This window comes from Antennarius striatus, chromosome 24, assembly GCF_040054535.1.
Source record: "Antennarius striatus isolate MH-2024 chromosome 24, ASM4005453v1, whole genome shotgun sequence".
NCBI classification, from domain to species: Eukaryota; Metazoa; Chordata; class Actinopteri; order Lophiiformes; family Antennariidae; genus Antennarius; species Antennarius striatus.
The window spans coordinates 8,823,686-9,103,589 of NC_090799.1; the positions used below are offsets into that span (position 1 = coordinate 8,823,686).

Sequence of the window (279,904 nt, forward strand, 5' to 3'; positions counted from 1 at the left end):
AACGAACTCCAAAACAGATGGACTTGACAGCTGAGGAGGGAACAGGAGGACGTGGGAACAAGCCCATAATGCAATGGGGCTCTGCGTGTTTTCTCTTCCAGGCTTGTGATGAATTCCTCCTCCAGAGGTGACGCACCTGTTGGGGCGACGATAAAGCGGCTTAAAGGGATTACACCAGAGCGTTTAATAAACCAATTCTGCAGGCGCGGAGAACATCATGCTTTGGTCATTTGAAAATAAAGCGTCCGCTATCGTCTTGCTCCCATGATGCAATTCTGCCAGTCGCCGTGCAAATCAGTCGGCAGACAGCAAATGATGTTCACAAATATGTCACGGCCTTCCAGATAATCCGACACCAATTGGAACCGAGCGGCGTTTGATGCAAAGGAGATGGAAGGGCCTTTACTTATCGTTACGTTAGCCGTGATTAGCTTAGCGCTGACCTCCGATCCCTCTTTATTCCGGTGACGAAGTCATTTAGGTCGCAGTTGCATGTGATTTCCTTTGCAAACAATGCAAAGATCAAGATGTGATGGGCCTGAAATCATCAACCGCATGAACCCAGCAGCAATTTATTCGGCAACTGTTTCACCGAGATCCAGGGGGGAAAAAAACAAAAAAACAAAAAACGACGAACATGAATAAAATATAGCAAAAATAATGAGTAGGGAGTGGCTGCAGTGGCTGTACTTGTAAATTTGATTTTTTTTTTCCAAAATAATGGGGAGGGGGCAATGCAGATAAACCTCCCCTGTGGATTAAATTCACTGCCCAATTTAAATGGATGTGCTTTATTTATATGGAAATAAACCGGCTGATGGTGAATGCTATAAGTTGGCAAATAGGCGAGTGATGAAAGTGCAGCAGGGCCTTACTTTCCATCGCGTTGTTGCTCGGCAGATATAATAGAAACGCCAAAAACTTTGACCTGAATAACAACAATGTGCATCCCGGCCATTGTAGCTCAAGCGTAATGGATTTTCCCCTCGTAACTGTTTTAATGGCCTCATTTACATAAGGAAATGAGTAAATACAGTAGATGCGCTATCTAAAAATAGCAGTAAATGAGGAATTTTATTGGCCGTATAAAATTGAATGCTGAAGAAGACGAGTGAAGCTGACACCTGTGTCAGTTTTATTTTCCCTCCTCGCCGACATGGAGCTCGGCGCGTCTGACTCACAGGGATGACAGATAACTTCCTGTCTCTCTTTTACAAATTTTTTTTTTTTAAATGTGTTTTTCCTCCGTCGCCGTATTAAAGTCGGCAAGACGTTTAACCGGCTCTCGCTCCGGTCGCTCATGAAGCCATGGCCCTGATGAAGTCGGTTACAGAACTCCGGATGGAAGTTTACGGGACTCGGAAGAGTTTGGGACGAGTTTGTATTTCGTACCCAAATGTATCCGAGGATGATGTACGTATCATGGATGATGTACAACGCTCTCAATCCTGCGTCTGTCAGACACAAACGAAAGGTTTCCTTCCAGATCCGAAATCCTCCTGACGATGGCCAAAAGCCAAAAAGCGGAAAGATGTGACGGGTGGGATTCGGTTACTTTTTGTTTCAGAAACAGGAAGCGACCCGTTTCATGTACGAAGCCGAAATCCGACATTACGCACGCCAAATGGATGAAAAACGAACGTGGACGCTCTGTTTGCTCGTGTGTGTGTGTGTGTGTGTGTGTGAACACTTGTGTTACAGCAAACACAACATGAATTATAGAAGCAAACACTTTGCATGTTTAACGTCATTTGATTCCCATCTGTTCTGGTGAAGTCGGAACGATTTTGAGGAAGTTGGAAGATCCATCCGGGATGAGAGTCAACAACTTACACAAACACGGGAAGCTGCTTCAGGAATCCTAGAATTAAAACAAGGACGTCCTCTCTCTCAACAGCCGTTTCAATAAATTCCTGAAACATTGGATCTAAAGCTTGACTCTTAATGATCCACTTGTGGAATTAAAGGTTGGAAAACCAATCAGACGCTTTGATTTCCGCTTCCAATCAGGACCCGGTTGACGCGTGCTCAGTTTGTTTTAGGACACACACAACTAATCTGTCTTTGTAATCCTTGGGAAATGGTGGAATTCCTCTCCGCGGCGGCGGCCGTGGTATCGCCGCTAAAACGCTTTGCATTCCCAGATAAACTACTGTTGTTCCTGCTTTCTTAAGCTGCTACAAATGCGAAGCGTCACGGGCGGAGGAACAGCGGCGGCAGCGGCGACTCGTGTTTAGCTTCCATTACTGCGAAATGCTTTTGATGCTGCAGTCTTACAACATAGACCTGGAAATAAAACTAAATGTTCCCAGAAACGAGCGGTAAAAAGGAAAACATACGAAATATTTCACTTCAATTTGCTGCAAAAAAAAATAAAGAAAAGAAAATGATGCTGTTTGATTAATGGCGCATTTAGACGTCCTCAGGAGAATCCAGCTGTTTTCAGTTCGTCAATTAAAAGTCATTAGATCACAACTAAGGAGGTATTTTTAAATACTGCTCTTAATTTAATTGTAAATCAAACAGCGTGTGCAATTAATTTACTCCGATTTCCCCTCAGGGCTGATGGGAAACTGCATCCAAGCTTCTCCGAGATGTTTTTTTGAGAAAGTTCACTACGTTTGGGTTGAAAAGGTGAGTCTTGAACCCCAAATCTGATTGGTGGATCCGTTCGGTTTGAATTACAGTAAATGTTTTCTCTAGAAATAAATAATCCCAGATTATCTGCCTCCACTCGCCGTTGCCCTCTTTGACATCAACCGCGCCCTCGCCGTTTTATTCCCACCTCACTTCCTGTCCGTTCTACACCCAGCTAAATCTCCTAGAGGTCACGCCTCCGCTGCCTCCGCATAAAACACTCGGAGGCCGGACGCCAGGATGACAGGTGGGACAGGAAAGACTGATGTGGGATATTATCACACGTTCACACAAGCAAGGAGAGACATTACGAGCCGGCGTCAGAGACGGGGTGACGATCGGGGCTTAAGTTATATTCATGACAGTCAATGAAATCCAACCTTCAACCAATCGTGACACGTTTTCCAACAGGGTCACAAAAGAGATGATTATAGGCTTAATTTTTCAAAATAAAATGCCCCGTTAGCTCACGCCGGAGCATTTTACCATGTTTGGACTGTTGTCAAGTTGATTGTGTTTGTTTCCATGGTTACAAGTTGCATGCACACGCATGCAACTTGTATATATATAAAAGTTTAAATCCAATTAAATTAGCGGCAAACAGACTTTGATGTATTATTTAACAGAGGATTTTAATGGAAAGTGTGACGACGGCCGATTAATTCATAAAACACACTTTTAAGGGATTATTGAGGAATGCGCTCGGCGAGCGCAGATACGCCCGGAGCGTCTCATTTAAATGGAAATTGTAAACTAGCCGGGGACACTTGTGAATCCAAAAAAGTCATTCGGAATGACAGCGTGTGTGTTTTCCTGCTGACAAAGAAGCAGGTTAAGCGTCGCGTCGACCAATCAGGAGGCTAACGTTGACGAAAGAGCTAGAAACGAGTAACGCAAGTGAGACGTATGGATTTTCTTTCGAGGGGCAACAAAAAAAGAAAAAAGAAAAAAAGAAAAAGTCGATCTAAAAATCGACAACAAACCTCTGAATCCTATTTTGCTTGTTATCCGGTCTTTGCAGCGACGACAGTAATAGTCGGCTGAATTCCAGTTCTGTTGCGTTCGGCTACAGAAAGCTAATTAACGCCTTCATTTGCATAGCAACAACAGGTCGTACATATATCAGTTAGCAACCGGGACAGATTAACTCTGGCGTGACTATTTATTTATTTCAGGAACATGGATATTAAACAGGTGCTGGGGTCAGATTAGACCAATTGAAGTCGAATAAGGATAGTTTGACAGAATAAATATAAATTTCAAGAGATGTTTTCCTCTGAATCTCTCAAAAAGAGAAGAAAATTGAAATCTTCATGTCATTATTTCTGTTTTCTCATTTTGATTTTCATCATTACGGACACACTGCGTCGTGTTCGGTCGGAAACGTTTTCCTTTAGGACCCCCGGGAGGACCGGCGGTCATTAAACCGGTAGCTAATGGGGATACTAATAAAACCTAACGGACGAGTTCATCAACCCGCTTCCAGGAAGGATGCTGCGTCTTTGTGTTTTTAATGTTCAGCTATCTCAAAAAGTAGGATTTAAATAATGCCATTTCTGCTCGTTTGGCTCAACTACAGCATACATATTCCAAACACATTTCAATGCTGCATTCTCAAAATCGCATCCATTGCTGGTTTTATTTACGACATATTTCCTGACTTTGTGCATCAAGCTAATTAACCGATAACAAGTCGAATCCCTTGAACTCCGCAAACCGACGCACTCGTGATTAAGCGTGAGAGCTGAGAGGATTTGTAAAAGAAGCAGATTTGAATAATGAAAATGAACGTTAAAATCACGATAGAAATGCAGCAGAATCAGTAACGTAAAAGCTAAAACCATCCATCTCTTATTTGAGTAAAAGCCAAAAGTGAACGCTGGTCTCTTTTTTTTTTTTACGCCTCCTTCACTTAGATTTTAAAAGTCTAACAAGTGCAAGAATTATGGGGTTAAGCAGAACAAATGTAAGAATCCAAGGTGAGGCCATTACAGTTTAATGTCTGCTGTCCTCATGAATCAGAGCCGCCGCTGGGAATGATGGGAAGGTGACGACGGCTCTCCCCAGAGGGTGTTTTTCCTCAGTTTGGCACCCCCAAGGTGAACATTCTATTAACCCCTCAGTGTTTGTGCAGAGACAGATTGCAACATTGGAGAGCCAATGGACCGAGAGGCTTCTTTGAAAACACACACACACACGCAAACTAAAAAATGCTTTCATTTTGAAACATGAAGAGCTTCGTGATTGCATTAAGCCATCTGGTTGGATTTTCATAATAAAGGTCTAGGAATGAGTTTCACACTGCAGCATTAAATATATGGTCCATACATTAAATTAAATGAGTCCTTTAGTTTACAGCAGAATTGCGAGGCTAAACGCGCGATTAGCTTGATTATAACCAGGCATGAATGATACTTCCTGTCACGTTATGTGTGTATGTCGCATTTGATCACCCCCCCCCCCCAAAAAACGCTTCGCTGTCAGCTTGGCTATATCGCATCCTGGGCTCATTGTTGAGGAGATGTCACAGCTTGTAAGGGCTGGCGTCTCGTCGACACGGAGCAAACGCTGGAATCTGAGGGTGAGAAAGCAGTAATGAGAGGGGAGCTCGGAGTTGTGCGCCGTGTCTTACCTTAGCTGTCTGTCAGGGGCCTCGTTATCTCAGCTCCCCACTGCTAGTCGGCCTTGTTATCCTTAAGTCCTGTCTATTGTCTCATTACTTCTAAAGATACAGACCCGTCGCCATATTAAAAGGCCGGACAGCATCTATTCATAGGCGCCGAGGCCGCGTTTCATCACCACGTCTGGCCTGTCGGGATTAGCCGCTATCCTTGTGCAGCAGAAGCCACCTGTTGTACCACGGGGGAGGGAACATCAATGGGATCCAACAAAGGCTCAGATCTCTCAATCCAATAATAATCAGTCCAGCGAGGCCGGATTTATCCCTCTGACACTGGATTGGATGTGCGATGCGACGGAAACTCCAGCAATGTGAGATAAAACATAGAAGGACTTTAAAGAGAGTTATTCAAGTTGAGTTGTTGAGTTCTTCTTTTGCTGTTTGAACTTTTTCTATTTACTGCTTGGATCTATTTTGGAGTGACGAGTCCTTTCATGACAGGAAAATCAAAAGTAAGACGAATATGTTCGACTTTTTCCCCCATATTGATCCCTGTCCTGCCTCAAAAATGGGCCGTATTTTCCTCCATGATGGATCTGGGGCCCAGTTTGATTGGGAAATAATGGAACTAGATAGAAGTCGTTTTTATCTCACTCTGAAAGGACGTGTGAGAAAACCGACACATCCTGTCAAATTAAATTAAGATGGAATATTCTAGGTGCTAAAAGTAAAAAAAGGAACCATTTTAAACCATAATAATGCTCTAATTACTCTATTGGCTAAAGTCTTGCTCTATCAAACGATCATGCTAAAGCTACTCGTCTAGTTCCAACTCATCATTGTCTCCCAATGAGGCTGCGTTTTTTCGAAACATAAAAATCACAATATTTGGATGTATTCATCAGTTCTCCACAAAAAAGCGTTCAAAGTCCTGCAGAAATGTTTCCGTGTCTGAACATCCTTTAAATGAGAAGCACCGCGTTTGAACGGCACTTAGACAGGCCCAAATTTTTGATGAATGCGTCCCTCGGATTTCATAATAAAATGGATTTTTGTATTCAGAGAACGTTTTAGAAATGATTTGGTTGCTCTCTATTAGAGAAAAATGCTCTGTTTAGTATCTAATATTTTAGAAGCGCTCTTGATGTGGTGGGAAAAAAAGGATTTTAATTAACAAAAAGGCAAGAGAAATTACCACTAAATTCTCTTGAGTTATCTCAATCGGGCCAGCCGGGGCGGCTTGGCGGTCGCTTTGGCTCATTCAGGGTCGCTCAAGTGTGGCAAATAGGGTGCAGGGATAAAGAAATACTAAATGAAAAAATCACAACTTCCACATAAACACAAGAGTCATCGGCATATATGAGTATTTTACTTTACGGAAATCTAAATTCGACGTTAAAAATTGATTAAGTGAGCTTTCTGACCCAAAATCTGCAGTTGATTTCATGTTTTATGGGAAATGCGAAACCAGAATAACACATTTTCTATTAAAACGGCGTTAAACGTCATACGTAATGCAGCGTTCGTACGTAACGCAGCGTTCGTACGTAACGCAGCGTTTGTACGTAACGCAGCCATACGTACGTAATGCAGCGTTCCGTACGTAACGCAGCGTTTGTACGTAACGCAGCGATCCCGTTCGGTCAGTCGTTTCTCCAGGTTGTCATGGAGCTCCTCTGCCGAGAGGAAATAAAACATTAAATCAGGTCGAAATGTAAATGATGAAGGTTAACAGGAAGCGCAGGATTTATCTGGATGCGGAGGTGGCAGCAGACCAACACCATTATATCATTATCAATAAAGTCTCTATAAATCAAACTGCCTACAAAAATAGACAATAATGTTTTCCTTTTAAGATACCTCGTAATAATTCATAGCAGCTGCAACCGACTCTGGAGAGTTGTGGGTCCAACTCGGATATTTAAAACGTCTCCAAGTTTTCTTAAACTCCATCTGTGCAGATTTTCATAAAATCAATGCTACATCATAATAAACCCACATATCAGTCGTATGCGCACATCCTTAATTAGAGCCAAGGAGGATTAATGGCTGAATTACACGCTTTAACGACGCCTGCTGGGAAAGTCTGTGTTTGCTTTGCCCCGGCTCCACGGGAAGGTCAGAACGCAGGGTCAGCAAGTAGAAAAGCACCCCGGGAGTTAATGGAGCTTCTTTCTGAAGGACAGTAAAGCAGACCGGATCTCTGCCAACATGTCGGGCTTAACCCCCGGGTTCACGCGTTTAAGGATGTTCTCTCAAAACCGTCTCTATATATCCGAGAGAGCCAGAGAGATCAGGATGAGGCCGGAATAAAACTTGCAGCAGGAAGTTCTGGCAGAGTAGAAACATTCTCAGGAGTTTGGGGAGGGTTTATCCCAGATTCACCCCTGAGAAGCTTCCCAGTCCAGTTACATTGATGTTGCACACAGATCTGGTTGTTGGGTTGGCACACATTCCAAAACTTCCCATACAACCTCAGAACTCTGGCAAATCCAGTACAGTGGTACCTCTACTTACGAATGTCTCTACATACAAATTTTTTTACTTACGAAACGCCTCAACAGGAAAATATTGCCTCTAGTTACGGAAGAAATTTCGAGGTATGAAAGGTAAAAATACAGTATGGGCTGATACTCGCAGCTCCCACAGGTTCCTGAACGCAACATTCTCATAGCTGCTCTGCCATTAGACTTAGACTTCCTTTTATTGTCATTGCACAGAGACTCAGAACAGTGAATCTGGTGAAGAAATGTCGTTGCTTGGCAACCGGAGTACACAGCATTTGTTCGCATCGCTATTTCTATAGTGTTAGGAAACATAAACAGTGTGAGGATAGACATAGACATGTTTTAAGTGTTATTAACAGTATCAGTCTTATAAATAAAATTTAATAAATAAATACATAATATTGCACGGAGCCTAAGGCCTGGCATGTAAACTTGAAATGTTGAAAATTATGTATAGATTATAGATATATTATAGATGGATCATATTATATAATTTATAATTATAATATATATAATATATATGCAATAATCATAATAAGAATAATAGATTATATTATATAATTATGTACAGTGTCGGTACTTAGCAGCTAACATTAGAGAAGAATATTGCACATGGGAATGTTGTAAAAGGTGCCGAAGTAGAGTATGAGATCATGAATGGACCGGGGGAGATTTATCTGGCATTTAGCAATCTAATGGCCAGGGGAAAGAAACTGTTGTTTAATCTAGTTGTTTTGCAGCGGATGCTGCGGAACCTTCTGCCTGACTTCAACAGGGAGAACAGACCATGATGAGGGTGGGTACGGTCAGACTGAATCTGGTGTGCTCTGGCTAGGCAGCGTCTATGTGCAATATCCTGGATGGGGGGGAGTGAGGTCCCAATGATCTTCTCCGCTGTCCTCACCACTCTCCGCAGAGACTTCCAGTCTGAGGCCTTGCAGCTCTCTTGCAGTATGAAATGACCAGTTGAGGTTGTCTGTGATGTGTACCCCCAGAAACTTGGTGCTGCTGACGACCTCCACTGCTGTGTCATTGATGAATAGAGGTGTGTGGCTGGGTCGGGATCTCCTGAAGTCGAGGATGATCTCTTTCGTCTTGTTGATGTTCAGGAGCACGTTGTTCCTCCTACGCCATTCTCCCAGATGTTGCACCTCGTCCGTGTAGGCCAGCTCGTTGTCATCTCGAATGAGGCCCACAACTGTCGTGTCATCCTCATATTTCAGGATGTGGTTGGTTTTGTACCAGGGACGACAGTCATGGCTCATCAGGGTGAACAGCAGGGGGCTCAGGACGCAGCCCTGGGGGGAGCCGGTGCTCAGGGAGATGACACTGGAGGTGTTGTTGCCCACTCGGACAGACTGGGTTCTGTTGATGAGGAATCCAGCAGCCAGTTGCACAGGGGGGTGTTAAGCCCCAGAGGGCTCAATTTGCATACCAGGTCCTGGGGGATGATCGTGTTGAATGCTGAACTGAAGTCCAGACACAGCATCCTCACGTGGCTGTTCTTCTCCTCCAGGTGTTTCAGGCTCAGGTGGAGAGCAGTGGAGATGGAGTCATCAGTGGAGCGGTTTGGCCGGTATGCAAACTGGAACGGGTCGAATGATGCAGGCAGTATGTATGTGATGTGGTCCTTAACCACCCGCTTGAAGCACTTCATGGTGGTGGATGACTTCCGCCTGTGCAACAGGGCGGAAGTCATTGAGGCAAGAGATGGTTGGTTTCTTCGGCACTGGAATGATGGAGGCTGACTTGAAGCATGGGGGGGACGACGGCCTGGATGAGTGATGTGTTGAAGATGTCAGTGAACACGTGGGCCAGCTGGTCTGCACCCTCCTTGATCAGCCGTCCTGGGATGTTATCAGGACCAGCAGCTTTCAGTGCGTTGACCTTTCTCAGAGCCTTCCTCACAGCAGTGCTTTCGAGGCTGAGGACCTGATCATTAGGATGGGGGGTGGCTTTCCTTGCTGGTGTATTGTTAAGAGCTTCAAATCTTCCGAAGAAGTTGTTGAGCTCGTTCAGGAAGCCGATGTTGTCTTGGCAGCGGGAGGGAGTGGCTTTATAGTCTGTGATGGACTGGATTCCCTGCCACAGCTGCCTGGTGTTGCTGGGGTCCTGGAAGAAACCCTGTACTTTCTGGCCGTGGGCACGCTTTGCCGCCCTGATGGCACGGTTCATTATTACTATTACCTAGCATCCTGGCATCCCATTGGCTAAGAGGGACCTCTGTGTGCAGCTAGATAGGGGTATATGCAGCGTCCTCGGCATTCCACACTCGACCCATGAGGTGTTCTGATAGTTTTACGCAAAAATATTAACTTTTAGAGTATTCACTATGGACCCCAAGAAAGTGACGGAGAAAAGAGGAAAAGAAAAGACGAAGAAAAGAGTTTTTTTGTCCGTACAAACAAAGCAAGAGATAATAGAAAAGCATGAGAAAGGGACGCGTTTGGTTGATCTCACCAAAGAATATGGCCGTAATGCATCTACAATCACCACATTATTAAAACAAGAGGAAGTTCAAGGAGTTTAAGGCATCGCGTGGGTGGTTGGAGAAGTTCAGAAGGAGGACTGGAATTCACTCTGTTGTTCATGGTGGGGCAAGAGGGCATGAACCAAAGAGGGTAAAAAACATTGAAGACAGCAGTTAAAAGGTAAATGACCATCATTTTTATTCTTTACTCTATTCTTTTTTTTTAACGTTATACACAACTCTCATTTATTGTGTAATAATCTAATTGTAACATGTTTTGATGCATTTTTATGCTTTATAAAACATTAATGTTTGACTTTTGGGGGTCTTGGAATGGATTAGGGCATTTGCATGGAAAAGGCGTCTCTACTTACGAAATTTTCTACTTACATTTACACTTGAACCAATTAAATTCGTAAGTAGAGGTACCACTGTATATTCTAACTCCTTTGCAAAGGATGCTGACTTTAAAGGCCTCTATTGAACCCTCCCTCAATAAACCTTCAACCAACCGAGTCCAAACGAGGCAGCAGGTTCATTAAGCACCGAACCGAATTCCAGGAGGTCTCCACTTCCTCCTTGGGGGGTTTTCTTGGTTGTTGGGGTCGTCCACAGCAGCTACATGTTTGTCTGGGTCGCCATGCGTGGGAGCCCCATCTGCCACCATGCAGGGCCAGATGTCAGTCAGGCTGTCTGCTGCGTCAGCGTCAATATTCTATCTTATCTGCAAATGTCTTAAAGCAACAATATAGAATATGTTGTCCTTACAGTTTGGATTCGCACCATTTTTCATAAATACTTTTTGTTATTTATCTTATTGCTCAGGTTCAGCGGGTTTTCATTGATTCTATCAGTATCAGAAGTAATTCTGCTGTTATATATAACAACAGAAGGTGTTGTATGGGGCAGCCATGAGCCCTCCGTGGCTCATCTGTCTGGGTTAATATAGAAAGAAGATCTCCAATCTGTGTTGTTCCTGGTAAAACTAACCCCAGTCCGCAAATAAAGCGAGTTGCACAACCTTGTAATGTCGCAATAAACAAAAATATTCCATCTAAACATCTTTCTGGTGTTAAAATACAGTCTTTAATGCACATGACCTCAATTTACAGTGAATCGTTCGTATCGGATGCCAATGTTGACTCGATTGTTGTCTTGAATTAACAATTTTTTTAAACATGAGGTTCCATAATCTGATTTTGCAGGCAGCTTGCAGGTCGCTGCTGACATTCAGCGGACTGATGTCCTTCCTCGAGGTGCCGAGGCTCATATAGTCGCAGCGAAAAGTCTGTTCCTGACTGAAGTGACATGTGGCGCAGTGGGAGGAGAGTTAACACTCGTGAAGCTGCGTTTTCTTACTGCTGCTATTTCCCTTTAGATTTTTTGGGATATGTCTTTTTGTCTTCGATGCAGACAGAGCAGCCATGAAAGGAAAAAAAACCGCAATAAAAGTCCAAAGCCTAACTCAGACGAACATCCACCTGGACACAGGAGTGGAGATATTGGCTTTTCCTAGTGTGGAACCAGACATTGCTAGAATTACTCACATCGTCTTTACCCCATGTGGCTCACTTTTACCGCTACAAGGCCATTATTAGGGCCCTGCATCAAAACAGCCTACAGCTATCGACCTAATTGTGGTCCCCTTGTGGCCTACGCTTTATTTGTACGGCTAAAAGTTAGCATGGTTAAGACCTTATGTCTTTGGTAAAAACAAAATCAAGTCCATCGGCCGTCGTCACCACCGGTTCACGCCTGAGAGCTCATTAAATCGGCGTAGCGCTTTAGTGAATGCAGCTGTTTTCAGCTGAAGTGTTTTGACAGAATTTCTGAAGGTGGTCTAGAGAGAATTCAAAGGTGGACAGCAATTAGTGAGCAGATAAATAGTACCGCGATTTGTCTTTGAAATGTTCTTTGATAATTTCATAATATGGAGATACTCCAATGTTGTGTGTAAATATGCAACCTTCATCGACTATAGGAGGCTTCCATGGTGCGCCATTGAGAGATTTCTATGCATATTGTTTCTTGTCCGCTTAAGGAGGATCGTAGCAATAACTTACAAAGTGGAAACACTGTTTTTATTGTGAAAATTCTGATGGAATGTGAAGGACAAAGTATTGTGAAATCATTACAGCTTTCCTGCTGACGATCCATGCAATTGCAGAAAATAAAACAGAATGTTTTTTGAGCATTTTAAAGATGTTAATTTATTATATCCCACAAAGAGGTGATGTATTGTAATTGTCAGTGTCCGTCCGTCCGTTCGTTTGTCCACCAAATATCTTCACAAACCATTGCAGATAGAAAGGTGAAACAGAAAGCACATGACTCAGGCAGCAAAGGGGATGAAAAGGAGATGATGACATTGACCTTGAGAAAACTAGGTCAAGGTCAAAGATCAACTTTTGTACATTTTTTTGCACTTGTCTCAGGAACCAGGTAAGATAGAAAGACGAAATAAAGGGGTTTATATCCAGGGAGGCAAGGGAATGAAAACTAGATCACAACATTGACCTTGAAAAACTAGCTCAAGGTCAAATTTTCACTTTTACACCTTTTTAGGTACACATCTCTGAAACCTGGTGAGATATAATTACAAAACAAAAAGCAACATTTTCAGGAAGCCAGAGACACAAAAATGTGTAGGTCAGGGTAAAATTTTGAATTCAGGTGTGTCGCAGGATGTTGCAGTCTCTGACTGCCTTGTTGTTCCTTTGAAAATGTTCCTTTAGGTTTTAATTTAAAGAACTAAAAAACAAAATAGTTTTCTCAATCGTGCTAAAACTTGAAGTTGTGTTCTTGACCCAGAACATGGCAACAATAACAGCTTATGACAGCAGATGGCGTTTGATCAGTGAGTCTGTCAGGAAGTCTTTGGAGCTTCAGGGAGGTGGCGTTGGCGGCCGATGAGTCTTTCAAGACCGTTAATGAACAAGAAGTTGAACTTGGTGAATGTACAAAGACGATGTTGTGCTGGGAAGTTGGACGGCTTTTTTACAGTCGAGCGAAGATCGACTTAACTTCTAATAGTTGGGTAAGTCTTTGAAGAGCTTAGAGAGAAATTTGACAGCTCAACAAAAAGTTAAAAGAGCTTCGAAACTTAATCACACCAACAAAATGTACATGATTGCACCGGACATATGTGATGCAGTAATTTATCTTGCTTCCCTCCTTTTTAAATTTATTTAATCCTATTAATAGAGTTGCGGTAGCTGACCTGCATGTAACGTTCGATTCTGCTCACACCCGCTTGAAACTCCCACGGGAACCCACGGCAGCGTCGATCCCATCGGTTCCGCGTGAGAGCGCACGTCATTAATCGCTGTTCGGTGAGATTTCTGTACCCGGGTTCCGTCGGTCCTGCGAGGCCGCTGATCAAACCTGCGGAGATGCGCCGAGCAACAACTGCCAATCCATATCAAACAAAGCTCTTTGCCTTTTACTCATTATATCCTCTCCAAGGATACTCTCCGCCCGCCTCTCCGAGTCGCCATGCATGTAATAAAGATTGCGCCACTCGGTGGCTTGGATACGCTTGTCTGAGTCCATCAAGGTCCAGGTTCCTTGAGGAAAAATGAAAACGGACGGCAGGACCGACTCCATCCAACAAACCGGTGGCAGGCGGAGATGGAGAGCTCCTCTGTTTTTGTGTCTAGACATTCAAGCGTTACGAATCCAGACGTTTGGAGATAAGTAGGGGGAGTAATTGAGGAGATTTTAGCCGTGATTATTATAAATTAGGATTTTTTTATTTATTTTTTTGCAAGGTTGGATCTCTTTATTTGGAAAAGCAGCTGTTGGAGTTGGAAATGAGCCGATTGATCTACATACGAGCGTTGGTGTGTATTTATGTGCTTGACCTCCTCTTTTTTTCCAATACGCCCACAAAATCCACTCGGAGACAAAACTGTTTGCCCCGAGGTGACGTGCCTCATTGACTACGGGCTAATAGCGCTGACCTCGGCTACAATGAAAGCCTCTGAATGCCTTGTACTTTCCAAACTCAAATACTTCACCAAACGCCTCCTTGACAGCAGTTTGCCCCCGATGAGCATAATACACTCAGCGCTGGCTGGACTTAATTGAACTTAGTTTCATTTTCCCCTCAACCTTTAACCAATGGAGCAGTAATGTTCTAGAATTAGAGACTGTGCTGCGTTCAGGTGCATGCTTGGAATGTTTTGACCCAAGTTGTTATGTGGCTAATGTGAAAATCTAGCTAAAGAACATTCGTTGGAGTGTTTTACCTGTACTGTCCTGTCCTGAAATGCCATCTTAAGAAAAAAGTCGCACAACTTTTGAAGAATCTACCCGCTTCACTCGCTCACATTCGCGAAAATGCACTCAACAAATATTGAAATCCGGCGTCGCTGCATGGAGCGTCACGTCCTGCTGGTTGGAAAATTGGAGAACAATTTACATGAGAGTGAAGTGGCTTTCAAAGACCTCAAACAATTAGAGAAATGTCACCAAAGAAACCGAGTGCTGCAGAAAGAGATCTGCAAAAACACGATGACTTGATAAAACAAGACTGTTGAGACAAATATTATAGTTAATTATCTTTTATTCTGACAAATGAATGAGTCAGTTTTTTTCTAGAACGTTTTGTCTTGGTGGGATCCCACTTCTTCAGCTCTGACCACCAGCGTTTTATGTATTTATTGTTGCATCATGTGAGACACCTGAGCTATTTTAGATTCTGTCTCATCGTATTCTCGCGGAAATGCTTCGCGGAGCTCCTTCTATGTCAAAATTCTGCTAAACGCAGGTTTTCTTTTTGACGCCTGACGGCGGCAATAACGACGTACATCAGGGCTTTGCATCACAACATTATTGAAGGGATCGTACCCACGGGGACTGTCAACGTTTAGCAGATTGTGACAGTAAAAAAAAAAAAAAAAAATCACTTTTCCCTCACAATGGTTTTCATTTTTCATGAGAGGCTTTGCTTGTTGCTTCATTAGTACAAGAGACAGACAGAAGCTCTTAAGGAAGACAGCCGGAGACGGGCGTTTTGGAGAGAAATTGCAAATCTGTCTCTTAGCTGTTTTCATTATCTAACATCATGACGAGGTGAGAGCACCCAAGGGAAGTGGCAAAGAGACACGGAGATGCGTATCAATAATTCATGCCTTCATATATTGGACAAATACAGGCTGGCTATTGTCAGGTAGTTCGATATAACGTCTAGTGGAACGGAGAGGAAAGAGCCGGAAGCATTCGCAAATTGCCCCGTTGATCGTTATTCATCGGTGGTTAATTGTGCAAAAATCTGGAAAGGCGACGCCGGTGCCTCTGCAGACCGGAGAAATTAACACCACCAGGAAGAAGGCCCCTCTTGTTGGAGGGATTAATTACGGACGTTTAATGAAAAGGAAAACGCTCCCATTTGCATTTCCTATGCCTTGAATATCCGATGACTCTCGGCGCTTATGTACGAACCGACGGGGTGTTTTTTAAGTTTGACCGCTTCGCTGATGGGAATCGCCTTTTAACTGACATATTTAGCCGGGCAAAGATAACGTCTTTAAGTCTTTTTCATCGTTTCTGGCAGTATCTGCCCAATGCTTCGGGCGTCGCCACTTTTCACCAATGTCCAATCGGACTCAGACCCAGAGGGCGACACCGCCTGGAGATGAAAACCCATCCAGGATAGCTTAAATTTATGAAGATGTTGTTCCGGGAGCTGTTGTGACCCCAACGCGATGGCAAAAAAATACCCCCGAGGATACCCCCGGTAATGGATCGCACGATAGGTCTGGAGACGGACGCGACATCAGTTACCGCCCGCGGAGGGGGAAGACAAAACGGACACGCGTGTGTGTGGACTCTCATTTTGATTAGGACTATCTCATTCCCTCACTTGTTCCGTTCGAGGCCTGAGGTGCGAGTTGTGAAGGCGCCGGGACCTTCAGTGATCTTCAACAGTTTGCTTCTAACAAGCAATGACAAACAACATCATCCACACCTCCTCTCCGCTCCCCCAGCTCTCCAGGCCTTTATCTTTGCTCAGCCTTTGAACCAGGCCTTAAGGCAGCCGCATTGAAACACACATGGCCCAGAGCAAGCCCCCCTCCACACAGAATACCCTCTAATTCTGGTATCTCTGTCGTACAAAACAGCCAAGAGCTGATGGGGGGGGAAATCCTGCTGTTGCATCTGCGCCTTTTAATCCCTTTCTAGTTGTTGACTCTAGACTTTCTATCGCCACATCAGAGGAAAATCCGTCTCTTTCAGATATTTCCCATGAAAGCTAAAAGCAAACCTGTTATGTTAAATCACATCTGGAGTGGATTACACCCAATTTTAGGCAATAAATGGAGCCACAAAGATGAGTTTAATGACAAATATTAAGCACCAACTTTTATTTTAGGGTCCGACCGCCAAGTTAGGAACCACTCGGACCGATAGAACGTATTCAGAAAACGCATATTTAAATGCAGCTCAAGACTGAGTTTGTCTGCAGGGCTTGAACGTGTCTGAGGTCATTTATTCAGTTGCTTTGAAAAGCTAATCTCTTATTTTTCAACCTTCAACGACATTAAAATGCAAATGTGGTGATAAAACAACTTATATTTGATTAATTTCAGTTGTAACTTACCTGTGAACCGCTTTTACTAAATGATTTAATGCTTTTTTTTTTTTACTCCAGCGGGACAGTTATGCGAAATCCCATGCAGAGTTTCCACCGTTCAGCGTGCTAGAGGCTAGTTTGTAACCTGACACATGCAAAGGCATGCAAAAATTATAAATAAATAATAAATAAAAAAATAAAATAAATTTTTTTAGCAACATATAAATAAATAATAATAAATAATAAATAAATAATAAATAATAAATAAAAATAAATAAATAACAAACGGATAAACAAACAAACAAATGTATAAATAGATAAATAATAAAACCAAACAACAAAAGAAAAGTAGAAAAAAACCCAAATAATACAATTTTTAAAGTTTTTATTAAGATTCTCAGAAAATACACAAGATTTCATAAAATTTCTTTCAAATTTTTGTTTATTTCATGCTCAGCAAAATGCTTTGCATCATGGGAATCGCAGCTTTAAAAACTTTTCTCCAATTAGATTTTAAAATCTTCAAATCGGACGTCGCTGCACAGCTGGAAATTCTTGTATGTGTTGCACATTTCCACACTTTTATTACACTAAATAGTAGAAATCCAAACCATTTAAGCGCTTTGAAGCAAATGAAGCTGGTTTCTAAAGCTGTTTGTGTGTTTTATTCTGATGGACGAGACGGAATGCATCGGATCTAAAGCCATCCGACGCTGCTTGTTTTCCTAGAAGCGTGCAAAATGATTGCAGATCAGCGGAGCTTAGCATCTTGCTTAGCATCCTAGCATCACATGGAGCCTCTAATGGGGATCAGTTCTATTCTCTCCTGTCGTTTCGCAGCTGAAGAAAGAACACAGTTGGTTTTTTTTTTTTTTTTGCGCTGTCCTCTGCAGTACGCTGACTTTTTCCAACTCTCTTCCCACTCTGGGTGATATTTACACACCAGACACGTGCCATGAAATTAATGAGAAAACACCTTAATGGAGTGGCTGAGGGCTTCATAAGCAGGCCTGACAGTGTTCGCCTACACCAGGCAATTTGCAGATGGAAATCTATTCCGCACGTACCTTAATCTAATTCAAACACCACTACAAAGATCTCATAATTATGACTGGCATTTAATTATAGATGTCGTACGCTGTGATTGACTTAGAGGAGGAGGGGGGAAAAAAAACAAACGAAAATTAGAAAAGCCGTGCGGCGCGTGAATCAAACTCATCTGAGCTTTTTGGAGAAAGATTGTCTGGGTAATTCAGCCTAAATGGCGATAAAAAGGGCCTAATGTCTAATTCTTTAGTAAAAAGAAAATAGATCCGGTGATGATTATCTGCGCTGTCACATTAGCAACAGGCCCCGGCAGATATGTTGTTGTTCTCCGGCTGAGACGCAAGAAAAAAAAACAGATAAAAGGTTGGCGGGGCGCCGAGTCGTCCCAGCGAGTTGTCAACCACGAACAATGTCAACTTTTTTCGCCAGCGGGAGCTTCTGCCGCAACAAACGACGGTATCATCCGCCTCACTCGCCGCCGTGTTTCCTTATCTGCTTAAGATTCTGCATCAGCTGAACCCCCCCCCCCCTTTTTTTTTTATTTATTATTTTTTTTATTTCCGCCCTCTGATTCTCGGCGACGCTGCGGCTCCCGGGTGATGAATTACATTTTCTGCAGAGCGATCCCCGCATTTACATAACGTGGCGCGGAAAACTGCCGCGTAATTTCATGCTTTGTTTTGTCTCTTTCTTTCTTTCTCAAGCGCGGTCGAGGTTTGTTAAAGTCGTGTTATTTGACACGGATCTAATGTAAAAAACAACGAATGAGATGAAACGGATTGATTTCAAGCGGGTTTTTTTTGCAGATTTAGAGGGAAGTAAAGTTGTAACGATGAGGTTACTGCTTGATATTCGAACAATTACCCTTGTGACATCCGCTGCATCCGATTGGGCGATGGAATCTTCACCAGGGGTATCAATTACTCCAAAGATGGTCCTGACAAATCCTTTGTAGGATTGCTGGAACATCACGACTGCGTGGACCGATCGCTTTTGCACGTGTTCTTTTCACCTGACGCGCCTCGAACGCACCTTTGCAACGACGCCCCCATCAGACCTCGTCGAAGTCAAGGACGCTTTGTGAAAAGGAAACCGTCGAAGCCATTCATTAAAATGTCAAAGCGGCGAAAACATCCGTCCTCGCCGACGTCGCCGTCTTTTCTCAGTGAGGTAACGGCGTGCAACACTTTGAAGATAGAGTCCGTGGCCTAGAACGCCGCTTGACCTGCGTGATTCTTCCGGTGTCAGCGGCGGCCGCGATGAAGAGTAATGAAAGGGTAGACCTTCAGCCGACGGCGGCCTTCCCCTCCCGGCGCGTTGTCTTACATGATTTCTTTCCCTTCCCGTCCCTCCTTCTCGTAAAAAGCCGGTCTTTATAACCCCACTCGTCTGTGTCTTTGACTCAATTTTCGCGTAATAACATTTACTATTTTTGCACGACCTTTCCTGCATTGGGGTCGCCGTTGCGTAAAATGCGAGTAATTGATGAGAACGCCCCTCCCGGCCGGACTCTTTCCACGGGTTTGGACATTTTCCATTAGGCGGGAAAGATAAATGTCGGCTACGAGTCGTCAAGGTTTCAGTTTCAACAAGGAAAACCATGATTTTGTGCTTTATGCACGTTTGCATTTGGGCATTGCATCTATTTCCTCTTCCTGTGACTCAGCACGCCGTGTAAGTTTTAAATTAGCTGTACGCTCAAACGTCTCTCCGTCAGGAATTACAATTAATGACTTGCTTTTGTTGTTTTTTTGTTGTTGTGTTGTTGTTTTTTTGGGGTTTTTTTTGCGAGGTGTGCAATGAAATGGAATTTGTTTTCTACAAAAAAAAAAAAAATCCTGCCATTTTCATTAGTTGCCTAGCAACTGCAAAATTGTTGCTCCAAAAAGAATGTTTTATTTATTTATATGTATTTTCTTTACCTGGAACACCTCGTTCCACATGGAAAGATAAAATAAATACAGTCATAACTTTTTCATCCAAGCAGAATTTTTTTTTTTTTTTAGTTTGATTATATTTTAGCTCCAAATGAATTTTTTAATGTGATGTAAAGGTGGTGAAATCAGGCAAAAATTCATAAAACATCACAATTTTAATTTCTTTTTTTCTTTTTTTTTGGCCAGGTCACCCCTGAACTCAGAAATGCTTAATTAAACCTTGAAATAATCCGTGGACGCTTTGAATTCTCGCTTCACACACGACGACGGCTTTGGTGTTTAAAAGACAAACGAATCGCGTCTCTTGATCGACTCTAACGGGGACCGATTCGTAAAGAGACATTAATATTTGATCAATCGTGATGCAACAGAGGAAAATTATTTAAAAAAGGAAAAAAAAAAAACGAGGTGCACTTCACACACCGCCTTTGATATTTTCCTTTTGTTCCAGTGACATCTTTATCTTTTCTTTAGGAATTAATTTTATTCCGTCTTTGAAGATGAAATAAAGCGTTAAAACTAATTTACGTCTGTGGGTTCTGTCTGGGCTAAACTAGCCTTGTTCACAACTTTTTCTCCTAGAAGTCGTCTTAGAATGACCTTTACGCTGAGTCGACACCGACTTGATGACATCATCGCTCCTGGGTTGGACTTAAACGAGTGAAAAAAACACCTGTTCTCAGTATACCGTCATCTTTATTGCGTGATTACCTTTGTTACGGAGCACGCATCAAGAGAATAAAGAGGTCTGTTTAAACCGCGGCGGCGCTTCGTTCTCCGACCCCCGTCTTTGACTTCATCCGACTCGATCCGTCTCCGTGAAGCTCGCTTTGCGTTTCTATTAATTGCTCTGTGATGTCAGACTGCGAGAGGGTTGCAAAAGAAAAAAAAAAGGGGGGGGGGGTAGGAAAGAGAGCGGAAGTATAATCACCATCTGTCGTCAAGGTCATTTTCCAGACGATAAACACATCCATCAGCACCAGGAAACGCTCACAGTTAACTGGAAATGGAGTCGTTAGTCTTGGTGACATTTCACATTCAATATTTTGGATCATTGTGCGATATAACAACACAATAACGACCAGATGTAATCAACAGACCAGATACCATCACGAGTTTGATCTTTTATTCATGACGTCTTTAGCACTCAACCGTCTTTGCAGCTAATATAAATAGCATTTCCATAAGTCTGCGGCGCGCCGGAGTCTTTCTCCTGGAGTCTAGAACATCGTTCTGGCTTTGACATTCTCTCCGACCCCTTCAAGACGCTCGTCGAGGAAAGCTCTCACAAAGGGCAAACATCCTTTCAGTCATAAATGCACTATTTCAGCTTTGTTACGTCTGAAATGCCAGAGCGACGATTCGTCTCCATCTCAGCAGCGAAATGCGCCGCGAGACTTCAAGACGTCGTCCTGCGTGACGACACGTTTGTTTGCTGTTCTGGAAGAAACCTGATTTATTCAGTTTCACGCCCCTTTAGTTAAAGCAAGAACAGTATTTTTCGCACTATAAAGCGCACTTAAAAGCCTTAAATTTTCTCAAAAACTGACAGTGTGCCTTGTATATGAAACCGTTTTGAAATACAGCAGTACCTCTACTCACGAATGTCTCTACTTATGGAACGCCTCAACAGGAAAATATTACCTCTAGTTACGAATGAAATTTCGACTTACGAAAGGTAAAAATACAGTATGGGCTGATACTCGCAGCTCCCACAGGTTCCTGAACGCAACATTCTCATAGCTGCTCTGCCATTGGCTATTACCCAGCATCCTGGCATCCCATTGGCTAAGAGGGACCTCTGTGTGTCTAGATAGGTGTCTATGCAGCGTCCTCGTCATTCTGCCCTCGACCCATGAGGTGTTCTGATAGTTTTACATAAATGTATTAACTTTTAGAGTATTTTTATTCTTTACTCTATTCTTTGTTTTTTATGTTATGCACAACTCACATTTATTGTGTAATAATCTAATCGTAACATATATTTGTTACATGTTTTGATGCATTTTTATGCTTAAAATATGAAACATTTATGTCTGAATTTTGGGGGCTCGGAACAGATTAGGGCATTTGCATGGAAAACTCTACTTACGAAATTTTCTACTTACGTAATTTCTTCCAGAACCAATTAATTTCGTAAGTAGAGGTACCACTGTATGCCATTCATTGAAGGAGCGTCTTATAGTGCGGAAAATACTGCACACGGTTTCCTCCCATCCTGCTTAAATTATAGATTATCTTGGCAGAATCCAATTCTAGATTAAGCGTGATGGACCCCGGCTGAGCTTGTGATCGGAACCTTTCTTCTCGGACTTTTGTGTCAGGAAGCATTTCAGCGGCGGGACGATCAGGTTTGGTTTGAACATCCTCAAACAACCTCACAGCAGATGGAATTCAAGATTTTAATTTCGCCCCTTTGAGGTATCCTGCCGTTCCCAGAATCCCACGCAGGATGCGGGATCGAAATGAAAGCGAAAGTGAATTTACCCAAACCTCACCTGATTGGCCCACTTAGAAGCCAATAACCCGCCTTTTGAATCTGTAAGCACTCCCACAGCCCCACGCTTATATTTTGGAGCGATGATAAATTGTCCGGAAACTTGCCAGAGGCTCTGTGTTATTGGTTTTTAAAGCAACACGAAGTCCCATTGGAGGGTAAGTCTGACCCGATAACAACAGAAATGGATTTATGATAAAAAGGCGCCGGAAACCAAGTGACTCCAACGAGACGGTCTTCAGGGAGGGTGAACAAAAACCCAAAACACGGATCTTTCTGGACTCTTAAATATTTCTGAAGAGTCGGACGTGTCCAGAACCAATCAGACGGCATTAATAAACTATTTCTGTGCCGTCATTATTAGCCGCCGTAATGAAAAGCTTTTATGCTACCAGGAGAGCGAGTTACCTTGTGTTGTTATCTCCTGCTTCTGTTGTTGTGCACAGGAGCCTTATATGATAGCAATCATATAAAAGCCCACAATGCCCAGGAGAAAGCGCTCTTCTTTGAATACTAATATGATGTCTCATTAGCATAACGCTAACGCTACCTCTTGGGAATTACTGCTGGAAGTGAGGTAAACCAATTTAAGGAGATTCTCAGCTTCACATCTCGTAAATGCAAAGATTTTTTTTTTCTTCAACTTGCATTAATTGATTTTTTTTTTTTTTTTGCATGGCGCAACAACCTGTAAACACAAAAATGCATGCATCACCACCTTTTTATTACCCCGCTTGTCACTTAGTCACACTAACATTGTTTTAGGTGTGCCTTAGGGGGTAAAGTAGGACATTAAGAAAGAAGAAACGCATAAAAAAAAAAGGATGTTAACAGATTTGTTTGTGTGTGCCTGTGGCTGAATCTCTTGTTTTAATGTATTAGGAGTGGAGTGTTGCTAGCAGACGCTTATATGAGTGCAAATATATTCTATTATCACGATATTTGAAGGGGAGAAAGAAAAAAGTCCGGAACGGAAAGAGGAGGAGAATAAGTTTGATATTTTTCTGTTTCCACCAAAAACTTCAGAAAAGAAACTGTTGCTTGAGAAAAAATAAAAATAAAAAATCAAGGTCTTATATCACGTAAGACTCCAGGCTGCCGTGGCCAGAAGATGTTCCGAGGCGACGATCGGCGAAATAAGAGGCTTTCGCAAGTTGGAAAAAGGAAGTAATTGAGGATACGGGTGTCATTAAGACCCGGCGCCCTCAGCGCTCTTAGTAAATCCGGAGCTTGGTGTCGGAATCAGGGCAGCATTATCAAGCTGTCGCCACACACATTGAGGCTTAAATCCCACAATGACAAACCTCTGGTCGCCCCTGGATACCAGGCTGTGGTCAGTCAGGAAATAGATCCGCCGTGCGCCGCTGTCCCGCAGCTCACCCTGCGTTCACGCTGGGTGGAAGTGGGCATGCTGAAGAGAAAAGGTTGGAAAAAAATGTGAATACTCCTTTAAAACAAACTCACACACACACACACACACACACACACACACACACACACACACACACACACACACACACACACCGAGTGCTGCCATCCTTTAACACACAGTCATGCTTCATCCCCCGCTGTGGATGAGAGTGTTGGCATGAAAGTTTGATTTATCCTCGTAATATCCATCAGGTCAGTGGGACCTTGGAAAGGCTCGGCCATAAAATCAGGGTTCTGGCCGGGCCTTTTTAATACAGTCTCAGTAAAACGGCTGAAGGTCAACGACACTCTCACTCAATCAGATAGAAACTGTTCCTGCAGACCCAACTGTTGTCGCATCCACGTCGGACTTTGACGCCGCTCTGAATAAAAGATGTTTGCTTAAAGCTCGGAGATCCATTACTCTGAGGCTAAGGTGTCCCGTCCGCAGTCGGCATGGAAACGATGTGTCTGCATCCCAGCGGACGAGCATCTCAAACGTCTTCGCCTGATTCCTTCTGAAAGAGTGGGAAAAAAGTGGTGTGATGTTCATGCTTTTATTTTGTAGGTCTCACAACCGGTGGACGTTCCCCCGGCGGGCGCCAGGAAGTGTGTGTCGCAGCCAACGCGTACGGCCTTTCCACTTCATGTCGTATCGATTTTAAGGCATTACTCATCGCTTTTACAGATTTAAATGGCTTTGCCCCAAATTGCATGAAAGATTTATTTCCTCCTCCCGGTGCGTCCTGGAGATTCTGCAGATTCTGCTCGGGGGGTTATTCCAAGATTTTAGTGTCAAAAAATGAGATCAGAGCCTCTTCTGCAGAATCCTTATTGGAACATTGATTATAAATGCATCAGCATGTATATAATGATCATTAAATGATGCATCAATGCTTTTGCAGGACAGCTGAGGAACATCTCCTCAAGTCCAACTTTTCAGGCTCCGTTTGTCGACATGATGAAGTCTTCTCCAAAGCGGCGAGCGAATAGCGGAGTGATATCTTTAATACGTGCGAGAGCGCCCAACAGCAACGCTGTTCTCATGATCGCACTCCATCACCATCTGATGACTTATTGAGGAGCCGCCGCCGCCGCCGCCTTCCGTTCCTGCAAAGAAATTAAAACGGGATCCCAGCAGAAAGCGCCGGCTGGAAAACAAACAGAGCGAGTGAGGACGAGCTCGCTCGTGATTAATTGTTCCTTTTTGTCAATTTTCATCGGAGCGCCTCTGACGGATGAGGGATGCGTGATTCTCACAGCTTCATTATCTAGTTTGTAGAGCCTGGAGATGCTGCAGCCAGCGTGGAATATCATCCCAACCGCGGCCGTCCTGCCTTCATTTAATCCAATATCTGTCACTGACAATCCAACACGGGATATTTAACCCGGTGCATGTTTAATATATGCGCATTATTATTAATTAGGAGTATTAAAACGGCTTGATGCGCCGTACAACAATTGCAAACCCTCTACACCATCAAATTCTTATGACTTCCGCAAACAGGAAATGCTTCAACAGCTAACGTGTGTGATTTATTGTGCTGCAAAAACGCAAAAAAAGGGTTTAAGGCGGATCCCGCATCCAGGTCGGCGACTCCATGGAAACGATGAACTCCTTCCTCAATTGCTTTGTCCTCGTAAAAGTCTTACGAGGGCTGTGGGGACACGATGATCCCAAACCCAGGGAGCGGGGTAACAAAACAGAAATGTCACGTAAAGACGGGATTGTCGGCGCCGCCTTAAACAACAAGTTGCAGAAGAACAGCCGGATCATTTTTAACATGAATAAAACCTGAAAGCGAGGCAGTCACAGACTTTTTGTTTTGTGATTATATCTCATCATAAACTTGTACCTAAAAAGGTATAAAAGTGAAGATTTGACCTTGACCTAGTTTTTCAAGGTCAAGGTTATGATGTAATTTTCATCCCCTTGCCTCCCTGAATATAACGCCTCTTGTTTCGTCTTTCTATCTTATCCGGTTGCTGATGAAACAAAAAGCACATTATTCAGGCAGCAAAGGGGATAAAAATGAGATGATGACCTTGACCTTGAGAAAGCTAGGTCAAGGTCAAATTTTAACTTTTGTAAATTTTTTCGGGACATATTTCCGGTTGTGACGATATTTGGACGGACGAACACACAAACTCTGAAAATGACAATCCATCACCGCTTTGAAGCGGGATGTGATAAAAAAAATCATTAATACACGTTTCAGATGCTAGTTTCGCCTCTTCTTTGCAGGAACGATCCAAAATAAAAGGAATGCATGTTTCGTCTTGGGAAAGTTAGGGGTCATTCCGGTCGACCTTGTCCATCCCGCGGTGTCCCATTATTAATGGCGCACAGGGTTCTTTTGCGCGCCAGGAAGTGGAATATTGAGAGGCGGATATTCGCTGCAGACTTAATACAAGCGTGGAGCGGCGAACGCCTCGCACAGGCAATAAAGTCTAATTTCATCTGTGGGCGGGTGGATGTGAATCAAGACGGGCCCGTCTGTAATTTGTCTCAAACGCTTCCAACTGTCCCAATATTATCCAGACACAGATTGTAAAGGCGCCGCCGTACCGTGGAGCTGAAATCCATCTGTGGGCGTCGCGCTCTGGTCAGCGTCTCCGTGGGGGTGGGGTGGGGGCGCCTACAAATCAGGCCTGATTACGTGTAAATTATGCAGCAGGGACAATAGGAAATTTGTTTTTTAATGCATGGGGTGGAATTCATCAGGCCAACAAAGAACGTCAGCATTTTGAATTCCTCGCCCCGCTGGTTTTCTTTGCACCTTCACTGGAATCATACTAATATTCTCATTTTACACCGCATGTTATGTCTTAAATGAGAAAAATGATATTGATGGAATACGTGATGTTTCTGCCCGTGCTCCGCTGGCTGGAAATCTATATATGCATATAGTACAGGGCAGGTTTATCAACGGCGAGGCAAGCAGACGTAGCCATCAGGAATGAGGTTATAAAGGCTTATAACATGCGCCTGACGCTGATTGATCATAACTTTATCTCTACGACGACTTTATTTGCTAACCGTCCTCATCAAGGTGTTAAAGTGAACTCCGGTGTGTGTGTGTGTGTGTGTGTGTGTGTGTGTATGTGTGTGTGTGTGTGTGTGTGTGTGTGTGTGTGTGTGCATACACAAACAAAACACGTAACCATGTTCCCTGTTTGATGCAGAACCAAAGTCGACCAGAGGGGGCAGTGAAGCCCAGCTTTTTTGACTCCCTCCTCCCCTAATAATCCAGATGAAATCTTTATGACCCTCATAACCACATCAAGTTTTTATGGAAGTAAATATGTAAATTACAAAAGTGTGGAAAGAAAAAGAAAGATTTTTTGTGTTTTTGGTTGCATTTAATGTAAAAATATTACAGATTTCTTTGACAAGACAGCTGAATTTCAGGATATGAACATATTAACATTTTTGCCTGAGGCGGACGTTGTCTAGAAACTCTCCCTCTCTCTCACTGCCTCGACTTTCGTTACTTACGGCGACCTCCGCACCGATAACCTCATTACGAGCCACATCTTAGTGATTTTTACGGCGGGTATCCGTTGTGTGTGATGCTAAAGGTCAGATCAGCATCATAACGTGTTTTTCTCCTGCTTTCTGACCCGCATCCGAACTCCGGGTCACTCGGTTCAGACACACGACGCCGCGGTCCCCTGCAGAATCTAGAAATCAATTTGCATTTAATCACATTTCAATTAATTAAACCTTGACATTTGTTTGAGCACGGATCAGCAGCAGGATGAGGCTATAGCTACAGGCTTATCATAACCTGTCACCACAGCTTTACTTGAGTCTTTTTTTTTTTTAAATGTTTGGGGTAGAGACGAGCCACCACGTGGCCAAAAGTATTTGGACATCCAAATGATGTGTTGGTTTCTAGTTTCCACTGCTGATTTTTTTTTTTTTTTTTCGGTTTGGGGTGCGTTTGAACGCGACCTAAAGCGAGATCAGCGTCGGTTTGCTGAGGCCTGGCTCACAGTCGGCATTTCAATTCAACCGAAAAAAAAAAAAAAGTTGTTTGAGGTCACGGCTGAAGTTCTTCCATAACAGACCGCAAAATAATTATTTTCAGCGCTGGCTTTGTGCTGCACAGACATGCTGAAGCAGGAATCTTCTCTAACTATAACCGAAATACAAAATATATCCATCTTGAATTTAAAAGAGATGTCTCTGACGATGTAGGAGCGGCGGCGGGGCTGGTTGATGGAAACCCTCAAAGGCCGCGGCGCTAATGAGCGACCGGCGCGTCGATCGTTACGCGACGTTAAAGGACGGACGCTGACCTGGCAAAATTAAGAGCAGAAAAATGATTAGCTGTGGAACAAGTATCAGAAAATCACAAAGGAAAGCAGCAGAGAATAGACGCTTCCTATTGGGCTTTAGCCTGAGCTCCAACACTCGATGGAATTTTTGCAGAAATATCTGAAAACAGATGGCGAAAAAATCTAGACGTGCGCAAATCCTCATCGCCTTCAGTGGATTAAAACGACACCAGCTGATCTGAATCGTGACGTCGCTGCTTGAGAGGAAGGTTTGAATCTGGGCTTACCTGCTGGCGACAGGTGCTACACAGACAACAACCTGAATGCACACAATTAGCGTTGAGCCGGGAGGTTCTTTAAGTCGCTTCTTGTTGCCTCCCGCTTCTTCCCGTCTGTGCATGAATAATTGGTTGCGTGTTCAGCTTCTGTCATGTTTACATAAAGGAGCTTTGTATTATTTATAATCCGGGGTGAACCACGTGTGCACGCACGCGTCTTCTCGCACACTTTAGCGGTTAAATTACTCTCTGTCGGCGAGGCCGGGGCTCCAACCGGGGTGAAGCGAAGACGGGAGCTTCCACTCCCTCACCTCGCAGCCGAGCTGCCACTCCGGCGCAGTAATTACCCCCATCCTTCTTTACAACTAATGAGAAGGTAAAATATGAGCGTCTGGAAACCACAGTCATTTGTGACCCGATCTCGCTCCAGGCGGCAGGCAGAGAGAGGCTCATTTCTAGTCGCGAGCCGCCCGCCGAATGATGCCATCCATCCTCAATCCAACCTCTGCAAAGAAGTGATCCCGAGTAACCCCTGCGCCTGTGCCTCGCAAATGTTAACACGCGTAACCGCGTTAGGAGGGTAAACTCTCGCCCCAAATCAAATAAAGAGCAGACACAGGCTCTCGTTTTGGACCCGAAACAAGCACCGGGGAAATACCGCGAAACCGATGACCCTACGAAACGACGATATGGAGTTTCAAGCAAAGTAAACAATCTTCAGAGTGAAACCCGGCGCATTAATAACCGTCGTGATTTAAGAGTGGCGGCAGATGACCTCGGTACTCGGAAAAAGACTCGGATACGATCTCCCAAAGGCACCTTTCACCTCTTATCAGCTCCGAAACAGGAACATTCAAACATCATCAGCATCAAACGCACGCTTTTATGACCCCGCGAGGCTTCGTTCGGCATCCACAACACATTTCCGTGTCATCACCGCCGTCTTCTATTCCATTATCATTTTTTTTATCCGATGGGAAACAAATCAAGGGTTTTTTTTTTCTTTTGTTGGGAGACAAAAGCCATTTTCATGTTGAAGGTTATAGAAAAAGCATAGTAATGTAAGTGAAAAGATTATACTGGTGCCCTTCGGATAGACTCCAATGTCACACTTGAGGAGACAAAGAATGTCATCCCAGCCGTGCTGGTTTTTTGAAGGCAATCACAAACATTTTATGCTTTTTTTTTTTTTTTCGTATTTGCCATAAAAATCTTGGAGATTGACTCCCAAACCTTACAGGGGCGACGAAATCCTATTAGAAAGACGAGCAGCGAGCCACACTGAAGACATATTCGCTATAATAACAACGCATCCCTGAATATATTGTGTTTCGGCATGATGGTGCTAAATGTTTAGCATCTTATGCAAAGATGTGTGTGTGAAGAAACTTCTGCCTCCGTCTGCTAACTGTCGTCCGAAGGGGGATTAACAGGATCCAGAATCCGCAGAGCAAGACGTCAATATGATGTTATTACAGTAAACCTTTTTGCTTGACCTCTGGCTTCAGCTGCAAAGGATAAAAACGACGCCACGCAATTACATCCAGATGGAAGATGATTCAACTGGAATTTGGTTCGTTTCTCTCCGCGCACTTGAATGAGTCCCGCAGAGGTCACCTGGAGGTCGAGGACGAATGTCAGGCGAACAAATGCACGGGAGCATCCGTCAAGAATTGCATTTCTAAAACCTGTGCAAGACTTTATTTGTACAGTGGTGCCTCTACTCTCGAATGTCTCCAAGTACGAAATTTTCAACTTACGAAACGCCTCAACATGAAAACATTACCTCTGGTTACGAAAGAAATTCCAAGTTACGAAAGGTAAAAATACAGTATGGGCTGATACTCACAGCTCCCACAGGTTCCTGAACGCAACATTCTTATAGCTGCTCTGTCATTGGCTATTACCTAGCATCCTGGCATCCCATTGGCTAAGAGGGACCTCTGTGTGGAGCTAGATCGGCGTCCTCATCATCTGGCCCTCGACCCATGAGGTGTTCTGATAGTTTTACGTAAATATATTAACTTTTAGAGTATTCACTATGGACCCCAAGAAAGTGACGGAGAAAAGAGGAAAAGAAAAGACGAAGAAGACACGTTAGTAAAACTAAAGGAAGTTTAAGGACTTTAAGGCATTGCGTGGGTGGTTGGAGAAGTTCAAAAGGAGGACTGGAATTCACTCTGTTGTTCATGGGGGGGCAAGAGGGCATGAACCAAAGAGGGCAAAAAACAATGAGGACAGCAGTTAAAAGGTAAATGACCATCATTTTTATTCTTTACTCTTTGTTTTTTACGTTATGCACAACTCTCATTTATTGTGTAATAATCTAATCCTAACATGTATTTGTTACATGTTTTGATGCATTTTTATGTTTTATAAAACATTTATGTCTGAGTTTTGGGGGTCTTGGAACGGATTAGGGCATTTGCATGGAAAACGCGTCTCTACTTACGTAATTTCTTCCAGAACCAATTAATTTCGTAGGTAGAGGTACCACTGTATATTATCTCAATGCAGGATGATGCTAATCTGAAACAAACTACAAGCTGCAGCTTCTGAGCAGGAACGACTCGCTTTAGAGAACAACCACCGTTAGCGAAACCGTAATGCGTGGCGTTTAAAACCAGTCGCCGCTGATACTCGCTCTCATCCCTTTAATTATTCATCTGCAGGTTTATGCAGATTTCCACTTCTCCGGGGGCAATTAAATGCTAACAAGCATTTTAGGAATAAAAGGACATTCATCCAGACGACAACAAGGTGCTGCGTACTGAAGAAGCAAAGCGTCTCTCTCGCTCTCTCTCTCGGTAACCCCCCCCCCCCACGCCATGCTTGTCACCACACGGGGGCTTGTACATCATTGTGCGCTGGCATTGTTCAGCTACTAATCAATTAACTGTAGCTCTGCCTGCTCTCGGCTCTGAGTGGAAGCAATACTCAGAGAGACTTTAGAATTAAATAGATCCAGACACATAAACGCAGCGGCTGGTCGCTACTGCCAGAGCTTTCTTTCTGTTTATTTTTTTATTTATTTTAACAGTTTAATGAAACATGCTGTTTCTCTGACTTCTAAACCTGCTGGTTCATTATTCTTTAATTTATTTAGGCATTTTCGCCTGATTAACCTTGTTGGTTTGACGTTACAAATCTTCTGAAAGAGGAGCAGCTGGAGAAGTTTACTTTACTTTAGCCAGTTAATCAGCCTCGAAGTGGAATAACACTTTAAACCTGTTGGCCTTCAGTTTTTATTATTCCTGCTCTACTTTCTAACAAAACTTGTTGCTTGTTTGCAGATAACTCCAAACTATCTGAAGTCTTTTCCTTTGAGGAACGCCTTAGAACGCATCTCTAAACAGCCAAACTACGACTGTACAAGATGCTATTTGCTATTTACTATTTGCTATGCTATTATATATCACAGCAAGGTTTATTCATGAATATTAGCAACATAAGATTTGTCCCAGTTGGGAAATCGCATGATTGTGGCAGCAGAGATGAGGGTTTTCAAACATATATAACACATTGAGCATATTTGTTCTCTTAATTTTACTACTTTTGCTGAAGCATGAGAACAGAAGATGTAGATTTATTCAGATATTTGTAGAAAAACCAAAACAGACATAAATAAGTTGCCCTGCGATGTTCAGAATGACCAAATTTTGATTGTTAGCATTCATGTTTCCAAACACAAGTTCGCAAAAAAAGATGTCGGAGATTGACTTTCTTACATAATCATAGCTTCAGTGATTGGACCAATCACATCTCCCCCTCACGTGATGACGCCGCCATACAATAAAGAGAAGCAGATCAGAAAATGACATCTCCCTATTCGGACGGCTGATTCCTGTCCACGTTGCGTGTGAAGGATGCGTGCTCCAGGCATCGAGCGCGTGTAGATAACGGCGGGCCGGCCTGGTGATGCGCTCAGCAAATCATTCAGGACAATCTATTCCCTCCGCCGCCAGTCACTTCACCGCTGTCAGTTCAATACGAGCCACACACTGGACTGAATGCCATTTCCATACGATTATTCCCCCATAAATGGCAGACCACTCACTGTTTCATCAACCTTTTGGACAACATGCTGGCAAACAGATAAATAAAACCGTGCTAGCAAATGTATTGGAGGGGTGAGGAAAAGTTAATGGAATGGAGCCACCGCACTCGGCCAGCAGGAAGTGGTTTGTGTCGGTGTTGTGTTGGTTGTTGAATGAGATGACCCTCAGTTGGAGGCACATTTGTCTTTTAAGTTGGAGACGTAGGAGAGCGTCGCCTCGTCCGACCCGCGACAGCTGGCCTGAAGCCACCAGGTTTTACTAATCAATAAATATTTTAGGTTTTGTCATCGATCAGGAGAACGCAGCCGATCTTGACTCATAACTGCATTCACAAGCTTTTAAATCTTGTTTTTTTTTTTTGTTCCTTCTGTTGACATGACCAGCGTTTTGTTACCTTAAATATAATAATATAATATATATTGTATATCAAATATCATAACAAATATTTTAGATATATATGAATATATATATTAAAAATATATAAAAATGATTACCAATATACAGTATATATATATATATATATATATATATATATAAATTACAATGTAGCCGCAAGAGGACAAAAGCCAGTGTCTTATTGTGCCGGTCCCAAGCCCGGATAAATACAGAGGGTTGCGTCAGGAAGGGCATCCGGCGTAAAACTTTTGCCAAATCAAAGATGCGAATCAAACCTATGACTTCCATACCGGATCGGTCGAGGCCCGGGTTAACAACGACCGCCATCGGCGCTGTTGACCTACAGGGCGCCGGTGGAAATTGGATTACTGTTGGTCGAAGAAGGAGAGGAGGAAAGTGCGTTCGCACGAAGAAAGAGAAGAGGAACACCAAGAGTATAGGACTAAGAGTAGGGACACTGAATGTTGGAACTATGACAGGAAAAGGTAGAGAGTTGGTTGACATGATGCAGAGAAGGAAGGTAGACATACTGTGTGTACAGGAGACCAGGTGGAAAGGTAGCAAGGCTAGAAGTTTAGGAGCAGGGTTCAAGTTGTTCTATCATGGTATAGATGGGAAGAGAAATGGAGTAGGAGTTATCTTGAAGGAGGAGTTTGTTAGGAATGTCCTGGAGGTAAAAAGAGTATCGGTTAGAGTGATGAGTCTAAAGCTAGAAATAGAAGGTGTGATGTTGAATGTTGTTAGCGGGTATGCTCCACAGGTAGGATGTGAGCTGGAGGAGAAGGAGAAATTCTGGTCGGACTTTGATGAAGTGATGCAGAGCATGCCTACAAGTGAGAGAGTTGTCATTGGAGCAGACTTCAATGGACATGTTGGTGCAGGAAACAGAGGTGATGAGGATGTGATGGGCAGGTTTGGTATCCAGGAGAGGAACGCAGAAGGACAGATGGTAGTTGACTTTGCAAAAAGGATGGAAATGGCTGTAGTGAATACTTTCTTCCAGAAGAGGCAGGAACATAGAGTGACCTATAAGAGTGGCGGTAGGAGCACACAGGTAGACTACATCTTGTGTAGACGGTGTAACCTGAAGGAGATCAGTGACTGTAAAGTAGTGGTAGGTGAGAGTGTAGCCAAACAGCATAGGATGGTTGTGTGTAGGATGACTCTGGTGGTGAGGAAGATCAAGAGGGCAAAGGCAGAGCAGAAGACGAAATGGTGGAAGCTGAAAAAGGAAGAGTGTTGCAAGACTTTTAGGAAGGAGTTAAGACAGGCTCTGGGTGGTCAGGAGGTGCTTCCAGATGACTGGACAACTACAGCTAATGTGATCAGGGAGACAGGTAAGAGAGTACTTGGTGTGTCATCTGGAAGGAAAGTAGATAAGGAGACTTGGTGGTGGAATGAGGAGGTACAGGAGTGCATACAGAGAAAGAGGTTAGCTAAGAAGAAGTGGGACACTGAGAGGACTGAGGAGAGTAGACAGGAGTACAGGGAGATGCAACGTAAGGTGAAGGTAGAGGTAGCAAAGGCCAAACAAGAAGCCTATGATGACTTGTATGCTAGGTTGGACAGTCAGGAGGGAGAGACTGATCTATACAGGTTGGCAAGACAGAGAGACAGAGATGGGAAGGACGTGCAGCAGGTTAGGGTGATTAAGGATAGGGATGGAAGTCTATTGACAGGTGCCAGTAGTGTGATGGGAAGATGGAAAGAGTACTTTGAAGAGTTGATGAACGTGGAAAATGAGAGAGAACAAAGACTAGAAGAGGTGACTGTTGTGGACCAGGATGTAGCAAAGATTAGTCAGGATGAAGTGAGGAGGGCATTGAAGAGGATGAAGAGTGGAAAGGCAGTTGGCCCTGATGATATACCTGTAGAGGTATGGAAGTGTCTAGGAGAGGTGGCAGTAGAGTTTCTGACTGGGTTGTTCAACAGGATCTTAGATAGTGAGAAGATGCCTGAGGAATGGAGGAGAAGTGTGCTGGTGCCCATTTTTAAGAACAAGGGAGATGTGCAGAGTTGTGGCAACTACAGAGGAATAAAGCTGATGAGCCATACAATGAAGATATGGGAGAGAGTAGTGGAAGCTAGACTAAGGGCAGAAGTGAGCATTTGTGAGCAGCAGTATGGTTTCATGCCAAAAAAGAGTACTACAGATGCAGTATTTGCTCTGAGGATGTTGATAGAGAAGTACAGAGAAGGCCAGAGGGAGCTGCATTGTGTTTTTGTAGATCTAGAGAAAGCTTATGACAGGGTGCCCAGAGAGGAACTATGGTATTGTATGAGGAAGTCTGGAGTGGCAGAGAAGTATGTTAGAGCGGTGCAGGACATGTATGAGGACTGTAAGACAGTGGTGAGGTGTGCTGTAGGTGTGACAGAGGAGTTCAAGGTGGAGGTGGGACTGCATCAGGGATCAGCTCTGAGCCCCTTCTTGTTTGCCATGGTGATGGACAGGCTGACAGACGAGGTTAGACAGGAATCTCCATGGACTATGATGTTTGCAGATGACATTGTGATCTGTAGTGAGAGCAGGGAACAGGTGGAGGAGAAGCTAGAGAGGTGGAGGTTTGTCCTGGAAAGGAGAGGAATGAAGGTTAGCCACAGTAAGACAGAGTACATGTGTGTGAATGAGAGGGACCCAAGTGGAATAGTGAGGTTACAGGGAGAAGAGATCAAGAAGGTGGAGGATTTTAAGTACTTAGGGTCAACAGTCCAGAGCAATGGAGAGTGTGGAAAAGAGGTGAAGAAGCGTGTCCAGGCAGGATGGAACGGGTGGAGGAAAGTGTCAGGTGTGATGTGTGATAGAAGAGTTTCAGCTAAAATGAAAGGAAAGGTGTACAAAACTGTGGTGAGACCGGCAATGTTGTTTGGTCTAGAGACAGTGTCACTGAAGAAAAGACAGGAGAAAGAGCTGGAGGTAGCAGAGATGAAGATGCTGAGGTTCTCTTTGGGAGTGACCAGGAAGGATAGGATCAGGAATGAGTACATCAGAGGGACAGCACATGTTAGAGGTTTTGGAGATAAAGTCAGAGAGGCCAGACTGAGATGGTTTGGACATGTCCAGAGGAGAGATAGTGAATATATTGGTAGAAGGATGCTGAGTTTTGAACTGCCAGGCAGGAGGCCTAGAGGAAGACCAAAGAGGAGGTTTATGGATGTAGTGAAAGAGGACATGAAGAGAGTTGGTGTGAGAGAAGAGGATTCAAAGGACAGGGCTAGATGGAGGAAATTGATTCGCTGTGGCGACCCCTGAAGGGAAAAGCCGAAAGGAAAAGAAGATATATATATATAAATTACGTACGTAGAAAATTTCGTAGAGACGCGTTTTCCATGCAAATGCACTAATCTGTTCCTAGCCCCAAAAATTCTGACCTAAATGTTTTATAAAGCATAAAAATGCATCAAAACATGTAACAAATACCTGTTACGATTAGATTATTACACAATAAATGAGAGTTGAGCATAACATAAAAAACAAAGAACAGAGTAAAGAATAAAAATGACGGTCATTAACCTTTTAACTGCTGTCCTCATTGTTTTTTGCCCTCTTTGGTTCATGCCCTCTTGCCCCACCATGAACAACAGAGTGAATTCCAGTCCTCCTTCTGAACTTCTACAACCACCCACACGATGCCTTAAGCTCCTTAAACTTCCTTTTGTTTTAATAACGTAGTGATTGTAGATGCATTACGGCCATATTCTTTGGTGAGATCAACCAAACGCATCCCTTTTTCATGCTTTTCTATGATCTCCTGCTTTGTTTGTACGGACAAAAAAACTCTTTTCTTCGTCTTTTCTTTTCCTCTTTTCTCCGTCACTTTCTTGGGGTCCATAGTGAATACTCTAAAAGTTAATATATTTACGAACACCTCAGAACACCTCACGGGTCGAGGGCCGAGGACGCTGCATAGACACCTATCTAGATACACACAGAGGTCCCTCTTAGCCAATGGGATGCCAGGATGCTAGGTAGTAGCCAATGGAAGAGAAGCTATAAGAATGTTGCTTTCAGGAACCTTTGGGAGCTGCGAGTATCAGCCGATACTGTATTTTTACCTTTCGTAAGTCGAAATTCCTTTCGTAACTAGAGGCAATATTTTCCTGCTGAGAAGTTTCGTAAGTAGAAGTACCACTGTATATATATTTCTTTTGAATCTTAGCGTACGACCTGACCGCTTCCCCGCAAATCGTAAAAGAATCGGCAGAAATTGTTTCCGCAGATAAACAGAACTGGAATTTTTCCTTCTCGATGGAGATGCAGAAATTTTTTGATGAACTGTTTTTGATGTTCTTTCTTGTTTTTTCGTTGCCTGTTCATTCAAAAAAATGAAACCTGCTCATCCTAATTGCGTCTACCGTCGAACATTGCCAGCCAGCTCCAACTGGGGAATCAATTCTTCTCTTCTCGATTGTACTTTTTGTACTTTTCACGTCATTACATCATTTCTCTCCAGCTCGCGCTGAAAGCTATCAAGCGCTAATTAGTCAGCGTTTGTCCACAACAACACGTGGAAAACGATCAATAACCAGACTCCGGAGACGATCACTTGTGTTTGCAGAGCATCTTTCTGTCATCGTACATTTATTGTTTTACAAACAGAACTGACAGGTACATTTTATCAATATTATAAGTAGAAATATTACATTTTAATCTCTTTGGGGTCACTTTTAATATGTTTTCCAGTAAATATATGAGCTCACAAGCTTATTAAAATGCTAAATCTGGAGCTGCCCACCTCAACCATGTAGGACAATAAAATGCGGCTGACGGGTCGATGCGGCAGATCCTGGCCTGAGGCGATCACAGGGGTCGTCACAGGATAAAATATAGATATATACGTATATATATATATAGAAAAAACAAGTTTTTCTCCACAAAACCATTGACTTTCTCTTTTCCCGTGCAGTGCTGGATATTTTGGTTCAACTAATGGTGTCATATTGTAAAAAAAAAAAAAAAAAAGCCTGGAAGCACCAAGTTTTTCCCCGACAGGATGTCATGATGTGATGTTTGTTAACGTTTCCTACAAATTGACCATCGGGCACCAAAACGAGCCACTACACGCTTAGCTGGACAGCTAACTGGACAGCGAGGAGGTGCACCTTAGTCCGGGTATCCGCCACCAACCCGTAGACGCGTTTCTTGGCAATTATGACTAAATGATAGATGGTGTTCCTCCACTTCATCGCCTCCCTTACTTTTTCCTGTAAACACACACACACACACACACACACACTGATGCACTCAGCTTACATCAGTCACCGGCGCTCTTTGCTGGCAGTCATTAGCGTCCCATGAGCTCTAACGCTTGTACGTCTTCAGTCCCGTAGATTTCCGTTGCCAATAATTGTAATAATTGATGTTTCCCTCCGAAGCCTCTAATGATGTTTTAGTATTTATGCTCGCAGACGTCCAGGCCGTCTGATTCATAACGGCTTTTTTTCCCGCCGCCGTTTTTATTGGCGTGGCGTTTTTTTTTCTCACGTTAGCATCAGTAAATTAATTTTGACCCCTCCCCCGCCGCCGCCGCCGCCGCCGCCGTACATCATGGCAAACCGCTGCACGCCGTCCAGCCACGCCACTGAGCCGTCGTCGTAAAGAATGCTTTATCGATTCCTCCCCCCCCCACCCGACGCTTTAATAAGTGCTTTGCATAACAAGTGTTTTACTGCTGGGGAGGGAGGTGGGTGGGTGGGGGGGGGGCAGATCTTGCACGTATGTAGACACCAAACAAGGGGGAGGGGAAGTTTTTGCTTCTTCTACATTAACAGGATTTGTGTTTAAATGTATTGTATTGCTGGCAAGCTGTTTAGTAGGGGGGGGGGGGGTGAGGTTGGGTGGGGGGGCAATCCGCTGCAGAGGCCTGTGAGTGAGATTGATAGCTGGAGCAGGAGGGCAGTAGCCCCAGGTGGAGGTTTTTTTTATTTTTTTTACCCCCATCCCGTTTAGGGACCGGGGGCAACGCATCCGACCCCCCCCAGGCGACCCGGGTCCACCGCAATAATATCATTTTGTCAGCGCCGAGTGAGAGTTTCTCCAACTTGGGGTCGGGCTGATTGATGGCGGTGGTAAATCAATGGTGAGAGTGCTGCATAAGGCGCTCCTTCTGGGGGGGGGGCAGCCTTCTTTGTGCCTTTCAGACTGAATTAAACTCGTCTATAAGACGCTCTGGGTTTTTACATCTGGAGCCAAGAGATGAAATGACAAAGGAGAAGAGTGATCGATACGCTGAGCCGCGTGAAGATGAACGGCCTCCCTCCACCCCCCATCCCCACCCCCACCCCCCAGGCGATCCATAACCGGTTGGGGGGGGGGGATCGGAATATAAAAAGAAACAAATAAAGGTTTTTTATTTTGATTCGTCTGTTGATGCGACGGCGAACAACAGGAAGAAAAGAGATGGATCGAATGGAGGAGAAATAACTCAAAGCAAACAAATAGATAAAGAAATAAAGTACAAAGATGTGTGTGTGTGTGTGTGTGTGTGTGTGTGTGTGTGTGTGTGTGTGTGTGTGTGTGTGTATGTGTGTGTGTGTGTGTCAGTCAGCTGATTGTCTTCAAAGGCACAGAAGCATGAAAAAAAAACAACAAAAAAACAAAAACCCAACTTTTGATCACCGGATCGCAGCCGAAGCGTGTCATCTGATCAGAAGAGCGGATTTATTCGCATAACTTTCTCAAACCGTCACTTTGTTTACCGCGTTTTTAGACGAGTAAACAATCATTAAAGTAATAGTTTTGTCAGGTGGAGGAACAAAAAAAACAAAAAAACCAAAAAACCAAAAGACGACTCGGGTAATTTACTTTACCTGAGAAGACGAGAAAAAAAATCAGGAGAACCTGGATTTCTGGGGCAAAAATAAGAATTAGGAGTGAAGTTTAATTGAAGTAAAAGTGTAGGATGGACCATGTGTGTGTGTGTGTGTGTGTGTGTGAGACCTTTTATTTGTCAATGACTCATTTCTACAGTATCTTCATTTTCCAGGAAGCGAGGAGAACATGTGTTCTTCCATCATGACCCTGTCGAATGCCGGTTGGATTCGTTTCACGTTCACACACACACACACACACACACACACACACACACACACACACACACACACACACACACACACACATACACACACGGCTTAGGAGCGCTTGTTTATTTTCTTTGAGGATGTATTTAAAAGGGGGATCAATCAAGATTTTCCTCCAAAGCTCCAAATGAGCTCTGGCGGCGGCGCCGTGTTGTTTCCCATGTAATCGCTAACCCATGTTAGCGCCGCGTGTGAAAAAGAAAGGAGAAGACTGTAAATCCTGATCTCCTGTCTGTCTTCACTTCAGGGAATTGATGTGTGTGTGTGTGTGTGTGTGTGTGTGTGTGTGTGTGTGTGTGTGTGTGTGTGTTTGGCACCATCCTTCATCTTCAGGCTGCATTCCTATTTCGGTGATAATATGCCCCAGTTTTCCGAGGACAAGCCAACCGTTTGGGGTTTTTGCTGCGACTTAGTTTAAAAAACGTCATCCTGGTGTTATGTTACAGCAGTAGGTGTGGTATATTGAATTTCTAATTAAAACTGTTATAATTATTGTTGTTGCGTATCGGTACAAATGATGTAACCGTGCTTTTGGCGCTAACAATACGACTCGACGACTTTCGGTCGGTGACCCCTCGTCGATTTTTTTGCGAGCAATTAAATTCCCTGTTTTCATTTTCTGTTTCATTTGAGTTGGAGGAGCCCGGGGGGGGCAGGGGGGGGGATTTAAATCCACCCACATGCTTATAGTTTGTGTTAAAGTCCTGAGGAAGTTAAAAGTTCAATCATTCATATGAAAAATTCCTGAAAAACCGGCGTTTCTTTGCGTTCCTGATCAGTCTCTGCAGAGTCATCGGCCGCCACCACCGCCACTAATGCCTGATGCGTTTTCTCTCATCTTTAAATTAATTCTCTCATCCCATGAACTACAATAACATATTTTTTTCTTTGCGCTACAGAAGCTAGAACAGAAATCGCCCTTGCTTTTCACTGCGGTTTTATTTTTAGAGGCAACAAACGTCTGTTTGACTGCAGCTTTAAATCACGATTACACGTTTATTACCAGCCCCATCAAACGTTAAGCAAACATTTGTGTAACTTTTAATTCCTTTGATTCCATCCTATCCTCTTTCAGGACGCACACACACACACACACACACACACACACACACACACACACACACACACACACACACACGCCATCGCCGAGTCGTAATCTTCCTCACTGCATCTACAGCGATATGAGGAAAAGCTGACTTTTCCACATCAAGATGAGTGTGTGTGTGTGGGAGGGGGGGAGGGGGGGCAGGAGAGGCATTATCAGCCCCCGAGAAAGATAAGAGTTACACCGGTGGGCCAGAGGAGTAAAAAAAATAAAAAATAAAATAAAAAATCTAAAGACCGCTGGAGCTTGACTTCACAGCAGCTGACATGGAGACACTAAAGGTCAAAGAGATTGAGGGGAGGGGGGGGGGTGGACGGGGCAGATGGGCAGGGGGGGTGGGGGGTAATCAATTCAAAATGATGACAAACGCCCGTTCACTTTCACTCAGGCCCATCCCCCCCCCCCCCATTTTCGTTTTTTGTTTCTCAAAGTGACTCTTTGTGTGTGTGTGTGTGTGTGTGTGTGTGTGTGTGTGTGTGTGTGTGTGAGGACAAAAATGACGAGCGGCGGCGGCGGCGTTGGGGAGTAAAACTCCACTCGTTGCATCAAGTATGGTATTAATTCTAAGTGGGGGGCCTCTGGGCGATGCTCTCTCTGGATATAATCACGGCGTCCCTGCAGTCGATAACATAATAAAATACATCCCATAATGACTTTCTGAGAAAAGGGAATGTAAGCAAACCTGCGGCTGGAATAGCGGGGGCTGGTCTCCGTCCTCCACCTTATTCCTAGTCTTAGAATAAACCTCAAAAACCCGTGTTTGGGTGGATGTTGATCACGCTCTGCTCCTATTGGTCGGTTCCGGCTCTGGGTGGCCGACATGCAAAAAAAACCAAAAACCAAAAGAACTGCAACCTTTAAGTGCCTTTTCCCGTCTGGCGATTACCTTTAACTCCGCCCCCACAGCTTGAAGACATCTGCAGCCCAGTGTGGAGCGATTAGGAGTGGAAACTTCTCCCAGGGCTGAAGCTGCGGTTGGATTTGCTCATCCCGGCGCCCTCTGACCGGGCGCGGTGTCGACTGAGCCTAATCTGACAGGACGCTAATAGACGCTCTAATTAACATAATGTCCAGCCATTAGCAGCGGTTAACCTTTGACCCCATCGCTCTGACAGGGCTAACAGGAGGAGTCGGAGGCGACGCGTGGATGCTGATGTTGAGTTATTTCCATATTATATCCGCACACGTGACGCGTGATTAAAACCGCCCCGACCCCACGTCCGCGCCGCCGCACCCGACGCCGATAATCCCAACCCGACCCCGGCGTGCGCCCTCCACCGCTGATTGGTCACGACATCTCCTTCTCCGCCCGGTTTCCTCGGCTCCTTTCTAATGGAGGCGGCGTCGAATACAATTACGGTGAGAATCATCCCGGACTGATGTGAGGACGGATTAACGGGATTAAGAAGATAATCTGTTGACCCTCTGGCCCCGGCGCCGTATGAGGCTGGGAAGGCAATTTGAAGCAGAGAGGAGAGGAGATAGCAGCGCTTTAATGAGCCTCTGACCACCGAGAGGCTCGGCGCGCCGCTGGGGGATTACCCCTTCTTTTTTTTTTCTTTTCTTTTTTTTTTCGCAAAACTCTCCACAATCTCACCTCACGCTCACCGACGACCTAGCGTTAGCGCTAACGAGCAGCCATATGCGTGCCACGCCCTGGAACCCAGCCTATCGAGTGTCTGTTCGATTTAGTGCCAGTGTGAGTAATGGTGGAGGGGATGGGGGGGTTTATAATGGATAAATAAACTCAGTTCAAACAACTTTTTCTAAATTGCAGATTGAGTTTGCCGCCACTGATTTGGCATAAATCACTGGGAGTCGTCACGGCGACTGCAGGAGAACTGTCACTGCTTTGGTAAATCATTTAAATGGGACCTGAGCGTAAACACACCTATGGGCTTCAAATCTACATCCGTCCTATAAGTCATTATTATCTTTGCTCGACTTTAAGGTGGAACAATATTGGGATTTGGAAGCAGAACAGCCTTAACTTTAGCTTTAATGTGAAGTTGTTGTCTTACGAAACACAGCATCTTTTCTAAGATGCTCCATTACAGTTATTAGCATGTTGCTAACCTGGTCTTTGGTCATCAAATGACGTCTTCTGCAGGAAACAGCCTCCAGCTGCAGCTTGAAGCTACGTTAGCATAGCAGCATGCAAATCAACCAAAACAGGGCGATAAAAGACACTAAAACCACACCTCAGTTGACTTTTAGCGCTGCTTTCATTTCTCCTGCACGACATAAAAACACGTGGTAGTAAATGAGACGATAGCGATGTGTGGACATCAAAACCAAACATAAATAATATTTGTGGTTTTATGGGAGCTGCTGGAGCAGAAAATGCCTAAAAGTAGTTTTATGCAGTAATTTTAAAGCCTTGCATAATTAATGGGCAGATTTATGACTTTAAGAACTAATTGTGGCTTCAAATTATGGAGAAGTTGCCTTATAAAGTGTGAACAGGCGAGTTTAAAGCTCTTGTGGACAAACTACAAGTTACTTGTAGATGTAGATAGAGAAATGTTTGCAGCGTCACAGATTACAAAGAATTAAAAATGCATAAAGACGAGGATAAAATGACATTTTATTTAAAGGCATCCGACAGCGATCCTCTTGCTGTCCTACAGTAAAGTTTATTCCAGTTCTATCTGTGCGGCTCCACCTGTCAGGTGTCATCCGGCTGAAAGCCTTTTAATTCAATAACTGATACCGTTGTTGATCTGCAGCGCATTCTGGATCAATGGACCCAGATTAAAACTCATGTTTGATGGGTTTAAGTGATCCTTTGGACTTAAGCTGTAAATTATCTTCCTTTTTTCTGTCGAGTAAAAAAAAATTAATAAAAAAAAGGTCTGACAGCTCGGCTTCCTGTCAGAGCTGGAGCTCCGTTCATGTGTTCTTTTCAAAGGATGTTAGTTGTTCAAAGGCTTTGCTTATTAACAGTATTAATACATTGAATCACGTTTTCATGCAGGAAAAATAGTAAAAAAAAAAAAAAAAGCGGGAAAATCTGGTGCACAAATTTGCAAAATAGGGAGATTAAACATAAAATCATTGCATTTCAAACCTGAATTAAAACCCAAGTCTGGGTAAAAATAGAACACATTTTCCACCTAACTGCATGGGAATCTGTATCTCAGCCCGACTCCGACAAGCTAGCCGTTGATTCAACTGCTTATTTGCGTGAAGGCTTTTTGGATGAAGTGTGTGTGCATGCTGGAGGAGAAGCCAGTCCAGAATGAGATACCCGGTCATGCATACTGGTTTTGCCGCACAGAGTTTTCTATCTGCGTTATCTGGGGCAACCAACACGTCGTCGGACACCGAAATCTGAAAATCAGTTTCTTGCCAGCTGCTGAAGATTCGCTTTGAGGACGGAGTTGCTTATTGGATGCGTAGAACAGCTAGTTATAGATCATAATATACATATTCGGGACTCTTTTGAGATGCTGTGGAGCTATTTCTGTTGCAAACCTTGAAAAAAAGTCACCTGACTGCACGCCCGAGGCTTTAAAGGACGCACTTTATTAAAAAAAATGGCAGCAAAGGAAACCCAGCGGCGCCCAACAATCAGTCTGCAGAAAAGTCAGGGCGGACATCGTGAGCGCTTGTCATTGTTTTTTATCACCGCGGGTCTCGGTGACTCCTCCTGTTGCCGTATACGTTTTGTGCTGACTCAGCAGGCCGTTATATAAGGTGGGGTTTCAATCACGGAGCGACATGTCTTCGCTCCGGGTTAAAGATCGGATCGCGTCGCCTCAGCAAGGCCGCCGTGAAGCTGAGCGAGAAGTGTCACTTTAAATACCGTTTCCCTGTTTGTTCTGTCTCCAAAGGCCGCATTCCAACACCATATGGTTGCACCTCCTGGTTCTGACTCCGCGTCACTCCGGACCATTTGTTGCAGACTTTAAACACGCATCAACGCCGTTCCAGTCGCTCGCTTCTATCATTTGCTTAAAAACATTTGGCGCCACACATTAATCATAATAATCCCGCTCTCCTCATCTGAAATATAAAAAGTCTTTGAAAAGTTACCGAGGCAAGCATTTTTTCACTTTTCCGCTGGTTGACGTCGGTAAATAATTTTTTTTCTTTACACGCCACGGAGGAAACACTTAAACCGAAAACACGTCTGTAGACGTGAGGAAACTGTTCATTGTTTTTGCGCTCTCCCTGTGGAACACCGCCCAATCCCAGAGGGAATCGCATAATCTGAGATTTCCCACGACTTTTCCGTATTGTATTCAACTCTCACAGGAGAGCACGATTTCATTGGATAAAGACCCGTCACATCTTTCCTCTGGTGTGTTTTCAAAGTCTCCCGCAAGGATTAGAAGAAAACCAGCAGTTTATTTATTTACACCTTTAAAACCACCAAAAAAAAGAAAAGAAAACGAACTTGCACACTGTTTGATTGCATCTTTAGAATTATTAAATAATTCAATGACATTCTGTTTAAAGTCATCAAAGCGTCTGCGAGGTCTCGGTGAATGTAAATGCAGCTTTGTTCACTGCTGGAATGAGTGGGAATAAAAGAGTCGGAGGGAACAAATCGTTTATTACATCACTGGAGCCACTTCATACATCACTAGGCAGCTTTAATCCTTTACTCACTGAAATAAAATGTGCACATTAGTTTGGTTTTAAATTAGCATTAGCAAACCAAGACTACTGAAAGGGAGCCTGTACTACAGAATGACCTCTAACGGCGTTTAAAGCATGAACGTCAGACTGTATTCAGGTTTGTGACTGGCATCAATACGACTATCAATCACCATCCAAACAACAAAGACGCTCTATCAAACCCCCCCAGATGCAAAAGGCGACCTTTAGCATCTATTTGTGGAACTCCGTCTGGGTCAGCTGATGAGCCTCGATTGCTGATGATTGGTTCTGGACGGTCGCGGGTCTCCAGGGTGACCCGACGCTCGACCCCCGATATCCAGCCTGTTTAGGAGCATCATGAGGACACTTTCTGGCTCTGATTGGCTCATTTGGATGTGGATGGTTTACATTAGGGCTTAAAAAGACCAAGTTGACCGTTTTCCTTGACACGGGGGATGAAATCTCTTATTGTCACGGTAGAAAAGCGGTAGATCATCAGCATAGAATTCAAACAACGAAAAAAAAAATTTGTTTAATTGCTGTTCTTGGGCAAACACAGCCAGCTTGGGTAGATATTAATGGACTGTAATGACTTGGTGTCCTGCAGAGGTCAGATCCTGCAATGCGATGCAACCAACACTGGCTTTCAACAAATGGAATGAACTCTATTTCCCCCCGTGCAATGAAAACCCAAGGAGAAGCCATACATCACGCTGCGTCGCATTTTGTTTGAATCCTCGGTAAAAGCGAGTCCTCATGTAGTTATAATTTCAGGTCAAGCCTCAAGGCTAGCGCCGGCAGCAAGCTTTTTAAATAAACTCTGAGTAATAACACGTCTTCATCGCTCGTCAGGGACACGATGTGTTAACTTGTTTAAGCGCCTCGGCAATGAATTATCTGCGTACGCGACTGCGGCGCGAGGCCCCGCTCTTCAATGGTGCCCATTTAGCTCGGTCGCCGAGGCAACCAGGCGACAAGACGGAGCGATCCCTGACAGACCGGCGTTCGTCAAAAAAAAAAAAAAAAAAAAGGGCCACAAGTTTCTTCCACTCCGGCAAAAACGCTTAGTCTTTTATCCCCCTTGCAAAAATAAGAGGTAGCTGATGCAATAGTTTGCAACAGATGGGCGATGTTTGCCGCCAAATGTTATAGACATACAGACGGACGCGCGCTGACAGGCGTCATTACGACGCTGGAAGTGAAAATGAGGCTTTATCCAAAGGGCAGGAGCAACTTCTAGGTCTGCTCCTGGTGTCTGCAACCCGGCTACGAATTAAATGGCAATTTAAAAGTAACAGCATCAGAGAGATCTCCAACAATTTGCCTTTGGTTATATAAAAAAAGAAGAAAAAAACCCAACACAGATTCAAATCAGGAGTTCTGTGTCTTCAAAACATTTTAGAGTATCTGAAGGAATCTTGCAGAAGACCAAGCCCCACATTTACACTACAGACCTTTTTTTTTTAGCTGCGAGCGAACATTTCTCTTCTTGTTAAACAGCCGTGTTTCATAAATGCAGAGTTGCGAATGTCAAGAGTATTTCACACAGGGGTTGATTATTCTGCATCACAAGGTCTTTTTGGCCCTTTACCATCCCTGGTAAAGGGCAAGCAGGCAGAATAAAAAAAAAAAAACTAGAGCATTGCTTTTTTTTTTTTATTGCGTTGAGTATAAACCTGCCCTCATTCTGTTGTGGGGGGGGGGGAGAGAAAGAATAGATGTGGGATTCACACTTGCACTTGTTTTGAGATTCATTTTCCCGTATAATGATCACATCCTTCAGCGGCGAAGGGAAAGCCGACGAAACGTTGAATTAATTCAGTGATGCAGCTACCTGTAAGAAAAGAGCAATCCTCCGCATCGGATGCGATAATGAGCCGTTATTATCGCATCAATGGAAGGTTAATCTATCCAAACTTGGGCTGGAAATTGCAGGATTGTTGAGGTACAATGCAAAAAAAAAAAAAAAAAAGGGTAAAGGAGGTTTACCCTCATGTGTCCGTTAGAACGGAGGTATGAAACAGAATTAGAGAAGTCCACCGACTGACATCAACATAACTCATCATAACGCTCTCAGCTCAGGGTTCCCCGGGCTTCATTATCCGCTGCTTCATTGCCTAGATGGATTTTCTCAGTTTTCGACTCATCACTTCATTTGCCCCCCATCAGGGATGTTTTTTTGCGAGAGTCTCTCATACTCTCCTCGCCACATGCGAGAGGTGATAATCAGCGCTAATCTAAAAAATCCACCACGTCTTCTGTCCGTTTTATCTCCTGTTTGATGGAATCAAATCAAAATTACCTCCTTTCACTCCAGTTGGCGGAGATAACAAGTATTACTTCCTTCCTATTTACGGCGAGATCGTCGCCAGGTTTTACGGAAACGTATCCAGAATGGAGACGGAACCAACCGGAACAGGTTTCCTGGTAGCTATTTATGAAGCATCTTTATAGATCTCAATAAACAGACATCCAATCCTACAAGTGTTAATGGTTACGAATAAATAAATATATTTTTACTTGTGTTTATTCTCAATTAAAATACCACTATGATGTATTTTTTGGGGTCTGCAGGATCGTTCCGTACCCGACTGTCCACGTCTGACCTGTCAAATTATCTCCATCTGGTCTGCAGAATATTAATGAGTTAAAAAAAAAATCCATGCTTCTACTCTTCTGAGTGGCGGTTGAGAAAAGAAATCGCACTCTGGAGCTTTGAAGGTCGAAAAATGTTCAAAAGTGACGCTTCTGCGTGAACGATTCCGCGAGTTTCCGCGCATTTGTTGCTTTCATTTAATTTCCCAACGAGGAACGTCGCGATCCGGGATGCGGAATATTTAAGTGATGGCGTGATAGGTCAGAGACACCCGTGTCGGCCGGAAGATGATGCGTTTTGACGCCGACCTTGAGCGTCACGCTGACTTCTAATCAGCCAGTTTTCCCTCTACGCTGATGACGTACTGCTGTTCGTTTGGGATTTCGGCTGAATTTGTGATAAATATCTGCTGATATTCCGACAGGAAGTGGATTTATTTTATCTTATTTTATCTTTAGTGGGACCAACCCCCCCCCCCCACCTCCCAGAATTCCTAGACACACCCCTGTTATCCTACTGCCGATATTATCCGTCTCAACATGATTTTGTTCCAGACGCACCAAATAAAGACACCAAACATGTTTTGGCTCCTTCTCTTCCTCCTTCTTCTTCCTCCTCTCATTAGGAGAGCGGTGATGCTGGGGAGTGGATGATGGGAGGAAGGTTGGTGGGGGGTGCGGGGGGGTGCGCGATGCACGAGCAGCTGAACGGGAGCGCGCGTAAAGGAAGGAAGCGGCGGAAGGAGCCGAGGCACAGCCAGTCGCAAACGGAGCCCGAGACGGCGGATGAACGGAGCCGAGCGTGCGTGTCCCCCCCGCGTCGTGTTTGGTCCAGCAGCTGACAGCAGCTCCCCCGGAACCCGGCCGAAGATGATGCTCAAACTCCTCTTCCTCCTCGGGGTGCTCGTCTGCGGCAGCCAAGGTAAGGGGTGCGCGCAGCGGGTGGCGTGGAAATCCTCCGGCGGGAGGACTTTATGGACAAGTTGAGTGTTTTTCTTTTTCAAAGCCATCGTGATCTGCATCAAGCGGGGCGATCTGGGGGGGGGGGGTATTGTTTAACTGGACGTTATTTGGTAGTTGAGGCACGTCTTGCAGGGGCCAGAATGCTTTCTGACTGAAAAGAGGGATTATGGTTGGTGGGGGCTTTTTTTTTTTTTTTTTTTTTTTTTTCAGATGTGCCCACTCCCAGGCGAGAACAGTTTGTGGAATATTTAACATCAACATTTTTTTTTTTTTTTTTTAAGGGAGGGGGGCACATTTTGGAGTGAAAATCTTCTGCTTATGGTGTCCAATGTCCTGCCCACCCGTCTCCTAGCCCATCAGATGGGTCTCGTTTTTACCCCCCCCCCACACACACACACACCCAGAAACCCTCATCGGACTGGAGGCTGCGTCTCCCTCCGATGCGCTGCGTCTTGTGCGCGTGCACAGTATCGATCCGCGGTGACGCGCACTGGACTCCGCTCTCACCTCCAGAAAGTTTGCGGAGGCGCAGCCGCCTTTGCGCTCGAATTGATCCTATTTATATTTCCCTGAACCCGACTAAAAACTCGTTTTCCGGATCCGACTAATGCTTGGGGTGAATTTGGGGTGCACGTTTGGCTTTTATGCACCAAAATAAATAAGAAATGAATAAAAATACAAACATTTGCATCGACTATTAAACTACCAGAAGCTGCTTTGCTTCTGATTTGTGGTCAGAAGACGCAGAAAGAGTTGCATGATGGACATTTTTTTTCTGCAGCGGCTTCCTGGCACACACACAACGGCAGGTGGGGGTAGAGCGCTGCAAAGTGGCGCCAAGAGTGGAGCCGTGAACCCCCCCCCCTCCTCCTCCACGCACCCCCCACTGGTGAAAGGCGTGTGGATCTCATTCATCCACGCTGTCAGGGTGGAGGGTCTCAAAAGTGAGCCCTTTGAGGAGGGAGGGAGGGAGGGAGGGAGGGGTCTGAATGATTTGGTTAGTGTTGCATAACCTCAGTAACCCACACACATGCACACACACTGACTTGGGGGGCGGGGGGGGGGTCTGCTCCTCATCCAGCCCCTGAATCAGCTGCTGGGCTCCGACCCCCTTCCAGTGGGATCTGCTTGATTTAATTTGTTGGTTTTGGTGGTTTGTGGTGAACAAACAGGAGCAGACCCATAAAAACCAGGATTTCCATCGTGGGGGGGGGGGGGGGGTCACATCTCTTCTGCTGCCTCATCGTCTGGATGGACTGGACTTCACAGCGAGGCTGCGTTCCCATCCGAAACAAAGCGGTGAGCGGCGCCGCTCACGAGTCCTAACTGGAATATTCATCACTTTGTTCCTTTCTTTTTGTTGCGGTGGTGTTACATCACCCCCCCACACCCCCCCACGATGACTAATTTCCATTCTTACCAGGGCTGACCTGTTAGGAACAGACAACGCAGGCCGGTCCCCGGGTGAAGGGGCGTTCGCTGGAGGGGAGGAATGCAGGGGTGATGATGGGGTAAAAAGACCCTTCCACCTCCTCATGATGGGGGGGGCTTCACCTCCCCGGACCCCTGAAGGAAAACATTTGCTTTTGAACTCCCTCGCACTCGGCGACGCCTCCTGGAAGGTTTATGCGTTTGGCTTTTAGCGACGCGCGGCGCGATGAATTACTACCTGGGCCTCGCCGGGGACTCACCGATGGGATGTTAAGTAGCATAATTAAGACATTTCACTGCCTCTCCTGGGGGGGAAATGTCAGAGGCTTGGATGGGGCGGGGGTGGGTTAAGAGATTTATGCCCCCGTGCATAAGTGTCTCTCGTTGCACCCTGAGCCCCGGCTTCATCGTGTGTGTTTGCTCACATCCTGTACATCTGCTTTACGGTGGTGTGTGTGTGTGGTGTAAACGCAGCGTCACACACACTCAGCCCCCAACGGCACCAATGCATCAGCTTCTACATATTCATGAAGGCGGCGCACGTTCCTTTTCCTTTCTGGAACCCCAAAAAGAAGGTTTCTGTCCACTGTTGGTTCTCCGTTATGCTGATGACTCGATGCTGTGCGTCGTTAACGTCGAGCAAACACCGCTTAAAGACACGCAAAGGCTGCTCATAAAGAGACGTCCGGCGTTCCAGCCCTGCGAGGTGGAATTGATTACATTATTTGATTAATAGACTCTGATGGAGAGCGTGCACACGAGCGCCAGAGTCTATATGAAAATGGAATCGCCCCCTTGAGGCAGCGGCGTACGAGAAATCAATTTAAGGAACGACTGGAGTCAGCAGGCCTCCGAGTCGTACAAAGGGCAATCTCCGTGTTATGGATATGCTATTGCTTTGCCTGCGAGCCTTTTGATTTCTCTTGTGTGCTCTTTAACGCTCAATCCGTCGCTTTCGTGGCGATGCGAGTGTCGTGTTCCAAACACCTGGACGCACAAGGGAAGAGCTAGCCTAGCGTCTGTCGGCTAGCAGGGAAAGAATCAATCTAACTCCTACATGCAGGTTTTAGTCTCTCTCCAAACTCCAGACTGCAGATGTGTTAAATTATTTAAGGCTAATAGTCGAGGCTGTGCGACTAAAACTTTGTGCAAATGCGGTATTGCAGCAATTTCAGGAAATTCATGAATATTTGTGTTGGATAATTGTATTCCTTGCTGAGTGGGACAGCCAGGAAGTTGCCCAGGAGTTGAGAAACAACCGGCGGGAGACGACAGAGAGACGCAAAGCAAACCGGGAGCAGACGTGGAATCACCGGGTTGAAAGATGAGAAAAATACAGAAAGCTGAGAAACAGCTGGAAAATAACAACAAATAAAATAAAACATGAGGAGATTTAGATGGTAAAACGTTCCTGCTCAAGACTCTGGAAAGTCTGGCCTATGATCCCGGTGAACGGGATCTATATCAGGGATACGTGGCAGATTATTTGCAGATGTATTTTCTGGCAGCGACATGTTTTCAACTCTTACGTAACTCAGGTGAGAGCAGAGCTGCTGGAAATAAAGGATCACCTTCCAACAATAGGCTCCACCAGGTGAAATTTGGCACCAGGTGTTGGAAAATTGTCATTCATTTGCAAAAAAACCCCAAAAAACGGAGCGGCGTTCAGTTGCAACTTCTGCCAACCTCAGTCCATTTTCACTCAAATTACCCATCATTAACAGGGGAGTGACTAATGCGCTCACCGGGGAGTCAATCCCAACCAGATGCCAGGGAAATGGAGATACCCTATGCATTGTGGGAACGGTCTTCCCCGCTCATTATAGGCTATATTCCGATTCCCGCTAAGGTAGGGGAAAAATGGAAAGGATGGGGTGAGATTTATCTAGTCAGAGGGGGAGGAAGAGATTACGTTAAAATTCATTCAATTCAAGTGAATCTGATTGGTTAAATTGCATTGCCAGAGACGGAACCAAACTCGGCAGAGTTACACTGTGCCAAAATTAATAAAATGTAATTGAATCCTGTCGCTACGGAATCAAATTAGGCCAGAGTGATGTGATTGGAGGAGGCAGCTGCTGCATGTTGCCATGTGCTCCTGTGGGCTCGTCGACTGGTTTACATCTCGCCAAGCAGGAGACCCTTTGGCTCCTGAGCAAGTGTGGCCTGCCAGTCTAAATGCCAGTCTAACCAGCAGGCTAATGGGGCAGCGCCAGGATGCCGGGGTGACAACAGAACGCGTGGGTGCGCCGGCTGACTGACAGGTGGATGGAGGGAACCGGTTTCTCCGTCTTCATCTGCTGCTCCTCGCTTTATTTTATTTCTGCAGGAGCAGGAAGATCAGAAGAGGGATGAAGGGTTTTGCATATCGACTGACCCACATAGCGGCTGTGGAGTGGAGTGGGTTGTGGGGGTGTCAGTCACATGTGACGATGCTTTTTGTTTGATGTAATGATTTAAATGTGCCTTTTTTTCCCGTTTAGAAAACCACATTTAGGCAGTAATGGTTCAGTGAAATGATCCAAAGGTGTTGCCATACATGTTAAATTAAACAATCGGTGTAAATGTGCATCAACACATTATATTTTACCGCACCCCCTTAGGTGCTATTTGCCTTTTTTTGAACGCTGACGGCATTAATGTGCAAGAAAAATAGGAAAGGAGCTTAAATTTGCATTTATTTCTCTGGCGTTCTGATGTGAATCATTATATTGCGAGAGCTTTTTTTGAATCAGCGTTCCTGATAGGACCACCTGATTGTTTACTTATTTAAATGCATTCATTCTCAGCAGGCTTTGACTCACACAGTCTGGCTGTAAAACAAGCATTACCTTCCGCCACAGACGTGCCGTACCGCATTAAGTGTTGCGTTCAGGCGGCTGTCGGAACGATCCGTTCCCGAGCGACCGGGCCACCGAGAACATCCGAGTCAAGTCTGAATTTGCCAAATTACGACAGAGTGAACTTTGACTTCCTACCTCTCTCCTCACCAAACTTTCAGCCCAAGTCTTCAAGTTTCGTGATTAGGCGTCGATGGCCGCGCCGGTTCCTCGTTTCCTTTTCAAAGCGTACTATTCTTGCTAGACCTACAGCATTGTCAGTACATTTAGCCGGTCTATGTCTTTGTAAAGCACGAATGGCAATGTGTTTGCAATTTGTAGTAATGAGCTAAAACTTTCAAGGGTGAGTATAGAAGAATAGAACCTGCCTGAAAGTAAAGGAGAGAGAGTGCCCAAATTGGATGGGATTGGGTAGTTAGCCATATAGACATCGGTGCTGTATAGAAAGGATAACAGCTCTTTATGAGTCATCATTAGAAAGCCGTCTCTTATGGAAGTGGATTCATGTTTCCCGCACCGCCGATGGCTCGCCAATACTGTTGACGGCTGGCGGGGAGAAGATACAGTCGGGCGACAGGAAGCGGCGGCTGAATGACGGACGAACCGACAGGTGAACGTTCCGACGTCGAGCCACAGATAGGACCGTAATGAACAGAAGCCATTTATTGACAGCCAGGAAACATTTCTCAACTTCCTGCCGCTGGATGTGGGCATTAGTTAGCGTCGGCCCACAGAGGCTGCTGGGTGTCTATATGGTCCATCACGATGATTGAGGATGGGATTAATGGTAATTGTAGCCATGCTGGCTGGCAGACACTAATGAGAGCGGTGCAGGCTTTTGGACACGCTTATCAATGTGTTGAGAGGAGCCAGGGAGTGGCCTCATGAAGCACTTTTAATGTGTGTGTGTGTGTGTGTGAGAGTCGGAACCTGATATGCTGGGAAAACTTAGAAGAAATAGGTAGAAATAAATCCTTGGATTTCGGAGGTTTGATACCTGGAAACTTCCCACAATGTCCTTGAATGTGTTTGGTGGATGGTTTCCATTTTAATCTCTTTGACTGTTTCTATGATGGCAGTCATAGAAACAGACTTCAGATTATCTCAACAATCTGAAGTCTGGATGTTTTGAATAAGTAAGAAATTGTCCGTTTAGCAGCCGGGCCGGAACTATTGATCGCATTACACCCCGAACAGACATAGTTCATCTCAGAATTATAAAAGTTCAGATTTCTTTCACACTTGAAAGACTTTTTGCCTTTAAGTTTGTGTTCCAATTTTCAATCAACAGATGAAACCCGACCTCGAGGTCCATAACGGATCCTCCTCTGGATCAGCTGACGCTTCGTTCCTTCTAAAGTGTTTCATTCTAGTGCTGTTTTCTATTTTTAAATCTATTTGAGGATAGTCCATCTCTTCCTTGTGCATTTTTCAGTTTCACAAAACCAAGTTTTGTCCAATTTTGGAACACTTGTTTGGATGCATTTTTTTATTCATTCATATTTTTCTACAAAGCTACCTGGAAACGAGAGAGCAGGTGTGAATCTTTTATCCAAGCAAACTCTTTTCAGTCTTACATAACATCTCTGCTGTGTTTGCAATCTGCGTTTTCCTTGGGGCTTACAGCATTAAATCATCTTCTGCTCTGTTGTGTCGGACTGTATTTGTCATATATCCTCACATCCATCCATCCATTCAGATAATTAGCTCTTGACTTGTCATTCCCGCTGGTTAATTAAGCCAGACTGTGATTGATGCATTCGGCGGTGACTAGTCTCTGGTCTCGACGCCGCCCCACCCAAGGAGATTGACCTGGCTGCCAATCATGCTTCACATTGGCCGAGAAAGACTGCAAAGTTGACCTCATGCTATGGTTCAAACCCCCTCCCATGAGGACAACCCATCAGGAAGATGACTTCAGGTAGTTCTGCATCATCGCCTGATTGGTTCTGCTTGGAAATGGTGCAGATATCATCTTGAAAAGGGATCAGTCTTCTCAGATTTTTTTGCCTGGTGGCCAATATGCTTATTTATGGGAGGCAGTACTTGATGAGAAATAGATGACAGAGAAAGATGGAGGAGGAGGAGGAGGAGGAGGGACACTTGAGATGTGTTTGGGTGCAGCAGAATAGCACACAGTGAGGCCAAACCCGCCGTTGCTCCCCTGATTGCCTCTCCATGCTAGACAATCTTCAAATGGAATCTCCTAATGCATTGTGGGTGAGCTTGTTTTTCCTTTTCTATTCCTTCTTGTATCCTCTGTTTAGACCAGAGACGTTACGTTTCCAGGTTGTGCCTCCATACGTCTGGCTGTTGCTCTCATTATCGTCACGTGTCAGAAACTACCCAGAGGGAGTTTCCTTCCACTTTTTGGCAAAAACGGCAAACTTGGTCTCGAAAACCGGTTCAAGCGTGGCGGCCAAAGGCCAGAAGTCTCTGTACCCTCAAGTCCATCAACACAAGCATGAACTGGATATATCAGAACCACCCGAGTGAAACTTTTTTTGATCTTAAATATCTACTTGGACTCCAGGATAAACTGATAAGAGGTCACTCACCTCACTAAGTATGCTTTGGCCTCAAAAACAAGGATTGCTGTTGAATTGTCCTGCTAGCAGGAGTTGAGTTGGACTAAACTGCAAGAACATATTGAAAAGCTTCATTTCCTTGCAAATAATTAATGATCAATAATACTTAATTTAGTTTATGTACTATATAGATATAACTATGGTCAGGAAATTGAAATTTTCTCAATCAACTGCGGCTTTTCCAGGCCTTGTCCTTTATAGTGTGTTATTATCGTCGTAATGACAGGTTTCTCGAGCGTGTCAGACAACCTGTGGGCGTTGTTTTTAATTACTTTCTATATCTGCATAACTTCCCATCATTCATAGCTCATCTTCTCCAATGTGGACACTCTGGAATTGCCGTCTTTCCACCCACCATGAGCACATTTTCTGAGGACGTGCATCCTGGTGGGAATACACAAAGGCATTCTCCATAATTAAAGAACCTGTCTCATCTTTACTTAGATCGGATGTTTACCGGCGCGCTGGTGCTGGAGGTGAAATAGGTTTTCTCACGTGTTGAGTCTCTGAAATCACCGGGTAGCATATTAGACACTGTGATGTTGATATTTTTGGCAAGGCTCCACTGTCACATCCAAATCCTGTTTGTCTTTTCCTGCTTGGTCGCTGCTGAAATCTTCATAAATCTAATATGCAACCTTGCCACCTTCCATAAACCCACCTATCACTGTTGTTTGCATGTGCTTAGAGGTACGACGGGTGATGGAGACTGTTTGCTTGCAGAAATTACAAGAAAGGCACGCGGGACGACCACCAATGTCGTCCATGCTTTCGTGAGAATGAGTACACTTCAGGCCAGAGTCTTGAGAGACCCTTGTGATCTTGTGCATGTGTGTATTCCTTTGCAGGAAGTAATTTTTTTTGGTTTTCGAAGCTTTATTGTCTTTCCTTTAATGACTTCTGAGGTATCCCACCGTTGACGGCAGGTTGCGCCTCAAAAAACTCGATCTGTCCTTTGTTGTTTGCTCGAATTCTTGTTAGTTTGGCCGGACTCCAACATGTAGTTGTAACAAGGGAAGATTAGATTTCTTAGAGCATGGAATGCTGGAGAAAAAAAAAAGGTATATTCCAGTTAGCTACTGTATATTGCTCCAAGAACCAAGATTACTTTTATTTCACGCCGCCTTTCATCCATCCTACGGAGTCTTGAGTAGGCGACTAAAGCGGTGATAGATCGTCTCGGCACTTGAGGCGAAAGCCACAGCTGCAGACGTGGAGAAACATTGCACTGCGCCTCCTCAGTCAATAAGTAACACCAAGCTTTGCTGGAAGCTGCAAAAGGGGAGGGGGGGAGGATGCGGCTCCGGCTGTGGCAGCTCCCTCCCCAAGGAGGCGGCCTGAGCCACAAATTAATAGAGCGCTCCCACATGATCGGGGAGTTTCATTTGGAACCGTCACGCTACATAAAGCCCCACAGAAATGAGGAGTTCACTGAAGTCCCCCTCCACTCCCATCGCCCCAAGAGTCACCAAATAACCTGTGTGATTGTAAGACTGCTCCCCCCACCTATGCACCGACCTCCTCGCTTTGCTCATCCCGGTTTACCTACCCCAACTCAAAGAGCGCCATGTATATCCATCTCTAAAATCCAACCCAAAAAGTGACCGATGTGGGTTTTTTTTTTTTTAAAGTTCCGCAAACAAACGCGACGAATGCTAATAATTACACTTTAAAAAAACACTGGGAGTAATTTAATTCCCACTGCCTGCCCTGATTTATTGGCCTACAAATTCACGACAGCGTTTTTTAACATATCTGCTAAAATCATCTGACAACAGTGTGAAATTCTTAGTGACAAATATGGAGAGTTATGCGCCCCTGAGAGCCGCTCCGCTCTTATCGTTATGTTTGCAACGCCTGAGATTAGACACGGCCGCCGAGCCTCTCACAACAGCAGCGTGCCTCAGAGCGAGGATTAGCTCAGCGACTAATCACTCAACTTTGCCGGACACAAAAAACATACAGCGCTGATTCATATTTTTGTCACCGAGTTAATAAAAAATTGCCGTACAAGATTTGCTTTTTGTCGCAATTTGGAACAAAATTTGGAGGGAAGAACCAATCCTCTTTTGTCTCAGCAGAACAAATTCCAACAATAATGACTTTTTTAGAAAACATTTAAAATAGATTACTCAAATACTTTTAATGCTTTAACTCTCGCAATAGATTTTAATACGTCACTCATCACGCAAACACATGTTGCGATGATTCTTAAGCGAGGGGGAATTAGAACAGAGTGTGCTGTTGGTGCTTTCGCTAGCTGAAAGGGTTTCTGCCTATTTCCGTCCAATTATATCTGGGAATAGAATAATAGACGTCCGGAACAACAGCCCCCCCCCCCGGATTGGGAGCGAACGCATCACTTCAGCCATTTACTGCCCAGATGCAAGACCCAACGTGATTAAATCATCATATTTTACAAAACACACACACACACACAAAAGGCAATTTATTTCTTGTTATGTGACATGAAGGAAAAAGGGGGCATTTCAGCTTCACTGCTTAGACTCTTGTTTATCAGAGATGCACTACAGTGTTAGCTGGTTTTCTTTTTTTTACCACGCTGCAGGCTTGCCCTATTGATCCATTGTCTCAGAACGTTGCAAACAATTTTGCTTCTCTCTTTCCCTTCCACTTTGTTCCTCCTCCCTCCAAGAACCGAGCGCGTTAGCATGGCGAATACCAATCGCTGCTCCCTGCTCCTCTCTCTCCTTGCTCCTGTCAAGAAATCCGGAGGAAGTAGAAAGAATCGTGTTTGAAGACTGCAAGTCGGGCGAAAGTCGAGGCAGAGAGAGAGAGACAGAGAGAGAGAGAGAGAGATTGCTTTCTGCAAAAGGGAGAATGCAAGACCTTGTTTGCATCTTTGCGTTGCATAAAAACATACCTTTCGTTATACATACGTCTAAAAAGTCGACATACCTAATCATGTGTAAGAGATATGCTTTCATAACCACTCCTTTCTATATAACAGGAAGCGGGTTACCCTAGGGGGCAACACGGAACCCAAACAGAACCATCTATTACCTCCAGAGGTGGTGGCGTTTGACAGAGCACGAGGAGCTCGCCAGGCGTGACGCGCCGCCCGGACGTTGGCGGATGTCGTGTCACTTCAAGGTTGTTTAATGGGACTCTTTCTTCCCTCGTATCGATTCGGCCGATGCGACAGAGGACACCGGCGGAGAGGGGGGGCTCGTAAGTCACCCCCGTCAAGTTGAATATGGCGAAAACAAGTCGGAAGCAGGTCGATCATTGGGGCGTTTGTTTATTTCAGGCTTTTGCTTACTCTCAGATTTTTACCACGACCATTTTTGAGTTTCGCCCCCCGTTCTCGCTCGAGGGGCTGGAGCGTCGACGGATCAAATCTGCTTGCATCAGCGAAATAATATGCAAAACAACATGTGTGCAAGCAAACAGGCAGTGCTGCATGAGATTTCCTGGAGTCCCCCCCCCCCCGCTTCAGATTATTATGCTCAGTGACCGCATGGAAACATTGGGATAATTGGAAAAGTTTTAATTTAATGCTCAGCCGTCCGACGCGTGTCCCCGCAAGGACAAACCCCCCCCCCCCCCCCCGAATCTGTGAAGGAGAAAGTTCAAGCATTGAATCAAATTCAAGACCTCCTTACTCGGCTGTGATTATAGTCCAATCATAATCTCTCGGCAGGATTCCTACTTCAGTAAATGATCAGGAGAATTGCTGATAGTCAATCAGCGCCGCACAGGAAGGGTAACGCACTCAGTGTGGCCCACTTTTAGATATTTTACCCAAAAGCAGCATCTGTCTGAGGGTTGAAGTCTTTAAAATCCGTGCGGAATAAAAAAAAAAAAACGGAATCTGCCCCAGGATTGGTTAGATTATGTCACAATCCCAGGGTAATCCTGCGCGCTATAAAGCGGCAGCGTGAATACTTAACAGCGCGTGGCGGGTGCAGAATCAGTGTTACGAGCCGCGACACGACGCCGACATTCACGCTTGATGCCGGAGCGGTGGGGGGGAATCAGCCGCCCCCACCTCCACTTTCGCCGCGCCCTAAGCCGCTTAGCTTCACGCGTCTGTCTCCGACTACAGTTCCACCCACCGCTGTTTGCTGAAGATGGAGCGCCAACGCCACGATATCAAACTTTAACCTCCCCGACACTCCCATCAAAGGCCACGAGGACGTACGTCAAAGCGGGAAGTTTGCGTTTCCCCTTTTTTTTAGGCAAACGAGAGTTTGCCTTTTTTTAGGCAAACGAGAGTTTGCCTCTTTTTTTTAGGCAAGAGAGAGTTTGCCTAAAAAAAGGAGAAAGGCAAATGAGAGAGAGAAGCGGAGGAGGTTGTTGTTTTCCTGTGAAAGCATGCGAGGCTATCAGTGCTAATCTACCCCCTGGAACCTCAGCTCGGGGTTGTGGGAGGAATCCGGGTTTTTGCAGACAGGCTGCAACGAGTTGGCGAGATGAACGGTTTGTACTGTCTTTTTTTAGCCAAGCAGGGCTGTGGCTACTATAGCAGAGCTGATGCTAAAGGGATTATAAAGTCTTGTATTCAGCATTTGTTTGATTATTATGTATTTAGTCAGACAAACAAGCCAAACCCCAATAAAAGATTACAAATCCTCCGGTTTGAGGAGCCAGAATGACAGAAAAAAGTTCAAATTTAGCATGTTTTCCAAAGCAGTGACGTCTTTTCACCACAGAACAGGAGAATAATAGAAATATTGTGGATGTTAGACTTTATTTACTGGTCATTCATTTTGCGTAATCTCATAAAACACCCACTTTTAACAAGTTAATAATTGTAAAGTCCTTGTAAGCTGATAAAACCTTCAAATTTAGACACAGAAATGCGTTAAAAGGGGGAGAAAAAAAATGAGCCGATTAACAATTTAGCTGACGCATGGAAAATTAATCGGCAACTATTTTGCCAATAAATTATTTCATTCATCATTTCACAGTCTAAAAAAAAAGAGTCTGAATACAAAAGCGGTTTTTCTTTGTCTTGCAATTATTTAAAGTTTTTTCGGGTTCTGGACCATTTTAGACTAAACCGGATTATTTGAGCAGTCGTCACGGTAACTTCGGTCACATGACCTGATGACATCATTCACTCCCACAAACCATTTTTTAATCCCCTTCGCCACTCAAGTTAAACGTTATTTGCATAAACTATATAAAGACAACGACGACACCGTATAAGATTATACGAATTCATTAACCGCTTAATTTGGCAGGATCTTTATATGATAGCGAGACTGTGTGTGTGTGTGTGTGTGTGTGTGTGTGTGTGTGTGTGTGTGTGTGCGAGTGTACAGTATCTCAGTGTGTATTCAAACCAGTGTGTTTGATGGCTCTATTTAAGTCGGAGTGTGTGTGTGTGTGTGTGTGTGTGTGTGTGTGTGTGTGTGTGTGTACACGTGTGCGTGTGTGTGTGTGTACACCCATGTGAGCAAGTGATTTATGGGCTGTTTTTAATCAGGCGGTAGAAAATGTTATTAGACAGCCTCCTCGCGTTCCCTCCGCCTGCAAATGAGCCGGCCCCCGTTGCACCCTGGGATAGCCTCCTGTAATTAGTTCTGGGAACTCACCTGTTACCGAGCGGGAGATGGAGGGGGAGGGGCCAAGCAGACGGGTAAACAAGGAGGAGGGGGGGCAGGAGGTGAAAGGAGGGGCTGTTCTCAGACAGGAAGTAAACCGACCCCAACGCGATGGTCTCCTAACAGGCCAGCCGGTGTCTGCTGGACTCCTCCAGGGGGGTATTAGGGGTAAAAGAAAAAAGAAAAGACGTGCAAATCAACAACAACACAACTTTCTTTTTCCTGAGACGCTGCCAGATAAATTTGGAGGCCTTGTTTGCAGGAATGATCTGGAAGTGTAAAAAAAAAATCGACTGAATGAGAGGTTAACTGTCAGACGCCGCCGCAGCGTTCTGCTTCTGCTGCTGTTTGGCCTTCAACGGGGACGTTTCTTCATTTTATTTTGCTAATATTAGTGAATCTTAATCGATTCCGCTGGAGGACAAACACATTCTTCTGCTGGTTGTATTGATTACTGCGGAATAACTTGGTATAATACTTCATCAGCATCCAGCCGACTGTAATGATTCTATTTACGATGGTAATGTTCCACCGCTGGAGCCAAGCTGTCGTATTTTTAGCGACAAGAAAATTTCATTAGAACTCATCAGACGTCGGCGGTGTCTCGCCAAACAACTCGCGACTATGCGTGTGCCATTGACGTCCAACGGCGGCCACGGATTCCACTGATCTCTGTCTGAGCTCATATAGAAGAATTTTTCAATCAATTTTAAGCCGTGGTCGATATTTGCTCGCAAAACTTATGTATATGTGTATATTATATAACATATGTAAGAACAAAACTGTTTAAAATCAATTTGAAGAAAGTTTCTCGAAGATGTTTCTCTTCTCATCCAAGAGTCTTCTTCAGTTCCTGTTGTGGCCGGTCTTGTCCCATCTTATCTAACCTGTGGGGGTGTGGTCGGTGCATTGATTTTAACAGCTTTAGATAGATAAAAGGAATTGACGTGGACATTTTGGGGCACACCAGGGGGCCGCGGTGCCACCGGGTGCGTGTTGGGGCCCCCACGGGGCTCATTTGAGCCCAATGTCCTTCTATTCATAACACTTTCTGGACCTCGCTGCAGTCACATCTGAGGATTCATCTCGAATATCTCCCCGTCATCGCGAGCGGAGGATTGTTCCTTGATAGCATTTTGAAATTCGACAGTTTAAAACCGTATTGTAGAAGAATCCTGAGGGCCCTTCTCCTCAGCGGCCCCCGGATGAGCTCTTTTAGCAGCGATATCCTCATGATTGCTTCGCAGGTCTCTTTCCTCCCACTTGACTGGAATGTATTTTTTATTTTTTTTTCCCGTTTCGTTCAGACAGTTTGCCGTTGGGGATGCTGTCTGGTGATTAACAGACCATATCGCCATCGTAGCCTCTGCTCAGACGGAGCCTCTCCATTTCTCTTAAAGAAGAATAAATATAAAAGAAGACTTGTTGAACAACTCCCGGAATTTACATTTTTATGAAAGAGCTGCAAATTATAAGATCTGCTATAGTGAATTGAATAAATTCTATTTCCAAGACCTTGAGAAAACTTGATGTTATATCTTGGTTTTAAAAGTGTCAGAAGATTTTGTGCCATCATTTCGTGGCACGAAATGATATTTTCCTAAAACCTACCCTCGTAATATTTACTCTGAATGAACAAATGAGCATTTAGCCTACAGGAAGGATTAAACACCTTAAAAGCTGTTAAAAACAGCATTTAATCTAGTTTACAACTTTTCTCGGCGTGCAAAAACAATCATAACCAGTGTTCTGGTTAACCTGCACCAGAAATAGAACGCATTAAGAAATTTCTAACCTTTTTTCCTCAGACATTTGGTGCGGCGTGTTTACAACCTCCTCACCATGTCGACACGTTACGGTTGGGAAGAAACGAATGCAGGCTTTTTTTTTTTTTTTTTTCTTACCCGATCAAATGGGAATATTGACACAACTCTTTCCTTAATGTGCAGATTAACAGCTTCATCTAGTCTGCTACTGACCGGATTAAGAGGCGATGATTTGGTTTGGTGCACATTCACAATATGTGTTATTCTAAGGTACAGTCCTACTTAGCGAGGGGGCGAGTGCCATTAAAAAAAGCCAACCAGCTCCTGCTGAGCTCTGAATGCCTGTTTTAACTGACTGAAACACACCAGCCAGCAAAAACCAACAAAAAGAAAACTGGAAAAGGCATGAAAAGTTGCTCAGTATGCGGCGACAAATAAACCACACATTTCTGCAAACACCTTTATCGACCGGTCGGCGCTCGCTGGTCTCTTTCCACAGCGAGCGTGCCGGTAGAAAGGTGTTCTGACCTGGATTTTTTGTGGCCAGTCACCCACTGCTGGGAACAGTATCGACCAATCCGGATCGCCGTTCCATGTCTTGTCCATATGCGTGCACAGAACTTGAGAAGAGAGTCTCGCTCCGACACAAGTTTGCCGTTTTTAAGTCTTTATTGAAGAAAAGTTTAAGTATGCGCCAAATGTTGCTGACTTTTACCTCCAAACTTCTCTCTGCAGTCACATTACGTGTGCTGTTGTAAACCTTTCCTTTATTCTCTTCTTAATGTCACTGGCAGGCATTTAATTATTACGTAATTATGGGGGATTGTTGTCTAGGAGTCGAGTTCTCAGCTCCAGCATCAAGCGAAAAGTCACGATGGCTTTTTACGAGGTGCTTGTTTGGCTTCTGTTGGGGGGGATTACGTGGGCCTCCGTCGACGTTTGAATTCACTTCAACACCTGGTTTCCATTTTAAGAAAAACAACAAATAACCATCTTTTTTTAAAATAAAAACCCAGGCTGATTTTTCCTTAATCCCTAAAAGTTGCCATTTTTGAATACACCGTGCAATATCAATTTTTACCTTTTGCTAATTCTTACCTGGAGCGTTGCGTCTAGGTAATATAGAGGAGCAACATTTCCTTGTAATGGGATTACACTGATCTACTGCGAAAATGGTAACCGTAATAATCTCTGCTGCTGTTAAAATAGCTCAGTAATCACCTCAGGAGTTACAAAACTGCTACCGCTGGATAGGAAATCATCAAGGGATGTTTGGCAGAACATAAAATGAGGGTTTGTTTTTTATCCATTTAAAGGAGTTCGTCCTGTCCAGTGGGAACAGCCAATCAGACCGCAAAGAACACCTTATACAGTGGTACCTCTACTTACAAAATTAATTGGTTCTGGAAGAAATTTCGTAACTAGAAAATTTCGTAAGTAGAGACGCGTTTTCGATGCAAATGCCATAATCTGTTCCAAGACCCCCAAAATTCAGACATAAATGTTTTATAAAGCATAAAAATGCATCAAAACATGTAACAAATACATGTTACAATTAGATTATTACACAATAAATGAGAGTTGAGCATAATGTAAAAAACAAAGAATAGAGTAAAGAATAAAATGATGGTCATTTACCTTTTAACTGCTGTCCTCATTGTTTTTTGCCCTCTTTGGTTCATGCCCTCTTGCCCCACCATGAACAACAGAGTGAATTCCAGTCCTCCTTCTGAACTTCTCCAACCACCCACGCGATGCCTTAAACTCCTTGAACTTCTTTTTGTTTTAATAACGTGGTGATTGTAGATGCTTTACGGCCATATTCTTTGGTGAGATCAACCAAACGCATCCCTTTTTCATGCTTTTCTATCATCTCTTGCTTTGTTTGTATGAACAAAAAAACTCTTTTCTTCGTCTTTTCTTTTCCTCTTTTCTCCGCCACTTTCTTGGGGTCCATAGTGAATACTCAAAAAGTTAATATATTTGCGTAAAACTATCAGAACACGTCATGGGTCGAGGGCCGAATGACGAGGACGGTGCATAGACACCTATCTAGCTACACACAGAGGTCCCTCTTAGCCAATGTGATGCCAGGATGCTAGGTAATAGCCAATGGAAGAGCAGCTATAAGAATGTTGCGTTCCCGAACCTGTGGGAGCTGCGAGTAGCAGCACACACTGTATTTTTACCTTTAGTAACTCGAAATTTCTTTCGTAACTAGAGGCAATATTTTCCCGTTGAGGCGTTTTGTAAGTAGAGACATTCGTAAGTAGAGGTACCACTGTATCTCCAACAGAGACCATAAAAATATTGGCTGATTATTGATCCCATGAAACAAGTGTCTTGTGTTTAAGACAGAAACATGTGAGTCGTCTGCAAAAGTGCAAACCTGACTGTGACAAATACGACTTGAGCCGTCAGGAGTGCGAATCAAATCAACACAAAAATCAGCAGAACGTCTCCAGATGTCTTGTTTTTTACATCTCAAGTCTCTGTATTAGCTCTGGCGGCGCTGGAAGAGCGGCGTGTTCACCCCGCTGGTGGTATATGCAGTCTTTCTGGTCGGAATATAAAATTTCCTACAAATTAATTCCTCACACATACATACATGCATGCATAGCTGCAGGGAGTGGGGGTTGGATTTTGAGGAGTATGGCATGTGACTGAACACACACTCCTACGCAGCGCTCTGCACCTGTAAAACACCGTGTAGCACCTAACGATATCCAGGCAACCACGACTGAATTAGTGCAGCAGCAGAAAACGGATGTTTTGAGCTGCGGCGCCGACTTTAAACAGACAACCTTTAAGTATTTTATCTTGCAGGTTTACGCGTCTCCATTTGCACTCAGGTGTAGCGTGTATGGATTATCCTGTTAGCATGACGATGAAATCTGTTAGCGGTCGGTGGGAGTGTTGCACCGTTGGTAGTGCAGCCTCATCGTTCCGCGTGTATTTCCAGCCTTATTATTTTCCATCGACATGTTGACAAAGAGTGTAATATGTTTACCGTCCCTTGTGTTTCGTCTCATACTTTGTTCTGTACTGTCTGATTTGCTGTCTGTATTGTACTGCCTGTTGTACTGCCTGTGTTGTACTGCCCGTGTTGGCCTGCCTGCGTTGTACTGCCTGTGTTGGCCTGCCTGTGTTGTTCTGTCTGTGTTGTACTACCTGTGTTGTACTGCCTGTGTTGTTCTGCCTGTGTTGTACTACCTGTGTTGTACTACCTGTGTTGTACTACCTGTGTTGTACTACCTGTGTTGTACTACCTGTGTTGTACTGCCTGTTTACCGTGGGTCAGAGAAGACTGCAATTTCATCTGTGCTGTATGTCATGCGAAACATAGTACACTTGACAATAAAGCTGACTTTGACTTTTGACTTTGACAGCGTTGCCGGAGCAACGATATCAGACCGGTGGAGAACTTTTAATCACGTCGTAGCGTCGCTAAGCAAACGAACCAAACTTCCCCTGGAGCTCAAACAGATGCAGAAGTTTTGTCTCGGAAACCCCGAAACAGCTCACTCCATTACGGAAACATGAAGCAATGATGTCATTAATTCATCACCTGGCTCGGCTTAATGCTAATTTCATCACTTTGAATGCTACAACCAGGAACTGCCTTCCCCCCTTTGATTTATGCTGGTGACCTTAAGGCATGCACGCGCACCAGAGTGCACGACCACCCCCCGGCTAACGCTAATGCTAATTTGCTTTGCAGAGACTTGGGTTTCTGGCGTTTTTATGTGATTTGCATGTTTTTCATCGTATGTTGATTCTGCACACACGCAGACAAACGCAGACAAAAGCGTCCAACCTGTTTCCTCCTCCCCGACGCGTCGCGTTCTGCTTGTTTTCTGCTAATCCGCAAAAATGCAGGAACAAACAGGGAAAGTTGCACCGAAATCTGCGAGATTCTTCTGAATTCCGATAAAACGAGCGACGCCGAATTTATTTATGCGATGCAACGTGTTTATGTGGTGTCGGTCCATCTGGATGCTGCTAACCAATTGAAGCGGGGGGGGGGGGATTCAGCTGCAACAAGACGGAGAGAGACGTTTCAGCCGGGAGCAAATCCTCTCCTATCTGCCTCCCCGGGGAAATCACTGGCGGGGGGGTGGTGGTGCTGGTGGAAGATGCTGTTTTCTTTTCACTCAAGTGATGTGTTACCCCTCCTGTCTACCTGCGTCCCTCCCCAGCACTTCTTACACCCCCCACCTATAATCAAACTTCTCCCTTTTCCCCTTCTTCTTCATCACCCATTTCCTTTGTCTCCTTTCCTGCCTCCTCATCCCTTCCTGTTTCCTCATTACACCCCCCACCCCCCAATCCATGCCCCCCCCCCCTTCCCACCATCTCGAACTCCAGCAGGCCGTTCATCGATCGGCTTCAACCGGGGGTGTTAGAATACAATTCCACCTGTCCTGTCCGCTTCACGGCTCCGCGGGTCATTCGATAACATTTAGATGCTCGGATGCAGATTTGCAGCGACATACAGGGGGGGTTGGGATGGGGGGGTGACACTGGCTTTCTTTCTCTCTCATCCCTCCCTCCCTCTGCGACGTCTTTCCTCATCTGAGCCGGAATCTCCCCCACCGGTCCCGATCTTCCTTTTCATCCGCGCTGCTTTTTTCTGGTCCCTACAAATATTTCATGTCTCATTGTGGCTGGGAGGCTGGGGGGGGGGGGGGGGGGGCGTAGTTTCATCCATGATGTGTAAACTTTTAATTCTCACATTTTTTTACCCCCTTTCCTCCACGTTTTTGTGCAGGAATGAAATAAATCCCACATTTTCCTGGTTATGAAACGCATTTAGGAGGTGCATGCACCCCCAAAGCCACACATTTTAATCCCCCAGATTTGCTCGGTGCCTGAATGTGCAAGATTACCAATCCATTTTGGTTGCTTACAGGTATGATGGGATGTTCTCCTTTAGCATCACGGTGTCATGTATTCATGCATACTGGTATCTGGAGGATAACCAGCACAAGAAACCAGCACCAACCAGTGCAGGAAAAGGCTCTATCTGTCTATAAAAGGGCCGGATGTAACTAATAAATGTAAGTTAATGCAACTCAATGTAATGTAACATAAATGTAACTACTCTTTAATGTTAAATAACTCTTAATTTATTACTTATTCAAGTTACAAACATTTGCCTCAAATATTTGTCGACTTAATTTGTCTCAAATTTTTTACATTTGCATATCTTTAATTTGTACTTCGGGACGTTGCCGTTGGAGTCAAAGCCAGGATTGAATCGGAAAATTTGTTTCGAGATGCCACGACGGCTCGCGAAAGCGTTCGATCTGTTCAATCTGGATCGGACTTCGGATGTAACGTCCCCGAGTCTGATTCGCCGATGGAAGGAGGTGCGTCGCAAACCCCCGACCCCCCCTCCTTTTGAGCCTAATTCATGTGAAAGGCTCGGAGACGGGCCTTGTCTGCTCGCATCACATCACACACCGCCTCCCGTTCGCTCGCCGCCACCGGCGATTAGCCCGGCCCGCTCAGTTTCACCGCCGTTTAGAGAAACGCTCGCTTACTGTACGTTTTACCGATGGCGAATGCGAGCGTTACAGAGGGGGGGCGTGTTCAGACTTCACTCTCTCCACGCTGGTGGGATTGTTCTGCAGGTTAGCCGCTAATGGGCTAATTCACGGCTGCAGGAGAGGAGAGGATTTATGGGACTCGGGTCCGTTTTATGGCCTTTCGGCACCTTTTTTTTTACTCCTTTTAGCTCCATAAAATAGCAAAATTATGAACGATCATTAAGAAAGTGAAACGGAAATAATTCCGCGCTGAATTATATTGTAATACCGAGAAAAAGCGATTAACTCCCCCCACAAAGAGCATACGGAGTGATGTGGAGTTTGGAAACGACATCGGAGTCAATTATGGAAGAATTTATGAAATATAATTAACAGTGAAGGCGGCGTTTAAGGGGGCAATCCCCCCCACAAAAATCCCATTTACAAATACATGCCCTTTATTCCCTGATGCTGATTTTTACCAATAAGATCAATTCCCATGATCCCACGGGGCGGCGGGAAGCACCTAATGAGAATACAGAAACGACCAAAGTTTGTTTCCTCTGATTGATAAAGAATCCTTTTGTTCTGACCAGCGACGTTTTCTCTATTTCAAACGATCCGTTTTTAATCCCCGTTCCCTCCTTTTGAGATTTTAATCCCTTTATGTTCCAAACGCCACGCGACGCCCGTTTGTCCCACCGTCCTTGAACCTGTTTTCTTGAGGGACTTCTTCCGTATCGCCGCTCCTGTCGGCCAATCAGCCGTTCCCCATGAGCGGAGAAGGTGGGGGGGGGTTGCCATCAAGGGCACCTGTGCCTCAGATGCTGAAGCCTTTCTCACCCCCCCCCCCCCCAGCTGGACTAAAAAAAGGCGACCTTGTTGGAGCTCGAGGCCGCCGCCGCCCCCGCCTGCAAGGTTCACCGACAGGACGACACGGCGTGTCGTGTTAACCTGTTGCTGCGTTAGAGGAATCTTTTGGGGGGGGGGCGGGTGGTGGTGGTGGTGGAGTGAGGGGGGGCGGTGACCTTGGAGTCTTTGCGTTCCGCATCGTGTTGCTGATGAATCCTCAGAAGCGTGATTGTAACGGGGTACAAATCAACAACCGGCACCGGCACGCACATAAAAAGGAGTCTATTATAACACCCTGGGGGGGGGGGGGACGGCACAACAATGAGGCTTTTATGTGTGTGTGTGTGGGGGGGAGTAGATAAAAATATAAAATCATAAGAACATCCATCCTGTCTTGTTGTTGCATAAACAGGAAGTTCATCCAGATTTTCAAAGTACGGGTCGTTCTGTCTGAGATACCAGGAGCTGGGGGGGGGGGGGGGCTTAGATGGGGAGGTCATATTTTAAGATCTCCATTTGTGGCGTTGTCTCCGTGTTTATCCACCTCCTGGTCCGCCCTCGACCCCCTGCACCGCTGCCCCGCCCCCCCCCCACATCTAACCCCCCCAATGCAAGGTGTGGATCACATATCTGCAGCCCAGCTGGCCTCCTCTCGGCCCTGAGCCAACCAGGACGTAGGCTGATGATGGCGGGGGGGGCTGTCAGCATGACAGCAGATGGGGGGGGCAGACGAGGGGGGGGCAGAGGTGCTATTTTGGTGTAACCGTACAGATGACATGAGCAACACAAGCGCTTGTTTTTGCACACGGTGTAGCTCTCAATCCAACCGTGGAGGCAGGAAGACACGCAGTGGGGGGGGGTTAGGAGGTGGGGGTGGGGGTGGGGGTGAAGATTTGCGGGTAGAGGGACGCAATGCATCCTGGGAAAAACGTGTTTGTTTGCTCGACGAACAAAAAGTTTGTTTGGACTGAAGCTTCATCAAAAACCGGTTTTATCTCCGTGACGACGAGAGGAAACCATCACAAACATAAAAACGCGGAGATTAAGCCCCCCCCCGCCCCCCGCTGGGACTCAAACCCCTCCCACACGCGGGTTACCATCAGCAGCGACAGAAATCTTTTATTCTCTGACTCAGATTTGTGCGACCGCCACTTCCTGTCACCGAATCGTCAAGGAAACCGTCTCCGCCCGTTTGATCGACCCAATCAGAAGTCGATTAGCGTAAATGTGCAAATCTGACAAGATGTTTAATCTGGATCAAACGGACAGATTAGTGTTTTCAATCGGATGCTGGTGTTTGGATGCGTTTTTTGTGGCGTGACAAAGGCAAAAAAAAAAAAAAAAAAAGGCGGGAAAGAAGCGAAAGCGTGGATTACCAGAGAGGAGACTGAAGGGGCGTCGGCACGACCTCATTAATATTAAAGTTCTTGTTTGAATGTTTAATTATAAGGCTCAGCGGTTTCTAAGCTCATAACTTCCAAATGGAATCCGCTGGAGTCCGGTGGCGCTCGCACAAAAGTCCGTTTTTATGTCGCTCAATACGACTTTTTTTATACGGACGCAGTAAATGTCACTTAAGCAATGAAACGCCAACCTTTTAATCATTTTTTATTTTTATTTTATGGAGGGGATTATTTTGTGGAAGTCTTATCAGAAAGAAGCAGAACGACGAGCGGCGTTTTTATTTTTCCGGGGAAGTGACGGCCCCCTGCTGGTGGGGATCAACATCAAAGCGCCTTGAATGAAGCAATCGACGAATAAATAAAGCCGATCAATCGGTGTCATCACCGAGAATAAAGGGTGTGTTTGTGTTTCTGAGACGTCTCTAAAACATCATAAAGTCATAGATTAATCTCCGTTGGTTCGTGTTTAGTCCTGAAACTTTTGCGATAAAATCGGCTTTAATGAGCGAGATTTCCTGACGTCGTCAGCCAATAGAAAAGTTTCTCGACTTCTTGGGAAACTTGGAGATATTAAACCATGGAGACGTGCATTCCCTCTCTTTCATTGCATCTTCATGTTGATATTTTCTGTTTTACTGCAGACGGGGAAAGGAAAAAAAAGCCGCACTGAGCAAATAAGCGAGCCTCCAGTGGCGGCGGTTAATCAACACCCCGTCGTAACGGAGGATGGGAAAAAATAGGAGCTCCTTTAAGTGGGCAGCATGCTAATAAATAAAGGCCGCGTTCGGTGAAACAATAGCAGATTGCGGAGGTTTTGAGGACGCGCAAGCGTGAAATGGCACTTTAAAAAAAACCCAACAAAAGCAAGCGAGATGAAAAGCAGATGCTTCTCGTTATGATTCCGTTTCTTCATTAAACGTTGTCGATTTTTTTGTTGTTGCACCAAACGCGATTGGAAACGGCATCGAGGCGGTTCTTACTTGGAGAGGAGCTTACGGTGGTATCCTGACCTCTCTACATCCTTCACCCCCCCCCCACCCCACCCCCACCTGCCACGGAGACCAGGACGTGCCGCTACAGGGAGGTGAAGTGTCGGAGTCAAGCAGGGCGTTGACCTTGGCCGGCCCAAGGGCGTTCGCTCCCAGCTTAAACACCTGCATGTGTTGGTGGTGGTGGTGGTGGTGGTGGGGGGAGATAACAACCCCCCTCCTCATCACACCACCACCACCACCTCCCGTCCCTCCCCAGCATCATTAGCATATGCAAAGTCAGTCGTAGTTCAAGGATGCAAATTGGAGCGGAGCGCCTACATGCATATTTATTGGGTCGGGGCGATCGGGGCGAAGCTGCCGGGGGGGGGGGGGGGGGTTGAGTGCTGGTGCTCAATTTTTACATTAACCTAGAGGCAGCAACACGTAAACATGGCTGCTTCAAGTGGGGGGTGGGCGAGTGGGAGTGGGTGCGTTTGATTTGTGACCCCGACATTGGCACCTCATGAGAGGTGACTTACGTTTGCGTTGGTTGAACTCATCGACGGCGTTTCGCTCGTGTTTGGGTGAATAGCAGGAATTTGTTTCCTCTTAAATCTTTCCATTGATAACATATTCGAATGGAATTTTAAGATGATGCTCTCATCTGATCATCACCAACATCTGAATAGTTTGCTTCTTTCTACGGTGGCCTTGAGAGCTCAACACACTTTTCCCTACTTGCTTTTGATCATCTCATCGTATTTTGCCTCATGCCTCATCGCATTATTTAAGACTTTCCCTTCCTTTGCTTTCTGTTTTTCCCTTTTTTTTTTTTTTGTCGCTATTGCCGGCCTGCGTCGCCTTTTCATCCGTCCTTTCTTTCATTTGGGTCGAAGATGAAAAGAAATAAGAGCTGGTGATGTAGACATCAGCAGCGCCAAAGACAAGAGACAGTCTCCACCGGGTATTTGATGTAGGGGTTGGACGGAGCCGCCTCTGTAGGAGGTGTCATCCTGTTAGACCATTCTTCTGCTCTTACAAGTAGAACTTCGTGGCTCCTGTCAGGAGTGATAGCCAGGGATTAGTTTCTAAAGAGAAGACAGACCCTGAAACGTTTCCTGCGAGACAAAGCACTGGGCGACAGTCTCTAAAAAGGTGAGACGAAGGAAACGGCTGAATTGGTTGAAAGGTTTTCCGAGCCGCCACGAAGCTGCAGAATACATCTCCTGTGTTTTCTGTGATTTTTCCACACCTTCCACTCGTATTAAGACAGAGGTGCAACTCAGTGGAAGTGTTTAATGAAGGATTGCACTCAACTAATGCACCTTTACCAAAAGGACACATTAATGGAGTCGCCCAAGTTTCCCAACAACCACGGTGCTAATGGACAAGATTTTACACACCAATACCCTGCATGGAAAATAAGGAACATTCTGTTATTTCACTCAGTTTGTGCCTTTAGAGGCGGGAAAAGACAAGGACAGAAAGCCTCAACTATAATGGAACATACCCTCCATTAAAAGAAACCTCCTTTCTTTGCTTTTGTCTCATAAAGAAGAAATATCTCCTACGTACGATGGATGCACACGCGTGTTTATCACGGCGATCTTCACACCCACGTAACTTCTCAACATCCACATTTTCAAGTCTTGACTTTTGAGAGTTTGGAGACCGAGACGGAAGTAGGCGATGAAGTTTTGCACCCTTTGATTGATGGCTGTCATCATCCGCAAACTGGTGCAAGGTGATGTTAGCTTATCCCGACATCAAACCGGCTATTTATCCAGGCATAACATGGTATTAGGCCCCGAGCGCATAAAAGAAATTTATACCTTCGAGCACCATTAAAAGTGGATCTCAGAAGAGTGTTACTGGTGTTATACTTGCGCCAACATGATGGCCCCTTGGAAATGAGTGTTCTCCCAGGTAACTGCCTGTCTCCCATCATCCAAGTGATAAAACCAAACAGTCTATCAAAGGTCATGGCACTGTCTGCAACCGAGTCTGTAAAGTAAACTGTAATTGACCTTCGGTTGGGTAACGGGTGGATTTCGTTGGTCAGAACGTGTTCCCAGTTGGCCGCAGAGATCGGATTGTCTTCTTGATTTGGTTCTTCAATTAAGAGAGGATGACTAGTGTGCAGACATTTCTACATGCCCATGTTGATATTTGAGTTATGCTTAAAACTGAATTTTTGCTCAAATGCTTTCGCAACTCTTCGCCAAACGTGACCCGGCTTCAACTTGTAGACTTTGCTTCACCTTTTGTGGAGCGCTACAGCTTCTTGGGGCTCTGCCAAAGACTTGTTATGATTGTTATCAATGTATAGCAGACGGTCTTTGTTAGTCATACCGTAGCCGATGAATTATTCGACCTGCAAATCCTCAACACGTGAGGGTGAAGGCGCTGCAGAGGCAATGCTAATGCAGATTTAGAACACAGGAGTCCCATCTCCGTCCTGTGGCCTCCATTAGACATCCATCAGAGGGAAATCACCGGCACAGAAATAAATCAAGCCAACAAGGCTCACAGAGCCATTCAGGCCCGATGAACCCGAGATATAATGTGCAGAATATCATCACCCTCTAAGCCCCAGCATTTGTCTGAAAGGTTCGCTGGTCAGGTGGGTACTGGAGAGGTGAAACCTGTTGTTTCCGAGGCCAAGGTGACGATAAAGAGCCGGGGCCTCACGTGTACCTGAGCCAAGGTGACTTTAAGGACCGTGGCGGTAGCAAACGGATGATTTTCTACTCCGCTGATGACCCGCCCAGCGGTAATCCTCTCCTGCTCATTAAGCGCCGTTAGATTGGACCGCCTGAGGCGAGAGGCGGGGCGAGTTTGGGTTCGTTCACGGGTCTGGGCACAGAGTGGGCGTTTGTCTTCAACAGAATAGAAGCCAAGGGCTCATATTAAGTTTTTTGTGTCTCTGTGCAGGGTTTGTTTTTTTTTTGAGCTCATGAATTTGACCTATGACTTGCCTGCTGGTGTCTAATTTTCATTTTCTTGCAACAAACTGTAGATTCAGAGCAGAAACTTTCAACTGTTTGTACTTCGGTGCATCTGTGCTCGTTGGAAATGCCTGAATGTGAAATTAATAGCAGCTTGCTAACTGCTAGAATTACATTAAATATTGTTAGCGGTTACGAGATGATAAGATGTTTAGCCCCAGTTAATTGACTTATTTTTCATGTATTTTGCATCACATAGTAATTGTACGATCCCTTAATCACACGCATAATGATGAATACCAACTGAAAGAAAAACACTTAACATCTCACATAATTAGATCAGTTGACTGAGCAGCAAAACATTCAACTGATTGGATGAACTGGATATGATTACAAACACCAGGACCGCTGAACTGGGTCAAGAATAATTGGAAGGATCAACTTAAACATGCAAAGGGATTATTTCTAGCCAGTAGGGGGCAGTGTCACAACCCCAGGTTAATACTTTCAAACAAATGGTTGTAAAAAATCAGGTAAAGACGGACTTTTCAAACTGGATTAGGGGTTAAAGGTGACTCTCATTAATTATACAGTGTAAAAGTGCGTTCTAAAATTAATGTTATTTTATGGTTAGCTGAATGACCTGAAAAATGCATTTAGTTGAGATGTTCGACAAATGTGTTAATGATTTATTTACAGCTCCTGACTGACATGGAGCACAGCGTTCATGTCTAATTAAAAAAAATTAATGTAGCGTAAATAATTTAGACGCCACTGAGGCAAAATATGAAAATTGTGCAAAAATGTGAGTGTTAATTTATGCATTTCAAGAAATAATTTGTAATTTTGACGTGAAAAGTGGCATCACTGTGTGATTTTTGCATATGTGGAATAAAATCCAGGTGAAATAAACACCCCCTCCCTCCGGCGCCACCTGACCGACTCGGGTACATGGAGTCGGGGTGTCCGTCCTCTCAACCGTGCAGATCTTGCCTCTCAATGTGCTCAGGATGGGGTGGGACTGGGGGGGGGGGTGACAAAGAGAGACATTCACCATGAACTCCCAGTGAACCTTGCCCCCCCCCCCCTCCCCGACATTTCACGCCAGCACGCCTGTTAAAACACACATGTGGTACGCCGCGTCCTCACCCCTCCGGATTAATCATGACACATCGGCACACACACACACACACACACACACACACACACACACACACACACACACCTATTGTGGAGCGGTAAGCCCGCTAATGGGTTCCGGTGGTTGGTCGGCGCTCTCGGTTTGACTGTCACTTAGCAGGATGGGGAGTGACAGTCCTGCTCTGGTGGAAGCGTGGCCCCCGCTGATGGATAAGGTCACCACAGGACAGGTTACCGCTCAGCAAACAGGAACCGGATGGGATCGCGATCTGGCCAGATCTCACAGCTGTCGCCTGGTGTCACCCCCGCTCTCGTCAGCCCGCCTCAAACCAGGTGGATGAAGGCTCCATAATGACCCTGATTCTGGACGATCACTGCTAATGATTAGCGGCTACGCTCAAGAAACCGGAGATGAAGCGGCTTCCGGTGACGTTTGGGACTTTTAGGAATGTCGGGGATGGAGAAAACCTCTGAATACCTCCATAACCCCTGAGTTTGAGGTTCAAGTCAGAACATGATGTTATTATCTGTGATCAGCAATCGATCAATCGTAGATGTCACGGTGAATCCATATCAGCGCTGTTATATCAATCAATCAATCAATCAACTTTTATTTATATTGCGCTTAATCACATCTGAAGACATCTTAAAGCGCTTCACAGATAGAAAGCCAACAGTGCCCTCCAGAGCAAGCATAAGCGACGGTGGTGGGGAAAAACTCCCTCATTGAGGAAGAAACTCCGGGCAGGACCCAGGCTCTGGAGGGAGGTCATCCGACTTGACCTGTATATATAAATATACAGCAAGCGACAACGTAACGAGCCGACAATGTCAGATTTATTTTTTGGGATATCATCTAAAATCATGTCATCATCATCAGATACTGACGACGAGTTCCCCGTGAACCCACCTGGGGGGGTAATTATCCCGTGTAATTACCACCCGATGTCTGCGGAGGATGAGAGTTTGGACATCTGGCGACTCATCCCAGGTGTCTTCATCTGAATCAGATTCTGACACAGATATCAACTAGTTATAATGTTAATCACGCTACCGATGCTAACGCACTAGCCCGTCAATGGGATTTTCCATATTATGTTACCATTTAGCTAGCCTCCATTCGTTACTGTTAGACTGTGTGGAGTTAATAGCAACTGTAGTTTATATTAATATGTCTTGTATTGATGAATGTATCAGGATCAGGGCCTGACATGCTGTTTTGTATGTTTTATTTCAGTGTCACAGATCTTATCAGTATAATGACTCGTCTATCACTTTTGATATTGTGTTCTTTTTGCGAGTGCCATAGTCGTGCGATAATCTGATCATAAAAACATGTATACAATATCTCCAGTAGCTCCAGACATGAATTAATTATCCACTAAACCTTGGGAATTCAAAAACCTTATTGTGTTGTAATGGCTGATTTGTCGCCTATGACATATGACGTATGATGTATTTTTTGCATTGATAAACAAAGTATATGTCATGCAACACGCATGGATACATGCAAACCTAAGCGTGTAGCTGCCTTCACAGCCTGCAGCGCCTCCGTCGCCCCTCATCCAGGCAGAGATGCTCCTGTTTTTCCTTTTCAGAGTGTTATATTTGTCAGATTTCAATTTCATTCCATACAAGAAAAGCCAGAGATTGATTTGTCTCTCTGGCTTTTTTCCTTTCGTCATTTTCCATCTGTAAACTTGAAAGAGATGTGTTTTTCCTCCTGCTGCACGCAATCAAATCAGATATTTTTTTTTGTTGTTAAATGTGATTTGTAAAAAAACATTTTCCTGCAAGCATAGAGACACTCAAACCTCCTGAAAGTGGCTTCGGGGCCGTTTTGAGCACCTTTGTGTGAACTGGAACACTTCAGGATGCTTCCAGTATCGGCTTATTGGTTTGAAGTTGGATTTAAAATGGTAGAAATGTGGTTTTCTATATATGAATGTCCAAAATAATGTAGATCTGAGATAAACAAGGTATTGGAGTTCAAATGCTGGTTTGGCCACAAATGAGATTAAATCTGATTTAAATGGTTCCCACTGGAGAGATGGGTTAAAAATGTCTCTCCACCTCATTGACCTCCGGGTTACGTGAGCTTCTGCACCCAGCTGGTGTCGGGGGGGTAGATTTTCACACCTGACATGTTCGCTTCACAATCTAGGAGGTCTAGGAATGGAGTGCAGGATTCACACCTGCTGCGCTCGCAGCTGTTTTTCCAGGATATTATAGATGACTGCATTCCTGCAGGAAATAAACTCAAAACTCTTTTGTTTCTCATGCTTTTACTTTGACGTGTAAAACCCTGACTACTAATGGCAGGACTGTGGGAACGGGGTCAGATGTGTCTCATTTGCACCTTCCACTGCTGTGGATTCAACGTAATTAGCCTAGACCAGGAAGAAGAACGCGTTCCTGCAAATATATGACAGTTTGAAACGCATTGTTCTTAAAGTGCCGTCGACATTTTCCCCGTTAGCGTGAAAATGTGAAATCGTTCCCTTGTAAGTGTGATCCAGAAATCTTCATTAATTCATTCAATCGCTTAAGAATTAAAACCGCATCCCAGAATGTGGAGTTGATGTATTCCAGGTGAATGCCGGGTGAAGGATCGGCGACTCTTTTTAAATTCATTTTTTGGGGTTTTTATGGGGGGGAAAAAAAATCCACAGTGATTTTGCTGAGAAAAGCTGTTGAGGCGCCTCCTTCAAATACACCCCAAAAATATGACATTCAGTTAAGCCTTCAGCTTCTTCAAGTCGACACCTTAAAGTACGACATTTTTCTCCAAGATAAAGATGCGCGCCGCCTCGCCGTGTGAAAAGAGGAAAACCTCAAGGGAAGAGAAACTTCCAGTGATGTTGTAGGTTATCCATTTCTTTTTAATGTGCAATTCTTTTTTGCTGTAATATGCTGTATACTTCATTGGTAAGATTCAATTTTCTGGAAAAAATAGTGAGGATATTTATGGCACAATTAAAGTTTGCCTTATTTTTCTTCTTCATTTTTTTTTTAACTGGAGTGAATCTGCAGCAATTTCCACCTAGATTTCACGTCTAGATGCCTCCAAAAGCTATTCAGTCACAATGAAATGCAATTTGCATTAAACAGACAGCTAAACTGCACAAGAATACATCATAAACCACACATTTGGTGTAACATAGTGAAAGCGCTGGTGTCTAAAGCTGAGTTAAATAAAAGATGTACTTATATATATAAAGATAATCAGTTAAAATCATATGTCAATTCATTTGGGAGCAGAGAGATCCCTAAAAAAGAACTATATATATTTCTTTAAACAAATGTTCCAACAGATTCTTGCTGCTAACGCGTTTTTATTCTAAAGATAATAAACCAAACTGGAGATGTTTGAACCAGCCTCTTGAAGGAGACGCCGTGTTCCTCTGCTGGACCAGGAAACAATCTCCTGCCTGCGTGGGAGGATGTTTTCCCCGGTCAAGCATTCGCAGATATACCTCCACCTCCCCCAGCACTGATTATAGCCATTATTAAGCATCCACTTCACCAATGAGCCACCAGAAAAAAGGCTGCATCCCAAACATTTGTCCCGGCGAGCGAAGCCTGAAGCTCTCGTTGCTTTTATATGATGAATGTAATTAAGAGCGAGAGATAAATCGTGACGCCTCAAACGGCTTCACCTTTGAATCACACCATCCGTGCTGTAGTGGTGAATGTGAATGTGAGTGTGTGGGAGGGATTTCTGCAAATATCGCCGGTGGGTTGTTTCATTGTCCGGCCAGAGATTCTAGATTTAATGTCTCATTAGCGTCGAAAACGTATATTGTTACAATCAGAGAGGCGTCATCTGGCATCCGCCAGAACTGTGCCAAGAGGTTTATTCTGCAATCTCTGGAGGCATTTGAGACGTCCAAAATTTGAAGATAAAATATATATAAAAAGTTTTTACTTCAAATGCAGCATCCAGGTCTTTATTTTGGTGGTCTGACTCCTTTCAAGCTAAAGGCTCAAAGGATGAATTGTGGAACAGATGCATCTTTGGAAATCAGCTCCAAACTGAATCTGAAGGCTTCTTAATGCAGTCTACTTCCAGAGTGCTAACATCTCCCACGTCCCTTAAATGCAACACCTGTCACCACAAAAAAGTTCTTTGTGCTTTTTTTGTCACATTCAACAAAACTCGTCTGATTTTTGACCGACGCCGCTTCAGAATTCGCTCAAGGACGCTTCGGATTGCAGACTGCAGGGGTTGGAGGAGTGGAATAATTCAGAATGAAGGCAGGCGGGGGGGCTTGATTGTGATCGTTTATCTGTATTATTGCCCGATTTCCATGCAGGTTGTCGCTTTTGCCTTTCAACAGGATTGCACCAACAAATCACCTCCAAACGTGACGGATGCGGTGCCGGATGGCGTCTAAACGCTCACGTGAATCCAGATTAAGAAGCCGATCCCGGAATCGCAAATTTACTAAATTATGCAAAAGCTTGTGGAGTGATTTACTGACTCCCTCTCCCGGGAGTCTCCAACTTCTAACTATTCTTGTCCAGTCGACTCGAAAGGCTTTGCACATTGGGGTGATTGTTGCAACACATACATAATCTCACACTTGACAGGCGCGGGCTGTAATTTACTCACACTGAGCTGCACCATTTGCATACAAAGACGTCTCTGTTGCAAAAAAGGAAGCTCAAATGAAATTAGTATGTGTTGCCGAAGGTCCTTGGAGAAGTTTTATTGCACCGCGGCAACATGTTAATACTAAATGCATTCTGTCAACCGACCCGCTGATGGGTGTCTGAGGCACGTCCTCGCCAACAAACGTGGAGGGACTGAGTAACAGCCTTTTTCCTCCCTCAACCTCAACGTTTTCTTCTCGCCTTCTGTTCTCCATCAAATTTCCTCACCATCCATCGCCGATGAATAATTCCACGTTTAAACCTCACGTCTTTATTTTCCTTGTAGTCTCTGCTTGTGTTTTTCCCTCATTGTCTGGATTCGTCCTCGTCGAGCCGAGTCACGCTCATCCGAGTCCCGACCGTAGCGATGAAGGACAAACCGGTGGTGAAAAAACGCAAATTTTCCTCTTAAAAGGACGGCGTTTGTCCTCAACTGGTGTTAACATTATCCTGAAATGTAAACCTGACCTCGTGTGGTGTGAAGAGAGTCTCTAGAGGTGAGGCCTTTGTGTGCAAATGTGTGTTTGTGGAGGCGAGTGGGAGGACGTTACCGAGAATTTCTGCAAGATTTGTACTCGACTCGCTTTGATTTTCATGTGAGTTCTCCGTATGATGCTGAATCCGCGTCTCCATGACGATGTAGTTCATTAAAGGAAAGTCAAGGAATTTCAACACTTAGACAAATGCAATAATTGCAAGCTAATTATGTTGGACTTTTATTTCTTGATGGCAGCTTTTTTTGCAGACAAGGATTGCAGCAAAGAAACAACAGACACTCAATCTAATCGGGCAACTTTTTAATTAGCATATAGCAAACATCTAAGTGAAAACTTTTATGCTTGGCTGAGGTGGATTAGCTGGATGTTTAACCGTTGCTCTCTTAATTATGTCATCTCGTTCCGCCATTTTCCTCGGCGACAATCTGAAGGCGCTCAGTTGGAGAATTGGGGTCACTAACAGCTTTTTCTTAATGCATCTCAAATCTACAAAATGCCACAAAAGTGGCGGGAAAAAAAAAATCACATTTATTTCTGTTTCCTGAGCAGATTTTAGGAAACTTGCACTAAGCTTGTCTTTATTTTTTACCATCAAACTGTCCCTAAAGGATGTGTGTGGTCTGCTTTCATTTTGTCGAGACTGAAATCGTTCATGAATCCTGTGTAACGTCCACAAACGCATCAGCCGAAATGATATAATTGCGTTCATTAAGCAGAGATAAATTATTGTAATTAATAGTTGGAATCTTGGCATTTAGCAAAACGACTAATTACGGTTTCGTCCTCCAGCTGATTGCAGCCCTCGCTCAATTATTTTGATAATTTCACCGTAATAGGAAGTACGTTAAATTTGGATATAATAAGATGTTAACACGCGGGTATTTGTTGTCTGGAGATGGAGGGGGTGGACAGCGATACGACGGGCGACGATGGATGGGTAGAAAATGTGAAATGACACGTCGACAGCTCCTCAGTGAGACGCAATCAAGACTGCACTTCATCCCATTTAAGTCCTTCTGCGAGGTCTTTGGCGCCGCTCTACCTGCAGCACCGTTTCTATCGCCAACCCAATTACGTGTCGATCAATAGCGTCTCGCGGCACCTAACTACTCGGATTGCTGGTTTTTGATGGAATGAGCTGTTGTCTCAGGTTGACTTTAATACCCCCCCCTTTAGGAAGACGTCGGTGTCCTCAAAAGTTTGCTTAGCGCTCGCTCTCCGCTAACACTCCTTCAGTGCACTTGGGGGAGGTAAGCAAACACGCCAGATGGAAGAAGGATAATGTGTTCGGTGGGCCATTAGCGAGGGAAAGAGGTTTGAACACCAGAACCTTTCTGTGAATATTGTTCTCCGTCTGACCTCTAGATCCACAGCTCCAATGAATTGCGATACCCCGCGGTGTTTCAAAAGCGATTAGCGGCGGCTGGCTCCTTATTACCGCTGAGTATCCAGTCGGCGTTTGGCGCTGAGTGCTCATTCACACACCAAGATCCTCAAACCTTCTGGGTTCATTTGCGGTCCTTGAATCAGATCTTTTACACCGACAGGAGGCTAGCGCTAGCTGCTATCCAGGTCTGCTTGGCCTCATTGAGATCGGGTCAGACTTGTCTTCTCAATCAGATTCAGGTTTGTCACAATTATCATGAAAAATACAGAAAATGTGAGGCGTTTAGTTGCTTTTTTTTAAAACCTGACTGCGTCTGAATCGATCCGATCGATGCGGATTAGGTGTAATTATCTCTCCGTCTTTGTCCCTCTTTGACGAGTCTTTTCTTTTCACCATTGACAGAGAAGCGAGCGACACAATACCGTGAGTCAGAGTCGTTCCACACCATCAGCTTTCTCTTTTCTTCATCATCTGACACATCTTCATGATTATTGGTTGACATTTGCTTCCCTTGAGGTTTTATCACTTTGATTGCTGAAATGATCGCTGTGTTTAAGATAGCGGCTAAAGTTTGCTAAAGTTTGCAAACCGACACCATTGTACCATACATAGAAAAACCCAGACGTCTGTCGTTCATTGATTTCCATTCATTCAATATCAGAGGTTTTATACTAATTTCTGTCTCTTGGATGTTGATGAATCGTGATAGAAGCATCCGGACATTCAGGATCCCCCTGAAACTTGAATCAAGCGATGCCAAAACACGAAGCGTCTGATGGGGTCGTGGATGTCTCAGGACGCTGAGGGCAAACTTTCTCCTGGTGCATATGCCTTGTTGGAATTTTGATTAAGGTTTAATTTAATTAAAAGGGACCGCCGGACCTTGACGGAGGTTTGTTCTTTACCGAACGCCCTTCTAGGTTGTGTCTTTGTTTGTACTTGATCACTTATGTGTCGCTGTTTGTTTATCCTATAGAATAATTACATATTTTAATTCCCCTAAAACACTGGTAGTTTTCAGACGTGCTCTCAAGTAATCGGAGTCTCGCATTGAGTTCCTCGTCCTTGCAGAAAAACTCGGCGCCATCAAATCACCAAGATGTGAATGACGGGTGAAAGATGAACGCCGGCGATTGTAATCGAAGCATCAGGGCTGATTAGATGGAGCGGGTGGCGGCGTCACGGCCAAGAAAAGACACGCGTGGTCACGGGCGGGAAACGAAGGTGTCCGTCCGATCCGCTGGAAGCCGTCCAGTTCGTTCTGGTGGGAATCACATCAGCGGGTTTGGTCTAGATTGTGAGAATGTCCTAAAACATGATGTCACATCTAATGGATTCCTTCTAGAACCTTCTTATTGTCGGAGTGATTCAGAAAATACCGAAACTTTCATCCTTACTCTGATCATCGGCGCAGTATAGACGGGACAATCAATGAGACTAATCGTCACCATCGATCTCGATCACTCTCATTTTTGGTATTATGGTGGATCAATGGGATCAAACACAAGTTCTGCTGGAATCTGGGCAAATTTTCGGGAAATTTAGGGTAAAATGAAAATCCTAAGGATTCTCTTTCACGTGTCGGTTGAGTGTTGAACTCCAAGACTCTCCACTCTTTCTCCATCTTCTGTTTCGCTCCATACCTGACAAACTCCGCAAGGACATCAGAGGTGTATCGGTAATCATTATCCCTCCTGCCTTGCTTTATTTTACAAGTTTGCTAATTACTCCAGCATCCCCCTGGATCCCCCCTCCCCCCCACTATACTCCCTCTCCTCCTTTACCCTCCATCGATCACGGCTTGGGGAAAAGTAAACTTTCCCGGATGATTCCCAGGTGAGCGTCCTGATGGTGGGAGCGCTAGCAAAGATGCTAATTTGTTCTTGACTAGCAGAGTAAAAATCATTAAGGAGTACCTCCATGCCCAGGGGGGAGGGCGGGGGAGAGCGGGGGAGGACAGGTATGGGGAGGGAGCCGAAGCTCTGGGAGTCCCAACAATAGATTCAGATCAAAAATAGACGATTTCTGTTTTAATTGCATCACAAAGAATCTTTAACACGTTTTATTCTCTCGCTTCATGTCGTGTGTAAACAGCTGATCACTCAACTAATCACTTCCTGTCTCTCTCTCTGTTTCATGCCTCCTGTTCCACGTGGATTCCCCTCAAAGGTAAGTCATCCATTGGGTAGGAACGCGACCGTCTTTAATGTGGCGTATTTGATGCCGATTTGTGCGCCACGGATCAGCTGCAGAGAAGCGTTGTTGTTGTTGTTGTTGTTGTTGTCGTTGTTGTCGGGTGACAGGTGTGCGTGTCCTGTTTTGAAGGCGTTGGGACCAGAAAGCCATTCATCACTGACAGCTGTGATGCTACAGTCGCTGTGGCTGGGTGGGCGTCTGAATGAAGTGCGTGACATTTCCTGTGTGCACATGTTGAGGCGACACTACGGCATGTAATGAATTTTTATCACCTCAGAAAAATGGATAAAAAAGCAACGGGGTGCCTGCAGACGACTGGAAACCTTTGGAGGGGGGAGATGGGAAGTAGGAAGTGGGATTTATATTTATTCCAATAAGCAGCGACTTGTGATTGTGTTTCAGGCAGCTCTTTATATTATAATGAAGTCGGGCGGGTGCAGCTCGAGCAGCCGCCACTCGATTTGAGTCAATGTGACCCTGAATGGGTTTTAGCTTCTTCTTTTTAGCTCGTTTGTGTGCGAGTGCTTTAGCGACAGAAGAGGCTAATGCGAGTGTTTGCATGTTGAATAGATGGTGAACAAAAGGTGGCTTCAGATGCTGACAGAGGAAAACAGAATACTTTAGCTAATACCCAGCAGGAAAACAGCGGTTTTTCTTGCACCAAAATAAAATAAAATAATCTGAAATCCATCCAGACTTATTCCATCCAGACTTGTTCCATCCAGACTTGTTCCATCCAGACTTATTCCATCCAGACTTGTTCCATCCAGACTTGTTCCATCCATACTTGTTCCATCCAGACTTATTCCATCCAGACTTATTCCATCCAGACTTGTTCCATCCAGACTTGTTCCATCCAGACTTATTCCATCCAGACTTGTTCCATCCAGACTTGTTCCATCCATACTTGTTCCATCCAAACTTGTTCCATCCAGACTTTTTCATCCAGACTTGCTCCAATCAGATTTGCTCCATCCAGATTTGCTCCATCCAGACTTGTTCTATCTAGACTTGTTCTATCTAGACTTATTCCATCCAGACTAGTTCCATCCAGACTTGTTCCATCCAGACTTGTTCCATCCAGACTTGTTCCTTCAAGATTTGTTCCATCCTGAATTGTTCCATCCAGACTTGTTCCATCCAGACTTGTTCTATCCAGACTTGTTCTATCCATACTTGTTCCATCCAGACTTGCAGATTTGAGTTTTTCATGTGCTCATTTTCAACACGGTTGGAGGAGCTGTTCTGGAGGACTCCGTCGGGCTCCCGACATCAGTGTTTTCGGGACAAATGAGGAAGAAGAACCTGTTGGATGGGTTCGGGGTGGGAAGCACAAGTAATATGTCATTATTAAAGCCTGGCTTCGCCGTTGCATTCCCTGAGGATAAAGCTGGTTTTAGGGCGGTATTTGTGAGTTTACGATCGAAGCGCTGTTACATTTATAGTTTGCCATACTTCACTCAAATACAGCTAGGGTAATAGCGAATCGTATGGGCCCAGAATTTATTGTCCGTCCTGTAATTTTCCTTCCCATGAGTTAGAAAGGTGACTTTTTATCCTCAAAGATCACACATTACTTCACTAAGTGCTTTTTTTTTTTAACGCTGTCATCAAAGTCTCAACTGGATGCAGATGTATTAACGTCTCTTTTAGATCGGGGTGGTCATTTGACGGAGTGCTCTAATTGCAGCACTCTCCTCCCTCACAATTCTATGTCTACTCCTGTATTGCGTCTGGACAACTTTCTCCAAGTCTTAATACTAAACGACGCATAAAGTTTAAGTGTTCGCTCGTAAATGGCTGCGATTGTGTTGCGTATGGATGCTAAAGCAGCAGAGATGGATGACGTCTTCTGTTGTTTGGTCGTCCTGCGTGTTTCTAGGTCAGTCCCAGCATCGGCGGCGTCATCATCTGGCAGCAGCGTGTCCTGGGGGGGGTTAAAGACGCAGTCATGTGTCTAATGATAGATCATAAACTTCACTCCTGCCAGTGGGGGTTTAACAAGCACCGCGTGGACTCGTTGGACTCCCCCTGAACAAGACGGCCATTGTAGATGTGGCTTTCAGCTGATGCTCCTCCCGAGCCTCAGATGAATCCTTTAAAGGTCAGCGGATAACAAACAAGTGGACGCGTTGTACCTCCGAAATGATGCCGAGGTCCATTTGGGGTAATTATTGGACAAAGAGGGTGGATATATTCCGGCTTTGGCGTAAATAGAGAAGTGGAAGAGACCCGTGTTAGCTTAGTTAGCTTAGCTAGCTTTTTAAGTTTCCTAAAAATCTTCTTAATGCTAATGATTCCAACAGCTATGTGTTCGTTTTTAGTCAACGATTATGACTAAAACTACACTTAATAAGAGTGTTGCAGGAACAGTGTTTATGCTGCAAGAGTAATTTGAAACTTGGGGACGGATAAAGTTTATTTTAAATTTGATTTAAATTTGAGAATCTGAAGTGATTTAAATAACACACCAAAAAAAAAAAAAAAAAAAAAAAAATTGAGTTCTTTCAGTGAAATTCAGTGAAACACTAGATTAGACTTAAAGCTATACCTCCCTCTACGTATGCTAAGCTAAGCTAACAAATTTGTTTTAGAACGGTGGGCTGCCTCCATCCTCCTCTCCGCTCGGCCTGAATGTTTCCGAATGGCGTCTCTGGGTCCTGTTTTGTAAATTAAACACTTCTGAACAGGCGACGGCGGCGGTTTCCCGTTGCCTCGGCGATGTGGGGAGGAAGTCACTCTCCCATCTTTTTTCCCGATTCCCCAGGTATCGCATTGATTGAGCTCTCAGCTGGAGTGGCGTCCTCTCGCCAGAGCGTTCTCTGCTTTCCCTCTTCTTTTAGATGACGGAAGGTCAATTGCGACGGCGCCCGACTTGGCGAGTCTGACACATCCGAGGGGGGGGGGGTGATTGAGGAATGTTTCTGTGCAAAACACGGGAGACGGATTGAACATGGCGGTTTCTGACAGCCCCTCTCCCAAAATGTTAAAGGAAAGAAAATCAACTGGTCAAAACAGACAGAGCGGCGGCGGCGGCGGCGGCGGCGAGATGGGGAGAGATGTGAGGGTTAGATGGATGTAATGAAGGGCAGATTTCACTGGAGAGGCTTCTGGAAATTGGCTGGCCCCTTTGGGGTGCATGACATTTCTTTGAAAGTGCTTTGGACAGCAGATTCCATCTCTGACTCACTTTGTTGGTGAGCTCCTTCAGAGGAAACAGACACCCTTAACGTCTGGATGGAATCACCTCTTCGACGGCTTTGTTGAGGCGTTGATGCGTTTGGTCCTGCCAAATTAAAGATAATTCAAACCCGAAATGCGAAAAGTTATTAAAAGAATAAATTAGAGACACACAGTGTGTTGATTTCTGTTAAATTGAATTTTCAGCACATACAGAATTAAAGTTGAAATCCTCATTCCAGGCAGGTAGGACGTGCGGTATTTATTCTATGCTAATCATCCAGCTGATAGATTGTCTTCACGCGCTCGAATCATTATTATTTTTTAATGAGAGCTTTGTGATGGAGCGACGGCGGCGTCGCTTCTCTTCATTGGGATCAGCTCAAGTCATTTGTTGCTTTAAATACCTCAAATGATGCCTTTTTTTAATTTAAATGTCTTCGCGGAAAGGCATTTATTCCTCTCCTGGTTGGTTCATCTTGGCCTCCAGGATTAACCCACTTTGCGCCGACGTATCTGAAGCCGGTTCCACTTAGGGGTGGGCTACCTTCAGGATCGCTGGAAGTCCCAGTTTGAATCGGTCATTTGTTATATCGACGCCGCGCTGAAGGATCCCCATCGATTTCCCATCGATGTGTTTCGCGAGCGGTAGATAAGCCGGCGGACGCGAGGAGATAAGCGCCTGTCGTTTCCCCCTGACAGCCCACGGATGCTCCGAAGGACGACACAAAGTCAGACGTCCCCCCCAAAGTCACCCATTAAGTGCACGCTCCCCCACCCCAAAGGAATCCACACCCACTCTTAAACAAAGTCACTCCACGTCTGGCGTCCAACCTCTCGCCGTTTAGCGTTGAAAGGCTGCTATGCTGCGTTAGCTGTTGTCGCCGTCGCAGTCGTACTCCTTGGCGCTGACAGCGGCGTATCAATCAACTGATTCATTCTTATTAGATCTAACTATGGGGGTGTCACGTCGTTAATGTGAAAAATGGGACGTCGGAGCCAGAGGATGGAAAATCTATTTCTACAAAGGGCCAAGAGTCAATGGAAGAACGTCAAACATTACTAATGGTAATGCTTCCAGTCTGAACCGAAGACGTTTGTATTGATTGATTGATACCTTAATCTGTCTTTATTCATGGAAATTCAGGTATTTTTGAGCAGAATGGCAGATATTAAGCTGCGAACTTGGGGTATTTATCCGATTTTATCCCCGATATAAATCAATAAAAGCTGTGCTAAATGTAAAAATTGTAATGTAGAGAATTCTGCATACTTGTAATGCATACATGCACATATTTAAAACATCCCTGCGGATTTTTTTCCTATGAACAAACAAAAGATTTATTTACATTCACTCTCTTGACAGTCTTGAAGAACCAATGAATACATTTTCTTTCTCGCGGCGCACGCTTTTTTTTTTTTTCAGCTACATTTGCATTCTTTTACATCTGTGTTTGCCCACCAGCGGTCACCAACGTCTTCTTCTTCTTCTTCTTCTTCGCTTCTTTCTCCTAAGCGGATGGCATCTTCCCGCCACCAGTCGGCGTGGAAACGACCGGAGGCTACGGATCATTATCTTTGCACATGCATGTACGTCCCGTACAAAACCAGGCACCCACTTGTTAAACATAGCTCCGCCGGCAGGCAGGAACTCCATAGGGTACCTTTTAAATCACATTTCAGTGCATGATATTTACTGTAATGGAATATCTTAGTCATGCAAATTTTTCCTCCAGCCACCATTGAAGCCATTCTCATCCCCTTTCAGAGGAAGCCAGACAGGAAGCAGCGAGAGAATCAGGGAATGGACCTATCTGTGAATCTTTCTTTAAAAGCTCAAAACTTCCGTCTCGTCTTAACGGATGAATCCAAGGAACAAAAACTCTGCCAGGAATACAAAATAGACGACTTTACCGGCACTTTAAAATATGCACTGATACGCGTTTGAGGCTATTTTTAGGAAACGGTGTGTTGCCTTGAGGTGCTTCAAACCTGTTCCAGAGGACATTTGCTTGAATTAAACCCAGTAAGACGATTATATTTGTATCCTGAGTCTTTGTAGTTGTGAAGAAGACTTTAAATTTGCTCTCTATAAATAGCTGTCCCTAATAATTCACTTTTAAATCATAGAAAATAGTTTTTTTTGTACCCAGTTTAATGTTTCCCTCACGACGTCATTGATTTGGGAAGAAAAAGCTGATTGACTTGGGGGTTAATGAGGTGTCTTTCAGTTCAGATCCGCCATCGGGAGCGTCGATGCCTATTCTGCGCAGGCAGACAGTCGGACGACTGCGGGCGAAGGCATCGGCACGAATTTAACACAAACGCCTGTCAAAACAATGAAGCCGACATTTAAGGAAACTTTAGTGTGAAGTGGTTTTGGCAGCTGAAATATGGCCATAGGCTGTTGGAACAAAGACAGGCTCTATTCTGTGTTTTCGTGCCAAATTTCATCACCCTGTAAATGGCCATTAAACAGGCTTGTGAATAATGCAACGGGGAAGCTATCCATTAAGTTGTTTCTTCTGTTTCTGCATTCTCTGAGGCTAACGAGTAGAATCCGGCGCTCAAACGAACCCAGTCAGATACCCTTTGTCTCTCGGCCTCCCAGCCTTCTTTGTGGGACTTTTTCCAGGCAATGATTGCGTCTACAATCTCTTCCTTTCTCTCTTCCTCCGTCTAGCTGTCCTCACTCATTTGCTCCCAGGCTTAAAGACAGAGCTTGGCTTCCTTCGGGAGTGGGATGGAAGTTGCTTAGCTTGGCGTTGGGCAGTCTCCAGTGGCTTCTCCATCGCCGGCAGTGGGTATCCGTGTGTCTCACTTCCTCCCTTTGGGGAAAAGTGAGCAGTGTTCGCCCACCCGGGCCTGCAAGAGCGCAAAGGAAGTGGGAGACGGAGGGTGGTGATTAAAGAAACGGCACGATTGGGATGGAGAAACCACCAAACACTGAGGGAGCTGCAGTTTTCAGTGCGTTATGGCAGCAAAGCGGCTTTGGTTGCTCCTCCTGACTACATCGTCCAAGTCACCCATCCCTGAGGGGGACTTTGAAAGAAGCGATTTGCCTCTTTGTTCCAGCCAAGCATACTGTCAGCAGGAACCTCAGGGGAACTCAAGCCTTCATCGCCATATTCCTACTATGTTGTGCAGACATTTGCATTTCTGGCGGGTGAAAGATTCCCAAGAAACATTCGAAAAACTTCAAGTTGACATCTTCTGTACGTCTGCAACCAAAGCAGCTGGGAGCACCTACAAATGAAGGGTTAACCAGGAAAACGTGCCGTTACAAAACTGAAATAATTGCTTGCTGAATTCTTTTTGACCTGGATATACTAAAAAAAAAAAAAAGACTTGAGCCATTGTGAGCTAAGTGTGAACGGGGTTTGGTTTGAAGGTTCTGCAGAGGAGAAAAGAGTGAAAGTTCTATTCAAATAAAAAATTTAATTCGCTCATCTTTGCTGATTTTTCAACTTTTTGCATTTCTATCTCTTATGCATAAATTAGCAGGCATAAGTTAGTGAAACTTCTTCATATAAAGGGGAGGAGCCATGACCTTCTTGTTCCCATTTGGACTCCAGCAATTTTTTCTAAGACATGAGTTTCATCCTTGGTTTTAATAAACTTTTCTTTAATTTGGTGCAACTTGGAGGACGCATGTGAGAAAAGCTCTTAAGTAAATCTAAACTGACTAATTCTAACTGTCTGGTTAGTTTCATTCATAAATGTTCTCGATTTAGTCGACTGAACGCTGCAGGAGAGTTTTGGAGATTGTCTTCGTGTCGTCGGGTGCGGCGGCGCCGCAGAGCCAAAATATGAATCTTGCAATTTGCTAATCTGTTTATTGTCATTCTTCAAGTGGTTCCAGTGTTTTAAAACGAGCATTTGATCCCCTCGTTTGTCACACACGATAGTAAATCCAATACCTTTGGGTGTGTGTGTTGTTTTGTTTCTGTGGATTAAACAAGCGATTTGAATGCAGCATCCTCGGAATTATAAAGGGCATTTGTCTTTTTTTTGTTTTTTCAAATTCATGTAGTGCCTTTGGGCTTCTTTAAAGTAATCACAGATTGCCCCGGGGGGGGGGGGGGTAAACATTACCGTGCAGCTTACTGAGATCATATTTCTCATCTTTGGGAGTATTTAAGAGGAAATAGCTCATGCAGTTGCCTCTCGCTACGAGCTGCCAACATGGAAAGTTGCCTAACGCCGCCTTAAATCCTCGTTTGATGAACGATCATTACAGGAAGAAAATCGACCAATCACGCGGAGGCTGCAGACGTGGAAATGATGCAAAAAAAAAAAAAATCCACTTCCTGTTGGGTGTTTTATAGAAACACACAGGCTTTTGTGCTTCGCATTCACAAAACGTCTCGTGTTCTTCCCCGTCTTTGTTTCACACACACACACACACACACTCTCACACACACACGCTGAATAAAACACACACAAATTACACGTTAGGTGACACGACGTTTCCTCGCCGCTCTCTCGTTTCCACACACACGCAACAATGCAGATGCACCTCCTCCTGAGGCATCGTTACGATTCCTCAATCCGCCGTGACATCATGCTAACCCCACCCCCCACCCCCCCCCACACCGGAGCTGGGGGAGTCACGCATCACCCGCCAAAACAGCTCCGCCGGTGTAATCGTGCAGCTTACGACTCCAATTAGCATAGTTTCCATATGCATGGGTGTCATCTGCATATATTAGACGTCAGGACCACCAGGAGCAAATGTGTATTAGCAGAATGGAGGACGTAGGTGGGGGGGCCATTTGGAATCTGCTTCCTGTCAGAATGAGTCTTGGCCTCAGGTGACCTAATTAGGTCGGTAATAAATCAAAAGGCTCCCGCAGGCGTCGGCGCGGCGTCGGCTTGACGCGTGTCATTGACCCGCTGGGGAGGCCGGGGCGACCTTTAACGCAATCAAGGTGAGGCTTAAAAATCAAGGACTGTGGGGGGGGGCAGATATTTAACGGGATGTTTGACTCCTGGTCGTACAGTTCCAGATTTTTTCACCTTCACTTCCTGTTTGATACGATTCCATAATTCTTTCCTGGGTGCTTTTAAAATGAAGACGTCATGTGATAACAGTGTTAGCCTCTATGTAGAACTAATCTTATCAACTAGCTCCTGGATCAGAGATTAAATACCAATAGAGTCAGACACGCTTCCAGGCTCGCTGTCCTAGACTCACGTGGGTTTAAAGTGTGCGTCTTCTGACAAAACTTGTGTTTTCTTGACCTTTTCTGTTTCCGCTGGTTCATTTTGTTCTATTCGTTTTATACGTCCAGCGCAGGTCAAATATTAACTTTTGTACTTTTTTTGCATATATCGCTGGAATCAAATAAGATAGAAAGAAGAAACAAAAGGCGTTATATTCAGGGGAGGCAAGGGGATGAAAATTAGATCACAACCTTGACCTTGAAAAGACTAGGTCAAGGTCAAATTTTCACTTTTATAACTTTTTAGGTGCACATCCCTTAAACCTGATGAGATATAATCACAAAACAAAAAGCAACATTTTCAGGAAGCCAGAGGCACAAACGTGTGATGATGACCTTCACCTTTGGTGAAAAGCCAAATACTTGATAGTAAAATATAGAATTCATTCCTGCCACCATTATTCAGAATGCAGGGGTGTCGCGGGATGTTGCAGTCTCTGACTCTTGTTTAAATTTTAAATCACCTTGGATACAGATAAAATAGGGGGTGGGGGGGTAGCTGGAGTGTGTGTGATTGTTTTCCTGCAGTCGTGTCCAGAGTAATAGTTATAATAGTTATAATATATATTAGTTATATAAATATATATATACTCTCGGTTAATGTGTTCCAGGACCACCCGCAAAAAACGAAATTCTGTGCTATAGCGACAAACTATTTATTTTATTATACTGATATTACTGATATTAAACCTTCTATCTATATTACCTTTCCCCACACTCTGTTGTTTTTTTATAGACATCTTTATTAGAGCATTTATTAATTTCACACAACGTAGGATTCCACGCGAAATGAAATTGCGTACATAAGAATACAATATTTAAAATGAATAAATAAATCAGGAAGCCATCCCTCCCCCATGCCCCACACATTGAAAATAAATAAACGGTAGGAAAAATAATATTAAAATAAAGAAAAAAGAATGGAAAAGAGAAAAAAATATATATATAGAAAAATACAAAATGAAACAGGATTATTGCTCTCTTTCTCAACAAAAAAATAAAACATAGGCCTTTAAGACATTTCAAAGGGCGTTATACATGTAGTGCTTGTAGTAATTCCATAAATGACCCTCATATTTTTTGCTATGTTGCTGGTTTCTTCTTCAGTTAGACAAGATCTTTTCATCTTTTCTAATCGACGATTTAAAGCACTTTTAAGTGTTTCTTTAACACAGGGAGTCTCAGAATGGAGCGCACTTCCTGTTTCCGTCAGCCAATAGCATGCGTGTATGGTATCAAGTGACTACCTACTAAAAATCTGTGATGTAGTGAAGCCGTGCATCTTGAAGCGCAAATAATCGAGGGATTACTGTAATTGGAAGTTGAAAAGCACAATTGGAACACCTGTACCTGACAAATAAAACTACTTCTGTGACAAAGTTGGCACCTGAACCCACCTGAGAGGCTTCAAACTGGGCTCCAAGCCTCAGTTACCTCACCGCTTTTCCTTATTCGGTCCAGCTTTTTCCTGGCCGACGGGACAGGAAGCATCTAAACATCCATGAAAATAAATCCATCTTAAATCGTCTGCAGTCCTCAGAAAATATCCGGGTTCCGTTTCAGGCTGGGCCCCGTTTAAATGTCCCCCATTGTCGGCCTCCAACGGCGGGGCTCTGCTCCAAAATCAAATGTCTCCTCTGGGAAAAGAGGAGCACTAAATCAAAACCGAGCAAAACCAATTTGCAGGTCTGGTGTCGCTATAAATTCTGAGCATGTTGGATGTCCTGTGAAATGGTCCTACAGAGCCGAGTCGCCTCTTGTACCGTCACTTAAAACGGGCGTCTGGCGTTTGAATTTTTCAGCCAAAATTTCTCCTGAATTCACGATATAAAAAAGCGTTTCATAAGTAGATTCATATTCCAAAAGCTTTAATCAGGTGAAAAGAAAGAAATGAGACTCCATCATTCATCATATCCGTCTGTATAAAGTGCGGGAAAGCTGATTGGACGATGTAACGTTAAATGGAAATAAAACAAAAGAAGCTTTAAACAGGTAAAAAGAATAAAGATAAAATACATTAAAATTAAGGGAATTATTTTATACTTTTATGTGTTTGTTCAGCCCTCAATATCCCAGAAACACTGGTGTGAATGCTTGCTAGCGTAGCATGGCTAATGGAATGTGTGGCTAATGCTAATGCACTAACCTTACAATTCCCTCCATAGACACACTCCCTGAGGTCATGCTTAGGTTAAAATTCTATTTGTCAGAAGAATTTCAGGCTTCTGGTGGAAATGTTTTGTTGTGTAATGTCTGTAAATACGACTCCCACACACACACACACACACACACACACACGCACACACACACACAAACACACACACACACACACACACACGCGCGTCTGCAGGTTGAACCTCAGATCAATGCATGCGACTCTACCGAGTCAAGTGTGTTAAAATATATATATATATTTATAAAGTGTGTAGTTTCTGCTTTTGTCGTCTCCACACAAACACGCTCACAAGCGATGATCAAAAAAAAAAAATGTAAAGGACGGAATAATTCAAGGTGAGACAGAAAAAAAAGAAGAAAAAAAACCGAGGTAATATATCCCAGAGTTGTAAATGTATTGTGCGGTTTGAAGGATATGTAGATGAGAGAGCGCTCCGTATATATGCCCCGCAGAAAACATTCGCTCGTCGCTTTGCAAAAAAAAGCAGGTGAGATGAAAGGATGGGAAAGACGAATTCCTTCATACGTCGTTCTTCTTTTTAATGCATGAAAAAAAAATCCTCCGTGTAACTTTATAACCTCGGTCTGTGACATCACTTCCTTCCTGTTGCTAAGCCCCCCCGCCCCCAACGCCTGTGAGTGACAGCTCCCGGCTGGCGAGTCTTGAGCACAACGCTGCGAGCCGTGCAGTCCCAGAGCCCTGGGCTACACACCAGCTGCTGCGCCGACACCCCTCTGCGGGGCATTTGCACGACTATAAGTGTGTGCGCACACACACACACACACACACACACACACGTGTGTGTGTGCATTCGTCCTCGTTGTCTCCACGCAGGAGGCCGGCTTTGTGTGTTTGAGGAAAGGATCTTCAGCGGAGCGACGGAGGCAGTTGAGGGTGTTTACTTTTAATTATGTCGCGTTTTTTTTCACCCAACAATGAACGCGTGTTTCTATTAATTATACACAGGAAGTGTGTGTGTGCGTTTTCAGAAGCCGTTCGTGCCTCCTCAGGTCCCGATGCATTCCCTCCTATTGACTGAGCAGATAAACAAGGCGTGCTTGGGGTTTGCATTCAGCGAATGCGGTTTAATGTCCGCCATTACCGATGATTAGCTCCAGATTAGCCGCGGCTTTTTATCGAGTCTGCCGCTTTTGTTCTGCTCCCCCCTTTCAAATCCAAATCATCTGGAGAAGTAGCTCTTTAGAATTTCATCCCAGTCAAAAAGTGGGGGTGGAATGGCCCCTTCAGGGCCGAACTCGCCATCGCTTTTTGATGGTGAAGTCTTGACACGTTGGTGTCAGTCAATAGCTGCAATAGGATAATGGATGTTTGTGTGCTAGAAATGCTTTAATTAAAGAAAAAAAAATGAATCAATGTGCCTCACGTAGAGGATAAAAAGGCGCGTGCTCGTGTTCTATAATGACGTGCACGCACGCACCTTTTACCCCGCGCCATTACCTCCCACGATTAACACTAACTGGTTAATGAAATGCTTTTTGTGAGCATTGCTTTGCATATAAATCAACCGTTGTTGCTTTTTTCTTCCATCCATAGTAGCATCCAGTCAGATGGGTTAGCATGCTAAGCTAACATGGTTCCACTATGCATGACTTATGTCAGTGAGTTAGCATCATTAGCTAGCCTGAAATAGCACGGCGCTCGAGCGTGTAAACGTTCCGTGTGGATTGTGATGCTAACTGAAGTAACTGATCGCGACGGCCGATGTATCCGCCTAAAGTTCCCCCTCCCCTCATCCGCTCTCCTCTCCGATACAGGGGTACAGGTGGTGTTTTGCTGCTGCAGGGGGGCCTGATGAGGCTGTTTGCACGCGTGCCCCCCCCCACCCCCCCACTGATGGATTCCTCAAGATTTGAACACAGAGAATGAGAAACGAGCGTTTTATTGTCTTTTGCATCTGTTCTGGGGTTTTTTTCTCCGAGGTTTGTTAGATGCAAAACAGCCGAAGGCATGAATCCATAGATCCGCGCAGCTACGCGCCATTTGTAGGAAGAGATGCCCTCAGGTCTACTTTGATAAGTGGTTCTCCATCGTAGGAGAAATTAGGAGCTTTTGCTGTGAGAAAAGTGCAGTAATTGATACGGTAGGGCTCGTTGGATCAACAATAAGTTGACTCGCTCTGGGCTCGTTGCGGGAGATGGACGATTTAGCTGCAGATACAAATCAAAGTGCAGCGATTGTGAATTCCGTCACCTGTAATGAGAACGATGTGAACTGGATTCTTCTTCTCCAGCGTGAATTTAACATTTGCGTGCGCTTTTATTTTGAAATCCACTCACTGCAGAATTCGCTCCCTGCGTTATTATATAGAGGATTACATAAATAATCGTAATTTAGCTGCGTGTTTATTTAGCTGCGGCAGAATGAGGTGTTACACAAACACCGCGAGGGCCTCTGGAGGGTCGGTTCTCGTTTTTTTTTTTTTGTCCTTGAACGCAACTTCATTCCCCCGTTGTGTCGACTCCACCGCCACGGCGCTATTATGGCAGGTAATCATCTCCACACTCCGCCGCCTTCTGAGAGACGAAGCAAACACCTCCTCCGACTTGTGTTAACGCCACCCGGCTGACCGACTCCTGGCAATGTAAACACACATTCCTCTGATTCGCAGGAGGACGCCAACCCCTGAGTAGGGTAGGGGTGGGGGTGGAGGGGGGGCGATCCAATTACCTGAGCCACGATTGGAAGTGAGGTGAAATTGCCGGCCGTGGTGAACACACACATCAGAACCCAAGAGAGACAGGCGAGCCTCAACCGGTTGACATGTATATACTTCCCTGCAGAGCTCCAACCTGTTTATGCACTTGCTCAGTGAACCTTTAAAGCCCCTGCTGGTCCTCGATGTGTGGGGGTGGGGGGGTGGGGTGCATGCATCTACGCTTACGAATGCTTCAAATGAATCGCATGTGCAGCGGCGAAGTAGAAGAGACAACATTGAAATCCTCTCTTCTTAGACGATGCATAACCGGAACGCAATTTCCTCCTGCTCTCTTATCAGGCCCTGCAAATGTGTCTTTCCAAGGCAGGGAAGACTCAAAAATATTTCTTTGAGCGTAGCGTCGACCAATTATCATGTTTCCTTTCATCTGACCTGACATCTTTCATTGCTCTGAATAAGGCTTCTAAGCTTCGCCTCCTTCAGAAGTGGATAGTCAGCCATAAAGCAGAGGCCGTGCTGCTGCTCGGCTGCTCTTTCTCCGTTTGTCAGTGGAAATGATGTGCTTGAGTGATGAAAACAGCACTTAGTGGAACCGGTTCAAACAAAAAAAAAAAAGAAGAAGAAAACTTTAACCACCATTTCATCTGTTTTGTTGAGCAAAGAAATGCAGTCAGGGAGATGAGGAAGGAGGTTCGGGTGGAGCAAAGACTGTGGTTTGAATGTCGGAGGAGATGTTAGGGCGTTCTGATGAATCCATTGCCACGTCGGAATTTCTTTTGAGGAAAATAATTCAAAAATATCTTGAAACCTTGTTTTAAAATGTCACAGTCGATAAAAAAGGTTTAGTCTCAGGTGGGGGGTGTCATCAGTCAAATTTCTGACCTTTGGGTGGAGGCTGAAAAGGATTTTGAACCAAACTGCTTGATAATTACTCAGGCAATTATCAAGCATTCCCAATCCAAACCACCCAACATGAATTGCACTTAAATAAATGCGTAAAATCAAACATTAAATCGAAGTAATCTCCAAGACTTTAATTGCTCGCAGCTCATCTCGCCTTTACGGTGAGTTTTGCCTCGTCGTTAATCGGACCGTCTTGTAATTTGACTGTCTTGCAGCGAGCCTCTGGTTGACTCTACAAAAACCTCTTCAGTGCAGGCAGAGATTGTTAAAGGCAATTTATTGGAGGTAGTGGAGCATTTAACAGCCTTAAATAGCCAGATATTTACCTCTGGAGTTAGTGGACACCAAAAAAAGACAAAAAAAACAGAGCGATATACTATTGGAAGATCTTGGACTCGTCCTCAGGTGAGCAGAGACACCTGGAAATGAAGTTCTGAGAAGTTTAAGTAGGTTTTTTTTTGTTAACACACACTGGAGACGTAATGACTGCAGACCCGCAGTGTCTTGCCGATGGATGTGCCTTCATTTCACTTCGGACACTGTCTTTGGATATTTGGCTAATGGCCACCGACTTGTCACGCATTAATTAATGTAGGGAATATTTGTGTCTTGGTGCACTTATTCTACTCGTTCTAATTAAGATGCGTCGCGTTGAGGAGCGCGTGAACTCGTCCCTGTTCGCTTTTGTCCGAGATAAAAATGCGGCTGACTTGTTTTTACGTTCTTTTTTTGTGTGTTTTCAATTGTGGGGACCAGAGGAGTTGCGTTGGGGGTTGTGTACCCTCACCTCCCTCCGGGACTGCCACAGGTGGCCCCCTGTTCCCACCAGTCCAATTAGGACGGTAATTCGAGGGTGCCGTGCGTCCCATAATACTGTCATTTACCGCACCGCCATCCGCGGTCGCAGGTTAAACTGTTCACGCTTGTTCGCACAATCAGCTGCAGACAGACGAAGCTCACACACAGGCTTTTTGGCCCTCTGGTGATTATGTAGATTGCATCTTTCTTTCTATATATATGTGCGTGGGGCGGGAGGGAGGCTGGCAGGCAGGGGGGGCGTGGGTTCTCCTCCATTTCACTAATTGCTTAGAGTAGCAGATAAGACTGTAATTACAGCTCTTGTCTGAGAACGATGCTGGCGGTGTCAGTCTTCCGTCCACCACCATCATATAAAGAAGCCCAACACATCGGGGGCCCCTTCCTGGCTAATGGAGGAGAATTATAGTCCCCCCTCCCACCCGTTGGGGAGATGTTGTTTTCCTCCCCCGGCTGATTGGGGACCAAGCAGGCGACATGATCTGCAATCAGAAGACCGTTGGAAACGGGGTGAAATCGTGGTGCACCTTGAGAAACGACGAATGACAAACTCCGCAATCAGCGCGTGACGAAGTCGTAAATGAGAAGGGGTAAATGATGAAGTCAGGGGGCGTTCAAGTCTGTCGGTTGAGGCTACTGTCGTCTGATTCTTTCCTGTATTTCCTGTTTCCATTGAAGACACGTCCGTAGAACGGCTTTCCAACGGGATGGAGTCGGAGTCTCGGAGTCTGTCTGGGACTCCAGGAGCCGTCTTTGGAGTTCAGATACCATCTCAAGCGATAAAGGCTTCTTACTCCACTCCACCAGTCGTGTACACAACCGGGAGGAGACGTCAAATAAAAGCCCAGAAGGACTTCCCTTTCCTTTTTTTTTTTTGCTTGCGTTACTCCATCTATTACAGGATTTGTATAGACGACAAGATGTCAAGGTGTCTTGGCTATGATTGGCTTCCCGTTTCTGTCAAGTCTTATCTGATCAGCCGTCTTTTCCCCACATAGGCGTAAAACAGCGAACAACAATCATGAAGGTCTATACATAAAAGACCTGATGGATATCAAGCCCGACAAAAGAGACCGTATTGATGTTTATAAAGCAGTTTTTTGGTTTTTTTTGTCTTTTAGAGGATTTGGAAAGAAAAAAAACAAAAAAAAGACGGACCCAAATGTGAAGGAAGGTTTATGTTCGTATGAGTGCCCGTTTAAATGATGTCGAAAGATAAAAGGAACTAAAGAGGCAGTTTGTGGGAGAACCCAGCGGGTGACGGGAGCCGGAAGGTACCCCGCCTGCCGAGAGGAACCATTTGTCGTGGGCACGAGCAGCGTGGGGCCACATATCCGCACTTGTTTTTCTGCACTTGTTTTTTTTTAAAAACATCACTTGTCTGGTGGAGGCATTGGACTGCAGATGAAGGCCGGCGTCCACACGCGTGTGCACCGCCCCCCATTGGTACAGCAGGGTAGGATGCTTTCGGAGACGCAGATGCAGTCGTAGGCGGGCGGGAGTAGGGGTGGGGGGATGGGGTGGTGGTGGTGGTCGGAGTGATCCATCAGCCGGAGTGGTCGGGGCGCACATGAAGACCAAATGATGGCGACTCAGATGGATGAATCAGTCCGGTTGCGTAAAGAGATGTTCGCATCCATCCATCCACGTCAGCGTCCCCACCCCTCCCCCCAACCTGACGCGTGACGCCCATCACACACCGTCTGACACGTGTGTGTGCCCGCTGGCTTTGATCCAGTGCACACACACACACATTTTCAGACACTATCATGTGAGGCGGCGCCACATCTTGTTGACATTTTCATAGGCACGAGGGGTAATTTATGTAAGGTTAGCTTGCTCCCAGCGCACTGGGCCAGAACACAGTAAAAGCAAACAGAGGGAGAAACAGAACAAATTGCTTTTTTAAATTGCTCAGACAAGGGCTGCTCTTTTTGCTCTATTAGGATGAAGTGCAAACACTGCTACAAAGCAGGCGGGCAAGCTACAGGAGTGTGACTAAATCTAATAGAAATACCATTTGCCAACATGGATACCAGTCGGTTGTTGGCGTTCTGTGCGGCGCTGGCTCTGGATGGAAAACGTTGCGGTTTTGCGCAGCGCTAAGCTGAGCGGCGCTAGCATTTACCTGTGTACCAAAATGTGAAGGTAATGGAATCAAACAACAGACAAATCCTACAAATCCTAGTCACGTGATACTGTACGCACACTCTATTGGCTGACAGAATCCGCAAGCGCGGCGTGTTCTGAGACTCAGGCAACGCGGCGCAGATCCGTGAGACACAAAAGTTCTTTAAACAGTCTGTAAGATATAAGGTGGTGTTTTGTCTCATACTTTGTGTTGTACTGCCTGTTGTACTGCCTGTGTTGTACTACCTGTTGTACTGCCTGTGTTGTACTGCCTGTGTTGTCCTGCCTGTGTTGTCCTGCCTGTGTTGTCCTGCCTGTGTTGTCCTGCCTGTGTTGTCCTGCCTGTGTTGTCCTGCCTGTGTTGTCCTGCCTGTGTTGTCCTGCCTGTGTTGTCCTGCCTGTGTTGTCCTGCCTGTGTTGTCCTGCCTGTGTTGTACTGCCTGTGTTGTACTGCCTGTGTTGTACTGCCTGTTTACCGTGGGTCAGAGAAGACTGCAATTTCATCTGTGCTGTATGTCGTGCATTTATGGTACATTTGACAATAAAGCTGACGTTGACTTGACTTTGATATCAGTATGGGGAGGATTCCTAAATGTTTAAATTACCGTAGATAATAAAATAGTTTGTCGCTATATCGCGGAACTCCGTTTTTCATCGGTGGGCCTTGAACACATTAGCCGCGAGTAACGAGGGATTGCTGTATGTTGTGTCTGTGTGTTTATCTTCCAATGACTGTAAATGTCTGCCTCACGTGTCTCAGGATTTTAGCCATCGACTCCCTCGTGTCGCGTTGAGGAGGTGATAATCTGACTTCCTCTACCAAGGACAAAAACGACACCGGATGTGAAATATTCATGGGGTCGTTTCCCGTCTCGGAACAAGGGTATCTCTCTTACTTTGCTGTAGATCAAGTTTTGATTCCATAAGATAAGACAAAGTGTACTTTCACTGGCAGGGATCCGCCTTCGGATGGTGGCAATATACTTTTTTCGCATATCCTCGTCACGGTGTGGAGGTTTACGGCCGAGCTGGAGAACATCCTGTCCGACCTCCTTTAACTCAGGCTGAAAGTGTTAATCAGTGGTCAGTAAGGCGAAAGCAAAGGGTTCTATTCATACCATTACCGTTTGGCTTGCAGCTGCAGCTTTTAGCGTTAGTATAGTTTACTTTCTGCTTATTACAACCCCCCCTCTCTCTGGTCAATATCCCTCAAAGTGGCCTGTTTCCCCTCCCTGGATAGCATAGCGGCTGATGCCCACATGGAGAGAATGAGATATTGACTATCTCCAGGCGACACCCCGCTGTGCACACATGTCCTCTCTGTGGCCTTATTTGGGCGCCGCATTGGTGGATGCGTGTAATCCTGCACCGTTCACGCTTCTGTTTGCCCTCACCGCCCTCCCCCATCGGAGAAGCATCGACGTCGCAGAGCGACGGGGGAGTCTGGCCGTTTCTGAAGCGCACTAGAAATGTCGGTCAATACATTCGCCGGGCGCACAATGAAATGAAGAACAAGAACAAATTCAACACAGTTTGTCACAATTTGTAGTCTTTTTCATTAAAATGCTTCCTTGTCTCACCAGGATCGTGTGCAGCGCTTTCAATTCAGCGTACTCGCTTAATTAAAGTCAACGGTGTAAGATATTTTAAGAATCCGCCTCTATCGGTTTTTAATTTCTCCAAATTATTGGAGCAAATTATTCTAAATAGCTTTTTTACTGCAGCTTTCTAAGTGTTTAAATGAGCTCTTTTTATATCCCCTGAATTCTCAGCTAGCTCACAAACCTCATGTGTGCATTGTAACGCTAACGTCGAATGCAGGCCTATGTCGCTGACGATGCATTGCTTATGATCTCGCTCATGCGACCCGTCATGAGTCCGTCAGTGCGTGCAGCACTTCTTCAACCGCGAGGCCGTGCATTCTGGGTAGAGACGAGAGCTGCCCGCTTGGTCGTTTATCTTTGAAGCTGATGAAATATACATTTTTCAGAGAAGGACATGCGGCTGGCCCCGGTGAACGAGGCATTTGTAACGATAAGACTATGATATACTCTGGGTGAGGTTCAAGAGGGCCGCTGTGCAGCGCATTAACGGTGATGTACTATCGACTCCGTGCTCGAACGGAGCTCTGCTGTAGTCAGAGGACGAGAACAAGTGGGTTTCCTTTTCCCTGTTTCTTATTGGGATGATTCATGATGATGAGATGGACAAGGCTCAGCGGCGACTTCATAAGCGGTTTCGTAATTCGGAGCGGAGGAAATCAACGTTGACCACTCCGGTGCCAGCTCCTCCGGATGCCAGGGTTTGAAATATGGATTGTTCTGGCGAACCGTATCTGGCAATCATTGGCACCAACTTGTAGGAATTCTATTAAAGTGCTCTTAAAATGATAAAAAAAAACCCTGCATGAAAAGCACATTTGCATTAATCTAGCTAATAGTAGAAAACAGACTTCCCCATTTTTGTAAGGGGTATTCGATGATTTATTCTAACGTCATCTGCATAGAGAGATAATACAGTGGTACCTCTACTTACGAAATTAATTGGTGCTGGAAGAAATTTCTTAAGTAGAGACACGTTTCCATGCAAATCCCCTAATCCGTTCCAAGACCCCCAAAATTCAGACATGAATTTTTTATTAAGCATAAAAATGCATCAAAACATGTAACAAATACATGTTAACATATAGATTATTACACAATAAATGAGAGTTGTGCATAATGTAAAAACAAAGAATAGAGTAAAGAATAAAATGATGGTCATTTACCTTTTAACTGCTGTCCCCATTGTTTTTTACCCTCTTTGGTTCATGCCCTCTTGCCCCCCCCATGAACAACAGAGTGAATTCCAGTTCTCCTTCTGAACTTCTCCAACCACCCACGCGATGCCTTAAACTCCTTAAACTTCCTTTTGTTTTAATAACGTGGTGATTGTAGATGCATTACGGCCATATTCTTTGGTGAGATCAACCAAACGCATCCCTTTTTCATGCTTTTCTATCATCTCTTGCTTTGTTTGTGCGGACAAAAAAATCTTTTCTTCGTCTTTTCTTTTCTTCTTTTCTCCGTCATTTTCTTGGGGTCCATAGTGAATACTCAAAAAGTTAATATATTTACATAAAACTATCAGAACACCTCATGGGTCGAGGGCCGAATGACGAGGACGCTGCATAGACACCTATCTAGCTACACACAGAGGTCCCTCTTAGCCAATGGGATGCCAGGATACTAGGTAATAGCCAATGGAAGATCAGCTATAAGAATGTTGCGTTCAGGAACCTGTGGGAGCTGCGGGTATCAGCCCATACTGTATTTTTACCTTTAGTAACTTGAAATGCCTTTTGTAACTAGAGGCAATATTTTCCCGTTGAGGCGTTTTGTACGTAGAAAACTTCGTATGTAGAGACATTCATAAGTAGAGGTACCACTGTACGCGTTATTCCAATAAAGTAAGGTAGAATATGTTTTGTTTTATAAGTTCGTGGTCCCACCCCTTCTCCTGCCTTCCTGTCGATTGCCCTTCCTCCCTGGAACAGCGTGTTCCTCCTCTTCCTCCTACCTGCTGTCGAAATATGAGTCTTGCTGCTCTGCTGACAGTCTGCCTGCATCACACCAAAGTGCAGCGTCTTTTGTCTACAGCAGCCTCTAACCCCCCCGCCCCCCCCGGAGTTTTTTGTAAATCTCGATTCTTCAGCAGCTCCGCCGTGAGACGATATTTGTAGTTTCTGTACACTGGAGGAACCAGAAGGAGGTTTCATAACCTAATTGTCATTCAGTCACGAGTGCCACAAGGTTCAAATTGATGAAATTGCACCTTTTCAAAGCTTTTAAATCTTCACTGGTGCTATAAAAGCTGCCTCGTACGTTAAAGGTGTTTGACGCAGGTGTGCAAACATCATCCAAACGTCTTCTTTTGCTCTAATAAATGAACAATAACCATATTTTTCCTTGTAAACGCGCGACGCTACATTTGACTCGTCTCCCTGACAGCTGCAGTTTCACCGTTTCTTCAAAATTTGCGAGTGAGTTCAAGTCGTAATATCTCTGCTATGGATTTTTTTACCCCAGAACTCCGTCGCCAGTAATGTGATAACGTGTTGGTGTTGGACCCCCCACCCCCCAACCCCCCCAGCGACGCCAAGGTGCCCTATTGTTTTATGGACGTCCACAAAACAAAGACAGCACATCCCTAACTTTAATGGCAGGAACGCTCACCACGCTGTTTAATCTGTGCGGTGATTTATGCGCAACTCAATCACGCCGGCTCTCAGACTAATGGCGTCTCCATGCAGTTTATTTCATTATGTGTAATGGCTCTCTAATTGTGTGCATTTATTAAGAATCAGGGGGGGAACAAAGGAAAAAAAAGGACAAAGACGCCTGCGAAGGTGGACGTCCAACCAAAGCGTTCATGCTTCAGTTCTGAGGTGATTTATCTCCGCAAGGTGAACGATTGAACGCGTGGGATTAGCTCTAAGCTGGATGACGACACACGGAGAAAGGTGGTAAAAAAGTTCAGCATCGGAACGACAGTCATGCAAAGGTGCGAGGTCTGCCTTGAAAGACGCGTTTGGTTTGCGTGCCTCTAAGTGACGGAGGTGCGGAACACAACACACTCCTATTAGCTTCAAATTGACCGCAGCCTGAGTCCTGACACATTTGTGAGCATCTCTTTTAGTGCTTAATCGGCCAGGTACGGCTGCACAATAGCTCGTTTTATTGTCTCGGAACAAACCGAGTTTTCTCTCTCCAGGCCTCAACAGGCGTATCTGTTCACCACGCAAAAAAAAAAAAGAGCAAATTATAGACCTGCTGGAAATGTCAGATAAGAAAAAAAAAAAAAAGGTGCTTATCAAGCACCAATTCACGATTTCCCATAATTGAAGGTTCCTTTTGTGGGATTATTGCTCTATCCTCCCCCTGAATGGAAGTAAAATCCAGATCTTTAACCAAAACGCAGTCGCAGCTCCTCAAGGCTGTGATATATCCATTCATTCTGCTTTTCATGGCATTTTTTTAACTTTTTTTTTTTTAAGAGAGCTGCTCCCGAGTCAAGGACGCATGGTTGTGATTCTTTACATGCCTTGTAAGACCTGCAGTCCAAAAATAAGGCGCGCTCATTAATAAGGCTTCATCTCAGTGTGTGGTAACCCATGATGTGACCTCTTGCGCTAACAACGCTAATATTATTATTGTTGGCGCTTTAAAGGCCTCGTTGTTCGAGGAAAAGCGCCGCGGTCGGATCCGTCGGAACACTTTCCCTCCCATTAATGTTCCTCCATGCGTCGTTCTCTCTGCGCCCAATGACATCAAATGCACCTGGCGAGCGGCGGGAACTGTAAACCGTCGTTGTCGATGGCGAGCCGGAGATGAATGCGGGGGGAACACGCGTGGCGTTATTACCCTAATATTCCCCTCGTCTGGTGAAGACTGTTTCCTGCGCCGCCGTTATCTATCCGCTGTGTTAAAAAAGTGGGCAAAATAAACTTTATGCAGAAAGTCATATTTCGTGCGCGCCGCTCACCCCATTTCTGTTACCACGGTGATGGATGGCGCCTTTTACAGGAAACGGTGTACCTCCTGGTTCTGATGTGGAGTTGGATGTTCGCTGGAGTGACAGAGGAAAGTAAAAGAGAGGCGGTTTTTAATTAACGACGGCGAACATGGAGAGAAATCGCATTTCTTATATATAAAAAAAAATATTTAAAAAAAATTAAATGAAATTAAAAAAATATATAAATAAATATATATATATATATATATATATATATATATATATATATATATATATATAAAAGTCGTTTTTAACACCTAAAATTCACACTTCATAAAATGACTCAAATGCATTTTAAAACGACATTCCCCAACCTGAACCGTCATGACACGGATTGGTTAACGTAGCTTAGCATCACCACTTAAGCACATGTGTCGTCTTTTTGTTTTTCAGATAGAAATAAGATCTTATTTAAGTAGATAAATAACACAGCATGTAAGTCAGGAGCTTACGTGAGGCGCATGTGTTAGCATATCCATCTATTTATCCCACCACAGCTAAAACATTATTTCCAAGGACCCTGTCAAAGCCTCGAGGTGATTTTATAGCATAGATGCATCTCTGAATATGTAAAAGATGTAATATAAATATCCTAGAAGCCGTTCTTGCAGACTTTCAGCACATCCTCGACCTCTGCAACAGAATTCTCCCGTTAGACGTCTTGAAACGTTCCGACTCGGCAGGACGCGGCATCTTTGACCTCCCTACGGCGTTAGCGTAGCTTCCCTACCTAGCCACTACTTGTCGCTTTGGTTGCCAGCTGTAAGCAAGAACGCCCACATCCGTCTGAAAAACCCGTGCATGCAGCCGTGCATGTGTGCAGGTCGGTGGGAGTCGATCGTAACGCCTCCCTCTTTCTCTTAGCGCTGCACACACAACTAGCTTTCAGTTAGCGTCAGCTAACACATCTAAAGGATTCGTTTGCTGAGGAAAATGTAGCAAAACGTCTGTGGTGGAGAGGAAGAGGCAAAGAGACAGAAGCCAACCTCGTTTTCCTCTTTTTCTCGTTAGCCTCTCGTTCCAAACGGAGTCTCATTTCCATCGCGGCGCACGTTTGCCTCCCCCGAAAGCCTCCCGAGGATCCTTAATCAACCACAATTGGAGAAATGGATTTTTCAAAACGAGTCTTTGATGTGAGGGTTTAACATTTGTTTTTTTTATATCTAATTATATAATAGGCAGGCCAGTGGTGTCAGGGGCAGGCGAGCACGTCCTCGCTGGAACGGCAAATCAGAGCAAGTTGTTGTCCGTTGGGAAATGCCCGCGAACTCCTGTTTGCTAACGAGCCTTTAGGTTTTTTTTTTTTTTTTTTTAGTTCATGGGTCAGTATGATAATCCTGGTTATTTAAATACAGGAATGTGTATCAACAGAAATACACTCGTCTCCCTTTGAGAACATAATTCCCATCACTTTTGCAATTAGTTCCTATAGGCTTTGAACATCTTGGATGCTGCTGAGGTGAATATAAGTTTATTTATACAAGTGAGGATGTTAAATTATTTTTATTTTTTCTCAGGAAAAAGTGCACTAATTAATTGGTTTGCTGCTTCAAAGCTCCCAGCATGCATATAGAGTTATTTGCCTTAAAAATGCATTAAAAAAAAACATTAAATAGCATTTAGGAGTCACCGGCTGCTTTTCTAGGGAGGATTCTCGTCGACGCTTCTCATTGGTGTGCCGATAATATCCTGCGTCAATCAGCGGAAATTCAACTAAAACCAAGTTTGGAAGGGTGATTAAATAATTTTTTTGGACAGTGAGAAAGTTGAAGAAGTGTTTTGGCAGGTGCTTCTCATTTCACAAGTTACAATTAAAATAGCATCAAGGCTAACGTTAGCAGTTGAAGCCAGTTGAATGCTGCTTTATGTTTTTAAAACATCAATGTGACACAGATACAAAGGATTTTCCCTTTTTTTTTTTTTTTTTTTTGGTGCTAAAGCAACGCATAAAATTTGTGATTCCAGTAGATTCAAGTCAAGGAACTGGTGAAAAGGTGAAGTCAGCCCCCGGGCGAATAATGATCCGTCATCTTCAGAGGTGCAGCAGCCCCTACTTGAAGTACATGAGCGGAGACAAGGGAGCTGGCATGATTTTAAAGTCTAACAGCCAATTTAAATCAGCAGAAAATGCCTGTTGAGAGTGTCAACCTCCATAATTCATACGTGAGTGAAAGCGGGCATTCGGGCGGGACGGGGCCACTTCTCAAAGCGAGACCATTTGTGAGTAAATGGATGTTGTGAGGACGTCTGATTGGAAATGTCGGCCACGTAATATTCAGCAGATGGTAAGTCTGACTCAGAAGAATGAATAATGAATGAATGAATCAATTCCAAACACTCAAACAACTATGAAGCATAAATATGTTCTTCAATAAAGGTTAGAAAATCGGTGCCTTAACTCGTTTTTTGAGAAAAGATTAAATGTTTCAGTCATTTTCAGACTTTGAGAAGCTTTTCTTCAAGTGGGTTCCATCCCATCACAATTTAAACACGGTTTTAGACACAAGTTGGTCCAAAAGTGTGACATCTCTGTAATTATTACAATCCCCAACGTCACCTCTCTTCTTATAGATCATTACTCTTAGGCGCTGTCATCTAATCCTCAAGGATTACAGCAGAAGGCTTACACTAAATCTCATTAAACAGTGAATTACACTGTATATATAGGCAGAAATAGCATTTCTGATGTCATTCAAAAAAAAAAAACCCCAATACAATCCAGCAGCTTCTCCCGTCTCCAATTCTGAAATATCCGTCATGATTAAATCGAAGTCTTGTTAGCTATAAAATAAACTTGTACAAAACGAGGCTTCATTGATTATCTTTATTCCAAACGCTCGGCAATCGCCTTTAAAGTAACTCTCAACTTTATGTTGCTTTAAATCTGTTAAATCTCTTTCCTCTGGCGCCTCAGATTTACAAATCTCACTTTTCTACTCTTGTTGTTAGTCCTTACACATTTTATGTCTCCATTTCGTGCAAGATTTAGGATTCAGCCGGAGTATAAAGGGAAAGGAAGTCAATTTAGAGGTGAATTCTTTCCCTTAAATCATATTATATTTTGACTTGCGGGAACCTGTGGAAATTCCACAATAAAACAATAATATCAGACTTTATACCAAACATATGAAAACAAATGTACTGGTATTATAAACCAAGCGCACCCATCACAGAGTTCTCCCACCAGGGGGCAGCGCATCCTGGTCTGGGCACCGTGATTGGTTGGACAGGTAGTGGGTGGAAAACCTCATGGTGTCACAGTTTAACTCCGCCCACTACCTGCCGAACCAATCACGGTAGGTCATATTTAATGGGATTTTTGATGACATTTATGGTTGAAGGTGAAGTGTGTTGTCACGTTCCTCCATAAATTAATTATGATTGTCATTCTTGAGTCAAAAACAGGAGTAAAACTGTCGTCTTTCATGTTCTAGTCTCTGCTTGTTTAGTAGCGACTCTTTGCTGAAAGTGAAACTCAACATTAGAAAACTTTCCAGCAGGAAGTTGCTACTGCAGAGATGAGAGTGAAGGCAGCGGCGGCGAGCTCTCGCTCCTGAGTGGAAAATTATGTGTAAGATGAAAACAAGTTATGTGCGAGATAGCTGGAGGTCACGAGTCCTCGCTATTCCGCTGAATCTCCGTAGCATCGCTCCGCCGGAGTAACGTGTCTCTCAAGAAAACAATTCCAGCTGAAAGAAATTCCCTGTCAGGTTTCCCAAAGGAAACGAGGCAATCTGTTGGGTCGGGTTCCTTAGAGACAAAAAGTTTCTCCATTTTTGTGTATTTTTATTGTTTATTTGTGTCTTCTATGGTATCTGTGGTTATCCTCCCTCATTTTCAGTCAGGCAATTATTCCAATAATCCTAATTACTCAGTGGTTGCACCAAAGTTTCAGGGATGATTAGCGACAGATCTGTGGGACATTGGGAACAAAAAGTTCCGCTCCTGTGACGGATGGTAATTGGAACATTCGCGGCGTGAGAGAGGCCACGCTTCGTTGGGTTTAGCAAGGCAGGGGGGGCCTGACGTTCACCTTTAGGTGTTTCCTTGTGCTTGTACAGCTGCCAAGGCTAATTCAATTGAGCGCCCGAGGACTGACACGTGATCGCTGAGTCCTGGAGGAGCGTGTGGCGAGCGTTGCCGCACATCTATGAGTCAAGCTGTGCCAAAAAGTGTGTTTTTTTTAGACTTTTGCAAGTACTTGCCTAACATTTTCAGGTAAAAATGTATTAAAAATGCAGAGTCGATGGTGGGATGGTGCAGCTCTTGGTTCTGGCAGATCCTGGAGGTACCTCAAGGCTCTAATTTAGGTGTTCTGAATTCAAATGCTCCCGTTGGAAATACTTCCTGTGCCTTTCATCCAAAGGAAGCCACAATCCTGGCTTGCAGAGCGCATATCTGCAAATTTGGAAAAACATGCACATATATGGTTCAAATATAACTCCTGACTTCATTGGATGACAGGCCCTGGGCATTTCGTTCGCATGAAGCTCCTCCATAATGCATGAGGAGAACCAGGAGCTCCTGGGCGGTGTGGGCGATGTGGTGTCCAGGAGACGTTCAGGTGCAGACAGGCCCGACTTCCTCCACCATTGTCCTCGTCAGCCAGAGTCACATCCACATACATATGCTGCGTGTATGTATGTATGTATATATATATATATGTAAAGCCTAGACTTTTTATTGCTGTCATCTTCTGATGATCTTTAACCATAACGACGGAGCATTGGACCTGAAAACACAAACTGTGGTCATTCGCTGTACTTCCTGACACTTGAGGGAGGGCTTGCGTTAGCCTTCCTAGGAACTTGAAGCCGAGTTTATCCAGTTGAGGGATGGTCTCTCAAGCCTCCAATGGTTAGCTCAATTCAGACCCATTGATCTCTCTGTCTCCGCTCCCTGCAGGCTAACATTTATCAGTTAATTGGGCTTAAAGTCGCTCTCCTGGCGGCAGCTCAATACAGCCCAAAGAGACTGCCTACGGTGTCGCAAGGTTCCAAACAAAGACCGGTCGTCTTCATCGACTCCGGCGCCTCATGCGCCCAGAGTGGTGTCTGGAAAACTTCTGATCTCACCCTGTGACCAGTAGCAACACCAAGTTGATTCTGTGCAAAAGCCGTTGAAATCCACGGATCATTCGAGTGGGTATGCTGAAGCACGGATGTTCTTCTGTCTCCAAAAACGGATGCGTGAACAAGCCCAAAAAGTCACTGGCCGTCCGTTACGCTAAATGCACATTCAGTTTCTCGCCTTTCTCTCTTTGTGATCACATCAGGTTCATTTTTCCGTTGCAAAAATAGAATCTTTGTCGCCATTATTTCCCTGCCAGCGAAGCGGTCGCTGTGCCAAGTTGCTCATAATAAGCAGGCGTGGCGTGTCGGACTCAGCCGCGATGCATTTGAATGCACCAAACATTCCAGCCATTCAGAGACGCAGGAGTGTGCAGCTAATGGTAATCCACAACGGGACGCGGCCATCGCTTGTAAGATTGTTAGCTGCTGGCGCGGAAGGCCCCACACGAGATTTCATATCTATGTCACAGCCTCAACATTGGGTTTTAGCAGCTGTTTATAAATGATTATCGACCTTGGGGAAGGTTGTTTCATCCCTTCATGGCCGCATCGACCCTAAACGACACATAAGTATTCCAAACGTGTTTCTCTACCGGAGATCTCGGACAGTTTCTCCGCATCCGCAATAGTCCAGCGGTGGCCGGCGATGAGAATCCATTTTCCATATGGATCCATTGGTGATTGATTTGAAGAGGGGAGAGACCGCAGGGGGCACGGCCGGAGCCCAGACTGCGACTAGAGTTACTACCACGTCGCCACGGCGACAGCTGGCACTTTTCGGCAGGCATCAGAGATGACAAGAGGAATACTTACAAATTAAATCACAGAGAAAGAGCCTCGGACTAAAATGGGCCCTGGAGGCTACAAGTCAGTCTGAAATATGGAGAAATGTGCTGAGCAGCCAACATATTTCTAGTCTAGCTGTCAGTGACACCCCTGTCTGGGTGGATTCGGCACCAGAAAGGTGTATTTACAGAACACAAGCTTTGACAGGGAGATGTCTACATCATTTACAGGACCAGAAAAGGGAGCGTGTGATTCGCTCGTATCTCAGCTATACATGCTTTGCGCCATGTTCCATCAGGAAGTGCGATACAGTCTACCTCTGACTGCTGGGTGTTGGGGAGACTAGGTCTCTGGGAGTTCTTCTAGGGAGCTAAAACGGCTCTTATATAGCAAAACACTGCTAATCATTCTTCCTCTTTCTTCTTCTCAAAATGTATTTCAGCAAGCTTGAACATTTCTCACAGTGTGAGAAATCAGAATTAGCATTAAAGCATCTTAAAACCCATTTGGAGCTACTCTAAAAGCATTCCGGATAGCTGGAGAGTGTGTCTTCAGCAGCTCTGATTACTGTAAATCTCCAAAATGTCATCAAAACGATATCAGCAGCCTCTGCTTTACAGTGACGTAAAATCTCTTTTATTTTAAAGCCATTGGGCTAATTCCATTCCTTGACGAAGAACCACATTTGATACGACTTGCAGCGTTCCTGTCTCAAGGATTCGTCTGCAGCTTGCGTGGGCGCTGTTTTTTAATTTGGAAAGCCTCTTCAAATTAACTGTATTATTTGCAGAGAACTGTACTGGAGTCCTTAAAGGGATTAGCATCAACCCAGATGGTGGTTTTTTTTGTGTTTTTACACGAGAACAGAATTGACTTTATTTATCATGTGTCGGTCTAGCGTTCACTATGTACCGACTACCTTTTAAATTTAGAAATTCGCTGCCTTGGACTTACTTTCCTCTGCCTTCACTGTACTTTAGTTCGACCTTCTTTTCCATCCTGCTACATTTTAAAGGGGAAATAAAACACTTTTCATTCCAGAGCAAAAGATTTATCAGTCAAGCTTTTACTCCCAACATACAAAGTCTTGAAATATGTCCGCGACTGTTACGTATGGGTTCCTGGGAGAAACCCTTTTCCATGCTACTTGCTAATAGCATCAAACTGACTGTAAAATATGCCCTGCATACTGAGGCTAAACATGATTGGTCTTTGCAGGCAGGGGCTGCCGTGTCATCATTGATTGTGTGTGGGCTCGGCTCCTCTGGAATTGCTGGGGGAGAATAAAAGCAAAATCTCCCCACGCTCGGCTGTTAAAGCCTCGGCCCACCCATCTGCAAACACAAACCAACACTCTTTTCCTTTCCCCATGCCGTTTCCAGCACTTACACTTTCTTAGGGATTTCTGACGTGGAGCGGGGAACGTAAATCAATAAAGCATCCAGGCAGCTGTGCTGGGGCGAGGGGGGTGTTGACGGCCAAGTCGGAGCAAAAAAACCACATCAGATTCGTTTGCTCTTCCTCTGACGATCCCGTTTTTATTTTTTTATATATTCATCACTCAAATTCTAAAGAACCACTTCTGATCCTGATGCTACCTAGCGTTTCTCTTCGTGCAGTCATTATCAGAACTCATGGATTCGCTGGTGTCAGTTTTACTTCTACGCTTCTACATTAACCAACATTTATCTTAACTCTATGGAGATTAGAGGAGTGATGAACGACACGGCGCCGCATTAAAACCACCGTCATAAAGTCACGGTCGTCTTCCAGAGAGTGTGCCAAATGTTTCCCTGGTCCTGGGAGCCGAGGATAAAGGTTTAATCTGAATGCACACAAGGACACACAGGCTGTGGATGGGCGCCTAAAGCCGGTCTAAATCCACCTCAGGTGAAATGCTGGGATAGCACCTGGCGCGGCGGCGGCGGCGGCGGAGGAATGGAAGCTCTTCAAAAACGCTTGATTGATTTTTTTCCCCCTCCCTCCTTGAGTCTGACATCAATTACCGGCGGTGTCATACCGAATTCCCCAAATCCACCAATTCAGTTCGATTTACAATTTTTTAAGGTCGCAATTGGATTCTGGATGTAGCAAAAAAAGCTAATCCAGTAGCTCGTATTGTTCATTCTTTAAAACGGTAGAAATATTTGTAAACATCACCTTACATTTGACATTTTTCAGTTGCGTGAAAGCTCTTGTATTATTAAAGACACTTTCCATCAAGTCAAAAAAGTACCAGACGCCTGAAACTGCCTGGAAGTACTTCTTCTTGCAGTACTTGCAGTTCTATAAAAGAGCCAAGCGGGTATTTTGAGGTCATGTGACACATCAGATGTTGCGATCAGCCAGTGAGCATTAAATCCCCGGTCGCATGTGTGCACAGATGTCGCAAACACAGGTATTAATAACTCGCATGAGCGGCAGGTTGAGGAGATTTGTCGAGCGTCGGAGCTCCGCCGTCAGCCGGGAGTCGATGCTACAAATCAGGGAGGATTGTCGGCGCTTTAGTGAAGTATCGCTAACCAAACGCGTTTTTACTCGTATGTAACTGATGCCTGCTCTCTCTATCTATGTTTTTTCCATCACTCCCTTTCTGTCGAGGATTAGCCGTGATATCTTCCGGGGAGACCGGCCCGGTGAAATCCCGACCACATCACACGGGCTTACAGTCGGAAAACAAGCATTAAGAGAGTGTGGATTAAGGCTGAACCCCCTGCTAAAGAGCAACGTCTGCACACAGGAGTGTGTGCACACACAACTGCATGACAAAGAGTGAGACAAAACACTGGGGGGAGCTGCATGAATAGGTAGAAACCAGAAGGAGGGCGGTGGGAGGAGAACGGCAAAGACCTCCATTGTCGGAGAGCGATAGCAGGACCCCGGACGCCAAACCCCTCGGATACAAACACCTAAAAGGATCAGACACCTGTAGGCAACGACGTCATCCCCCTCCTCCTGCACCGATCCTCTCCATCATCAGAACATCCAGCAGCTCCTCTTTGCTTCACTCGCGTGGGCGGAATCCTTCCAGCCGTTTGTCGACTTCGCAAACATGCATCAGAAACCGTGGCGAAACAAAGTGAACGGGCTTAAACGGTGCGTATTTGGCAAAAATCACCAATGACACACTGCTTTCAGGATTTTTTTGACCCCGTCGTACATTTTTTCTGCAGACGGGACAATCCCAATCGATTGAGTTAGTCTACGAGTAAATCATCCTATTGGTTGCAGCTTCATTCTTATCTCTACAATCACGTGTTAATTGTAAGAGTTGGGGCTTAAAGATGACGTTTCTAGACTCCTTGAGTCTGGAAAAATGGCATCTTTACATCTTTTGTCCTCTGCGAATTCGACAATATAAAAGATGGATCTCTGGAGCATCCAGCGCTCCGATCGGTACCCAACGCTTCATCCGATTGGTGGAAATCGACGTGATTGAGATGGACGTGCTCCGACGTACATCTGGCTGTTTATGAATTTGCCACCAGGCAATCACCCGTCACACGCCCGACCTCCCTCCCCCATCCATCCTACCGTCCTTAACACCTTAAATAAATCCCCTGTCCATCTGAGGTGACAAGATAAATACCATCCAGCTTCCAACCTGACAGGGAAACCTGTCCACCCCGAGGGGGGGAGCAGGCGTTCACCAACGGGGAGATAAGGATAAGTGATGGTTGGTAAACCAATAGAAGCTCCTGGAGATAGACTGAAACCTTGAGAGATCAGCTTTGGGGACTTTATGAGGGGGAGGGATGAAGAGTAGTTATCATCGCAGAGGTCCGATAAAGCCTCTGTTAGCCGAGGATTAGCTTACATTTATCTACATGCTGTGTGATTTGTAATTTACCAAGACAAACATAAGCTCTCAGTGCTGCAATGAGTTCAAGACATCCACCACTGATATGATAGCAAGTGTGTTTAAAAAGGCTTTCTGGGAAATGTAGGAAATGACAAATTCAGGTACTCTGCATGAGACGTACAAGGACAGTTTCTTTTTCCGTTTCTTTCTCTGTTTCTCTTCTTTAAAGTGGTTTATAGCAAAAAAAAACAACAACAAAAAAATCCATTTTCCTTCACAGCGTTTCCTCAAACGCCACCGCATGCAAGCATTTTCTGCAGGATTTGTTTGTGCGTAAGCTGAAAGAATGACCGTTTGATGACTTCACGCCTCACCCGGGGGGGGGGGGTTAAAATCCACCTGATGCCTCTTGGTCGAAGGATGAGTCATGTTTAAAATCCACCCCCTTCGAAATTGCAATGAACCGCAATGAAATGTCAGATAGTTAGCGACATGCTAACGGTAGGTGTGTGCGTCGTGTCAGGTTGGCTCTCGTGGGGACTTCCTGCGGTACTCAGGTTTGACATCGTGGGATGGGACGAATCGGTGACCTGTTTCTAATATTATCCCTGCCCACAACCTTTCTCCTCCTTCCCCTTCTAGTCGTCCTTCCTCTTTTTTGTTTAACCCCCCTCCCCCCCAGCTCCGGCTATTATTAGCAATTTCCTCCTGTTTGCCTTCTTTCCTCGCCCGTTTTTCATTGTTGTCTCGTCCTTTTTCTGGCCTGTAATCGTTTTTCCTTCTCCCTCCTGTCATTTGTCTCCTCCTGTTCCAGCCTTTTCTTTATTACTCTAGAATATCCCCTCCCACACACACCGGGGGGGGGGGGTACTCGTCCTCTGTTATGCTTCATCATGTCCGGTCGCTTTTACCCTTCAAATACTTACCAGGTCGACCTACGAAGTAAAACTCTTTAAAACGACTTGTTAGAGAATTAAAACTGTTGTGATTTTTGTGTTTTGGAGTGTTTCCTGGTCGCTTCGCGTTCAGTCTAGCCTCGCGAGGCGGCGAAGATATTTTAGACTAAATAGAGGAGGAAGACGGCTCATTAGCCCCCGATCGGTGACATCTCTGACAATCTGAAGAAGCCTTTCTCTTCCCTCGGCCCTTGTCTTGTACGTCAGCTCCAACGCGCCTATTTGATGCCTAATGGAAAATGACGTTTTATTAGTCGGAAACGTCCTCCCCTTTGCAAACGTGTCGGCGACCCGGCGGAGGGAAAATACGATGCCGTTCAAAAAAAAACGCAGCAGTAAACGCCGTAAAGCGTCCAGGTGTTGCTTTAATTTCGCCCGAGGAAGAGAAAGCAAACAGGCGATGGAGAATAAAACCCAGAATGAAGCGTGTGTGTGTGTGTGTGTGTCGCTCTCATTAAGGACAACACTCCAGCCCAACAGCGGTTGGAATCAAACTCACACTCTCCGTCGAAACCTGCTTGGACTGATTCTGCCACATTAGCTATCGCCGCCTCAGATCTCCCCCTCACGTCTCTTTATTTCATGGAACAGAGCTGGAATCTAATTAATGGACTCGACGTCTCCTCTTCAGAGGCCATTAGATTCACAGCTTATTGCTATTCAAGCTGGCTCGGCTTTTGAAATACAACTTCCATTATGACTTAATGCCTTCACGATAATCAAAATACGCCGTAATTATGAGTCCATGGTTTTGAAATATCCACAAGCGGGAGCGGGTTCGTGCTTCGCTATGCATGCATGCAAAGGGGGGAAGCTGTTTCCTGCATGCTGATGTGCAGACGTGGGGGGTGGGGGGGCGTTGGCTTATGTGCGGAAAAAAACAAAAAGGTGAGGTTTTGAATCTGGGTCACGAAGTTTCACGAGGCGGTTTCTTCAAGAGTTAATTGTATAGAAAGGAAAAAAAAAAGAAAAAAAGAAATGTCGATAAATCCATCAAACTAAATGCCAGCAGGCCTTTGCTAAGGAAATGTCGTTGGTGGTTTATAATAGGGTCACCATCCGGGGGGGGGGGGGTACGGCTCGTTGCACCTGCTGACAGATGTGACGAGTGTGCATCGGATCCGCCCCTGCAATTTGATTGGACGTCACGAGACCCAATCCTACAGCACAGGACAACAGCTAATACGCTACATCATTAGCATTACCATTAGAAAAGGATTCACTAGCCCATTGCCTGTTAGCGGAAAATGCTAAGGTCCCCACACATACACACGCACACACACACACACACACACACACATACACACACACACACACACACACACACACACACACACACACACACACACACACACACACACACACACACACACACACACACACACACACACTCTGCTGCAACCTTACTGCATCAGTGGCTTCTTGCACAAGATGCAAAGCGACACCCAGCAGGTAGCATTAATATTCATGGTGTAGGTGTGTGTGTGGGTGTTCACACTTGTAGGTTCTCTCTCTCTCTTTGTGTGTGTGTGTGTGTGTGTGTGTGTGTGTGTGTGTGGCTGCTACAGGAGTGAATCAGTCGCTGTATTTGATGTCTAAGCAAGTTGCCATGGCATTGTTCACTATTAATGTGGATAAATGTCTACAGCGGACGCCTGGCTGTGCCATATTAGCACAGTGTATACAGTGTGTGTGTGTGTGTGTGTGTGTGTGTGTGTGTGTGTGTGTGTGTGTGTGTGTGTGTGTGTGAGAAATGGAGTCTGCGTGATCACAGCCGCGTTACAGGATTGCAGGATTGGGGGGGTCGTTCAGCAGCCTGGAAATGATGCAGTGGAATATCGGCCCCTGAAGCCGCGTGGAGACGATGAAACATTCACGCGCGAGCGTCAACTCAGCTGCAGCGCCGCGCTCGCATGTATCATCCACGACACTTCAGGGATCACGCACAAATAGAGCGTGGAAGCGCGACGGCGTTATGTGGATAAACGCTCTTTAGTCCTTAAAATAATGCATGCTGATGCGTTTACACACAAAACGACGCCGATTTGAGCCCAGCGGCTAAAGGGTTAACTTATCATGACAAGGATGAACAAATAAATCTGTTACGGCCGTCAGGAAGCCGATCAGAGATCAATACCTGCTGGGTGATAAAATGAGGATGATAAGGTCGGCCAAGGCCACATGTTCTCCTAGCGCTGTTAGCGTGTTAGCATTCATGACCTGATCACACCTGTAATGTCCCAGGAGTTGTGGGTTCGACACCCGACTCGGTGCAGAACAGGAGCCAGAGAGTGGAAGGATTAGCATCGGAGCTAACGGCTTAAGTGATGCCCACAGGTCAGATTTACAGCATGTAAAGCTGGCGCCTCTCACACGGCGCTCTGAACCGGGCTAACACCCCCGGTTTCATCTGGACAGGAAGTAGAGTCAACGGTGAAAGGAGGATTATTTCTTTTTTTTTTTTTGCTTTTTCCCGCCAAAAGGGATCGCTAGTGTTAGCGGCGGCTAGGGAAGTTACCCAGCCTGGTTTAAAAATGATCATTTCTTCATCATTTTGCTAATTTTTTTTCATCAATTTAATAAATTTACTGATAATCCTGGAAATTATCGGTAGCTTTCTTTCTTTTTTTTTTCATTTTGTCAATTATTAAACAGAATTAAAGTGTTTGAAGGGGGAAAGTTTGCAGCGGTGGGAAACTTAAAGCTCCACTTTATTTCTAGGCATGAATGAATTTTCCTGCAGCGACAAAAACACAGTAATTCTCCATTGCGGGTGATTATACGGTTATTCCACATTCACACTATAGACCTTTAAGGAAAGACACAACAGCAGGAAGACCTTTTTTTAATAAGGCCGCTTTATTATGTGCATAATTTCATATTGAGCTCTATGTGCAGGTATATATATATATATGTGATCTTTGGGCCATGAAAGGAGTTCATTTCTACTCTAGCAGGGTGGATATTGTTGCTCTGCATGTTGCATCAGCTCCATTTCTACTTATATTCACATTTTTCGCAATTATCCTGCAGGGAAATTGATGCATATTAAAATTTAGACTGCAAAAAAAAAAAAAAAAAAAAAAACTGCGAGTGATATTCCCCAAACGGATGTGTCGGACAATCATTTCTCTTCGTCGCGTTCCGATTCCATCAATCCGCGGTAATTTCCTCTCATGCCGATGACAAAGCTTCTCCATAAAGTCACGTGTTGAGATGCTCGCTTTATTACGGAGGCGCCTTGATCGTCAAAACATGCAGATGTTGAAGCCGTTTCCTGGATTTATGTGGAGGAGATAATCAGACATCATGACCTTGCACTGAGACAGCTGTGGCGTATAAAACGACAGTAATGGATCCCAGATAAATTCCCCCCGACTCGTGCAAACCTGCGACTTGATTTCCCATCGCGGTCCGGATCCAGATGACACCGTGTAATAAAGCCCGTCCCTCAAGAGTCGCCGTCGCCGTCGACTGTAAGGTTATTGGAATGTAATGTGTATTGAATCCGTCCCATGATTTATGTCACTTTGTGCTAAGATGAAAATGAAAAAGCGCCGCGACTCGACTCCTCGGTGGGGCAATCCCCACTTCATCGTTGATGAAGTGGGAAGCGAGCGTAGCGTCGTCTTTGTGGCCTTTTGCATGTATGGATGCAATCAAACCGTGTTGTACAGGATAAAACATGAAGACTCATGTTCTGTTTGCACGTCTGTATCCGTTTAGGTCTACAGGAAATTACCTGAACGTACGATAAACTTTTGCAAACTGGTTAAAAATAAGATCGTAAGAAGAATCCTGCTTGGTTTCTTATCATCGACTGAACAATAAACCAAAGACGTGTTAAAAAAGAAGCGTTAATACCTTTATGTTTACACGTATGACAGAGAGGACTGTCACAGATTTTTAATTGGATAAGTTGAAACAAAACACAGTGAGATTTATTTTTCCTCACTGAATGCCTAAGCAGGAGTTGCTGATCTCTAATGCTAACAACTTAGAAAAGTCTCATTTTTCCCAAATATACTCACAACTTATGATGATTAAAGACACATGGAAGCTGAGGATCTTCAAGTAAAACCGAAAAAAAAAATAGCAATTACGCATCCAGAATTATCTGGTAGTTGTTAACTCGATGCTCAAATGTTGCTGGAAAATCTTGAAACGACACGTTTAAAACATGAAAGCTGAAAAGTCTGCTTCACATTTCACTAACTTTAAATTTATCTGTTTTTCCCCCTCTATGTTTCTGCGATCGATTGGTTTCCCCTGAATTCCCATGTGTTTCCTGTGGACCAATGGGGTTGCTTCATCTCTGCTGACATCATCATGCAGGTAAGACAAGCTAAGTCAGCAAAAATCTGTTGGGTCGTTTCGGAGCGACTCTTCTGTGAGGTGTTTTTTGGGCGTCTTCAGAACTCCGAAACGCGTTCTTTAAGACGTTTCGGATCTGAAATCCGTCTGCATTAAAAACCGCCAAAGACTAGCAGAGCATGGCCCGGAGGTAAAACACACGCAGGTGTGATCGAAACATCTTAAACATCTAAACTGGATCTGAAACGGCTCCGAAACGGGGCCTGATGGGAGCGGCGGTTGGAGCGCCGCGTTCAGACGCGCCGCCTCCGGCAATGTCACAAGCCAACGTCACCTGTTTTCATCAGAAACAGCTTCGCATCCTTACGGAAAGGTGGGGCGCAGGTTGTTTTTTGCGTCGCCTGAGGCGCCGGGGGGGGGCCGCTAGCGCTTCAGGACGGATCATTAGCGCTGCAGGAAGAGCGGCGCCGTTACTTTTTTCCAACGCAAACCTTGACACCGAGAGGGCGGCGGACAACCCGACAACAACTTTAAAGCCTCCTTTGACTTTTCATGGTGTGTGTGTGTGTGTGTGTGTGTGTGTGTGTGTGTGTGTGTGTGTGTGTGTGTGTGTGTGTGTGTGTGTCAGTGTGTGTGTGTGTGCTTTACCTCTTTGCAGACACAGATGTGATTAAATGTGTCTGAAAAAGTCGTCCACAAGTCAAGTGGATCGCCCGGAGGCGCAAACGGTGCATGAATCACCGTGTTTCTGCTGCAGCTTTATGTGTTTGCCTCCGACAAAATAAAAGCTTTTTCGCTCTCTTCCTTTTTTTTTTTTTAAGGGGACGAGCTTCGTCCAATCAGAGAGCAGCGAGGTTTTTTTTTTCATAGGCGACACTTTGGAACCAGCAGCTTTGTGTTCAGGTCGAGAATTAAGGTCGATTTAAGGTTGCAGGAGTTTGGTGTCTGTTTAATGGTGTTAAACCAGATCCGTGGGGTTAATGAAGGAGTGCAAAACACACGTGTGTGTGTGTTTTCTCGTGTGTGTGTGTGTGTGCGAGCCCTTAATCCTTTAACGGGATTACAAGCCGTATTGTCCTTTGTTCGCTCGCTCCTCTCCGCCCACGGATGCGTGTAACGGAGATGTCAGGGCCCACTTTCAGGATTAACGGGTCGTCGTTTCACCGTGATGTCCTCAAACGCAACCTGTTTCCGGTTGTCCGACACGGCGCCAAAACAATAGCGTGATTTTAATCGCGAAATTCTTTTCTTTTTTTTTTTGAGCAGATTCCCGCAGTAAGACTCAAAAACACATTTCCTCTCTCTGTGAATGTGAGTATAAATTACTGATATGTGACCGGTCGGCGCGGCAGGAACGACAGTCGAGGGTGTCGTTCCGCGCCCACGTGTTTTTTATCAGCTGTAGAACTTTTAAGGATCATTGAGCTCCAAAGCACACCGTCGTTTCGGAGCTCGCAGGAGAAACGCTGGATCTATAAAAAAAAAAAAAAATCATCTTCCTTCATCGAATTCCTTCTTCTGGCCTTCGCCGATGCGCTCAGCCGCTCGGCGTTGATGTGTCGAATCAGAGAGTTCCGATGGGCGGAGCTTCTTTAGTCAGCGCGATAATACGACCAGTACACATGAGGCGAGAGCTCGAGGAATCGTAATTGATGTTTTTTCACAGATTACGACTGTAAATTCCTTCAAACCTGCTTTGTTTTGGTAGATTAATATTATCGTGATGCGTTTAAGGACGCTGGGATTTTTCAGTTGCCATATTCCGCTACTCCTTGGATGGATAATCGGCTGCAACCTGCAAAAATCAACGCTGCGGCGCTTGAGTGGAATCAAGGGTGGGATCTATTTCCTCCAAATGCATGTTTGCTTTATTACCCATCATGCACCTCTTGGCCCCGCGGAGCAGAGGGTTTGTGTTTCACAAAAGAAAGAGAGGGAAATGCGCATAAACACACAGGGATAAGTGTCAAGTGGCCACTTAGCCGGGCTCCACATGCAGGTAGATGGAAGGGAGGAGGTGTGTGAGAGGAAACGCCGGCGAGGAAATGACAGCCTGGTGCTGATTTGAAGAAGTCAACAGCTGGAATAGCGACGGCAGGGATGGAATTATCTCCATGGGAACGGCCTCGCGACCGTTCGTTGACGAGCGGAGCAGCGCCGCGGCGTTTCCGCGAGGATATCGAGCGAGAAAAGTGGACGACGATATAAGAAAAAAGGGCTTATGGGAAAATATGCTTGAGGAAGTGGCCAAGCATATGAGACGATGATGTCATCCATCGGTCTTCGTTTTAGTCGGGGTCAGAGGTCAGGGCCGTTCCGTGTTTTGCAGTGATTTGTGGAGCGAGTCGAACAGCGAAAGGAGAAGAATGACATCATCGGCGGTAGAATGGGAGGTGTGAGGTGGGGGGGGGGTCAGTGCGGCGGGAAAAAGGGGGGTGGGGCTGTGCTTCTTAACGGAGACAAACTGTAGCTATTAGGGGCCCATTGTCGGCCGGCCGGCCCCTGAAAGAACAGCTTGTAGGAGCATTTATTCACTGGAGGTGCTGCTGGCTATCTGGCCTGATCACACAGATCAATCTGAGCTGGGGGGGAGACCTGCAGGAGGTGTGTGTGTGTGTGTGTGTGTGCGTGTGTGTGTGATTTTACCCGTTTAGCGTCGTATTTCAGTACAGATCCCACCGCCGTTAACGCCGCCCGATCGCCGATATTGACTGTTTTAAATATATACAAGAGTATCATCTGCTAATGGTGGAACAGTGTTCTACATACATCATCCTTATATTTTTGCATTACCATGGCAACAGTTTGCACCTGTGCCTCTCTCTATCTCTCTCTCTCTTCCTTTTCCCTCGACGTGATCTTCGTGTTCGGCGGAAATGAAAAGTCTTTTTTTTTTTTCATTTTCCGTTACGTAATTTTGATTTTTATTTCAAACCGACAGTTTAAACAGAAAAGATAAAATACACAAACCAAAATACCCAATTCACCTTGTAGCTTTTTTTTAATCACTTTTGTGTGCATAATTGAAAGAAAATGAGATTTATGAGACCCCCTCCCAATCCGACATCCCGCCCCCGCCTCACACACACTGACCTTGTTGCTTCTTTTATTTACTACACATTTCCGGAGTGTAATTAGCTCCATCACAAGCCGGCCTTTGGTCTCAGTCGTTTAGAGGTGAGTGCACTATCAGCCCCCCCCCCACCCCAGAAGTCACCCCCCCACACACACACACTTCCCTTTTGTGAAAACTGGACCATTCTCTCTGCTCAATTTCATTCGGGCCACTTAATTAATCATTTCGGCACATTTTCAGGCGAGCGCCCCGGTCGGAGCCCCCAGACAAAGGGATTCTGTGTTAATTAAGCACAGAGCAATTCATTTACCCATGATCCCTCACTCCTCCTCCCCCTCCCCCCCACCAACATGCACACATTCGCCAAACTCCACAGCTGTCGCCGCTTTTAATTTGTGTGTTCTATTTTTTTATTTCTCACTTTGCCGTCTTTTGCCGTTCCTCCACCCTCTGGACCAATCACGGCGCAGCGTTCAGGTGCATTGATTTTCACCTGATGTCTGGACGCTGTCATAACTCCCACAACCTGCTTGTCGACCCGTTTAGGTAAATGGATTGTTCTGTTTTTAGTTCTCTGATGCATCGCTGGGCTTCTGATGAACGACGGCAACCTTTTCTCTCCTGATGGTCGCCGATGACCGCCGTTCATCAGCTCGGGCGCGATCGATAGGTTTGGAAAGAGGGGAGAGGTGGTGGGGGGGGGGGTGGCGGCGACAGTGAGAACAGCCAATCAGAAGCTCTTGGTTCAGACGGTAAAATGTCGTTTCTGTGATTGATTGCTCAAAAATTAGCGGCGATGTTAGCGCCTCAGCGTCGGCGTGCGTTACGCCGCGCGGCTCCGACGTTTGTAAAAACCCGCAAGAAGCAAACGCAAACTGACTTTGTCTAATGAAAAAAAAGTTTTAAAAACGATGGCGCATCTTCACGGTGCCCACCCACCGTCGTCATGGCAACACACATTAAGTTTTGATGAGGTCAAGTCTACATTAGCCAGAATCAAAGAGCGAGCGAATCCCCACACAGGCGGATGAAGGGTGAGGATGAGGAGAGACGAGGTGAGAAAACGCAGCTGAGGTTTTGTTTTTTTTCTTTCTCTTAGTCCTACGTGTGACAGGAAGTGATGCGTGTGGCTTTCATCACCTGCCAATCCGACATTAGGTGTCTCTTGATCACCTCTTCGCGCCGCTGTCTCGTCCTATGGCGTCTAGAAAGACGATTCTCATTAGCTGATGTAGCATGAGCCACTTACATAGGCATTAGCGTGCTAACACATGCTAGCTGATGAAAGCGTTCATGGGTAAAAACAGTTGGATTGTGGTCCGATAACCTTGTGAGATATTACACAATCAGCATTATTATGTTCAGTTGTAACGACTACAACGGAAATCTCTTTTATTCTAATTGTAATTTCATCGTGGAATAAAATCTTATGTCGTGATCAGATTTAATATTTTAACTACACAATTATATGAGAACCTAATACCACACATGGATGGATGGATGGATGGATAGATAGATAATCCTGTATGTGTTATGTATCCGAGTTGTGCTTGAAGTCAGACGTGTAGAGGGTGAAGAGAAGGGGGGAGAACATGGTTCCCTGTGGCGCCCCCGTGCTGCATAGAAGACAAACAGTCCCCCATACGGACGTATAGATGTATTATATTAAAAAATATATATATTGTATATTGCATTGCTTGTATTGAGTTTCCTTTAACCTCTGAGCTCAAATTAGAATTAAAGTCATTAAAAATAAAAAAAAGAAATCCGAATTGAAAGAACCAATCAGAAGGTGTCCTTCTCCTCCAACAGGAAGTGTTTCGATTGGTCCGGTTTCACCGTATTGGTTGTGTTATTTTCTTGTCCGGACTGTTTCATCCTCAGATGATCCGGTACCCACTGGGAGTGTAGAGCGCTCACACACACCCAGGAGTAAGCAATACGGCCCAAATTGAATATTGATTGTTGGAAATCTATGCTCTGTGGCTCTTTATGAAACAGAGGCGGAGAAACAAAGAACTGACTGATCCATCCTCCAACCCCCTCCCAGCGGTCACCATGGCGATCACATCACAGTCACATTTATAGACCACTCTATCTTTAAGAAAGCCAATCATCTCCAGCGGGGTGTGATTGTGAAATTGAACAAATTTTTTTTTCTTTGCAGCCACATCTAGGGAAGATATTCTATAGCGCGTTATGGTGGTTTGGGGTATATAGCAGGGGGGGAAGGGGGGGTAGTTAATGAAGCACATTACAGGAGAGATGACACGGGTTTTGAGGGCTTGAAATTGGCACCGCAGATGCTCATCAAGTGATCGGCACTATTTGGATGTAATTTTATGGTAATCCTTTCATTTTCTGAGCCATTTTGTTCATTTCATGGATTGTAGACGCGACTCTGGGAAGAGTCGGAGAGAAAATGGCACACGGCGCTCAAATAAACCCCCCCCCCCCGATTCAAATGAAGGGAATGCAGAAGTCGTTTAGTGAATAATTGTGTGGCGCGTATGAATGAACGCCCGAGTTTCAATTACTACAAATAGTATTGGTTGTGTTAATGAAGCACACAAGCAGGGAAAAAGCGCTTTTCACAAATCATTTAATAAAGATATGCACCGTCCTGATGATCCGCGATGCGTTCGGGGTGCGTGGAAATTAAAAGTTCACTTCTCAAACTGAAATTTATGATTTGGAAAATGATGCATGAATGCATTTGTTTTTATATTAATGTATTTATATTCATTATGTGATGATGTGGGATTGTTTTCACACTATTATAAGTATTGTCAGTCCGACAAACAACACTCCACGTCCGTTTTTCCGCCTGCCAGTGGATCCATAATTTTTGTACGGTACATTCCCCCTGCAAAGACAGGATTTACAGGATTTCTTGATTAATTTCTCATATTAATTAACAACTTTTACTGCTGTGTTGCACATTTTTATGAGCTGCCACCTGTTGCTGTGGACTAATTACAGTTGCTGCAGATGTTAATGTGCAACTTATTAATCTAGACATAATTTTTTTTTTTGGACGTTTCGGGATATTTTTCTGTCATAACATGTCTTTTATTTTTGAGATGAGCCGAAAAAAAATTTAGATGTTGATGTGGACTGGATATTTTTTACTGTAAATAAAGATACATAAAAGATAAACGAACACATTTAGTGTTTTTACAGGGTTTAAAAAAATCAGAAATGAGACGCCATAAATCTAAATTTCAAGTATAATTCGCTATTTATTAAGTTGTGAGTATTGTACTTACATAATCGCTGAAGAGCACTTCCCTATTATGGCAAATAGGATTTTAATGGCATAGACATTACGCAATAGAACTCCATAATGTGGATATTATTGGTGCTTTTCTATCTTTATGCTGCAAGATGATCCTGAATATTTCATGGCAGTTGTAGCCGTGAATGCAAAGTACGAACGCGGAGATGCAGAAAAAATTAATTTCTTCTCTTCAACACCAAACCCAGATTTCTAGTGTGAAATGTCAAGGAAGACTTCAGACTTTTGCGTTCTTGTTGGTAGTCACACCCCACCTCTCCCTGTTTGGACACCAGCCAGTGTTTTTACCATACACAGTTGGACAGCAGCAGAAGAATAATTTATGACCCACATTTCTGTAAATCACAAATAGTCTTCTATTCTCCAGCCTCCGCTTTTAAAAAGAAATCAATCTCATAAATAAACATTGGCATTCGAACACTTTAATTAACAACTAAGTTTCTCGGGCCCGTTATTCCCCCCCCCCCCCCAGAGGTTAGCGAATCCCAAGACGGCAGAATCATTTAGAGCGAGGCGACGTATCGGCGATGCTCTTCCCCTCCAGTTTGTTTCCCCCCACAATAACAACAAGCTGCAGCGTCGCTTCGCTAACAGTTGTTTTTTTTTTCAAAGCGGCGTGTCCGCGGGGCGATTTACAAATTTCTGATCTTTAAAAAAAAGAAGAAAAAAAAAACGCTTCGTATGCAAGGACTTTGAAGTAGAAAATGTCTCTTATCGACTTTCGCCAGCTGTTTCTTTAAAAAAAAAACCAAGACGCCCGTCGTCGCACGCAAGGGTGTGTGTGTGTTGTTGCTCTTAAGGTTGCTTATAAAATTGCTTTTCATTCATGCAAATCCGCGTCATTGAGATGCAACGTGCATCAAAAAAAGCGCACTTATCCAACAGACAAGTAGACTCATCCTGTAAACAAAGTCAGCGAGGGAGAACTTGAGAGAGGTCTGGTTAGCATTTAATGGGAGGTTTAGTATTATCAGGTTTAAGACTAATGGGATCTGTGCCGATGAAAAGCTCTACTCTCCATCTTAAAAAGCTCGGGGTAACCGCTATCCTCTGGGCTTCAGAACCAGCATGTGGTAAAGCCATTCCAGCCATTAAACGATAAGTGTAAATGAGTGTGCTTAGCAAACGGGTTTCTCCCTGGTTATATACGTGAAACGGGACGACGGAGATATCTCCGAGTGGGAAGGATTCAATTAACGCTTCCACGAATGGAATGGAATGGATGGATGGGAGACTCCCAACGTTAGCCGAGTCCGAACGACGGTCGGCCGAGGAATCCATTACGGAAAAAAAAAAGTGGTTGAAGTCAGGATTTAATTAGGAGCTCGCCAGATCGCTATCGCGGCCCTTCATCAAGGAGACAAGCGTCGGAATGCGTTTGAAGCGACTTCAGACGTCCAATTATCCCCCCCTCCCCCGCGCGTGAAGGAATGAGTTAACAGGATATGACATCGTCAGGCCTGACGGGATAAGATATGAAGTGATACCGATCAGCGGCTTCAAGACGGAGAAATTCTTTTACAAAAGCACCTTGTTTGCCTGGTTTTATGGAGCGCTATTTTATTTTATTTGTATTTCTTCATTCCGTATCGTCGCAATTTTGAAGCGTTTGTTTATGACGACATAAAACCCGACCAATAATTGCCTGAGTGAACATAAACAAGCGTCGCACAGCTGCCTCGTGAAAAGAAATGTAATATTCATAAATATCGTCACCGTGTCGAGTGAGTCATGTTTAATAATTGATCCCAGAAAAATAGATATTTATTGCATATTAATGTTCCATCACCAGATTCTTTTCTATCCGGAAACAGAACAGAAATGCCCTTTGATGCTTTGAGCTAAATGCTAACACCATAGATGCTAAAGTGCGGATGTTTAGGTAGAGTCTCGACAAAGCGTTTCCGTTTTTAAGATGTCCTCTTTTACTACTTTTATTATTTTATTTTATTCCCACGTGGAGTTTGGCGCCGAGTGATGCTTCTGCGCCGTGATAGGCTGTGACGAATAGCGCTGACACGTGCATAAAAACGACATCGAATGGATTCGCCACGGCGTGACGTGGCTGTTTGTGCGAACCCGTTGGTTTGGCTTCACGTTGGATGAGTCGTACCAGATTACACTGGATTATCGAAAGAGGAGTGAACCTGTGGGTTATTTCTAGCCCTGAAGGTGATCGTCAGGTGTTACCAGGTGAGCCGTGGCTGACCGGGTGATGAGATGATCAAGAAACGAGGAGTAGGAGGTGAAGCGCTGGTGGAGCGGCGCCGACCGCGACCGGCGAACATTCAAGAGGTTTTTTTTTTTTTTTTTTACACTTATGCTCGGCCGGGCTGTGATCACATCACACCCTCGTCTTTGGCAGCTCCGCTGAGCAGCTGAGGTAATTAACAGGAGAAAAGGCCGGGGTGTCGACAGTCGACTGCGGCGAAGAATATCTTGTCTTAGATGTGATTTCCAAGCCGATGGAGGATGTTAAAATGTTTTGTTTTTTTTTTAAATAAAAAAGGATCCGCGACCGAACTTCCTCCGCTGACATTTCTGTTTTCACCGACCTGTCTGGTGCTTTTAGCTCAATAACTCCTCATTTATGTACAGAACCAGAATACAGTTATAAATAAAGACGTCATCAGAATAGATGTGTTTCTACCCTATTTATTATAGATTTATTGGATTAGCGTGGATTTATGGACGACTTCCAGCATCTAGTGAAGGGGTGTTAAACTCATTTTATCCGGGGGGCCACATCAGCATCATTGCTGTAATCAAAGGGCCAGATGTAACTACATCCCGCTTCAGAGCGGTGATGTATTGTAACTGCCAGTGTTCGTGTGTTCGTCCATTAGTCCACCAAATATCTTCTCAACCGTTGCAGATAGAAAGATGAAACAAAAAGCACATGACTCGGGCAGCGAAGGGGATGGAAATGAGATGATGACCTCGACCTTGAGAAAGCTAGGTTAAGGTCAAATTTCAACTTTTGTACACTCAGGAACCGGATAAGATAGAAAGAGGAGGGATACCAGTGTGAGTAAGACCGTAGATCAAAGCTAGTGCTTTGATCAATGACAGTAGGTCAGAGCACTAGCTTTGATCTTTGATCTTTACAAGTAGGTCAGTGTAAAATTTTTAATTCAGGGGTGTTGCGGGATGTTGCAGTCTCTGACTGCCTTGTTAATAAATGTAACTCAATGTTATTTAGCATAAATGTAACTATTCCTTAATGTTAAATAACTGTTAAATAATTTATTACTTATTCAAGTTACAAACATTACGATTACACAAGAAAAATATGTTTGTTTCTCTGTTCTAACATAAATCCTTTTAATTTGTCAGGTTATTAAACCCACAGAACTCCATCAATCAAGGATCACACTATCAATCAATAAAGAAAAATAACATCAGACATAAGTTAGGACGTTAACTTTGTTCACAACGTTTCTGTCAAAGTTATAATGGGCTGAATTACTGCATTGTGGGAAATGTAGTTTTGGTCAAAGCACACTTTTAACCTATTTATTTTTAGACATTCTGACCTTTTATGCTCTTGCGGGCCACATAAAGTGATGTGGAGGGCCACATTTGGCCCCCGGGCCTTGAGTTTGACACATGTGGTCTGGCGCTAGACTTCAACGGGTTCCTCTGCAGAGTTTTTGCACCAGTCAGTCCAGGAGTTTTTGTTCAATTAGAGAAAAAAAAAAAAAAGTGGAATAAAAGTTATAATTACTCCTGGATCCACGTCTGGCCTCGTGCTCCATCCTTCCACCGAGAAGGAAACAAACAAACAAACAAACAAACGGGTAAAAACACACCTCTCTAGTGCCGTTTGGACAAAAATAAGACACGATGTGGATGAGACGTGTCAACGAATCACAACTACGGCTGGATGTGTGCCTGTCGGCGCTGACAGCAGCGCTGGCATCACCACAAAGCTTCCACTTTCAGTGAAAAGGGATCACACCTTAATCCTGAGGCATCAAAAATGCCATCGATTGGCTGTAACTCTCAATCCTGATTTATTTTTTTTATCTCCTTCCTCCCCCCCCACCACCCCCCCTGCTGTGATGGCTGAAGGCTGTCAGAAGCTGAGCTGATGCCAACACACTTGCACATCAAAAGCACATCATCAGCGTGCCATCTGTCCTGCCTGGCCTCCTCTCTTCTGCTGCCCGCTTAATGAAGCGCGCCGATCGCAATAAGACCGCGCCGCATTAATAACACAAGAAAGCCCCGAATCAGAAAGGACGGGATTGTTAAATCACGTGGAGCTAATCGAGCAGGTTTCCAGTTTGTGCTGGAGAAACTCTCCCAGTCTTCACGCTCCAGGATATCTTATTTCCTGCATCTTTAACTTTCTGACATGATCACAAGCTGACTTTTCATCGATTTCTGTTGACTCGGCTGTTTAATGCCTTCGCCCTTGCCCATACATCCTTTTCACATTACGCTGTCAGCATCCTGTAACAGAAGCATTTAGACTCTCCGGGATGTTTTGAAGGGTTTCATTTCAAGTCTTTGTTAAAAAAAATCAGCAAATAAACAATAACTCCATAATAATGAATAATGCATGCCACCTAAAACAGCTTCTAAATAAAGAAGTCTCTCATCAATCCTGCATACGCTCAGCAATAAATGTTTTTTTAATGTGAACGCACCGGCTGGGCTTTACTGTAAATCCAAGCCTTTTTACATCGACGGTAATAATTAGCTAATGTCGCCATTGATTAGATTTTTCAAAAAGGTTTTTTAGAGTTAATGATGTATTTAATCAGCATAATTTTTATAAACCAGTGCAAACAATACATGAATATGCACAAGACTAAAATTATAAAGTCACACTGAGAGCAGGTTTTTGCATATTTATTATAAATTAGCAGTGCTGATGTAGCACCAGTAATTAACTGAGGAATAAGGATAGAGGTGGTTAGCTTAGCAACAGGGAAGCGCTTTGAAAAGCGTACGCGGAGTGTAAGAAGTTCTTCTCTGTAGTAATGCATGAGAATCAAGAGTACAGAGATAATTACACTTTGGTCAGGACATCAATCAGCGCGGAGTCATAATAAATTCCACAAACGTACAAGAAACCAGCCAGCAGATGCACAGATATCATCACGCACTAGTAGTGACGGTTCCCCAACAGAATTTTAAACATTTAGGACTCTTTTTTTTTTTTTTTTTTGTACGTTTTCTCAAAGATTCAGGCAGATGTCGACACCGGAAACGAGGCAGGTTTCGTAGATTTCTGAAAGTGAGTGAGGATGCTAACAGATGTAGCCTCACGGGATAATTTCTGTCCCGCTATCAAAGTGCATGTTTTGAACCTTTACAAGGTTCCTGATTGTAAAATGAACAGCTGCAAAAAACTTTGAAAAAATACAACCCAGGAGCAGCAGAAGGAAACCAAGGACAACAGGAGGACTTTCAATACGCTGAGTTATGTATTATTAAGGTTCCCTGCAATATTCTACGACTTTATTTTATTTAGGAGGTACATATTCAAAATAAAAGACCCAACTGTGCTTTAGTTTGTATTATTTATACAATTTTCTGTATGTTTTCTTCATCAAAAGCTCTTTTTCTTCGCAGAACAAATTGCATGTCGATGTTTGTGGTTTTGTCTCTCGTGGGAATCGAGACGTTCGTGTCCGAAGGGAACCGGCAGCGAGCGCTTGGCCTTTTATCAATGTTTTATGGAAACTCTTGGGGTCAACTTTGCAGTCGTCATTCCGTCCATTAGCACCCACCAGAACACGCTTGACTTGGCTTCATGTGCGCTGACGGTCTTTTTTAGTCATGGTAGGGTGACCACAGTTTTATTGGTAGAAGGAAATAAAAAGCATGGAGGAGGTCAGGAGGTCGGCACTCATGTCAAGTGGCGAAGCACAAATTTGATCATCCATAAAAGCAAACCAAGAGAACCTTCAGGATTAGCTGGATGCTATTTAATAATAGAAGAAGTCTTCAATTTGCGTGTGGTTCCAATTGAATGATCTTTGACAATCAAGATAGGAATTCTTGTAAGTATTAAGACTTAATGGGGGGAAAAGGTTTCAAGGTTGTCCAAGTAGACAGTCTCTAGACAAGTCGAGGTCAAAATAGTTTGTGAAAATGGAATTGGATGTGGTCTGAGAGGGTACAGGCGTTCCGCGAGATTTCTATTCTGCCTGCAGGGATTTGCCCCCCCCCCATCCCTGAAAGCAACCATGAAACACAGCTGTAGATCAAGAGCTCATGCTGTACAGTTCGCGTCTCAGACCCAAGAAATAAAGGGATTAAAGAGCATTCCTGGAGCCCTTACCAGTGCAAACCCGACTCAAAACAGAATTTTGCTGAAATCTTCAGGTATTTCTGGAGCTACCCTGCAGACTTAGACCATATTCTTGCACCGGAGTATCGCTCCGCGGCTAACGTCTCGCTGGGTCAGACGCCAATATCTTATTCCTCTGCACTTCATCACCATCCAACAGAATTTCCCTGTCGCTCCGCCGGCTGATAGCGAGGTCGACACAGATGTCGAGAGGCCTAAGACGGGGCGCCCTTCAGAGAAAGAGGCACATATATCTTTTTAGTCAGGGTTGTTGGGTTCAATCCAATGATTTCTCACTAGCAAAAGATATAAAATACTCAGTAAAGAATTGCTCTTGAAATGGATTGAAAGCCACCGGTGATCAGCAGTGAACTCTGACTTGCCATAGGCTGGTTATTTTTCTCACCACACAACTTTCCCAGACTTTGCTTTCATTGGCTTATTATTCCGAATTGATGTTCGACGAGATTTGATCAACTTCCTGAACACCACCAGCATCGCTCCCATTAATGTCATCCCTTTCCCCATTTCCTGCCGCCCTCCCATCTCTCTTCCTCTTGGCTCTCGCCGGGTCCCGTGTCTTTAACGAGCCAATAAGGGACAACTCGACAAACATTCCATCACATTAGCATCAGGGACCGGAGCAAGGGATTGTGTTAAGCTCAGCATTAGCCAGCCTGCCGCTGTTTTAATTATGTTTGCTCAGCACAAGCTTCACTAATGGCTAGATCTGTGCCACAATCCGTCATCGAAAGGAAGGGCAAGAGAGGCAGGTTTCAACTGAAAGATGCCACGGAGGATTGTAAGACTGAGCAACAGGGCGTGCAAGAGTTCCATTCTAATGAGGTAGCTAACATTTAGATGAAACACCGCTGCTTGTAGCGCAGGAATGAAACAAGACAACGGTGCTGGGGAAGGTACCTGGAGATCAGGGGTAACAAAAACCATGCACTCTTCCTGAATGCAATAATATCTTGTCTTGCTATCATTTATATTTCCGGTATTCTTGGGCGGTCATGCCAATTTCTCGAATATTCATCATGCTGGTGTTGTCAGGGTCAAGAATACGTCAGTCTAACAATCAGACATCATTACCCCTACATTTAATGCCCTTCTCCAACAGTCTTTCTTTTTCCTACAGTCTTTCCTTTTCCCACAGTCTTTATTTCCCCCCCAGTCTTGCCTCTTCGATTCTGCCTGTTTTTTCCTGCGTTTGCGTATCTGTCTCTGTCTGTGTCCCTTGCCGTTGCAGGTATTTATCCCTGTGGGTGGGAAACAGCTGAGATATCATCTCTGCTGCTGTTACATCTGCTCCCTTCTGGCTACATTGCTGCAACAGATCTGGGCTAATTCTTAATGCACGAAACAACCGTTGCTTTTACCGCTTGCGAGGAAATCTGTTTGGTTTGTTTGTTTTTTTTTTACTTGGTTCCCAATCCGTTGACCTCGGCCCATGGAGCATTAGCGCTGCGCCTGTGCTAGCCATAAATCTAAAGGCTATATTTGCAGTAATTACCTTTAAAGGTTTGCGATGCATTTGCCCCCCATCACTCTCTGTCACACCCCCTAAATACATGAGGCGCCGACTACTTGAGATGCGTCTTTCTACCTCCCGGACGTTTCTGGGCGTTAACCTTCTGGCAGTGATGTGTAGCCCCTCAGCCAATACCGGCGCAAGGTCAGGACTCCATTAAAGACCAGGTGTGTGTGAGCTGCAGGTCGGGGTTGGACTGTTCACACACACTCGCAGTGTAGACAAACGGCTGACAGGATGAATACTGAACTCCACCGGTGTGTGCGCCCCCCCCCCTGCGGGGTTATCGGCCTGATTATTTCCGCTTCAGAAAATGATGTTTTATTTTCTGATTCACCACTTTGTTCAAACGCCACTCCCTCTCCTCGTGTAGCTTCAAGCTCGCTCAACCACAGTCGTGATTCCAAAACTCATACTTTACTTTTATTTTGAAAAATCTGCCCTAGTTTTTTGTTGGATCTTCCTGTGACTGGAGTTTACAGGAAATTGGGGTTTGCAAAAAGCACCAAAACCAAACCAGAGCTTTAAAAAACCAAAACAACTCAGTCCAATTGAAGTGACGATTCTCTTTATCTCGAATAGTCTTCTCTAAGAAGTTATGTGATTTGTGGTTGAAAGGAAACTATTAATCATAGCAGCTTTTCATTTCTATGGCCTTTCAGGTTCATTTTAAATGATAAAAACAGTATTTACAGCATAAACCTCCATCATTGGTGGGAAAAAGAGTGGAGTGCTTCTGCCTTGGATGAGCAAATACTTTGAACAATGGGCTGATAACTGAAGTCCGGGGTAAATAATCCAATATGTTTTATTAAATTCCACTCATGGCTAGTCACGACATTTAATTTTCTTCACAAGGACGTGAGATAAATATAATTATTTTTTCCCATTATGTGACAAATCCAAGCATTTCAGGGTAACTAGTTGCGTTCGGTGCGTCCATCAAACAGGTGTCAAGTTTCTTGACTGATTATATTTGGATTTGTTCAGTCGGTGCAGTTTGTAATATCCTTAAAAGGCCTTTGATTTAAACGTCTTCCTACATCCAGCAGCTTCGATATGCTTCCTGCATTTGTTTGAATCCTTTTTCAGATTAAATGTATTTTAGAAAAAAAAAAAAAAAAAGCTCCGCTGCAGCTCCATCTATTTCACCAGGAATGGATTTTGACAGGAGAACAAGTCTTTGCACTCAGCCGAACCCGAAGCGGGAAACGTGGAGGAAAATTCCGGTCCGTCCCGGGTTAATTAAAACACGATCACGTCTCCAACGGGCGGCTGGGAAGTTGTCAAATTCGGCGAGGAAGTGAGAAGTGGTGGAATTGCCCAGGGAGGGGGGGGGGGCAGTCGGATGAAAAATGACATCTCTCCGGTGCGAGCGGGAGGAAGGTGTGTCTCGTGATGGACGGAAGGAGACGAGTTTGACCGAGTTCGTTATTAACGACGGTCACACATGGGACAGGAACCTCGGAAGAACCCCATATTGTTCCATTTTTTTGCGTTTTCACGATATTCAATTCATCATCGGATGGGGGGGGGTTAAAATCTAATTGCTTTTCCATAATGAATATCTTTTGCCTCCTGTAAGTCGATCGGCTCTTCCTCCCTCGCTTTTTGTCCTTTCCCCCTGGGAGGAGTCCATCACCTCTTGTTACCCCCCCCCCCCCCCCCAGTGGTAATTGGACCAGAATGAGTGCTGATTGAGACTTGATTTGCTCGTCTGCCCCCTTTTGCACTCCCGCCCTTTTCCCCTGTTATCCCCTGGCATCCTCTCCTTTGCCTTTCCGACACACACACACACACACACACACACACACACACACACACACGCACACACACACGCACACACACACGCACACACACAACTGGGCGATCTCGCTCTGCCTCCCTTTGTGTCAACATCAAACACACCACCAGTGTGTGCGCTGACATGGTTTTGTGGGTTTTGGCGCGACATTGTCCTGGATTACGTCTCTATTAGGAAGAACTTTCATTACCCCCCCCCCCATCCCCCCCACCGACAACGTCTGAATCTGCTGCTTCCTCTCGCCCCCGTAATCCGCTTTGTTTTGTTTTTTTGTCGGCCTTTTCGAGGTCACTGTCAGGTCGTGCATCTGATAATTTCATAATGACTCCTAATGAGGCCTTATTTATTTCTGGCTAATCATCTGCATATCGAGTGTGAAATGATTGCTGACGAGGCCGATCGGTGACAGCCTAATTTTTCACGCTGGCTAGAAGGAGACGGCTCTTTCACTTGATTTGTTGTGGAGAATGGGGGGTGGGGGGAGGGCGCCGAGCGGAGAAGAAACGCTGCGCCGTTGGGATGGAGGCGTTTAAGCAATGAAGGAGGAACCGGAGTTTTGTTTGACTTTGTGAGCTCAGAGTCGGTCCGTCGAGTTGGGTTTCAAACGCGAAAGTGAGTCGAGTCCAACTTCAGCTTCATGGTATATATATAAAATTATAAAAGTGGCTCGCCGGTAACTACTACTTCCTGTTTATTTTGATATTTGGAGACCAAATTAGCATTAAGTGCTTGTAGGACGAGTTCATCCAGACGTGCTTGACATGTCTCAGGTGTAATGGAGCACAAGTAATGTCCACATTTTTATTAATTAATTAATTTGTTTTACAAATTTCTGGTTATGTTTCCACTGTACTCATTCCTGTGATCGCCGTTAAAACCGGAGCCACTGAGCTGAAGGAACGCCGACAAACGGGAGTCATCTTCGTGTCAGCCCCACCCCCACACCCCCCCACCACATTCACGCTCGCCGATCCCACGCAGCCCTCCTTATGATCCGCATGGCAGTGTTGTGACACGTTGACTGACATGCGCAGGATGCTGCTGTCACGGCAACTATTTTATTTACTTGTTTATTTATTTATTTATTGCTTCTTGGCAGCTGTATTTTCTTATCAAAAAATCTTGGACAGAATAAGGTGGGAGGTGGGAGGTGGGGGGGGGGTCGGTCTCCAGGGATACGGTACTTGTGTTCTCACCTCATTGGTGCGCCATACACACACACACACATACACACACACACACACACCTCGACGACACGTTCGAGTCTCTCTGCTTTAGTATAAGTGTCATCTCAACACCTGCACTCTGCCCCCGCCAGGGGCTGAAAGATGGGGGTTTATGCAAAGTTTATGCAAAAAAAATATAATAAAAAATGTCAGGACTTTGTCTCCTAAGTCTCCACCTTACATTTTTAATCCCTGTTTGGTCTGATGGGACGAATAAAGCACGCTCCGGTGAGTTTAAGGACAAAGTGACACCTCAGACTCCCAGGGGCTCCAGGCTGAACAGATGAGTGTTGCTGAACTTAATCAGTTAACTGCTGGCGCTCCATAACACATGCAGGTGTTAGCAATAGGTGAAGAAATATGTATTTATAGGGGGGGGAGGTGTTTTATTCTGACACCACCTCAGGCAGCAAAATGTTGTCTTAGCTTTGTTTCCCGGATCTCGGCGGATCGGCGATGCACTTCCTCGGTTTTCAATTTGAGTCGCTCCCGCTGAGTGGGCGAATAACGAGAACTACAAATCCTGTTTTTATCCCGCGCCGGCTCGAATATAATTTTGGTTGCTTTTTTTCCCATTTAACTGCAGCCGAGCAGAAAAGAGGCGTCACATATATTTATCCCTACGAACAATGATATATATATTTATCATCTGCAAGTTTTTTACTCCATTTGCGCAGCGTTAATTATTAACCTTGGTGATGCAGTAAATGAGAGTCACTCATCTAAAATTTTCAACTTTGCTTTTCTTGGTTTGCGTCCAAATGGAGAACGAGACTTTGCACTTAACAACAATCTGAAATGAAACAAACACAAAAGCTGACGAGTGACCACTTTAAAGTTGTTCTACTAAAGTGGCCGTTTGATGAACAAAGTGCTCGTCGCTCTCGCTCACGTCCGCAGATTCACTCCGATCGCGATTAAAGCGGCATGGTGTCGTCTGTGATTATCTCCTCGCCGGAGCGTCGTCTGGGGAGGACGGCGTTAACGCATCAGGAGAATCTGACCCCGGTTTTTTTGATCGGATCAAGCATTTTTCTGCAGGTGTCACCAGGATGGAGTTTGTTGAAACGGAATTATCACAGGATGTTTGATTGAAGTTTGGTGGAAACATCCTGGAATTCTGACGGTTTGAGGATCATTTAGCATGGAAGCATTGGTGCATTATTTGGGGGGGGTGTAAATCCAAGACCGCGCCTTGATCTGGAGTCTAATGGTAGCCTCGGTTCAGGTGTGTGTGTCGGGCAGGAGTGTGTGAACGCCAGCCAACGCACCGGTGAACTCTCATTCCGGCCGTATTGATCTCTGTATCAAGAAGCTCTCCCATGAAGAGGGAATTAAAAAGGTACCCCCCCCCCCACCTCACCTCGTCCGGGCTGCACACATTTTGGGAGAAGAAGAAAAAAAAAACCTCGCTCAGCACTTTAAGAGGAGCCGTGCTGGGGGCAGATAGCGGCTCAGACGCCGTGGAGTGACGGTGATAATGTTCGTCTCCTGGCAGCCCAAAGAGCCGTGACGGACCCCCCCACCCCCCATCACCACCACCACCAGCAGCTCCATGCCACCGATAAGGATGGGGCATGTGCAACAACAGCGTGGCTCTTTCTCCCACATTCACCCGTTCTCCATGAGGGCCTGATAACCGGCGCGGACGTGGAGGGTTCACCCCCCGCTGAGGCGCCGGGATTCGTCCAGGAAGAATTCCGCAACTGTCGTTATTTTATTATTCACCAACCATACGTTTTTGGTACTTAAATTAGTTAAAAATAAAATATTAATTCCGATTCTTCTGATTCCAGGTAGAAACTTTGTGTTTTCTGGTATTTTTAGCCTCGCCTTCATCGTAAAAGAGGATTTTTTTAAATCACAGTCATATTCGAGTTAAATAAAGACTAAATAACAACAAAAATGTTCTTTTTAGGCTTCTGTTGAGTTCTAACCCCTCATAAGATGGATAGTAAGCACTGCATTGTGGGTAAACTTGTTTAATATCTTGGGAGACCTTCCTTACATAAGACTTGAATCTGGCAAAAGTCCTTTTTCTTACAGCCAAAAAAAATTCCAGGAAAGAACGGAAGCCAACAAAAAAAACATTATTAGCTCAAAAGTGGCTCCAAATGATGACATCAATGTCAAAGAAAGTTTTATTTTTAACAACGTGTCGACATGACATCACCTCCGTTTGAGCTTTATTTTCAGGAAGGAGTTGACATGACATCACCTTCATTTGAGCTCTAATGCGACATGACATCACCTCCGTTTGAGCTCTAATGCAGGAACGTGTCGATGTGACATCACCTCCGTTTGAGCTCTAATGCAGGAACGTGTCGACGTGACATCACCTCCGTTTGAGCTCTAATGCAAGAACGTGTCGACGTGACATCACCTCAGTTTGAGCTCTAATTGTGGAACGTGTTGACATGACATCACCTCCATTTGAGCTCTAATTCTGGAACATGTCAACATGACATCACCTCCGTTTGAGCTCTAATTCTGGAACATGTCGACATGACATCACCTCTGTTTGAGCTTTAATCCGGGAATGTGTCGACAAGACATCACCTCCATTTGAGCTTTAATTCGGGAACGTGTGGACATGACATCACCTTCATTTGAGCTCTAATGCGTCATGACATCACTTCCGTTTGAGCTCTAATGCGACAAGACATCATCTCCATTTGAGCTCTAATGCGGGAATGTGTCGACATGACATCACCAATGTTTGAGTTCTAATTCTGAAACGTGTTGACATGACATAACCTCCTTTTGAGCTCTAATTCTGGAACGTGTCAACATGACATCACCTCCATTTGAGCTCTAATGCGACATGACATCACTTCTGTTTGAGCTCTAATTCTGGAACGTGTCGACATGACATCACCTCTGTTTGGAGAACCTTCCCCAACGCTAATAATAGATATAATTGAATTATTCCAGCTACATTCTAACTAGATGGGTAATTAATCTGTGAGGCAGAGCGATAGATTAACATACACAACCCTGAGGGGGTGTAGTTCTGCATGCGTGGTTGTGATGTGTGTGTGTGTGTGTGTGTGTGTGTGTGTGTGTGTGTGTGTGTGTGTGTGGGATTGTGTGTAGGCACGTGGGATTCTGGGTCCTAAACAGTAGCGGTTTGTTGATGGATAGCACTCCAGCTAATAGTTTTTTGGCGTGGAGGCGGTAGCAGCAGGCCGCAGCCACACACACTTCCTGAGAAGTGTGTGTGGCTGCGGCGTAAGCCAAAGTGTGTGTGGCCGCCGCGTGAGCCAAAGCGCCGTCTAGCGATGCTGGATCCTTCCCCCCTACTCTAAATGGTAATGCCTCCCTAGGGCAGCGCAGCATGGTCCTACATATGGAGCTGCAACATGCTCACGAGTGTGTGTGTGTGTGTGTGTGTGTGTGTGTGTGTGTGTGTGTGTGTGTGTGTGTGTGTGTGTGTGTGTGTGTGTGTGTGTGTGTGTGGTGTGTTGATGGAGGACGGCGAGCGCGGGAAGCAGCTGCGTCCTCGCCGTGCAGCTGGTGGCCACCTCGTCCAATCGAGCTGGCTCTCACGCGCTGTTGATCCAATCACCTCGGTCGTCACGCGCCATTGAGCCAATCAGCTCTTTAGACCGCCCATTAAGGCGGGGCCGCCTCGAATTTTGGCTCTCGGACGACTTTTGGCGCTCATGGCGGTAGCGTCTTTTGTTTTTGAAGGCTAGTTTCATCTCATCGCCGTTTGCACATCATCCAGGACTATAGATGGACGTGCGTTCACAAACATCAAGCCCCGCCCACCCGACCCTGTCAGCTGATGCAGCGTGAGTGGCGCTAATGAGAGCTTCAGGAGGCCCTGTCAGATAAGAGTGGAGTGTTTTATGTGTTTTACCTACAATTATTTTTATGGCGATAAATCCGTGGGATTGTTTTTGATTAATTTTTCATATTTCAAAAATAAAATGCGAAAAAGCTGCCACATCTGAGAATTTGAGATCTTAAATGATCAGAATTCAAAATTCTCTTAACTTGTCCACATACTTTTGGCCAGGTGGGGAATGAGGAGAGTTAATAATTACACTGAGAGGAAAAACAATATAAATCGATTCATTCTAATGGGAAACTGTTAAAGTTGAGGACGTTATATAATCACAAGTGTTCTCCCGGGTCCTCCCTTCACTTTTAATATCCAGATACATATTTAGCAGCCGAGGGAGTCGTTCGCTTGATGTCCTTTGGATTTTTTACCCTCCTTTGAATGATTCCTTGACATATAAAGATACGATAATGGGATTATATCTCTCTGGATCCGGTCCACAGCTGTCGCTCTATCTCCGTTCTGCAGCGGATCAATACCGGACTGAGATGCCACCGCCTCACACACACAGAGACTGTTTCCCCCCCTGGATAAGGAGATGATAGGAGTGTGTATATCCATATCTCCAACGTATTAAAAGCTCTAAGTCATTAAGTCGGCATTGAATCAACGGAATGCCGTTTGCGTTCCCGAATTCAAGGACTAGATCCGCGACTGCCGCCATTCATCCTCAGGGCTTCCTCCACTGCCGAGAGAAGCCCACCAGCGTTAATGACTCACCCCATCCAAAGGCACGACTCGGAGTTAACGGCTAGTGGAACGTGTTAGCATTTCAAAACAAGGTCACAGTCTGCGTCTGAGGCCGATCAGGAGCGCCTGATTTATGAGTCACCGCCTCCACCGCAGGGGTCTGGAGGAGGCGCTCTTACCTCCCCGTCTGAGCTGTAATGAATGGAATCTATAAGGCGCTAATTTGACGTCGCAGAGACGAAACTGCCTCCTCTTCCCTCTTGACGACACCAAAAAAAGACCCGTTCAAACCTGTCTATCTGATATTTCAAAGAAACATCCCACCATAATTTAACGTAAAATCAGATTCACTCCCTCAAGAATCAGAGATTCCACTTTTTTTTTTTTTAATACGATATTCTCAACGGTCGTAGGAAGACGTTTTTCTGTCTTCGCCGTTTTCGCCAACTGTGCGAGGCCATTATCCGGCGCGTCACGCCACCAGGCCATCTGTTGCCCGCCTGGTCCTGGCCGACTGGAAGCGATGGCGTGGCTGTTTGTCCAGCGACACTTGGGTAAATCCAGTCTTTCCGACACCTGAATGCGACCACAAATGCGTGCTAGCACACCTGAAATGCATTGCAGGACGGGGTCCTTGGGGAGTCAAACAGGCACGTCCGCAGCCAGCCCTGGCTCTGCAGCGTGTCCTGCAAGGCAGATGGTCGTCCACGGCTGCAGGAGTTATTAAAAAACAAGCAAAGACGTTCTCATCTTATTTCACAGCCATGCCTTTAATCCCCGCTGCTCTTTCGCTTCCTTTCTTCTTCCTTCCCTCTTCTTTTCTGTCGTTTCATTCATCTGCACTCCTTTACCAACTGCATATCTATTATCTCCCCTGTTTTTTAAAGTTAACCTTTTCAGGAGTGAGTTCTGACTATATTCCAGCTTGCTCCCCAGTGTGTCATTGATGCCCGTGGTAGACTTTTTTTTTATGCTGCGACATCAATCACAGCCTCGACTTTCAGCAGCCCCGGCGCTTCAAACAGATAGGTTCATGTCAGTGTTGCTTTTCATCCTCGACAAGAATAAACCGGCATAGTTTTCAATTTCAAATTAAGGCTTTCAGGAAGAGAGTCGTCTCGCTAAGAAGTTTAGTTCTCGTCACGCCAATGCCATTCCGCGCAGGAAATGAAAAAAGGAAACGCATCATTTCAATTTGCTTTAAGGGAGACGGATCATTTGCTCGGCAACATTTGAAATAAGTATTAGCCGAGTTTGTTTGCAGGCGAACGCCACATCTCGTCACGTCTTCTCTCTCTCTCTGCTCTGATGTCAGCTTATTTGAAATGTGTGTTTTGTCAGTCTTATGAAAAGACGTTTTGTTCACATCTTAAAGATAAGAGACTTGATTTTCTTTAGTTGTGAATCTTGTTTTTAGCGCAGTGGATAAAAGCAAAGCTATGAGGCGCCGTCCATCAAAATGATGCTTTCAATGTCTGGACAGCAGTAAAAACAGCTTTATCTGTGATATCACCAACACCACATGAATGAGAAACGTGTCCCGTGATGATCGTCCTCTGATTTTTAAGAGATGAGAGTCTGTTTGTCGTACCTTTGCTTGCGTATCCAGTTCTCATTGTTTCCTCACAGGAAACGCACAATCGAGTTTGAGAAGATTCTAATTTCGTGAGCAGAAGGGCCTTCAAGTCCTCGTCTGTTTAAAGAGGCGTCTGCGAACCTGAAACCGACCCAGGAGCCGTCGAAGTTGGCCCGAAACGGCCACAGGTCCACCAGAGTGTGATTGACGTGGACATAGCAGACGACTCCCCTCCGCAGGGTTCATTCTTCTGCCGGCGCCAGCTGGGCAGGAGGGTGGTGGTGGTGGTGGCTGGTGGGTGGGTGGTGGCTGGCAGCGGAGGGCAGCTGTAGCTTCCCCAGCCCACAGTGGGATAAATAAAGCGCTGCACAATAGAGTCACTCTCCATGGACTCCAGCCTCTGGGCGATAGTCCAGCCATACTTGCCAATTGCTTGAATGGAAATTAGAAGCAAAGAGACAGATTGTGAATAGTGCATTTACTCGACTCGGCCCAGACAGATCGATGGAGCAGATTCCTGCAGGGGCAAGGCGGCCCGTCCACAGAAATTGGGGTGAAGAGGCCAAGCGGTGTGTTTATGTGTGCAGAGATTGCGTGTGCCTAGACTACCTGCAACCTCGTCAGGGTCAGGAAGTCCCTCTCTAGTCACGCATCCACTGGCATCTGCCTCATTTCCTGACGATAGCTCCCTCCGTCGACTTGTGTTTGCAGTCGCTGTTTGCCTAAACACACACACACGGTGGGGGCCAGCCACTGGAGAAGCTGCCTCTCTGCTTGCCAGGGGCTGTCACCAAGCAGAACATCCTTAAACAGGGACATTGTTCCCTTTGTCCCCGGGCGGGAGCAGTGTTTCGGTCACCCGAGCTCGGCGGTAAACACATCCTAGAGCTTTGAAGGAGGTTTAAGGAGCGGCACTGTGGGAAAGGATACAAACAGCCCCAATTATGGACATGATAATGAAGGCGCTGGCTGGTCGAGAGCCCATAATCAGTATTCAGTAGGCGGCGTTTTAAGGGCCACTTGGTGCCTCCATCGGAGTTGCGGATGAGTGTATATGCTAAACAGATGTCTGTGCAATTCCGCAACCACTAAGTCTTGGGAGGGAGTGGGCCACTCGGTCATTACACTTGTCACGTCCGTGTGGATTCGGTGTGAAGTGAGGAAAAAAGTGTGATGAATTCACCTGAGACCGCCTCGGACGATGTGATCTCGGTTCCAGCAACAGATCTAATCAGTAAAGATGAAAACCTGAGACAGATGGACATCAGGCCGCGAGAGACAGAGAGACTATGGCGAGGAGAATTCCTGTCGTTATCTCTGCTCGCTGCTCCACCTCACAGGAGAACGTTGAAAAAAGACTCCAATAAATTGTCCGTGTCAGACCAAGGCGAAAGTCACAGTTCCTGCGTCAGCTTTAAGGGTGTCGCTTGGCTCTAATGAATTCCCTGCAGCTCGCCCTCCCCCCCATCAGACGTCCGTTGAGCCGCCGCCGCTGGTTTCCTCCAGTCGGCTGTGGCGCTCAGTGCAAAGCCATCGATAACGAGCCCTCGGGGGCTCGCTGGCGAACACGGCGAGGCCCCCGTAATGAAGGAGTCCTGGGCTCTGCCAAGAAAACAACCGGCGTAATGAGAGGAGCGCCGCGAGCGCAGGGGTTGCTCGGGTTCCGTGGGTTCCCGGGGTCAGTGTTAGAGGATGGGCAGCTTCAGTAGGGGGCGACTAAGGAGGGGGTTTGACAGATGTGTGGTTACACACAATGTGGGCGTTGCTTCCTCTCTCTGTTGGGGTGCAGTAGGGCGGGCTACCTTCAGGAGGCGATGATTGGCAGGAAAGGCTCGCGCCCATCTGTTCAAACATCCCAGACGCAACCAAACATTTGTTGTTATCCCGCCGAGGCCAGCAGAAGAACCGTCTGAGGGCTGGCTCGCTCTCCGTCGACTCATCTCGTCTGTCCAGTCGTTTCGTCGTAATGTTCTGATTAGCGATTCCTGAAAGATTTCTTCTATCTTTTTACGCGGACGAACTCGATCGGTTCACCTCAGCCGCTCGTAAAAAGAACTGATTGGATGAGCTCTTAAGGGAATTGTTGTGTCAATGGAACGCCCCTCGAGGATGAGCAGTTCATCATTCGTTGCAATTGGACAAGTGGTTGGCTCCATTGGGGATGCAAGTACTTTTTGATTGCCTGTCAGGAGTTATTGGAGGTTTGCTTGACCCCAACGGCCTGCGGTGAGTTCAGCGGCCACGGAGAGAGTCAGAGACAAACCGATTTCCACATTAAGTCAAATTACAATACAGTTAAATGAGCAACATACACATTAAACTTTGATTAACTGCAACTTCTTTGGTCTAAGAGGTCAAAATGTTAACGCGGAACCAGTTTGGTTTTGCCTTGTTTCGTGTTTGGGATCACGTCTTTGGTCATCAAGTCCAACGTCATCAAGTGATTTTTAGCAGAATCCGTTTATCTCTCTATCCGTGTCTTAGTGGTGGATTATTCCAAATAACAAGTCACGAGCATGCAGGCAGTAATTAATTTTGCAATCACTATTAATTATGTGCACGTCTCTGCATTGCACTCCATTTTCTTGCATTTATTTTGTGCTCTCTGCCTGAAAAGCACCCCTCCCTTCCTTTTCGGCGCTTCGAGGATGAGGTGGAATTATACTAACAGATGATAAAAGGGGGGAAATGCTGGATGCAGATGGATTTTCTGAAAAGGGCACCACTGGGGGGAAACGGGAGTACGTAGGCACGATCCCGCCAATCAGGATGGGATGGAAATCCATCCCGGTGGTTGTTATCCATTTAGCACCAGCTGAATTGAAATGGGTTAAAGCTTTAATAACCTGGTTAAATCCACGCTGCGAGCTGCCAACAGGCGCGCATGTTGGGTTTTGACAAGTGTCAGCTTAGTAAATAATCCACAACAATCACCATGTAAACTTAATTGCGGTGGGCTTATCAAGTGATTCCTCTGCTGTGAGTGGGCTACCTCATCCACTCAGGCGTTCTAGCTGTGGTTTGCTTTATTCCCACATAAGTGAAAACACTTTGCTTTTGCAAAACCTGACCCAATAAAAAAATTAATCCATTTTTAGGTTGTGAAAAAAAGCAAGCTTCAGAGAAAATAAAGAATCCCATGCGAGATGGATCCTCGGAACGCTCCCTCGCACCTTATTTTGCGTCTCTGAACAGGTGGGTTGCCCATTAAAAGGCTGCTTCTGGCCGCGGGTCATCAGGCTGCGCCACATTCCCACTTCTGCAACCGCGATTCGCCTTAATTGACCCTTCTCGCAACAGGGTGGGTCCAAAATATTCATCATCCGCCACTGAGGCGCCAAAAAACGCAGAAATACAACAGCCGGTCGAACTCCTGACTCCAGGATTACCCGGGTTAGGAAAACAAGAGCAGGGGAAAGTTTTATCTGCCATGAGTAGAATATTTGATGCTCCAAATGTGGGATTTGTTCATCCGAGCTGAGAATGTCAGTTCATGGTGCGCTGAGCACTCGGCTGCTTCGGCCTCATTCCAGACATTGATTATTCCAACCGCACACAGGATTATCATCCGAGCGCCGATCTGTGTCTGCTTGCAAACATGCAAACAAGAGCGTTCCAATGCCTCTGTCGACTTTTCTTACAAGTGATGCCATTTTGGATGAAGGGATCCGAGACTCCAAGTTGTTTTTTGGGGGTTTTTTTTCCAGGTTTTGCCATCCATGGCGTGAATAAATCAAATATCAACGGCTAAGATGCTTTGTCTGTCTACAACTGAGGGATGCATGAAACAAAAGCCAAACAGAATCAAAGTATTAAAGATATTGGATAAATATGTGCTTTAAAAAGTCGACATATTCACTTGTAGCTACAGATAAGCATAAGAAATCTATTTTATTTCAGCTTTATTAGCGAAGGCGCATCAAATGTCCTATTGTATCGAGACGATAAGCATCACACTATATTTAATTTCCTGGCTGTACGAGCCAGCATGAAATATTTTGATCACAATTGATCCGCAAGAGTGAAACCGGTTTTAACACCACCACAACATCACCGCCTCGGCGCGATGGCGATGCATGCTCTGTCTTATTGATTTACATAACAGATACACTCCCTGTCAGCCGTAAGACGCCGTTCTCATGCAGCACAGCTATACATAGCCGCGCAGTGTTATTGCCCACATTTTGACGGATGGATCTCTGCGGTGAGAAAATTCCCATTTGATATTGTAAGCTGCAGGCGAGGCTGTTGCTGCTGCGTTTTTTCGGAGGGAGTGATAGTCTTGCTGAAGTCGATCCAGCGGGGAAGGAAGCTGCCATAAGAGAGGGAGAGAGAGAGAGAAAGGAAGGCATGGGACAAGACCCAGTTTCTATGGAAACAAAAGAAATCTAAGAGTTGAGAGTGGAAAAGGGGGATGAGGACAAAGAGGAGGAGGACGCGTCGGAATGTTTTCGGAGATGCATGATCGCGAGGGGAGGTGGCATGTGAGCAATTCTGCAAATCTGGGCCTCCCTGGTGGAAGCCGCTGTTATTTATTCATCAGTCGTACATATGGAACAACCGACTTCATTGCTGTATATTTGCAAATCCTTTCAAATTCAAACGACAAAATACTGGCAGAGCTGATGTGGACCTAACCTAGCTATAGCGTTCAACCCACCTCCAGGCTTGAAAATGTCTTCCAAGCAAAACCAGAAGACTATAAAGAACTAATATTCCAGGCAGCAACGGCAACAGGATCAGTATGAATAATTAAAAGAGCTGTGACGTTAATAACGGCGGCAAAACCGCAGTTCATTAACGCTGAAAAGTGAGACGGGAGATGACTGGAAAACTGATATTGTGCTTTTTTTTAAAATTATTATTCGGGATGGCGGGTGTTATTTTTACCCGACAACAATGTGGTGTTGACAGGCTGGGTTTGTTGTTTTTTTTCACAAGTATCTCTTGAAACAAGGCACAAGACAACTTTCTTGTTCGCAAACACCAACGCTGCATCGGTGGTGTAGACATCCAGTGAAACCACCCTCAACACATCCTGATGGTGTTGCTCATCTCCAATGCTAATCAGCAGCGGCAATTCTTTTCTCTTAACTCGACTTTCTTTTCTTGCACAATCGTTGCGTTGTCTACCCAACCCCTCCGTTCGTGGGTCTACAATAAACACTACTCACAACAACAGGGGGTGGGGGAACACAAGTAAACCCACTGGTGAGACTGGGAATACATTTGCATGTTGTGTAAACCCAGTAGGGAGCGTATCCGTAAATGTTTGGGTCTTTGTCAGCAATCGCGTAGGGAACAGCCTCCACACAATCGTCGACACAAAGGGTCGTCACAGTCGACTAATTCAACGCTCACCCACCCGCCACCTAATATAATTAAATGGAAAAGTGGGAAATGGGAAAGTAAACAACAGAAGTAATACTGGAACACTTTGCGAAGAGTGTCTCATTAAAGTGCGCTCGTAAAAACATAGTTCGCCGTGGCGAGAGTGTGGATTCCACACGTGCTGCTCGGTGTTGCGACCCGTTAATAACGACGCCACGCTCAAAACTCCCACCTGTAAACACGAGCTCAGGCGACGGAGAGATTCTTCTGATCTTGCTCATGTGGACCCTTTCCAGGGGCTTCTAGAGGGACCTGGTGTAAAAAAAAAAGCTAAATACTTCATGTAAGCAGGAAAACCTGGAGGCCAGACTCCTACAGAGAGGCCCCCACGTTGGGAGTTGATCCCAGAACCTTCTTGCTGAGGGAGACAAGAAGGTTCTACTTGTTACATCTCGCAAAGTGGCGATGTATTGTATGTACTGATGTATGTACCTGTCATGTACATAAAGACACTGACTCTATCTGGCCTGCCTCTCTCTCTCTGTCTCTCTCTCTCAGACCCTGTCCTTATCTCCCTTTTATTTCTTTTCCACCCAACCGGTCAAGGCAGATGGCCGTCCAAAAGAGTCTGGGTCCTGTCCAGAGTTTCTTCCTCAACGAGGGAGTTTTTCCCCACCACTGTTGCTTATGCTTACTCTGGAGGTTTCAGTTGGGTTTTTCTGTCTGTTAAAGCGCTTTCAAATGTCTGTTGCCGTGATTAAGCGCTGCATAAATAAAACTTGATTGAACTTGATTGATTTATTGTAACTGTCAGTGTTTGTTGATTGATTTATTGTAACTGTCAGTGTTTGTGTGTTCGTCCGTCCACCAAATATCTTCACAACCGTTGCAGATAGAAAGATGAAAGAAAAAGCACATTACTCAGGCAGCAAAGGGGATAAAAATGAGGTGATGACCTTGCCTTGAGAAACCCAGGTCAATGTCAAATTTTCACTTTTATACCTTTTTAGGTGCACATCTCTGAAACCTGATGAGATATAATCACAAATCAAAAAGCACTTGAAGACGTTTTGTCTCTAATCCAAGAGACTTCTCCAGTTCTGAACACTTCGAGAACTGAAGAAGTCTCTTGGATGAGACACAAAACGTCTTCCAGAACTTTGTTAACGTCCAGTGGATTGACTTAAACAGCTTTGGATAACCATGACCTGGATGACTGAGAACCTACACAGACAAAACGAAAAGCAACATTTTTAGGAAGCCAGAGGCACAGAAATGTGTAGTTCAGGGTAACATTTTGAATTCAGGGGTGTCGCGGGATGTGACAGTCTCTGATTGCCTTGTTTGTCAGAGCTCCAGGAAGATCTTAGAGGGAAACACTTAGATTGACGTGTGATGAAGTCTGCCGCCAGCCCCTTGCAGTTGCGACCCGGCAAGATCTCCACTTGGGCTTTTCTACCCCGGTCGCCCTGCTGCTCCTCTACCACTCTGGAATTCTTTTGACAATGCCCACCCACCCTCACATGTCACATTGTTGTGGATCACAACTGGCAGAGATTGCCCAAATGGATGTGGAGCGATTGGGGGATGGAGGTTTGTCAGCTGGGCGCCGGCACTTTGGCCCCGCATTTATGAATCATTTGCTGTTGGCCATCAGATGGGCGCACATGTGGAATGAACGCCGCCGCCTTTCTGCAGAGAAAGGCAAGGGACTGGTGAACGCAGGAAGCCATCAAAGTTTAATATCCTTGACCAGGATCAAACAGACCCTGATATACGGCCGGAGAGAGTGTGTCATTAACTCGAATGAGTGGAGACGAGAATCTTGAGGGCATTTTTATGAGCGCGTCCGATCCCCGCCTCCCTCCTTTCTGATTTAGAAAGCTGACATGAGTCAGTTGGCTTTGGCAGTCCATAAAAACCCGAGTACCTGCACCAGAGCTCTGACTTCCCTTTCTATTTTTGGAGAATTTACAGCCACAGGGGGGTTGGAAATGGAAAATTGGCTTTATTGCGCATTCAAACCCATTTTCTGTTGACGGCGAACCATTTTGTTGCTACAACATCGGTACATCTGCGCGGTGGCAGCGGTGGCGGTGCCCACGACACGCACCGTCACTTCATTCATGTCCCCAAGTTGTCGTTTTCATACACATGCTCATTTTATAGTCAATTCTTTTTTTTTTTTTGGTATTTTCCCCAGATTCAGTTTAATCAAATTCCGCTTCTCATGTGAACATTATTGAAAGCATTGCATTTGCCAATTAGCCAGCTGCTCCCCGGTTAAATAATGAATATGCTAATTCTGAAGCTGTGGGATATGTTGTCTTTTGAGTTACAGCGATGACAATTATCCAAGTCAGGGATACTGGCTGGGTTGTAGGTGTGTGTGTGTGAGTGTGTGTGACTGCCTGTCCTTATATGCTTATCTAGAGCAGTAATAGATGTATTATTTGCGAACATATAAAGCTTTTCTTGCACCTGTAGCTGCCATGCATGCACTCGAATGCGCATTCTGGGAAATGTTGGTTTTTCTAGGAATCCTTTCCCTCCATGCATATTTATTTGTTTGCCTACCTTTATCTCAGCGGGGTGCTGAGTGCATGTTCCTGACAGTTTTAATTGAAAGCCAAAGCCGAGCTGAGGCTGAGTATGCAGATGCACACCTCGCTATCATCCATCAGCTCCGAGGGATGGGTGTGGAAAGTCGGGGTGGGGGGGGTTGAGTTTGCCCATGAGCGGAGTGACAGATTCTCCTTTAATGTGTTTACTGCCACACTCAACGTCGCAGCGGGGTTTGGAGCAGTCGTTCAGCGTACGTACTGTACCTCAGCACACTCTGATTTGCTGCCCTGTTAATTATGGCTGTCATCTAGTTCAGCGACAGCTTAAGAGCTTCCCTCCGTCTTTCTATCAATGCATCCATTGATTCATCCTCGCTTCCAGTCGGCGGGTTTCCTTCGGGCCGCTGTTTGCTGTTCGTATCAATTGGACCGTCTTCATTTTCAAAGATAGAGAATAACACTGAGTAATGGATTGACCTTTAGCCGCGCCGCACCACAAGCCAGCCACCAAGTCAGGGCTGGTAATGATCTAAGCAACGCTGCTCTGCATTAGAGCTGATGAAAAGCACTCTACTTACCGGGACATGAATGGTTTTTCCTCTAAAAGATGACGGGAAGTACGGTTTTAGACGCAGTCCTTTCAGAGGAGCGTGGGGTAAAATTACCGTAATTTCCGAACTATTAAACGCACCTGTGTATTAGTCGCGTGCATTGAGTTGTCTTAACATGAGATATTTACACAGAAAGGTTTTTAAACATTTTAATTACAGTATTTTCCGCGCTATAAGGAGCACTGGATTATAAGGCGCACTTTCAATGAATGGCTTATTTTAAAACTGTTTTGACTTCCACTGTCATGGCGCGCTCCATAGCTTACGGTAAATTTTGTTTTTCTAAGTCTCCATTGCTCATAAAAAATAAAAATGCCTCCAAGCCTTTTATTTATTTAGATCTGGTTCATTTTGACTTTACTGTCCCTTTAAAAAAGCTGTTTTCATATATAAGGCGCACTGGACTATAAAGCGCACTGGATCATAAGGCGCACTGGATTATAAGGCGCACTTGACTATAAGGCTCACTTGTGGTTTCTGAGAAAATTGAAAGCTTTTACTCATATAGTGCGGAAAATACTGAACCACATTTTTCCGAGCTACCTGTAACGCGGCAGTAAAACACAAGCTTACACGCAGCAGCTTTCCTGTGTCGACATCCAGATCAGTTGCCTTTAATTTGGCTTTCTTTGCATGTTTTCTGTCATAAGGGGCATGATGTGCAAAATGTCTGTTCAGAACACAATCCAACTACGGTCTTCCTCAGCGCATTACTTCTTCTGTCTCACGCTTTTGTGAAAAAAGTAGAGGCTAATAGTCCAGAAAATACAGCACTGATACTGAGGAAAACATCCTTTCAATAAATAAAGGCCAATCAATACGCTCTCCCTACAGGCTCTTTAAGAATGTACCACAACGTACGAGAGTGGTCCTGGGGAAGGAGTGCTTGATTTATGGAGCTTTTCCTAGTTGCTACAGTCACATGAGCATTTTTCACGGTGGCTGTAAATTATCCATTAGCATAATGGACGGCTACACCGGTTCCAGGTAGAGGTCCAGAGATCGAAGCTTTATTGTTGAGGCTGCTTCTGCCGGAAATATTAATTTATTTGATCGATTGCTGTGAAATTTTGTGAAGATGTTCACCTTTCTTCCAGCTGCATCCTCCCCTCTTTAATTAAAGTGGATCTACCCCTTTAGTCCAGACGTACGCCAGAACTCAACGGTCCCATCTTTTGTCTTTCCGTCTCCTCATTTGCCGTCATGAGACGTTGGGCTTCTTTGTATTCAAGAGATTTAGTGTAAACCTTTAAAGCAGAACCAAAAGAAAAAGATTCCTAGACAAGATGATGAGATGTCCGCAATCCCGCCGTCTATATAAAAGCAGCGCAAAGTTGGCTTATGGTTAAAATATTTCAACATGTCTGCGATGCTTGCAAAAAAAAAAAAAGATGTCAGTGTCTGTTGAACAGCCTGAGTCTGCCTTGTTATTCTGATGTGAAAAGTGTAACGGCACCAGAGGGGGGTCAAGAACAAGAGAAAGTTCTGAATAATATTCACACGGCTGTGATTTGACTCAATGCTGGCTGGTCCTGTCATTCTAAATTGCTGGTTGGCCGGGCCGCTGTGACAATCGGTGGCAGCTTCTATCAAAGAGCAGCGCGTGGACGACCGCGAAAGGGGAGAAAGAGAATGGAAAAAGACAGACAGACATGATATCCGAATGGAATCGGAATAAAAGGTGAACAGGCAATTCATTGTGCGACGAAGCAAAGGCTAGAAAAAGATGAAAGAGTATGACTGGAGTGAAATGAAGGGTGATGGGGAGACAGGGAAATAGAAACACAAACGTGTGTGTGCAGTAAAAGAACCAGACAAGCTGAAAAGTGAATATTCAATAAAGAAATTGTGCTGATTTTTTACCTTTCTCTCTTATGCTTTTGCTCATTATTGGTGGATTTATGAATGTAGGACATTATTTAAATGCAATACATCCAATTTTAATTTATTGCAGCCTCAATCTGAGCCGTATGAAAATGTAAATGCGATTGCATTCAAAGGCGTGCAGACGCACCGCTCATTATACAAACGCATCAAATCCCACCTCATTCACGGAGTGCGTTCAATGCCGGTTTCAATGTAATTGGGATTTTAAAAATTCAATTCAATTCATTTTGAAATTGAGAGCACCAAATGATCCGGTTTAGAATTCACAAAACGAGCGCAATTCAGTTTACCGTGCAGCAAATTCCAATAAGCGGAGGGGGGATTCCGGCTGTTATGGTCGAGGCCGGTATTGTCATGGGATGTACCCTCCCAATTAGGGAGACTGTTGACCTTAAACCTTTCAATTTCATTGGAGAAAAGCCGGAAGAAGACGTTTCTCCCCCTTCGTCTCCTTTCCCAGGCCTGGCAGGAGCCGGTGACCTCTCCTTTGTGGCTGAATTAGTCCGCGGGCCTGAGATAATGGCCATGTCACCGCCGCTGGCAGTATGTGGCAGGAGAATAATCAGCCCACCGCCGTGCCGCTTCTATCCCCAATGGCAATGATCGCTTCGCCACAGACAAAAACCTGTTTCTCTGCTCATTCTCCAGCCGGCATGGACTGAGAATTAAGATTAAAGCACAAACAAGTGTAGCTGATGCACCTTTGCATCTGTATTCCATGTTTGGAGATACTCTTTGCCGTTGAGAGACGTGTGGTAGTCAAACTAGACAGTCTTGAATAGTCTTCAAGACTGTCTAGGTCAGGTTTCAAGTTTAGCCAAATGTGGACAGTCAGATTGTGTTTTTGAGAGAGCGTAATTGTACTTTTCTCCAGCCTGAGTGGCGGAAATGGTAGATTGTCAAAGTCTGACATGCGAGATGGGACCCTAACAGCACTCTGTTCGAAGAACGGTGAGTACCCCCCCAGCTGGGGAAGGCACACTCTGCTGTATGTTTAGTTCTGAGAGGCGGCGGAATAGTAAATCTTTACTTTGTGTCAAGGACTTTAACTTGAGCTGTTGTTAGACAACCGTGAGCGTTCGAGTCTGAAAGGCAGAAACAAAAAGGGGACAAGAGCGCAGCCAACTGGTCCGAAAGAGTTGGAATCCAATACCCTTCTCAGTGGGAAACCGAGACCATCAGGTCAGATGAACTCCGTCTCCAGGGCAACAATGTAGACGAGGAAAGGGAAGTGGACGAGGTGTCAGAACCTGAGACCGACCCAGACCCTTCATTAAGCTACGAAACGGCACGTTTGTTGCAGTCAGGGATGTTTTTTTACTCTGGTGTAGAAATGTACGAGGTTGACACTCGCACAAACACCAAACACTATTAATCAGACCTCATGCGAATATTTGAATGTCAAACAAATGCGACAACAAGCTGCTGTTAGAGAGGTTTGCCAACCGGTGTGAGTCTAATTGCGACTGGGCCGCCACCCTCGGTGACGACTGCGCCGTTTCCTCTCTGCGCCACTTTCCCGTCCCGACGTTAGCCAGAATGACAATTAGCGTGATTCATTTGCTGTGAAAATGTTTATGAATGGTGTTACTTCTGCCAGCGGCGGGTGGAGTAGAGAACGGCTTGAGACTGGCATCACTCGGTGTTTTTGTAAATCTGACAGGCAGAGCTTCTAGACACCTCCACCGGAGGACTTTCTCTGCAGACGTTAGCCCACAAAGATATTTGAGCTTACTATCCCCAGTCGTGACACTCATCCTCAATTTGCATTTTGATTGTTTGTCCTAAAACTGTCATTTATCTCGACAACATTAAAGCTCGGGATTAAACACAGCGACTTCTTTTTTTGCTTTTGATTTTCCCGTGACGTCTGTGCGCACACGTCTCGTGGCTCGTCCTGAATCTTCAACCAATCGTTTGTGAGAAATTTCCCTTCAGCAATACCTGGAAATCACATTCCGCCTCCGAGACTTTCAGGTCTTATTACTGAATCTCTCTTTTGCTGAACTCAATCGCGTCGCCTCTTCTCGCGGAGACCGAGAGCCTGAAATCCCAAGTGGGGTGCGTCTATCTCCGCTCATCGGAGGCTGGTCGGAATACCCAACTGGCCCATTGACGAAATCAATATATGTTTGAATTACAGCTTAAAAAATAGAGCTGGAACGTTAAATACTTGCCAGTCCAAGCTGCTCCAGGAACAGTTTGAATTGCCTTTCGTGCCCTGTGTACCCACGACATTAACCTAATTTCAAAAACGACCTTTTTCTGTCCACCCAGGGGGCAAAGTTATAAAACCACAGTGAAGCATTGCTGCGGCCTCGTGTTTTAATATATATTTAACTAGCTTGTCTGTTTTCAGAAAAATGGCTGGTCATTTTAATTGGCTTTATTACCATAATTATTTGAGGGGGAACCTTTCCGTCTTGATGGATGACCTGATTAATAGGTGGAAGTGACTCATTAACACCGTAAACCCCGCTCTGCCTTCAACCGGCGAGGTGGATGGATGGATAGACGTCTCCGTTTCAGCCATCTCTACTTCCTTTAGGAAAGTATTTGAGGGTAAAACGACGGAAGACATACATCTCTGTCTTTTTCAATTTGCGCACCTTTATTGGAATTTATATTACGCCCAGTTCGGTGGGAGGAAAGCAAGGCGAAGGTGAAAGTAGGGCGTCGTGAAGCAAATCATCCCGTCGTGACTGACGCACCTGGATTTATCGGAGGTTTCTTGCGGCGAGCAGGTTGCAGAATCTGAAAAAAAAAGGGGAGAAAGACGGGTTAACAGGGAAGGAATCAACAAACAGAAACGCTCGGCTGACAGATATGAGAAAAGAATAGAACTAATAGATTAGACACAGGACTCAGAAGTGCAGGAGGAATACGAATGAGTGGAGAAATACCACAGCAGCTGTCAAAAGCGCCGTTATTATTTCCATCGGAGCATTATTGTGTTTTGGAGCAGGGAATGGCGATAAGGGCATTATCTTGCACCTATGTTTGCAGGCCCATTTTTCTTATGTTTCCATAAATATGAATACAATATCCGAGCAAATGGGATTTACTCTTTCGCAACGTGATGCTCCAATTTCTGCTCTAATCTGGGATAGAAATCACCTCTGTGAGGAAGGTAAAGACAGAGGTCACCAGGCGGTACCCGGGTCACCCTGGAGTTAACGCCGGCGCCGCATTACGCCTGTGAACACCGTCCTCTTTTACATGCATCTCCATCAGCCTCTTCTTCTGCAGCATCACTCGACCGATCCTCTCCAGCACCTTTGACATCTCGAGGTTCTGATTGCACAGCGGCGATTGAAGCCAGAATTGGAGCCCTGACCGCTAAACTCTTTTACTTCCATCACAGCCGATGATTGCTTTCGCCACTCCGAGTTCGTTTTTTTTTTTCCCCTTCTGGCAACTTATCTGCCCTCTGACACGGCATCAATTGTCCGACTGGCTTTCAGCAGGTTTAGGGATCCGTCGGCAGACGGAATGCCCCTTTAGGGGTATTATCACAAATATCTTACAGCTTGTAATATTGGTTTCATCCTTTCTCTTGGCTTTTTTTTTCATGTTTCTCTTTGGATAATAGAACATTTTCAGCAAGAACTTGGTAGAAAAATGTTTCAAAGGCCTAAAAACCAATTTAATGTTGATGTGCAGCCCTTTTTTTAAAGACAATTCCCAAATCATGGAAAAGTCTGAGCAGAAAGCAATCGAAGCGCCTCCTAGGGTAGAGAGGAAGAGCAGCGGGGGCTTGGTGATGGATCTTCGCTCCGTTATTATTGAAATCACTCAAACAAGGTTTTGCCTCTCGTAATTGAGAAGACTGGGAATGGAAACTTTGGCTCCGGATATTTATTGGTTCAATAAGTGCGTGTAGCACAGGAGATTTAGGGAGAGTAATGACTTTTATTAGGAAGTAAAAAGTGAATTAATTCAAGACGTTTAGAGAAAAGGCAAATTTCAGGCACATCTGACGGAACTTGGATGAACATTAGTGCAGTCTTTTTTTTTCACTTTCTTTAAAAAATAGTGCCTTTACTCGAGGCTCATTCGATTAATTCACGTCAACGGCGCTGCCTGCCTAATTTCTCCAGTCTAATGATCCGATGAGGCAAAAATGCAAGAAAAAAGATCAAACTTAGAATCTAGAAATGCCATCAGGTTATATACGTATATACTGTATATATATATATATCCTCGGATGGCATGTATATTAAATCCTGTAGATGTAAAGGGTAAGCACAAACAGAAATAGAAATAAAGGGAAGAGGAACTGCACAAAATGAGCAAAAAGCACGCTTTCACTCCACATCCTCACTAATTAGGAAAATATTTCACATCTGTTGAAGGTAAACATCTGTGCATTAGCATTCTGCTGGAGCTGCGCCTGTGCCTCGCTGCAGACACAGGCGCCACGTGCAGCCCGAGGTGTAAGAGGCTTAAGGAAGGTGACAGAAATGGCAAAGTGGTGGGTGAACGGGAAGCATGGGGGGAGTTCCGGTTGGGGGTGGGGGGTGAGCTAATAGGTAGCGGCGGGTTGTGTGTGACACTGTACTCGCGGGCTGATACTGTATTTGCTGTGATTGGATGCGGTTGACTGAGCAGGAATCGGCGCTCTCCCCTCCAGCATGAAAAGCAGGCTTGTTATGCAGCCAGCAGATACCCCGGGTCTGGGGTGGAAACAGGCAGATGGGGCAAACAGCGCCGGGACGATCTGAAAGGCATCAGAACGGCAGAGCTGAAAGCAGCTGATTAACACGCGGAAGTTCAAAGATCTATCAGAATATAATGCACTCCATTTCCCAGCATTCCATGCTGGCGGTTATTGTGAGGCTTTGCCAAGGCGCTAGCAGCTATGTGTTTTTAACTGACCCCCCGTATCAAGGGAGACACTACCTACCACAGAACAGGTAAAGAAACATAACAGGGACGGGGGCCGTTTCATTCCTGGAGGTGGGCCATTATTCCTAACGGCCCCCCAGAGGGTTGTTAAACATCCGATGCAGTTTACACACCGACTTTCCTGCTTTGTATTTGGTTTTTATTTTATCTGAGCTCTGCTGTAGCTGCCGGCAGTTATCTAGTGTAGAGAGAGATTATTACCATCAGTTCAAATTGACCTCTAAATCAGGGGCCCCCAACCCCCGGGCCACGGTCTCTGGCCCGTTTTATTTATTTCAGAGTCTGAAAGATACTTTATTTTGAAAAGAGACGTCTATGCAGAATGACGCACAGACGAATCCCATGACAGGTTACCAGCTGTTACCCCTAAATTTAACGCCCACAGCCACGCCAGTGTTCTGGATTACAGTCGAGGCAGATTATCCTGAGATCGCCCGAAAAAGTGTCTTAATTCCTGCTTCCATTTCCAACCTCCTGTCTCTGTGAAGTGGGATTTTCTGCAGTGACCGTAAAGAAAACCAAACTGGAGTAGACCGGACGTCCAGAACACACTTCAGGTGTCATTGTCTCCGTTACCCCGAGATCAGTGGTCCCCAAACATTTATTCTCATTATTCTAATTATTATTATTGATTGACTTTTATTGGAGATGATCAGTATTTCTCCTACGTTGATGCACTGATTGTGATCGCTATATTTCGAAATAAACCTCATCAGTACAGTGACTTCAATCCAGTTTTAATATAATTATTTTTGACAATTATTTCGTTTACAGAGATGTTGATTATCAATTTACCAAAAAAAAGTTTTTTGTTCCTTGATCACGAAAATTAATCCAGAAAAAAAAATTTGGGAACCTGTTTTTATTTTTTTTATCCCTTTTTATTTATGTTGAAGTCTTAGTGCTCCGTATATAACACAAAGAGAGAAGTCCGTAAGTAAAATTTGTTATTTAGGACCATAAAAAGAAAATGAGCTTGACTTTTTATTTTATTTTTATTTTTTTTGTGAGAAGCGTGATGTTATAACCGGTAGAAACACTGAAATGCCGTCTGTTCAAAGCAAATCCTTCACCAGGAACAGTTTCCAGCGCCTTTGAAGGAACGCGTAAGGCAAACGGGTTTGAATGAATCAAACCGCGGCGCAGTAATTAGTATTTTATCTCCTTCCCTCTTTCACTCTCTCTCTGCCCACTCTCCCACCTCTTGTCTTTGTCCCCCCCCACCCCTCAGTCTCTGTCTTACAGGGTAGAATTCCCTTCAACTCCTCCACAAAATCACACACAATTAGAAAAGAGCATTTTTTGCCCGAGGCCCTATCTGCTCTGTGTGCTTTAATGCATTTACACACATGCACACAGTTAAACACACACAGCCTCCCACACATCCTCCTAAACACACACACACATAAACACACAACCATACACACTTTTACATGTGCAAACATGCAAAAAAAAAACAAAAACAGTTTCTCTCTGGTGCGTTTTTATTTGGCAACGGCTTTAATGGGGCTTTTTATGAAGAACAGGATTATAGAATCACATCCCTGATTCTCTGCCAGCTGATTGGACGCTTTCCACCCTGTCATTCAAACACACGAATTCAGGCTCCGGCTTAAAGCGACGGTGCATTTAGAGCCCTTAAGTCTGGTTTGGGTTTAGCTACACCGACTTAGCTGCTGGCAGGTTTCTCCAACCGGGTCCAGATGTCACTCCGTCATGTTGCCAGGCGACCTCAGTTAGCGCCGCCTCCGCCGCCGACCTCAGTCACCTCCATTTGAGGGATGTAATTATTTGGCGTTGTTACAAGCAGGGAGAAACACCGGAGTCATGTTTTCTGGCTACCTGAGACGGAGGTTTAATATCCCCCGCCTCTCTCTCTCTCTGTTTGACAACTCCTGAGGGAACCGTGTGGCATTTTAGCTGCTAAATTCACCACCGCGTTCATCACACATTTATTATCTTGTCTCGGCGCCAAGCGAGCTTATAGTGTAGCTTTTCAAACAACTTCCTGCTGCCGTTAAATAAGACTCTGATGAGATATTGACCTTGAGCCAAAACAGGGTGCTGAAAGATGCTAAAATGCATCTTAAGAGGGAAAGGAGTTTACTTATGTCGCCCTGCTTAAGCTAACAAGTAGTATCAGTAGTATCTCTACTTATGAAATTAATTGGTTCTGGAAAAATTATGTAAGTAGAACATTTCGTTAAGAATGTTGCGTTTAGGAACCTGTGGGAGCTGCGAGTATCAGCCCATACTGTATTTTTACCTTTCGTAGGTTGAAATTTATTTCGTAACTAGAGGCAATATTTTCCCGTTGAGGCGTTTTGTAAGTAGAAAATTTTGTATGTAGAGACATTCGTAAGTAGAGGTACCACTGTTTACAGTAATCCCTCATGTATTCATGCTTCAAGATGAACGTCTTCACCTCATCGTGTATTTTTAGTAGGTAGTCACGTGATACCGTACAGCCATGCTATTGGCTGACAGCATCTGGAAGTGCGCTCAGTTCCGAAACACTTAAACAAACACTTTAAAGAGCTTTTAACAGTAATAAGGTGGTTTAATATCAGTAGGGGAAGGATTCATAAAAATTTAAATTACCGTAAATCCATCCATCCATCCATCCATCCATCCATCTTCCACCGCTTATCCGTAGTCGGGTCACGGGGGCAGCAGCTTCAACAGGGAGCCCCAAACTTCCCTTCCCCGGCCACATCCACCAGCTCTGACTGGGGGATCCCAAGGCGTTCCCAGACCAGTGTTGAGATATAATCCCTCCACCTGGTCCTGGGTCTGCCCCGAGGTCTCCTCCCAGCTGGACATGCCAGAAACACCTCCCTAGGGAGACGTCCCGGAGGCACCTGCACCAGATGCCCAAACCACCTCAACTGACTCCTTTCCACGCGAAGGAGCAGCGGCTCTACTCTGAGCCCCTACTGTTCGCTCTACTCGCGAACAGCAGTGTTTCTCACCTTATCTCTAAGGGATAAGGTGAGAAACACTGAGAAAGCCCATTTCAACCGCTTGTATTCTCGATCTCGTTCTTTGGGTCATGACCCATTGCTCATGACCATAGGTGAGGGTAGGAACGAAGATTGAACGGTAGATGGAGAGCTTTGCCTCTCGGCTTAGCTCCCTCTTTGTGACAACAGTGCGGTAAAGCGACTGCAATACCGCTCCTGCCCCAATTCTCCATCGAATCTCACGCTCCATTGTTCCCTCACTCATGAACAGGACCCCAAGATACTTAAACTCCTTCACTTGTGGAAGGACCTCATTCCCCACTCGGAGAAGGCAGTCCACCGGTTTCCTGCTGAGGACCATGGCCTCAGATTTGGAGGTGCTAATCCTCATCCCCGCCGCTTCACACTCGGCTGCAAACCGGACCAGTGAGCGCTGCAGGTCACAGGCTGATGAAAAAAACAGGACCACATCATCTGCAAAAAGCAGCGATGCAATCCTCAGACCACCAAACTGTAAAGCCTCCTCACCACGACTACGCCTCGATATCCTGTCGATGAAAATCATACACAGAATTGGTGATAAAGCGCAGCCCTGCTGATGGCCAGCAGCTACTCGGAACAAGTTGGACTTACTGCCGAGAACCCAAACGCAGCTCTCACTTTGGGCGTACAGGGATTGGATGGCCCTGAGGAGAGGCCCCCTCACCCCATACTCCCGCAGTACTTCCCACAGTATATCCCTGGGGACTCGATCATACGCCTTCTCCAAGTCTACAAAACACATGTAGACTGGATGGGCATACTCCCAAGCCCCTTCTAGGATCCATGTGAGAGTAAAAAGCTGGTCCGTTGTTCCACGACCAGGACGGAACCCACATTGTTCCTCCTCAATCTGAGGCTCGACAATCGACCGGACCCTCCTTTACAGCACCTTTGAGTAAACTTTCCCAGGGAGGCTGAGGAGTGTGATGCCCCTGTAGTTGGCACACACCCTCTGGTCCCCCTTTTGAAAAAGAGGAACCACCACCCCAGTCTGCCACTCTTTCGGCACTTTCCCAGACTTCCACGCAATGTTAAAGAGGCGTGTCATCCACGACAGCCCCTCAACACCCAGAGCCTTCAGCATTTCCGGGCGAATCTCATCAACACCCTGGGCTTTGCCACCGTGAAGTTGTTTAACTACCTTTTGGCCTGTCGGTACCCTGCAACTGCTTCAGGAGCCCCCAGGGACAACATGCCCCTGAAGGCCTCCTTCTTCAGTCGGACAGCTTCCCTGACCACCGGGGTCCACCACAGTGTTCGAGGGTTACCGCCCCTTGAGGCACCCAAGACCTTGAGACCACAGCTCTCAGCTGCAGCTTCAGCAATTGAAGCTTTGAGCATCGACCAATCAGGTTCAATGCGCCCAGCCTCCACAGGGATGCACGAGAAGCTCCTTCGGAGGTGTGAATTGAAGGCCTCACGGACTGAGTCCTCCTCCAGACGTTCCCAGTTCACCCGCACTACTCTTTTGGGCTTACCAGGTCTATCCAAAGGTTTCCTCCACCAACGGACCCAACTCACCACCAGGTGGTGATCAGTTGACAGATCTGCCCCTCTCTTCACCCGAGTGTCCAAAACACATGATCGAAGGTCAGATGATACGATGACAAGATCAATCATTGACCTCCAACCCAGGGTGCTCTGGTACCAGGTACACTTATGAGCATCCTTGTGTTCGAACATGGTGTTAGTTATGAACAATCCGTGACTAGCACAGAAGTCCAACAACATAACACCGCTCGGGTTTAGATCAGGGAGGCCATTCCTCCCAATCACGCCCCTCCAAGTGTCTCCATCATTGCCGACGTGTGCATTGTAGTCCCCCAGGAGAACAATGGAGTCCCCTGCAGGGATCCCTTCAAGGACCCCATTGAGGGACCCTAAGAAGGCCTAATACTCTGAACTGATATTTGGTGCATATGCACAAATAACAGTCAGAGTCCCCCCTCCCCCCCACAGCCTTAAGGCGTAGCGAAGCGACCCTCTCATCCACCGGGGTAAACTCCAACACAGCGGCGCTCAGCCGGGGGCTTGTGAGTATCCCCACACCCGCCCTGCGCCTCACGCCTGACGCAACTCTGGAATAAAACAAGGTCCAAACCCCTATCCAGGAGTTTGGATCCAGAACCGAGGCTATGCGTGGAGGTAAGCCCCACCAGATCCAACTGGTAACGCTCCACCTCCAACACAAGCTCCAGCTCCCTCCCCGCCAGTGAGGTGACATTTCACGTCCCCAAAGCCAGCTTCTGCCGCCCGGGTCTGGTCCGTCGGGACCCCCTGTCGTCACTGCCACCCATATGGCAGCGCACCGGACCCCATCGGTCTGCCCTGTGGGTGGTGGGTCCACAGGGGTGGGAAGAATCCACGTTGCCTTTTTCGGGCTGAGCCCGGCCAGGCCCCGTGGCAGACCCGGCCACCAGGCGCTCGCTGATGGGCCCTCCGTCCAGGCCTGGCACCAGACGTGGGCCCCGGGCTTCCTCCGGGCAAGGTCACATTTTCCCTTTCTGATTTGTCATGGGATCTTCTGGACCATTCTTTGTCTGGCCCTTCACCTGAGACCTGTATGCCTTGGGTGACCCTACCAGGAGTACAAGACTCCCGACAACATAGCTCCCAGGATCCTTAGGGCACACAAACCTCTCCACCACGATAAGGTGATGGTTCCTTGGAGAGGATTACCGTAAATGATCAAATAAAATATTTCGTTGCTACATTGCGGGATTACGTTTTTTGCGGGGGGTCCTGGAACGCATTAAGCGCGAGTTACAAGGGATTAACGTAATCCAAAAAACTGGTCTAAAGTATGTTTACTGGAACAGTAAAACTTCTTGATTGAGGTGTTTTTCATGTTTCTTTTGTAATTTCGGAGACAAATTACCTCCAGCTTTAATTCCAGTTGAGTTTCCCGAACAGACGCCGGCGATATTCAAGTCTCACTCTTTGCCGGCTGTGCGGGAAAATCATGTAGGCTACGGTATTGACCAACGGCAGACACATTACAAATGGCAATCAATGCTTTTGTCTGTTGTCTCATTGTGCTTGTCTCCACCACTTCTCAGAGGAGGTAATAATTGGAACTGATAATTGCCGTGAGCCTCATAACATATTGACCCGATCTCACCGTAATAAGCAGGTGAACGCGGCCAAAAAAGCCTTCCATTTCAGAAAATTTCTATAATTAGCACGTCTGTTTGTGTCCCGACTGGGCGAGACAGCGTCAAGCAAACAAATTATCCCGTGTCATGTTTCGCATCCAGTCGCCGTTCTCATTAAGATGTTAAATGTATGGTCGCTATGGTGACTGTTTCAGCTTAAAAAAAAAACACCCGCTGGATGATTCCAGGTTGGACGTAATTATATGATTCAAACAAACGGCTGTAGCAGCGCAGGAAGAGAAGGGCCGCGGACCATTTCTCTTTCGCGCTGCTTGGGGTTTTTTTGTGAGAAGCTTATTCCGTGATGGATGGAGCGCCGCATGAGCAGACCGGGGATCAATTAATAATTGAAAACCATTAAACGACTTGAAGCGCTGATTGAAATCTGCCTTAAAGTCAGAGGCAGACAGTACCGGAGGCCACCGGGTTAAACAGACATGATTAATGAGCGCCAGAGCGGATTCTGCGCTCATTGAGATGCCTTGAGTGTATCGTCGGTTCAATAATTCAGTAGTTCTCAGTCGTGAGAGTTGTTACGTCCCAAAATTACACTGATATGAACTATATGACCCGCGTGTATCAATAAGTCTGGTGAGGAGGACGCGCCTCTCTACTGCCACCTACAGGAAGTGTCGTCTAATGACAGGAAAATCGCTAGAGAGCGGCTGAAGTCCGTCTGCAGCCGCCCCCCCCCCCCAGGGGGGTATGGAGATAATCATTTATTGACAGTCTCTAAGATCCACCGTTAAGTTTTTCAGCATTGTGGAGAGCATTAAATTTAGTTAATAGAGTATTACACAACGTGTGTGTGTGTGTGTGTGTGTGTGTGTGTGTGTGTGTGTTCAGACTAGACTGATATGGAAGGCTTCATTAAATACCACGCCTCACTCAGCGTCGAGACGCTCTGCCCTACAAATGACCCCCCCACCACCACCACTACCCCACCCCCACCACCACCAGCTGAGTCATCAGTTGTGACTCATCACATCACAGCGTTGCAGGCGGTTTTTATTCACTCTTTTCTTTGTCTTCTCTTTCTTTTCCATCTCTTTCTCCCACCTGGGGAATTCATGTCGACTAAAAAAAAGCCACTCTCAGTCACTTCTTACCCACACACACACACACACACACACACACACACACACACACACACACACACACACACACACACACACACACCAGCAACCATTGTGTGCCGTTGCCGAGGTGAATGGATGTCTTCCAGAGACGTTTCACTTATTCCTGAACGTCCTTCAATTTGTAGTTACCAGCAAATACAAATACCTTCCCATTTAGCTTTTTATTGATCTATTTCTAACTTAAGTTCCAAAGGCATGTTCTTAACTTTTTTCCCATCATGCCTTTGTCCGGTACATGTACCATACCTTCTATTCAATGCAGCCCCAATGAGCTTGTATTGAGCAAATCCGAGAAATGTCCTTCAGATCCGAAACAAAAGAGGAACACTGACAGTCTTTAATAGTTTTTCATTGTTGTGTTCCCTCGGTGACAAATAATGCAACTGAAATGTCTTTTTCTATGCTTGGGATTGTAATAACATCCATTTTCTTGTCTCTATTTTGTGTTTTCTGCTGCAGCCGCCCTGCAGGTGTCCATATCCCTGAACAAAGTGGAGCTGAGTGTCGGGGAGTCCAAGTTCTTCATCTGCACAGGTACAAAAGCCACAATCCTCTCGCTTTTCTGGATGCACTTTTGTCCGCGTTGTGTTTGGAGGCAGGTCAGAGACCCAGCGGGGGGGGGGCTTAAATCGCAGCTTGTGAAGTCTATTTGTTGTACGCGTGACAAGCGAACCCAACAGCAGCCATGGTGTCCATATGGCGAGTGACTCTTTGACCCGGCTTTGACTTGGATCCGCACATCCCCTTCTTGTCCCGCCTCGCCATTGTCCTCCCAGAAGTGTCTATCTCCACCGAGCCGCGGCGGCGAACGCGATGCCGGTGCCAGCGTCTCGGCGGGGCGGCGGCGGCGCGCTGCCAGGACCGGCCCGCCTCCCGCTGGCCGCACGGCGACTCCTGCCCACCCTACTCAGCGTGGAGCTAACAACCAAGGGAGGGCAGACTCTCCGAGGTAGCAAAGGAGGGCTAGCGTATGCTGTGGATGAAATGGGGAGGGGAAATAGAGGTGAATGGACTCAAACTGGCAGCAACTGCAAAGAAAGGTAGAAGGTTTTACCGCGTCGGAGCGAAAATGACAGAACTGAGCAGAAAGGAAACGGCTCCAAGGCGGAAGAGCGTTGGCGGGTGGAGTGAAGTAACCGCGGGAGGAAGTGCCCATGTCCGTTGCCTTCCTTTTCCCACCACAGGCAGCGCCGCCACGCCGGCTTTTTTTTTTTACCATATTCACATGCGGTCCTGCCTATGAAAGGGGCTAGCAAGACCCCGGTAAACATATGAATAAAGAATGAGCTTGTTTTAAAGTCTCTCGGCCTGTTTTAAGATTCAGGCTGACATAAATATGGATGAGACAAAAGGAACAAGCACAGAGAGGCGTTTTTATTGTACATTTGTCGATGTATGGTTTGGAGCTCTTTGTGAGGACAGGTGGGAGAACCTGTAGGACGAATCAATCCACCTGTTCGATACAAATCTTTTTTGCTTGTAAAGTCTGCCAGATAGAGTTGGTTGGCGTTCTTTATCCTCTGGATAGGAAACTTTTTCCCTCGCAGAGCCAGAACTAAAAGGTTTGACAAGATTTTTCATCCAAAAGTAGAATTCATCCATAATATTTACCCCGCACCGCCTTGCGTGAGTAACAGCCGGGCTTTCTTGCTATAATTTGGCCGTTGGTGTGAACTATCATTTGTCTGACGCTAGCAGGGAAAGGTTTGACGCAGTTATGGACTACTTTTAAGACTCCAATCAGCTGCTTGTGATGTTTTTCTATGAGCTGAGAAAATTTTCCACTTTCCCAATTTTGAAAATGCACTTTGGCAAAGTTGAAAACAAGTCACCACTTTTGTTGTAAAATTAAATTGAATCATGAAGTAGACAAGAGAGGGAAAAAATGTTTGTTTTCCTCGCCTCGACTGAATTGATTTCTCGGGTTTTTTTGCCTCCATCAGGGGTTCAAAGGTCAGGGCTGTCTCTGAATCCTTTTTACAGGAATGGACGCCGTCATGTGTTGGAAAAGCTATTTCTGAGGATGGACTTGGTGTGGCGAGCTTTGGTCCTTCTGTGTCTAAGCGTTGTTGACCCTGAAAATAGATTTTAGTTAGTTTGCTTAGCATCCCTTCATATTAAATGTCCTGATTTTGACATCAAACTATTCAAATAAGTCTAATCTGGATGGAAACTTTCAAAAGAGAAGCCAACAAAAGCTTCTCCGATTGAAAACAAGCAGGTCATTATGAAGGTACTTCACAGATTTGTCTGTGTTCCGGTTTTAAATTGCCAGTTAAACCTTTTGTTTGTTTTTTTGTGAAGTGTTATAGTTTCAATGAAGCTGAATTAGTGGTGTAACAAATAAAAAGCTTGATAAACTGGAGCTGAGGTGTGTTTAACCTCCCCTATGGTGGAAGTGGCAGACGGCCAGGATAAACGTTGGCTGCAAAATAAAGGAAAATCTGCCGCAATAGTCCGACCAGATCCAACAGCCATTATGTTTCCATGTGGTTGTCCTCTGACTAGAGGAGTCACATCCGTTGTCCCAGTGGACTCCAGTTTTACCAGTGGCCAAAAATTACAATGATGGAAAAAAGGGAAACTGGCATAGAACATGTCTAATTTTGTAATTTCTCCTATCTCCTATAGTCTTTGCACTCGTGCCCCTGGTGGTCTTGGCGCCATTGGGCACATCTAGCTAGTGCGAGAGTCGTGGCTCCCGTCTGTATTCCATTTGCCTTGAATTGCTCCATCACTACTAAGGAGGATCATAACTACTTTCTCAACAAACCCCTCTGTTGCTCCCCCTGGTCCTGCTCAAAGTTTTATTGCCCCCGGTTTGAAATCAAGCCGATAGCGAGTGCAGTCGTCTGTCTCAACTGCAGGTAATGAAAGACAATAATCGATTTGCTTTCTGCTGCGTCGACATTTCGTTAGCGCCTACATAGAAAAGTGAGCGTCGTCGCCTCTCCAGTCATTGAGCGTTCTCTCATTCCCAGTAGAGCTGGTGGAGCTTATGCAGATTTTAATAATAGTTTGACAGGAATCTTTTGCACTTCTGAAGGCACTCAGAGGGAAGCACGGTTGGAGAACGTGACACCGCGCATACACACTCCCGTCTTCTCAGATCATCTGTGAAGCAAATGACCTGTCACTACGCTATAGCAGCGTCAACTCCGACATATTGAGCCGTCTCTGTCATCAGCAGACGGGATAACGCCGTGATGCGAACAGGTATAAAAGAAACGCCTGCAGCGATGCCTGACACTTGCATCCTCCCCTTCAAGTGTCCGCGAAAACCCACGGAGCCCGGGTGGGAATCCACGTGTGAAGGGAGGCAGCGTCGGCGGTGGTTTGGCGTTTGATTGCCTCATCAGATTTGTTAGCCAAGAAACTAACAAGCAGCAGACGCGCACGCCAAGAACACCATGCTGATGGTTGTTGGAAGCAATGTGATGATGATGGGTGTTAGCATGCTGGGGCGAGTTGTATCCTCCATGTTTTCATGCCCCAGCATCCAGAGGCCCGTCTGTTAAATCGACTAATTTATCATCATTTACCTTTATATTCTGGAGTGCTATCAAACCAGGAAGCTATTAGTGGTGTCAAAAGCTATTTACCAACTCCACACGCTGTGCAATGCAGCTCGGAGAGACCCGTCATACCTGGAAGGAAGTCATACCTGCGCAGTCCCAGACCGACGTCCTACTGCTGAGCAGCTGAAGGTCAAAAACTTTGCTCAAGGGCGTCACACAATCTCTTTGTTTATGGGTTTTTCATGTCCGCCTGTTTGACTATGTGAATATTCCTTAAACAGCTTTGTAAATCCCTGGAGGAGTAGCGTTGGGTTCCTCCTTGCAGAACTTGAAGGATTTGATCCAGTCGTGAACTCAGTCGGGCAAACTTTGCTTTCTAGAAACTTTCTAGGGTAAAGGCAACTGAAATATGTGAACTCACCAGGCAGAAAAGCATTAAAACCAACCGGCTGTAATCACACTTCATTGTCTTTCCGGGCTGAGCTTCTTCCACGTTGACTGGCTTCACGCCAAGTGAATGTCATTCATGGGCAAGCCAATATTTTCACACATAATCTCAGGACTGGAAGGATCTAGGCTCAACTTAGCGAGGCAATTTGGAAAGTACATAAAGCTGTAGGAAGTCAACAAGAGGGAACTTGTTTCAAGGGAGGTAATAAAGGTCTTCAGGCATTTAAATGTCAACAGCTTTTCTGAAGAGATCCAGGGTTAGATGAGTAGTCGTAGTAACTTCTCTCCGAGAAACCGAATTTATGATTCTGCTTCTTCTGGAGAGAAAATCGAGAACCGTCCGATAATCAGAGTGTCTTCTCTCCCTTTGTCTGGCCTTGCTCTTAGCGATCGGCGAGCCGGTCAGGCTGGAGTGGTACAACCCCCAGGGCGAACGCATCGTGCCCTCCAAGCGAATGGCGCTCCACACGGAAACGTCCCGGTCCAGGCTCATCATTTACAACGCCATCATCGAGGACGCCGGTATCTACCGCTGCCAGGCCACCGACGCCGGCGGCCACACCGAGGAGGCCTCGGTCGTCCTGGAGATCTACCGTAAGTGTGAAAGATAAAGCGCCGCGGTGCACGGGTACACACATTTACCTGTGGATGCTCCACGTTTGCCTCCTGGGGAGACTGTAGCCATTTATTCGTATTCGTAGCCTCACCGCACTTGCAAACTGTTGGAAATGGCTCTTCTTTTATGCTTGTGTGTGTGTGTGTATGTGTGTTACACTCCGCCTTGTGATTAAAGCATAATGACAGCAACCAATGCCATGGGAACGCGGTCCTGCCATCGATAATGACGGATGTGGCGCTGAAGTGGGCCCGCCGTGCTGACCCATCACTATCTCTCCAGCAAAACTTAATGTTACGAGGCGAGTCTGGCTCAGTGGGTACAGAAAGTGTCCCATCGCTGGATCCACCCTGATGCGGGGAAGTGAAATTAACCAGCATTTGTCGGGTTAGAGCGCCCTTGACAAGACTTGGACATAGCTATACTCCAATGAAGAGGCCAAGAATTAAACAAACCAGTTGGGCCCAGGATCATTGAGCTCATGTTCAGAATTTATTTTATTTAGAAGTTTTTGCCTTCAAGCAACCTTAAAGGAATGTTAGATTGCACAGAAAAATAATACCCAAAATCCACTCAATCCAAGGTCAAGAACAAACAAGAATAAAACAACAAAGACTTTTTATTACCCCCTACAGTTTTTACCCCTGACCGAACGGACGGCGTCGCAATAAAGCATTTCGACTTTAATGCGTAATATAATTTGCACAACATAAAATATAGCACCTAAATTAACAAATAAATCATGTAAAATACGAATCCGTCTTTTCAAATGAGACTTCTGTTTTGTGACCTGGAAAAGCGTCCTGTGGCGTTTTATTCTGAAAGCACTGATGTTTGTCCTTAACTTATGCCATTAATTCAGTTCTATAACACTGGTCTGGATGAGATGCAGAAACAAATGGGATTGAATTTTTATCTTTGTGATATTTTTTTACACACCGCAGTGGCTTTCAGCTGCAATGTGGATTAGTCTGTTTCTACGAGATCCACTTCCATTCACAGAATGGCGTTAGATTAACGTTATAATGCACGGAAAGGGAACGCTCCCCAAAAGATTACATGTAAAATGAAGCGAACTCTGAGATGGGAGGAATCCAAATACCCGGATACTCCACGTCTTTGATCAGGAGTCGTCCTGGGGTTTAATTGAAGAAAATGTCAAAGTACTTGGATTTGATTCCAGGCGAACCCCCCCCCCACACACACACACACACACACTCTGGAAATCACCGCCTGCTGTGTGGTTGCCTTTTCAATCCTCGCCCGGCGAGTCATTAGGGGAGACGTTGCAGCTTCAATCACACCTGCCACCACTCAGCCCTCGCCTCATTCGCCACATAACCAGCTCCCCCTAAAAACCAGTGTTTCCATGGCAACCGGGCGTCACTCACCGGGGGCCCCCTCGGCGCCGATTGCACGCGCAGCATACGGATGTCGTTGCCGCCTGAAGCTCCAGCCAGCCGTTCGGCGAGCGCGGCGCCGCAGCGGGCGGAGGACTCTGCATCATGTTCAACATGAAATTCATGACCTGTGGTAGGAGGGGAGGTGGGGGGGGCGCTGACACGCCCTGAGTGGGTGCTGACATCTCCATGATGCCGTGTGATGATGGATCATCTTTGAATCTTAAACAGGCTCTTGGACCCGTGAGGCAAACATCATGAAGCTTCTCCGGTGTTTTATTAGCCTTCCTTGTTGCATCGCTCCGGGGAGAGCCATGCTTTTTTTTTTTTTTGTTCTTTTGTTGATTTAAAACTTCATACCTGTCTAAATATATACCCAACTTCAGTGTGAAGATGAAATGTGCGCCACATGCGCCCTAGAAATGGACCTCTGGTGGTCTCCAGATCATCCTTGAATAGAAGGATTTCTATGAAGTTCAGGTCTAAAAGTCCTGTTTTTTTTTTAGCGCCACCTCCTGGTTCACACCTGTAGGTCAGACTAAAAGGAATCTCTAGATAAGCAAAGGTTCTACCAGAAACATGGATCAGACACTGATCGGGTGGAGAATGCTCAACGGCGGTCGGTGCTAATGCACTAACATCCTCATCATTAGCACCTGCGTGTGAGGGCGTCGCACGATGATGGATTGCTCGTATCACAGCTTTATTAGCATCGACTTCACCTGTTTCCGATGAGACGCCGTCCTGCAAAAGACGATTCAGATCGAAACAATCTTTCCCTGATGGACAAATTAAGTTCGCTAGAAGCAAAAATGCGGAATTGATTACAGAAACTCAGCGTAAAAACGGCGCAATATCGCAACCGGCTCCTTTAATTTCCTGTCAGTTTATTAATTGACAAAGCAATAAGCCTGTTTTTCCAAAGACGAGAAGATTGCTCGGTTGAGAAAAGGTCCAGGAAGAAGGTCTCGTCGACTCTTGATGATGTTACCCCTGAGGTAACAGAACGACGAGGAGAACTCCAGAGTGCTAAGAATAGTCTCAATTGGATGGAGTGTGTATTGGAGTGTTGCTCTGGAGAGGATGTTTCCTCTCCTGGTTCCCTTGTAGAGCAGCATGAAAACAAAATAGAAGGAAACCGAGGCAAACGAGTGACATCAGGCAAACGGGGCAGGGAAATAGCATCCGATTTTTTGGGGTAGAAAAAAAGTGGAAATGATAATAGATCAACAGATTCAATGACACAAACAGGTGGAGGCACCCTTGAAGTTAATGAAGACACTGGGAGTCGAGGCACGTTTGCAGGTGGAGGATGCAGCCGTGGAGGGAAAACTCATTTTAGGGAGCAGTGTGGCATAAATCACACAGCAAAATGCTAATGCCGGAGCCGCGCTAACGGAAGAGACTGATATGGGAGCTGTCGTTGATTTATTCACAGCTTCACAATACAGCGAGCACATGATAGCAGGTGGTTGCAGCGCTAGCGGGGGGGCCGGGGCCCTCCCGGCACACATATCAAGGCTCGCCATCCGAACAAAAAAAAAAAAAAAAAACGGGTTCGAAGGGAGGATCGCGTTCCGATCGCGGGTCCGACAAAAGCGTCCCAGATAAAAGCAATTTGTCAAAACACGGAATGTTTTGTCAAGAGGGAGGACGCAACTTCAAAACGGGATGGAGTGTAATCTATTATTTAAGCATCGCTAGGAGACGGAGCCGTCGTCTAATCCTGCAAAAACCGCAGAGGCTGCAGGATATCTGGGCTCATTGATATTTTTGGTGGCCGGTTGTGATTGGCAGTGAGTGAAACAGACACCATCCTGTCTCCGGCGCCGGCTCATCACAATCGCCTTATCTCTGGCCCAGAAAGCACTCAAAGCAGGATTTTGCTTTTTGATTTATTTGATTTTGGAGAGTGAATGGTCTCCAGCCGCTTCAAAGGAAATTCACCCTTCTTCTTGCTTTATACTTAACATCTGTGTTTTGAAGCATCGCACCACATGACAACGCCATTTAACAGTCGTATTTTTGGCCAAGAACCCCTTGAACACATCTAACTTGCCGTTTCATGCTAACAAAATCTTTTAGGCAAACAACATTTGTTTGCCTAAAATACTAAATCTCCGGTTCCTCAAACAAGTGCTCCTTTTCTTTATCTTTTCCCGATATCTCAGAGAGGCTGACGTTCCGAGACGTCCAGTCGCCGCAGGAGTTCCGCCACGGCGAGACGGCGGAGGTGGTGTGTGATGTCATCAGCTCGCCGGTGCCCGTGGTGGTGTGGTACTACCAGGACAAGGAGATCACGGAAGAGCACCACAGTAAGTCACGGCAGTCGCTGGGATGTTCTTTGTTTATTTTCCTGGATTTCTGTCATATAATTAGTTTTTGCGCTCACTCAGCATCGTCAAACTGCCACCGATCTTGATTATTCCATAAGTAGATTATTAAGGCAATAAAAGCTGCAGGTAAGCAGAAACCTCAAAAGGATTTCACCGCGAATGTAAAACTGCCAAATGTGCTTGATTATTGTGCGAGAAAAATCCTCAAGAGTCCCGATGTGCCCAATTCTCCCTTTCATTGAAAAAAGGCCTTCTAACGCGCCAAAAATACCGTTCTCGAGGAAATGCTATTTCCGTCTTTTGTGCGGACTCACAATAAGACAAGGATATCGAAATCTATGAATAGAAAGCCCATCAGGCCTGGAGGCGCGGAACTTGGACAGAAACCATGTTAACAAGGGACTGAGAGAATGGATTATAGAGTGGTTGGATGGTAGCATCAGATCTTTAGAAAGGCGCTATTCCCGGCAAATGGCTGCGTTTAAAGCGCTAACAACCGTCATTCACAATCAGGGTGTCAAACATGTTCCGTCCCATTTGATGGAAGGCTGATGTATGTCATTCTTACGGCTCTTTCCTGTAATACCTTTCATCTCGGTTGCTTTAATGGCGCTAAACGGAGGTAGAGAAGCACCGCGGGGACGGAATATTATTTTCCGATGCAGTAGCGGGCTAAGATTCATTAGTTCCTCCTCTCCACGCCACTTTCACCGTCCTCCTTTCGGAAAACATGCATGCCTGAGCACTGATTAGAAAGACTGACCCCCCTCGAATGTGTCACTTTTTTTTTTTTAATTGAAATTCAAATCTTCGGCGCCACGGCGATGATGAAACATGGAGAATTTCTTTTTAATAATTTCACTCTAATTAGGATGCATGGTTATAAATATCTTTGCGCCAGAGAAAATGAGATAGGGGCTCCATCACTCGTGGCCAATCTACAATGGGAGTGGGGGGTGGGGGGCTGGGGAGTATTTGGAACTGTAATTGCACGAGTGTTTATCTTTGCCCACTTTATCAGGTAAAAGTGCCGAAGTGAAGATTGACAGTCGAGCTGCTGAAGGGTGGAGATGCCAATTTTCTCCTGCTGTTTTGCTAAAACCTTTATCTCGCTTCTCTCTCTATCCAACAGTCTTGTTCTTTTGTTGTCTCCTCTCTTTCTCTATCCATCTCACCCCGGTTCCTTCCTTCCTCCATTCCGTCCTCTCTGCCCGTGCTGCGAAGGCAGGTTCCAGGTGCTGGCGAACAACAACCTGCAGATCCACCAGGTGACCAAAGCCGACGAGGGCGTGTACCGCTGCGAGGCCAGCGTGGAAGCTCGCGGAGAGATCGACTTTGTGGACATTGCCATGGTTGTCAACGGTGAGTCTCGTTTCTTAGTCTTGTTTTTTTGGGGGGGGGGTTTAAAATTGGGATCAAAATATCTGAGCTTTCGGATTCTAAAGTCAAGTTAAAGTCAGATTTATTGTCAAGTGTACCATATATGCACGACATACAGCACAGATGAAATTGCAGTCCTGTCTGACCCATGGAAGACAGTACAACATGCAGTACAACACAGGCAGTACAACCCAGGCAGAACAACACAGGCAGAACAACAGGCAAGACAACACAGGCAGTACAACACAGGCAGTACAATAGGCAGTACAACAGGCAGTACAACACAGGCAGTACAATAGGCAGTACAACAGGCAGTACAACAGGCAGTACAACAGGTAGTACAACACAGGCAGTACAACAGGTAGTACAACACAGGCAGTACAACACAGGCAGAACAACAGGCAGGACAACAGGCAGGACAACACAGGCAGTACAACAGGCAGTACAACAGATAGTACAACACAGGCAGTACAACACAGGCAGTACAACACAGACAGTACAACACAAAATATGAGAGGAAACACTAAGGGATGGTAAATATACAGTAAGATAGACATAAATAAACATAAATTCTCATAAGTCAAGAACACACTATCATCTGTGGGGAGTCTGCATCTCCTGCTGGGGGTGTAGAACAGCTGGTCGAGGAGGAGGAGCCTCATGTCGGTTTATTCACCTTGGAGATCGTCCAGCCTGTTCCCGGACAGCTCTAACATGGCGTTGACCAATTTCAGATCTTGTTTACAGCGTTTTGATCGTCGACAGAGTCGAGTCAATAAACCTGAAACAAGCCCCCACCGATGTGCAGCAACCGAGCTGGAAAATCATGTTGAATACCCCCCCACCCCCCCAGTCAAACCGTCAGACCGATTCAGCTCCACTGACTCAGATAAGTCTTCCTGATAGATAAGGTCTGCTCCTTTCTGCCACTACAGGCGTGATTTCTTTTTATTTATCCTCGAGTATGATTGAAAATTTCAATTAGCCCTGACTTTGGGTCTCTGAGGCCCAAAAAAAAATAAAAATCGAAGGGTGTCATTTTAATTTTCTCATTTGTCCTAATTTACAGCGAGTCACTCGAGACTGCCGAAGTAATTGAAATGTGATTTGGCGGCATCCGTTACCGGACACCTCCCTGTAACGGATGAGCAGCCGCAATATTGTCCCCATCTCACGGAATGTGATCGCGGAGTGGCCCCAACACCCCAAAAACTAGCACCCCAATTCAATTTAGTACATTACTTACATCACTTCTGAGGAAGATCCAATAAGCAAGCTCGATGAGGCGCGACCTCTTATTCCGCGTGGCGTCGAGAGGGGACAGTCTGGAGCGTCCCCTGGAGACGCCCTGCTCTTGGAAAGAGACGCACCCCAAGGGAGTCGCGTTAGGGACTCATCCGAATTTATATTGTACCCCTAGAAGGCGAAATCTGATGTGTTGGAGCAGCAGTTGGTGTCGGTGAAGTGTTCGACTTAATGAAACGGATGATGTCCAATATGGTGGAAGCGGACATCTGTTGCGTTTTCAGTCCACTTTATTATGCCGAGAATTCAAATTGCGCTCTTAAGCACCTCCTTGTGTTGAACATATTTACTGAAGCTGTTATGGTTTTCTTACAAATTCATTATGATGCTGGTTTTAATGTGAAAAACATCGATTTGCATCCTGGTGCCATTGCTAAATGAATGCTAAGACGGCACCGGCGTATTTACAGACAGAAAAAGTTAGAGACTAGCATTATAGAGACCCGATCAAAGATAATGGAGGTCGACCCAACATGAAACAAACCTCACAATAAAAAGATAATTGCTTTAAAAGCAGCCTTCGTTTTACTTTGGAGTAATTTAATGACCTCAAGGGAGATTTTATGTTGTACGATATTAAAAAAAAGGCATTTGGGCTGAGGTCAGCAGTCATCCTGAGAGGTAAAGAAACCTATATTCTACAAAAAAGAAGTCTGATCTGAAATTTTCTGAAATACCACGTCTGTCGTGAGGCGGTCCGAGAATGTGCTTGGGATGCGGACCGTGAGCCTCTCTTTTAGCGGTACGATGGCGTTGGGTTCCTCTGCAGTCTGGAGGTCTGGAGGAAGTTAGACCCAAACTGTAGCATGCAAAACCACGCAAAACATTTCCGTTCGCTGCTGAAATCTCATTACTTGAACAATTCAAGAGGATTATTCCGCATCTTTAGGTCACGATGGAACGAGACCTTCCTAACAGAGGATTTCTGAAAGGGGAGGCGGAAACCAGGGCGACCGGAGAACATTCAACATCGATATTGACTCAGACCGGTCGAACAACCCTGAACACAAGCAGATAGACGGACTGGATGTCCAGGAGGCTCGGATACGTTGATGGCTGCAGCCTTGGACGATGTGGCGCCCCGTGTCGCCCTGCCTGGGGGATGTAGCATCGAGCTAACGATAACGCAGCTGATGAAAACAGACTAGCCAGCTAAGATGCTCCGGCTTCCTTCACTTAAAGCTTTTGTTTTGCGCCAAAGTCAAGATGGACATTGATTCTTGTCCACACAGAAAAGGATGACAGCCAGCAAAGAGGAAGATGAATCTCAACACCTTCCTCCACAAATCATGCTGGACTGCTTTCTGGAAGGTATCCTGGGGTTTTATTTCTCCTCTACTATTTAATGTTATCGTCAAAAACAGCGACCTGCGGACAAAAGCTGCTGCAGGTCGCTGGTACATTTCTTTTTTGGGCTGACGTCGCTAAAGTAATTGGGTTCAGTTCAAGGAAATGAATGTTAAGAGCCCCGACGTTAGCTTAGCATTAGTATATCACGGATTACTCGCAGCCAGGTAGAAGCGGGTGTTGTTTTCTTTAAAATAACAATCAAACCAGGTGTGAATTGGAACAAACACTCAGTTCTACACCGCCGATGATGACAGGAAGTGTCAGTTCTGACTACATCAGCAGCGCGTTCGCCGGCATCCCTTCGACCAGTCAGGCTGAACAGTATTTTGTCGGAAATAGCTTCACTGTAAACTCGTGTGAAGTCATAAATATTCATCGTTCGCTTGATAAAAGAGCGGCGTCTCGCCCCGCGAGCACACCGCTGACCGGCTGACGCCCCCCAACCCCCCATCCCAGTCTCCAGCGTATCATCAAAGCGGGTAGATGAAGGTGACGGCGAATCGAGGAAGAGGAGGCCACCCTCGGAATGGCTAATCAACCCGAGGGCGAAGAAAGGTGTGATCTGAAGTTACAGGAGAGTTGTGTAAGCCTCTCCAAATCTCCACAGGGAGATTTTTACCACTTTTTGATATTTATCAAGTTTAAATCCAATTGTTTTTACATTTTTTAGCTAACTAAGACGTGTCATTTCGTGTTTTTCGACGCCAGCAGGGCGGGATCGCCTACTCTCTGCCTCTCGACGACGCTGATGGTTCAGTTTGTCAGGGACGTGTTTGTCCTTCCTGTGGTGACACCTGGTAATCCTTCATCCCTGATCACTGAGGGGGGAATCCCTCCCAACGAGATATATTTCACGTCCACAAACACATTTTTCACCGTCTGTGCGACACCAGGATCAGATAGAGTCGCACATGTGACACGAGCAAACACGAATGTTGGAACATCACCGTCGGGGCTCCAATGGCAGCAGCTCCTGGATTTCTGTTTTACTGGTCGGACGTTTGAGGAGGAGATTAATTCATTCAGTAAAAGTAATTATAAGGACTGGGAATAAGATAAATTGTTACATACTTTATTAATCCCGAAGGAAATTGCACTAGCAAATAAGGGAAGTAAATAATAATAAAATGATAATAATATAAATAAATAATAAAAAATAAATATAAAATAAATATAAACAAATTATAAAATAAATGAATAGTAATATAAAATAAATAAATAAATAAATAATATAAAATAAAATAATATGAAATATAAAATAATCTAAAATAAATAATAATAAAATGAAATAATAAAAATAAATATCAATAGTAAATAAGGGAAATTAATTGCCTGAAGTGCATTTTTTGTGTGCAATAAGTACAAAATAATAAGAATAAAATGAAAAGGGTCAAGTATGGCTTTATTAGCATTGATGCTATGCTAAGCTAATCAGCTGCTGGCTTTACTGCGCACATACAGGGGTGGTGGTAATCTTTCAGCCTCATTAGAGGCTAAGATAATAACTCACATCTGGCTAGCTTCTGTTGTCATTTCCATGTTGCCGCCGGCAACCCGGATCTATTGTTTTCCTATTATTAGTTTCCGACGTCTTCCTCTTCCGTGCTAATGAGCCGCAGTAATCGCTGGTTGGTTTCTATGACAACTGATGGCGATGCAAAATGGAAATATCTCTCATTTCCCCAGTACTCATCCCGGATCAGCTCGCTAACTCGCTAACGCTAGATCCAGCAGGATTTCCTCTGCATAAGATTTCGAACATTGCGAAATGTGCATCATCATCATCATCTTCATCATCGCCGCCGATCCTGTTAAGTTTACGAGGACGTGACGAACGCACGACTTCACAAAGCTCTCCACGTTCCCTTTGGAAGCTCAAAGCCCCGCTCATGATTGGCTCTTTTGAAGTCTTTCTGCCGTCTCATTAACAAACCAATTGCGACGAGGGCTCAGCGGCGTTGGGGGGTTGAGTTGCATAGGAAGACGAGGGTGGGGGGTGAGGAGGGAGAAGGGAAATCTGTTGGCGCAGAAATCAATGGTTATCATGTCAGGCAGACGCTCGTCTCTCTCTCATTTGCCGAGTCAGGACAATTGGAAACGATTGGCAGCCTTAGATTATCACTGCGGCCATTTTTAGCCCAGGAAATCTGTCTGTACTTTGATGTTTGTCTCCGCTCACAAACGACAATTTTATACCCGAAACGGAAATATTCTTTTCTTTTCTTTTTTTTACTCAACACATGGTAATAACTTAACAATAAAAAGAAACAAAGAAGGAAGCAAATCAGACGTTAGAATGAAGTTGGATCCAGAATCTTTTTTCTCATCCCCACATAAATACACATCGGTGTCATCAGCGTAATGGATTTTTTTATAAAAGACTACAGCGTTTGGTTCATTAGGTATCTGCATCAAGGGTTTGTCTCGATTAGATTTCCTCTTCGGTACATCAACTATTTTGCCTGCTGCAAATTCACACGCGTGTTTTTTAATAAAATCGGTGGTGAACGTTCCTGCTTTAATCGGGCTTTTTTTAAATCGAGGTAGAACTTAAACGCTCATGCCGACCATACACTGATGTCTTTGCAGAGATGATCAGAGATATGAGATCTTTGTGCTGTCGGTGCATCATTTGACACACAAAAACGCACCAATCACAAGCCGCCTGCTAGTGAGGAACATCCTGTTTTAATAAGAGACCCATGAAAAATATGAAAAAAAGATCTCGATGACATGAAGCAACATTTTTCTTGCAAATTGGTGAGAAAGGAAAGACAAAAACTGCTGATCCCGTAAAAAAAAATTTATTTTATCGCCAGGCTCTCTCATAATCTAGCGTTTATTGCTAACGTGACAGCCGGTCCAGCACCAACCTTTAGAGTTGATGGAGCATCTTTAATTTTATACTCAAGAAATCTATTCTAACCCCAATAATGAAGAGAAGCCACTTAAATCAAAAATGGTATTAATCTAAGTAATTGAATATTATAAATAGCAATAGAATAATGAAAACCACTTGTCGCCATGGTTTCGCTGTTTAACACTAAAGGGTTAATTTTCTCTGAAACAAACAAGGTTTAAGAAAAAAAAAAAAGGTTCATTCATCATTCACTGCGTGCTAATGACTCATGGGCTCATGCTAAGCTCATGACTCATCGGGAAAAAGAATTAGAACTGATTTCGACCGTCTTGACCGAATCTCCTCCTCCTCCCCCTGCACGCGTTGCCATGGCGATCCAGCCGGGGTTTAAAAAAGAGAGAGCTACCTCAGTGACAATGCAAACTCTGACTTTGCCTCAACTAACCCCATTAATCTCGCAGGAAGCCCCCCCCCCCCCTCTCACCTGACAGGAGCACAAGGAGGCGGATAAACAGCTTTGACTACCAGGGGCTCGAGAGTAATGGGACGCAGGTGTGGGGAAAGCAAGAGCAGCGATTGGTTCCCGGAGACAAACAGGAAGTACAATCACAGACGGACTTTATGTGATCTGGATAATAACATCTATAATAACCCGATGCTGGGATATCTTTCTGGTTGCCTTTGTTTGTCTGGATTCGACAATCCAATCGCTGCGTTCGGTTCCTTTTTGTTTTTACCTAAGCTGGGTTGAAGTGCGACTTGAAAATCCCCACGGGATTACCGATTGAAGCGACATTTTTTTCCAGCAAGACGGCTTTAATCCAGTCGGAATTGTTTTAGAATATTATTTTAGAATATTCTCCTTGTGTTCTTGTCTTTTTTCCTGCAGTCCCGCCGGTGTTGTCGGTTTTCCAGCAGTCCTTCAACGCCACAGCCGACTACCAGGAATCCGTCACCTTCACCTGCATCACCTCCGGATCACCTGACCCTGTGGTCACATGGCACAGGTACCAGCTACTTCCTGAAAACCCTGAATACGGCATTCCGCTTCAAACTAATTCTGAAGGATCCTGAAGGTATTGAACGTGACGCCGGGAGACTAATAAAGATGATGGACGACCATCGCTGGCGCGGCCTTGTGTTCAAGGCGGGAACACGAAGCGTCCTGTAGCGATAAGGCTTCCTGTAATTGACGAGAGCTCCGCAAAACAAAAAGAAAGAACACGCTTGCATCTTGTATAGCCTTTAGAAAACATTTCAATTTAGTTCAAGAAGCACAGCCTTCAGGTTTACATGCAGGTTTCTAGATAATGAAACCTACAGAACATTCATTATATATTCATTATTATTATATTATTACTGCAGGTGTAGTACGTCTAAAGTAAAAAGAGAAACCAGATAGTACTTTCTATAATGTAGCATTAAGGAAAGATTGGTTTTATGCTACACACACACACACACACACACACAACACACACACGCACACACCTACAGCTCCATTCATAGAGCAAAGATGACAATGTGATTAAAATAAAGCCCTGTTTAATTAGCACCTTCTCCTTGGCAATTTCATCTTATTTTTTTTCCAGCATGTTTTTTTTTTTCTTCGTTCAATTACAGAGTGTGTGACAGGAAAACCGTGAGCGACAGTCGAGGGGGAGGGAAAAGTTTAGCCCCGTATGGATGCTGGGATGACAAGATGCAATTAATGTAATGGGACAGGAAGTCTGGGAAAAGTGGAAGACGGGAGGAACTTTTTGAAGAAAAAGTTTGTTTGAGGGATCCACATGTGGTTTTTGGGGTGTATCCTGATCGGCCCAGGAATAATCCTGGAATAATTCAAGAATAATCCAGGAATAATCCAGGAATAATCCAGAACTGGCTCAGATGAACGGGAAAATGGGAAAGATTCCACAGGAACGCTGCTGAGAACCTGGAGTCTGGTTTGCAGAGATGCTTGTCATGGGGGGGTTGGGTGGTGGGGGGTGGGGGGTATCTCACCTTGTGTTGTTGGCCTCTCTGATAATGGCTACCTGTCAGCAGCCCGTCGGTGTAATGACACTCCTCACTTCATTTCCTCTCCGGCTCACTGGAGTTATTATTACTTGGCTTTGGCGTTTCCTCTGTCAGCATTCAATTACCTCACCCCCATCTTTTTCCCCTGGTGGGGGACGGGGACGCATTGAGGCTTCAGAACCGGGGCCTCGCTGAGCTGTGTTCAAGTTTGGAAATAAGTCCCTATAAAAATATTATTGAGTAATATTTTCTTACCGTATGGATCCGGATGCGTTCTCACTGCTTGTGAATTAATCTCAGAATAAACAGGTTAAAAATAAGAATGTGCCTTCATACCTGTTGTTCAGAGTTCAGGGTAAACATTTTCGGCGGATGAAAAAATAAATTGCGGCTGATAAAAAATTGCCGTCTAAATTCGGAGGACTCGGGTTTTGGAACCTCTTATCTGGCAGCCGTGACCTCTGACCTCCAGACTATTAACTCTCCTCGGGATCAGTTGGAGATTATCTCTCTGCGGCTTCTGTCTTAAAAGGGTTGTACAACTTCCTGCACACTCCAACACACTCTGTTTCATCTGATACAGACGCGTTGGGCTATTTTTATCTATTTGTGTGCAGATTATTGTCGCGGTGAACAATAGGACCACCATAAAAATGACGATACGTTGGTTTTTTTCTGCAAACTTATGAGGAATAACAGCAATGATGATAAAGTTATTTGTGCCAGAGCAACTTTAAATCAATATTTGTCATGTAATCTTAATTCTTTAGTTAATTTAGCGAATTTCAACACTTTATTTTTAGCTTCCCGCACCAAGTTCACCACCTTTTCCTGCCAGCTGAGAAATCGAGACCAGGTGGCTTTAACTTCATTTCCCATGTTACCTTGTGTTATTTACAGGGTTCATTATTAGAAGGTAGGTCACCTTAATTTATGTGAATTATTAACTTTAAAATAAACGACTCTCAGTGGGCGTTGGAGTTATCGGCGATGTGAAAACAGGTGTTTTGTTGAGGAGACGGTTTATTTTTAAAACATTTTTTACAGTTGAATCATCAGAATTTATTAACAGACTCATCCGTGACGCTTTAATATTTATTTATTTATTCCACATGTAATCGACACGGACTTTCATACGTGTGCTAAAGTTTACACGACTGGTTAAGCTGCGGTAAACAAACAAAGCGTGGGCGGCGGCCAAGCGGCTTCACACCATTAAGTTCCCGCTATGAAGCCTAAATATAGACGTGGATCAATTTTGTTGTTGCGTTTTTTCCGACTAATTTCCCTGCAGGGTCCAATAAGAAAAAAAAAAAAAAAAACATGAAGTCAGCAGCAGATTTCACACCGGAGGTGTTCAGAGCGCCGCATCAGTTAACAGGAAACAAACAACAACAGATGAAGATGCAAAATTCTGTTTCATTATATTGTGCTTATCGGTGGTGCGTCAGCTGTGGTTCTGTTTGCCCCCCCCCCCCCCCCTGCAGGAAAGGCCAGCGCTTGGAGCCGTCGGAGCAGTACATCTTCGCTCGGCTGGACGGCGGCCGCAGCATGTTCACCGTCCGCAACATCCGTCAGGGCGACGGCGGCGCATACACCTGCAAAGCCACCAACAAGGCGGGGTCCCAGGAGAGGGAGCTCTTCCTCAAGGTGTTCGGTAAGGGTTTAATTAAGGGTTAAACCGCGCAGCCAATCAGCTTGTCCCGTTTCGCCTGGGAATAACTGTTTTTTTTGTGTGAAATAACCCTTTAAACTGTCTATTTATTTATTTTATATTATTATTATTATTATTATTATTATTAGTAATAATAATAATAATAAATATATAATAATATTATTATATTTATTATTATTATCTATTTACTTATTTATTCATTTATTTATTATTTATTTATTTATGTAAAGCCCTTTGAGACATTCTTTGTGAATCTGGGCTATATAAAAATAAAACTTGAAACTTGTTAAAATGATGGATTTTCTGTCTTTTTGCTCCTGCGTAACAGCCCCCGCCCCCGTGACAGTGAGCTGTTTTATGCTGATCAATAAAGCTTTATTGTGAGGACCTCCACTCGTTCCATTTCATAAAAATCCTGTCTAAATACGGCGCTCTGCCCCGCCGCATAACAACTGAATCAATATGATCTATTCCTGCTGAAAGGAAATACTTCATTTATCGCTTCCTATTTCATTTACTGCTCTACTAATAAAAAAAGAAAATTTCTATTTCTATTTTCGTAAACCCGCTGGCTGTCCCCCCCCCCCCCCCCCCCCGATCGGCGTGATAGCGCTCGTCCCGCTCATGAAAATGCATGGAGATTTGCGGTGGAGACGTCAACGGCCCCTTTCAAAGATGCGAGCGGCGTTTGTTCTTCAAAATGCACATTTAAATGAAGCCGTTAAGAGGGAGGAGCTCTGGGGGAACGCGGTGGCGTGTCGGTTTTATTATCTTCGACAGCACAGAGCGAAGCGTTTAGCATCTCAATGCTGCAGCTACTTTACAATTATTTATTCTGACACATGCTGGATAATTATTATATATCATATATATCATTCTGCTTGACTTGGATTCTCATGTCTGGACTCCTTTGGCTACTTAAAGCTATCGTTAGCATAATGCGCTGATTAGCTTTAAGGCGATATGAAGGTGATGGTTTGCAGCATCAGTCGAGGCAAAAAAACTACGAAAAGTTCCAAACTTTATCAATTTTTACAAGTAAAAAAAATTTTTTAGAAGACTTTTTTTTTTTTTTTGAATTTCCCAGATCATTAAAGTATACACAAGCAAACCTTGGTTTTCGAACGCTTTAGACATTGAACAAATTGGAATTTGACCTAACAATTCGGAATTTTTTTGTCATGAAAGTCGAACAAAATTTGGAAGTCGAACACGAAACAAACGCCTTTTTCTCGCCGCTTAGCGCAAGAAAAGGCGAGAAAAGTCAAGAGAAAACGTGACAGTAATGTGCTTTTTCTTTTAGTTTACTGTATTCAATAATTTTTCACTTAATTTGCATTCCGTTGCCTATGGACCGAGTTACGGTACCGTAAACTTCTGTCCAAAAGACGACGGTAACTCATACCTTAGGCTAACCGGAAGTGCGCTAGTTACGGAACGTAGCGCACTTCCGGATGCTGTCGTCCAATAGAATGCGTGTACGGTATCACGTGACTGCTGACCAAAAATCCTCCATGAGGTGAAGTCCAGAGCGTTGATGCGTGAATCTAAAATATGTTTATTTATATTTGTTGGCCACCCTAGTTTAATATGAGACTTTTAGCTATCGTACTTTGCGCTAATAAGCACATGGTAGCAGGCTAACGCGCCAAAATAACAGAGAATATTAAAACTAATTAGATGCATTCTTAAAATTCTATTTAAAAAAAACAAAAAAAGTTTCCATTTGCATTAGTGGATATAGTTTTTGTGGTTTTTTTGTCAGGTGGAGAGCGGCTAATCGTAATAAAAAGGCGAAGGAAGAGTTGTGTGTCATCTGCATACAGCCGACAGATAAAGACACAGAAGCATCTGTCGGCATTTTAATTTGGGTTTTTGTTAGAAGTTTCCCAAAATGCACCAGTTCATTGTTCCTTTTTTGTGTGTTTTTTGTGCGTGTGTGTGAACCTAATGCAGCAGAAAATGCAAGCAGACGAGACGTGACGCGGTGGATTACATTACGTTTCATCACGAAACCAGCCCTGTGGTTTTAAAAGAACGTCTCATCTGAGTTGCGTTTTTAATGTCAGACGTTGCTGCAGGAGGAGTCAGAATCGGGGCGCTCGGGTCATCGGTGCGTTCACGCTGTAAAAAAACAGTTACGAAATGATCAGATAATTATAGCTGCTACTTTGCATTAGTCCTGCACAATGAGTCAAACAAAAGCTGTGGGTTTTTTTTCTGGTTCTTAAAAGCTTCTGTTCTGTCAGCGGATCACTCCGACACTGACACCATTAATGGATATTACAGGGTGAGGGGAGAAATTCGACATGTTTTTCAAGGCCCCGCATTTACTGGTTTATGGTTTAAATGCCTATAATTGATCTAATGAAGTGTAATTATAGTTATTAACAAATTCTGGAGTAAAATATGCTTATTTTTAATTAATCCTTCACGTCAGATTGTAAAGAAGAAAAAACACAACATCCGCTCTGTGAAAAGACTCCAAGAAGGTCAAATTAATTCTAGATTTTTATCTTGTAGCGCACAAACGCTCCTCAGTTCTTTCTCATTTGGACTTGAAATGTTTTAGATAATGTGTTATTAATAATGTTCCCTGCAGAGTGGTTTGTGCACCGTGCTTGATAAATGAGACATATTCCATTAAATATTTGCATGATGAAGGGCATCAGGGGCAGAACGGCCGCAGATAAAGCCAAGATGAAGAACTGGTTCCGACTGGTCTCAGTGCTATTAACAGTTTTATCTGCGTAGAGGTGTGTGTGTGTGTGTGTGTGTGTGTGTGTGTGTGTGGTGGTGGGGGGGGTTTCCAGCCTCTTAATGTGTGTATTTAATAGTGAATTTGTGATGCATGACGGTCCGACGCGTGTTGACAGTGATCAGTCGACTCCTCCTCGTCCCCAAGAAGCTTTTAATCACTTTAAATGACAATAAAACGACATCATTTTGTCTTTCTTCACAATAAACACAATTTTCTTGCACGACTATGAGGAAATGAGACTCGATTGTAGACGACGCACAAAGAATGACAATGTTTTACAACCAGAAGCATCCTGGGAAATCATTTTCTCAGGAGTTGATTTCAAGTCTTTTAGATGAAACTAAAAGTGCTTTAAAGTCGTGGCTCATCCCGTCTGACCCCAGACCCGTCCTCCCGCCAAGCATCATGGGAATACTAAAGCTGCTAACATCAGCCAAGAGTCAGACAGTGTCCAGGGTGTTGTCATGGTGACCAAAACGGTCAGAATAACAAGGTGTCGTCTGTATACGTGGAGAGGGAGCGCGTCGGGTGTATTTTGCGGCTGATCCCTGCAGGTTGATGCCTGCTTGTGTGACGCTCCCCGCTGCGACAAGCTCCCCAAATCCCCTCCAGATGAATCCTCCAACCTCGGGTGAAGCCTCCTGAAATTGCTAAGCAGTCCCCCCCCCCCCCCCGGCACCCCAATCCCCTCGGGGTGCTGCTCGGCGCAGTCGCAGCTATTTTACACCACCCGGTTAAGGACTTAAAGTGCTGTAGGTGGGGTTTTTTGGGGGGGTGGGGGTGTAAAAATATATGATTCATGTGATGCACTCACTGCTCTTGACATGCAGGAGGTTTTCTTTGGAGTAACTTATTGGGGGAGGCTTACAACATGCTTTGCAGCCTTTAGCGAGGTGCTAAACATGCTAGAGCGACTTGAATCCATGGATAAGAGGGGGGACGCACCCCCAAAATATGTTGTGTGCTTTCAAACTTTAAAAAAAAGTGGGTTTTTATGTGGGATTCCAGTCCGAGGAATCTGCACTAAACAGACCGGAGGGTCTCCTTACCCGCTGCAGCTCCTCTGGAGACCGACGCCGCAGCGTCTGAACGATCCCATCACGTCACGCATCGGCTGCGCGTTGAAACGCCGCGGCGCTAGCCTTCATCTCTCCTCCCTGATGACTCACTTCTTCTTCTTTTTTTTTCTCCTCCAGTCCAGCCTCACATCACTCAGCTGAAGAACGTGACGGCCGTGGAGGGCAGCGCCGCCATGATCTCCTGCGTGGCCGACGGCGAGCCCCTCCCGGACATTTCTTGGAGGAGAGCCAGCGACGGCCAGACGTTCGTGGACGGCGACAGGGTGAGACCCAACAGGAAGTAGCAGAAGCATCTCTGCGGTACTACTTCCTGTGCAGACTTAAACCTTCCTCCTGACAGAAACGGGAAAACGCGAAGTTTTTTTTTTACGAGCCGGTTCTCCCGAGTTTGTCTCCGAACGTATCGATGGAGACAAACCATCTTCACTTTCAACACCATCCAACAGGGGCCGATAAAACAAATATTTATGGTATGTAAGTTTATTCAGGTCGTGTTGACACTCCTTTACTTTAAAGTTCCAAACCTGCTCCATTGGGCTGTCGTGAGATTTGATAAGTGGATGCCAGCAGCCGGTTTTTCCAACGCCTTTGAATGCAACGCTGCTGCAATTAGTCTCCAGCGAAAAAACCTTGAATTTGCCAAATGTCAGCTTTGAATGACTTTAAAGTACAGTCGTGTAATTAAAGCAGATTTTATTGACTTTCACTAATGAGCTCTTGAAAGCTTTTAATAAAACAAACGCATGCCGGAGATACCTCGACTCAGTTCCAGGCCGGAGAAAAAAAACCGGCCTTCCATCCGACGTGTTTTGTGTTTCCGCGCCGAAATTGACCATTTATACGTCACATTTTTATTTATGTGGACGAAATGGGACTTCTTTTGTTCTTGAGTGCTGAGAGAAATAGCTTGCATTAGCTGGTAATTACTCGTATATGTCCTCATAAAATCAAAAAGCAGACATAATCGTACCCATCTGCTTGGCGGTGGCGTACAGTCACTTCCTGCCGGCGGTGGAGCTCCGAGCTGAAGGTTGATGATATTTACATTTAAGCGTGATTGATTCTTTTCTCTCTCCCCCCCACCCCCCCACCAGTGGAATGCTTACATTTCTTCTTTCCTGTCTTTAACTGATGTTTGAAGACTCTTATCGTATCAAAGCCGCCCTCGACAAAAATGTGCATTCAACCCCGGTGTGTGATTTTTACAGCCGTCGTTTGAATCTCTTGACTTTGCTGAGATTAAAATCTCGGGGGAAATCAGAGCCCGCATTTATTTTGATTAGCCCTCAGCTGAGAGAGGCGCCGAGAACCTTGGAGTTTTCAGGGCAAATAGCTGCGCTTTTATTTTTTTAGTTTGCACTCTTGGTGTGACGTAAGGAAATGCAAAGATGTGAAAGTCCATGGGTCCATCGCCAATCCTAGCATTTGTTGAGAAAAGTACAGTATTTTCCGCAATGTAAGGCGCACTGGATTATAAGGCGCGCTGTTGGTTTTTGAGAAAATTAAAGGCATGCTACACATGTAGCATTAACAGGACATACACTAAACTAAAACTAAAATATAAGCGGTGTAAAATTAAAATATAAACAGTATTAAATATGTTCAAACGTGCTGACCTCGCCACCTCCCCCCCACTCCTCCTGAGAGAGTCACCGTACCCCCTGATGGCACGGGGCACGAAGGGGGACCTCAGCCTCTCTGTGGAGGCGCTGTGTGACAGCAGTCTGCCGCTGAAGGTGCTTCTCTGCTGGGAGAAGGTGGTGTGTAGGGGGGGAGCTGGTGTTGTTCATGATGGCCCTGAATTTAGACATGGTCCTGCTCTCCAGAAGCTTCTCCACAGAGTCCAGGCTCAGCCTGACCACTGAGCCAGCTCTGCGGATGAGTCTGTTAAGACGGTCCATATCTCCTTTCCTGGCCCCCCCACCCCAACACACAATGGCGTATGACAGCACACTGGAGACTACGGACTGATAGAACATGAGGAGGAGCTTAGGACAGATGTTGAAGGAGGCCAGCCTCCTCAGGAAGTACATCCTGCTCTGCCCCTTCTTGTACACACAGTTGGAGTTGAGTGACCAGTCCAGTCTGCTGTCTAGCTGCAGTCCCAGATACTTATAGTTTTCTACCACCTCCACCTCACTGCCCTTGATGATCACCGGCTGTGGAGAGGGAGGTGCCCGCCGGAAATCCAGCACCATCTCCTTCATCTTGGAGACGTTGAGCTGGAGCTGGTTCTGTTGGCACCACTCCACGAAGTCAGCCACCAATGCCCTGTACCCCCCCTCATCACCCCCCCGGATACATGCCACAATCGCAGTGTAGATGTGTAGAGGGTGAAGAGAATGGGGGAGAGCACGGTCCCCTGTGGCGCCCCCGTGCTGCTGGTCACCATAGAAGACAAACAGTCCCCCATACGGACGTACTGGGGTCTGTCCGTTAGGTAGTCCGTGATCCACCTCACGAAGTAGGGGTCCACAGCCATGGAGGTCAGTTTATCCTGCAGGAACCGGGGCTGGATGGTGTTGAAGGCGCTCGAAAAGTCAAAGAAGAGCACTCTGACGGCACAGCCACCGGCGTCCAGGTAGGAGAGCAGGTACAAGGAGGAGGAGGAGGTACAAGACAGCGTCGTCAACCCCAACCTTGGTCTGATAGGCGAACTGGAGAGGGTCCATAGCACCCTGCACCTGTGGACGCATGAGCTCCAGGACCAGTCGCTCTAGGGTCTTCATTACGTGGGAGGTAAGAGCGACCGGTCGGTGGTCATTGAGCTCTGTAGGGCGTCCTTTCTTGGGTCAGGGACGATGCAGGAGGTCTTTCACAGTGACGGGACCCTTGAACAATCGCTGCAGGGGGTCCCCCAGTTCCGAAGCACAGGCTCGGAGGAGTCTTGGGGCAAGCTTAGTGGAGTGGGCTCGGGTGATGGTTCTCATCCCATTCCAGACCTCCTGCACCTGGTTGCACCCCAGTTGCTTCTCCAGCTACCTCCCGTACGTCTCCTTGGCCCCCCTTAGGCAGAGTCTCACTTCCTGCTGGGCCTTCCTCATCTCCTCCCCCTTCCTGCCCCTGAACGCCCGCTTCTTCCTGTTCAGGACAGCCATGGCAGACATGGCAGTTAAGTAAAAGACAAAGATGGCAGCCATTCTTTTGCCTGGGAAAAAGGTCACCGCCGAGATAAATGAATGTGTGCATTGGCTCGAGTCGCTGGGGGGGGGGGTTGATAAATCACAGCCCAGAATGAGAGTAAGTGCTCCTCTTCCTCACAGCAAATGCAATTATGGAAATGCGGCGGCGCAAACCAACACACCTCGACTCGCGCCAACACAAACACGGCTTCGCGCGGCACCACGCGTGATCGATGGCGGCAGTCATTCAGGTTTAAGGCGAGATGTTCCCCTCTCAATCCCCCTCCCCCTCCCCCAAATCTGCATAACCAGTCGGTAAAAGAAGTTTTTTTAAAAAACAACAGGCTGCAAAAGTCTCTCTAAACCGTTTCCCGTTTGTGTCGCTGGAGCCCTTATCGAAAGAAATCTCACGATTAAACTTTTGGAAAACGTCGGCGGTTATTGTTGTTTTTGCAGGAAAACAGATAATCGCACCTTCGGGGTGGGGGGGGGGGGGTTCAGTGGTTGTCGGCCCCCGTTTCCTCGAAAGACATTAAATTAAATGTCATTTTGCTGTTGGCCTTAGGATGCGGGACTACAGTAATCATCAAAGCCGCGTATACATGACCCCCCCCACCACACACACACACACACACACACACACACACACACACACACACACACACACCAGAATTAGCTCACGATGCTTCCAGCCTGGCTGACATTTACAACCCACATTTTTTTTAAACGTCTGAATTCTTGTTTGCACTCCAGTCGCGCCGGAGCGCTACCCATAATCCCCTCTGAGAGATGGCGTCCGAGATTCACTTCCACTTGTGCCCCCCCCCCCTTCTTTTCCGTGTTCCATTTCACGCGTGCGCCGTCACGTCGGTGGCGTGACGTGTTTACAGCGGCTTGTCTTTGGACTGAGCTGCATATCAAACGGGGGGGGGTTTGTCTCCAGACACACCCTGTCAGTTAGCGGGGGCAGGGGGCGGGGGGCAGTAGGAGGGTGGCGAGTAATTTCCTGACTCAGAAGATCCCCTCCTGGAAGACTTCCTCTCTCTCCTCCCTCGTCCCTCGACATTCCTATTCAGCACACACACACACACACACACACACACACACACACACACACACACACACACACACGCACACACACACACACACACACACGAGTGCTTATAGTGAAAATACCCCCCGGTTTCCTGTTCATGATGGGGGCTGAGAACGTCACACGTTTCATTTAAAAGAGGGAAACAAAAGTTTTTATCGGAGTGGGGGGGTGAGGATTTATCCTGGTGGGTGGGAATAACATCTGACCTTCAGATCCTCTGAAGGCGCCACTCAAATGCATCACAGGTTGGACCCCTGGGTGTGGGGGGGTAAGGTGGGGGGGGTTGATAGAGGTTATCAGTTAGGAACCGAGCTGGGGGGGGTGCACCCATATCGCATCAGCAACAAGGATGCTTCGGGGGTGTTTCTTCCTCATTACGCCTGAATGTCGATGGGGGGGGGGGGGGGCTGATGGCCTCATCTGCAGTAATTGACCCGCTGCTTAAATTGGCGCCATCTGTCTTCATACAGACGTAATGACCTTGTAATAAATCGACAGTTTATTGCATCAACTGCGGCTCGGCACGACACACTCGCCTCAAAAGGGGGGGGGGGGGTTCAGAACAGATCAAGGGGTCGGTCATTGAGTCAAGTTAAAAGTTCCTACGATCAATGTTCCTGCGGTTTTAACAGTGTGTTTCCTGTTGTTGTGGGTTTTCTGCTGCCCAAAATCTCGCCTGATTTTTTTGGCGTCCGTCTTTCAGAGTCAGGACGGACGCTTCGAGGTCCGCGGCCGCCACGGCAAGTCGGTGCTGACCATCAGCGGCGTGAAGCTGAGCGACTGGGGGCGATTCGACTGCGAGGCCCTCAGCAGGATCGGAGGTCATCAGAAGAGCATGTTCCTGGACATCGAGTGTGAGTTTATCGATCCGCCCGCCGAGCGCCGACAAAAAACGACTGCTAGGTCAGGTAATGATGTCATAACGGCGACTGGGTTATAAGTAGCGGCGGTAACTATGGAGATGGTGCCATCATCGCCTTCACTTTTTATCATTTATTTGATCTATAAGTCAATATTTAACATTTTATTTTCATTTATTTTGCATATACTGTATATATATATATATATATATATATATATATATATATATATATATATATATATATATATATAAAGGCAATACATCACAGAACTGAAAAATATATTTTAGTTGTGAATTTAATAAACCAATAAAAGTCATTAAAATAAATATAATTAATTAATTAGTTCACTTTGACCCCGTTTTAACCTCCAAACGCTAACCTTAGCTCGTGTCGCTAACGGCGCCCACCTCGAGGTTTCCCCTGTGCCGCCCTGCCGGTGAACTTTGGTTCCAGGTGAGCTGCGTGGGTTAACACGCCGTCTAGTTTGACTCTTGCACCTGAAGGCCTGATTTATTATTCATGAGGTGATGCGAATAAATCACATCTAATAAGTTCCGTTAACGTCAGACGATAAATCCGCTTGTGTGGAGATATTTAAATCTCCTTGCATCCAGTCGTGCGGCATCGTCTGAGTAATGCTACCTTTGGAGCCCTGCTCACCTGGTTCGACCCCCCCCACCCCCACACACCCAACGTTAAAGCAGGCGATTCAGCAAAGCCTGCCAGAAGCGAGCGAGCCCCTGCAGTCTTGTTCGGGGTGCAGAAGTTCATCCGCGCCTGCGCCTGTTTTTCTTTAAATTATCATAAACAACCACCACCCCCCCCGCCCGCCTCCAGGAGGGGTAATTAGCAATCGTGCTTTTGTTTTTCCCCTCATGACAGATCCCTTACTTCCCAATGAGCGCCTCCATTGATCAGGGGCGGGCTGACCCCCCCCACACCCCCCCCCAGCCTAATGAGCTCTGAAGCTTAAGTCTCCATTTTTGGCCTCGGAATGATGACATTCATTACTGGTACCAGGAAAACACAAGCAGGTAAACAGAGGAGAACCACCCCACCCCACCCCCCCATCGTGGAAGGGGGGGGGGGGGTGACGTTCAGGTTCAGTCGATTTCCTTCACAAACTGATTTTCGTGTCGCTGAGAGAGAAAGTCGAGCTCAAAACGAAGTCGCCGGCGTTCGACTGTAAACTTGTTATTCCGGCACGGCGGCGGCGGCGGCCGATGACTCGCTCCGACCGTGGCTGAGCTGCACCGAACTAATGAACTCATTTACTAAGTCACTGCAGGCTGGACGGGTGGGGGGTAGGGGGGGGCCACGTCCTCGGCTGTGACAGAGAGCCGGGCATCAATCTCTTTAATGGAATCCTGCAAGCGGGGCATAAAACAGCCATAATGCCCCCCCCCACACCCCCCCAGACTGGGCCAAAAGAAATCTGCTCGACAGCTCGCTGCTGCAATCGTCCATTACTGCCCTTTCTATTTGCCGGGGCAAATGAGCTCCTGTTTATTTTTATTCTCGGGGAGATGATCGCCATGGAGACGGGAAGTTTGGCTCCTGCGGAAATGCGGATTCCTCTTTTTTCCAAACCTCGTCCGTTCATTGGTTCCCCCACAGATATCCCCAAGTTCCTGACCAATCACACCATCTTCTACTCGTGGGAGGGCAACCCGGTGAACATCAGCTGCGACGTGATGTCCAACCCCCCCGCCACCATGCTGTGGAGGCGGGAACGCTTCACCATCTCAGCAGAGGGGACCGCCAACACCAGGGTGCACAGCTCCAGGGGCAAATCCGTGCTGGAGGTGTGTTGGAGTTCAACTCTCACGCAAGAATAAATCTTTGTCGTCACGCGTCAGCAAGTTCCTTCCTCCCCACCCCCACCCCCCCTGTGTTTTCCAGGTGACCCCCATGTCCGACAGGGACTTCGGCCGCTACAACTGCACCGCCAGGAACAACATCGGCGTCAGATACCAGGAGTTCATCCTGGCGCAGGCGGGTGAGTGAGCGATAGGCGACTCCGTCCGGGTGGAGTCGGTGATCTCTAACCCTCTGCCTCCATCTCTCCGCTAACGGTAATCGCTTTATTTGCAATTCTCAGAGAGATTAATTCCTAACCCTTATCCAGCCTCGCCTAATCTCAAATAGTGCCAGCTGATTTACCCCACCCCTCGCTATTTACAGAAGTACCCCCTAATTTACTGTAGCGCAGGCCTAATACACAATAGTGCAGTCCAATTATCTTTAGTGCAGATTGAATTGCTCCGGCTGAGGAGGGAAGCGGCGAGCAAAAAGCTGACCTAATGTGCAGTCTTGCAGGAAACAATGTGTTTCTGAAGTTGTTCTGACACTTACACAAAGCTTACACACACACACAAACGCACACACACACACACACACACACACACACACAATGGAAGACGCCCTTCAGCACACACACTCACGGGGCAGAAGAGGCATTAACGGAGACTCTTTGGTGGTCCTCAACGCGACTGGAGTGAAATGAAATGAACAGCCCAGACGCGTCTGCGCGTGAGGGTGTGTGTGGGAAGAGAACCGGATGAATTTGGCGCCGGAAGTGTTTTATGGGGAGGGGAAAGCATCGTTTGCGTCCTTCAGGATGATGGAGGGAGCAGATTCCGACGGTAGCCTCGGTTTTCCTTCGAATCCATCATCCTCTGCGTCGTTCAAAACTTTTCTGATTACCAGGAAGTTTTTTTTTTTTTTTATTTTATATTTTTTCTTCCCCTTCCAGACGTTCCGTCCAATCCGTACTCGGTGCGTCTGTCGGCGGTCTCCCAGCGCCTGGCGACCGTCACCTTCATGAAGCCGGAGTCGCACGGCGGCGTCCCCATCAGCTACTACCTGGTCCAGTACAAGGAGGTGGGATCGCAGGACTGGAGGGACGTCCGGTCCCACAACGTCCAGAGTGAGGATGATGATGATGATGATGATGATTCTGCAAACACCTAATATCATGTTATTTTTTATTCTACTGCTGAGAAATATCCATTTTCTCCCTTTTTTTTTTTATCGCCGTTGCAAGATGCTATCAGATGTTCTTCGCTAAAATCTTCTTCTCCCTACCTGACCGCAAATCAAACAACACCATTAAAACATAAGCCGGCGCCGCGTCACATGATCTCCCCCTTGCAAACACTTCAAAGCCTCGGCCCTGAGATGTTTTTTGGGTCACGTCGAGCCTCAAATGCCTCGTGGGGAGAGCGCCAGAAACTCATCTGGGCTGCTCCTCCTCTTCCTCTGCTCCACAACTCCAGATTTATTTCCCCCCACCCGTCATGGACAAGCGAGGGGGGTGTGGGGGGGGGAGCTGGAGGTCTGATGATGACGAGCAGGTCGGACCAACCTGAAGGGCTCGTCGCTAATAACGCTCATTTCACACTCAATTACAATATGGAGAGAAAATTAAACAGCGGGAGTTTAAATTACCCTCACATTCACACCAAAAAAAGAGGCGATATTAGAAATCTCACCTGATCGTTTGTAAATTTAATTCCCTGCCACTTTATTTAAGATTTATTTAAAATATTAAAACTGCGAACCGGACTAATTACAAAGCAGTAATATTATCACCGAGGCCTCTCCAGATATCCCCGATTCGATATCGACGCACAATAAACTCGTCAGTTTTAATGAGATGTCTGGACTTGTTTCGTCTGGATGCATTTTCCCAAATTGAAATGTCTGCTTATAGCTCGCAAAGTAAGTCTAGCGCTGCAGGAAATTGCAGGATTTGTTTTCGGTTTTTACTACTAGGAGACTGCAAAAAAAAAAAAAAAAAGGCACCTAATACCCATTGGAGTATTTAATCTGTGTAGACTCACAAAAGTCATTCCGACTTTTTTTTTGTGCTGCCGTTTCTGGATAGCGACGGTTATTTAAATCGATTTAAATGCGTTAATGTACGCTGATGATGAGACCTTTTATAATCAATGTCATTCACCGTATGAATGCAGGAGATTATGCACTCGCTGCGCGATTTATTTTATTTTTTTCCTTTGCAGTAGCGAAACCGTCGTTTCCTCCGGTCTTTGAATGCCTCATTTATCAGCCTTTATTGTTTAATATCGTGTTTGTCTTTTTGCAAAGTTTCCACTCCTTTTTTCTTTTCCGACTAATTGAAGTGGATAATGAACGGGATGTTTAGTCTGCAGATGCTGTCGTGACATATTACAGTATTTTCTGCACTATAAGGCGCACTGGACTATAAGGTGCACCTTCAATAACTGACATATTTCAAAACGTTTTTTTCATATAAAAGTGAAACTTGGTTTTTGAATGCTTTAGACATCGAACAAATCAGAATTCGACCAATTTTTTTAAATTATTTTGTCTTAGAAGTCGAACAAAATTTAGAAGTCGGACGAAGACGAACGCTACACAATTTGATACATAAATGACATTATTAAATAACATATTATATTGAAAAAAGGTAGTTTTCTAGCGTCTTGGAACGGATTTAGACCATTTACACTATTTGTAATGGGAAAAAATGTATTTGGAATTCGAACAAATCGCTATTCAAACAGCCTTCTGGAACGAATTGGCTGTATAAGACGCACTGGACTATAAGACGCACCTTCAATGAATGACTTATTTAAAAAGAAATTGCATATATAACGCTCACTGTCGGTTTTTGAGAAAATTAGGTTTTTAGGTGCGCCTTATAGTGCAAAAAATACTCTATTCTAAGCTTATTTAAGATTCTTAAAGCCACAATTAGGACAATTGCATTCAATCCTTTAAGTACAGGGTTAGGGTTTGGCACACATTCAATGAATGGCCTATTTCAAAGCGGTTTTTTCCTCATATATAAGGCGCACTGGATTATAAAGCGCACTGGATTATAAAGCGCACTGTATTATAAGGTGCACTGTCAGATTTTGAGAAAATTAGGTTCTTAGATGCGCCTTTAAAATACTGTATTCTAAGCTTATGTAAGAGTCTTTGGACAATCGCATTCCATCCTTGAAGTTTCATCTCAGTCTTGTTCACAAGTTCATTCACTGACCTGAACTTTGGTTTCCCTCCAGCGACAGTGGTTCTGACGGGACTCGAACCCAACACGACGTACGAGGTCCGGGTGGCGGCGGTCAACGGGAAAGGTCAGGGGGAGTTCAGCCACACGGAGTCCTTCCAGACGTTACCCATCCGTAAGTCACGTGACACCAGAGCTTCTCATCGGGGGATCTTATCTCATCATAATCCTTTTATTTCATTACCGCAATTAGCCGGGTTTAATTGTCAGCCATTGGCTCGTCCCGGGATTCCATAAATGTTGATATGCAGGATGTGACAAAATAAAATCCCCCCAGCATGCAGATTTGATTTGGACGAGGAGGAGTTTAACACGCAAATAAACCATCTGATTTAAATTCAAACGTTCTGCAGAACCTCCCTGAAACCCGACCTATTTTCCGTCTCGACGTGTTTTTATTTGTTCACGGCGTTCCTCGTGTTTCACCGATACGAGTCCAGATTACAGGAGCGAGGGATAGGATCTGTGGAAATTGTGTTTTGATGTAAAACTGCATTAAACACAGGTTTTACGGGAAGCATTTCATATTTTCCTACAATCTAACACAGCGGGGGAGGAGGGGCGGTAAATCCAGGCAACAGAAAAAAGCTTCCTTGCTATTTATATTATAAAGCGGTGCAGCTGCAGTGAGAATGAACCCAATTAGAAAAATACAGTAAATCATAAGAACCAGCAGTCAACATTAGTTATCGTCTGGCGGATTTAACGTCGCCTAAAACTGTTTGTTTTCAGGGGAGCCGAGTCCGCCGGCGGTCCACGGCCAGCGGGGGATGGGCAAGGCCTACCGGCTGGGGCTGGTGAAGCAGGACGACGGCGGGATGCCCATCGTGGAGTACATCGTCAAGTACAAGACGGTGAGACGCGACAACGTCATCCTCCTCTTCCTCCGCTCTTAAACCGTTTTTTTCTTTTTTCTTTTTTAATCCCGGTGTTTATTACAATTCACGCTTTAAATGAGCTAAAATGAGTTCACCCGTCCGTTTAAGCTCTAGATTTATTTATCTATTTATTTATTTTGGCTTTTAAAACGGCAAATAGAGGATATTAAAAAAAAAAAACCTGACATAAAACAAACTCTCCTTCATCTGCCTTTGAGATGACATGTAAAGCGTGGATGTAACTCATTTATCCTTCCTCCTCCTCTTCCTCGTCCCCCAGGATAAGGAGGAGCAGTGGATGACCAAACTGGTCCCGGGGGCCAACGACTTCGCCATGCTGCAGCCGCTGCAGTGGAACACCAGATACGAGGTGGAAATCACGGCACGCAACGTGAAGGGCCTGTCGGAGCCCACCTTCTATCAGTTCTTCATGCCGCAGAAGCCCGACATCACAGGTGAGAGCCTGATAACGTCCAGCTTCACCCGTTTGAGGCGCCCCAGCCCGACGAACCCCAACTTTGTCGCCATGAACGGCGATAACAAAAAACGCTCGACGGCGCGACGACCCGGTGGAGAGAAAGTCGTGTCGGTGTTATCTGACGTCTGACGCGCGATTGGTTTCAAAAGTTTTGAGCGTCGAAATCAGATTCTCTTGCAGATTCGGAGCCACAGAGGTCGGACTTTCAAAATAAAAGAGGAAGAAAGGAGGAAATAAAAGTAGAAACGCTCAGATTCTGATGTCGTTTGGCGTTACGACGGAGAGGGGAGGGGCTAATCTGGTCTGGATGATGGCCCCGCCCCTTTGACCTTTTAAAGTCAAGACTGCTCAGGTGTTGTTTTCTTGTCTTGTTCTGGATTGGTGGAGACGCCGCCGCTCTAAAACTGAACTCCAGCGCCGTTTGACAGGAAGTGTCAAAACGTCTGCAGGAAGTGATGTCATGCTGTGTTTGTTTAAAGTTTTAAAGTGCGTTGGTATCGTTCTAAATTTAATTTGACAACATTTTAGATCTTCTGAGGGATTTATTTCCAGCTGCTCAACTAATCAGCAACAAACATCGTGAGTCTGAGTCGCACAAACACAAACGCCCTCCGGCGGAGGTTTTCCTTCGTTCTCCTCATCCTGATGCAAGCGAGCGACGCCGTCACACGAGCAGCTAAACAAACACCGACCATTTTATTTATTTATTTATTTATTCTTGGTCCGGTTCCGCCTCATGAAAAGTGTGTTTGTTTGTTTGTTTATTTGTTTGTTAGTCGTGTGCTTAATGTCCCTGAAATGAAAACAGGAATGTGCGAGACGCTCATCAGCTTCCGAATCCTGCAGGCCATTTGGGCAAACATGCAAAAACACACACACACACACACACACACACACACACACACACACACACACACACACGTGTCTGCAGAGATCCAAACAGATGCTTTGGCGTTCTGCAGCGTGCGCCGCCATCCCATTCCCGGGCCAGAACATGGGAGTTAAAGGCGAACCGGCAGACGTTTGTGCTGCTTGGGGATGGTGAGGATGTTTTCCCTCGTCGTCACGGCGACTCTGCGAGGCGGCGTGCACTGTGTCTCAAACAGGAAATAACGCCGGGGGGGGGGGGCGATCCGATTGGCTGTCAGCTCCCGTTAGCGGGCGGCGGCACATTGCTGAGGAAGAGGAGGAGGAAGAGTTTCAGCGGCGTTTCCGTGTGAAATGAACTCACCTGAAGCTTGTTGCCACGGCAACTAGCCCAACAAATGACCAAATTCTGTCTCACGTCAGCTTGACTTACAGCTTAATGGATGGAGGGGAGGTGGGGGTTGGGTTCAATCTGAAAAGCGTTGAATCTGAAAGAGGCTCATTATGGGATGTCTGTGCAGGTTAAACTGACTCATGTTTTCTCCATCAGCCAATCAAATCGACCGAATAATCAACAATCAGCATTATTAGATATGAGACTCACATCCTCCCCCTCCTATGAACTCCACTGCAATCTGCCCCCCCTGCCTCACTCCCCCGACAGCCCCCCAGACAGAAAATACGTTAAAACTTTATTGTTTTTTCTCGCCGACCAATTTCTTTCTTCAATTCTCTCTCTATGTATTATGCATTTGCAGGCTATTGAATTGGAACCCCCCCCAACCTCTTTTTCCTTTGTGTCACCTCCTGCCCCCCCCACACACACACACACACAGAGAATCACAATTTTCACTTCTTAAATCGTCGTTCTGTCCATCTGACCTCCATGGATTGTTTTACATCATTTATTTGTCATCAGTCGTATTATAAAGATATCATAGGATCAAAACCCCCCAGGGAAAAAAAAATGTAAAAAAAACAAGAAGAAGAAAAATAAAATAAAAAAACCGACATAAAAAATACTAAATTTTTTGAAAACTTTCAAAATATAAGTATAAAGATATTTTTCTCCTCCTCCTCCTCCTCCTGCGAGCCGATGTCAAACTTTTCCTGGCGGTGATCAAAAAACGGGACGCGAACTCGTCAGTGGCGTCCGTCGCTTTAATCAGTTTGTTTAAGCACTTTTTTAATTAAATTCAAAGCGGTGTTCAAATGATAACGATAATCAGCTGTTTACTGAATGAATGGAGGCTCGTCTGCAGACCCGGCCAGAGGTTAAATATTTAGATTTCATTATGAGCCCAATAGAATGTTTAGATTTAATACTTTATTTAATGCTAAATAAGTTCCTGTAACCTCGAATGCACTTCAGTTATATAGCTGACAACATTCAGACCGATGCTTTATGCAAAAATATCCCTTATGAAATTACAATTTCGAGATTTTAACGAATAAAAGTGCTTTTTTTTAGCGTGCATGTTTCCTTTTTCACTTATAAGTTGTGATGTAAAGCGATGTCGCTTTAAAATACCGTCAGATTTCGACTTGAAACATCCCAGATGGTGCAAACAAATCGACGGCGACAGGATTTAAATAATGCAGCGTACATTATTGTCAACACACTTATGTTATCGCCGCACAAAAAGGCTGCGGTCCTTTACAATGGGATCAGCGCTGTTTGCATGTTTACCTGTTTATTAATTTAGCTGAGATGAAAGGATTTCATTTCTGAGGGAGTGTGTTTAACATCCCACAATATCAAGATCAGCGATGTAAATATTTGATCAGACACCGAGACGAGCCGGCTGTGGCTTCCTGCTGCGCCGGAGCTTCAGTCGCTTCAAACTTGTGTTCCTGTTACGCAAAGCCAACACAGTTTTAATTTGTGCAGTTGTGTAGAAACTAGTCAGACATTACTTCCAATATTCCCACTTCAGGACGCCGAGAAAGATCGGCTTTGACAGTTTCATGCCGATGAGACGCCTTTTAGACATGAACTTCCTGCTTAGGAATTTTCGTTTGTGGCCAAGAATTTCAGAATTCTCTGAAGGTGACGGCAAAAGTAAAGTAATATCTGTTGTTTCCATTTCCTTAATGCCGACCCTTTAAAGCCCCGGGGGCCAAATGTGGCCCGTCAAATCGTTAAATGTGGCCCGCGAGAGCATAAAAGGTCAGCGTCTAAAAATGAACAGTGTTTACAAACTAGTGTTTGTAACTTGAATAAGTAACAATTCAAGTTACAAACTAGTGTTTGTAACTTGAATAAGTAATAAATTTAACATTGAGCAGTAGTTACATTTATGTTACATTACATTGAGTTACATTTAGTTACATTTATTAGTTACATCTGGCCCTTTGAGGACAGCCGTTATGCTGATGATGTTGACCTCGTTGGAAATGAGTTTGACACCCCTGCTTTAAAGGAACTGAAGTCCCTTCAGAGTTCTGATAATTCTTCTTTGGACAAAAGGAAGGACGTGTTCCTCTCCTTGAGCCGGGTTGGGATTTATTGATCGGCTCTAATTCTGCGAGACAAACTTTTCCCTTCAACTCTTCAAAGCGAGACACTTAGCAGGAATCTTCCCTCTCATCCACAAATGATTATGTTTATCCTCTAGAGATTAGCGCCCGCTACCAATCAATGAACGCCCATTAGGTCATCATTAATCGAGTGCTTCCTCTCAGATCTGATCGAAGGACGGTCAGTCACAGCTCGGGCCCGACGGCGTTTTAGCATCCAGATTAGACGGGTATGAATTATTTCAGGCAAACGTTTGGATCTGCAGCCGATAGACGGGAGGCCGCTGATGAGCCTATTTATCAAGCAGCGATCAGGAGTCGGTAAAAGGGTTAATAGAGCAGGGAAATAAGAATTAATGACCGCTGGAAAGAGAGTTTCTGAAAACTCACGTCACACGGAACAAATTAGCCGTTTCTCCCAAGGTGTTGAGGAAACGGTGGAGATAAGAAAGACTGAACGCTTTGGAGAGTCCGAGGTAGGGCTCAGTTCACCAGAGTTTCTACACGACTTGAAGTTTCCTGCAGTTTCTCCATGGTGAATTAATGCAGTTGTCTACTGTAAGCTTTATTATTGATGGGCGAATTAGTTAAGCGACGGTTCCCTTCCTGAACAAACCTTTAATCAACGCCAACGACGCTAATAAACCCCCAATTCTTCTCCAACAACTTAAACATCACGCTTGAATCGACGTTTACGTGTGAAGAAGAGATTAACTTATATCTATAGCGGCGTAAATAATTCAAAAAAACAGGTGAAGACCTACTTTTAAAGCCTTTTTGCGTTTTGTTTGATGCTCTGGAGGTTTTTTTTTTACACCTTATTCCTGGTTTGTTTAAGTGATATTTAAACCTTTAGTTACTTCAAAACAGAAAAATTTGCAAGAGGCAATGTCACCAAGCATAAAGAGTTTCTTTCAAATAGTTCAAGGGCTTATAATAAAACACTAAAAAAAAAGAGTAAAAATTCCTAGAAATTAGAAGATTAATCACTAAAAATGTTAATAACGCTAATGATTCCTGCTCTCAATCAATCAATGTGTTCATCAGAAATGATTTAATGTCATTGGAATGAGAGGAGAGAGCCTGACCTCCATGCAGATATCAATAATGAGCCCCTGATTTGCTCTTTGACATAAATTAACTTCCTTGACATCCGGCGTCCGTCTACAGACGGGAGCAGATGCGTTTGATAGAAACGCTGCGGCGTGACAGTTTTATAGATACAGGGAGGCAGCAGAGTCCCAATACCACCCCCCACCCCCCGCCCCCCACGAGGTCCGGTTGGATTCAGAAGAAACCGCCGCTTTCTTTATCTGGATGCTTGAAAAAAAGCCATTGAAGTTCGCCCAACTGCATTGGAGAGCAACAAAACATCCACTCTGGAGGCTTTGGGCTCCTTAAATAGATCACATGTTGAAGAAATAATCAAATAAATACTGACATTTTCACTTTTTGGAGCTTGTGTGCTGTTTTGGGTTTTTTTTTTTCTCGCTTCGCTCCGAGCGCCCAGTCGGCGCTTCTTCTTCGTACATTCTTTAGAAATTTCTTTCTGACTCGCCGCTTTTGATAAATAAACAAATATAACCCCCAATCGCACCAATTATTCAAATGCACAGCGTGACCAGATGCAAACTACAAAGATCTAGTGTTCAGGCGGGGGAGGAACTGACCTACAGAAGACGCAAGACTCTCCAAACTTTTGAGGCGAACCAACCCAACTTTTAAAGTGTGCTTTTCTCTTCAGATTTGACTGGTGGTCCTATAGATGTCGTTTCGACGTCCCGGCGACCATTGAAGGGGAAGTTATGCCTCTCTTCCTGTTCATTTAGACGGGAGCGGGCTCTTGTTAGCCACTAATAACTGCTTGGGGATGTTGCCAAGGTGGCGATACGTCCCCTCTGAGGACTTAAATTTGTAACGCCGGCTCCCAGATGAACCTTTAAACGACGATAAACCCAACAATTAATACTTACTTACTTCATGCACATGAGGTAACGAGAGTGTTGCGTTTAAATGCATTGAGATTTACAGGAAAAAACGTAAATTTAGTTTAGACGGCTGGACTAGGGCAGCTATTCCCTGCAGGCGGTTCATCACTCTGACCTGAGGGTTATTACTAGAGGAGGATGGTTTCCACTTCCTGTTTGCTCCTGCATCGGCGATCATTCAGCATCCTGATGAGAGCGGCGGCGCCCGCTAGTTTCCCAGGGACCCTCCCGTAGAAATGACCCCATTACTCCTCTGTACTCCATCATGAATCACTGCACTCCAACTGGCGACCCCATGAATATATGATGTAAATTACCGGGATTTAGTTTATTGTTACACCGACACTCATAATTTCCCCTTGTTTTCCTCTCATCTTTGTGTTTTATTAGCGTAATTTGCTGGAAGGCACCTTGGCTGCTAACTTGAGAACGTTGCGTCTCGTGTTTTTCCTCGGCTGCGTTTTATTACGTTTTTTAAAGTTAAGCCGCTTGCCGTAATTCCTTTTTTCGCAAGGGATCTGTAGCGGTTTAATGATGGAAGGCGTCTCGTTTTCGGGCACGCAGACACTCAGTAGAGCGCACACCTCCGCTAAAGGACGGATTTTAATTAAATTAAACGCTAATCTGAGTCCCAGTCATTAACCTAACCTAACAAGTTTCATTCAAATCCATCATTTGTGTAAAACGATGGAGGGGAAAAAAAGGCCTTTGCAATGTTAAAGGAAGTTCTTTTTTTCTGGATGGGCTCCAAAGTATTTCTGTAATCCTTCTCACAAAATGAACAAATTCTAACAGCTTCAGTTTTTTAAATTCCAGGTCTTGGTAGAAGCCAACTTTTCGCTCAAACAGCTCGATAATTGTGCAACAAGCGATAAGATTTAAATAATATTTTGAAAAACCCACAGAAATTTCATTTTGCTTTCAGTTTCGCTACCACATTATTTAATTTTTTTTAATTTTTTAATAATGATTGGATTGCTTTTTTCCCCACAACATTCAGTTTTTTAAATGTAATATGTGAAATAATGAGACATCCTTCCTCTTTTAATGTAGTTCAGTATAAATTCAGGTTCTATCGGTTCTTTTTTAGAAGTTGGGAGCGAATGTAATGAAAGTGTGAGTAAACAAGGGTTTAATATATCAATCCAACCCCAAACTGTCAAGCTGCCGCTAAGCAGTTTAGAGCCAAACCCCTCATCGGATGAGAGTCGGCGTTTATGGATTTCAGTCTTTGAGGCTTTGTTGGCATCCCCCAAAAAAATAGATGCTTTTTGGATATTACCTTCATTTTTAATCGTACCTTATTTTTGGTTTGGGTTTCTTTCTTTTTCTTTGGCTCGTATTTTTCTTGTTTTCCTACAAAATAGAAGAATCCTTCAAGTTCATTATTTCCAGTGTTTGCTCCTGTTTTAAACAAAGGTGCTAAAAACTGCGACAGTGAATTTCAGTGTTGAAGCAAAAGCACGAACAGATTTGTCTCGTAAAATGTAATGTTAGCTGGGACGGCCACCGCGAGATCTCGTTCCAGAACAGAAGAACAGAAGAACGTTTTATGTCTGCGGAGCTTCTTCTTTTTTTTATTATCTGCGCCAAAAATCGATGTCACTATTTTTTCTTTGTACAAAACAGAGCTAGACTTTATGTAAACCAGGACGAAAGATGAAGGACGCCGCAAGTCTAATGATGAAGACGAGGGAGAAAAAGGAACGGATTAGTCTTCTCATTGTCTCCAGGAATATGTGAACGCTTCGGGGGGAGATCAACCAGCCCTCAATCCGTGGCTTCGGTCGCCAAATTAACTCAGATAAACTTTCACAAGGTGAGATACCAAACACTCGCCTGTAGCTCCGAGAAAATATTGATCCTATATCCATGGATCCCCCCCCACACACACAAAAAAGTGTTTTAATTGGAGTGTCTTCTGCCTGGAGGTTTGTCACTCTGCTAGTCTCTTTGCTTTGACTCGCTGCCAGGAGTCATCGTCTGTCGCTTCAGCTCAGAGTGGAGAACAAAGTCACAAACACGGCTGTCTTTTTACCCATAATGCAGTGGGAGAATGGGGGATTTGGGAAAGTCTCACACTTTGCTGACGTCTTTGTCTCCTGGACTGGATTTAAGAATCGACTCATCGGGTCTGTTCTGCTGTAAAACCGTTGGTTTAAAGGGGGGATTCCCTGTTTTGATGCGTGAAAAGTCTTTAAAAACCTCTTGTTGGCCTCTCTGTTTAACTCACAGGTAACTAAATGCTCATAGAAGATCAGTCATGAGGAGGGAACTTCATTCCCTCTCATTCTTCCATCAGCGATCGCTCCTGGCCAGTTATGACCTCCAACTGTCAGCAGTGATCCTTCAATGGACGTTTGGTTTATTCAACCCCAGGATCTCTGAAGGGTACGACTCTATTCCGCTGTGCCCACCGGGGGCCTCTCTTTGCCCGTTTTTTCTTCTCATTACCTTCAACTGAAGGCCGGCCCCGCTGGTTGTTCCCGACTGAGCCGAGAGTCTTGACCGTTGAGTGTGTGTGCCGCGCTCCAGGCGATGAAACCAAAGGCACCAGATGGACGCGAGCTGAAGCATCAGTACGATGCCGACGGTCCCTATCTCCAGCTACAGTTAAAAAAAATATGATAGCCTGATGCAACAGATTGCTTTGCTTCCTCTGGCGCTGGAAGCCCGAGGTGTGGAAAGGATAAGATGGATTCCATCAAGTGTCAAAGCAGAAAAATCTCTCTCCATCTGTAACAAAGATAAAGTTTGGGCGTCATTGGACGGTTATCCCAGCCAGACCTGAAAGTATCCATCAAGAAGATCATCCTGGTGGCCATCCCATAGAGAATCTCTGTTGGAATTTGAAAGAAATGCATTAATCCAGGAATATTCCAGGACTTGAGCACTTTTTCACTGAGGAATAGGAAAAGATTAGCCAGGAATGCTGCCGTAAGACAGCGTCTGGATAGACATCAGGTTTGCAGGAGATCATAGCAGCTAAACGGACACTTACTGTATGATTTGGGGGTTTTTTGCAAACACCTAATAAACAGTCTATATTTCTAATAAAGAATAATTTTGCTTCCTTGACACCGACACGTACAAAAATATGCAGAGAAAATACAAAAGAAAAAAATGTTTGTTCTCTAGTTCCAGGAGAGGAAAATGCTCATTAGCTGAAAATCTTCTCATATTACAAACTAAATCGCGGTCTTTCCATCGGTTCCTGGGTGCTTATTGATCTCATTTCTCTCACTTATTCATCAGAACTTCTCCTCTGTCCGCCTGCATATTCGGTTTTAAACAGTCTGAAATTGATTTGCTCGGGGAGAGATTTGGTGGAATCGCGCTAACGGTCGAGATCCTCCTTTGAGAACTGGACGGAGTCGAGGCATCGCGGATTAAGACTTATCTACGTATTGGAAACGTTCCAGCTGGTTCCAAAGGAATTAATTGACCTTTGAGTCCAGTTGGAAGTAAAGTTTTTGGGCAGTGAGATTGCCCTTGTTTGGAGCAGCTCAATAGCTAACTAGCTTCCCACTTCCTGTTGCACCTCCAACAGGAAGTGGGACGTGTCCTTGGGCAATCTGATGCCCGCCTACCTGAGCCTGACCTCTGACAGTCTCAAAGTGTCCAAATCAAACTTGCTAACAGTATTTTCCCCCCTTTGTTGTGTGTTGTGTGCGTGGGTGTGCGTTCCACTGCCTTAGCAGAATCCCTGTTCAGCGGTCTGGGGCTGGGGGCGGTCGTGGGCCTGGGCCTGGGGGCGCTGCTGCTCCTCCTGGTGCTGGTGGACGTCAGCTGCTTCTTCCTGCGTCACTGCGGCCTGCTGATGTGCATCACGCGCACGCTGTGCAGCAAGAAAACAGCCACCAGCGGCAAGGGCAAAGAAATGGAGGAGGGCAAGGCTGCCTACCTGTGAGTTCACTTCTGTCCTATTGCTTGTTTTCAGATTCCCTAACCCCCTTCAGATATTTTTTTTTATTTTAACGCTAACAGTTGGGATGTTATCAGTGTTTGCCAGTCACCGGATCATTCATGCTTGCAGAGGTTAGCATCTGCTGTGGGTGTATCGTTGTGCTATAGCGGGCTACTCTGGCAAATACTGGTTTTAACAAGACCTGAATGAGTGAATCGATGTGAAACAACATCAGGAAATATGTTCCAAAATGTTACAGGAAGGTCCATTTGTAGCCTTTTAGAAATGACGGAAACAATCCCTTTATGCAGATGATCTTATCCTATTTCTCTTTAAAATGTGTCACAAATTCTCCTCTTCCCCCCCCCCCTGAGTGTCACCATTCAAGTAGATATGAGTAGCGCATTGGCATTCCTGTCATGTACAGCCTCGAATCCTCTAAAACATTTACTGTGACTGAGAGAAGAATCTTATTTACTGTAGGTACACCTACAACAGCCGCCCAACCACCCTTTCAGCCACAGTATGTCTCTGATTATGTCTTCTTCACTAACATCAGTGCGTTTCATGCAATGTGCTGTGAGTTCACCTTCGAAGTACCTCTTTTGCATGCGTCGTGCGTGCAGTGTGTGTGTGTGTGTGTGTGTGTGTGTGAGTGTGTGTTTCCGTGCCGTGCATGTGTAAAATGTCACCTTTGTGTACTGGATGTTTGTATTTATGGAAATCCTGCATGCATAGATTCATATCACTTGCATGTTTGTGTAAGACAAACACATTTTTATTTCTCCCTCTCATCAGACAGCATGCGTCCCGTCACGGAACTCGTCTATTGCAGTTGATTTTTGCAGATTTATTTTCCAGTGCTGTTTTTATGCATGGTGCAAAACCGAGCCGGTGGTTTTGTGAGACGTTGCACACAAAGTGTGATTCATCGGGGCCGAGCAGCGACACTGTTTGTGTTTAACCTATCAGTGTGGATGGGATGCAGAGAGAGGACACAGAAAAAGGGGGGGTTGACTTTTGATAAATCACTAGAGCGGCTGCAACAGGCCGCCCAGCTCCAGGTTGTACGTCAGCGTTGTGTTAGAGGGTACAGAAGCAACACACACTTTTACAGGGCTGTGTGGATCTGATGCTACATCTTCTTTATGGATGAATTGTAGCAGAAGAAACAGAATGGCTCTTTATGGGGTTTTTTTTTATAATCTCATGTCCATCGTTCACGTAGTTTATGATTTTTCTCCTGCAGATTTATTCTGAGATACACGGACATGCTCTATGTTTGATTTCAGGTTCATACTTTTATTATCAGGCATCTGTGAGGATATATTTACATGCTTTTATGTTTAAAATATATATACATATATATATATATATATATCATACCAAGGCCTCCTTCCTTTACTATTTTTATTGCTATTCTTCCAATTATTAATTTCTACCATGAACTCAAACCTCCATTATTTTTGTATACCTCCAATAAGGCGCTAATGCAACATCGCCGATGAATCATTTCCTGCCGTTTTGAGCATTTATTTGTCACGCACAGCTGGGCAGGCGCGTAAATCAAGGAAATGTTCACACACAAAACAAATCAGGAAGCGTCCGGGAGGCAAAAGCTAACGTTAGCTAACTGCTAATGGATGACAGGATAATAACATAAACATAAAGTTAAAAATAGGGCCTCAGACAGCTGGGATCAATCCGTCCCTATCGGGCGGACTGATTGATATTAGGTACTAATAACGTTATTGGAGCGATGCGGGGGAACGATACACACACACTTGGACGTTTAATCCAATATAATCCAGCTGGTTTCTCATCCAACAAAAGAACAATTCCCTCGCCGAGCCGTTAGCACGGCGGCGCTACGCAAGCACTCGAGTGTGCGTTCTCAGGTGGTGGGAGTAGGTGAGGACCTTCTGCCGCCTCGCGCCTTTTGCCCGCCACAGCTCCGTATAACGATGGCAGACGGCGATGTGGGCGGGGCGGTCACGTAGCTGCAGGTGATGCCACGCTAAATTAAATCTAAGATGGCGACACGAGGCGTTTCAGATGGTTCAGGAGCAGCGATTGGAACTTTACAGGTGGTTTTACCTTCACCTGAAAACGTTATGTAACACTATAGGAACGGAAAGTGATGCCTTCACTTCCATGTGAGAACATAAAAGTAGAAGAAGAAAAAAAGACAATTTATCAGTTTCCCATCATGCATTCTGCCTAGCCGTTCAATCCTCACATTATTTATGTAAATCCCATTCCCACAGTATGCGGTTCCACGCCGAGCTAACCTCCGATGACATCATTAAGGTTATTGATCAAAACGAGTGATCCCAGTCAGAATTAGTTATTGAGGCTCCCGCATCAGAAACATTTGAACCAATCAGAACAATCCTGCAAGGCTTCCGTACTTAATATAAGAACCAATCAGAACAGCTTTGACAGTTTCCCGGTTGTCTGAGCTCCCTTTTCGAGCTGTGTTGTCGCCACAACTGCAAGATGAGAATATTTCTTTGAGTTTAAACAAAGACAATGAAGTAATGAAAATCTATTTAAAAATGAGTTGAGCTGACGTAAAAATAATGAGTTACACCTGAGCTAATGCCTGGTGTCTGTATTTTTGAAGATGTCAGTGTGAATCTGACTAGAAGCAGCCCGGATCTGATTTTTAAGTTTCTTTGCCGCCTGTTTTGGGGGCTGGAGCAGACGGCAAACCGCTCAGCGGTGAGGATTCAGCTCAAAAAGGAAAAGCCGGACCAGTGGAGCGGCGGATGATTGGGGGGCGGGGTTATGCCAGGCCATCGCTCTATTATGACTCTGTCAAATGTGCTCAGATCAGTGGAGGAGCGCCGGGGTCCACGCCACGGTCGCCTCGGGAAAAAGTTTAAAAGACTCCAAGGTCTCGGCGCGGCCACGTCGACTTCAAAAGTCAAACCACTTCTTTTTTTAAATGTAAATTTTGAACGGATTGAACCAGTTGAAGGTAATAAAAAAAAGGGGGATTCTGAAATTGGAAAATTTAAATTCAGAAAATCCAACAAATGCTTTCATTTATCTGATCCCAGTATTTTCCTGTAAACCCAGTGGAAGTGAGATGAAACCAGTGTCTGGTTGTAAACGTACATTATTTAAGTTTTGGGATGTTGCATATAAAGTCACTTGAAATGAATGAAACCTGATGTATCGCAGCCGCGTCTGCGTTTGACTGTAATTACTGCTTTCGCCGTTCGAAGCTACATTGCATTTTATTATGCAAGCAGGAGCCTTTTCCACCACTTTGTCCCTGTCAGACGAGTGAAAGGAGAACAGGGCAGCAGAGACTCTCCATTATGCGAGGAGACGTTACAATTTGAGGAGAGAGCACTTCTATTCCGCGTTCCGCCATCAGCTGCCGCCTCGAAGTGTCCTCGATAAAGACTCTCTCTGCTCCCTCTGAGATCTGAGGTGTCATTTGTGCTCGAATGCGAGTGTTGAAAAGTAAAAAAGCGAGGGTTCACGACGGTAAACAAACGCCTCAGGACGGCGCCACGCTCCAGTCCACCTAATTTATATATCGGCGCGAAGCGGGGATTGTACTCGGCCTGGCGGCCCCGGCGTAGGTGGCCTTCTGCTTAATTAACGTCGGCAAAGGAAAGAACAAGTCACCCCTGCTGGGCTTTGGTGTCACTTAAAAAGAGTACGGATTACAACCACACATCTACATACGCTCTAATATCTCCCTGGACCCCCCCACCCCCAACCGGGCCGGCGCGTTCGAGGCATCGGCGGCGCTAAATCAAAGAGGCTCGTCCCGACCCAAGAGCATTTCTGTTTGCTTTGTGTCCCAAACATTGTTTTAATGTAATCTCTAAGGGTGTGTGTGTGTGTTTGTGTGTGTGTGTGTGTGTGTGTGTGCGTGTGTGTGTGTGTGTGTGTGTGTGTGTGTGTGTGTGTGTGTGTGTGCTGCATCATAGGATGTGCTGTACAATAAATTAGCTGTTGATACTAATTTGAATGCTAATTGAGTATTTTTCAGCCCCTCGCCTGTAAAGACGTCTTTATTTCACTGGTTATTATTTCTCTAATTAGAATAAATTTTAGTTTCGTTTTTGTTCCTTCTATTAATTGAGAGAAATAAATCCGAAAGAGTTACAAGAAACGATCATCAGTAACTTCCTGTTACATTGATACGTAATAATCTGCTACTTCTGGCTCCATTGATCTGTATTGATGCCTTATTGATAGATGAAATGCCCCCCCCCCCCCTGTGTGCCTCCCCCACTGAATACAGGTCTATTCTGGATTAGCACGAAGCTAATGGGATGTGAAATTGGTTTCGTCGTCAGGGGGAAGTTTAACATCCGCCAGTCAAGCGAAGGGGAACCCCCTCCGGCCAATCACAGCTTTCGGCCTTATTAGGTTTTACATTCATGACCCATCGCTGGAAAACTCCCTCCGATTTGTGATTGGACGGATTTAGAGTCAGCGCAGACGGACATGACCGATATTAAATCAAAGATCAATAATCGAAGAGTATTCTTCATCTGGAATTGTTTCCTCGACCCGGTTTAGGCAGAACTAGACGGATAACGGTGAGGGTGGGGGGCGTCCAGGTGAAACCTGAGATTAGTGATTGATTCTTCTCATCAAATCTCCTCCAATCCCAAAATATGCAGATGAAGAAGACAGATTTTTTTGCAAAAAATTAATAAAAATGGCTGCATCTTAGTGTTTTCCACGTTTACAATTGTTTTCCTATCATTTCTGCCTCATGTTTTGTCCATTAGTGGTTTGGAGCTGCAGAACGTACGTGACGATTCCCTGTAAACTGTAAAAGAATGGAATTCAACATCTACAGTCTAATGAGTGTATGAAGAGTTAAACCTGAGAGCGACGTCTCATCCGTGACCAGCCGTATATCATATTAAGCTGCTACATTTTTTTTTTACCCACTAGTTGTATTAATATACATCAGGGTGAAGTAAATGTACGAGATAAAAGCTCTCATGCATCACGTCACCAGACACAGGTCGTCTCATTAGCATAAAGACAAAGCTTCCACGTCCTTCCTTCTAAAGGAGCCTGGCGAAGGGCGACAGGAAGCAGAGTGCCCAGAGGAGAGCCAATCAGATGGCTGGCATTAATAAAAAAAACAAAACAAACACGTGTGCGTTCGATTTCTTTCTCCTCCGCGAGATGAATCCCATCAAACTCAAAACGGGGGACGCGTCGGGTTTGATATCGCTCCGATCAAACAGAACAGATTACGAACTGTTCAGACGGACCTGATGGATCCACGCTGCGTTCGGCTGCAGGTCGTCGTCTAACCTTCAATATTAGCCGTTTCCCCCAAACGCATGTATTATTTACAGCGGAAACGGGATGAATAATTAAACCAGAGGGGCGCTTGGTCGAGCCCCCCACCTCCACGGGGGCCCGGCGCCCGTCTTTTAATTAAATAAAACCTGAATCTAAATTCCATTTCGACATCGTAATCGTTGGGATATGGCCGCCGTCGGCTCTCACAACATTATTCATTCATTCGTTCGCATTTCGTTCCCATTTTGAGCTAATTTGAAGATTAATCGATGCAAAAAAAGAAAGAGAAATATCCAAAATTTGGTGCCATTGTTGGAAGATATATATCTAACTTATAAATGTAAATTATAAATGTAACTTATAAATGTAACTTATAAATGTAACTTATAAATGTAACTAAATGTAACTCAATGTAATCTAAGTCACAAACATTACAGTTACACTCATGCATTCATTTTTAGACCTTTTCTGCTCTTGAGGGCCATATAGGATGATGCGGAGGGCCACATTCGGCCCCCGGGCCTTGAGTTTGGGAATTCAGTCGTATCGTAGGTAGAATTTACAGTACGTCCCCAAAAACACCCTTAGTTGTGTGTCTGTTCACGTGTGTGTGTGTGTGCTTTTTATACCTGTGATGGGAAAAAGCGTAAGAAAAGCTCACCTGTGTGTTTCTTCTTCTTCTTCCACCGCAGGAAGTTACCGCTGAAGGAAGAAAATGGAAAAGAGTCTCTCAAGCCGGATACGATTGAAATCAAAGTGCACAGCGACAACAGCATCCACACAAAACCCGAAGACAGCAAAGCGTAAAAAAACAACAACAACAAAAAAAACCACGGGTCGGTCCCACTCGCCACCAAAAGAACATTCGGATCAACGAGACCAAAACCCAGAGAAACTACAAGACTAGGAAATAGTGGAGCGACATATGTGTTTATAAGGATGCCCCAGAGCAAAGGCATGTGTACATACAAATAATAGAGAGAAAATAGGAAGAGATTAAGGGTCAAACTTTTCGACGCCCTTGATTGATAAATGTTAAAAACACGGTGTCGGTGGAAAGCGTGTCGATCAATGATTGTATTTTCTTTCTTTCCCGTTTCTTTTCCCCTTTCCTTCCTCCCCCCTCTTCCCGTGTCGTGAGAGTTTCACGACCATAAATCACGTCTCGAGCCACGGCTACGACTTTCTCACACTAATATCTCACGCTTTTTTTTTTCGGATATCATTCCGTTTCCGGCTCAGTCGCCCGTTTCCGTGTCTTTTTTACACCTTTTAACAGCCGGGCGAGGCGATCGGCTGATCCTTGTAAGCGTTGTGTTTCCAGCTAAGGTTGGCTTCAGCAACAGGAAAAGGCAAAACGTTATTGAAGTTTTAGCGCTTCAGGAAATCAAAAACGGTGCAAAAGTTTTTGAAGGAGCAGCTCGTGATTTATCGACAGGAATCCAGGTTTTTTTTTTGGGTGTTTGATGAATGTTTTCTGCAGGGGAAAGTAAAATGCATAAAAAAAAGAGATGTCAGAAAGAGAGATTGCTGCTTTCACTCTTTCTACCGCACACGTGTGTCGTTCTTTTCTCTTTGTGTTACAGTCATCAGAGGCTAACTGCACTAAGCTTTGGTTTGCAATGTGAAAAAAGTCACGTTGGGAAAACCGGAGGTGCAGGAAATCAAAAGAACTAATTTTATTCATCCCTTTTCTTTCTGCTTTTTGCCCCCCCCCCCCCCTCCTCTGATGTCGTCATGTGTTGTACATAAGTGAAAAAAAAAGAGTATTTTAGGAAGCCTTTATGTAAATAAAACCCCCAAAGGATGTCTTTTTTCAAACAGCAACGGGCTTATAACTATTATTTTTTTAGCTCTTTTTCTTCCTTTTTTTTTCCAGTTGTGTTTCGGTCCAAAAAGTTTAGTGACGGTGTAATATTGTCATTTGCTTTCCTTCAGAGAATCCGTGCCCTGAGGCAATTTCACAGCATTTCAATGGAGACGGTAATTACGGCATTAGTGTGCCTTCATTCTTTCTCTTGTTTTTCCTCCCCCCACCCCACCCCCCCACTTTGGTGGCACGATGCCCCCGCTGCAGCAGCGCAGACCATCAAATTTATTTACAAGCTCTGCTTCTTCTTCTTCTCCTTTTGTCTTTTTTTCTCTTCTTGTCGCAGAATGTCAGACGGTTTTTATTGCGATGCTGTGAATTCTGGGAAATGTAGTCTTACAGCTTAAAAAATGGCAGTCAGTCGACGACACTGGATGGACGCGTGCAGTTTGTCAGATTGTAAGGCAATGTAATGCATCCTGTGTGTGTGTGCGTGTGCGTGCGTGTGTGTGTGTGTGTGTGTGTGTGTGTGTGTGGGCATACATGCATGGGTGGGTGAATACACTCATCTACATGAATCAGGTTGCAGGTATGTCTTTGAATGTATCTACACATACTGTAAGTCACCTGTCTGTGTTTTCGGAGGGTGTGTGTGTGTGTGTGTGTGTGTGTGTGTGTGTGTGTGTGTGTGTGTGTGTGTGTGTGTGTGTGTGTGTGTGTGTGTGTGTGTGGAAATTTTTCTCCCTGTTGGAAAATATATATATCCGAAAGAGTTCTAAAGTCTTGCTGTTCTGCAGATTATTTTGGGAAAGTGTCTGTTGCTTTTGTTGGATATTTATATCAAGGTGTGTTACTTGGTGCCCCCCCCACACACACACTCACGCACACACACACGTGCCAGGTATGAATATCTGAGCACCGTGGAGTTGGCGCGAGCTCTCACCCGGAGTTCCAGATAGGTAAATCCTGATTATGTAGTCCTCGACAGTGATTAATCCCCCCCAGGCTGCAGCAAGCCATGCTGCCCCCCCACCCCAACCCACCCCTGCCTCTCAGACTCCACTGGTTTTATCTCCAACCTCATAGCACTGGCTTTGTACACGGATGGTTCCACCGCCTGTTACCATGTAAATACGGGAGCACAGTGCCTGGAGGCGATACGATTTGTACATGTTCTTTTGTATTTGAATATGAGTCTAAATGCACCCCCTTCACCCCCACCCCACCCCTAAAAAAACCCCTATCCTCTCTTTGTCTCCCCCACCCACCCACCATTCCTCCAATCCTTTTTTTTCCTGTAGGGGGTAAAACAGGTGTTTGATCTCAGTGTACAGTATGTGTCCTCTATGTCCCCATACCCCCCCCACCCCCATACCCCCATACCCCCGTGTCCCCTGGATTGCCCCCCGCTGAGTGTGCTTTGTGCAGGAGGTGGGAACTATTGATGTCTCTCTGTACGTACCTGTGGAACACTTGTGATTCCTGTCATTGGCCGCTGTAAATAAACATGTCCTGGTAGAGACGAGCCTGGTTCATTGTTTCACTTTGACTTAATAATAATTAGTTATGTTCACATAAAATCACACAGGAATGATTCATCTGCTGCAAGAACAAACTGCATGTCTTTTTTTTTTAAACGTAGTTTAAACTGATCTTGATATAAACCATAAATAGGATTAATATTAATAAATATTAATAATAATAATGAATGATAATAATCATAATTTATTAAATTATTATTATTATTATTATTATTATTAACTATTATTATTAATATTATTTTAATATTATTTTTTTAATAATTAAATTTAAATTCAATATTTCTGCAGACAGAAAAAGAACGATGGGCAAGCTGCAGCTGTGAGGTAAGAACAGGAAGTTAAACGTGAATTAAATTTAAAGCTTCTACTTTTATGTAATTAGCGCCTCTAAAATAGCTAATAAATGTATTATATCGTATTTAAATTGTTAAATAATGTGCGCTTTTTCTCAGCGCTAGCTTGACTAGCCTAGCGCTTCTGTGCTTCAAACAATGAGGCTCTGCTAACTTTTCACCCATTAATGTTTAGTTAGCAATGATAATTTAGCAACGTCGCGATAAACATCAAGCATTCTGGGAAAATTTTTTAGCATTCATGCTAAAAATTTACTTAAAATCATCCTCCTGATGTGGACGTTTCTTAGCGTTACACGGCTAAGCTAGCAGCAATACCACAGAGATGCTAGCATCATAATTTGTGGTGCATGATGTGCTAATTTAAAAAATTAAATTAAAAAATAAATATTATTATTAATAATAATAATAATAATAATAATAATTACATAAGTTTAAAGATGCTGGTCGGTAGATTTTGCTTCATTTGGTCAAAGTTCTGCTCTTGGTTCAGGTACGCTAAGCTAATATAAGCTAACAGCTGCTACAGTTTTCTACATATGTAAAAAAAATGAAAAAATTTATATACTGGTTTGATCCCCGAAGGGTAAATTAAGAAAGTAATGTAATTTGTAAATTTTACTTTTTTACAAATTACATTTGATCCCGTTGCTTTAGCTCAACGGCTTGAAATGAGAAATCATTAGTGATGTATGAACATTTACCAGATGAGATAAATGCTAAGTGCTAATCCCAATAAAGAAATGTGGACCGGGGATTGAATCAGTTCTAAAGTTAGAAGTGGAAGTTAAACAAAAGCTTTTCTCTGGGCTTCTTTGACCACCTCAGGGAAAAAAGAAAAAAGTGATACCTTTGCAGATATTGATACCGGGTTAACGTTTCAGCGTAATCCCCTGCATTGTAATGGGTTACACTGAGGTCTGGTGCAAATAGATAAAAGCAGAATCCTCCACAAAGACAACATTAATAGCCTTTAATTTTTTTCCTCCGTTGAAGTCGGCTCATTTATCCAGAGGACGGGGCGCTATTTTCATCAAGGTCATCCCTAAACCTCCATTACTCCTGGTAAAACGGTAACTGTGCTCCATCTAAATCTGGCCTCCCTTTCTTGAAACGGCGGCGGTGCCTTAATGATAAAAGACCGGGGAGACGGAGGAGCTGTGCTCAAAGGAGGAATTAAAACAATTCTGAATGGAGGAGCCATAGTGTTCCCTAACAAAGCTGCCCCCCCACTCTCCAGCGCTCATTTGAAGTCGGCAGATAACGCGCCTCGAACGTCGAGGGAAGCTGCCTGTTGGATTCCAGCTGCTAACAAGGGGAACAAACTTCAACTTCATCTCCCACCAGGTCTCAAAGGAGCGTCTGCACACCAGACACAGATTCTTATTTGGATGGAAAGACGAGCCATACCGGCCACTCTGGGGACAAAGGGGCGACCAGAGAGGAAACCCTCCATTTGTTGACCACGTGGTCGCCGAAGAGCCTGCGACAGGCGATTATTTCCCTCGTAGCCAAACGGCAGAAGCGTCGGGCTGCACGTAAAAAAATTACACACAACCAAAACACTTTCTGGGAAGCCACACACCATGTGAAAAAGATAGCAGAGTAAGCCTTCAGGTAATATTTCTGCACTAATCTCTCCGTTTGCAGAGACTCCCACGATACCGAACAGCAACAGCACCTTAATCCCAACTACCGGAGAAGTTTTGGGAAACACCAACCACAAACCACCATTGTTGAAGTTTTCTCTCACCACCATTGCACTGGAACGCCGTCTCAGACGCTTCCGTTCAGGATTCCACGGTGAGAAGGCACCGGCTGATTTCCAAATCTGTGCCAAGACGCAAAATCCAGCGGTGAGATTTTTGGCAGCTCCTGTAATGTGCTGGATTTGAGTCTCCCTGAAGTTCGATGAAATTACACTTACATGCCCAAACATACCTAAACAAACTAAAGGTAACCTCGCCTACCTGCACAAGTATTCACGTTAATACAAGCAAACCTTGGTTTTCGAACGCTTTGGACATCGAAAGAATCAGAATTCGACCAAAAAATTCGGAATTTTTTTGCCTTGGAAGTCAAACAAAATTTGGAAGTCGAACGCGAAACAAACGCAGTAACATCCACCCTCCTCCTCCTCCTCTCCAACATGCACACTCACTCACCTGAACACACAATTGAACACAGGCACATTACACATGTCACACTGAGTAGAACAAGCGTATTATACTTACACGTAACCACTTCCGGGTACAACAAGAAGTCCCAAAATAAGAGCGTTACAGGATCGCACTTAACACAACTTCTCACCACCGCAAAGGTAAAAATTCTTATCTTTATTGTTCTGATGCTTTAACTGTAATGTGCTTTTTATTTTAGTTCACTGTATTCAATAATGTTTCACTTAATTTGCGTTCCATTGCCTACGGTACAAGTTACGGTACCGTAAACTTCTGTCCAAAAGACGACGGTAACTCGTACTTTAGGCTAACCTGATTATGTCCATGTTTTTTCTTTCTTTCTTTCTCGTGTTTGCTTCTTTCTTTTACATTTTTTTGATATGTTTCCTTACTATAATATTTGATATATAAATGACATTATGAAATAACATATAGTACGTGGATACAGCGGCAGAAAATGGATGGATATTATGTTGAAAAAAGGTAGTTTTTTCTAGCATCTTGGAACAGATTAAGACCATTTACATTATTTGTAATGGGAAAAATGTATTTGGAATTCGAACAAATCGCTATTCGAACAGCCTTCAGGAACAAATTGTGGTCGGAAACCGAGGTTTGCCTGTACATCAGTTTGGAACTTACCTGAAATTCTTCGTTTTGAAAAAAACATCACATAATTATACTACTTTTAATGAAGCCTAAAATAGTTTGAAGAACTCCTGAGGGGCTCCAAACGCCATCGGCAAGATGATAATAATTCCACCTAATTACTAGACATTTTAATTATTCTTCAAGGGTAAAATATCACCATACTGGATAATAAGCTGCTCAAAAGTTTGGACAAAATAAACTCCATCCTCTAATGTAGAATAATATTATTTTGCCAAAATATGTCCAAGGTTGAGTTTGCATTTTTTAAATTATTATTATTGATTTCTGCAGACATTATGATAATAAACACTACAGTACAATGTGAAAATTTGCTCATCATAATAGGACAATAGAGGACAGAGTGTTTCCTGGATGTATTCCAAGGAAACCTCTTGTCTCTTTAAAGAGGACGCTACCTGAGTAACGGAGGGATTCTGCTTTTATAAGTGTTTAGAAAAGAGAGATTTAAAGAGTTCTGCAGCCGGGTGCAAACCGTACACACTATTATCCGCCACTAAAAAGGTGGTGCGGAGCAATAAAATGGCATTTAATTATAAATATTGCACGTTATTACTTGTATACGACTATTGATTTGACAGCTCCTATATTAAAAACCTGGCCAGCTGCCCCGCGCATGGCACAGGTAAAGCTGCGAAATGAGGGATGGATGCTAATATTTAAAGCGCCGTAGCGTTGACTCCATTGAGTGGAGCAGGAAGAGTTGAGAAGATTCCAGAATTTTGTTCCATGTTTTTGCGAAAGCAATCACAGAAACGTGTCCTCGTTTTTCTGAATACGCCGAAGTACGACTCCTGGTTTCGCTCAATGCAGCCCTATTAGCTGGTGCAAAGAGAAGCTGCCGGGCTTGGAATCCTTAACATCTTCAAGAACATGTAAAAAAATTCCAGATGAGCCCTTGTCAGCGCCAAAGACTCTGAAATTGGCTCTGAAAACATTGCACTCTAACATCAGGGAGCGGAAGTGGAAGCACACATCTCCAAGGAGTAAATTGAAGCAGCACCACCTCTAGGTTTCTTATTAAAAGCAGCTAAACATCAAGCGATAAAACAGTCCTCACACTGTTTCGTTCTTTTCTCTCACCAAGCGAGCTCTGGAGGGAACCGAGACGCAATCCAAATGACAAATGAGAGCTTTTAAGGCTGTTTGCGTCGGAAGGTTCAGCGTTCAAGGACACACCGGAAGGATTTTCCAAGGGGATCGAGCTCTAAATTACTTCATGTCGTAGGCGAACTCTTTCAAAGCAGAGCAGAGCCTCAAAAGGGAAAGACATAAGGTACCCGAAGCGAGAGACTCCGTCTGATATTCGGCGAATACATTACGACGAGATTCCAGAGGAAGTCGCAAATGCCGGTCATTTTATCTCTCTCTCTGCACTCTGATTCTAGGCTCTTTCATTATAAACTCAGGCCTACTGGAGACATAATTGAGTCGGTGCCGAGCTGTGAAATACCTTTTTGTGGAAGATGAAAGGACATCTCCTTACGTAATGCGGAACTTTGAGTTCCTTGCTTTGGATGGAGGAATCAAATAACAATGACTGGTGTTTAAATCGCACCATCAGCTGAGTAATAAGTAGCGACAGCTATGGGAGCATTTTACACATATTACATGTGAATAATGTCAGTCAAAAACGGGGAAGACGAAGGAGATTTTAGTGAACATGTCATCCATAATTCTGCTCACTGATGCCCAAAACATCCCATCAACACAATCTAAATGTTTAATATGAGATTTCTGGAAAGAGTATATACAGTGGTACCTCTACTTACGAAATTAATTGGTTCTGGAAGAAATTACGTAAAGATACGTTTTCCATGCAAATGCCCTAATCTGTTCCAAGCCCCCCAAAATTCAGACATAAATGTTTTATAAAGCATAAAAATACATCAAAACATGTAACAAATACATGTTACAATTAGATTATTACACAATAAATGAGAGTTGTACATAACGTAAAAAACAAAGAATAGACTAACTGGGCTGGTGGTATGACTAAGCCACCGTGGCTCGGTGTAAAAGAATTGAGTAAGCCACAAAAAGCCACAAAGCGCGCTGATGACCAATAGGGGGGGTAGGGGGATACCCCCCACAGGGCGGTACGGGGGCCTCCCCTGGGAAATTTTTTAGAAAATGGGGTTGTTTTCCTGCATTCTGAGGACAAAATCTTCTGTTCAGTTTACCTACAAAAATACACTAAAGTCAACAGTTGAAGCTGAACTCTCTTTATTTCTGTCCTACTTTATGCAGGAATGAATGTGAGATTCAACAATTGAAAACTTGCATTCACTCTGTGAAGATACAGTCATACAAAATATTACTCAATGTTTACTTGTAAGATTTACTTGGACTAGATGACATTTTAACTTTGACCACCACCAACACCATTGGTATGCAATAGTTTAGTTTAGTTTGTTTTTTTAAATTCGATAATATGATTTTTCATTTCAATTTAAAAAGGCATGAAAAATATCAAGCGAAGTGAAAACACATTTACATGCATCGCTGGTTATTCCTGCCGGTCATAGGGATCAAAAGTCTAAGACTACAAAAAAGTATTGATTATATCTTTCATTTACCTTCTGATCGGTCTGTCACCACTCCCCCCCCCCTCTCAGCATTCACCATTTGTTTATTAATGAGGACTTTAACACAAACTCTACTATAAAACACTGGATTCTTCATTTCTTTCGATCGATCGTCCTCACCTTGTCGTACACCGATTCACGGGGTCAGCTTGTAAAAATAGAATCTTTTTGTTTTTCATTGGACGAAAGGAGGTCATGACCCGAGTGCATATTTAATGATCGGGAGCGTTCGGGTCACTTTGGCTATTTCCGTCGGTATGCACCGATGGAAATAGGGGGGTCTCCCAGGGAGCTGCTGTGTAGGGGGGGGCGATACCGGGAATTTTGGTATTGATCCAATACCAAGTAAATACAGGGTAGTATGATACTGATGGTTTTTGCTTTGAGATGTCAAGATCATTGAATAATTGACCCCCCCCCCATTAGTTAGTTTATTATAATTGTAATGAACACAGCACAAAGATTTTAGGCAATACAAATGTTTAATTTTTTATTAAATAACTACAATGCAAGATTTAACAGTATAAAAATAAAATACTTCTACTACAACAACTGGTTCAGAATAAAAGTCAAGAGAGTCAAACCAACAAAAAGCAGCAATGTAACGTAATGTTATTTCAGGAATTAACGTTTGTTTAGCACTTTAATGTACATGGTTCACAATAAGTTAGAGATTATGAGACTCATTTTTGGGGTAATAAATATTACACTAATGAAAATGGTGTTTCTTCTCATTCACTATATAACTTATTTATGTCATTACAATTCAGACCAAATAGGAAAGCAGTCACGTAAATAACAATATCAATAACATATTGTGAACCTTGTATTTTTATCTGAGTACTTTAGTAATAGAATTAATCAATAGATTAATCGATTCCTTGGGTAATGGATAGCTGTAGCCCTTAGTAAACAAGATTTTTTTCAACTGGGTGAACATATAACCATTGAACCAATCTCCTAAAATTGATACCCAATTACATTGTGAAAAACAGATTATATGGGTATTGTTGATTTTTTGGCTGAAAAGCCTCTGCCAGAGTCCATTGTCTCTGTCCGGAGGATGCAGCAGGCCAGTGGCCAGGTAGGGGGAGGGGCTAAAGGTGTACCTTAGTCACTCTGGCAGAGACTCAGAGAGTAGCAGGGGGTGCTCTGTTTGCACAGAGAAGCGGCGCTTTGAGGAAATTGGTGGAGGAGCGAAGTATTGATCCCAGGACAATAGTATTGATCCGATCCAAGTGCTTGCTTAGTATCGATAATATCGATATTTGGATCGATCTGCCCGCCCCAACTGCTGTGGGTGTGGCCGCTGGAGCGTCGGGTCGGGGGGCCGTTAGTTGGTCCAACGAAGCGGCGGAAAACAGAAAGACGCATTTTGGTTTTGAAATGGTGTTGGAAGAGGAGAAGACGCAGAGAGTGTATAAGGTGTTTGAAAATGTGGCGCCGACGGAAATAGCGGCGCTAGCGAGAGAAAAAGTTAGTTATCGCTCGGGGATTTTCGCGAGTCCAGAAAAGTTGTACGTTTTAGCCTTTTTTTTCCTTAAAAATAAGAACGCCACTGTGGCTACACAAGCTAAAAATCCTGTAGCCAATCTGGAATTTACTTCGCCTATGGCGACGTGGCGAATGGCTAACGCAAGCCCAGAGTAAAGAATAATAATGACGGTCATTACCTTTTAACTGCTGTCCTCATTGTTTTTTGCCCTCTTTGATTCATGCCCTCTTGCCCCACCATGAACAACAGAGTGAATTCCAGTCCTCCTTCTGAACTTCTCCAACCACCCACGCCATGCCATAAACTTCTTAAACTTCCTGTTGTTTTAATAACGTGGTGATTGTAGATGCATTACGGCCATATTCTTTGGTGAGATCAACCAAACGCGTCCCTTTTTCACGCTTTTCTATGATCTCTTACTTTGTTTGTATGAACAAAAAAACTCTTTTCTTCGTCTTTTCTTTTCCTCTTTTCTCCGTCACTTTCTTGGGGTCCATAGTGAATACTCTAAAAGTTAATATATTTACGTAAAACTATCAGAACACGTCATGGGTAGAGGGCCGAATGACAAGGACGCTGCATAGACACCTATCTAGCTCCACACAGAGGTCCCTCTTAGCCAATGGGATGCCAGGATGCTAGGTAATAGCCAATGGCAGAGCAACTATAAGAATTGGAGCTGTGAGTATCGGCCAATACTCTATTTTTACCTTTCGTAACTCGAAATTTCTTTCGTAACTAGAGGCAATACTTCCCTGTTGAGGCGTTTCGTAAGTAGAAAATTTCATATGTAGAGACATTCGTAAGTAGAGGTAATTAAAAAACATTTCTTAAAGGATCAAGTTTGAGAAAAAAAGTCAGATAAGAAGGGTAATAAAGAAAATTGGGGGGATGAAAAAGACTTTGTTTGGTCAAGGTTGTCTGATGGCCTTCAAACATCGTCAGCATAGAAAACAATCTTCCAGCCTCAAATCTTCAGCTGAGACTCCATTTATAGAAGAATAAAATGAGACAGAATGGGAGCTTATGCACTTCACACTGACATTTCTTCATGCTAATGATCAAAGTAACAATTAAAAGGGCAATAACATTGGAATTATTTGAGATACTTCAAGGAGAATGAGCTAACAACAGTTGGACGATCAAAGGAAAATGGGATCCGGCCATCATTTCAGTTAAAGACAGAGGACGTGGAAATAAAAAATAGCCTCATTCCAGAAGTCAAGATGAGATTTTTCAGGACTCCACTTCCTGCATTAACGTTTCGGAAGAAATGCGATCAGTGCTGGAGGATATAGACTGTCCAAGACTATCGATGTAAAAGACAACGAAAAGAAAAGATGTTTTCCTTCCTTGTTTTTAATGCTAAATGTACATACATGCTGTATATAATGGTGTTGGACAAATGCTCTGGACTAAATCCAGACCAGAAGTGTCTGAATACGCGACTGCAGCCTTCATTTGCATTTATTATAAGCAAATAAATACACGATGAATAAATAATAGGAGTGTATTGTAGAGGAACGGCCTGCCGCAGGCTGAGTTTAAAGTGACAATTCACCCTCTGATAATCTCACACAATTAGTCATCATCAATTAGTAATGCCCGGTGCATCATTTTACCATCAACAGCTGTGCTGGAAATGTAGTGATATTTCTTATTATCTAGGCTACGTTTAATTATTCCAACAGAGCCGAGCGTTTGAATTAAAACGAACACAAAGCCGTATATCTGCTCCCAGATTGTGTCAGTGCGCTGGGCTAACAGCATTAATTTACTATGATACATATCCATTTAATAATGGAAACACAAGAGAAAGAAAACAGCTAGCATCTGGGACTTCCTGTCGTAACAGGAAGTGCATCGTCTTTGAGGAAGTGGGGTGGTTAGAGCACATGTGGTGAATTAATTCACTGCGTCCTTTTGTTTTACTCACTATATTTACTGATTTGTTGTCACTGATGTTTTCTGTTCATTTCTGAATGTAAAATTAATCTTTTTACGAAATTTACATAAAAGATTTGCTCAGCTCCAAAACCTAAATGAGCTACAAAGCTAATCTGATACTGCTAATTCATCTGTTTTGTTTTTGTTTTTTTAGGTTTAATATAGTGGCTTCTCCACTTCACCAAGAATATTTAAAATGTGATTTCCCACTGAGTGAAAAACAGCTTTTATTCGTTGTGACAGCAGCAACATGATTAATACATGAGAATTTTCTCCCCAGTCAGATCCCGATCCAGCCTTGATTCAACGCCGATAGCGGAGCTGAGACGCTTTCAACCCAACGAACCACATGTTGCTGCGGAGAATCCCAAGGTACGTACATCTAATCACAATCCATTATAATCCACAACACATCCCTAGCACCTCTGAGATACGTGCTTATGACTCTTTATCCAGATTAGATTATTGTTAACCTCAGTTATCTTTTTGAAAATGGAAATCAATTAAAACTAGAGCCTCTGCCCCCCTTTAAGGCATTGGGTTTTTTAAATTTTAGTTTCAGTTATTTATAATAGTGCTATTGCTGAAAGGAATTAAACCACTGGCTGTGTTACCACCTATCAGGATGAATCCAAGGATATTTCCGCATTATAATTATGATTTTTACTCTATTCAGCTCTAATATGGACACATCTATCCTCACTTTTTAGCAACAATGGCAATCATGCTCTTTATCTTTTATTAATTTCCACATATCCGAAGCTGAGCTTTCCCATCAATCCCAAGGATGACCTCCGACCTCGACGGTTCCCATCAAACCGCTGTTGCTTAACGTTAACACCCTTCAGTGTTGAATGATTTAAATCACACAAATAAGTTCCTGTCTTCAATCGTACCGTCACGGGGTAGGATTTTATGGTCGTGTGAGTTTGCGAGCTTTCGATTTTGATCATTTTAGCGCTAAGCCGTCCCGCTAAGCAAACACTAAAGCCACCTATCAATAGAGCGGTGGTTACAGTGCCTCCTAAAGTCTATATAGACTATTAGCATTTTCAGGAAGCGCCGTGCATAAGTGAGCAGCGCCTGAGGGTAAAATCCACCCAATAATTGAGTGCATAAATGTCAGACTGCAGCAGTCCTTTGTGAGCTGTGGTGTTCATCTATTAGCCAAATGTGCTACATTTACTCATCATGGCTTTTGTGTGAATTTATATGGAATTTTTAATAAAACTCAACACTACCCAACAGTAATAGACATGCCTATGGGATGGCTTCAAAAATCAATTTGCTAAACAGCACCAAATTACAGCCATTATGGTATCTTGGATGAGTCTCGATCCAACGCCGTCTCTCTCGGTTGCTTCACCGCTTTCAACGTTCCCAAAAAAACCTGCAGCATCCTGCAAGACGCCGACGGTGGGAAAAGTCAGGACGCAGATCGCGCCTGTCAGACCAACCTCCAGCGATTCCTGCGGCTAATGAAGCGAAATAGTCTGGCGTCTGAATCCAAAATAGAGTTGTATGTTTGGACACACCAGTATGAATACAATCAGCCCGACTTGGCTCATTAATGAGGCAGGGAGAGGAACCGGCAGACAGGATTAATTAATTACAGAGTGGCATTTATGGATAATAACCTTCTGGTGGATAACGCAGCTAATGAATATGCATGCGCCTATTAAAGGCAAAAGCATCCGGCGAGATGGATGTATCCGTGTTGGGATCCGTGATGGGTGACCGCCACGTCATCGTGATGTCAGAGCGTGATACGGGTAGTTTTTTTATTTGATGACTCGCCACTCGATGACGCTGTAACTTCCACAACAGGAAATACAGAGTTGGAGAAATCCATCAGGCATGATTAACGGTGAAATTTCCTGTCACAGTTCCTACTTGTGGCTTTGTCTCTTGCAGCTTAGTCACTTTTTTGAGTTACAAATTCTGTGAAAATTAGGAAACATGATGGCCTGGATGGAATATTAATAACCAAACATCATGGTCGTGAAGGTCGGCACGTCCACAGACGCATTCATCCACAAACGGAGTCGCAAAAAAAAAAAAAAAAAAAAGTGATTCCGGATTTTAATCACAAATTCACAATTTGCATTAATAGAAAAGTTGCATATATGAACTCAACAGATGGTTTCTACTCAGACTTTTAAATCATTGCATTATTTTTCGGCTGGTATATACGTAAAGCCAATTCAGAGGATGATAGCTGGTCGATTCTGTCTATACCTATCTACTCCAAGGAAACAAAAAAGGGCAATTACGTGTAATCATGGCTGTACTTGTAAATAGAGACAGAACACTTAGCTTTTTGAGCTCAGGTTTATTCAGTTTAACTACATTTAAGGTCAGGTTCATCTCATCTGAATGAGGGAACAACGATTCCTCTCATGCATCTCTGCCGGTGTACAGAACGTAATTAACCGTCACACGGAGGCAACACCTTGTCAGGGGGAGCAGATGGTCGACAAGAACATGCAAATATTTGTCCGGAGAGAGAGGCTACTGTTCTCTTTGTCGCTTTTAATGCAAGTCTACTTCGTCTTAATTAAACCCCCTCTCCGATAATCAATATACATTAATTTTCTGGTGTCCAGGAATATGAGATCTCTGTGTAGGAATGATCGTCTCCCTGAAGGTCAAGTGTTTAATGTCCCTGCCTGATAATTGGGGGATCATTTACCGTGATCGGCCTTCTCTAAGCCGGGTGGACGGAGGCGAGCGGTTTCGCTGTCCACTCCGCTGACCGGCTGCAAATGATGATTGATTCCACGCCGCCTTATCTCATCGTCTCATCTCCGTCTCGGGTATCAATCACCAACAAAAGAAATGATGCGAGAAGAAACTTGGATGGAGGTTAAACGGAGGAATATGCATCAAACTGTCTGAAAGGCCGGAACAAAAGTTGGAACTATGGGGGGGGGGGGATAATTGACAATTTCCAGTTTGCTGCCAAGAAAAATTGATTTAAAAGTCGAAGGCTTTAACTTTAAGGCACCAAAACAATGTTAATAAGTTGTAAAAAGAAATGCATATTTCACAAATCAGTCCAGTCTAGTGTGCAGGAATTAATTAAACTCCATTAGAAATAAACCAACACTGCAAGCAAATAAAATTCTCATAAATAGAAGGAAACTTTCTAAGGATGTGAAGCCGGCAGACAACAGAACAGCCGCTACTGAGAGAATACGGTCAGCTTCTGCCTGCAGATGAGCTTCAGGCCTCCTCAGCCGTGTGTTGTGGGATCTTCAAAGGGAAACGCGTCCTTTTTACAGAGAGATGAAGGAATTGGAAATCTTCTCTCCTCCCTGCGCTTCCACTCCATCCTGTGAAGGTTTGGCGGGAAACTTTGATGAGAACCAGGAAGGCTGTTATCCCGTTTCTCCTGAAACCTATTTTCTGTCCGTCCTGATGTAGAAATAAAAAAGTCCTCTTTTTTTGTAGCAGTTCTACAAATTGCCAGTTTAGATTAATTTTTTCCACTTTTACTAACCAGAGTGTGAAAATTGGTGAATTAAAGATATTTAAAAAGAATATGAAAGCATTAAAACTACGTTAAATGTTTCAATTCAATTTAATTTATCTATATCGACACTTGAAATCCCCAGTATTGAAGAAATACCTGCCTTTAACAGGCAGAAACCTCAACCGGACCCGACCTCAAGGTGGGCGGAGCCTCTGCTCGGACAAGTTTTGAGCTGGAGAAAAGCAGGCGGGTGGAAGAAAGGAACGCCGCATCCTGTGTTAACATTCCCAAATCGTGCCTTGTGTCATTTTTACCGGTCACGCCTGACCTTTGCCGAGCGCGTCACATCATCATCGATTCCCCCGCGTCGCCCCGTCAACATAACAATTCGCCCTCAAATATTACCAAATTATTCAGCGCACGTGTGACATTTATTACGTATCATCAACATATCTGTTCATTTCATGTTTGATGCGTATTTCGGTGCGCACACACACACACACACACACACACACACACAGAGCCGACCTGTCCGTCCGTGAAGACGGATGGATCCTGTCACCTTTCAATGCCCGTCGAAGGTGAAACAACATTTGAGCTCCGTGCCAAATGTGAGTGCACTCTCCAGTCGTGCGCCGCTGTCAGGAGCGATCACTGTTATTCCAGCCGCCTGTCCAAAAAGAGAGATTCGGATGACTCAAGCTTTTTTTTTTTTGTTTGTTTGTTTTGCTTTTTTTTTTTTTTTGTGTGTGTATTCTTTTGAGGTAGTCGAGATAGGAACCCTGCATTTGGCTTGGCTCTGCAAATCTGATTAGAGGGCCTGTAATAGTAGGCTGTCTGTGAGAAAGCACTATATGAGGAGAGGATGGAACAAAACAGCAATCTCTGTGTCCTCCTGCACTCTTCCTGCTCTCTCTTTAAAAAAATATGAAAGTGTATTATAGAGTATCTCGCTGTCACCTTGGGATGCGATACAAAACAGAATGGACTACTCAACAGACCGCTAAATTAACTTACATTAATTTTAGAGACCGTGCAACGCACTTAGGCAGAAAGACACACACACACACACACACACAGAGGCGTTCTGTGATTTAATATATTATATGGATCCCGCTTCAAAATGAGATGTCCATCCTCTGAAAAGGTGACAGATGCTATTTGCCAACGACCGCTGATGCGCTGCGTAAATAGAGAGAGTATGTCTCCAAACGCGCATGAATCATCCCGTCGCCGCTAATGCAGCAGCGATGGTGCCAGTCTCCTTTATGGCTCACTTGATTTTGAATTTGCTTACGTTCAACATTTAAAGATCGTCGGCAAACATGATGTCGAACCCACAGAGGAGCGTCTGAGAACACCGTAAGTCTCTGCGCTTCCCCGCCCTTCCATGGAACGGAAAAGGTGGATGATTGACCGCAGGTGATGGGATTAGAGGTGGGTGGTTGAACCCACGGGTGGGAATTCTGCACAGATGGGACTGAAATCCAGGATTGTGAGTTTAGCCTGAACCGACGCCGCTCTGTTTAAAGGTTTCTCAAAAGAAACGAATGAATTCCAATCAGGAGAGAAAGGCGGATAAAAGTACGGATCGTCGTTTATTCCAGTCAGAAAGTCTCTGGCGCCACTTGGAGATGGTAATTGCCAACTTTTAAATCAGAAATTTCTGCAATTTATCTGATTTTCGTGATGGAACTTGGACTATATTTCTTCGCGATACAAGTCTTGGACATTTTAAACACCACTTATTTGTCTGACAAAGAGAAACGATGCTCTGATAAAGTACTTCCAACCAATGAGGGACATAAGAGAACTGATACCCCCTTTTTAAAATCAATAAAAGTCCATTTTATCTTCCCTTCTTTAATCTGAGGCGGTCTCCGTCTATTACAGGATGTATTGTATTTCTGGCCTCTGCTCTGAGCAGACGGTTGTTTTTGTATTTATTTCATTGTTTCTTGACTGAAATGAGACACCCCCCACTGACTTGTCGAGGGTCTATGTTGATGTAAGTCCCCCCCCCTCTGTCCCATCAATGTGAGCTAGATACTGGAGGTAGCCGTACCCTCCGGATAGAGACGAGACTCACTAATAAAAAGCGCCGGGCCACATTTAGCTCCTGCATAATATATCAATGTCACGCAGGGTTTGGTTTCACTTTACTTATCCGGCAGATAGATCCTCGCTGTTTCTGTCTCCGTCCCCCCCGTTGTCGCGTCGTGTCAGGAGTGCAAAGAAATTCTTTGAGATGTTAAAACGACGTCAACGCCAACCCAACACCTGCAGGTTTCACAGGTAAAAGCCTCAAAGCGTAGCGGCGCGACGCAACGAAGACACGGTCCTCGCTGGTTTGTCACCTTCCTGTCGGGAGTTGGATGAGAAGTTAGCATCGGAGCGCTTCTACCTAGCACGTCCATTTCTGGTCTGTGTAGCATTGGCAACAAAAGTTTGACCGGTTCCAATCAAAAGAAAGCCCAGACATGTGATGCCCTACGAATAAAAAGTAGACTAGCCCGTTTAGCTAAGCTAGCAATCTGGACACACGACTAAAAGGGTTTGAAATACCTTCAATTTAAACCAGATTAAATGCATAAACTGAATGTGTAATCTCAGTATGATTCTGATTAACTGGAGGGGATGACTGCTTGTGTTATTATCTTTAGCGTCGACGGGACGCGATCCATCCATCGCTTTGTGAAACAGTCGTATTGGATCTCGGGACTCGGGTTCAGGGACAGTTAATTAAACGCTGGTTTGTTAATCGTCGTTTGCACGTTTACTGATTGCACATTATCCACCTAGCGTCACGTTCAAGGTTAATGCAGGTAAATGCTAGTATTCATAATATTCTGCATTTCAAATACGCACGTAATTATCCCAGTTTCCGTTTTGCCATAGCGTTTTATTTTTACCGTTTGAACTTTTAATTGCTTTTTGATTAACTCTGGGTACAAAAACAGTTTATTTTGCAATTAACGCTTCCTATTTTTCATCTTGGGCTGAAAAGACGGACGAACAATGAAGCTGTCGTTCGCCGTTTCTGTCCGCTTCCTTCTGAAGCTCGTTCCTTGACTTGATTCCGTCGGCGTCTCGCCGACCCTCATCCCGACTCCGTCCACTTCCCATCCTTTCAGATCCTCCGCAGCTTCCTCTCTCCTCTCAGCGGGGAGTCCCGCCTCGGGCTTTCACTTGGATTTGATCTTCACTTTCATCACACAAGAACATTTTCAAGCGCCGCTTCCTTTCGCTATAAATATTCCAGGTTAGCTGACATGCTAAATCATGTTCTCTGCTCATCTTGTGTGGGTCTACCTGACAGACTACTGCGCTATTTTTAACAGTAACAAGCATCCTGTCGGTAAACTATTAAATTTTATTACACTTTAGAATAATTAACTACTGTTTTGGCCTCGGGGCCAATTGACAGGAAAAATCATTGACAGCTACACCGGGTATATAGCTGTTGGATGGAAAGGGTCTGAAGCGGCTTTTATAACTTATAAAAATTTGATTAAATTGCTTCCTAGCTGATTATTTTTGCCTGGCCACGAATCTTAAGTTGACATTTGGGAATTATAATATGACATTATGGCTTTTTCAGAATGGCACACTAGCATGGGCTGCCTTTAAAATTAATTTTAATGATCTGCTTGTTAGCATTTTCCCTCCATTTTAGAAAATAATGTTCCTTAAGGTCGGGAAACATCGGATTCCGGATCCAAAAAGGTCTATTTTGATTTTTTTTTACCATCGTCAAATGTCCGACATGCGCTGAACTTCCTCCACCTTCCTCTACATGTTGCTAAAATCACATGTGACCATGATATATTCCACAAATAACCCTCCCCGGAGCATCCCAGTCACCGAATCAGCATCAAACATCTGTTTCAGTTGGACGCTGGCCAGCTTGAGCTGAAGCAGATTCGCCGCGGCGTGTCCCCCCCCCGCTGCTCTTGTAGTCCACTGGCGTCCCATCATCTTCAGCGCCGGCGCCGGCGCCCTCTCCGGCTCATTTCCCGAACCGATCCCCGTGCCCAGTTGCATCCTGGGACTGTCGGTGAGTGAGCAGCCTGCCAAACCACCTCAGGGTGACACGCGGTCACGGCTAATGTGACAAAGCCAGCTGCTCGTCGGCCCCCCACCAGCTGTGATTGGATGTAAGGGGTCGCACAGCTGGGACCACCAGGGGCCCCGCGGGAACCCTGAGATCAGCCGCCTCAGACGTGTCCTCTACAAAGATAAGTGAGCAGAAGTGCGATCCTGACTCTGGAGCCGCTCCTGTGACTAAAGTTGACTTTATGAAGCGGGAAGAGGGACGTTGATCCGTGCGATCCGACTTTTGTAGCCGATCAGAGCAGAGAGGACACGTGTAAGGAGTGGAGACCGAAAAGGTCAGGCGGGAGAAATAAAAGAAAACAGTCTCTAACGGTTACATAACGCCAATAAAAGAGGAAACTAAAGGAAAAGACGCGACCTGTCTGCATCCAACTCATCTTATCCATCATTTATGAACAGTCTTTATCGATTATTGATCATTTTCTGGGCTCGTTTGAATCAGACGGAGTTACAAACCGACCCCTGATCACGTTTTGGATTCAGATATGGAGCTCATATAAACAATTAGAGGATGGTGCGCTACTTAAAGCGCTGATACATTAGCCTTTTTAATGCCTAATTTAAGGTCTATTAGTTTCAATCTTTAAATGGTGAATTACCTCGGTGTTCAATTTAACACCAGCTCAGGCTTAAATGCGATCCCGCCGGGCTTTAAGTTTAAATAATCGCTCTCAGATTTATATTAATGTTCATTGTCGATGAGCGACTTCACCAGAATTCACGTTTAGATGCGTTTACGGTGAGATTAGCTGATATTTACTACCTGTCACGCGTGTAGGTAGAGCCGTTAAATGTCGCCTTTCGTTGTTTTACGAGTCTCGACTTAGTGATCCCGCTCTTGGAGTTTGTCTCTGGTACAAAGCCTATAAAGATCTCCCCGTGGGCGGCGACAATCAGCACCGCCGACAATCATCAGACAAACACCCCCAGCTGCCTGGGACGCCACGCTCCAAACAATCATCCACAACAAAAGCTAGAGAACACCCCCCCACCACCACCACCACCAACACCACCATCACCGCTAATTGTTAATAAGGGGTTTCGGCATAATTGATTTTTCTTTCATTCAGTTTCCAATTTGCTGCCGTGGCGATGGTGTTTGTGTCCCTTGGGTTTAATCTAACATTTCTGTTTGAACCCGCAAATGCGTATGGAACAAACAGCCCTGAGGAGGAGGAGGAGGAGGAGGAGGAGGAGGAGGAGGAGGAGGAAAGTTACGCGACATGCTGGATGTGTTTCATATGGAAATATCAGAGCGCTCAGGGGATGGAGACGTCTGCAGTGACATCCTTCAGTGTCTGCGTGAATGCAGCCACAGGTTGATGGTTTGCATCGCGTTGGGACGGGTGTTCAGTTCTATTAGAGATCAGCCACCTTCATCTGCCCGAGATGTCTTCATCAGCTTCGACATGACGAGCTGACGTCAGCTCGCGGAACACAAAAGCAGGTTTTGCGTGAACTTTGACAGCGGTAGCGTCTCAAAGTGCGAGATGCAGCAGGTGGTGGATTCATCACACAATGAACCGCTGAATGTTAATTCTGCAGCATCTCCAGGAGCAGACGAAGGAACCGATGTCGTTTTCTGCAGAAAAAGCTTTTCCTCGGCCCGATGCGCCTCTTCGAATACGTTTCGGACATTTTTGAGGGAATTCTTTGATAAAACGCAACAGGAAGATTACCCTAAAGCCGCCACACACAAACAAGCGTGACTGTGTGCGTGCATCGATAAGCAGCCCAGGCTCGGGCGCTATCTGCCCTTGCTGGGGCAATATCAGATGAGTGGGTTGCTATAGAAATAGGCTTCAAACTGTTTGTTTTTTTTGTTCTCGTGATTCCAGTTCAACTCATCCCTGGTGGGCGGGTTGGTAACATCCTGTCGGATTAACGTTCTGTGTAGAATCCAAGAGGTCGCCGCCCCTTCAGACCTACTGTCTTTGTTTCTCAAAAAGACACTTAATTTGTGCGTTATGTTGGAAGCGGTAGCTGTGCTGTCCATGCAGCTGTAACTGTGCCTCGAATTTACCAACTGCATGATGGGGAACATGTATTGAAGGCAACAACCCCAATGGTCTAACTATAACTATAAAGACAGTGACTCTATCTGGACTATCTGTCTCTCTCTCTCTGACCCTGTCCTCATCTTCCTTTTATTTCTTTTCCACCCAACCAGTCAAGGCGGATGGCCGCCCAAAAGAGTCTGGGTCCTGGCCGGAGTTTCTTCCTCAACAAGGGAGTCTTTTTCCCGCCGCTGTCTCTGATGCTGTGTAGGGTTCAGTTGGGTTTCTGTCTGTTAAAGGGCTTTGAAATGTTTGTTGCCATGTTAAAGCGCTATATAAATAAAACTTGAGTGATTATTGATTGATTGATTCATTCATTCATTCATTCATTGAAAGCAATCTGAGACGTAGCTTGAGGTGTTATTAACCTATAGAGGAGTTATTATGGTAATAATCCATTTGCATCAGGCCCTATAAATACAATTGTCACATGAGGTGATGATTAGATCGGCATCTAAAGTACAACTAGAATAAAATATGTCAATACTTGGGGTATTAAAAAAGCAATAAGCGTTGAGTGTTCACCTGTGTTTGTTTGTTTGTTTGTTTGCCTGTTTGTTGAGTACAGCACAGATTACAGTAATGAATGCACCTTAAATAAATCCAGTCGGGTCATGGTGCAACCGGTTTCTCTTAAGGCGAGCCCCGCTGCTAATTAATGAACATCCAGAAGCAGCTGCAGCATCCGGCGCCGTCCCACCTCTGAAGATAAAACCCTGGCGTTAAACAGATGTATCCTCCTGTGTGTGAGTGTGTGTGTGCATGAGTGTGTGTGTGTGTGTACCTCCTTGGAACTCGTTACACACTCACATCCTGCAGGATGGAGGTCAACAACCAGTTTTTTGGGGAGACTCGGCCCCCCTGCAGTGAGCTCATTTCACCGTGAACTCCCGGCTCCTGGTTTTAACAGCTCGTATTAATAAACAGATCCGCTACCAACTCTTTCCTTCCTCATTTGCATTCAATTAGATAATTTATTCATAGGATTCACCGCCCCCCCCCAAAAAAAGTGTATAATTTTGTGAAAACTGACAAAGCGTCTGATTCATTTATCATTTGGAGCGCTCAGGCAGTTTAAAGCAGTGAGTTCTGGATGTAAATGAGAGCGTATACTTTGTTTTAGTCAGTGACGCCACGGGAGAGACGTTTTTAAGTCTACAAGGCACCTGGATAACACATGCATGCACTTTATTGTGACGGGATGCTTCCTGTTGTAAGGCAGGAATGACAGCTGTGTGCGTAATTAACCAATTTCCAGTCTGTTGCACTGAAATGTGTGGAATTGTCAGGCTTTGATAACATCGAGGCAAACAGTAACGGATCTGAGAGCTGATTTATCTACCAAATAAAAGAAACTATTCACTAAGATTTGTCTCACGAGTGTCAAATTACATCCAGGACTTGATTGATTTATCGAGACAATAATCAGCTGATTTGACCCAGAATGAATCAAGTCAAGTAAAAGTTTCAGAAATATATTTTTTTGGTGGATTTTTAGCGCATTTTCCTGAAATCTTTGACTTATTTTCCTGCGGTGTTAATAAATTTACAGAAGAGTTCTCCACCGCCTGCGTCCTGCAAAGACCTTGACAATAACAAGTTCACTCTCGAACACTTTCCATAGGAGAGCAACTTAACTGTCGCCATGACAACTGTGCAAACACCAGCCGCTCACCGAGAGAGAATATCTCTCGTCCAAAATAATTCAAATTGCAGATCCTCCTGGAAACTGGATTTGCATGAAACAACGACAAACTTTGGCCTGCTTCCTTTCATTTCTGTGCATTTCATTTACAGCTGTGTGTGTGTGTGTGTGTGTGTGTGTGTGTGTTCATGTGTGTGTATGTGTGTGTGTGTGTGTGTGTTCTCAGCAGAACAGAAACACCAGCAGATGTGTGATAGCGTAACCAGTCGCTTCCCATCTGGGAGTGCCAAGGAAGTGGTCTCCTATGCAATCAGAGCAAAACAGCGAAGAGACAGGACGATAATGCGGGATTAGTTGGTAACCATAGCAACACACCTGTATCTCTGTTTGGATCCTGCATGTTTCCCACCGTAACGCGGCGGCCACCAAACGGCAGGCAGACCGCCGTCCTTCGTGTCCCCTCTGGAGAGTAATCCACGTCGTGAATCCTCGCAATCCGCGGCTTATTTGTGTCCACAGGTTGCTCTTCCTGTCGGCAGATTCACCAAAAACCGCACTTCCTGTCGCCGCTTTGAGGTGTAGTTTCTAATGCATTTGCTTTTTCCCAACCGATGCCTTTAAAATACGGCAGATTTAACTCACAGACGGCTGAAATAAAACGAATTAGGGACTCAGTCAGCGATAACGCTTCTTTTTACGATGAATGCATCTGATATGGCCCACAAAGAACGTATGGTATGCAAATCAATGTCAGTGGTTTCCTTTTTTTTTTAATTATAGAGACCAAAAAGTCGCGACACAAACGCTGGAGAGCTCGGCCTGAGTGGGCGAGGTGACGCCGACGGGCCCCGGCGGTGAAGGGTTGCAAACACATGGGAGATTTGATTTGATTTCTAGTGTTTGCACCGCCGTTTCCCCAGCGTTTTTTTTTGTGTGGTTTTTTTACGAAATTGATTGGCTGCATAACCTTGAAGTTGTGTTATTTTTAACACGACGATGCGAGAAAACGATTTATCAACAACGACCTCGAGACACGGCGAGAGAAAGGTCTGGTGTCGCTGACAGATAAATGTATGTTAGCCCTGGCCTATTTTGGCTGTTTTTGGTACATTTGATATTTATCTCTATATACCACATTAAAAATGATTTAACATACCCATGCTTGGTATGTTTATCTTCAGCACAACTTCAGCTATATGAAGAGATAGTTTTTATTTCCCTATAACTTATTATATTGACATCTTGGGGAAAAAAAGGCACACGGTCAAATTCGAAAATGGAACAAATTATATTTTATTGCACATAAAAACCAAAACCATGCTCATCAATTTGATTTTGAACTCAAAAAAGTTTGCCATAGGCTCCTTACATAACTATATACAGTTTGGAGTTTTTCAAAATAAGAAAAAAATGCACGAATCGCGAGACGTGTTTGGCGCCGCCAAATGTAAACTATCATATATCCGGTTTTCAATCGGCTCCGAATAAAAACCAGAAGACAGTTTCACATCTATACGGTCACGTAAACATGGACACAGCTTTATTTGTTAAGACTGGTTTAAAACCGTCATGTGATCTGATCATGAGGGCGTGATCATAGAGCTGTAAGGGTTAAGGAGATTTCCTTCTCTTTTCACGCCTCTGCCTTCGTTACCTTTCCCCTCCTATTGTTTGAAATAATGGGAATTGAATGCATTAGACGTGGCTAATGTAGCTGTCAACTTCCGGCGCCCTCCTCGGGTTTCATTAGCGTCCCCAGACCTCAGCACCACAGAGGCAGACTCCACTGGCAGCGTCTGAGCCTTCATTAAGGGGAAATTCAAATGTTGCTCTCTGGGAAAATTGTGGGAACAGATGGTTCCCATCCCGGATCTATACGGACAGGCAACAGACGACGGCGTTTACCCACATCCGACTTGCTGAATTGAAATCAAGGGGACGCCATCTTCCTGAGAAGTTGCTTTAACCCGGGATACCCTCGCAAGAACGGGAGGAAGTGGGCAAGCGAGACTTTCTCAGGAGCGGGGGGGTTCTGTATTCTCTTGGCGGGCCACCCTTCCGCCGGATGATTCAATCAATAAATCATTTCAGATGGAATTGCCTCTGAAATACATTCCCCAGCCGAAACACAACATCTATAGACAATACAAACTCCCAGCCTTTAAAGGCTTTACTGAGACGTACCCGAGGGAGCAGCTCTGAAAAGAAATTACTTGCTGAGGATGGAAGTCGAGCGCCGCCAGAGACCAAATTAAGGGTTTTTTGCTTCTCAGCATCAACGCAGACCTACAAACACGACGCCCTCGTTGGCCCTCTGATCTTTTCACGGGGTTTAACACACCAAAGATGTGTTTGCTGTCAATATGTCAGACATACCAGGATGTCTGTTTCCCCCGTTTGAGTCATCAATAAAGAAGCAGATATCATTTGTAACCGCGCCGGTCGTTTCGTTGCGTCGTGCATTTCAATGCGACGGCGTCATTATCTGCGAATGTCTATCATCGCTTTGCAAATGAGCCAATTAAACAACATGAAATGCGCGGTGCCGTTGCACAAACATATGCATCGGAAAGCCTTCGCTATCGCCGTGTGTTCTACTCTCATTACGGCTCAGTGGGGATTTTTGCGGTTTGAAAGCGTCGCCCCGTTTTTGCAGTTCAAAGAATCTAAAGGCGGCTAAGCTTCCTTTCCTTTCCGAGAGGAAGGCGGCGTTAGAGATATATATACGTCTTGATGCCTTACTGGAGACCCAAGCTGGGGCTTAGCCTTTCTGTATTCTATTACGGAAAATGGACGATCCTATTACATTGCTTGTAATCTCACCGGGGGTCAGAAAGGACGTGGGGGAATATCCCATCCTCTGGCCCCCGCTGACCTTCTGGAGTCCATTTCCCAAACAAGCAGATCCACTCCAGTAATCATTCCTTTTGAGCCGCCGATGAGCGCGGAGCAGTGCACACTGGGAAAAACATCGGACGCTGGGAGTTTCATTCGACTCGGAAGGTCGATTTTAGCTTCTTGACATCACGAAAGGCAGTAGAGCAAACATGCAAGGGACACGTTAAGATTAAGATTTCACGTCAAACGTATAATAAGATTACGAACCCATAGATTAGGACTAAAATAAGCGCCAGTATATCCAGTACAGTATTAAATTATGTCACGGCGCTCAGCAGCTCAATCAGGAAGACCATCGCGGAGCTACTCGTCCATTTTCTCTCCCTCTTCTCCTTTTCCCACCTCCCAACTCAATCATCTGATTAGCCGTGCTCGCTCATTCAGTTAAACCAATCAGATTCAGCCACAACCTCTTTGAGTCAATCTCCCCCATCGCTCAGAGAGAGGCCCGCGCCCCTCGCTCACTCGCCGCCGCCGCCACCTCCGTCGGCTGTCGTTTCGGGTATCGACGTGCCCTCCTCCAACCCCAGCTGCCTCTGGTTCTCATCCCACGGGTCCCACCCCCCCACCCCGCTGCCGCTGAGCTCATCTCAGAAGGTCCCAGTGTGTGTCACATCCATCAGATCTCCAGCCATTACTATTCATCCCTCCACCTCCAGCACCAGCAACTAGAGTCCACCAAGGGGGGGTTGTTTTGCAGCTCTTTTGGCGCCATTAATCCCTTAAAATAATGATGTCACAACGGGATCCAATCGCCATGACGACTCTTAAAGTTTTTTTCTTATCTCATTTTAATTGTAAATTTATCTCTCATTCGCGGACACGTTTTTGTTTCATACGTACGTTTCTGTACTGGAGTAATTTTTTTTACAAGACATAAAAAAAGCATCTTTAATTCTGTTAACTGCGAGGGAAAAAAAGTTGTTTTGAGCTCAGGGAGCTGATTGGCTGCCCTCCTTGCCGTAGCAGATGGCGCTCTACATTACATGTGAAATGGAAAATTGAAATGTGAAATTAATCATATCAACTTTGGCAGCTTCCGGACAGCCAGGGCAGGAGATTTTATTGGGATTAAACGAGACATTTTGCTTGGCGTTGGCGTTTTTTTTAAATCGGGTTAAAAGATGATTAAACGCCTATAAAAGCGAAGGAAAAAAAAAAAAAAAAAAAAAGGAACATTGTCATCATTTGTTCTTTGATCAGATTTGATTTGAGAGAATTTCAGGAACAACCGTTGCAGACTGGGAAGTTCCTCATGGGAGTCCTGATTTCCACCCCCACTATAAATAACAGAGCGAAGGTGCTTTGTGATTTATTATTGGTGATTATCTATAATAATCACGCTAATCCACGCACAGACTTCTGGAAAACATGAAGTGTTTATTACAGCGAGCTCTTGTTTGTAGGATCGGCTTCATTCTGCAGGATTTCTCCTGTAATTATTATCTCAGCCTCTTCACGCGGGGGCCGTGCTGTTGTGATAGCAGTCGGCCTTGTTTGTCGCTCCCATCAGTCTGATTACGCTGTGATTTTGTGTCTTCAGTGTCGATATCCAATCGTGTAATTTCAGCAGATCGCAGATTTGATTCTCGCAGCGATTTTTTTTTTTTGAACAACCGCGGAGAAATTAAGCTTGAAAACCCCGACGTCACCTCTTTGCTTCGTCTTTTGTTGACACGAGCCAAAGTTTATTGTTCAAACTACCAGAATAGAAATGTGTGATGTGGTGCCAGCGTGTGCAGCACGACTCCACGGGGAATCAATTAGGAAAAAACGGGGAGAGAACACTTTTGATTCCCGACGCGAGAGCGTTTCCTGGCTCGTCCTCCGTCGGCGTTAATGTCGAATCAAAAAAAACCTTCCAGCTGCGCGACGGGAGAGTTTCAAAAAAAAAAAAAGAGCAGCTCGGGAAAGTTGTGTTGTGTATTTTCAAATGCTAATCAGCCAACAGGTACGATTTGAGCGAAATCTTTAAATCGAGTTTATGCAAATGTATGCTGATTCACGCGGGAAAAGCAATCTCTTTCTCGCTGGCGTTGAAATGAGTCCAGCAGGTTAATTTTGAGGGAAAAAAGTACAATTTGTGCTGCAAATTATCACCTACATCCCAGAATTGACAGCAACTGACTGAGAATTTGATCGCAACAGGAAACCCAACCGGTTTCGGCCGCCCTCATGTAAGTCGTATTATTAGCCAGCTCAACGGACTGGTTAATGAAAGACTGGTCTGTTACACTCGTGTCTGTAAACACAAGCACGTGTCGCCGCTGCCAGGAATCTGCCCGTCACAAGTTTCATATTCAGACATTTTGCTCAGAGTTACAGAATTCCTGCTTTTTGGTCAGAAATATCGGTTTCATAATAAACTTTTGCTGTCATAGTTTTGCATTTTCCACCGTCTTCATATATTTATTACCCCGTTGCACATACCTGTTTATATTGTACATATCTGTTTATTGTGTATTTAAGTGTTAGCGTTGGTTTTCCGTGTACAGTCAGATATTGCTCCGACACGACTCTTTTCAGCTGACAACTCACATGTTCAGATATATTGTGGAAAACTGTAATACAAGTCATTTTCTTGTCATTTTGAGTGACAATAGCATCGTTGAACATGTTTGCACTTTATTCACTCTGATAACAAGTGTTTCACTTCGTTTCAGCTATTTTCAGTAAGAAACTGCTCCGGAACACCATTTTTCAGCTGACAACTCACATGTTCAGAAAAAAATTATATATATTATATATATAATTTATATATAATAATATATATATATATATTATATATATAATATATATATATATAATTTTTTATATTATTGTTTGGACTGATTTCATTCTTAAAACAACAGTTTTCTTTCATTTCAGCTGGATTAGACAGAATCAACTCCAATAATCCCTCGTTACTCACGGTTAATGCGTTCCAGGACCACCCGCAAAAAAACAAAATTCCGCTTTAATACATACTGTAGCTTTATTTTATTATTTAAGCATTTATGAATCCTCCACATACTGACATTAAACCACCTTCTATCAGTATTACCTTTTCCCACTCTTAATAGACTGTTTAAAACACGTTTTTGTGCACCAGTCCAATCTTTTGCGCCAATACTGCTGCTTTACGTGCCTTCAATTGCCCCTTGGGAACAGAAAAAAAAAAAAATTTTTATTTGAATATTTTCATGGCTTTTGCTTTCTTAAACAGTTCACAGTAAAAAAAAAAGAAAAGAAAAGAAAAAGAAAACAGATAAAAGTGGATGAAATAACAAACCGTAAAGGTTGGGTTTGGTTTGGAAGGAGGGAGTAGATTTAGTTTGCTAATATTCTTCCATAAATCAATTATGAGTTTTAAAACAAAGGGTCTTAAATCTGACTTCACGCCCAATCCCTTTCAGCCGCGCTGGATTTACAGTATATTTTATTGTGGCTCGCTGCCATTTACAACATGTAAGGCCGTTTTAAAAATTGTATCCTTCACAATAGAGGCGATCCATCAGACCTGCCTCGTTTTTAATCCCAGGTGACTGAAGCATCTGTCAGGATGACTGAACGTCGATAGAGCGGGACGGCGTGGAGGGAGGGGAGGCAGGGTGGTGATGGGGGGAGGGGGGAGTGATGGCTCCGGGACGGCCGGGATCTCATGGAGATACGATGAGTATCACTCAACGGCGAGCTAATGCGTTTGAGATATAGGACGCGCAGAAACTTCCCATAATGCTTAGGTAGATGCTCATTTTTCCGTCTGACTGATGCTTTTATCCGACGCCGTATCGCCGCCGCATGTATCAAGGTGGCGCCCGGCAACCCTGGAGGAGATAGTGTCATACTTTATCCACCAGCGGTATGTGGTGAACATGGACCAACAGATGGTCCGCTGGAAGATGTATATCACCCCCACCCCCCCACCCCCGCTGCGTTCGAAGTGTGACAAATGTGCAGGAAATTCTGGCTCTCTCCGTCTTTACCTGACAAGGGTATCAGGTATTCATGGCGCTTAATTAAAGAAGTAGCCTCTGTTTGGACCAGCAGCATATTTCACTTCAATGACACATCGACCTAATTAATTTTAAGGATTATTGGAATATCATTACCACTCCCCTCCCCCTCCTCCTCCCCGCTGTGGAGAATGGCGGCGATGATGGGCTGCACGGCTCGACGGTTATTATGAGGGAACTTCTTTCCTTCTCAGCTAAACTTTTCATGTCGACTCCAAGTCATTTCTTTTTTTCTTTTTTTTTTTACATCTTCTGAAATGCAATTTGCTGAAGTTTGACCCGTGTAGGTTTTTTAACAAAAAAAAAAAAAAACACAAAAAAAACCAGCAGCTCCCTTCCTTCAAGCCGCCCTCGGAGGCAAATGAAAGTTGGATTCTCACCAAGTAAATCCAGCTTTTTTTTTTAAATTTGGAAGTTGTTTGATTCTTATCTATGTATCTATATTTTTTCATTTGTAATGCGCTGAGATGCTCGTCGTGTTGAAAAGAAAAGATTTTTAAAGCCCCATCACACCTTAAAAACCACAACCAGCCAGGATGGTTCGATCAGATCGGAGATTAATACCTTCACCGGTGTAACAGTTAACTAGTTGACATGTGAAGTATATTAACTTTATACAAAAACACGAAAAAGCATAAGGTAGTAAAGCGAATAACAAGCAATCGCCCGTTAGGACGGGCGCGGCGATAAATCCCGTTTGTAACCGCGGTCTGGTCCTCCCATCTGCTCCGGTAGAAACCGAGCTGTGAGCTTTAAACGTGTCACCAATTAAAAATCTCACACACCTGCGGTGCGTTTGAAGTCCGCGTCCTCCATACTGTAAATTCCTCCACTTGGTGAAAATGTCATGCAACCCTCCACCAACCTCATCCACTACCCCCACCTTTCATCCACAGGAAGGAGAGAGAGAATGTTGGAATTCAGGACGACGCTCCACCGAAACTGCTTGCATAATTAATTTGTGGTGGTAATTGCTAATAGATTATGGATAATAAAGGTAAAACAATCATTAGTAATGACAAACCCATCAGCAGTTTGTCCCAATCGACTTCCGGACTTCGGATCCGGAGTCTTTTCAAGGCAGAGGTCGAGGGTTTTGGAGGTTTTCTTGAGGCCTCTGGTAGTCCCAGAGCGGCGCCGCCATTCCCGGCCTGATTAACCATCCAAACAGAGCGCCGCTCGCTTCCCTCTGCACCTGATAAAAGCTGTTAAAGCCCTAATAAAGGTGAGAGAAAACGCTGCCGGGATGCCAGAGCGGCCAGCCTGGACGGCCACCTGCATCTATTCCTGTCTTCTTTGGCTTAATTAAGATACAGATGTCGGTTAATGAGAGCGGACGCCGCTAATGACTGATGCTAAATCCGATGGGTCACAGTTGGCGGCACCACATGTGCTGCTTTTGATCAAGCTGGCTCCGCCGAGCCCACCCTATTTACTCCACAATGATTCCAGATTTAATTTCTCTTCTTTTTTTTCTTTTTTTTGGGGGGGGGGGGGTCATATTTCTTCGCGGCTTTAAATTTCACCTCGTTGCTCCAGACTTTTCACCCGTTCTGAGTTGTCTTGAGCGCGACGGAGCAGCATCATTTGACAGGAAAGAAAAACTCATTTCCCCTTTTCGCACGCAACATCGGAATTAAATGACCTTTTTCCCCTCCTTAAATCGCGACGCAGCAATTTTTCTCCCCGCCGCGTATCGCTTTTTTATGGAAAACTGTAAAGTTGATGTAAGCGTTGCGTCAAATTGCCCGTAAATATGCATGCGGATGCAACACAGCCGACATCCCCTAATGAGTGTAAGGTGAATAAATGAGGAATTTATTTTGGGAGGAACCAGCCGTCCGTGTTTGCACACATTTCTGCATCGCAGTCACTTTCGCGACACGCCATCGCAATTCACATGGCGCCGTCTGACGCCCTCCCACTACGCTGCAGAGTTCCGGCTAATCCAAGACCTTCATAAAGCATGTGTTGGGCCTTAGCGACACATCTGTCACTCTGTCGTCGGCTAGCATGGTCTGGACTGATGCTTTCTAATCCATCTGCGCTCTGCACAGACCGTCTGCTGCCAGCCGAGTCTTTGCTAAGCCTTTGGAGAAGCAGCTCCCACCAACTTGATGAAAGTTTTTATTTATATCTCACCGTTTATTCCATCATTTAACTCTTTTTTTTTTTACATGTTGACAAATGTTTTCTCCGATGAATCAGATGCTCCATCTGTTTTGCTTTGATGATGCCTGCGATCGGAGAGTTTCATGGAAAGAGCGTGAATTTAATCCCGGTCACCGGAGGCAGAATAAGGCCAGGAGCTTTGATCTGCCTCACGCAAAAGGAACTGTAATTTTCCAGAGCGATGCCACCGTTTCTGGTAATATTGGATTAAAAACTGCCTCTTTTCTCCTGCTGTCCGCTCATGTATGGCCTGGAGGTGTGGATGAGGTCTGTCAGGGCTGCTTCTGCATCCTGCACAAAAGAGATAGAGGCAGGACGAGTGGGGGAAAAAACCCATTTTTTTTGGACATATCTTCCGAGATTCAGCACCGCTGAGCCACATTTTCAACCAGCCGTTGCGTCTTTCAGGCTCCACCTATCACGCCGGCTAGTTTGACGACCCCTAAATTACGTAGAAGCCGAGTATTTTAGCTTTTAAGGACGTGCTTTGGCTCCTCAGGTGTGAGCGTGTAATCTTTTGATGGACGGCGCCGGTGGTTTCCCGAGGTCACCGAACTCGTTCTGCGGCGCTCGGCTTCAATTATGCAGCGGGGAAGTCAAAGGGCTACAGCAGTGTGAATCCCAGATAATGAGTCATTACCAAAAGTTAACAGCCGTGGTGATGGCCCATCTAATAGCATATGATACATCCGGTAATACGCTTCCAACAAGTGGTTATGTTGTCATAACCGGTTTTATTACTAAGAGTATCCGCCGCGCTGCTCAACCACAAAACTGGTCTTGTGCTAATTTTAAAAGACAAATGAGACAACGGCGCAGATTTTCGGTTCGGAAGATAATGAAGTTGAGTCCAAATTACCGCTGAAGTTCTTGAGGGTTTAAAAGCTGAACCAATAAATATTTTCATGCTGACAAAGTTACAGTATTTTCCACACTATAAGGCACACCTCTTTCTTTCTTTCTTTCTTTCTTTCTTTCTTCTTGGCTAACCTCTTTCTCTGTATACACTCCTGTACCTCCTCATTTCACCACCAAGTCTCCTTATCTACTTTCCTTCCAGATGACACACCAAGTACTCTCCTACCTGTCTCCCTGATCACATTAGCTGTAGTTGTCCAGTCATCTGGAAGCACCTCCTGACCACCCAGAGCCTGTCTTAACTCCTTCCTAAAAGTCATGCAACACTCTTCCTTTTTTAGCTTCCACCATTTCATCCTGTGCTCTGCCTTTGCCCTCTTCATCTTCCTCACCACCAGAGTCATCCTACACACCACCATCCTATGCTGTTTGGCTACACTCTCACCGACCACTACTTTGCAGTCACTGATCTCCTTCAGGTTACACCGTCTACACAAGATGTAGTCTACCTGTGTGCTCCTACCACCACTCTTATAAGTCACTCTATGTTCCTGCCTCTTCTGGAAGAAAGTATTCACTACAGCCATTTCCATCCTTTTTGCAAAGTCAACTACCATCTGTCCTTCTGCGTTCCTCTCCTGGATACCAAACCTGCCCATCACCTCCTCATCACCTGCTCCTAAACTTCTAGCTTTGCTACCTTTCCACCCGGTCTCCTGGACACACAGTATGTCTACCTTCCTCCTCTGCATCATGTCAACCAACTCTCTACCTTTTCCTGTCATAGTTCCAACATTCAACGTCCCTACTCTTAGTCCTATACTCTTGGCGTTCCTCTTCTCTCTCTTCCTTCGAACACACTTTCCTCCTCTCCTTCTTCCACCAACAGTAGTCCAATTTCCACCGGCACCCTTTAGATGAACAGCACCGAAGGCGGTTGTTGTTAACAACAACCTCGAGCGATCCGGCATGGAAGTCATAGGTTTGATTTGCATGTTTGATTTGGCAGACGTTTTACGTCAGATGCCCTTCCTGACACAACCCTCTGTATTTATCCGGGCTTGGGAACGGCACAATAAGACACTGGCTTGTGACCTCTTGTGGCTATATTAACTATAAGGCGCACCTAAAAGCTTATAATGTTCTCATAAACCTACAGTGCTCCTTACAACCTAGTGTGCTTTATATATGAAACAAATTATAGAATAAACAATTAATTGAATGTGCGCCCAATAATTCAGTGAACCTTATAGCATGGAAAATGCGGTAGTTAAAAAAAGAAAGAACTTAAGAAGGCTTCGGCCTGTTTGACCATTTTAGCGTCTTTCAGCTCGTGTTTTTCTGCAGTAAAAAACAGTTTTTCCGCACGTCTGTGGTCGGATATCTGGTATTATGTGCGTTTTGAGTGCATGCTGAGCTCTTAGAATGAACCTCCACTTTTCACAGCATGAGATTTGCCTTTGAATATTTCTCTACATCTACTCTCTGTCAACGTTTTTCGCCCTGCAAATTTATTCAAAGACTCGCACCTTTTGCGGAGGTTTTTTTCTCCTGCTTATCGTTTAGCTACAGCTTTTATCCTCCTTTCACACCCCACGCCGAGTAACAGATCTGGATGGCGGGAATCAGATTTTGGGATTCAGACTGTCGGAGTGAGACGTCACGGTGGCTCGGTTGAAAAGCGGTAGCCTCGAACGCGGGAGCTGGAGCTGATGTCGTGGGTTGAATCGTTGGAGTAGTTGCTTTGCAGACGTCCGCGGGGGAAATGATAAAGATTGCATTTCAGAGAAGACTGAGAGGCTTGACCTCTTGACATCACCCCAAGCACGCAATCTCTCCTCCGTCCGGGCCGAGCGAGGGATTCTGGGCTGGTGAGGCAGGAAGGGAAAAGTCAGAAAAGATACACAGGTGGGAAACGAAGAGGAAATTGGAGTGGCAGGGTTGAGGCGGCGAGACGAGGGAGGTGTGACTGAGTGGAGTGGAATAGAGACCAGGTTGTATTTCATCATTGTCTTGGACGATGGAGGGGACAGGGGTGGTGAAAAGCCATCAGGGGCCGTGAAGGAGTGGGGGCCAAAGCTTAAAATAGATTGTCAACACTCCATGTGCGATGTTGACTTGTTCCGAGAGAGGACTCGCCTCGTACCTGTGGGTCGTCTCATCTATGTGTCGACATCCTGACAGGAAGGGATGTCAGACTAGTCATGTGTGCAGATCGAAACTATGAGCGAACCTTTCTGACAAACTATAGATCTTTCTGAAAACACCAGGAGCTGCTGGACCTACTGATGGAGAGATTTGAGATCCCTAACCCTACCCTAACCCAATCCTAACCTAACCCTAACCCCTAACCCAATCCTAACCTAACCCTAACCCCTAATCCTACCCTAACCCTAACCCAATCCTAACCTAACCCTAACCCTACCCTATCCCTACCCTAACCCTAACCCCTTACCCCTAACCCGAACCTCTAACCCTAACCCTATCCTAACCCAAACCCAATCCTAACCTAACCCTAACCCCTAATCCTACCCTAACCCTACCCTAACCCTAATCCTAACCCCTAACCCTACACTAACCCCTTACACCTAACCCGAACCTCTAAGCCTAACCCTACCCTAACCTTAACACTAATCCCAACCCTAACCCTAACCCTACCCTATCCCTACCCTAATCCTAACCCCTTACCCCTAACCCGAACCTCTAACCCTAACCCTACCCTAACCCCTAACCCTACCCTAACCCTAACCTCTAATCCTACCCTAACCCCTTATCCTATCCTAAACCCTAATCCTACCCTAACCCTACCCTAACCTTAACCCTAATCCTAATCTCTAACCCTACGCTATCCCTACCCTAACCTAGCCTCGGTTGGACGTTGTGATGAAACCGCATTCGTCTTTAACGTTCATTAAAACGCATCTCTCCCTGCAACCAACTGTTTTTTTTCCAGCTGCGTCCCATAATCCTGTTTCTGATCCCCCTTCCCCCCTTCCCCCACCCACCAACGCCATATCTTCCCTCATCGATCAAAGCGGATGGTTTGGTCCAGATCCTGCCTTTAAGATGGATGGACTCACTTTCCGTGGCGCTTTTGAGGAATGGTACATCCCACACCACGCGTAATAAAACGATCGATGGGCCTCACGTTCTGATGTTCACACATCATTCCTCGCTCTTCAGAATTAATCTCTATGTGTACTCTGGATGGAACATTTTGATCCCCTTTTCTTAAAAAAAAATCAGCTGCCTTTCTCTTGTGCGGTTGCAAGTGGATTGGCAATGATGAGAGGCAATTTGTTGGTGAGCAGCAGGCGGGTGGGTTAATTGCCCGCGGTGCTGGTTGGGGAAAAAGCGTCTTGCTGAGTGTGGAGTGGCTTCTGCACCGGCGGCGCTCGAGTCCGGATGAAGAACAGCAGTAAGCATATTGTCATCTCCCACCTCGCTTCCCTAATCAGTACTCCCATTGTTCAACCCAACTGGCTCCCGTCCCGGAGGAATTCTATCCTTTTCTCTGCCTCTCCATCCTTTTCTCTTCCATCCCAGTGCCCCCCACCGCCGACATCCTCTTCCTTTCAACCCCTTTCATCTCCAAATTCACTTCCTTAAGTGCCGTTTCTCCATCTCCATCCGTTCTTGTTACCTCTCCTCTACTTCCTGTTCGGTCCACTCCACCTTTCCTCCCACCGTTTCCACCCCTTTATTTTCCCTTTCCTCCCCCAGAGGAGGTAGATGTAAACACACCCACACACACACTCATAGAGAGAGAGCTCCGAGTGGTTCTTAAGCCGCTCCGACCGATTATTGTCCCGCTACTGTTCGGAGAGACTTGATTTCCAATCGGATTATGACGCCAGTCCATAAAAAGATGGGGAGGGGAGTTTGACTCGATGACTGCTGGACTGTCAGAGTCTCGGCGCCGCGGCGGTAACAAATAAAAGAGAGAGACGTGGGCGGCGGATGAGAGGCAGAGGAGTAATTAAGTATTTGAGACCAGGCTGGCCAAAGTAGAAGGGGACGGCTGTGGCAACGAAAACAACTGTGGACGAGAATATTAATAGTGAGTCGAACCACGTGTCCTCCTGTTATCTCACGTCAGTTGGTGATTGGTTATTGCGGAGAAACTGTTGAGGTTTAGCCAAGAAGAACCTGAAAAGGAAATTCAGCAAAGAAACTACTTGAATTTAGTCGTTTTTGTTGTTTCTGTTGATCGATAAACAAGATATTCATCCAGATTTTGGGATTTTGTGAACTTTCTCCAAATTTTGCTGACGTATCTTTAACCTTTCGATTGGATGTAAAACCAGCAGGTGCAAAAATATATGCATGACTGCTTAAAAACATCTACAGTAGTTTTTCACACTATACGGCGCACTGGGCTATAAGTCACACCTTCAATGAAAGGCCTATTCTAAACCTTTATTTTCATATATGAGGCGCACTGGACTATAAGGCGCACTGGACTATAAGGCGCACTGGACTATAAGGTGCACTGTCAGTTTTTAAGAAAATTAAAGGCTTTTAGGTGCGCCTTATAGTGCGGAAAATACCATAATTACGATTTACAGCCAAGCTTTAAAAAAAAATAAGAGTCTGTGGATATTTGGTAATTGCAAGTTTATTTCCCTTTCAAGACATTTTTGGTATCCGTGGAAACTGTGATCTTGACCTGAATTTGAAATCAAGTTCCACTCGAAACAAAGAATGGTGAGAGCGTGGCCCAAGCACTTGTAACGTCGGAGGTGAATATTCAGGTAGTTATTGTTTTCCTGCTACCTGTTGATGTTTACTTCCTGTCGGCGGTTGGATTTAGCTACTCCTGACTATCTATATTTAGCACAGACGGGATTTTTCAAGCCGAGTCTACACGGTGACATTTCCTTTCATGGCGGATGAGGGCTGCGTTTGTATTTTTCTCCCCAACCTCTATCTTCAAAGAGATATAAAAGGCCCCCGTCATGCCTGACGATCAAAGACCAACATCCACGGCGCCGACTTGTTGTGCTGCCATCGCTTCCTCTCCTTTCCTTTGTCCTTTTTTTTTTTTTTTTTTTAAAGCGGGAAAACAACAGAGACCTTCAAAACTGGAGATGATGAACGTGCTTTCAGTCGTGTCACACACCTTTACAGGTAGCCACAATGGGACACGTAGAATAAAAAACACCCAATGTGGTCTACTTCCTGTCGAGACGCCCCTGCTGCCTGCTGGGATATGATAGCGGCTGTCAAGAAGAGAAAACTATCATTTAGTCCGGCTGCAAATTAAAAGTGTTTGTGTTCTGCAAATCAAAAGTCTAATTAAAAACCAAACAGCGAAAATAGCCGGTCCCGAAAATGTTATTTCACTATTTGTAAAACACATGGACCGTCTAGGACGTGGAAAATCACCAAAAACAATCACGCTTGACTAAAAAAAAATCAGGTTCAGATTTTCATGTTTTCCCTGTTAGCAGGTTGTTAGGGGCGTTAGCTTCTCTTGTTGTCCTCTTGTCGCCTTGATTCATGTTTGTTGACGATCATAAAGAGGATATGCAGGTAGGGATGAATGCGTTCAGGTCATCAGGACGGTTTACGATGCACTCCGCCGCGCCGACGACACTCGTTACTCATCTCGGACCGCGCCGCGTCAGCGAGGCTGTCGGCGTTGGCGGCGGCCGATGAGTTGGATGTTGGATCCTGGACATGAATCGTCGAGAAGGGGGGGGGGGGGGGCGCAGCAAGCCGCCGGACTGTCAGGGACGCATCAGAGAGGGATTGTGTAGCTCTGACGGGGGACACGCAAGATAGAGACGCGCTGGAAAAGGTTGAGGTATTGAATTTTACTTCCTGACAGCTGAGTGACCTTTCAGCTCTCAAGGGATGGAGGGGGGTGTGGGGGGGTGAGATGGATTTTGCGGTCGTCTGCCTTGCTCTCCACCGCCCCTCCCACAGGGTTAAGAATTAATGCCCCACTCCATCTCTACCCCACCCCCGCTGAGCAAGGAGACTCAAGATCAACGGCGGTCGCGAAGAGAGTCTCGCGAATTTACACGAAAATAAGTCGCGTTTTTTGCAGAGGGGGGGCCCGGATGGCTTTTTTTTTTCGCTCTTCACACCTCAGAAGAACTCCTCTTCATAAATGCATGCAGCATGACTCAGCCAGATCCCACGCTGATGTGGCGAATACCAATGAGAGTCTCCACTCCCAGACTTTCCTCTTCTTGGGTACCAGAATTTACAACCGAGCATCCTCATCCTCATCCTCTTCCTCTTCCTCTGAGGTGGAAGCTGCAAATCACGGACGCAGAATGAGCTCCTTTCTCCCCATTGGCTCCTGCTTCATGCCCTGCAGTGCATGCTGGGAAGCTCTGGACCTGGCAAAGGGACCAAGTGCTCAAAATGATAGACTTGAAACGACAGCGGGTGGATTTGTTCTCCATCTGTCTTTGAAGGCATCACAGCAGCCAATGGTGTGGCAGCTGTCTGAGCTCCATTACTCCCACCGGCCAATGAGCCGTCTGCACGGAGGGCCTCATTGATTACTCTTTACTCACGCTTGGTGGAAATACACAGAGTTGGGTGCGGTTTAAACGCTGATGCATCAGGAGGAGGCTCATTAGCTCGCCGGTTTGAGACAAAGGAATCCTCCGGCGGAGCGCGAACCTTCAGTTGCTGATGTTTTTATCCGTTTCTTAGAGGATTTAATCGATGGGGGCATCGAGTGACACTCCGACGGGACGAATTGCGAGGCGACGAGCCAACATCACGCGGCTAAAATTACACTTTCTTCTGCCGCGGTGTTTACCGATCACAGCATCCGGAAGCGTTTGCCATGAATTCTTTATGAACGTGTCAAAATATTGTTGGGGAAAAAGGCGCGTCCCGTATCCTCGTACGTGCGTTTGAACGTAGATCTCTTCCACTAAATGTCAGGTTGATGTAATATAAAGAAAAAGCTCCGCTTCGGAAGATAATCTCTACTTTGCGGCCCATGAAGATGATGAAGATCCTGATGGCGTCATCAGAAAAGACGTAGCTACTCCTGCTGCCGCCGCCGCGACGTTTACGCCACGTTTGAGCTTCTGAAAGGAGGTGTTTGATCTGTTCAGACGACGCCCAATCAATAAAAGAACGTTGCTACGGAGCAGTGACGTGTGGTCAGGGGATCACCAGCCATCATGAAAGACAAAAAAATTAAAATGGAAGAAATAAATTAGATGGTTATATTTATCCTGTGATGCATATTATATAAAGTTATTTTCTATTTAACGTCACCAATTTTAGGTTATTTTCACATTTACCGCTGAAATATTGATCACCATGGATTGATCAATGACTCGACTAGCTGTGCTGGTAGCTAAACAGTGAGACCGTAATGCTATCTTTCTATATGTCGCTATTAAAATGTTCAAACACGTTTGCTCTCTGAAGTACATTTCCATTATTTAGATTATATTTTTAATGTTCAGTGTTTTTTTTGTCAACAGCTGTTTGTGTGTAACGTCTTTCTGGAGTTAAGCGGTCCTGAAACCGCTGGGAAAAGGCATGAAGTGAGGCCCGCAGTTCTCCTGCCTCATGGTAGGGGGCGCTGGTGATCTCAGAGATTCGGCCAAGGATTCCTTTTCCTCAGCCGTAGAAGAAGTGACAGTAAACTACAGCCATTCATTTGTTTTTTCCTTGCCTTACTATAAAAACGGAGGATTACGTATCGAAGCTAATTTTTTTCGCTGCTTTTATTCAGAAGGAGCGGCGCAGGGACTTCATTTATAAGGAAACGTAACAAATAAACAAACATGTAGGAAACAACACAACGTTTTTTTTAATCAAATGTTCTTATTTGTGTGTTACAGTTTGTGTAAATAATTCTGCTCTGAGACTTTAAACATAACCCACTCACTGTTGATAATTAAATGGTGAATAAGCTACACTGGAGGTTAATATGTTTGTAAATCTGATTATGATGAAGTCAGTGCCCCCCGCCCCCCCCAGCCATGAACCTCACCGCACGCCACTGCTACGGAGACGCCGTTTGATCTGGAAACAATAAACCGCCCCTACCACACGGATGAGAAATACCAGGAATGATCTCCTAAATTCAAGCAGGTCAAGATTTGTTTTAAGGAAACCGCCACACCCCCCCCACGCCGCCCTCAGGAGACCCTCTCCGCAACCCCTCCTTCCCTGTAGCCTCGACATCCACTTAGCTCCCGCTGTGAGTAGCCTCCGATGGAAGGTTAAAAAAGGGCGGGACCTGCTGACCAGGGCGAGAGCGTTTCGATCTTGTGTGGGTCTGGCGGCGGTTGCTTTTCCGCTGGGGGGGGGCTGCTTCCCACGGGGTCACGTTGGAGGTGTCGCGACCCCCCGGCTTTGAGATCTCCGTCCATTCGGCCTCGGTCACGTCAGATGATTCCACATCTTCATCGCTTTCCCACGACACGTGTTCCCCTTCCTGACCTTTGACCCCTGGAGGTTGTGATGTTTTGACACGTGATGAATAAAACATGCACCGCGTCATGAATACGTTCCGTGTACCTCGCGTTGGCTGCTTCATCTCAGATTTTAAAAAATGCTAATCTTTTTGGAGACATCTGTAGGGTTTTATCTTTCTTAGTCTTCTCTCCTCTGGGAAACATGTAGAGCAAAAGGTCACGCAAAATACGATTAACCAGATTCAGAAAGCCTCCACAGATTGCGATAAATCATAAAAAATCCACAGTGACAGGCGGACGAGTGGGAAAGAGTCGTAAAATCTGCGAAGCGACTCAATGGGATCAGATTTACGGCGTTGCGGGGAGACGTCTGAGGCGTCTGTTCTGACGGGTTTTTTAGAATTTAAGGCGCGTCATCTGCTCCGATTGGCACCTCATGGGGCGAAGTTTGGGGAAACTCGGGATCACGTCCTCGATTTGAGGAACACATCGCGTCTTTTGGGGTGTCGAACGAAAGATTTAAATTTACTACCTTTAAGACCACATCTATAAGCATATGTGATATATTACTTTGGCTTTAAATCTCGTTTTTTTATTATTTTGTAACTCGGAAACGAGTGGATGGTTCTACTTTGGATGCAGTATTTTTCTTTTCCTCTGAACCCCTCGTATTATCAGAGCTGCAGGTACAAAGTTTAATCAAATCCGTCCGACCTTAGCATCGCACTCCCGCGCCCGAACAATAGGAAAATAATCGCTGTCTCACTTCTTTACAACTTTAGCAGCCCTTTCATTATTTCTAAAAGAGGTCGACAGAATATAAAACCCAGCCCAGCACAACAACAAAAGGGTTTTTCCTCAAAAAATGATGTTATATAACCGCCTTCAAGATAATGAAAATTTTTTTGGTCGTGCTGCAGGTGAAACACAATTTTAAGAGAAAGCGGTTTATGTAAAAATCCCTTAATTTAATTTTTCCCAGCGTTCTCTCACATGACGAATGGCGCTGTCTCCGTTCCTTCAACTCCTCCTTTTGTGAGATTTTTTTTTTTTTTGTCCTGCCCGAAGCCTTGAAACATCCATAATTACATTTCCCCATCTGTCTCCGCACACAATCCCCCATACATCACCATCACAACAATTCCATTAACTCCCGCTGCGTTAAATAAAGAGGAAAAAAAAAAAAGAAAAGTGGGGGGGGGGCGCGTTCATAAACAAATCCGAGACGACGTCCGTTGCGTTTTGGTCAAGAGGAAAAATGTTTGACGGGGTTAATCTCTTAACGGCGTTTGTTTGGCCAATGTTCTGAAAGGAGATGCTATCGTAGGTAGTGGGGGGTGTGGGGGGGGCGTTCAGCCTCGCCTCGCCTCCCCCCCCCATTTTTGTCTCGACGCCCTTGGCGCCAGAAGAAGTCTTCCCACAAGATGGTGAAGTACAAAACGTACGACCACATGGAAGGTAATTACGGCGAGCTTAAAGTGTTCAAACGAGGAAAAGAAGGGGTGGAGGGGGGTGTTGTTGGGTTGGGGGGGGGCATGTTGATTAAACGACAGAACCCATAACGACCGAACAGTTGCAGACGCCGATGGAAATCTGGTGGCAAATGTTGGTTCAAGGTTTGGTTAGCAGAGAAAAAAGATGACGATGCCTTCCTGTTCACCCCGTCTGTGTGGGAATTGTTAGCACTTCCTGGTAAACAGCCAATCAGATCGCTCCAAAGTTAATAATCCATTGAATTAATGATGTTTTGCTTAATATGTTTCCATCAATAAAGCAAAAACACATAATGTCATCAATGCTGATTAGACTTAATTATCGTGAGGTTACCTGGATCCCCGTCCCGCGTGTCATTCGTCGCCAACATTCTGACTCCCGCAGAAGCGCCGGCGTTGCTAACAACATTAACTCCCGTGTCAAGTCTGGCAGGAAGCTGTGACAGAAATCCGATATCAGAGTCACTTTCACCGTCTGTGCTTTTATTCTGGCGTGTCATTGCGTGTGATGTGGAATAGCAGGTGCAGCAAAGCTAATAGGCAAACGAGCGACGCCCACGTGGCCCAAAGAAGAGGTCTAATTAGCTAAAATAAGTGAAATCACCAGCGTGGGAGGCCGTTAATTAACTGTCAAACAAGTGGGTAATTTATTATCGGTAAAGACAGGCAGACAAAAAGTTGTTTTTGTGTGATTTTTGTGGGGGGAAGGGCCTTCGTTTTTAACCTGAAACATTGGTTAGACGTTTCTCAGACATTGTGGTTCCATGAAAAGAGTCTCATTGATCCATAAATCAAACCCATGCCTTGTTTTTCTGGGAGTTATGTTTTATTCCAAGGGAAGCTGGTTGGTTCTGGTGTCCCCGGGTGCTCTCCGATAGAGGATTGGTCCGTGACAGCAGCAGCTGCCTTAAGGTCGCTTTAACAATGGATAGTGTTGGGGAAAGGGAACGTTCAGCCGGACCGGTGCTTAATCCTCAGAACAGGATGTCAAGAAAACAGTCTTTAGTTGAGGGAAGAGACTGGGAAGGAAAAGTTTTCACTTTCTGACCTTCGGTTGCGATGGTGTCCGGGAGAATAAAGCACTTCCTGTTGGGTTTCAGAGCCAGATTCTCCCTCATCGATCACGTCATGGAGGGTCGACGCTGGAAAAAGGTCACGCAGAACTACTTTGAAGCGTTTATGTAGAGGAATCGGAGTGAAAAGTACAATTACTTTGAATGTTTTAACGTTTAAAACTGCCGGACAGTCCGTCAACGTCCTGGACTCTATTAACTCGGGTCCGCTGTGCTTGTTTTACTGGACCTGGACCTCCTTGTGACACTTTTAATATGAAGATCAGCAGCAGTGAGACTCGTGTCAGGCCTCCAGGATCTGCTGCGGCATCAAATTCATTCGGTGTTAAATTGCAGCCCTCCGGTTCCTCCTTTTACCCTCGTCTACCTCGTCTTTTTTTAATGCAAGAACCCAGAGAAGGGGGAACATTACTCCGGTTTTAATGCCCTCCCATTTGTTTCAGGATTGATTTTAAAATTTGACATAACCCTTTGAACACCCGTGAGCACACATGTGAACTTCTGTCGGTGTGAAGTGGAGGTCTTCATTAGGAAATTGCTGACTGTTCCCATTTCACGCCTTAAGACTAAAGACGACCGGAGCTCCTCGGATTAGGATCCCAGCGAAAAAGACTTCCTCATAATTTAATACTTGTCTCTTTTAGCCGCACACGGCCCTGTTTTTTATTGTTTGAATCATGCATGGTGCATTAAACATCTGTCGCTTCACAAGCCCCCCCAAAAAAATATCCCAAGCAACCTCAGATTCGGAAACCACGTCTGGGTAAAACTATATTTTTGGAAATCTTTACCCGTGGGAACAAAACAAACACGTGCGCTTCTAAATTCACCCAAGCGAGGCTCGGAGATGGATCGTCGCCTTAATATAGTGCAGTTTAGACAAGGAGGGATGGGGCGCAAATTGGAGACGGATGTACAGTCAGAGACAAAATCAATAATAAAGACTTTCATTTCCAAACAAAATGAGGCGCCGGGATTTGATGTATAGACGTGAGTTTGATGTATGGACCTGGCTGCTGTGCGTCCGTCAGCGAGACGGGAAACCTGACCTGCGACCGACTGGTGACGAACGACCGACAGAAGCAATGCTGCGTTCGCTCTGTACTGGTAATCAGATCCCAGTTGACGGAGAGTAAACAGATGACCTGCAGACGATTACGGCTTGTTTGCTCCGCTCTATTTTGACGCAATAGAAGCCTCGTCTGCAGCGACTGATGATGCATTAATGCGTTCAAGTTACCGCATGTAACCGTAGTTTTACCTGCAGCAACGGCCAAAAGCTTTACAAGTATGGAATTAGACTTTAATTGCATGTCGCGATTAAAAGGTGTGTTTTTTTGGGGTGAATGAAGCCAACTAGAGCTTCATCTCTTCACCACAATATCCGTTCCTTGTGCGTAACAGTAACAGACAGCTCCCAGGATCAGGTGGGTGGACGAGACGTGGGTGGGTGGAATTTTGCATCTTTAATGTTGAATATATTAACTACAGCAGAAACAAGAGAGAACGAGAAAGAGACAAACATTGAATCTGGCTGCAAAAAATCACTTCTTCCAGGTCCAGGTTCACGCAGTGAAATGGTATGAGTCAGGAGATGAACGTCTGGTTCATGATTGTAGCTTAAGCTTTGTTTAAAACACATTTTCTGAATAATACATCCTTTAAATAGCACGTAAACGGCAAGTGGGTCAGTGGGCTGCTTCCACAGCGCGGGCCTGAAGAGTATGTGACAAAGACATCCGTCACAAACCAGCAATTAAACCGTTTTCTATGCGCCATTAAGGCGATCAGAAAGGTAGGATGTCATAAAAGTAGAACATGTGACACATAATCCTGCAAAAACAGCCACCCTTCATCCTCCCCGTCTGTCACTCCAACCGCTTTCACACTAATAGGATCAGAAAGTGGGGTTAACTGTTCCCTGTGAGGTTTGGGGTGGGAGTTTTTTGACACGTATGGAATAACAGCCCCGCCTTTCCACCAATCAACAGGTGGCTGCGTGCAAACACGAATACAAACGAGGCTGCCTTTATAAAATAGTTTGAAAAAAAACTTTGCAAATAGGGATTAAAAGCATTGATTTAATTTTTTTTGCGAGAAATTTTTTTTTGTTTTTTTTTTTGTAGAAAAATTCGACAGGACATGAAATCTAAAAAATTTTGGCTGCGAAACTTAAATGATGCTTCGGTCTCAACGTTGCTTTCCGGTTATTTGCGTTAATTAGCGCAGTAATTTTGTAGCTCATAAATGTTTGGACAAAGGCTGAGTTAATAAAAGGCTTTAGAGTTGTTGGTTTTTTTTCCTATCTAGGTTATATCTAGGTTAAAAAAGGCGATGAAAAGTCTGTGACTGATTGGTTTACGCAGTTTTCCTACACGAGTGTTAACGTCTGCCAGATGAACGTAATGTAATTATGAACGCTGCTTTTAGCTGCATAGGTGGCGCCATATTTCATCTGTAGTCTGTCATGTTGTTGGTGTGGATGAGTAATTACCGGAGCGCGACTATTAGAGATTAATAAGATAACTTGTGCACGGGGAAGGAGATTAATTAAAGTACAGCGTTCTGACGTCCGTGACTCCGGCGTCCAGCTCCTGTTGTATTTTTAGACGCCCTTTTTCCATTTTGTGTTTTAATGATAGGAAATGAGATGACAGGGGGCGCCCCAGCACCCCTGCACCTTTAGGAAACACACGACGGTTAGCTTAGCATGTAGCAACCAGGGTTTACTCTAAGTTAAAGTTGTTTTACCGTGCAGTGATGATGAAATCCATATCAGAGAAGTCAAATTAGAATAATTTAGAAAATGTTACATTTAGACTTGCGTATTTTAAGCGGGACAATAACACCCAAACCTGTCGCCTGTTGCATCAAAGTACAGGAACAAAAGAGGACTAATGAGAACACAACGCCGTCCCTCTGAGGGACATTTATTGAATTCTCATTTATGTCATCTTTGTCGCTTCATTTTCATATTTGTTGCTGCAACTTTACCTCTTTTACAACCGAATGCCTGTCGTGCGACGACGCAGCCGCTCGCCGCCGGCGCGCCGCTCGCCGCCGCATGCTGCAGCGCAACAAAGAGAAAAACACCTGAAAGTGTTCTCCTGTGTCATCACAGGCTGCGGCGAAGTGCTGCAAACATCGGCTGAGTAGCTGTAATCACGGTAAAGAGCATCTTCAAGGTTGTCGGGGGCTTTTTTTTTTTTTTTTTTGATGCCTTTTCTGAAATGCAGCTTAAAAATACATGAAATGGAAGCAGAGAAGTAACGCTTAATAGGAAATGAAAGCGAGAGGTAAACAGTCGCGATATTGCGAAGCGATTCTTATCCGAAGTCGAAGCAAACCAGGTTTTATTTCTTAATAATGAACCAACTGGGAACTCGCAGATTGGAGATATTGAATCAAAATCTGCACCCAATTATATTGATTCCTTTGGAGAAATGAATTTATGATATTAATTCTGGTTTTCGGGTGGATTCTCTCTTTATCGGGGAATAAAAAACTCATTTCTCTGACAAGCATCATGTGATAACGATCCAAAGTTAGAAATTAAAGGTAGCTGCGGGGGGTGGGAGGTGTCTTTATTATTCTGTGGTGCTGGTAATCTGGGATCTGAAGTGTGTGTGTCTACACGGCGGTGTGGAGGGGGGGTATTTGTGCCGCCCCTCCTCACCTCTTCACCCCGGCGACTTCATCCTCTCACACAGACGCCGTATCACTTCCATAATGCTCGCTATCAGGCTAAGCCTCTCATCCCCATTCAAACCCGGTGCCGTCTTTTCCATTTCAATTTGCACTCACTGTAATAGAGTTCACTATCGCCCCCCCCCCCCGCCCCCGCCCCCCAACATCCCAGCGGGGCGACTCTGCCTCCCAGCCAATCTCTTTAGCTGTAGGTTTTTATACAGTTCCTGGGTGTGAGTCATGGGTCAACAATGAAACTGTGAGTACTTCCCCCCACACCCAACCTCATCCCAACCCCCCCCCTTCCTCGCTCTTCTTCCCCGGCGCCTCTGGGTAGTGGGGGCCGCCCCCATTGGAGCGCCACGGTGTCAACAACCTCTTCATGCGGCGTAAAGGGGTGACTGACTCGGGGCGTCCCAGATGGGATGTGTGTTAGTCGGAGATGCCCCCCCCCATCTACACCCCCCCTCCCTCCCCCCAGGGTCCGCCAGTGGAATCCGCAAGGAGAGGGTGGAAATGACATCATCGTACAGTCAGACAGGAAGTGGAGAGGACTGGTTATACTGGGATAAAGACGTAAAGACGCAGCGACCACCGACCCATGGGTTGCCTAGCAACGCAGCATCAGCATCACTCGGTCTGGAGAGGGCTGCAGCTCATCTCTGACTTTCTTCTGTCGCCTGATGTCACTGATTACTCACCCTGGTTGTGTTATTTCATTCATGTTTAACTGGACTCTGTTTGAGAGAAAAAACAAAAAGTCGTTGTGAATTCATTATTGATCATCGATCGGGCAGAAAGCATCTTCAGATGGAATTTTTTTAATCAAGGCTTTATAATTGCAGCCTAAAGGTGTTTTTTTTTTTATTATAATTTGAAAAGTAGCATCATCCTCCACTGTAATAATGTAATATTTACTTCCACTGAGTGCATTTCCACACATCTCTGGACTATAATATAGATAATAAACTTGGTTCCGTGTGCATCATGTTGCGCCCCGGATAATTCAAATGTCAATAGCTGCTTTATTGTTCCAGACGCCGCTTTGCATCAGCGGCGTCTCCTGATTGCAGAAAACTTCCTCGCATCAAAAACGAGCCGCCGCCCACGTCTCCATCCATCCACGCGTGCATCTGTTATTCTAATTTGGCAAACAACCCCCCTCCCCCCCACCACCACCACCACCACCAATTTCGGAATCACGTGAAGCTGATTGGAGGCTTTCCAGAGGTTTTTGAAGCGGGGGCTGATTGAAAAGATTTACAGTTGTTTAGCAAACAAACAAAAAAAAACCCCAAAAAAAAACCACCCCAAAAGACCACGCTGTGATGCGTTAATCAAAAGTTCCTGCCGCTGATGAGAAGCGAGCTGATAGGTGGAATCAAAACGCGACAGATTCTTCATTAAACACTTTGATCTAAAGTCTCCATCGACGCTGAAACATCTGCGCCGCCTCTTAATGGAGGCTTTAAAGAGTGATATTCTGGTGTGAAATGCAGATTTAATCCCATTAGACTTATATGATGAGCAAACCGTGTCCCATCAACCAGTCATCCACCGATTTCCACTGCTGTTTTCACAATTACTGTACTTTATAATAAAGGAAGACACTTTTTTTTTTTGCACCATATTGTAATTGCTTCGTCGTTCCAACCTTCACACCATTCTGGAATGTGACTTAAATCATTTTAGGGTCATTCCCATCTTGTCAAATCCTCTGAAGGTCATGACCTTAATGAAATCTGTGATATTTTTTTTTGGTTGGACTTTAAATTAATTCAAGTTTGTCCCTTTTTTTTTTTTTTTTTGTCGTCAGGATATGAATTTTATCAAAGCTTTAAACCGACAGCTTTGAGAGACAGCAAACATCTGCCGTTCCCTCATCCGCCGCTTACATTTCTATTTATATGCAACACCTGCGTGTAGATTCGTTCCCCATGAAATCAAACACCTACAGCTTCACCAAATTCATGGTTTGTAGTCGGCAAACCAGCTGTTACATAAAGAAAAAAAGGAACATTTTACTTCACGTACCCAAATCCTGGATCCATACTTTTATCGGAATCCAAAAAATACATTTAAACAAGTGTAAAAACAGTATTCAACATTTTCCAATAACATTAAAATGATCTAATTATTTAAATCCAACATGAATACTTGCTAATAAAGAGATTTAAAGCTTATTCTATTTGCTGCCGAGTTAAATGATGATCAATACCCGCTCATATCTGCTGCTGGAAGCTACTTCCTGCTTAGCTTTAGCATAACGGGAAACGGTCTTTTCGAGATCTCAGCAATTGTTTTTGACAAACTTATTCCCTTTTAGATAATCACGAGTCATAAATCATCATACGTCACCTTTTACGGCAAAAAAAAAAAAAAAAAAACTTTTATTCGTAAGGAGGTCGCTCAGGTTTTTCGGCGGCGTCGCCAGCTGGTAGAAAAAAAGAACAATAATTCAAGAGCAGGTTCTTCCTGCAACGCCAAATAAAAGATTTTACACGCAACTGGAGAGCGTGAGTCAAATCCTCCCAAGCTGGGAGCTAATTAAAAATGTGACCTTGCACAAAAATAAAAAAGAGCATAAACAATTTTTATATCTGTATCTGTATCTCGGCTCCTGCCTCCATTCCGAGCGCATTCACACCCTCGAACGTACGAATCTCAAGGGAGCACAACTCAGAAAATTAATTACTGATTCGACTACGCTCTTTAGGCCCCGACTGCAGGGCTTCACGCGGCGCTCACTGATCATTTACCCGTTGTAATTAGTCACATGTCAGGCTTTTATTGCAGTGGGTGCGTTGAATTTCTCCAGGTCTGTTGACATGCATTGAAACGGTGTCCTTATGAAGGTGTTTCCTACTGCGGTTCAGTTGTTGGAGGAAATATTAAAAGTTAAAAGAGGATATTTGTGGTTTTATGTGGCAGAAAAACGAGAATGGAGATGGAAAAAAAAAGAATTCTGCACAGGCGTCACTTTAGATTCTCACGTCTTATCTCCAGATCCAGTGTCGGAATGTTTTCTAGCTGTAAAATAACGTAACTGTGAGTCGGAGCGACAGGAGGAGGCTCTGGCCTCTCGCTGTAGGGCGTTTGGAGAGGATAAACAGCTTTAAATGGATCCACGCTGGCCGTCTGCCCGGACCTGACCTCTGACCTCTCGCGTAAGAAAAGGTTTCTGTGCCCACTAGGCCATCAGTCCTCTTGGCGATTTTTTTTTTTTTATATTTATTGACAAAATCCAAGGTCAAGAACATGTTGAGGGGAGCATGTTGAGTAGAGCTAATGGTGGGATTTGAGCTGGAATAGGATGGAGTCCTAACAGATAAAATGCCCACGTTTGATGGGATAATTGATCATCAGTAACTACTGACGTTAATTCCACAGCGCCCCTTTAATTAAATGCTTTGTGTTGTTGTTTACTAAGTGCACCACGACTACTCCATCCACATAAGTAGCCTTTATTTCTATGCAGGGATGCAGTCACCCACTCCTGGAAAGGTAAGCGTCGTCCTCCAGTGTGGGGGCTGCATCTGGATTCCAGTCTCTCTTCCTTTTAGCTGTTCTTTGCAGAGAACCACTAAGTACACACTCAAGGGATTTAAAAAATGCACCACTGTGAAGAAAAAAACCTCGCCTCAAAAAAAAAAAAAAAAAATTGTTAGTACGTCTGTATGGGAGGCAGGTTTTATGATAATTCTGGACACACAATGTCACACTCGGCTGGTTTTTTGTGAGAAGTGTTGACTTTGAAAACACAATTTTGAAGTTAACTTGGACGACAGGTTCTAGGCCGGTGGTTTCGGCCAATCGCGGCTTCGCTAAGGGTTGATTAAGGATGCTAGCCGCCTAGCTACGTCACAACAACTGGAATAGCATCAACCTTTTTCAGCAAAAAGGAAGGTAGGGCGAAACAGTCGTGTTGGATTTTATAGAATATACATAAACATGTCAAATGATAATTATCGCATTGTAACGCGCTTCTCATCCACTTCTCATAATCATCTATTAATCCAATCGGTGATGTTTGTGCAGAATCCACCATCAGACTGTCAGAGTACATTTCATGCTTTATTCTCACTCCCCTTGTTTGTTTTATGTTTCTTAACGCATGACATTGAATGACAAATTTGCATAAACATATACAGTACGGCCTGACAGTAGCAGAATAAAAAAAATGATTGCTGCAGTAATTTGCTTTTCGCCCATCTTTGATTTTTATCTACAAGATGGAAATGGAGAGCTTTGATTGGATGACGCACACACACACACACACACACACACACACACGAACACACAGCGTCGTCAGGCTTAATCTGACAGGACGGTATTGACGAGGATCTTAAACATGTTTTACACTCAAACACATGTTTAGAGTCATTCTTTCTCTGTTGTTTAGCAGAAACGCTAAACTACCCCAACGTCACACATCAGCAGCTGTTAGCTAACTGCTAATGTAGCCATGCATTTAGGGTGGTTGAATTTGAAGTCTTTTTACAGATTATTGTCCAAATCTGCGCCTCTTTCCCATCCCGTTTATCTAAGGAAGAACCAATCGATGCCAGAGTGAAGCAAACCTGGATTATTCTATAAATCCTGACTCTGTTGGAGTGGCGTTCCACAGATGGCGATAACAGCGTTTAAACTGGGTATGAAGTAGTTAAATGTTAATTATAGACCCCCCCCCTTCCTCTTCAGAATTTGTTGTACACAGGAATATGTTCAAGGACCACTCAGACGTCTTTCACGGGCAGCAAGTGGCCCCTGAGTGGGACGGCGAGCGCCGATGATCCGCCAAACCATGTGTCTGAGCATGTCATTAACTGGAGGGGTTGGGGTTCGTTCGCTCGCCGTCGTGGCAGGAGTGCAAAAACTTTTCTTCAAGAGCGTGTTTGCGTCGCAGTGAGGAATATTCTGCTGGAGATAGAAACCCCGACAATCGTACACCTTCCTCCGTGGCGCTGGAGGAAAGGTGCCGCTCAGAAAACAGGCGGCGGTATTCTTTATGATGCTGCAGGGGTTATATATATCGGCCGGGAAATATGGAGGTTTCTGCCCCAATTGCCTAAAGGTACCCCCTCCCCATCACCTCCCACCTGCAGTTTGACGATTAGTTTGAGGGCCTCTTTCCCCCAGGAGGTGTGATTCTCCCCTACAGCTGTTTGTCACGGCTGCGTTAAGTGTTGCCCTCCAGCTTTGCACTTAAACGCACCACGGCGCCAATGTCGGTTGGGGAGTTATGATCGCACGCGGCGTTTTATCTGTCTGCTGCTTGAGCCAACGACGCCCCGGAACAATAGCATCCCCCACCCCCACCCCCACCCCAATCGGGATGCAGCATTTGCATAGAAATTGGTCCTAGATCGGGAGATGGGCCCTAGAAAATGTTCTCTCCGATCGTTTTTCGGTCTCGCTCGCAAATCAACAGTCTAATAGAGAGACTGCTCCTTTAAAAGCCCAATCACTTCCTGGCTCCTCGTGGAAGGCTGATGGTAGGGCATGATGGGAAATAGATCGAAGGCGACCCTTCACGCTCGCCGAAAGATTGGGTTTCAACGAGAGGAGGGCGTCTAATGCAGAGGAACTGTGTGGTTTTGGCGGCTTTAGCCCTCAATCCGCAATCATCAGTGGCTTCAAATTTAATATAATGATAATATAAGGAGGTTCTACATCGATATTGTTCTTTATTGTATGGGAGATTTTGTGGGATGTCACAAATCTTGCTAATCTAAAAGTGTTTCGACAATCCGGATCAACTGACGTGTTTCTGAGGCTTTAACCTACTTCTGGAAAAGATTTTTATTCCAATCTGTTCACATTATTTTAATAATCCTGCTAGCAGAAAAAAAAAACCAACAACAACAATCCGGCGCTGGCAACGGCGTGAACTCCTTGGCAGAGATAATTATTCCCAAACGCGTTCCTGAGCCAAAGTCTAGGGCTGCTTTTGAGTTCATCCATGTTCACCTTCCTGTTGGCAGCTTCTTTGTAAATGAACGCTGTTTGTGTGTGTGTGTGTGTGTGTGTGTGTGTGTGTGTGTGTGTGTGTGTGTGTGTGTGTGTGTGTGTGTGTGTGTGTGTGTGTGCGCGTGCGTGTGTGTGTGGACAGAAATAGAATGGAACAGGTTCCATATTGTGTTGTAACAATGGCATCCGACGTGCAGCGGTTTTCATTCTCAGCAGCACCGAAACGCTCTTTTCTGGCGACCTGCTCGGCTTTTGTGGAACGCGGATCCCCTCGTTCCGTCGCTCCTCTTGCCGGCCGAACAGATTACACTGATTAAACCGGTGCTTCATCATATTTAAACCTTCTTTTTTGAAGCCTCCCTGAACTTTTACCACTTCTTCCTGGTTCGCAGAAAGGTGCTGTGGAGGAGCCGGAGCTGATAAATGTCAGGGGTTGATGGTTAAACGGTGAGTCGGACCACCAGGGGTCCGAAGAAACAGAGCAGAGAAAATGGCTTTCTGTTGTGAAGACACTCGACTGAGGTGACAGCTACCGCCGAGGACATCATCAGCTAATGGCAGGCTGTTTGATGCAGGTGTCTGGACCTAAAGAGCACCTTTCAGTCACAGCCGCCACCCCGATATGGCGCCAGTTCGGCCGTGTCAAAGTTTAGGCGAGTTAACAGATGGAAAGTTTTCTGCTCGCTTTGTGAATGTCACACGTGTGATTGGGAATGTCAGCGAGACTATTTTAAGCTGACATCTTCAGAAAAGAACTCATCACCTTTTTTTTTCTTCTTTTTTTTTTTTGCTGTGATGTATGAGAAGGGAGCAGAAATGGTCCCGGTGTCAGAGAAACCTGACAAATGCCTCGCAGAGAGGAAAATCATCCAGCTCAAGCAACTTTATGGAAAATTATCTGCCAAGGACAGCTTGTTTTTGCACCCAGGTGATGATGTATGGCGCCTCGCCGCGAAGCTACGGTGAGTGTTTCTTCAGGCTTCGGGCGGTGCAGGAGTAGGATCCGGATCAGACGGGACAGAGGGCAATAAACCATTGTTCACGATTACCCACAAACAGACATTCATTAAGCGATAAAGCCCAACAAAGACTTATGGGATGGCGTGGATTCTTGCACAAGAGTCCTGATTATGGACACCTTGAAGGACATCGTCCCACTTATACCGCGGTCTCTTACCAAAGAAAAACAAATCAAGACTATTAATTTTTTTTCATTCATTTTGCCATCAAAAGTTCTTGACGATCAAGCTGTTTCCCTGGCAACAGCTGCCTAATCAAGTGGGGTTCCCAGCCAACGGGATTGATCTCTTGTTACGGAGATGGCGGCGAGTGACGTCAATAAAAATCAGGTTTCCGTTCCACTTGTCGTCATGAGGACTGACCCGGTTACGGACATTGACGATGCAAAAAAGATTGCGTATGTCGGAGGTCACCGGTGAGCGAATACGATGTCACCCCGAGCAAAGCATCTTGGGATTGGTCAAGACCAGAATGAAAATACCGATAAATGTCCACAGTGTCGAAAAAAGTCCACCGAAGACAACCCATTGGCCAATGAACCTATTATCAAAGTACGTTCAGAGGGGCAGTGTAGCCCGCTAGCAGGGGGTTATAGTCGACCTCTTGTGGCGAGGAGGAGACTTTCACTTCGGAATTCTAATCATGTTGTGGACAGGAATGACTCGATGATTTATTTTTTTTACTTCACAAAGAATTTATTACTTCGCCTCTAGTGCTTCAATAGGGTTTTAAACTGCAGTGAAAACTTTCTGGCACACAGCTTGGCGACTCCATGGTTGAACATGATCTGACGGCTGCGGAATAAAAGGACAGAAAGAGAAAGGAAAGCGATTATAAAAGAACAACATGTGCTCTAACATGTTCTCACGAGGCAACACTGAGGGGGGTTTTTCATTAAGAAATTTGCCACAGCTCGGCGCCGCTAATCATACTTTGCTTCCCTTTCAATGACTTTCAAATTGTACCTTTGCTTTTATGTCACTTTATAACAACTCACCATGTTTTTGACGTTCTGGTAAGTTTTTATAGCAGGAAATAAGGATAATAGCCTATATAAAAGTATGTTCAAAAGTGAACCTGAGGTGCAAATGTCACGCACCTCTCGCCTTTGTGACGAGCCTTAAATTTTACGGCGCTTGTAGAAAAGTCAGCCACGGATGTAACCCATAATATGAAGCAAAGTTCAGGTGAATTCTGTCCAAAATGGAAGCCTTCCAGCTACCCAAAGAAATTCTTCCCTTATGCAAACCAACCACGATGTTACTGCTATTGACATTAGCGACGTTAGGCGTGCCGGACCGGAAAAGGGACAGCCGAGTGTGCGCCGGCGTCCCTCCGGCGGTATTCATCGCCTGCCTGTGTGACCCACAACTGCCTCCTGACAAGACTGCTCCCTCATTTCAATGCTAATGTGCTGTTATGGGTATTTTCAAAGCTTTGCTGCTATTTATTATGAATCAGCTTACCTGAGAGGCACCGGTTAATCCTGTAGATCCCTGCACAGCTGCTGTGCACCAAGAGGTCACGGAGATAGTGTTTAAATAGACTCAGCATCCATTATTATTCCAGAAACGGCGACTACAGGCTGACTGATTCCCCGTTTTCCCGCTTTTTCGCTGCTAAGTAGCGGCTAGGTAGGAATAACAGGAGTGTGTAAAGATTCTGTTTTAATATAACAAGACCTCCTCTGATTCTTTCTTCAAATCTCAGAGGCGCCGAGTGTGTTTATGAATTCTTGCAGCTCGTAGCAAACAGGCATGACCTGGAGGCTCGCGGGAAGCTAACGCTAACAACGCAGGACAGCGAATTTTTTTTTTTTTAAATGCATTTGCGTTATCGACTCGTGGTAATGGGAGCGAAAACAATCTTGAAGGGCCTCCAGGTGTTCATTTTCATAAACGTTACGATATTGGAAAACGTGCATACGTACGTGTCGGTGCGCAGCGGGTGAATTATTAAATGCGTTATCTTCCTTCCGTCTTGCGGGAAAACAAATATTTCTTGTTGTTCGGCGGATGTTTACGTTCACGATTGCTGATTTTGTGCAACGTTGTTTGCTCCTGTCGCCGTTTAAATAAAGATAAATTCGGAAATCTTAATAAGGAACAAAGGAGAGCTTCCTTCTTTTTTTAAAACTGCTGCAGCAAATTTAGAGATAAACACGTCGGCGTGTGTTTAAACCCTTGATTTAGCCCACATATTAGCGTGTGATTGTGTTTACAGTGCCCTCAGTGCACAGATAACTCGTATTTGTTGTTATTTTCGGTGCGTCGCCGCCGTTTTAGAAGGTTATCAGCTCGGCAGCCATCTGCAACCACTCAGAGTTATCCCTTTATAAAGGCTCTTTCAGTCGCCGGCGAGCTCCGATGCCGCTGATGATTGAGTGCACTTAGTTCGGCTTGGTTGTTGAAGATATGTTTGTAATCAGAGCTAAATGTCTCATTCTCTGCTCGATAATGTTGCCCCCGCCGCCGCCGCCAGCTGCTGAGCCGAGAGGAAAAGACGGCGAATCTTTTTTAACGGCGGTGTCAAAACATCTTCGTTTGTGTCGCAGCCTCCATTCGGAGCCGCCGCCTCTGATATTTCTTTCTTTTTTTTTTTTTCAAGTGTCTTATTATTTACACACCCTCATGCCAGCTGTATCCATTTCCATCTGATTGACAAGGCTGACGGCGAAAAGCCAAAGCTGACTGCATCACAAGAAAAACCCCGCTTTGAACTCCTCGGCGCCTCCACATCTACAAATGGCAGAAGGTGGCGCCGAGGTGAAGGCTGCCTTTGAGAAAGCGAGACAGCCTCTCCGCTTTCTCCCCCCTCCCTCTTCATCCCAGACGTCCCCCCCCTCCCACTTCATCTCTTTGTTGACACGCCTCGTATCAGCCGCCGTGTCACGTTCCAGCCCAGTCAGGTTTAATCACATTCTGCTCGTAGCGCTCCCAGCTGTTGGAGCTCCAGAAAACCAGGAGACTCTGGAGGTGAGAAGAATGTCTACCAGGTCGGAAGAGTAAATCTGACTTTCTAGATGACACAAAAGTCAACGTTTTCATCCTAAAACCCCCATCATGCAGCCTGCATTCCTCCCACCACCAGATGGCGCCGTCCTGTGACTGATTTGACCTCCTCGGGCCTCCTGGAGTTGTTTCATGTTGCCGATTTTTATCCAAAATAATTTGGAGAAGCTTTTTTCCCGTGAGAACCCTGATTGGACAATCGGGAAAGTCAAAGTCAGACGTGTTTAACTCACCCCCCAATTTACAGTATTCAGCAAAAGCTTCCGTCAACTATCAAAGCCGGTGAGAATAAAGCAGCTGGGACGTGTGTAAAAGCTGTAGAGGAAATGAAAAGAATAAGACGTTGCGCTGAAGCATCGGGGCGTTCTCTGCAGACTTCACCCCGATGCCCCCCTCCTCATGTGGTACCTGAACATGACATGAAGATGGATCCAGCCACGGGCGACACGCTCCACGCCTCGGGCTCTTCCACCGAGCATCAACCATAGCTTTGACACCGCTAACATGCTGTGTTGCCACATGTGCTGCCCTCGCACCCCCTCCCCCCCACTGCCCACCCTCCCCAGCTGCAGACGAACGCAGCAACACTGACATCTCTTGGCCTGATGGGAAACTTTCACACCTGACCGTCTTCATTACGCCTCGGCGGCGTTGACGGCGTCTGCCGACACGCTCAAGCCACAGGAGCATAATAAGCGTTCACATCCTATAAATAAAACTCCAACAGAGCAGCAGCAGGAGCCAGAATATATTTTCTTGTCGGCTGAGAGCAACATAAATCATTGTTTAGTGAATAAACAAAATGTGCTCTACTTGGCATAAATATTTTGTAATTACATAGACAGAGAAGACTGGTATGGTTTAATAAAGACGCATCACATTTATACAGTGGAGAGAACAAGACTTCACTGCGAAGACGAAACATAATAAAGGATAAAAACATGTTGATATAAAAAAAAACCATTCATAAATCATGTCCCAACACTTTTTGTCGCAGTATATTTACACCTCATTGTTGCCGGTTGGAGACAATGCTACTCCACAGTGAATTATTCATATCTCAGCTTCAATGATGAGAAAGAAAACTACTGTAGCCTGTCTTTATAGTAATTTGGAGATTTATTGAATTTTTCTCCTTTAATGATGTTTGTGCATCCAAAATGTCAAAAGAGATTAGATCTGATGTCACATATTTGCTGAAATGAATACTCAGTGCAGAAAATATTTATTTATTCACATTTATAAAAAATCTTTTTAAAGATAATTCCTCTTTCTATATTTACATCTATTTAAACTGCGTTGAAAACAGTAATCAGCTGCTTCCTCTGGTTTTAAACGGGTGTAGTATAAATGTGGCCAGCAGAGGGAGGTACTTCCGGGCTTGCCTCTCTGTCCGACGGCGTGAGCCGGCAGCCGAAGGAGAGTCACATGAATTGTGCGCATGCGCGCAGCTGTTTTCCTGCTTTCAATCTGAACCTGTCAGTTTGGAAGATGGTGAGGAAAACACTCGTTTATATGAAGTATTTAAAGACAGAAATGCGACGTAATTTAGTTTATAACGTGTTTTAAATGAATACACGGACATTTAGACGCATAAGGAAGGAGTTTTATTTTGTTATTTGTTAAAAAAAATAAGTAAATTAGAGATGCTAGGAGAAGTTAGCCTCATAGCTGCACTATTTATAAACTTCCTGTTTACTATGAAGCCTTTAAATCGGTAAATACATTTAATTTTGAGTGGTTGCTTCACTTATATGTAGCATATTAGTATATTAAACTTTATTTTGATGCCTGGATTTTGAATCTAACCTCAATTTTTCCAGGTTTCCATATGAGGCTCTCAGATGGAGGTGATGGATGGGAGCGAGGAGGAGGAGGAGGAGGTGGGAGGAGATGAAGCCATGCTGTGGTCCATCCAGGAGGCTCTGGAGAGGCAGACCCTGCAGATCGGGACGTCGGCGTGCGGGGCCACGGCCGTGGTGGACGTGCTGAAGGCCCTCGGCGTGGAGGTGACGTCCGAGGACGCCGACCGCTGCGTCCGGACGCGCCTGAGGAGGAACGAGTCGCCTCTGCCGGACTACCTGCTGTCCCGGAGCGAAGCAGGTGAACGTCACCGACACACGACCTTGAAGCTAATAGAAACACATAAAGGGCGATTTTTATATCTTTTGCCGTCCTCCAGCGACAGCAGTGTTTCAGGTGTCGCAGATGTTCGCCGGGACCGCAGCCTCCCCGCCGAACGAGGCTCGGCAGCGCCTCGAACCCATCAGCCGGGTTTCCTGCCAGCGAGACAGCTGGCTGCTCTCGCAACCAGGCGAATTCATAAGTGCCCTCTTGAATTAGACAAAGAGTTTTATGTCTCTCGGAGGAACGACTCTAATTGACTTTTTCAGCTGTGTTGCACGACTTGCGTTGACATTTCGGTTTAGCTGGAGCTCTGCTGCACACACAGGGTCTCGGATGGAAAACAAACACACCTGTACTCTCTGTGGCTCCATGTTATATAACAAACAGCGGCTCCTGTATTTCCTCTCTGAATTCAGGTGCGACTCACTCGCAGCTCATCCGGGGAGCCGAGGAGGCCAGTAAGGGGGCGGTGACGGGCCGCTTCTTCCACCTTTACCCTCGCCGGTTGGTCAGGCTGGTCCCCTGGCTGGCGTGCTGGATCCGGAAGGGCGCCGTTCCCGTGGCGACCATGAACATGCAGCGGGCCGAGCTGCTGCAGGGGGAGGAGGTGCCGGATGCCTGGCATCATCAGCTCATATTTGGCGTCGCACCAAATGCGGTTTTCATGACTAATCCTTTAGACGTAGGTGAGTAACGTCGGAGAAGCGTCTCTGTTTTCTCAGGAGAGTCTTCCAATTTGATGCGCAATATGTTGTGATGTTGCGCTCTCCCCTCAGTGAGCGAGGGGGAGTTGCGTCTTCGACTCTGCAGCGAATCGGTGTTGCTGATTCGTCGAGAAGATGTCCTGAAGCGACTGATGCCAGATTGCTGCCTCTCCAGCTTCTCTGACCCGCGGTGGAAATCCCTGGACGTCGAAGGTGAAGCATTTATTTATGCAGATTTTCATTCCTAGGTGCACACGCTCTCAGTATTTTTACTTTTTATGCCATCAGGTCAAGTAAAGCAGATGCACCTGGAAGAGGAAGAGGAGCAAGATGGAGTGAAGTTAACACACATCACCATCCCGGCGGCGTACAGCTCAGGCATCACTCTCTTTGCTCTGCACCAGTCTGAGTTAGGACAGGAGCTCCTCACGGCTCCAGAACTCCCTTTAATGTGACCAGAGTGACACTCATGAACTCAGAACAATACTGATTTATTAAGGTATGAAATATTAAACTAGCTGTGAAACTTTATCGATTCCAGAGTTTAGAATCATCAGAAAATCGAAGAGTTACCTCCTTGGAAGAGATGCAGGTGAAACATCACATGGTTGATGGTGGGTTATCCTACAGAAACATTTATAGATTTTTACAAGCAATATAAAGGGCATATGTATGTATTAAGAAGCAAAACCATACTGAAAAGTAGCAAACTTGCACAATGATTTCTCTAATAACAACATGTGTCTTTCGCTGATGTCTTGTGTTTGCATTTAAAAGCAGTTTATTGACTAAATAAAGTCAGTTTTAAATAATGAGAAAAAGGTGGCAGGATTGCTTTTTACCGCATGCAATCATCCCGCATTGACCAGTGTAGCCACTTTCCCTAATCTAACTCTGTAGACATTTACTTAGAATTAAATAATTAAAAAAATATCCTATCAGCCCTCATTTCACCACTTGACACTTTTTTTCCTGTTAACTTTAGGATTGACTTTCAGAACGTATTGATTTCTCTCACAGCAGTAAATGGCAGGACTCCAGCTTCTATTTCAGATCTGTTAAATCGTGACGCTCTAAAGCGATGCAAGCTCATCCGATCGCTCCACAGGCTACATTAAGAACTAAAGATGGTCTAGTCACTGCAGCCAGGATACTTAGATGTTGGCAAATTAAAGGAAACTATCCGTCTGTTTTCCCAGAGGGCTAGTTCACTTCCCCTCACATCAGATCGTCTGTTTGAGTTAAAGGAGCACCTCCACAAAGAAAAATCTTTATATCTGCAGAGTGCTTGCATTGTATATCTCAGGAGTAGTATCATCAAATAATGCAATATGAGTTTTATTATCATGCAATTATACTGTAGGTTTCAAAAGCACTCCTGTTGCTGCTATGCA

The 279,904-nt window shown here is 44.9% G+C and overlaps 2 protein-coding genes across 4 annotated transcripts; both read left to right on the plus strand.

Moving 5' to 3' along the window:
• Nucleotides 1-48,768: 48,768 nt before the first annotated feature.
• Nucleotides 48,769-220,405, plus strand: LOC137591393 (neural cell adhesion molecule 2-like). Of its 2 annotated transcripts, none has more exons than XM_068309351.1 (17): nt 48,769-49,025; nt 168,856-168,930; nt 172,752-172,958; nt 176,552-176,695; nt 177,941-178,078; nt 184,501-184,618; nt 187,115-187,284; nt 191,260-191,405; nt 196,064-196,214; nt 197,841-198,028; nt 198,126-198,222; nt 198,979-199,152; nt 201,278-201,397; nt 202,015-202,136; nt 202,441-202,615; nt 211,712-211,919; nt 217,911-220,405. In XM_068309351.1, exons 1-17 carry the CDS (start codon nt 48,890-48,892, stop codon nt 218,023-218,025), a joined length of 2,484 nt encoding a protein of 827 aa, XP_068165452.1. In that variant the 5' UTR covers nt 48,769-48,889; the 3' UTR covers nt 218,026-220,405. The 2 variants fall into 2 exon arrangements, with proteins under 2 accessions (XP_068165452.1, XP_068165453.1); XM_068309352.1 differs by having other exon boundaries at nt 211,715-211,919.
• A 56,735-nt stretch (nt 220,406-277,140) lies between these two features.
• LOC137591531 (uncharacterized) lies at nt 277,141-279,347 on the plus strand. 2 transcript variants are annotated; one of them, XM_068309589.1, is made up of 5 exons: nt 277,141-277,173; nt 277,503-277,782; nt 278,223-278,492; nt 278,583-278,723; nt 278,799-279,347. In XM_068309589.1, exons 2-5 carry the CDS (start codon nt 277,524-277,526, stop codon nt 278,963-278,965), a joined length of 837 nt encoding a protein of 278 aa, XP_068165690.1. In that variant the 5' UTR covers nt 277,141-277,173; nt 277,503-277,523; the 3' UTR covers nt 278,966-279,347. The 2 variants fall into 2 exon arrangements, with proteins under 2 accessions (XP_068165690.1, XP_068165691.1); XM_068309590.1 differs by lacking the exon at nt 277,141-277,173 and adding an exon at nt 277,375-277,396.
• Nucleotides 279,348-279,904: the final 557 nt, after the last annotated feature.

Bases quoted from the DNA above. Each gene is read 5' to 3' on its own strand.
- LOC137591393 (XM_068309351.1), top strand. From the start codon at position 48,890: ATGAACGGAGCCGAGCGTGCGTGTCCCCCCCGCGTCGTGTTTGGTCCA. The intron at 172,959-176,551 runs GTAAGTGTGAAA...CCGATATCTCAG, and splicing joins GGTCGTCCTGGAGATCTACC to AGAGGCTGACGTTCCGAGAC. The intron at 199,153-201,277 runs GTGAGGATGATG...GTTTCCCTCCAG, and splicing joins CCGGTCCCACAACGTCCAGA to CGACAGTGGTTCTGACGGGA.
- LOC137591531 (XM_068309589.1), top strand. From the start codon at position 277,524: ATGGAGGTGATGGATGGGAGCGAGGAGGAGGAGGAGGAGGTGGGAGGA. The intron at 278,493-278,582 runs GTGAGTAACGTC...CTCTCCCCTCAG, and splicing joins GACTAATCCTTTAGACGTAG to TGAGCGAGGGGGAGTTGCGT. The intron at 278,724-278,798 runs GTGAAGCATTTA...TTATGCCATCAG, and splicing joins GAAATCCCTGGACGTCGAAG to GTCAAGTAAAGCAGATGCAC.